Source organism: Camarhynchus parvulus, chromosome 1A, assembly GCF_901933205.1.
Source record: "Camarhynchus parvulus chromosome 1A, STF_HiC, whole genome shotgun sequence".
NCBI classification, from domain to species: Eukaryota; Metazoa; Chordata; class Aves; order Passeriformes; family Thraupidae; genus Camarhynchus; species Camarhynchus parvulus.
Genome location: NC_044586.1, coordinates 25,572,136 through 25,826,373, shown reverse-complemented (window position 1 = coordinate 25,826,373; position 254,238 = coordinate 25,572,136). Strand labels below are relative to the sequence as shown.

At 40.0% G+C, this 254,238-nt stretch overlaps 5 protein-coding genes across 12 annotated transcripts; 2 read left to right on the top strand and 3 right to left on the bottom strand.

The window, feature by feature from the left end:
• Positions 1-5,942: 5,942 nt before the first annotated feature.
• SLC5A8 (solute carrier family 5 member 8) lies at positions 5,943-31,328 on the bottom strand. Its single transcript, XM_030960264.1, has 15 exons — positions 30,996-31,328; positions 28,838-28,903; positions 24,886-24,937; positions 23,314-23,381; positions 22,288-22,442; positions 20,752-20,892; positions 16,645-16,774; positions 15,148-15,236; positions 13,697-13,809; positions 12,323-12,390; positions 11,919-12,005; positions 10,603-10,796; positions 9,327-9,430; positions 7,543-7,628; positions 5,943-6,074 (listed from the first exon to the last, which is right to left on the bottom strand). The coding sequence occupies exons 1-15, from the start codon at positions 31,326-31,328 to the stop codon at positions 5,943-5,945; spliced, it is 1,818 nt and encodes a 605-aa protein (XP_030816124.1).
• A 13,325-nt stretch (positions 31,329-44,653) lies between these two features.
• UTP20 (UTP20 small subunit processome component) lies at positions 44,654-107,853 on the top strand. Its single transcript, XM_030959448.1, is given in 63 exon segments — positions 44,654-44,785; positions 45,369-45,449; positions 46,574-46,640; positions 46,833-46,965; positions 47,441-47,629; positions 48,601-48,682; positions 49,780-49,917; positions 50,301-50,456; positions 52,044-52,190; positions 52,694-52,828; positions 54,257-54,334; positions 54,950-55,128; positions 57,083-57,238; positions 57,754-57,842; positions 63,459-63,564; positions 64,740-64,890; positions 65,267-65,329; positions 65,647-65,805; positions 66,741-66,817; positions 67,680-67,759; positions 68,425-68,668; positions 69,226-69,438; positions 71,216-71,306; positions 73,321-73,406; positions 73,969-74,094; positions 74,629-74,795; positions 75,314-75,522; positions 78,368-78,511; positions 80,455-80,534; positions 81,399-81,625; positions 82,521-82,665; positions 83,099-83,186; positions 84,224-84,367; positions 84,976-85,026; positions 85,120-85,272; positions 85,790-85,945; positions 86,323-86,463; positions 87,261-87,398; positions 88,582-88,721; positions 89,221-89,300; positions 90,113-90,402; positions 90,867-91,006; positions 91,450-91,606; positions 92,395-92,493; positions 93,093-93,173; positions 93,176-93,262; positions 93,933-94,099; positions 94,989-95,130; positions 95,423-95,539; positions 96,247-96,417; positions 96,921-97,049; positions 97,528-97,638; positions 98,874-98,953; positions 99,685-99,754; positions 100,775-100,957; positions 101,789-101,920; positions 103,040-103,172; positions 104,237-104,436; positions 104,790-104,861; positions 105,083-105,346; positions 106,028-106,154; positions 106,982-107,127; positions 107,459-107,853. Coding segments are annotated over 63 exon segments (8,388 nt in total). The 5' UTR covers positions 44,654-44,740; the 3' UTR covers positions 107,615-107,853.
• Positions 107,854-108,274: 421 nt separating this feature from the next.
• On the bottom strand, positions 108,275-114,456 carry ARL1 (ADP ribosylation factor like GTPase 1). The gene is made up of 6 exons (XM_030959449.1): positions 114,162-114,456; positions 112,195-112,332; positions 110,820-110,901; positions 109,774-109,885; positions 108,849-109,027; positions 108,275-108,658 (listed from the first exon to the last, which is right to left on the bottom strand). Exons 1-6 carry the CDS (start codon positions 114,163-114,165, stop codon positions 108,628-108,630), a joined length of 546 nt encoding a protein of 181 aa, XP_030815309.1. The 5' UTR covers positions 114,166-114,456; the 3' UTR covers positions 108,275-108,627.
• Positions 114,457-114,910: 454 nt separating this feature from the next.
• NUP205 (nucleoporin 205) lies at positions 114,911-160,617 on the bottom strand. Of its 2 annotated transcripts, none has more exons than XM_030959915.1 (43): positions 160,122-160,179; positions 157,347-157,489; positions 156,136-156,307; positions 155,055-155,199; positions 154,051-154,210; positions 152,650-152,878; positions 152,329-152,493; positions 151,425-151,600; positions 149,382-149,498; positions 148,049-148,186; positions 146,849-146,999; positions 145,873-146,078; positions 144,307-144,489; positions 143,592-143,642; positions 142,809-143,018; positions 141,939-142,038; positions 140,288-140,425; positions 139,860-140,049; positions 139,070-139,190; positions 138,484-138,565; positions 137,890-138,054; positions 135,725-135,849; positions 134,726-134,840; positions 133,593-133,742; positions 132,569-132,643; positions 131,685-131,842; positions 130,640-130,720; positions 129,620-129,811; positions 127,748-128,018; positions 127,207-127,305; positions 125,920-126,068; positions 125,030-125,221; positions 124,171-124,292; positions 122,950-123,088; positions 122,611-122,737; positions 121,603-121,679; positions 120,683-120,811; positions 120,023-120,149; positions 119,196-119,362; positions 118,665-118,788; positions 117,719-117,847; positions 116,957-117,030; positions 114,911-115,892 (listed from the first exon to the last, which is right to left on the bottom strand). In XM_030959915.1, the coding sequence occupies exons 2-43, from the start codon at positions 157,443-157,445 to the stop codon at positions 115,740-115,742; spliced, it is 5,973 nt and encodes a 1,990-aa protein (XP_030815775.1). In that variant the 5' UTR covers positions 157,446-157,489; positions 160,122-160,179; the 3' UTR covers positions 114,911-115,739. The 2 variants fall into 2 exon arrangements, with proteins under 2 accessions (XP_030815775.1, XP_030815774.1); XM_030959914.1 differs by lacking the exon at positions 160,122-160,179 and adding an exon at positions 160,518-160,617 and having other exon boundaries at positions 114,915-115,892.
• Positions 160,618-175,912: 15,295 nt separating this feature from the next.
• On the top strand, positions 175,913-252,228 carry CNOT4 (CCR4-NOT transcription complex subunit 4). 7 transcript variants are annotated; one of them, XM_030959401.1, is made up of 13 exons: positions 175,913-176,280; positions 209,374-209,617; positions 216,996-217,193; positions 219,925-220,011; positions 220,539-220,640; positions 221,328-221,453; positions 225,994-226,118; positions 230,078-230,233; positions 232,805-232,862; positions 233,323-233,572; positions 235,443-235,940; positions 250,670-250,882; positions 251,675-252,228. In XM_030959401.1, the coding sequence occupies exons 2-13, from the start codon at positions 209,444-209,446 to the stop codon at positions 251,974-251,976; spliced, it is 2,289 nt and encodes a 762-aa protein (XP_030815261.1). In that variant the 5' UTR covers positions 175,913-176,280; positions 209,374-209,443; the 3' UTR covers positions 251,977-252,228. The 7 variants fall into 7 exon arrangements, with proteins under 7 accessions (XP_030815261.1, XP_030815265.1, XP_030815264.1 ...); XM_030959402.1 differs by lacking the exon at positions 175,913-176,280 and adding an exon at positions 208,412-208,430 and having other exon boundaries at positions 251,675-251,983; XM_030959405.1 differs by lacking the exon at positions 250,670-250,882 and having other exon boundaries at positions 251,675-251,983.
• Positions 252,229-254,238: the final 2,010 nt, after the last annotated feature.

Below are 254,238 nucleotides of genomic sequence, written 5' to 3'. Positions count from 1 at the left end.
AAAACAAAACAACAGACTCTAGTATGAAACAGCTTGAAATCCTTAATGCAGAGCAATTCTGCACAGGCTGCAAATGAGACTTGGGCAAAATAAACCACTGTCAGTATCCTTTAGCAAATTCCTAAATATTAAGAAATTTAAAATTTCTGATTTAATTAAGAAATTCAAAATTTCCAGACTATTAACCCAAAAGAGTGGACTTATAGCTTTGAAGACATCATATATGTTGGCTAGAGCAACATGAATCAAAATACTGATTGTTGTGAAAGCTCTTCAATCAGTTGTTTCTAAAAGTTATTCTGGAAGTAATTTGATAGAAGGAATTTGGTAGAATTTGCCCTTCTGGACAGACCACACAATGCAAGATCCTACAGATGGATACCTCAAGCTCCACATGACAGCAGGACCATTTACAGCAAGACAAATATCAGCAAATTAGATCTATTAACTTTTTTCCACTGCAAAGAAGAACTGTGCTATTTGCATAAGAGGGGGGAGCTTTGATGAAAGGCAATATGACTTGAGGAAGGAGAGAGATGAAAGAAAATGTGAGCACCCTCCTCTCTGTAGCCACTGCCTGCCTACACAAAAAAGCAAGGAACCTCCTCCAGTAGCGACCCTCCATCCTACCTGAAGAGGATAAATGACATAGCAGCTCCCTTTTATCAGCTCCTCCTGGCCCAAGCCTGAAAGTCCCATGAGACAACATAAACACTGAAGGAATATCAGGATTAGTCTGTTCTGTGTTGTCTTGGTGCCAAACTGAGTGGGGAGCACAAGTAGCAGCTGTGGGGTAAATTCCTGACTAATGGGGAAGCGAATTTGTTCATCTTTGCTTCTGCTCACAGCAGCTGAGGACACAGCCCCCAGGACAGTGGGGAAATAGGAATATTCCTGTCTCTGTAAATAGGGGATGGAGATCAGGCAGTGTTGACCTCCAATACACACATGCCAGATGGGTTAGTGTTTACCATCCACCACATACAGTTGCAGCCTCAGAGTTTTGGGGCAGGATCGCTGGGCAAAATCATATTCAGACCAAATTCTCATGAATAATTGGATTGTTTTGGATACTCTCTGTTTAATGTCTAAACCAACAGATGACCAGAGCTTAGAAACTGTTTACTAAGTTGTAAAGTGAGACATGAGCCATGCATAAAATCAGTATCACCCACATGAGCAAAATGGACCTTTGCAAATCCCTGCAGTAAGATGCAGCTTTGTCAATTTAGATCTCAGTAACTTTGAGAACTGAACTGAAATACAGTAGAATATAAACTGACTTCCACTCCAGAGAAACCACTGCAATAAAATGTGCCAAAACAAATAATGTGCAGCAGAAATGCAACAGATAATAATTGCTTTTGAGAGTAGTTTTCAAGATAGCTGCATTAGGATGAATTTTCCTGACAACACATTGCTAGAAGATGTGTCCTGCTCTGCTCTAAATGAAACCATAGGTTGGCTGCTTGCCAAGCTTGTGCTGAGTGTGATGCTGCAAGGTACTCTGACCTCCCTGGCAGACCCTGAGTACATCTCTGCCACTTCAGTTTGACCAGCCAACCAACATCGAGGTTTCTCTGCTGCTGGTCTGATAAACAGATTTCCCTGGAGTCCTTCAGAGCTACATAGCAGAACACTCAGGAAAGAGTCCCCTTTTTATTTACTAGAAAAATAAAATACAAATAATAGTATAATAATAAATGGAATTTTAATAATCTCTAGAGAGCTAATTTATGCCATTCTCTTCCTGATCTGCTGATGCGTTTTGTTTAAATCTCCATGTGACAGTCCTGTATGTTGTTTATTTATTCCAGCTCCACAAGAGCATTACCTTCAAGAGAATGAGAAAAATCTGCAACCTCAATGCATGGCACAGACATTTTACATAGCAAGCAGGACAGCACACATCAGAGGATTTACTGTGAAATCATCTTGCAATCAGCATAGGATTGCTCTCCATAGGCCATTCTTGACAGCAGCATGTACTTCATGAGCAGTTACACACCAGTTTTTAAAACCAAGGAAAAAATGTATATTGGGACTGTTTTTCAGCCCGTTTGCTAAGTTTTTTGCATTCTGTCCCATGCTGGTTTTACAGATCTTAGAATAAAAAATGTAAATGAACAACCTGGATACTCTGACAAGAGAAAAATCTAGGAATAGAGCATCATCTATGTTCAAGTCACCAAATACTACAACAGAAAACGTGTTTACAAATCAGTTCTTTTTTATTTTAAATCTTTCTGAGGGGAATTACATTATTGACCATATATATATTATATATATATATATATAAAGTATATAGATAAATTGTTTATTTGTAAATAGAAAAATTAAAATTCTATGGAGAAGAATGTCAAGTTTTCACACTTTAAAAAAAAAATCATCAACATAAAGCCATGTTTAATGCTTGTACAATGTGATGTAATAAACTTTAAAAATAAATTATGCACATGAAATATTTACTGCTTGTCATTCATGAGTTTCTTTCTGTTTACCTTATTTGTTCAACAAGAAAACTGACCAGTCAGATAGAAGTAAAATTTAAATGCAGACCAAAAAGAGACAAAATCTGTCACTATTTTATCTCTGTGGTTCTTTTGTGTGTTCACCTAGTCAAATATTGTTACTGTTGTGGTTTTATGGTTGGGGTTTTTAAATGTTTTTACTTTAACAGGTTCCTAATTGTTTTGTCTCGTGACCCTATCAGATGCTGCACCTAATTTGGACACTGCGGAGTGCTCCCACTCCTGTGAAATGAGTCAGTTCTGAGCATCCCACATTTCTTTATCAGGAGAGTTTTTAGCTGGGAGAGATGAATTATCAGGGTGCAGGAGGATGGTGGAGACTCCAAGAATTATCTTGCTTTTACACAGACAAGGAAGGCCCTGGCTTGGAGTTCAGCTAGCAGAGGACAGTATATTTTCCCAAAGAAAATACTATTGAAAATCAATTAATTGTTTTAATTAATGATGCCAATTAAGAAGAATATAGGAAAAAATAAAGCCAAAAGAATCACTTTATAGCTATGCAGCAGTCATGGGAGGTTAGATAGCAAGAAATGGAGTAGCTGCTTAGGTCACCTGCAAAGCGTAAGGGCGTTTGTCTCTACACTGCTTACTGAAAGATATACTTCCCAGTGAAAACTCATCTCGATGTTATGATTGTGGACCAATAAATATCACCTAGCCCAAACTTCACTTCATATCAAAATTCAAGTTAAATGACTGCTCAGTGCTTAAACAGTGACTTCAGCAATAAAGGGGAGGTAAGATGGTAATTAACTCGTTTCCTCTGTTTTAAAAAACTTCGTGAATTCAAAGCACACAGAAGAAAACTACATCTTTTAAGTATGATAGCCAGGAAGATTAGTTTTCATGAACAAAACAGGTAGAAATTACAGATGATCTAAGGCAGCATCAACTACAGCACAGTAATTTCAGCACAGAGTGATGCAGAAAGGATGTACTGATGCTGTTTCACAAAGCAGGACCAGTCACCCTCTGGAGAAGCACATTCAGATGGGAATTCAGCATTTGGATTGGGAGGGCTGTAGCCATACTGGCAGGCACACAGATCAAGTGCTTGCTGCAGGCTTCTGTTCTCTGTTACAGCTTACTCTCTCTCACAAAGCACAGGTACACAGAGGCACACCAATCCACTTCAGCACTCTGCAGCAGCAAGGAGATAGCAGTACTTACCCTCTTTCAGATCTGTGGGCTGAAAGTACCAGGTTAGTATAAATTGTTATATTCCAAGGCTGAAGAAGTATTCCATAGCACAGAATACAGTATCTGTTTCTGGGTCATGAAGACAAGGCACAAGGTTGAACGAGCTGCACTTATCTTGTGAGACTTGAGAAGCATAGCCAGCTAATTCAGTCAATGGGCTAATTGTCTCAGAGTAACTCAGACAGTCCCAAAACAGAGATATTCCTGTCCTGAGTCCTAGAAGACTTTATTCAGGATGCTATTGTTTGTCTCAGATCTCAGATAAAGGGACACAAGACATAACTCATGGGATCTATCCCACTTGATCACAGCCCTTCCACACAGTGGCTTTAGGCACTGACCTGAACCAGAGCTGCAGCAGAGGAGTGGGAAAAGGGGCTGGCCCTAAACTCTGCACTGGATAATGCAAAAAAATGCTTCAGGAGGCATGGGGGAAACCTGCCTCCATCACCACATAGTTTTGCACTGGGTTAGCCCATGGAGTCATGGCCTTGGTGGCACCCACGGAGTGTCTGGCTGCCCTCTTCTCCTGGTCTGGTCCTTGGAGCCCAATTTTTCACCTTTGTTTTCTGATCCTAACAATTCGTCTTACGCAGTAGATCATCAAATGTCCTCTGTCACAAGGGCACAGAAAAAAAAAATTATTTAGATGCTACAGGGCCCCAGTCAAGGTAACTAAGCTAGCACTGTGTAATTTTCCAAGTTACAGCAGCTCAGTACTTGGCACAAATGCAGTATAATTTTTAGAAAGCCATTTAAAGCATGCAGTCAGTTTTTCACTTGATTCCCAAGCATGACTGCCTTCTAGGCATCACAGCTCAGCTTTCCTGCAATGACTTTAATTTGCCAGCTTAATTTTGCTGCTGTAGAAGAGTTTTAAACACTCCTGTATAGCCACAGTAAAAGTCTGAAGCACAAAAACAACACAGTGGGTCGGTCTGTTCCCCACTGTATCCAAAAGCAAGCAGGAGAAGAAAGCAATGGGAGTTTTCACCCTCCCAAAACACCAGCACAGTTCATGGTCTCATGTGGATGGGCTGTTAAACTTCTCTTGGCAGCCCCACCAGAGGATAGGCCATTCCATAAGCCCTGCAGCCCTGGAGAAGCCTCCACTATATGACATCGTCTGTGATCCTTTCTCCATCCCAGAGAATTGTGCAGGGGGCTCTGAACACCTGCCAAACACAGTAGGCACTTGCCTGATCTGAACCAACCTTGAACATGAATCCCCAGAGTGAAAACAAGGGCTGCAAGAACACAAAGAACTAAGAAAGTTTCAGCTCATAGCTGGAGAGAACTGCTGTGGCAAATGCAGATGCAGCCTTCATTCTTGTCCAGTACAGCCAAAAGAGAAACTTCTTTATTAACATCTCTGTGCACTGTGCCCAGCCCAGTGCAAGAACAATTCTAGCCCAGCAAGCTGGGCAGGCAGCAGAAGGCTGCTGTGGTTCTGGTCTATGGCACTGAATAAAAAGTATAAATAGATTATTTCCTTCATGAGGACCACCTCTGTAAGGGCAAGACAGAGGAGAACAGGGAGATAGGTCATGAAAGGAAAGACAGTACTGACTCTTGCCTTTACCACCACCAAAGTCATTCTCGCAGCTCGCAGCAACGAGCACAGAGGAGAAGGTGCAGGTAGCCAAGAAACAAGTGGGTTAAAAAAAACATAGACAACAAAACCAACAAAATAAATATGCTCTCAGAATCGGTTCTACAGAAGAACCAGATAGTACTAAATATACCTCCTATACAAAAAAAGAAAAAGACCCACTGTTTCTTGCAATCTGATAAGGTCCCACGCCTTAATCTCTTCATACTTTCAAAGCCTTAAAAGAAAAAAGAAAAAAAAAACAAGCCAGAAAAACAACCATGTCTGGGCAAACAGTACTCTTTCCAAATAAAAAATTCACTCTAAGGGTGAAATGAGATTAAAAGCAGATACTTTCCAGGAAGCTCAAAATATCAGGCAAATATTTCACATATTGCTTTAGGCTCTGTCACCAAGAATCAGAGAGAGTGAGGAAGGGCAAGAAAAACCTGATTCCTTTCTTGACTAATGTCAAGGTCATGCAAAGGCAATAGTGCCACAAAGCTCAGCAGATGCCTGCCCCTGACCCCAGCAGAGCTGGTAACCGACCCAGAACAGGAACATCAGCAGTGCTTGACATGAACAAAACTGTCCTCATGGGCTAACACAGCCTTGTGTCATATGTGAAGACCATTCACTTTATTCTTGTCACTTGCAACATCCATTTCAATGTGGCTAAAGGCAGGGTTGTCAGTTCCTTCATTTGCCATGGTAAATGGTTTCCAGTTCAACACTTCCACTTTCTCTGGCTAAAAAAAACAAAAGACAAAAGCCATGCTGTGAAACAGAAGAAAGAGTCCTCCTCTCTTTGACCTCTCTTTGGCCAGCAGAGTCAGGCCTGACATACAGGGTTGCCTTGCAGGAAAACATGTCGGCTGCTGACAGAGCACAAATACTTATTCATTGCAGTGGATGGTATTTTTCTAGGGGCGTTGAAAGTTTTGTATTGCATAAGGTACTAATTGTGTAAAATGTTCTTGTAACACAAAATGTTCTTGTCCTGCAAATTGGTCTGGGTGTGCAAAGTTGTAATTGCTGTTTTCATGTCTACTGATATGTCACCACCAGGTCTTTGAGCTATTGACTCCCAACCCTTCATCCTTGCCCCATCTGTGACAGGAAGAGCAGATTAACACGCACCATTGCTTTGATGTCACATTTCTATTAAATGGAATGAGATATTGAGCTCTCATGTGCAGAAAGCTGCTTAGTTAGCCCTGATTTTTTATCTCATCAACTTTCTGCAGTATTTTTGATTCCAACCACTTGTTATTCAGCTCTTAGCCATATAAGAGACTTGTTTCTGACTCCAGGCATAAAAAAATATGGCTGTGGACATTAGCTTCCATATGGGTGGTGTATTGTTTTGTTCTTTTTTAAAAGACTTCAGGGATTAAATTCCCAGATAGTAGAAACAGATGTTGACCCATTAAAGACAGTGAATGACAGTAACTGGATAGGTGATCTCCAGTACTGACATGGGCAAATAGCAGTACATTCGTATGGTAGAATATCCCTTTTTTTCACTGGTGTTCTTATCCAGAAGCTGACATACATAGCATCACTCTAGAGGGAGTTGTAAGTACCAAGGAAAAACATTTTGCAAGCTGGACCATCTTAAAGATATGATTATTGCCTGAACTACTGAACAAAGCTGAACTTGAATTTTCAGCTGACGATATTGATTGAAAAGTGATCTGTAGTTTATTTTAAAAAAATAATTTCCCTCTATTCTCCCTTCTAATGAATGTTATTACCCAATAATATTTCCCCTTTTCTTTTTCTTAGGATAAGAGCTAGGAAACAGATACACTGACTAGAGACGTTTTCTCTCAAACAGTAGCCAAAGCTACAAAAAAATTCTGGCCTTAGAGAACACATGTTCACAAACAATGGAAGCTTTGCTGAGTCCAAGGTGTGCCTTGGGGTAGCTTCCCAGAGGCCAGTTAGGGAGTATTTTAGCAGAAACATGGAGAAAACTGTCCCTTTTCTCAGTTGCTTCTCTGTTGTTGACTGAAGCTAAGCTTTGACAAAACTACTTCCTTGCCTTACTCTCACCTGCCTTGTGCTCTCCTAACTGCCTTAAAGCAGACAGTCCTATCAGGGAGCATCAGGTGCTATTCATCCTGATCGGAAAAACATGAGCCAGGAAATTTGTTTGCCTTTGTCCCCTGGAGGAAAGATTGATTTAAATCAGAGATGCACAGTTAGACTTACTTGCTCAGTTTCAGACCGTGAGAAGTTGGACAGGAAATCTTCCTTGGTCAGCAGGAATTTAGGATCCGTGTTCTGTTTTAGTCCTCCTACAAAATAGACAAGCTTTATTCAGCCAGCTTTACACATGCAAACCATGTGTCAGACCCCAGCTATGGGCACCAGGCCAGGCAAGCAGGACAGAGTCATGCAGCAAAAGCCATCAAGCAATCACAGACGTTAGGGATCATTTCTTTACAAAAATGTATACCCTGCTCCTCTCAATATATAAAATGATCCCTCAAAGTCTATTTGAAATGCCTTAGCTATTTCCCAGCTTCCTAGATCCTCCCTGGATTTCCTATTTTGGAAAAAAATTAGAATCTGGCAATCACCAGAAAAGAATAAATTGCATCTGGGACTACTCTGCCAGTCCAGGAGCTCTGGCACCAAGGGCTACCCTGAACCCTGAGCTCCAGTTCTCAACTCCCTATCAGCAAGACTCCTGTCTCCAAACTCACCAGCAATTTTTATAGTGAATTGTTTAAGAGCATCCTCAAGATGGGGGGATGAGGGTTAATGGAATGTCTGGGCATTTTTAAGGCATGGAAGATTAGCTATTCTTGGGTGGGAAACAAAAGTGATGTAGGTGCTGGGAATTAGCTCTGCTTGCTATCTGAGGCTTAAATGGAATCTTGCTCCATGAGAAGCAGGATGACATTGTGACTGGGTTAATTCTTTTGTGCTTCTGTCCTTGGGCTGAGTATTTCTCATCTGGATTTAGCGAGTTGTGTGGTTTGCATGCTTTGTTTCATGGCCTATAGGTAACCTGATCCCTGCCAGGTAAAAAGTGAAATTTGTTTTCAAGCATCACTATAGCAATGGGAAGAGCATGTGCGTGAAGAAAAGTGTGGGGCAAATCTAAAAACTGGAAAGAAGAATAAAATTAGATAAATGTAGCTTGTGCTTATTAGTTGCAAGGCATAGGGAAGTCAATGTAAGTGAGTTTGTCCACTGAGTTTGGAGTTTCATAGACCTGGAGCCATTGTGGATCAATCTAAAAATTTGAAATTGAACAGCCTCCAAGATGAGGGCTGTTATATGAATCTGGCTGGGGATACTAGGAAAAGCTGTGAGAACAGCTGCTTTTTTGCTGTTTCTGCCATGCATGAGGTGAATGAAAAGAGTAGTTTACATCTGACCTGGACGCAAAAGTAGTGACGCCATGGGCTGGAACTGAACTCCACATTCTTACCCATGGCAAGCCACTTTTTCTCTTTGCACAAAAGTACTGGGAAACTGAAAAAGAAGCTAAAATAGCCATGCAGAGGATCTGCAGCTCTTAGGCATGTTCTTGAGGAATGTGGTGAAAAGCATGCACTCTGTGGATGCAGACAACAGCCCTTGAGTGCTATGAACTCACTCAAAGACAAATTTTGAGCTTTTGTCCTCTAGAAGCATGGGCGTATTTCCTTGCTCGGAATTGTTGCCATGTTCAGGGACAAGTCTTAAACCTCCAGTCCCTTCAGGGATCTAATAAAACAGGAAAGACAGATGTCTTTTTTTTCCTTCTTTTTATGCCCCTTAGGTTTAAAAATATGCTGAAACTTCTTTCTCCTTAGAGATTTGTAGTAACTTTTGCTGTGATCAAAGACCAGGAGTGGGATGCAGAAGGGCTGAGGGGAGGAAATTTGATTTAGGATGGTAACCTTTACACAGTGTTTGCAATGGCACTTCCTGTGGCTCTCAGGATATCTTAGTTTAAAAGAGATCTGAGACACATTCAATCACAACTCTGAAACTAGTACCTGTTAGGAGGCTGATAATTATTCCCACAACTACTGTGACGAGTGTCCCAAGTGTGCTGAAGTAGAGATAAGACAAGGAATACCAGTTGTCTGCCAGGGCAGGCCTGAAATAAAGCAGAAAAAGTGTTAATCTCTCCTTTTCTGTTCCAAAATAACTTGAAAGTGCTTGTTTCCAGACAGTGTATAAATTCAGAGATACATTTTAACCAAGCAACCTGGTAATCTTGAACTACCTCCATACAATCATACGTGCACTGAAAATTTGTGCCAAAATTTGCAGAACAAGTTCCTTTGTAAGAGAGAAGGCTAGCCAGTACAGTGAGGCAATGCATGAGACAGAGCAGGTAAAACAGGACTCTCCTGTCTCTGCTAGGAATATAGTGCAGAGCTGAACACTCTAGTTATCCAGATGAAGGGATTAATTTCTTTAGGGTGGTGTTATTTAAAGGAAGGGGCACAAAAAAAACCAACAAGGAAATCAACCCTATGCAGCTCTAAACAGCCAGAAACAACAGAGCAACTGTCTTTACACCTCATTCTGCTCTCCCTATGTGCTCTGATGCAACAGGGGTTTCCCAGCAGCCAGGAGCAATGCTGGAGGGCTCATGCAAGAGGTGTGGTGTATGAAACCGGATGTTGGGCACCCATTGTGTCAGGGTATGTCTTGATGGTACAATGCTCTAAGGTGTAAGGATTTGGAAACCCTAGAAATGTGGTTTTTCTGCTTTTTTTCCTGTTCCTGCTGTTCTCTGTATTGCCATTCATGTTAAACTTAACTGTGATCATCTAGAGTAAGATATTTGGCAGTTGCAAAGGAGAAGAAATCCCGTATATTGTGCCATTCTGAATGTACTGATTAGAACTATTCTGCACAGATAAGTTGCTGTAGGTAGAGCTGCTAACTGGCATTCTGCCCTTTAACTGCCAATTACTCTAATTCATATGACAGATTGTGGAAGCTAATCCAATAACTATAAATGATATCTTTGTTTAAAACTGTGGTCCACAGTAAGGCATGTCCAAGCCTTTGAACTCAAATATTGAGCTGAAGCTTTTCAGATGAATAGAAATATTTGTTTTGACTTCTGTTGTGGGATAACTCAGACAAACTACTTCAGTCTGAGAGGAAAAAAAATCAGAGAAAACTGCTGCATCTCAAAGAGTGTGGTAGATAGACCAGAGAAAGATCATTATAGTAGCCCAAATACTGTACAGATGTTCATGTTTCTTTAAAAAAAATGCATACTTTGTTACTGTACTTGGTGAACTCATATACCTTTCTGCACCTGGTGTGCTGAAAACCGTTGTTAATGGAATTTCTGTTGATGTTAAGTTTCCTAAGGATATATTACAGCCCACAGTTGAGAGATCGAGTGGCTTGGTTCTCTCTGGAAGTGGAGGATAAATCTGAGATCCAATTCCAACCCAAAGTGAAATAACAAAACCACTGACAAGACCTACAAATGCTCCCTGCAAAACAAAAAGTGAAACTTGGATTTACATGAAAAGCAAAAGATATTTGAAAGAAACATCAATTAGATGAGTAAGAAATAGTCAAGATAATCTGAACAGTAGTCTCCATAGCAGAAATGAAATATACAGTTGGGAAGTGCTGGGGAATTTACTTCATTCCTTTTGGGGAAATACAATGTTTTCTCACAGCTCCTGAGCACACCTCTTTTTGTTTGGCCACTAGGTCTTTACAATCAACGGATAACTTTGGTCTTCATGGTATGTGGGAAAATCCTGCTTTATTTGAGGCCCTCCTTGAACAAATACAGAAGCAGATTTTCAATTTTCTCATGTGACCTGTTTTAGTGAAAAAGTCTCTCCTACATCAGAGGTAGGTGGGGTGGTGGCTGAGAGCTAATAATTTTTTTTAATTTACTTTAGTATATATATATGTAAAATTTTCAACTGCAAAGAGGTAAAGATCAGTGATAAGTAAACCTATAAATGGTAATAGTAAAATATTATACTAATATTAATATATTACTATATTATTGTAGTAATATTACTATAATAAATTAGTCAACCTGTAAATAGTAATGGTACAATTACTAATACTAAATAGTAATCCTGCCAGACTAAACCACAAACCATATCAACAAAGTTTGTCAAATCCTTTTTTTGATGGAAAAGGTTTTTCATCTGGAAATGATAATTTTACAATATGAAAGCACTCTGAGAATACCTCAGTTTGGTCTGCAAGTGCCTAGACCCCATTTTCCTGGCCTGACCCCCTTTTGCTCAGACAGGCCAGCATTCTCTGAGCCTAGTGGTTGTTCAGCTGTATCTCGAGATGCATTGTCCCTGCTTCTAAAACTGGTTTTAAGAAATTCTTGTCAAAGCTTCATTTTTATTCAGATTATTTCCCCCATCCAAATCTCTTCATGGGATGGAAATTCAAGTTCCTATCCAGCTCTGATTGTCATTTCCTTGGGATAAGGAAGAAAGGGAGCAAGGGGAAATTTCCTCACGGAAAGTACCAAAGACATCTCCCTTGCTGCCCAACATCAAACTATTAGTGGAAGGAGAAGCCCAAAATTATCAATACATTTTGAATGAACAGGTCTTTAAATTTCTACTTACAATTCCATTTGCAAAGGAGCACAGGATTCCCAAGGCAAACAGTCCTAAAAGGGGGCCACCAACCATGCCAAAAATGCTGAGCGCTGCCTGAGGAAGGAAGAAAGTCTGCTATCAGGTGCTGTGCAAGGAAGGTAAAGCTTCCAAAGTGACAAGAAGAGAAGATATTCAGAAAGAAATTATGAGACTTTTTAAAGTGCTGTGTACTCAGTTGCCAGGATTTGATATATGGATGCTTAAAACACAGGCTGAGCCATGGATCCTTAAAACACAGGCCATGGGCAGTTTCACATCAGTACCCAAGAAAGAATAAAAACTAATCTCATAATGGTATTCAGCAATTATTTTCTTACATAATCTATGCTGGGTCATTCAACATGGGCATGAAAAAGCTGCCTGGCACCTACCTGCAACAAGGCTCCCAGAAGAGATGCCACTGCAGCCATAGCAATGCAGACTCCACCATAAAACAGGCCTATATGTGAAAGGCAGAACAATGTATAAGTCTGCCAAAGTTTGAAAATCACTACTGGAAAAGTTTTTGTCTAACCCAGCATGGCCCCAACATCTCCCACATAAAAGTGCTAACATCTGGAGTTTTTCTAAGAAAGCCTCAATTGGCCAAAAGATCAGGTTTCTGTTTATATTAAGAAGAGACCATGCAAACGATGAAATCTTCATTCTGTGAATTAGTTAATAAATGTCAGCCACATGGATTAAGCATAGTGGCAATAACCCACTTGTTCACCTTTCTCAGCTAATCTCCTGTGTCATTGTCCTTATTTTGAGGGAATGATTTTCACTTCTCAGCCAAAGTCTAGGAAGCAAAAGAGTAAGTGCTGGCAGATCACTGGGAGCTGGCACAGTGACAGAGGACATCCCAGGTCACCAGGACACAGTGCCTCTTTCCAGGAGCTGTTAACACTGGCTTACTTGTTTTTCCCACCTCCGCCCCTGATGAGTTTCACTGCTCTAGCAAGAGGTTAATCTCGCTATTCATTGTGATGTGTCAGGCAACCATGATACCACAAACAACAATTTTGGCATAAGCATTGTTTGCAATGTTTAAGAAACTTCTCTCAGGTGACAATATTTCACTCTTGTTACCCTCCCACCAGTCTGCCATGCTCCCTGGTATGGGCCCCAACATGACAGCACACTGGGATGGAGGTATTTTCATTCTTACTACAAACACTTTCCTGGGCTACACCTGCAGCTGGTCACAGACAGTACAAGTAGCAGAAGTGACAATTGCACTTCACAGATTTAAACCATCTGCTCATTCTAGTTCTGATTCTCTTTGAGTTACATTAAGCAGAGGAGTTAAACAGAGTGACAGTCTGAGAGTGTATCAGAGAAGATTTGAAATTTCTTGTTCTCTGGAATATTTTTGGGACACTAGGCTATTGCTTGCATATCAATTAAAAAAAAATATTACAAAACAGCTTCCTTTGCTTCTCATTTTTGACAGATGAAAGAAAAATAGCAGGTCTTTAAGTCAGAGATATTTGGCTTTGTAGAATTGTGAATCAATACTGAACAGATAGACTGCATCTTTCCTTATTAAAGACCAAACAAGATGGTTGCCCTTTTTCCTTAAACTCACTTGTCCCCTATTTGTGTAAAACCTACACAGCTGATCTTGTCTCCCCCAAAATGCTGCACCAACATAGTCCCACTGGTGTGAACTACTTACTCCTGACATACACCATCATAAGCAAGGTCTGAATTAAACCTTCACTTTGTAAAGCAAAAGCAGAAAAGATGTTTTCCAGACATACTCATCCCCATGGAAATCCATGACAGCTTCTTTTCAGAGAGAGATTTGAAGTAGGGCTTAATGAGGTCTTCAACAGTCACAGCAGCCAGAGCATTGATGCTGGAGGACACCGTACTACAGAAGGCAAGATTTATACAATTTTTTTGTATCTTAAAAGCTGAAATCATAGATAACAGGTAGGTTACTGGCACAGAGAAACTGCCACTGTCTAGAACAGCGCCAGAAAACTAATGTAACTGCTGCATAGGTTTAAATAACTTATTATTGCAGAGAATGCAGCTAACAGTTTAGAAAAACTGTTTAAAGTAATTATCCTTGGTGAAGTCAAGGCACATACTGATGAAAAGTTGGGCTGGACCTGGAGACCTGAATAGAAATATCTATTATATATAGCTAGGCTGTAAACACTACTGGTATACATGATACCTTCACAAATGATCTACAGCATGTATCTGAGTAGGTAAAATTCCCACATTGCTGTTTACTTTTAATGCACTCTCAGAGGAGAATTCAGATAATCTAATTATGGTCACCTAAAAATTAGGCATCTACTAAACCACATGCCTACTAAATTAGGCATCTACAAACCAAATTACTGAAGGTTCCCTGTGGGATCAGAGAAACCAGCACATCTAAGGCACAGACAGGTGATCCTTTGTCTGGAGTGTTTCTTGCTCTTGCAAGCCACCAGCTTTTCTTCAGCATGTGAAACTAATATTTTGGCTTTCCCTCTATTTATGCAGCTACAAGTATTCAGAATTAAAAAAATTATTCTGGTGTCACATTTGTAAGTTTCTTCATTTCTAACTATTTGCTATAGTTCAGAGCCTTCACTGAGACAATGTTCCTTAAAGATACTCCTTGGGAAAGCTGAACAAACACTCCCCAGTATGGGATAGAAGGGTATCAATCTGTCTCCTACAGTACAAATATATAGTGGTTGTCTCATGGGATTCATTCAAGACAATTGGAAGCCTGGGAACTCTAGAAAAGAAGTCTGTAAAGATCAGGGGTAAGGAAAGGCAGATGGCTTTGAAGTTATACAGGTTTGAAACTGGAAAATTAAAGATGAGCAATAGGAAATTTCCCCAACTGTAGCTATTTGGTGTAACTATCCACACATACTACTCAAAAAGTCCTATAGCAGAGGAGCTTTAAAAGCGCAGAGGAGCTTTAAAAGCACAGAGAAGGATTTGTTAGTGTTTTACATGACATGTGGCTAACTGTTTCCTCATGTTGTTAGTGGGGAACTCCAAACTACTTTAAGTCCTAGGACCCAAATATTGGAAACTATGGATTTTTAGGCTGCATCATCAGAGGTCATAGTGATTTTTTTTAAGACTAGAAATCAGCTAGACAAAGAAATAAGTACAAATGTTTTAGTATAAATACAACTTTAGCTCCAACAAAAAAGGGGGGGGAAAGGTAGCAGTTTCCAGATTATCAAATTACCTTAACGTCCCACTGTAGGCACTAGCCACAAAAAGTCCCGGCATTCCTGGGAAATCACGCATGATATCCAGCACTAGGTATGGCATTAGCTGAAAAATTCAGATTAAGAAGTATTACCATCTTGCCCTAATTTTTCATCTTATCACTGTATTGTTTTTTTACAGCTTTCTCATTTTCTCTTTCTGTCCAGCTGTTCTAATTTTTAATGCCCTATCTTGCTCTATTTATTGATTTTTTTACAGAGAAAACCAACACTAAAATGTCCACTAGAGCTACAGAGAATCTGTTGAGACTACCTAGCTGGGGTGCCGTGCCCTTAGGACCTTGTTTTCCAGTGACAATTGTAGAGGAAGCTAGGGCTGGGCAGCAAGTGGTCTGTACTGTACATCACTCCCTTGCGGGGGCTGGGTGCCACAGATGCTTTTTCTGCTGTTGATGCCACAAAAAGGGGTTCATATACAGTCCAATAAACTCAGATATTGGTACCTGAGATCAATTTCCATATAGGAAACTGTGTGCCTTTTCACGTTTGCAAGATCTGAATGCTGGCAAGAGAGAGGAATTCAAAGATTTTCTTCCTGTGAACACTTTTTTTTTTCACAGACAAGCTGATATTTTTATTGTCTTACTTCCGGTTTCTACCAAATGAATTTGACTAGCAGGAAAAACTTAATTTCCTTCCAGTTTCTACCTTGGGTCTTATTTTACTTTACTCTTAAAGAGGAAGTTGTCCTGCCTCAGGTGCTCCACTGTCTGTCCTGGCTTTCCAGCTACTGTCCACTGGAGTATTATCCAGAGCCTGTAATTATCTTAGACTTAAACACACAAATAAAACTTATTTGACTTCCTTGGGCCCTGGCTCTGGCCAGTCTATGGGCTGCCAAGATCTCTTGTTCCTCAGGTAAAGCTGCCGCTCAAGATCTATTTAGGGAGAGGTCATCATCAGTGGTGAGGTGGTTCCTCTGCAGCACAGTCTGACTGCCCATCTCTCCTCTGCAGGAGGGAAGGATTCACCATCACTAGCAAAGAGCTGCCTGCTGATGGCCTTCCTCCAGGTGTGTGCTTTGGGCACAAGTATGGTTTGAATCTGAGAAGGATTTTGCCTTTGTCAGTCCAGGGGAATTTGGGTTGGATGACACAAAGCAGCGCACCAGGACCCACAGTCACTCACAAGGGCACTGCTGCTCTCTTCCCCTCACTTCTCTTCAAAGCAGTTTGATGCAATGCTGGCACTCCTGAACCCATTTTGAGTGAAAAACCCACATATTTGCAGAGGTGGGTGTACTGAGAGCTCTCCCACATTGCAGCTCTCCCTGCTGCCCACCTTACCAAGTGCTGAGGGACTTGCAGCTCCAGAAACTGCAGTCTCACCCTGACACAAGATTCCATCATGTCACTATTTCCAGCCCCCTGACTCTTGAACTGACTTTGTCTGGTTATTATGGCTGCAGAGGAAGGATACCCTCCCACCACCTCCCCCAAGATGTGGGGCTGTACCTGGTCGAGTGCCGACACCTGTTTGGCTGTCCATGGGTCACAGTCTTTGTAGATGGAGTAGAGGGCCAACCCACACAGTGTGGCACAGACCAGGATTGCCCAGAGTCCCACGAGGTTGATGTAGAGGGACCTGCACCAAGACACATGGAAACACCACGTTAGAGCTCAACATCCTACCAAAGACCCTTCCAGGGCCAAGCAAGGAAGTGCTTGCACCTACACTAAGGAGACCCCTGGTCAGCGGCTGCCTGCCAGCAAGGGAGTCACCATACAACTCCCAGCATTTCATCTGGAGAGAGGTCATATTTCTACATGTACAAATGACACTTCTGGTTTTGGCGTCACTGTCTGAGCACTTGTCCCCTGACAATGGAGATGATGGGAGTGCTAGAGCAATCCCACATTTCATCATGTGTACGAGCTGTACATTGCAAACAGCAGGCCAGAGGATGCTCTTTCCCCCATGCCACATCCCTTGACAAACCCCAAGCAGATTTGTAAGGTGGGGTGCCCCAGATCCAAGTGTGGGATACCTTATAGTCAGCACCAGCATTCCTTTGCCTCTGGAGCTGTAGTATCATGCTTACACAATGCTGGAGTTGTCCTTGTAAAGCTACAAATCTCCCATATCCTCCTGAGACAGTCTCTGTGGGAAGCAGCAATGAGAAACTGGGGCCTGGGACCTGGTCTGGACCTGCCTCTGGCTGCCACTTCCAGAGAGCAGGGATTCTCAACAAGCCCAGGGCCTCCTCTTTAGTAACTAAACAACTTGGAGTTTGGTATTATCCAGAAACTCCACCACCTCCCCACTTCCTGATGCAAGCTTCAGTTTCAGATAATGGTGAGACCAGACACGTTTTCATCAGGCATTAATTCTGCCTTTGCCACACAACAGGTAGCTTCTACTGGCAGTGAAAAACACATTGTTCTCCTTGCTCAGGAGAGGGCTTTTGCTTTCCATCTAAGTCTCTGGTTTTCTCAAATGTTTCTAAGTTCTTAATGTCTCTTGGGTCACAAATCTCTTGGTATCTCCAGGGTCACAAAGTTCTTCTCACCTAGAGTGGTCATTTCAAGCAAGGCCTTGAAAAACAACGTTCCTTTCCAGCAGTTGCCTCCTGGTTATCTGTGTATCACTGATAGTGATTTAACTTCCTGACAGATCACATACCCTGGACTTGTGCCAATTGGTAAGATCTCCTCTGGGAGGACATTTGGTTTCTGTGAAAATATATCCATGCTTGCAATGCTTCACGAGGCCTTTTAGTGCTTTTGGTTCCCAAGAAAGTAAGGGGAAACAGCCTTTGTACTTCTGTAGAGAATCAGCAGGATGAACAAAGAAGTAAACCTAACTTTATAAGCCTTGTTAGACATTGAAATGGACAGTTTCAGAAAGGTATAATGTAGATTAACTAACTGAACTATCAGTTTTATACGATAGAAAAGTTATTGGCAAGCACAATGCAAACTTTTAGAAAAGACCTATATAAATAAAAGCTGATTTATGTATAGTAGGGGAAACTCTGCATTTTTGCCTTGTATATGCAATTAGGAGGTGGTCTAAACACACAACCAACAGCACTTTAAATTTCTCTCTAAACTAATACAGTAAAAATTAAGCAGTTCTCTTCTCATAGATGCTTACATATTGATTGGATGTCTTGCATCTACTTAGCTGAAGCTGCTCCTGCACTGGGATAATTGATCTTGATATACAACACCCAGAAACTGATTTAGCACAAAATTTAACCAATGAGTAAAATCAATCCATTTCTTTTGAACAGATGTAATAGAAGAATTAGCCTAGAGCCTGTAGTGAAGATTAGAAAGTCAAGAGAAACACACAGAAGCAAAATAAATTGTCTTATTTTTAAGCAATTCTTGTTTTTAAACTGAGTCAGTGTTTGACAGAGAGCTTTTTTTTTTCCTTCAGATTTGCATCCCAGCTCATGGTACACCCTATGACTAAGCACTGGGGAATAATAATTGTAGCACTGTTGGAGGGAGGTTGTTTCCATTAATTCTACGTGAGTAATGTGAGGTGGAGTTTGCATGAAGTAGGCATTTTGACTGCAGAAAGCTTATTTTCAATTGTTTGTTTCAGTATGTTTCTAAGAATTTAACACTGAAATATGACAGCTGATGACCTTGAAAGGAGACAAAAATGTGTTAGGAGCCCGTATTTTTCTGACAGTGTAGCTCTCCTGCTCTGAGTGCCTCTTATCATTGAGATATAAGCATTATGTTCAATTTGCCTAGTGATTGTTTGACAATGACAGAATGGGCTCCTACTTACTGATGTTTCTTGAATAGGTGAAATCCTTTCCCAAAGCCTGAGAAAATTCCTGTTCTTGGGCCACTGTTAAAGGCTTTCCCAAAACCTGCAAGTTGGGATCTGTGAAGGAATTCTTTTCTGAGCTCTGATTACTGTGCTGAGCTCTGTTACTGCGCTGTCTCTTAAAAAGCCTTACAGTAAATGGCGTGGGGGCAAAAACCCTATTACTTTGACCTGATGACATTTTGCACTTCTGTGTACAGATTAAATGACAATAAGAGGTACAGGCCAACAACATGACCTGCCAAATGTGTTTAATTACACTTGAATATGAACTAGATAGTCACCACAGAATAGCAGTGTTTATAGTTGTGACAAGCCGCAACTATTATGCAAAATGATTTCTCCATGCAGAGCAAATATCTTGCACAAGCAAGGTGCCACAGAATCCAACCACCCATGCCAGCAGGACAGGGCTCTACTGATTAAGGCTCCGCAACCATTAATGAGACAGCATAAATTCCATCCAATCCCCTACAGAACCAGATAGCTTCCAGCCCTGGCAAAAGCTGCTGCAACAGCTCAGAAAAACTACCCTGAGGCTGCCATGGTGTCAGATTCCCTCTAGTCACATTCTGCTTCTGAGACACTCTGGAAGTGTCTTTGCTCTCAAAGAGGTCAGGGAGGGCCCAAGAGAGGGGCACAGCCCTGAGCGGAGCAGGTGCTGGGAAGAACAGCCTGACTGGCATACAAATCTGGCACAATATATGCATCTGTTCTCCTATACACAGTCATTCCAGGGAGATGTGGGATGTGCCTCCTGCCTCTGCAATGCTGAGAACCTAGAACCCAGCCATGGGCCACAGACTGCAGAGAAGTGACCTGGTATGCTGGAGATGTGTCAGGGAATGCTAAAGATGTACCAGGTAACAAGCATCAGCTCATTCCTGTCTGCAGCACAAATGGCTGAAAGGCAGATGTTCTTTACTGATATGAACAAAATATTTCAGTTGTAAACGGTGCATGATTTTGTGGTATTCTGCTAGCTTATGAAGTGAAAGCCTTCATAAAGCTTCTTCTCTCTATATCACTGTACTATAGAATGACTGAATGTACAGGGACTATAGTTATGATGTGTGTTTCTATATTTCTTCTATAAATTATTTTCATGAGATCACTAGTAATTCTTAAATCCTGAGCTGTGAACTAATGGAATGGTTCTAAAGATAAAGATAAGATACTAGTAAATATCCTCCATTCTAGAGTAAAGGCTCATCAGAAATGTTTACACTCAAGGAAAACATAACCCTCTGCCAGTTTCCACAGTTAGTTCCTTAAAAATATGTCATGATTATTATGAACACAAAATACATGATTGCTCAGCAATTTTATCACTGAATAAGTCATTTCTGGATTTCCTCGCACCTATATTCATTGTTATGGGAAAATATTTTAGTCTTTACTTATGCAAAATCCCCACCCAATGATTTAGGTTTCGTAGTGAAGATACTGTCTTGATATGACTTCACCATAAGTACTACAATATTTGATCTTTAGGTTGAACAAAAACTTAATGCAGCTATTTCTATATGAGAATACTGGTGCAGTGAAAAATTCAGGCACAAAGTTCAGTGTTACAGCAACACAGGTAATTCATATACCAGTAATTGCTGTGCCAAATTTCTTCTACCTGGTCCACAAAACAGAAGGCAAAAGTTGTTAGCCTTTATAATGAAATTTATACAGACAAAATACCCACTCATTCCTTTAAAAAAAATCTCTCTCATAAAGAACAGCCACTGCTTAATTCAGACAGTACCTGCAGACAGACTTACAATTTTGCGTGGAATCTGTTTTTGCATGCGATGTATCTCTGGACTTGAGACTGGTTAACCCCATATATACCAGTCCACGTGAAAGTCCCACCTATAACAATCGTCCAGAAGGTGTGCCTTTGCAAAGGATTGGGATCAAAGCTACAATGAAAGGAAAAAGAGAAAGCAAATTCAGAATATGAAAGTCTTCTTAATATGTAAAGACCTTAATGTTTAGAAGAAATAATTTCTCCATGCTTGTACTAACACAAACTTTCTTAATTTGGCCAGATTTTGAACATTAAGTTACTCTAACTTTACATGAAACCATAGAAAGCAAATTTTAAAACTCAGAGCTGATATCCTGAGCCATGAAACACTCTGAACTGTCCAAAGGTGAAGTTGGAGAGCTTTATTTGCCTATAAACTATAGTCTTATGTAAAGTTGTATGATGCTTGTGATGGTTGTGATGAAATGATGTTGCAGTAAAAAGTGTAATGTGCCTGCTTATCTAGAGGGACATCAGTCTAACACCAGTATAAAGGTGTGTTTACAATCCCAACCTTTGTGGACAGAGGCTTTATAAAACATTTTGCTGGTTTACCTCTAAGTAAACAGCAGATTTTAGGTGGTCATGAACTATTATTATTTTTAAATCAAACTTTTAATATAGCAATGAATTATATTTATCTTGGTGAACACTGTAGTATTATTTCACCTATTACATCCTTTACTCCTTTTTCCATCTGTGAACTCAGCGACTGGGAGAAGAATCAATGCAGTAGAATCACTGCAAATGAGCCAAAGAGATTGAAATAAATTACTGTTAATAAGGAGAAAAAATCACCCACAGATGAATTACTTACTGAAGAATTTGGTGAATAATTTTACAGAATAACCTGATTAATATTGTGAACTGATAGAGAAAGGACAAATCACAATACTGTCATACTGAACTTTCACTAACAGCACTGGGTGAAGGTTGTCAGAAGAATCTTGTATTCATCAAAGGTACAGTAAATTTTTTACTTGAAATGGTCTTTGATTCAACATTGCCAGACTGAATATTCTTGAACTTTTAAAGCGATATTTTTAGGCTAAGATTACTTACAATAATGGAGGGTAAAATACTATTAAAACTACTTCTACTTTTTCTTTCAGGAAAAAAAAATCCTCTCTTTTTCAGATTAGGCAAAAATTATTATTTTGCCATTTGTTTTGGTCCAGTCACTGAAATGCCAAATCAGCTGTTTACAAACTGTAATTATAAATACAAATGTGCTCTCCTATTTACCATTCTCTTTCAGTGGAATCCCAAATGAATCCTTAAAATACCTACTTGACAAAGTAAAAAGGTTTTTCTCTTTCCAGGATTTTGCATGGAGTAAAACCTAAAACATATCCCTCAAACTGGGTAAGCTTGTTTAAAAATATACAGAAACTGGGTCACAACTTCTGCTGTCCTCCTCCTACAGCAGCAGTTTAATTTCACAGTTAGTTACATGAGGTCTATTTGTAGGAACAGAGAGGCACATCCTCTGCAAGTACAAACTCACTCCCAGAAGTTTAATCTTCCTCCATGGTAGGAATCATTTACAATGTGTCCAATTCCCTCCTGAACCACCACAGCTCGTATAATCACAGATGAAAATCCAGCAACCATGATTCCAACCTGGAAAACATCTGTCCACACCACTGCCTTCAGACCACCCTGCAAGAGGAAGAGCATGTATCAGGTAGAACAAGGCAGCAGCACTCCTGCTTTGCACTCACATTCAACTAACAGAAGTATTGCCATCTGTATTATGGGTAACAGATTAATTTAATCTTCATCTTTAATGGAACTAATTCTGTACTGATGTCTTTAGGAATTGTATTCTGGAAGCCATTCAGGACATCCTGGCCTTTCTTTGAAGTGCAGGGGATTTACTTTAGCCATACACATAGTTTAATCCAGTATTTCCTCCGCCACATAACCTGATTCAGAAGTTTGTATCAAAAGATAGATTTACAGACAGTGTTCATCTTATTTTCTATAAGTAAGTACCACTAACTCCAGAAGGTATACCATTCATCTGAATAAAAATAAACATTACTTAATCCACCATATGCAAATAAATTTGTCACTGAGGTTCCATTTCATCATTTCTTCTAGACACTTGGTCAATTAACACTGAATTAAAGACCAATCTGTTCATGTGGCAGGCTATTTTCAGTGGCTCTATTCAATAACACACAACACTCTTACAGTTGTGATGTTTGACAAATTGCACACCAAAACCCTACTAGATCAAAAGAAAAATCACAGGAGAATTTTTAGAAAGGGAAATCTACCTTTTTTTGCTATTCTTTCAGCAACAACAGAAGTTTGAGTGTATCATAACACTCATAAAAAATATTTCAGTTTCATAGAGGCTGCCTCTGCATTCAGAGAGGTCCCTGGATGAATACGGTCCTGTGGCTACACCTGTAAAATGTAATTCCACGGAGTAACCTGATTATTAGGCTTCTTTTTCATAAATTCCATATTTGATGTGAGTGGTGAAAGGAACCAATTATTCTCAACTGAGGCGCCCACGTACCAGTGTGCAGTAGAATGTGCAGACCACGCCAGTCGCCACCACTGCACCCCACAAGTCGAAGCCAGTGACTGAAAGAGAGGGAATAAGCACCAGTATGAATGAGGCATTGGGGACAAAACACTGAAGGCCAATTATTGGAAAAAGTTAGAAATAAATTAAATGCAAAAGTAGGAGGTGTAAATAGCAATGAAAAGATTAGTGTGTTTAAACCATGGGATTCACCCTAACCAGTTCTAGAACTGAAACAGTTGTTACAGATTTGGAAACTGCTAAAAAGTTGAGATTTATTTCAGGATAAAAAATAAGGAAGCTATTGCCTTTAATGTGAACACTCCCAAACAACATGTCCAGTATGTCCCAACTCAGGAAGGTTTTAAAATGTATGTCCTTCCTTGAAACACCTATTTAGTTGCTACCAAGCCCTTAGGCAGGGATTTAAGCAAGTAAACAGTCTGGGGGTTCCCCACAGAGATAAGGTTGTTCAAGCATTGCCTGGAAGAAATGTGTCAGAGTAAAAGCCTTTCTTCTCTTCTTCCTTCTCTTAAGGATTACATGTTCCTGCTGCACTGTGCTGTGGCTGACATACAGGTTGTCACTGCCCCAGCTTGGCATGCTCACCTGCTGCCAGGCAGGGCATGGGGGCTCCCTGACAGAGAGCTCAGGCTAATGAGAAACACTGAAACAAAATTATTGAAAAACGTAAGTTACTCTAATTAGGAGCCAGCTAAGTCATAGCTTGGTTTAGCATGTATGTGCAAGGCAAATATAAATATCAAAGACACAAAACCTGTGGAATTTATACACTGGAGGAAACCAGTAGAGAGAGAATTGGGCTTCTTCTTCCTTTTTGTTCAATGAACAGGGCAAAAAAAACCATCTAATGAGCAGAACAACTGTGACTTGATTCTAGCCAAAATGATTCTTTTTTTATTTGCATTTTGTTATTCCCCTTTCTTGCCAAATTAACAAAATTGATGGTGTCAGATTAAAAGTTTAATATGGCTCTTTAGAAAAGCTCTTGCCCTTTTAGAAATGAATGTGGCTCATTTTCAAATCAAAGAGTCATTCTGAAGTAGAAAATGGAAATATTTAACTTTGTAAATATCACAATAAACATTTTAAATTAACAATCTCTTTGCTGTTGATGTAGTTTTCCTGCAAAAAGGACAGACCCCATTAAACAGTTCCAGGAAGCCCAAAATCCTATTTACTTTTCCTTGCTCTCATCTTGAAGAATAGCACTTAACCAGAGGAATTAAATTTGTCTTTACTGGCTGGATTGCCTTAAAATTTTACTTAAGCCTTCTCAACTTTTCTGAATAAGCGATTATCTACAGGTATTGCATCAGAGGTAGAGGAAATGAGAGCTAGTATTCCCATAAATCTATTCAGTAATTCCTTACAGGCAAGGATTACGGGACTAGGATTACAGAGTTCCCATCAAAAAACTTCACAGCCAAGCCCTGAACTATATTTTTATGTGTTGTATTACCAAAAAAACCCCACCATACCAATACTACATGAAGAAGAAATTATATCAGTAGAGGAACAGTTACAGTATACTCATTTTACCTTGATTTAGTGCTAAAGCTGGAGCATAAATGACAATACCAGTGTATAACGTCTAGAGCAGGAAAAAAAAAAGGAGATATCAAAATAAATGTAAATTCCTAGAAAGGTGATAACTTTCTGACATGATTTCTTTTCAAGTATCTAGGGAGTCTATATTTTCTAAATTCATAATTGTTGACAAATAATTCCAATCAGAAGACAAATGTCTGAGGCTATTAAGCTCTACAATCTCACACCCTAGTGTTCTTAAAACAAATACCAAGGACTCTTAAATATAAAATCCATCTTCATCTTCTCCTGCCTTTTATAATTAACTTATTTTATTCCTTTAAATCTGCAAAGGAAACAAGAGCAAAAGGAAGTTAAAGAGGTTTACACATGGTTTGTCAAGGAATCTATTACTATCATTTTCTCAGTCTCGAGATCAATATGCCTTTCAGTATCCAGCTATAATTCATGTGAGTAAGAACACAAAATATGACATTAGTTAGTCATTACAGATAGTGTTACAAGGAATTATAACCCTCAGCCTGTAAAACAAAGCCATTCACGATTATATTTTCAACCACAGTAAAGATACAGACAAATCAAGGAGCTAGTCTATCTACCTTTGCGGGCACAATGGGATTCATACACTGATATCCTCAATTTCTTTGTATTTGGTTTTAAATCTTGTTTACTTCTTTATCACTGTTATTACTGCCACAAGTTCAGCTGTGACATGGGTCAGGAGAATACAGCTTCCAACATGCTGATAACTTCTGTGAAGGTCAGTGGTCTTGATTCAAAGCATCTGGATCACCAATAGGTCATGAGCTGATGTGCATCAGCTTCTGTGGCTGGACTCTTCTGACTTTCTGATTTATAGGGATGGGACTTGGGCATGGAAAAACAGAATCAGATGTCATCCAGGGTTCAGCCAGCTTCTGCCCTTTTGCAAGTGTCCACCCTAGGCACAGGTAGCAAACCAGAGCAGGATTGCTAACCACTGAATTACTTGCCATGCATTTGAGCAGATCAAAGCCAGTCCCCGAGGTGGACCTCTACCATATGGCCAGTGGCTATGCTGGGACAGATCCAAGAGGTAATGGGAGTGAGCAGCTCTCTAGCTGTATGAGGAAATTAGTGTGGAGAAGCTGCTTCATCCAGCCTAACCTAATTGCCCTGATCCCCTGCTGCACACCTGCTAGAAGCACATGCCAGAAAGGATAGGGGGCCATTGGGGAAATAGTTATTCCTACCTGTGTGCTACACCCTGCCACTGTGTGTGCATGCTTGTTTCTCTCAGTGCCATGAGTCCTCTCTAGATTTTCATATATAGCTTGCATGACAAGAAAGCTGCCAGTCCTGATTAGTCCCTGGTGAATATCTCCTAAAACTACCTATTCCGCCTCCCAGCCAGCTCCTGACACCAGTCTAGCCCAGTCAATGTTTGACTTGCTGTCCATACAGTGACTGTCAGCATGTGCTGCTGAAACATAGAACCATACAATGGTTTGTGTGGGAATGGTCCTTTAAAGAATATCTAGTCCAATGCCCCTGCTGTGGACAGGCACACTTTGCAGTAGATCAAAACTCAGAGCCCCATCCAGCCTGACTTTGAACACTTCCAGGGCTGGGCCATTGCACTTCTTCCCCAGACTACCTGGTCCAGTATTCCACTATCCTTGTTGCAAATAAATTCTTCTTTCTATCCACTCAAAATCTACCTTCTTTCAGTTTAAAACTATTACCCCTTGTCCTGTCACTACAGGCCTTGGTAAAAAGTCTCTCTCCACCTTCCTCATAAGCCGCCTTTGAAAGGCTGCAATAAGGTCTCCCCATAGCCTTCTCTACTCCAAGTTTAGCAATTAATCCCAACGTTCTCAGCCTTTCTTCACAGAAGAGGTTTCCCACCCCCAAGACCATCTTTGTGGTCATCCTCTGCACCTTCCCCAACAGGTCCATGTATCTGCTGTGCTGGGAACCCCACAGCCGGATGCAGTACTTCAGGTGGGGATCACACAAGAGTGGAGTAGACAGGGAGAATCACCTCCCTCAAACTGCTGGCCACACTTCTTTTGGTGAAGGACAGAACTGGCTTTCTGGGCTGTGACCAGACTTTCTGGCTCAATCAAATTTTTCATCCACCACTATCTCCAAGTTCTCCTCTGCAAGACTTCTCCCAGTAAGTTCATCCTTCAATCTACACTGATATTTGTGATTGCTCCAATCCATGTGCAGAACCTTGCACACAGGTTTGTTGAACTTTATGGGGCCACTCCTCAAGTCTGTCAAAGTCCCTCTGAATGGTGTCCTTTCCCTTTAGCAAATCTGCTGCACCACTGAGCATGGTGTCATCCACAAACTTGCTGAGGGTGAACTCACTCTCACTATCTATGTCATTAATGAAGGTATTAAATAGTTTTGGTTCCAGTACATACAGCACTCATTGTTGGTTTCCATCGGAATATTTAGCTGTTGACTGCAATGCTTTGGATGCAATCATGAAGTTAATTTTTTTCTTTCTAATAGTCCATTAGTCAAACTTGTACCTCTTCAAGCCTTTTAATTCAAGGGATTCAGCATGAGAACTTGTGCCTTTCTTATACACAGTGAATAAGTGCCAGAAGCCTTGAATCATCAGAAATTAAAATTTGTCACAATTATGATCACATTTTTGTGTCAATTTAAATAGGACTGATACAATCTTCAGATACAATCTTTTTTGGTTGTATTATTATAAATCCTTTCCTTTACCTCGTTTTAAGATTAATATTCACAGAAGAATTAAAATTGCACCATTAAAATCTTGGGAGATTTTCTTTCCTCACTAGTATTTAATTTATTCAGGTTAAATTGTAAGTGCTTGGCAGAGAAGGCCACATACAGATCTTTGGTTAATTTCCTTGAGCATGTATTTAAGTTGCTTAAAATAATAGAATTATTTTTCTCATCTTTGCAGGCAAAGATTATGCTTAGCTCTTCCAGCTTACGCAATTGTGATGTCTTCATATGTGCTGGTGAAACAGTGTCAGGTTTCACACATGCCAGCACTCTACTTTTTCCATGAGCTTGTGTATCTGTAAAAACCAGCTAAGCAGCACTGCCCAAATCAGTAATGAGCACTGCATTGGGGACTATCTTGCTGGTGCAAGTGTGATTGCCCTGTGACTTCTGTTGTGCCTTAAAAAATACAAAAATAGACAAAAACAAGCATGTACCTTAAAACGCTTTCTGATTGCATAGTCATTCTTACTGTGAATTACCCACAAGTCCACTTCAAAACTGTGAAAAGAACACATTTTGGTTCTGGTGCATTTGACATATGCTCACTGACATTTAGAAGCTGTGGTCCTGTACTGACTCTTTGAAAGGGCCAGATACAGCAAACTGTACCAACAATAATTTAAGAGACTGCTTTAGTTTAACATGCCCCAGGGCAGTAATCTTCTAATTCTCAGTTTGCAGACAGACACCTAAGGTTTTTCCAGTGGTGGTGGTGGTGCAAACCCTTGTGCAGTAAGTAAATGACAGTTCCTGACAGCCTTTTTTGTCACCTCTTACTGACCCTTGAGAATTAGTCAGACTCTGAGAATCCACCCAGCAGAGGTGGATAACTGGCACACGTTTGCATTTTGAACTCATGGCAGGTTTCTCCAGCAGGCAAGTAAATGACTGCTCTTCACACTGCTACCCTGTAGTGAAGGGTCACTTGTCTCTTGGCAAGGTGCTGATGTCAAGTGACTGCTCTGGGTATTCAACAGTGCCCACAGAGACCCAGGAGGCAGGTAGCCCAGCACCCACTCCCCACCCCACTGCTGTGCAGCAGAAAGAGGTTTGTTTCTCCTGCTCCCAGCCACCCAGGCACTGTGATAACCTCATCAGCTGCTCAGAGAAAACAGCCAGTTACACCCAAACAAATAATTCCAGTGGCTCCGAGGACCACTGAACAGCTTTCATGTGTACTTGCCGTTTGTATTATGAAAAGGACCGTTCCACAGAGGCGTAGATATTTATTAAATCGAAGTTCTAAATACTGCAAAAAAAGAAGAAAAAACAAATGCTTATATTGAAATTTGGCATTATTGATAGGACTGGAATGAAGCGATATGCAATACAGAAAGAGCAGAGTGTAGTTTTTACATTTTCATGAATGGCCAAAACTCTTAGAGTCCCCTTGTTTGATATCTCTTTCAACTGGTTTGATATCTCTTTCATCTGGTTTTCTTTACAGACTTCACCAGTGGGTAATAACACACAAACAAGTGAAGACATAAGTTAGTCACTATACAAGGGTGTCTACAGAAAAGACTAGAACATATTATCACAGAATCACTAAATATGCTGAGTTGAAAGGAACAAAGATACACAAGAGTAGTCAAGTCCAACTCTTGACTCTGCACAGGGAGACCTAAGAGTTGACAATAACACAGCAGCCAAAAAATAGAGCCCACTAATTTTGTGAAATTAGAGATAAAAAGAAAACATTGTCACTATTCCTACATCTTAGTCAGTGTGGAAACTCTGGCATTATGTGTGTCCATCTGAACTGCTGCAAGAGAGGGCAAAAGATTTTCAGTGGTTAGCAGCTTCTCCCCATGTTAACCTCACCTTCTGCACTGCCCAATGCAGCCTGATATATTCCACTGATAAATCAAAATTTATCCTTTTGTGAAATTTATCCTTTTCTATCAAGGCTGGACAGCACAACCTCTAAATTAATCTGTCATGCCGTAGAACAGATTTCTTACCACCATCTGTCCTAAAAACCCTCTCGGTGTGTGGCCGTACAAAAGAAATCTCATTTGCCTGACAAATCTGTCCAATCAACATGGATAAACACTGAAGCACCTCAAAAGGTTCACTCACGAACTCAGCATTTAAAATGTGATCTGTAAGCATGTCCACACAAGGAAGCAGTCTTGAACCCCCGGACAGACACAAAAGGTTGTTAAAAATCTGGACTCTGTCCAGAAAAAGAAGATATGTCTTTTATGGGTGCATTACTGATTCAATGCCAAGATAATCAGTGAGTTTCCAGTCATGATCATAAGCCTTTATTTAAAAGAGCCCTATTTAAGTATCATCATGACAGTCCAAAGATTAGTAGATTAAAATACACTGGAAGACACCAGAGATTTCTGTTGGTGAATTCTTATCTCAATTCACTAACAGAAATCTTGTTTTCAGCCTCCAGTACTGCAACGTCTCTGTTCAGTGTAATAAAATGCTAAAGACCAAAGTAGCCAGTCAAGGACTTTCACCTGCACTGATGCTCCTTTCCCAAAGTCCTCTGCAAAATGAGCAGTTTTCTTCCAAATCTGCAGCTAGGAACTATCTCCATGCAGGAAAATAAACAGGTTGCATGGACATTTTGAATCAGAAGAAAGCACTGACCAGATGCTTCCCCATCCCAAAACTGTCAGACTTGACCTGTGATTATCCCCCTACCCCAGCTCTCTCTGTGCTGATGGCTATAACTTTAACTTGCATGCTGCGCTTAAAACCAGCTCAGCCTTATTTTGGTGGAAGTAAGAAAACTTCCACAGACAGAGAGCATTTGCTGACCTCCTTGTATAACCATGCGGGAGAAGACATTCAGTAGTGTAAACAGCCTCAGGTGACAAAGAGTCTCTTCAAAATCTCTAGGAACAGCACAAATACATACTCTGCCAAAGGGTGACTTTGTGGTTGCACCTAAGCTTAAAAATCAATCTGGAGGGAGTGTGATGTGATGCGATAACTCTGATTACTATAGTCGATGCTTTTGTGCTCTGCTTTGGGTATACTAATTACAGATGATTAATGACATGTCACCATCCAATCTGCATTAGGATTACTCCACCTACTGAACTGAGTATCTGGCATGAGGAAATAAATCTGGTATGATACACAGCTCCTGAGCTACGGCAGCAGGGTTGAGCATCACCTGCCTGCAGAGACAGCGCGGGCAGACTTGGGGACAGAGAGGGCTGCAGCCTGCTCTCAGGAGTGTTGTGACATAGGACAGCCCAGAGTGCAGGAAATTTGGGGGAAGAGAAGGTGGAGGGCAGACATGTAGAAAGTAGGGATGAAAAGCCTCCCAGCTCCCTAAAAGCTGGGGAGGGCTTCTTCCCACTCTACCTTACCTCATAGGTGCTGGTAATGCCCAGCTTGTAGAAGACAGGCAGGAAGATCTCAGCACTGCACAGCACCACCAGGCCGTAGGTGATGGCAAAGATGCAGAAGATGGCACCATAGCGATAGATCTCAGCAGGGGTGCCCAGCACCGTGACGGCTGACATGAAGCTGGCGGTGAGGGAGAGTGCCACCGGGAGGGCACTCATGCTGCGCCCTGCCATGAGGAAGTCCTTTGATGTCTTCTGCCCTCCTCCCACGAAGGCGTAGTAGATGCCAATGATGGCCGAGATGAGCAGCATAGCCGCAAAGACCACATAGTCCCACACGGTGAAGCGCCCCATTCTACCGGAGAAACTCACTCAAGCTTGGAATCAATAATCTTCCCCAAAATCAGAGGGGCTGCTGCTGCCTCCGCAGGGCTGGCACGGGATGGCATAAGCAGGAGGAGGCAGATGGGAACGGGCCCCCCGGGTAGGTGCCCCCCGCCGGGGCTGGGGCAAACGCGGTGCGGTGACACCAGCGGGACAGAAGCAGAGGCGCGATGCGGTGTCCCCGGGTGGGACAGGTGCGGAGCGCTGCGGTGTCCGCGCCGGGACAGGTGCGCTGCGGAGCGCCCCGCGAGGTCCCCACGCGTGTCCCCGGGGCTCCAGCAGGCTGCGCCGGGAGCCGCTGTGCGAGTGCCGCAGCCGCGACGGCGGGCGGGCCTTATACGGTCCCGGGGCCCGCTCCTCCCCGCGGCGCTGAGCGCCCCCGCGGAGCGAGAAGGGGCGGCGATCCCGGGCCAGGGCAGCCCGCCCCGCGCCTCCGGGCTGCGGGATGGCTCCGCGGCACAGCCTCGCCTGAACGCGGTTACCCCGCAAGCTCTTGGTCCAGAGCTTCTGGAGGGAAAACATTTCACACGAGAGTTCCCCAGGATGGGGAACCTACCCTCGCTCATTAGCATATTCCACCATCTCCCCAAAGGGGCTGAGAAGAAAATATAATTTAATGTATACATTTCCATGAGTTGTGCAATCTGGAAGGAAACTCACTGAATCAGATTTACCAAGACGAGTTGCTGAACACTGCAGTTGTGCAACAGGGAAACCCTACTGCCTGCGCTGTGCTCACAGAAGTTTTACTAACTGTCTTCAAGTTCAGGAGTCAAAGTGCCCAGGAAAATCACAAATGGAGCTTCACACACCTTACCCAGAGAGGAAACAAAAACACCTATAGGATTCTAAGGCCATGCATGTCAAGTGGTGGAGATGTCTCTATTTCTACAGCCAGCAGTAGACACAGGACTAACAGCAAATACCATATTTGGCCACTTTGCCATATATTAGCAACCCCAGATGGAGAATGAAGATGAAAGGATGTCAGAGCTGACTCAGATGTGCTTGACAGCATGCAGCCACACACAGCACACCTTGTGGCAGAGTTAGGAGCTTTGCACAGTAGATTTCCATCTTGAGCTGTACATTGGCAAAGTGCTAATGGAGGTGATTACCTAGTAAAAGTCAGAAGCAGCTTGAGGATTAAAAATTACCCTGTTTTCCTTCATGGAAGGTAGAATAATTTTCCTTCCTGCCCAGCCTCTTCTGGATCTCATCCACAGCTGGATAAACTGGAAGTAGTCTTTTCTGCAAGTGTTCTGGGTTCAGCTCAAGGTGCTCTGAGCTGCCTGTATCCGACCACTTTGAGACATGGTTTTCAGCAGCCTTCTGTATCTTAGACAGAAATGAGCAGACAGACACCTGACAGCCAAGCACAGATGATGGAACATTTCTCTCTTCTTGGGAGCTCTGGAATTGCAGGCCTTTTGGAGTTATTTCTGAGTGCATATTGGAAGGAGGGGGAGGTAGGTGGAACTCTGGTCTGTCAGGATTATTAAGTTGAACTGTGAAATCATGTCTGTTTTGGACTGGTGTCTAGATGCCTATCTGGGAGTCTGAATGGCCTTGAAGAGACAGAAGCTGACCATGGTGTGCAAGTGGCATGTCCTAATCTCACCACAGCAGGTTAGGGCATCAGTCTCTGTAGCCCAATTACTCTCTACCTATACAGTGAGTAAGAGCTTCCAGATGTCCTGTTGAGGAAGAGCAAGAAAGAAACTTATGCTCTACACCTACCAGTTAGGCTATTGATTTATTGATCATCTGAAGTGGTTGCCCTAAATCAACTTCTGACAAAGTAAAAGATGATAAGCCTTCCAAGCAAAGCTTCAATCAAAACCAGCACATCCCCACCCAGTGCAATGAACTGGTGTTGTCCAAAAAAAAGGTATTTGCTGTCAAAAAGCATGAGCCATTTTTCACAGGAAGGATATAAGCATGTTCTGGCCCAGACCCACAGCTTGTGCTGCTCAGAGCTTCATGCTCAGTGTCCTTTGTTTGCACTTCTTCAGGAATTATGTTGCTCAAACCATTCAAACAATAACATGCATTTAAAGTATTAATTACACAGGATTAATACAATTTTGATTCGGCTTCTTTATAATTTTTGACATAATGTAAACACTGCAAGTGATAACATGTACTGGAAAACAAATCATGTTTCTTAACTGAAACGCAAGCAGCTATGAGGAAATGCACATCACTCTGGTTTCATGTGGCATCCTTGGTTCTTTTACCAGTAGTGTTAAGCAAATTGTCTTTCAAATGTCATCATGATCAACATGGCATGAAAGGCTGGATCCTCCAATGTGGATATTTCCATTTTTGGAGCCAGCAGCAAATCTGTATGATGGCCATGTTCTAAATCACAGCAAGTGAACCTGGAGAACGGGACTAAATGTTTTTCTGGATTTTTCACACAGGGAACCAAATTAGCTCTATTGGTTTGTGCTGCGTAACAGAGACAGAACTGCAAGTATTTGCTTTTTCTCATTGCTACAATAGATATGTAAATGACTTCCAAACTCAGAGAATGTCTTTCATTATGTTCTTGTAACACTTTTTCTCCATCTCCACTGGGCCTTATGTGGTGTCTCACCTCACTGTGGCTGTGACTCTGTTTTTGTAAGATCTACTGACATCCATGGGATTCACTGTTTAATAGCAAGAGGGGTAAGATTCACATCTCTCCAGCACCCTGTAATTAAAAAGGCCATAGATCTAACCAAACAAACCCCAGACTGCCTATGGGTTCCAAATGGTTCCTTCCTTGTGATTGTATTGGGCTCATTTCCACTATGGGACAGCTCTGTGAGGTATTACTGGAAGTCTGTAGGGAAGGACATTCCCTTCCTGTTATTTTTCATGTGGATGGGCCACTACATTGGGAGATTAGTCAGATATATTTTCTCCTGTCGATGAGATAAATATATTGAGCCCTCAACTTGGTGAGATGCTGCCCATCTCTCTGAACTAAGTTGTGAAAATAGAATTTGAGGGATTATCCTGCTTGTAGGCAAATGTGGGCATGGGAAAAACAACTGTAAGTGAGGGAGGAGAGCACTAGAGGCCTGGTGACCATTGTTCAGTGGTAATGCAAGACCCTTTACATTTTGCTTTGGCAGCCTGGGAGCTCTCCAACTTCCAGTAATTTTTGCTTCATTTCAGACTATGTGGGGTTCAGCTATCCCTACACCTGCTGAGCTGAGTTTGCAGATCAAGAACAGTTCATGATCAATTTTATTGAGCTGGGTAGTGCCAGGACTGGCCATTGTTCTCTGCTGCTTACACAGGGATCAGTTTGGAAACCTTGCCAGAATATGGCTGGCTGTTGGTAAAAACAAACAAACAAAATAATTTCAAAACAAAATCTGCAAAAAATGGACGATTTGTTAGGAAATCAGGGATGTGGGATCATGCCCTGTATATATATATATATATATGTATGTATATATACACATATACATTTATACATGTGGAAGGTGTTTGCACTTCATGCAATAACCACAGTATACCATCACCAAATCTAGAGAGATTGAGGCCTCAGAAAGATTAAGGACCTATCAGCTGCATTGAAGTAGATGGGGAAAAAATGCAAGATCCCATAAATGTGCCTGTTGAAAGGAACACTGCTGCAGGAGCTGAACCTCTATTAGGGGAATGGTGAAACCATTTGAGAGGAAGACCTTAAAAACACAAAACTGCAGGCAAAGCTTCTCATCTTTTAAGTTCATAAGCCAACCAACAGTGATTTGAGGACCTAGATTCAATTTACTCCTCTGTTCATGGAGCTAGCAGTTAAATTTCCTTTACGTCAGAGTTAGTGTTAGGAATAACATATCAAAATTAATAATTTACTCCTAATTAGACTGTCTGATTTTTCTCACAATTCAGTACTTCAAGTAAAAATGCACTTCTTTTACTTCTGGAATATTTTAATTGCAGCAACAGCTTCCTATACAGCATCACTTGTTACCTTGAGAAGCCTGGTGTAAAGGAAGCTCACTGCTGATGGCGTTTCATATTTCTGAACATCAGTTATGGTGTTTGAATACACCCTAATCTCCTCTACTTGCTGTGCTTTTCCACACACTGCTGTTTTGAATTGCTGGGCATAGTATAGCTAGTTACCTTACTACCACCATCACTGGCTTTGCTTCTCCTGGTTTAATGCTCCTGTCGTGGTTTAATCCCAGAAGCAGCTAAGTACCACACAGTCACTCAATCGCCACCTGCCCCCCACCTCACAGTGAGGAGGAGAAATGGAAAAAAAAAGAAAAGTAAAACTCGTGGGTTGAGATAAGAGCAGTTTAATAAGTGAAACAAAATAAAATCTAATAATAATATTTATAATAATGACAATATTAATAATTTTAATTAAAAGGGGTGGCAGGAACCCAAAAGAAACAAGCAATGCACAATACAGTTGCTCACTACCCACTGACTGATGGACAGCCCACACCCGAGCAGCAATTAGCATCTCCTGGCCAACTCCTCTCAGTTTATATACTGGGAATGGCATTCTGTGGTATGAAATATACCTTTGGCTAGTTCAGATCAGCTGTCCTGGCCATGCTCCCTCCCAGTTTCTTGTGCACCTGCTCACTGGCAGAGCATGGGAAACTGTCTTGGCGTAGGGTAAGCACAACTTAGCAACAATAACACCATCACTGTGTTATCAACACTTGTCTCATACTACATTCAAAATGCAGCACTGTACCAGCTACTATAAAGAAAATTAACTATCCAAGCCAAAACCATGGCAGACGTCTTAATCTCCCACAGTCTTGTTTACTGATTTCTTAGCTTTCTTTTTAGTTATTTTTTGTCAGCCCTTTTTCTATTAATAGTGTTTGGACATGACAGAATTACCCTAAAAGGGGATTCAGAAGAGCATCATCATCATCATCATCATCATCATCATCATCAATATTCCTTATGAAATTTGGATGAGTTTCTTAGAAATAGTCACCTGGCACATGTATTTTGAGCACAGGGATTTTCTTCTACAGAGATGTCCCATAATTGCTACCATTTTATTTCCAGTAATATCACTAGGGTACATTTCCAAACATCCTTTTAGAAACTTTTTTCTAGTAATAATTTTATAGAAGTGCCTCTTGCACAGACTGTGTTCTGTTTGTGGGCAATAACAAGGATGCAATGATATTTGCAAGTGTCTTATGTCTTATAAAACCACCATAAACATAAAAAGTTCAATATTTCAAGAAGCATGGTTCCCTAATGCCATGTTTGTTGTATTTCCAATCCTCATCCTATCCAAATCCTATATTTGAAGAGGTTTAGAACTGGGAAAGGTCTTTGCTTCAGACCCTAATCATTAGGAAGTCCTTCAGGGTAACAACTTTTTCTTTAAGTGTTTGTCCTCTCAGGCTTAGCATGTCTGGGACACAAGGACAGAAAGGGTGACTTGCAAAAAAGATCAACAAGGAGAAAAGAGCCAAAGAGTCATAAAAGTCATGGTTTATGTTGACATTTTGAATGACACCTTAGTTGTTTGTTTTTTCTATGTTCACATTCCACTGAAATTCAAATGAATGCAGTTTGCAAGGAAAATAATTTAAATGAGAGTACTTAATGGTCTTGAGAAGGGAACTTTATATTGTGTAACCCACTGATACCAACACACCTTTTAAAATCAATAGTGAGTGCTCCAGGATTGAAGGAAGTACTTAAGTTAGCCTTGACTACTGAGCATTTAAATCTGAATGATTAGGAGTCCATAATGCATTTGCTGGAGCATTCTCCTCTTTCATCTAAAAGAACAAATTTCAAAATGTATTTATGGACTGTCCATGCAGTGAGATGTAGCATACATAAATACTTGCTCACAAATACAATTAGTATGGGAATAAAATTGTGGTACACATTTTACTTCTTTAACTCAAATGGATAAATAAGTTACATGTTTGAACTTTATTCCCATGGCTTTTGGGATCTTTTGTTTATTTAAGGTGTTCAATTCTGCATCAACAGAATTACAATTCAACTAGTTTGCTTACTTGCAGTTAATGTATGAGAAAAGGCTGTCAAATGTTCACCAGAATGATGAACAAAAAATTGATTTTTTTTTCTGAGTAAATTTTTCTGAACTTCTGTATTTTGTTTCTGTTGTTTCCCTCTTTTTTTCACTACCTGCTATCCAAACTATCTCAGATCACATGTTCTAGTTGATATTATTTTGATATGTGTTTGCTTTAGGTGTACCGTGTAGGGTACTTTGGTTATGCAGCTTGGCTCCCTGCTGAAGGAGAGACAGGCTCTGCAGAAAGAAATTGTTGCTTTGATATGCTCCCTGGAGGAGCCTGTCTCTTTGCACTTTCTACAGAGGAAGCCTCTAGAAATGAGCCTGCTAAATCTGCCTCTTCAAAATACTCTAAAAACTGTTGCCTGCCATTGCCCCAGTGACCTAACCATCTTTTTGATTATTTTGATTTATTTTTCCATTCATAATCCAGAGTGTCTATCATCAGTTCTGACATCTCCCTTATTATCTGACTCCCATCCTCCTTTGTAATTGCTACTGTTGAATCCCCTGTGCTCCCTCAATCCTTTCATCTCCACCCCCATCTCTTCACATTAAGAAACTTTCTCTTCCTCCTCCTTCTCACCCTTCTTCAAGAACCCCCTTCTTTTAGGACCCACAGTCCCAGGAGGCATTTCCCCCAAAATTGCTGTTTCCTATCCACTTCATTCTTCCAATTTTTTAATGTCTCTAGGAACTGACTGTCTTACCTCTCTTTTAAACCCCTTTCTGGTCATCTTCAGTTCTTCTTCTACTCTCTGCCAAGGCTGCCCATGCTGAGATCACACAGACACATACATTGCTTGGAAATGTTTGAAAGCAGTTATGCATATTTATACCAGCTCTATGTGTCTAATTGCTTTGTTTGTCAGACATCCTCAAAGCAACATCCATCACCAAAAGTAGATAAGGAAGGAGGTTTTCCCCTCAGGTTTAACCATCTGCATCTGTTGACTTTAGCTTGGTTTGTTTCTTCTGTTTTCCTCTATATTGTGAGATTTGTTACACCTATTTCTGATGCTATCTGGACATTTCAAATAGCAAGTCCCTGTTTTTTTTCTGGAGAGTGGAAACACTGCCAGCATCCTTGGTCTCTCCCAAGATGCTGCTGGGACACACTGTAGGTTTTTTGGCCTCTTGCACTGCAGTCTTATGGCTGTTGCAGGATGCTAAAGAGTGATGAGTGGTCTGTGGTGGGTGGGGGACAGTGGATATGTGTCAGGTGGATGTTCATGACCAGACTCCATGGCAGAAGGACTTTACTAATCCAGACACACTAAGACTCTTAAAATTAATATCTCTTCTTTAGTGTATTGTTATCCAGTGTTAGCATGTGTTCAGATAGACTACTGAGTGGAGTTTGATGAAAATGTGGATTTGGGGCTAAGACAATGGGGAATTTAACATGCTTTTTTAAATAGGCAAAAAAAATTGTATTTATCTAGCATCATAAAGCCTCCACAGCTTCTGCACAGTCAGTTTAATACCATGTGATAGTGTTAGCAGTTTGCAAACTTGGTGAATGATGTGATGCACAAGGAAGCACAGCAGTGAATGGCAGTCGAGAAGCATTTTGGCTGCAGATGGATTTGAGGGACTCCATCTCTTGGTACAGCAGGTGCTCTGGATCTGTACAGTACCATTAGCTGACCCTCATTTTAAAGGGACTCATTACATCTCACATCAAAAGAGGCACTGGTGGGCACCCTACTGGCTATGAGCACCAGGTGAAATATAGCCCTCTGTGCAGCCAGCAGCTATAGCCACAGAGGGGAACTGCACCCCTGTGCTAAGTGCTTGCCCAGTTCAAGCAACCAGGACTACATCTGCTTCAGAGTCTTTTGGGTTTTCTCTCTTACTTGGAGATGGAGGCTCACTTCCTTTTCCTTTATTACTGAAGTGTCAATGTCCACTTGGATATCTTTTACACAGGGATCTATTATTTCAGTATGTTTGCTTTATCAGTTCTTTCAATGGCTCCTATTCGATCTCATCATAAATTAGACCCAAAAATTGGTATTGAAAGCAGAAAAGTGTCCAAAAACTTACTTAAATTTTATTATAAGAAGGGACAGCCCTAATTGTTTTTTCTTAGTGTTAGCAACATCTCTTCAGTAACAGCATTAATAACATTTTTTGGTGTGTTTTGGTTGGTTTATTGGTTGGTTGGCTGGTTGCTAGGTTGGTATGGTTTGATTTTTTGGTGTTTTGTTGGGGTTTTTTTTCTGCTTTATATAGACCAATATTGGAAATTTCTCATAAATATCTGTAATTTAGCAGCTGGTACCAGCAGCTTATGACACAGTGGAAGTGCCAAGAAGGGCTACTTTGTCACTTGATGTTATATAACTTCTTCCACTTTTCTAAGGTATTCACAAATATTTCACTCAACAATACACATCAAAATTAGACTGTTTCCTAGCAGTGTCAGCTTAAGGGTATGTATGTTTAAATGTTTTTCCTTACAGTACACTGCAGAGCTGAGATTATTAGACACTTTCTTCAGAGTTTCAGCTTTAGTACACTATGTCTCTTGGATCTATGAGATCAGGAATGGATAACTGAAGTACAGACTCTATTGGAACCTGAAAGCAAAGTTACAGCTGCATGAATACTATGACAGTTGAAACTTCAAATAAGAAAAGAAAAAGCAGCAAATTAATTAGCCAAAACATCAAACCTACATACCTAACTTGCATTCCATGAATGAGATGGATGCAGAGATATGAAGAACAGTACCAATTGCTTTGTACATTACCTTCTATTCCATGCCAGGAACATACCATTCCTTTCAGTGAGCCTGGCTTTATTTTTCCGTGAATGGCATGCTATAAACAGACTGTTAGTAGCCCCAGACACATGGCAAACAGCCTGAAATCCAGAGTTTCTGTCAAGTCCAAATGCCCCTCATTTTAATGGTGAGCATCAAATGCAGGAGAGCATTCACATCTCTTTTGGTGAACAAGACTCCATCCTGCCTTTTAATTTTCTTTTCCATGGTCCATGATTCCTCTGTGAATCCTCTTCCTGCTGCTTCTATTAGTTGCTTTCGACAAGGCTGTAGCCAGTTCTGCTGCTGCTGCTGTGGCAGAGCAGTGGATGAGCAACAACAGCTGTAGCCACCACTGCAAACCTCTCCTGCCCTGGGGCTCTCTGTGTACATGTGGTCTGTGTGGAAATCAGACCCTTTCTCTTTCTAACACAAATAATTTCTAAAACTTTCTTCTCCACCAAAAAAAAAACAAGCAACAAAAAACCCATCAAGATAAACAAAACAAAAAACCCCAAAAAACCAAACCAAACCAACAACAACAATAACAACACACAAAAAACATCCCAAAACAAAACAAAACAAAAAAACTCACCAACAACAAACAGAAAACCAAAGCCTAAAAAAAAACCCAGGTGTGGGTTCCTACTGGGCAGAAAACTGGCATAAATTGTGGCAAAATTGTGCCAGGGATTGTATTGATGATCTATTGGTGTGGACAGTCCCTGGTACTGTTCAGTCTACTTCAAGAGATGGAGCTAGTACAGCCCACCTATTTCAGCGCTGCAGCAGGACCCTGACTTGAAATAGATCAGTCACTGGCCTAGGTGTGTCAAGGGTTGAACCAGGTTGTCAGTGCCACTTTCTATGAGGAAAGTCCCTAAGTTCAGGATATTTCAGACAGAAATTCTGGGATCTAAATTCCAGCCCCTTGTTCAACCCTTTCTGATCAGCAAACCTAAGGGTTTACTCTTCTCCCCATGAAATTCTCCCCATGACTCAGCTAGCATTGACCTGGAGTTGCATTATTTGCAGAATCTCTATGCTTCAGGCATATTAGAAAAAATGTGGCCCAACAGTTCCACCACATTGCAGAACAGGATTCCAGTATCTTGTCTGCTTTGATTTTGAAGTGCTCTCAACAACATCCTACATAATCTTGTGGGGTTTTCTCCTGCAAGGCAAGGCAAAGTGCCAGCTAGAAGCTGAGGAGGAAACTGGCAGTGAAAATATGTCATTGTGCTACAAAGGGCTCATCTTACTTTGCAGACAAACTTAAAAATTAAAAATCTGTTTGCTTCTGTTGAAAGAATACACCAAACTGCATGCTACACTTGTATAACCTGCCTTCAACTCATGCCAGCTTCTCCCTACAGGAGGATATTGAAGAACTCCTGTGATGCAGTAGGTTTGCAGCCACATCCACCCCACCTGTGTGGTGACTCGAGACAGGCAAAGAGAAAGGCTTCTGGGTTCACAACCAGCTCAGATAACTGTTTGGTGTCTTTAATATTGATTGAGAAACCTAGCTTTGGGCATCCAAGATTGGAAGTTGTTTGGTCAAATTCACAGTTGTTTCTGTTCATCTATTAGCCTGTTATATTTCATTTTGAAAGGAAAAATCCTCTCACAAGGTAATTACCTATGCAAACTCCACTATGCCTCTATAAATATGGTAGGAAAATGAAAATTTGATCTAACTCCTGTGCACCTATGCAATCCACAACGTCCTCTGGTTAAAAATAGTCTGACCTGGCTGCTTATTGTCTTGTGTCAGGTAACGTCCTTTAAGTCAGAAACTCAGTGTCATATGGGCTTCTGGAATATGTGCTGTGGTTGTGATTAATACACATAAAAATGACAGAAGTAGGGCAATTCAGTAACCCTGTTTGGATACAAGGTATTTATGTAGTTATTGAGCCATGTCATGTGGGGGGCATCCACAGGGCAGTTGCAGATATGCACATATAATGGAGTCATCCAGACCTTCTGAGACTTCCAATTCTAGGATTAATCCTATTCTAACACAGATGTTTTGAGCACAAGAATGTGTCTAGAGCTTCAGTGAATAGAAAAGGAGCCTGAAGTTGCTGCTCAAAGGCAGACACACACATTTTAAACATATAGGTTATATAACCTGAGATTAATTCTGCCCTGTGAGACCATCCTGGGTTAAATATTGAGGTATTTCACCCCAAATACTACTATTAGGCTAAACTACAGACTGCCAGAGGGCAAGCCTGCTTTGCTTCTACATAAAGTGGCTCTGGCTCTTGCTGGGTCCAGCAAGTAGATTTAGAACTGCAGGACTAAAAAGCCCAGGAACAGAGGAGACTTAGGAATCTTAGACCTGTTTCAGGAGTACTGATGGATTAGAGTCAGGGACTGGTGGCTGTAGCCCACACTGGGTGTTTGAAGTAGTCAGATCTGAATTGGTGACTGCTTTGGTAGACATGCATGCACTATTTTACAAAGGTTCCCTCTACATGCCTCTACAGGTATTACTATCAGTAAGCCATTACTCTTCGGAAAGTCATCTGCTTTTAATTTTTAATGCCTGTAGCATAAATTTCTGAAGGAAAATTGCTGGCAGGAACCATCAGATAATCACAGGGTGCTGGAGCTGGGGCCTGCCCAGAGATGGGAAAACCACATCTCTTACTGGAAAAGTAAAAGTCCTGAGGCTTGAGGCATTGCAGTCAGAGGGGAGTGTATGTAATAAAGATATTGTTAACATAGCTGCAGCTCATACACAAGTGGGGAAGGGCCCTTCTGGGTCACTGAACCTTGCCAGCTGAGGCACCACACCTACTGTCCTGGCCATACTGGTATTGATACCTGGGCTATGAGCCTGAGGCTCACTCAGGTGTACCTCCAACTGTGGTATTCAGTGCTGGCTGACACGCAGTCCATGAGTAGCTCTTGCAACCAGAAACTCTCAGGAACATCAGCAGCTGCAAGTCTATCTTGTTTCAATCTTCTGAGAAATTGCCACTTTATAAACACAAAAAGAGCATTTTAAGCCTTTTAAAAACTTCCTCTAATGTCTTTTATTTTTGCTGATGATGACTTCTGCAACAGCCAGAGCACACCTGAGCTCTTCTCCTCGTTACTTTACATGAATGTTAATGCTCATTTCCTTTGATGATTTTGTAATGCATGCCTCCCACAAAATTCTACAACTCTATGAATAGATGCTATTCATAATGGAAAAAAAGATTACTGTTTTCCACAAGTATACAATAGGTAGGAGACATAGTAAGTGAATTTATTAACCACTTCTGGAGGATTATTTGTGCTTTTAAACAGTTGCATATTGGTCCCTAAGGTCTTGTGGATCTAGACCTCTCAGCATGCTTTTGGCTGCACTTTCTATGGAGATATTTGGCCTTGAAATCACTTAAGCCAACCTTTTCAAACTTAAATGCCTAATTAGGCATTCTCTTCCCACCTAATGCAAATGCTAGAAGTCCTTTCTATTCCTACAGCAGAAGAACAAGGTTTAAAGCTGTCTCAGTAGCTCTGACTCCACAGGTGCTGAAGCAAGCACGTTCCCCTACCTATCCAGATGACTATCATGCTAAGGGCTTACTGCCTGCCTGTGGGCAGCCTTTCTGAGAGACCTGTTGGGTCTGTTCGAAGCTGTGGGTCCCTACGTGCTCCTAATCGTGAACTTCAGCCATGCTCAAATCCACCTGGGTGTCTTTCCATCGGAATAGCCTGCAAGCCTGGTTTCTGACAGTGGCCCGGTCTGAACAGCCTGCAAGCCTGGTTTCTGACAGTGGCCCGGTCTGAACAGCCTGCAAGCCTGGTTTTTGACAGTGCCTTGAGCTGCCTGCAGCAGGCAGGACTGGCAGCCTGGGCAGGGACAAATTCTCAAGCTGGACAAGATGCAACCTCGAACGACGGCGTGGTTCTGAGCTGTCCTTACTACACCTGCCCGCACAAAAGCTCCTTTCCACCTTAACTTCATCTCCCACCTCACTCACACGTCCTTCCCCTCCTGCAACTGCAGCCGTTGGCAGAAGCTCCCATAAACCGTGGTATTGCAAGGGACGACCAGTCTGTAACCATTTGCTCTTGTGCGAGGACTTGGTTTGCATGTACTTTATCTGCGATGAACATTTTTGTTTAAATTGTTGAGGTCCGGACGAAAATCACTACTGAGGTCAGGGAGCTGGGCAGTGGCCGTTCCGGGACGAGCCATCAGGGCTGTGCTGTGGGCTGCGCTCCGCCCCATCATCTTTCGCCGTAGCACAAACTGCTCTTCCCTGGGCACCGCTGTGGCCTCCCCCGGGTACCGAGCTGCTCCAGCCCGCCGTCCTACACCACAGCGGCGGAGCGGGGCTGCTTTGCCCACGGCGCTGGGGAACCCTCGCTCGGTGCCAAGGTGAGACGGGGACAGGACCTCCCCCAGCTCCGGGCACAGGTCTCGTTCGGCATCGCCCGCCCCTTCCGCCGGCGGTCCCGCCCCTGCTCCCGGCAGCCCGTGCCGGCATGGCGGCGCCTGGCGCGTAGGGCCGCACGTGTGTGGGACTCGCTGTGGGTCCCGCCGCCGCCACCATGAAGAGCAAGCCCACGGCCCACAAGTCGGGCAACACGCACCGGGTGAGCGCCCGCCCGGACGCGGCTGCTGGCCGGGGGAAGGGAGCTCGGTGTTAGTGCAGTGGTCGTGCCCGGCTGCCGAAGCGGCACCGCGGCAGGAGGCGTGAGGGTCGGCGGCGTGGCGGGCTCTGCTCAGCGCTGCGAGGGTCCCGGCCGAGGCAGCGGGGCCGGAGAGCGGCTGCTGCCCCGTGCCCGGCAGCTCCGGCCGCCGCGTCACCGTCCCTGACAGGCAGCAGGCGCACCGCCGCCCTAGCGTAGGGAATAATGCAGTGAAATTAACCAGGGTTGTTTCAGGAAGGCTGAGAGCGGGGCAGTTTGCTGAAAGCTGGGTAGATTTCTGTGCATCTCTGTCATGGTGTTGTGCAGACGCATGGGCTGCGCGCCTCGGTTGGCAGGTCGGAGAGTAGAGGGTCGGTCCTGCTCCTGGGCGTTTTGCCTCATCTTCTTGTAGGGCTGATATTGAGGGGTATTATCCGGCAGCCCGTCTTTAGGAGTGGGGTTTCTGTTTGCAGTATGTGTACTATTGAGAGAGATTTGGAAGGGCTGTGCTCAGAATTGAGCAAGAAATATGTCCTTTATTTTGCAGTTTCTTACCTTTTCGGAGCGCCTAAGCAACATTAATATTGATATTATTCATCGCATTGACAGAACTGGGAGCTATGCTGAGGTGAGAGCAGCAATTGTGATTATTTTCTGAAATAACATCACAAGTAGACATACTCCATGAAAGAGTCACTTAAGAAATTTATTTAGGAGGAAATTGGAAAGGAGCTCCTGTGAGAACTGCTTTTTCTGGAGCCTCATTTCATGCTTTGTTCCCTTTTACTTTTTTACCTGGTCTGCAGTATTGCCATTGAGGGTCTTTGTCAGCATCACTCTGAGGTCTTCCATGTGGCTGGTGGGCCTGTTTGTGAACATGAAAAATGCTGCTGTGTCTTTTAGCAGTCCTACAACCACACTTTGAAAGACTTGCACATGCTGAGTAGTTGCAATAGAATCTGAAGTTTGAAAATCATAAGCTGAAAAAGACCTCTAAGATTATTGAGTCTGACTGTTAACCTAACACTGTCAAGTTCATCATTAAGCTATGTCCCTAAGTGCTACATCTACACATCTTTTAAATATTTCCAGGGATGATTATTGAACCACTTCTCTGGGCAGCCTGTTCTAATGCCTGACCACCCTTTCAGTGAAGAAATTTTCTCCAATATCCAGTCTAAACCTCCTCTAGCACAACTTCAGGCCATTTCCTCCTTCCTATCACTTGTCACGTGAGACACTTCACTTGTTACCTGTTGACACCCATGTACTTGCAACATGTGTATAAAGTAGGAGCATGTGTCTTTATGGATCACAAGGACCATTTCTATGTGTCATATAAATCATCATTATGATTGTAGCACTTTGCATGTTATTGCTACCTGGCCTTCTGGATTGTTCTGAACTTCCCACTCAGTAGCTGAGAGGATGCCAAAAGAAAATCCCGAGGCATTGTGCTGGGTGAACTATGGCTCAGCATCTTACATTATCAAGGCCAGTCAATAGAGGTATAAAAAGCAATTATTAAACAAGTCCTGTCATCAGAAAATATTTTCAAATGTGTTTTGAATATTGAAAGAAAGGCTTATTTTCAGGGAAACTCCATAGTGCCTGTTGAAATGAGTAATTAAGATTTCTTAGAATATTCTTTAAATGTTTAAGGCACTTGATAGTTGTCTTAATTTGAACCTCACATCTTTGCAGGACACATTCAGTAAGGTTGGTAGCTATTCTTCATCTTTGTTTTGGCAGGAGGTTGAAACCTACTTTTTTGAAGGACTGCGGAAATGGAAGGAGCTGAACCTCACTCGCCATTTTGGTATGTCATCTATATTCATGTTTCCTGCTTCCCTTAGACTGCTAAAGTATGGTTTTTCTTCATCCAGAGCCCAGTGGGACATTATTGGCTGGTTTTTGGACTGGGCTCTGGAGCACTGTTATTCTTTAACACCCTATATGCTTACCAGGGACTGGACTAGTTTTCAGAGCTTCTCTTTTGTTGTTCGAACAGTGCAATTCTATAATGAAGTGGCCAACAAATGCCAGTCCTTCAACCAGCTGGTTTATTACCAAAGTGCTGTTGTGCAGAGCTTGAAGACACATCTGCAAGTCGAAGGCAGTCTTGCTTATCAGCCCCTATTAAAGTAAGTATATGGTCACAAGAAGTAGTCGTAACCCTTGATGGTATTACAAGTAAGCATGATTCCTGTTGTAAGTGTTCTTTATCGTTATTGTGCTTGAGGAAAATAAGGAATGAGATGCCCAAAGTGGTCGTATTTCCCTGGTAGAGCTTTATGGTTCTAAGTCTTCAAAAAATACAGTTGTGACAAGGCAAACAAATCAGCTGGAGTGTTACTGAATGTCAGACATTATATTAATGTGCTTTGTTTGACATTAATAATTTGTTTTCTTGTTTATTGTTGTCTGTTTGATTTTTTGAAAATTTTAAGATTCTTGCTATCCACAGCTGCCTAATAGGTGATATTTTTTAAAAAGTGACCCGTAAAAGTGATGCTGCCATTCTTTCCAAGGAGACTGTGCTAGATTATGCAGTGTTTAACTAGGTTTTGATTGGTTTGTTTTTGAAATGCACTAACACTGGTGTATTTTCTGAAACAGTCTAGTGGTGCAGCTGGCTCGAGATCTTCAGGCTGACTTCTATCCTCACTTTCATGACTTCTTCCTGGCCATCACCAAGTTATTGGACACACAGGATACAGAGCTGCTAGAATGGGCGTTTACCTCTCTTTCCTATCTCTACAAGTATTTGTGGAGATTGATGGTGAAAGACATACACAACATATACAGGTAAAACCCATATTTAGTGTCTGTCTTGAGCAGCAGTTACTAGATGCTGTAGAAGTGTAAATGCCCCATGAATGCATGGCTTAATTCTTCAGTATACTTTTTAGCATGCTTTCACAGCTTTTCTCTGAGAGGAACTGGCCAAGCTCCAGGGAGTTACCAAATGCAGGGACTTCTGGGCTTGGGGAGTTCCTGAGCTGCAGGTGCTTGAAGGCTGATTTTCTACATGCTTGCTGTGTTTTTAAACCTTTCCCAGGTGTCTGCTTTTGGCAGCTGCTGTAGACTGACTGAGCATGTGGCCTGACCCAGTGTGACCACTTGTTCAATCTTAAATTGCTGGTGTAGCTGGGCTCTTCCTTTTGACATAGACAGTGGTTCCATGTTTCTTCCTCCTAATTTCAGTTTAGAACAGATGGAGCAAAAAACTGGTTAGGTTTCCTCCCCAGCCCAGGCTAAGCTGTTGAACATATTGAAAAATGATCTGCTCAATTTGAGAGAATCTGAGGCACCACTCCCTCTGCAATGAACCTGTGATGAGCCATCTGCCACTGTTACTGATACCAGCAAACTGCAAATATTTGTCAGCCTTGCAAACTGAATCTTTCAAAACTTTTAAGTGTACAGGAGAGCCTGTTGGCTCAACTGAAATACAAATCTGGCATATAAATCAACTTTCATTTCACTTATTGCTGCTAAACATATATTTTGAAAATCTTGATGTTGCAGTTGAATTTGTGAAGATCTGCAGATTTGAAAGGTATTTCTGATTGTGGCTTAATTTGCCTGGCACTGTTGTTCTTTATGCAGGGAGAGTGGAAAGGAATATAGATGAGGGAAGGTATTGGCCCTCTCTAGAAGGACAGGTTCTTAGTGTTTGTAAAAAGTGATAATGTAGGCTGGAAACAGTTTTTTAACCAGCTGATGGCAATTCTTGCATTGCCCCTAAGACAATGGGTTATTTTGTGTCTTTGTAGCCTGTACAGCACCCTGCTGGCTCACCACAAACTCCACATCAGAAACTTTGCTGCTGAAAGTTTTGTCTTTCTAATGAGAAAGGTAAGTGGGGTGTTTGTACTTTGATGCTATCTTCATTTTGAGGTGGTTTTTGAATTCAATGTGCAATATTAGGTTTTCTCCTGAGAAGGGTTAGCAAAGCCTGAATTGGCATACAGTGTGTCCTGAGTTGTCATTTTTTTGTCATTTTGTTGGGATTTTTTTGTCATACTGAGAATGTCATGCATTCTGTGTCAGTAGTGCAAATGGAGGCCTTAGCACTCTCTGTTTAGAGATGTTAAACTGAATGCCTGTGGTTGGTTTATCTAAAATTACTACAAATAGTAAGGTAATCCTGCAGAAGGGAGGCTTGAATTTGTTTAAGCACATTTACCTACTGCCTTTTTCGCAAATACTTAAAGGCCTTTGTAGAACTAAAATTCTTGTGATGTTTTTACACTCCTGAAGATCACTGTATGTAACATTCCTAGGCAGATCAGCCAAGATCACTCAGCAACCTTCATGAAGTAAGGAAAGGGAGTGTTAATTGTTGGGTTTTCTTTAATCAAAACATACAAAAGCCAGGATTCCTTAGACTGGCTAGCAAGTTTGAGTATCCTCAATTTTTGTCCTAAGTTGAGAGACCTTAATAAAACATATTCATTTGCTTGGTTGTTTTTGGAAATTTCTGAACTTTAAGTCAAATCCTCAGAAACTGAGGTGTTTATAATATTGGACCAGAAGTCTCTGCAGTATTCTCAAGTGTGGTTCTAGTTTTGGATGACTGGATTCTGTGTTCAGCTCATTCATGTCTTTTTCTCATCAGGACAGGGACTTTTTTGTTTCAGTTGTGACCAGTTTAACAGTGCATTTATGCATGTGTTTGAATGTGCATGAGAAGAATGAAACCCATATATTTCAGCTGCAGTGACCTCAGCAGACCTGTGTACATTCTGGGGCTGTGGGAGCTGTAGTGACTGAATAGCTGATCAAATTTCTTCTTTGAATTTTCTTGTGTGGTCACAGAAATAATGAGTTTGGGCTGTTCTGGGAAGGCAGGACTAGGAGAACAACATGGTGCTGTGGAGCCTTTTGATTGTCTCTATCCATCTGGCAGCTCTGAATAGAAGATAACGTTTTTTTCCCCTTATGTTTTGTAGGTTTCTGATAAAAATGAACTCTTCAATTTAATGCTCCGTGACCTGGGAGAGCACCCTGAGAAGGTGGAAGGTGTAGGACAGCTGCTTTTTGAGATGTGCAAGGGTGTTCGAAACATGTTCCACTCCTGTGCAGAGACGGTAAAGACAAGATTGCTGCTTTAACTGTTACTGTAACAGGCCTTAGGCAGTGCTCACTGAAACCAGGAGTGTTTTCTCCTTCACCTCAGTGGCTCCTTGGTGATAAGCATGTTGGTAATTACCTGGTAGGATCTGAAAGCCTTCTAAGAATATTTTTGGAGACAGGATGGTTGTTTTAAGTAATTCCTTTTCATTATTCCTGTATGCTGATATCACACTTCTTGCTGATATTTCAGATTTTAGGTGATAGTCTATTTTTTTCTCAATTCTAGAAAGGATTGAGATCACTGGAACATTTTAGCAATACCGTGCACTAATTGGTTTTAGGATTGCTAGATTTATTTTCTAAGTGTAAGAACACTATATACTCTTTTCCTGTGCAGGCTATGAAGTTAATTCTGATGAAGCTGGGGCCTATGACTGAAGAAGAAATTGAGCTACCATGGGTAGCTGTTGGAGAAGCCTTCAAGCAAATGATCAAATCAGCTGCAGTGCATATCCATAAGGAGCATTTTGACATTGTCTTCAAGTGCCTGGAGGTACACTGATTGTTTTTCTTCTTACTGTTATTTTTTTATTCATGAGTGACTGAGAAAAAACTCTGCACTTATTGAAGAAAGTGTTTGTGTTTTACTGGACCAGAAATGGGTTTTTATCTGCTTTGGAAACACAAAATACAGAGTCATGGGAAAAATTCCACCCTTCTTTTCTAAGCTCAGACTTACCCTGGTGGCTGTTTTGTGAGTGAGAAGGGAGCTACTGCAGGTGAGACTTGGAACTCATTCCTGTGGCGAGGCAAGGATGGTTTGTACAGTCTGTCTTTGCATGCATTGCAGAACCCTTGCTGGAATGTCGTGCTTGTTTTATGTTGCTGAACTATTGGTGGTTCAAAAGCACTTTATGACAGTAAAAGGGAAGCTTTTTGCCCTTCAGATCTTTTTAAGGCAAAGAGTTGGGTTAAACCTGAAAATCCAAGTTTGAGCCTTGCAGCCAGGTACTGAAAGAATGTTTTCAGTCTGGGTGTTCCTGTGTTGCTGCTTGGGGGTTACACTCTGGTTTGAAGGAGCACAGCTGGGTGATGTGGGCTGTGCTATGTTGGATCAGGGTGATGTGGAATAATCAGCAATGATGCAGCCTGGCAATGTGTTTTACTTACCTGACCAATATTTAAAAGTTTGCAAACATCTGGTAGGGGGATTGAAGCCTCTTGCAGCTAACAACAGACTGTCAGTTGTGCTCCTGAGAGGGATGAAACAGGAAACTGCAGGAAGTGGTTCAGATGAGCTTTTTTAGGGTAGTCCTTCCAGCATGGGTAAATAACTCCTGTTGGTTCCTTCTTGAGTCTGCTTTCCTGTGACTAACCGGTTTCCTAGAAAATACCATCCTGTTCCTCTGGCTTCACCCAATATGATAAGCAGTTTTAACCTGACTGTCATTAGCTACAGATTTGTTTATCACTGAATGTTTTGTATCCCTGAGATTTCTTTGACTCAGCATCTGCAGTTGTTACAAAATCTTGGAAATTTGTGACATATTTCCTTTTATTTTTAATGAGGCTTTTTCTTTTACCTTGTGAACTGATGGATGCACAGGGGATATCTTGCTCAGAGGGAAGTAGTCATGTCTGTGATAATTGTCTAAATTGAGTTAAATTCATTGAATCAGGGATAGAGTTTATATCTTCTGGTCAGAAAGAGACACTAATGTAGAATGTACATTATATGAGTAATCTCTCAGCATCCACATTAGCAAAATTATGCATAAAGTGTAAAAGTACCTAAATTCTGATAGTTCTAGTGAAAGCTGGGTGCTTCCAAGCCATTGTGGGTGTGGAACCCAATATTTCTTTTTCCTGCTTTGTATGTCAAGTGTCAGCCTTTCTGGAGACCCTTATTTTAGGAGTTCCTTGTGTTTCTGTCCAAGAAATCTGGGATATGTTTTTACCTAAGGGAAATTTCACAGTGTTTCTGTGCAGTTTGATTTGTGGAATATGTATGAAAGAACCAACAATAGTTTGTTGGGCAGCTGAGATACTGATTCTTCAGAATGTCCTTCAAATAGCGGTAAGCGAAACAGAGTCTGTTCATTTATCGGAAGCATTTAAGTTCCCTATTTTATTTAAACAGGAGTCACTCCTAGATTTGCAGAAGAAAATAACGAAGGTCAACTGCTCTGTGGCTTCAGAGCAGATAGAAAGGATTCTGCAAGCTTATCTGATCTTAGTGGAACATGCAAATGGATCTAAAATCTCACTGCCTGAAGATGTCTGTCAGGTGGGTCAGACTGGTACTTAGATGTGTCAGAGAAGTATTGTTTGAATATGGAAGAGGTATGGTCAGCTGAAGCATTCGTACACATTTCTGATGCATCACTGGGCTTGGGATTTGAGTGAACAGAGACATACATATATTTTGAGTATTGCTACCTCTCTGATCCTGTGAGGTGAGATTTTACCTCTGTACGGTGATACTAGTGTAGCCCAGCTTTAAATGAGCAATGGGGAAAATGGTCTACTGCTTCTAGAGGCTGTTCTTGCCACTGTGGAGGAGGTCCCCCCCATATCAGTGGTATAGAGCAGTTCTGCCAGATTCACATACATTTGACCCCATTAGACTAGATTTAGGGCCTTCAGACTTCAGTGGGGCTAGTAGGATTTGGTTCTGTGGGCTGAAGCTTAGAACTCTGTGCCCTCCTGGTCCAGGGACTGTCCAGGCCATTCAGACCAGATAATCATTATCTTCATGAACAAATATAGAGTTCTCTTTTTTCATTTCAGGTTTTAATAAAAATGTTACAGACACCGTATCTCTCATCATCTTGCTGCAAGATGCTGCTGAATGCCATTTCTGCATTCCTGCTGGCAGAAAATGTTTTGTTGCCAGAGTCTTTGACCAAGGAAGCTATTCAGAAGGTAACTAGGATTGCTGCTTGTACCAGAAATCCCAGTCTTCAAATTCCCTAGAGCAGGGTGATTTCTGGACATTCTATTTCAGGCCAGGAAATATGCTATAAAGGTTCCCTTCAGCCTTTTGCACAGATAATGAAGAACCTGCCCAATGCCTTAAAAAAAGGCTGAAGAGGTGTTGGGATTACCTGACAGTCTTGCACAGGCTGTCAGTATAACAGTGTCACCATGGCAGACATCATTGCAATGAAATACAGGCTCTAATTCAAACACCTACAGCCTCTGTAGAGAAAGGAAGGAGAGCAGTGAAGGAATGCATCCTGCCTGTGGTGATAAAGCAGATCATTGAGTCAAACTTAGTGAAAAAAAATCATTAAGTTTCCAAGGATTTAATGAGCATGCCTTAGCCTTGTGAACAAGGTTCACACAAGTGCAGTTTTGATTTAGAAAGTACAGGGGTAGGCATATTTCAGTACTACCTTTGCTCCTGGAGCACTGACATTATTAGCTGCACACATTCCTATCGAATGTAGTGTTGCAAAGATCAAAAGGAGATTATGCTATGAAGTCTTATTCTTTAGTTTTCATGTTACAGTAAATTATAATTTTGCAGTTAACTGTGTGGACCATAGTTGTAGTGTGTGTGAAAAAATATTTTGAATAAAAATGCTGCACGATTTACAATGGGAAAGCAAGACTTGCAATTGTTTAAAGAAGATCAAATTTCATCTGGTCTTCAGTGTTGACTTGTGCTGAAGCAAGATTGGTTTTGCCTGTAGCATGAGGCCAGTTTTGCTCGGCAGACTTCTTCAAACATTTGAGGATATTTGTGTGGGCTTCTGTTAAAACTGGAGGAGGCTTAAAGCTGTCCTTGTGTTCTGAAGGGTCTGGGAAAGAGAGATCTGGGTGTGTCTTTTATCTTGGCATTGAGGAGTACTGATCCTGGCTATCTCAAAGGACTGTTCCTATTTTGGATCCTTCAAAAGCACAGAGGTTTGCTCTGCCCATGAGGTAATAAACTTTCTGCAACCTGCTGCACAGAAAGAATGCCGAGTTGAAATATGTTTTGGGCCTAAGCTTTTTCCTAACAGGTAGTGTGTCTGTGCTGCAGTCCTAGAACTTTCAACTTCTATTTTCCATATCACACTGAAGAGATAGCTCAGTTGTCTTTGCACAGACAGTAAGATCCAGCAGTGTTGGTCAAAAAGGGTTGTGTCAGTAGGGCTTGTTAAAAAGGACCGTGCATTTCTGTACCTAAATTGTCACTTGGAAACAATGCTGCTCTGTGTGCTGGAATTAGCAAGAGGGCCAAGCAGAGTATCTCAAGAGTTCAAAGAATGCTTGATTTGTATACCAGAAAATATGTCCCATGGGTAGTGAAGAGCTCACTATGAAATGTCTCTCATTCTGCAACCTTTCACTTGAATCTCGCAGGTATTTGCAAGTAGATTTGAACGGCATTTTCTTTTGGACTTCTCTGAAGCAATGTTCACAATGAAGCAATTTGAGAGGGTAGGTGGAAGTGATTGTGCATTATGTTTATTTTTGTTGCTAAAGGGAACTGGAGAATCCACAGTATACTTACCTGCCTTGAATGCTGAAGGATTGTTGTGTATTGCCATGATGTTTATTTAAACTTCTGTTATGATCTGATAAGAAGGAAGGAGGTTACTTGTGCTATTGTGTTAAAGTTGTTAAGGGTTCTCAGAGTTGGAGAGGGTGATAGATATCTGTTCACAAAAAGAAGCTTGTTAAGAGGGTGAGTGTGTTATGGATGGGAGGAAGAGAATGAGTTCTGGAGAAACTAAGTGGAAATGAAGAATAAGCTGTATAAATGGTGATCTGGGAGGAATCAAATTAATTAAATGGAATGGGAGGTGAAAGCCAAGTCAAGGATCTGGAATGTCCTGATAAGACTGGATTTGGTGCAAAATGAGTTTTTGCATTAAATTACAGTCCCTGCTGGTGTCTAGGGGCACCAGAACTGCTAAGTCCAATGCTTTGCTGGCTTATTTGTGAGCATTTATATTTCCCTGTGGTTGGTGTCAAGGGTTTTTTTGTGGATTTGATGATGATTAAAGAGACTTTCCAATCTTTGACTTTTTACCTTTTTTTTTGTCTCTTCAGCATTTTCTCCCATGCTTTCTAGAATACATTGAACATTGCTTCTCTGGCACAGATGCCATCACAAAGGATGAGGCCATGGCAATTCTGGCTAAACTCATTTTGGTGAAAGCAGAGCCTCCTACCATTGGTTCAATGGCATTTGAAAAGTATCCTCTTGTTTTCACTGAGGCATCTGTCAGGTGAGACTTGTCAAGTTTAGCTAACACTAGATGTGTCTGTGTGGCTCTAGGTCTGAAGGCAGTGCAGAGCACATAAAAGTTGCCCTCCAGTATTTGCTGGAGTTGCATAAAATGGTAATATTGCTGGCAGATTTGCAAACCAAGTGATATAGTAGGACATCAGTTTCCTTTTTGAAATCATATGAGAAGAGATGCTGCTTTGGAAAGGTGATCTCTGATACAAACAGTGTTGTGGTGCACATATGATGGGGATCTGTTACACCATCAGCAAACTGCATCCCTTGGCAGGTAATCTTTGTAGTGAGTGCAGCAATTCAGCTTCTCATCATTGCTGACCTCCTGCCTGTGTCCCAGCTTTTTTCCCTGTATGCAAATGTCTTGTCCAGGAGCTTTCTTGGCAGCAGTACAATAGCCTTGCCATAGAGCACAGCTGGATATCAAAGGACATGTAATTAATCCAGAAGCAGCACTGTGCTGCACAGCTTGACTGCTTTTAGTTGCAAACCTAGCTTGGTTGCAATGAAGTTGTTGCTTTCCCTGGAGCCTCTTTAGAGAATTAGGGGTAACCACTGAAGCACAGAATGACCATTGCTAATCTAATGATAGTGATTTTTCTAGTAATTCTAACTCAGCTAATTCAAAACTTTTGACTTTGTATTGCCTTTATGTAAGGTCTGGTTTTTCCTTTAAGCAATGTACTCTGTGTGGTTTTTTCCTATTTTTATTTAATAGTAGTGGAAAGATTGAGGTTTTGGAAACAGAAAGTTGAGTCAAAATTATTAAATTTGGTTTTCTTCCCTTGTTTTCTTTGTTTCTTGATCTCTCTATTTTTTCAGTGGTTTGGAGTACAGAGCAGCAAGGACCTTGGTCCTGCTTGGACTGGCTTTCTGTGCTCTTGCAATGTCAGTGGTGTAAATGTCTGTCAGGAGACAGCTCAAGAGTTGCATACCCTGTCTCCTACCTAGTTTTTAAGTACTCCAATTCTGGAGATTTCTGAGCTGCCGCTGGCAGTCTGTGCCACTACTTTGGTATCTTTATACTTACACAGGTGGTTTTTTATTTATTTGAGCTTTTTGGCTTTTGGTTTTTTCTTGGGTTGTTAGGGTTTTTTCCCCAGTCCTCAGTGTATAACTTAAACCTTCTTTACAGCAGTTTAAATCCCTTGCTGCTTATCTTATCTGCTGGAAGCATAAAGAGCAGAATATGTCTTACTCTTTGCATCAAGCTTTTACAAATGGCAGGCTTTCATCATCAGAAATGTCTGAGATCTTCTTTCTGTGGACCAACAATCCTAATTCCTTGAGGTTTATCTCATAAATGTACTTTCTTAAGCCTCTAATAGTTCTTATTGTTGGCTTTTAATGAGCTTCTGTATTTCTTGAAGAGTGAAGCCTATGCAGCTTTCTGGCTGTGATCTTGCAAGCACTGGGTGGAATGGAAAGATTGCTGTGCATGAGTGTGAAGGACTCCTGTTCATATGTTCCATTATGATATCAGCCCTTTCTATCTGCAAATAGGCTTGTTGGTTTGGGCTCACCTTGTGATTCTATTTAAGTCCCAAAACTTTTACTCACTGATTGTTTTCTGTCATCCATCTGTGTCAATGTTATTGTGGTTTATTAGCAACAGTTATAGAGATGACTCTCAGGTGTTCCTAGAGTCTATATGTCCCAGCTGTGAGGTGTTCAACTGAGAACCAGTGTCTTTTCTTCTAGAAAAATTATTTGAACTTGAAATAAAGAGCTGACATTTCTTGTGGGCCATGTTTTGTGCTCTTCAGCATGACTAGATGATGTTTTGTTAAGTAGAGGGCATTGAGAAGAAAAAAATCTCTTGTGTTATGCAAGTCCTTTTTGCTAGAAGTAGACAACATAATTTTGAATATCATAGGAGCAAAAGGAACAATCTCTGATATGCAGTGGTGAATTATTAAAAATTTTGGGTTTATTTTTAGCTCTAATACAAGGCAACAAACAAGTAAAAGACAAGGAGAAAAGACAGGAGTACCAGTGTTGGATCATGTACTGTCCTTAATGCATTTACCGGAGAAGGAGGACATCACTGACCTTTCACAGTCTTGGGTTGCCTTGGTTGTACTACCACATATAAGGTAAGGGACTGTTGTCATGTATTTCTGTAGTACTGTCTACTTTCTTACTGCCTATTTGCTCTCATTCTGTAAGAAATCACTTTACTAAGGAAAAGACAATAAGTGCTAGTTCTAGGCTCAGGAAACTGGGGTTAGAAGACAAAAACAAGTGCTGTGTGGAAATACCATGAGTCAACAGCAAAGACAGGAATAGAATATCTGCTTCTTGATTGCCTGCTCACTAAATTTGGTGCTTTAGTGTATAGAGATGTTCTTGACACATTTCAGTTTGTGTGTTTTAAGCACTATCCTTTCTCAACAGTATTTTTTCAGTAATTATTGAAGGACTAGCTAGAAAGAAGATGCAGTGAATGCTACAACTTAAATTGTGAGTCAGAAATAGCAAAAACGTTTTGCTGCTGGTTTCAAACTTGGAATGAGCTACATGTAATTTAATAGAGATAAATGGGATAGAAAATTCTATATGTAGGAGTCAGTGTAACAGAAATAAAAGTCTTCCCATTTATTTTGAACAGACCAATGAACAAAGACCACATTCTGCCTCATGTAACAAGTTTTATAGACTCTCTCTTCACAGCTATTGACAAAGGAAACCTCTGCAAAGGTCAGTTACAGTTACTTCCTGTTATTTGCTTTTTGTTGATATATAAAAAAATAAAACCGTTTTTCTGATTGCACAAAGAATGAAAATGAATAGTGGTAGCATTGTTTCCACAATTACCAGCTTGACTTAAACTAGAAGAGCAAAGCTTGGGAGGAAACAACCTCCAGGAAACAATGGGGGAACATTTGCTGTTCATAATAATGATGGGGTGACAGATGTCCTGCATAGTGGAAGACAGAGGTAATTGGGAAGGAAAAGAAGAAAGTGAGGAAAAAAAAGAGGAAGGAAATCTATCTAAATCAAATTCAGGCTGAAGCTGTCAAGTGAAGGAGAGACTATTGACTCATAAGCTCCAATCCAAACCTGTAGTGCAAAGTTTAGGACATCAGCATCTCTCAGTGAATAGCTACTCATCAATGACAGCTATAAACTCCAATTAAATATCATTGTCTCAAACCTTCTGAGCTCCATGTTGGGTGCCAAAAAAGACCCTTGTGGTTTAACCCCAGCTGGCAACTAAGCCCCGCACAGCTGCTTACCTGCTCATACTTGCCCAGTGGGATGGGGCAGAGAATCAGAGTAGTAAAAGTTTGTGGATTGAGATGAAGGCAGCTTAATAGGTAAAGCAAAAGCCACACACAGAAACAAAGCAAAACAAGGAATTAATTTACCACTTCCCATGGGTGGGCAGGAAACTTCCAGGAAAGCAGGGCTCTGCCATGCATAATAGTGACTTGGGAAGACAAGCACCATCACTGAACATTCCCCACTTTATCTGCTGAGCATGACCATATGGTTTGAAATACCCCTTTGGTCAGTTGGGGTCAGCTGTCCTGGATGTATTCCCTCCCAGCTCCTTGTGCACTCTGAACCCACTCACTAGTGGGCTGATGTGAAAAGCAGAAAAGGCCTTGGATGCTTTGTGAGTGCTGCACACTGATAACAGAAACATCCCTGTGTTGTCAACACTCTTTTCAACACAGATCCAGGCCAGAGCCTCATACCAGCTGCTATGCAGAAACTCAGCTCTATCCCAGCCAAAACCAGCACATTCGCTGCCTGTTATTCGATACCATTTATGTCATGCTCAGGTACCACACTATCCAATGCAGCCTCATTATCCACCTCTTCCCTTCCCATCCTTTGATATAATATCATTCCCTTAGTCTGTGGACCACCTCTGTAAAATGTTCACAGAATTATCTGCTGAGTTCATTTTATCCACAAATCTGGGTTCCATCTGTTATGGTGGTCACTCAGGACAGGAGAGTTGTTGTCTTGTGTGGAATTGTTTGCCACCAGAGTCAGCTCATGTTAATTTCCTGCTGCACTTGCGCTGCTTCTTCTACAGCTCGTCCTCCATTGGTTTGGGTGGTTCCTGCTATAGTAATTCCTACTGCATGTGACTTAAAGCTACTACAATCGACTGAAATGAGTTACAAAAATTTAAAGTTGTATCTGTTATAATCTCCACCCCAGTCCCTTTGGGCCAGGCCACAGGGTTTAACATTGCAATGAACTCCTCTCCTTGCCCTTGCTTGGGTTTGAATTTATCCACAGTCTTATTAGGGGAGTACTTGCTCCAAGTGGAATCTTACCTCTGGGTCCCAGTTTCTCCTGGGATATACCTGCTGTGGTGTAGGCTTCCCCATCACCACAGGTGTTTTGGGGTGCACCTGTTCCAGGGCAGCCTTATCCGTGGGCCACAGTGCCTTCAGAGATATACTTGCTCCAAATGTGGCCTTGCCCGTGGCTGCTCTCCCTCCCTCTGTCATGAACTTGTCTATGGCCACTCACTTTGAGGTGCTCCAGCATGACCTCATGCATAGCTGGGGAGGACTCACAGTGTACCTGCTGCAGCATGTACTTACCCACAGGCACAGATGCTTCAGGTGTAATTTCTCCAGCATGGATTTACCCTTGGGTCACAATTCCTTCAGAGGTACACCTGCTGCAGCATAGACATAACTAAAGCCATAGTTGCTTTGAGATGTTCCTACTCTGTCATGGACTTAACCACAGCCACAGATGCTTTGGGATATCCTGCTCCTGTGTGGACTCGTCCACAGGTCACAGTCCAGTTGACTCAAGTTCACACTGGAGTTCCAGCCTGGCTGGCACAGCAGGACAAAAAGAGCAGCACTGCCCTGGCCACCTGCCCACCTGGGTGCTGTTGTATGTAACAGCATTGCCATGGCTGTTATCAAAATGCTCCCAGGTACAGCAGAGAAGGATGCTGAGCAGTACAGCACTACAGCTGTGAAAGCAAAAAGCAGGCACTAATGATCAGTGGCTGCTAATATACACTAAGACAAGCAAGCCTTATGGCAGGCACAGAAGCTTGCTAATTAATATTAACAGCTAAACAGCAGTAACAGCTATCAATCAGGGTTCAATCTAGCACATTGCAACCTTGCACTGCTCAGGCTCTGTGTGTGCCAGAGGCACACTGCTGTTTCTTCTAACCTTGCAAGGCACATGTTCGGTGCCAGAAAGAAGTGTTGTATCTTAATCTCAGCCAGCAACTGAGCCCCACACAGCTGCTTGCTTACTCAGCAGGGATGAGGGGAGAGCATCAGAAGGGCAAAAAGGAGAAAACTCAAGGGTTGAGATACGGATAGTTGAACAGGTAAAGCAAAAGCCATGCGTGCAAGTGAAGCAAAACAAGGAATTCATTCACCACTTTCCAAGGGCAGGCACATGTTCAGCTATCCCAGGAAAGCAAGGCTCCATCACTCATGACAGTTACATGGGAAGACAAATGCCATGCCTTCTTCTTGCCCCTGTTTTAAATGCTGAGCATGGTGCTGTATGATAGGGGATATCTCTTTGATCAGTGGGGTCAGCTGTCCCAGCTGTGTTCCGCTGGTGGAGTTAGTTTTCGTCACAGTGGCTGGTATGGGGCTGTGTTCTGGATTTGTGCTGAATACAGGGTTGATAATACAGAGATGTTTTTGTTACTGCTGCTGCCAGGGCCTTTTCTGCTTTTCATGGTGCCACGTTGCCAAGGAGGCTAAGGGTACATGGCAGGCTGGGAGGAGGCACAGTCAGGATAGGTGACCACAGCTGACCAAAGGGATATTCCAGACCTTATCACTTCATGCTCAGTATATAAATTGTGGGAAAGGAGGAGGAAGGGAAGGGATGTTTGAAGTGATGACATTTGTCTTCCCAAGTCACCACTACATGTGATGGGGCCTTGCTCTCCTGGAGATGGATGAACACCTGCCTGCCCATGGGAAGCAGGTCCTTGTTCTGTTTGGCTTGTGTGCATGGCTTTTTTGCTTTATCTCAACCCACAAATTCTACCTTGTTTACCTGCCGTTTACCCTTCTGATTCTCTCCCTGATGCTGCTGGTGGGGGAGTGGGCAGGTGGCTGCAGGGGGTTTGGTGGCTGACTGGAGTTAAATGTCAACACCCTTCCCAATGCCTTGTGTACCTCCAGCCTCCCCACTGGTGAAGTGGGGTGAGGAGCAGAAAGGGAGCAGGAAAGCCCTTGTGTGAGTGCTATTCGTTGGTAACAGAAACATCCTTCTATTATCAACAGTTTCCAGCACAAATCCAAAACAGAGCTACATACTAGCTGCTGTGAAGAAAATTGCCTCTATCCCAGCCAAAACCACCCCACCATCTCTGACCCAAGTGACACTACCAACCTTTTCTCCAGGAAGAGATGGTCACTGGTTCTCTTCCCTCTCTGGCCAGGAAAAAAAAAATTACCTGAGCCTGCATAGAGCAGGGCAGTTACTCAGAGAACTAGAAAGTATTTGATCTTGTGGCAAACTATAAAGAACTTTTGGAATGCTCCAAGTTGAGTGTTCATTGTTCCTTTGTTTGTAAGGCCCGTCTGTTATTTTCCATTTATAATACCTATGTTAATATTCCTAAAGGTGTCCACCAATCAACTCTATTGCTTTTTCTTCTTTAAAGAAGCTTTGTCAAGCATTTAGGTATTTCTTTTATCATATTTGCAGGTTTTTCATGCTGTCATGACTTTTTTATTGGTAATGTACTTAGCCTAAAAAAGGAATATCTAGAATTTTTTTTTCTTGGGTCTCATCTTTGCTGGCAGTAGTAGCAGCACTGCTCAGGCTCTGCATGCATGCCAGAGGCACATTGCTATTTCTTCCTTTGTTGGTAAGGGAAAAGAAAAGAAATGCATCCTCAGTCCTGTACTCATGCATCCTATTGTCCCATATTGCACTTATTTGCTTGATTTTATTCACCTTCTCCCAGACTAGGGTTCCTGGATGCTTTTTTTCATCCCCTGGCATTCTTTCCACCTCCATGATTCCTGCAATTCCTTCACCTTCTACTAGGACTCCAGTCTTCTCTCACTGCCTGTGCAAGGCTCCCAGCCCTGTGCTCTGTTTGACCTTCGTGCCCTCTGAGCCCTGAGGCAAAGTGCAAGTTCCAGAACTGGGTGGTTTTAGTGTTCTGGTTGCTGTGGAGTGCAAGGAAAGGGGCTTGAAAACGGGGTCAGAGCAACAGCAAGGTATCTCTGGCAGCTCTTCAGGGCCAATATGGGAGTGCTTCTCCCTTATTGATCACACAGGTGTGTCTGTAGTGAGGTGGAAGCTGCTATCTTTGTCCAGCATGGGCATACTGCTACCAGAGGGCATGCAGATTGTACCTTGGGAACTGTCCTTACACTGTAGATGCAGAAAGTTTCCTCCTGTCATTACGTGATGTTTCTTCCCTCTTTGAGGAGCTCCTTGTGGAGGTTAATGGTTAACAGGATCTGGGAAATCACATACCTGGGGAATTAAGCAACTTAGAATAGAGGAATGTTTGCAGAGGAATAAGTAGGATATGAATGCTCACTTCCCTTTCTTTTCCATTGGCAGCATGTAAGACAGCTAAATCTTATATAAACTTTCTTTGATTCACCTGGTTTAGGAATAGTATTTCTTTAACCTGGAAAGAGATGAAGGAGGGGAATTACTTTTTTTTTTTTTTAAAGTAACCTATTTGCTAATTTAGAAGTGTGATGGGAGAGGAATTGCCCTTTCTTGCCTGGCAGGGCATTGGCTATCATGTGCTTCTGGGAAACCCTCCATCTCAAAAGGAGTCTGAGAGGTTTAGGAAGGAGACAAAATTCAGCAAACCCACCAGCCTTTCACTAATATATACTCAGTCTTTAGGTACATGGGACAGCTTTAAAGATCTTATACAGTAGTGCATTGCCAAAGTTCCAGAGTTTATAGGCACCTGTGTGGTGGTAGCATCAGTATGTATTTTTGCTTTGTTTTTGCTGCATTCATATCAGTTTGGCAGCATTTCTTTGTTTTGAGCAGAGTGCTGTCTGTGACTCCTGCCACAGTGCTTAGCTCCAGATCCCTGCTTTCTGCACATGTGGGTGTGATGGAAACATGCAAACTGGGAGCTGTCACAGCTTTCAGTGCTGGCTTGCTGGAGGAGGCACTTACTTTGATAGCCAGGGAAGCACTTCTTTTATGTGTTATGGTTAGAAAATACACATGCCAGCTCTGGGCTCCATATGCTACCTTATTTCTCTAACTCCAGCCTTTTCAGGATGGGCATGCACCATACAAGCACAAGTCACTGAGAGCTGAGTAAATTTACAAGATGTTCTTGTTCTTTCTCTGCTCCAGGAAGCCTGTTTGTGGCGTGCCAAGCTGTAAGTACTCTACTTAGTTTGGTGGAATCTGCTGAAGTACTCCATTTGTTACCTGTGGAGCGTGTCAAGAACTTGGTGACGTAAGTAAACTGTGCCTGTTCTGTGGTGCTTCATGGTTTTCCTTGGTAGGGCAAAAATTTGACTTTGCCTTTATATAAGAGCTGGTTAAATGCTTCTTGTGTGCTGCCCCTTCTGTCATGTTGGTGCATTGCTTCAGTATTGTGGTTATGTAATGGAGCAAAATTGTGGGCACTTCTTTTGGAGAACCAGGTAGATGTAGTTCCTGTTCAATGACATTTTCTCTGCAAACTCCTGCTTTCTTAGCTGCAGGGTAGTGTGTCAAGTAAGTTGGTTCTAGTGATATGTTGGAGTGCTACCCTAGTTCTAGTTTTGCTTTGGAATGCTGCACCTAGTAATTCTGTGTTACATTATAATGACAAAACAGACAGGAACAGCACTTTCTGAGCTGTGTCAAAAGCCTGAGTTTGCTCCTGGTGTTGGGATTCCACCATGTCCTTACATACCCATGTTTGTGCTTGCTCCACAATGGGAGGAGATTTTGTGTACTCCATTTTATTTATTTTCACTCTATTTAACTTACAATTAGCACAGAAAACTCTCTGGCTGGAGGGACAGAGAGAGAGCTGAATGCTCTCTCTAGCACCTCCAAGTCTTTAGTGGCTTGAGCTTCAAAACACCCTGTTCATTTAGGAAGTTACGGTGCTCATGTCTGAGGCATGATCAGACAGGAATTATTGGCAATGAGCTTTAGCTTAATGCTTTCCTATCAGCTCTGGGCAGGAGATGTGAAACCTGCTTGGAGCAAGGGACATAAGGTAGCAGAAGGAGGTTTCTCTGTGAGCAGACAGGATTCCTGGGGTCTCACCTAAGCCTGGATTATTTCTTTTCTGTTGAAGGTGATCACTGACTGAGCACCTGGGCAGTAGCAGAAGCCCTGGTGTGACCTATGCAGATTTATTCTCTGCAGCTGTGTGTCCAGAATGCAAGTCTCAGCTTGACAAGCCTGATTGACACAAAGGAGGGATCTCATACCTCTTGGGCTGTCATTGATTCTGCAGCTGAAAGTCATTTGCTGGTGAAGTCTGACTTCACTAGCCTGCTGGTGCAAGCAGAGTCTGAAAGCAGAGTCGTGGAATTTTCCCTTAATGTTGTAGCTATCACCACTGCCTTGTTTTTAAATACCAGTGTTGTTGCAGTGCTTTCTGTATGCTAATAAAATCATCCATTGTTTTAGCACTTTCCCTTCAGACCCCTCTGCTTTGCTGTTGGCTGATCTCTATTACACGAGGCTGGCATTATGTGGCTGCCAGGAGCCCCTTTCCCAAAGGAACCTAATGGACTTGTTTGAGAAGTTGCATCCTAATATTTCCACCGGTGTTTCCAAGGTAATCTACTGTTTTGAGCACATGCAAAGTAATTTGTATTTTAACAATCAAGCATAAGTAAACTTAGTTAAAGGATAGTCTTGGAGGAGAAGCATGAGACTGTGTAAAGCTATTACTTCCATAGTGTCTGCTTAGACCTGGGTCAGTGGGGCATGAGTTAACAGAGGTTAACTGTTAGCCCTGTCAGCCTTGCCTCTTCCCTAGAGGTAAATCAGGTAAATTCACTTCTAATTGCCTTCCAGACTACAGGAATTCATCTGTTTTTCAGCTCCGAGATGAACCTAGTGAAATCAGTGTGCTGTACCAGACATTAGCCTCTCTGTAGGTGTGTATTTGTCAATTCATATTGCCTGACATATGCTTCTTGTTGGAATAGGTCCGGCTGTTGACAGTTCGAATTCTAAACCATTTTGATAATCCACCTTCTGCACAGATTGAGGTAGGGCTAAAGCTTTTCATTTAACATTTCAAATCTATCTGTGTTTCATGTTTTGTGTGAAATGTTGTTCACTTTGCAGAAACAAAATGTATCTGGTAGAGGTGGTCTTTGGCTTTTGTCCTTTCACATTGCAGTCTTATTTCTTTGTCCCCCACCTCCTGGGGTTTTCAGATGTGTGCCTAAATGGTGGAAACCAGAGCAAGTCCTTTGACTTTGTTCTTTTGTCCAGAATGGCCGAGAGTCTGTATAGTTTTTTTGAAGTACTTTTCAATGAGATAAAGGTACTCTAACAGAATTCATGTCACTTGTTTGTTCAGGGTGATGGCACAGGGGAATTCCAGCCAGTATTTGCCATATTGCTCCAAGCAGAACTTGTGCCAGCAACAGTGAATGATTACAGAGAAAAACTTCTCCATTTGAGGAAACTAAGATGTGACATAGTGCAGCCTGCAATACCAAGTGGATCTTTGCAGGAGGTAAGGGTTTATTGTCAAAAAGCAGTTGTCACATTCCTTTATTCCAAGAGAATGTTCTTATTTCATCACATGGATTGCAGAGTTTTTAATGAGAGTGTGTCAAAAAAGTAAATTAACTCCCAGATTAGGTTTTAGGTTTTTACTTGTTAGTAGGGATCACAGATCCCATTGTCCTCAGGAGTACTGTGTTTAGTAGAACAACAGTGGTACCTAGATAAATGGCCCACAGTCAGATTAATCTGGGTTTGATGTTATGCAAAGGAAAGCAAATGATTCCAGGGAGAAGCAAGATGTGAGCAAATTTAAACTCATGACCTTGCCGCGTCCTCAGTGTGGTTGAACATTGGTAGGACTCTCACTGGCCGTTGGTGACCTCACTTCTGGATCTTGCTTCAGCAGGAAAATTTTTTATGCCTGTAATTGTTGAATGTCCTCTGCTGCTGAGCTAAAGGGGGCCTCACATCCATGAGGAAGGATTGTAGGTCACTCCCCCATGTAGCTCAGTGAGGAGCCAGCCTAGAGATCATGGCATTAGGCCTAGTGCAGTGAGTACTTCTCTGGGCAAACCTTCGTCTGTCTGAGGTCCCTCATTTTGCTGTGGCAGCAATGAAGTTGGTGAGAGAGACAGTCCAGATCATCTGTGCTGAACTGGTTTTTCCATATTCATGTTATTTTGGTATAGTTATGAGGTCTCAGTGTAGCTTACAGTAAATGGGTTCTAGATTTCCACATGAAGCTGTGAGGAAGTAAATGGGTTCTAGATATTCCACATGAAGAAATTATTATGTATGTGACATCATTCATCTCTTGTAGCACTCCTGAAAACTTCTTAGACCAAAGTTTCCTCTTTGAGAGAAAGAAAGGTTAGAGGAGCTTGGTTGGTCTTTAACTACTGTTTTTTGCATCTCACAAGATGGTGTTGTGTGTCATTCTAGGTGCCTCTTCGGTATTTACTAGGAATGCTTTATATTAACTTCAGCCCTCTCTGGGATCCTGTTATTGAGCTTATAACGTGAGTATATGCAGTTAGATGCTGCAGTCTGTAGTTGTGTCACAGGACATTCCTTTCATTCTTCTGTGAACTGAAGCTGAGGTAAAAAATGTCCAGTTGGGAGAGATTTGTGCATGAGAACCTTCATGTGAGATCTTCTGAAATTAATTTAATCTCTGAAATCTCAGCCTGTGTAGACTCTTCAATTCCTGATTTTTTTTTACTTTAAAGGGAACTTGCAACAAATGCAGTTAAATAACATCAGAGTTTCAACAAGAGTTTTTAGTCAGAGGTAGCAGGATTTGATTTACGTTTCACAAATGCTTAAAGGAACAAGAAGTCTCTCTGTTTCCTCATCTGCTAACTTTTCTGTCCTTACTGGCAAACCTCTAAATCGTACTAAAGAGTAGGGAAGTCTTACCATGGTGAAAAAATAAGTGACTTCTTTCAGCATGACTTAATCTTCTTTTTTCCTCCCTTTGTTGTATGATTAAAAAGGACGGGATTTCCCTCTTCAAACCAGTGAATTAATTAAAGAAAAAATTAAACCAGCTCTTCAAAAGATATGTCCATGCTAATTCTTTCTTTGATTCTGTATGATTTGCTATACAGAAGTCAGTAGAAAGCTTGAGAACATTTTTACTCAATTTGAGTTCATTTGAAGTCATGGGATGCAACCAGATTATTTAAAAACAGTTGACATTTGGGATCCATGAGAAAAGGCAAGGAAATGCTACAGCTGCATTGTGCAGATGTCCTGTCTCTGGACAGCCACATTAAAGCAGTGATCAAAGCCTTTGATTGTGGTAGTTGATAACTAGCTGAGTGACGCTTGCCTTTTCTTATCTTTCTTCTAATTTCATGCTGTATTCTGCTTTGTTAGTTCTCATGCAAAGGAAATGGAGAATAAACAGTTCTGGAAGGTCCTGTATGAACATTTGGAGAGGGCTGCTAGCTATGCTGGTAAGTCACCTATCCTAAGCATGGTTATTATAGGAACCCAGCTAATGGTGAATTATGTGGCTGTTTTTCAAGTTCCCCAAATTTATGTGTGATGGAGGAATTCAGAACCAGTACTGCTGTCATGTCCAGGGCAGGAATGGAGAGGCTTGTGAGGAAGCTGTGTCTCCCGTCCTAAACACCAAGCAGTAGCTGGAAAAGCCCACCTGCATTACAGGAGGGAGTTGCAGGTTGTTGGAAAACCTGCAGCTTCATCTTTGCTTAAGGCTGGCACTGCTCAGACTGGTCAGGAGCAGTGACAAAACCTGTGTAATGGTGCAGACCATCTTCCTGCTCCATGGAATTTCTGCACACAGTCCTTGCGTGTGCTCTTGAGGTTTTCCTATGGGCATATGCAATCTAATATTTCAATATAGAGTCAGAAGTGTGCAGCCATTTGTGAACTTCCCTGTTATTCAAGGGAACTGAGCCCAGCTGAGAAGTGCCAGGGTTGCAAGGCATCCTAGAACGCTTTCTAAGCAATGTGTGTCTTTCAGGTCAGTGTTTAATACAGTTGTGTCTAAACCAGGTGCATGTTACCAAATGCATTACTTTTGTAATGGGGGATGGATTCCTTGCTACTGGTGATTATGAAGTAACCTGAAAAGATTTTCTTATCTCTTCTGTAGAAATGGAGCTACAAGATGAATTAGATGAACAGGAGGAGAGCATTGCTGAAACAGAAAGTGAGAAGATACCAGAAGGAGAGGTGGGGACTGTCTTTCTGGAGCAGCTGAGGAGTAGAACAGATTGCAGTGAGCGGCTGGACCACACAAATTACAGGTTCCTACTTTGGAAAGCACTGGATAAGTTTCCAGATAGAGTGGAGCCTCGGTCGAGGGAACTTTCCCCACTTCTTTTGAGATTCATTCGGTAAGTAAGATTTATTTTTCAGATGAGTGGACACATTGCTCTCAATGTGTTGCTGAGCTTTAAGATTGGCTATCCCATTACAGACTTTATTTCTTAAATGCATGGCTGATGACACATCTGTTTCCAGTAGAGATAACCTTTCAATTGGAATGTGGATTCTGTTAGAAACGAAGCAGGCTGAAATGAAACTTACAGTAGTAGGTCTCTGCTGCTCATTCATTGACTTGACATTGTCAGTCTCATTATTCAGTTACAGAGTGATTTCATAGGAAATAAAGTTCCTCTTTAATGAAAACACACTTTAGTTTGGAATCACAGAATACTGAAGTGTTTTCCCCCAGGATGGGGAAAATACTTATTTTGGTAGAGGCTGATTCAAATTCCTGCCCCGGCAGGGAGAGCAATGGTGTGCTTGCATATGTGTGCACATATCAGACAGTATGATGGACATAACAAGATGTTACAATAAGAATGGTGAGGTTTTTAGTTGATGTTGTTGCTCTGAAACCTTGAGAAATGTTATGCTTCTAATTCCTTCCTTCTTTTTTTAAACACAGAAATGAGTACTACCCAGCAGATTCCTTAGTGGCTCCCTCTCAGGATCTCAGAAGGAAAATTAGTGGTACCATAGCAGCAAAACAAATACCTGCTGAAGAGGTGAATGATGTTGCTATGGAGGAGGAGGAGGAGGAGGAGGAAGAAGAAAAGGAAGAAGGGGAACCAATTAGTATAGGAGTACCGAAAAAGAAAACAAGAAGAGCTGCTGCTAAGTAAGTATTTTTAGTTTTCCCTTTTGCTAGTGCTCTTATGGAAAGGCAGATTCAGCAGCTCGCACTGAGACACAAGCTGTGCTTTTGTATATATTATTTTTTCTTCTTTTGCTTGTGCTTCGTCATTTCTCAGTGTATTACAAGTCAGAAATTTTGCCTGTATAGTACTAAAAATCCAAACACATTGCCCAGGTTTTATCATTAGCGCATTACCTGCTGACATGTCTGTGATGTGTTTTACTTTAGGCAAAAAATGTGTAGTATTCTGAGGTTTCCAGAGACTCTTGTGCCTGATTTCCCTGGCTTCTCTGTACGTATCTGTTAGTCTTTGAAAACTGTGGGCATTGCCAAACACTTCAAAAAATTAGATTATTTGTTTAGGTATAGAATATTAGGATTCTGGTATAGAATATTGGTATAGAATATTGGGATATTTAGGTATAGAATATTGGGATTCTGCCATTTTCTGTCCATTATAAGTCTTGTATTCTTAGGGACCAAGGTTTGTATTTGGTAGACTGAAGCTGCATGTTGCTGAGTGTCATTGTTGCAGTGCTGAATGCATGGAGAAAGTTGCTCTTTGTATGAATTCTCCCCAGTGATGACCTCTGTCAAATATCGCTTACAAATACAGCACAAAGATTTATATTCTGACACTTCTTTTGCAAAGGATGGCCCTTGTAATGACAGAGAACTTCAAAATGTCACCTTATATGTTGGAACAAGACAAGTATACAAGTATTTGATATGTGACCTAAAGTGTCATTTCATCCCCAGTGTCCTATGGGTGTTTCATTTTTTTCCCAGATTATGGCTTGTATCTGCAAGTTATCAGCAATTAAAATACAGTGACTGTCCAAGATATTTTGTTGTTTTCCCAGCCTCCATCTCAGAACATCTGTGCAGTGAAGTGGAAACATTAGCTCCCGGTAGCTGTAACACAGGCATGAAAGATTTACCTAACAAAGGCATGAAAGATTTACCGGGGGTGTGTTAATGAGTTGTGGAGTGACCTCCCTTCCCAGGTCAGGCCTGTGCCAGGGAGGACTCCCTCGTGGGGCTGCACCCTGTGTCCTGGGAGGCCTGGCTGAAGCAGGGAGCACCTGCCCCAGGCTCCCTGTTCGGTTCCTGGAAGGCATCCTACTCATCCCTTGTCTGCGCCCAGCCATGGAAGAGGGTGGCCCAGCTCAAGTGTCTGGAGGATTCAGTGTAAATTAGCAGCTCAATGAGGACAGCTTCTACCAGTTCCACAGCACACATGGTAGAGGAGATCTCACTTATCCTGATCTTCTCTGCCCCTTTCCATGAGGAGGATGTGGGGCAGGTGTGAGGTGACCCTGCCAGTGCTAGAGGAACTGACTCCCATCTGTCCTTGCAGCCCCAGTACAGTCTGTGGCTGAATGCAGCCCATGAGGTTGGTAGGAGCACCATGGGCACCAGTTATGGACAAGTGAATAAACAAAGAGATAAATACAGGGTTTTGGTGTTCTAGGCTGGGTTGGCAGAGAGAAGTAAGCTGCATCCTGACTGTACCCCTTTCTCATGAAAAAAACAGCCTACCCAGTGCTGCTGGAATAAAGGTGTCCTCTGTTCAGTAAGGTGACAGCTGGAAGGAGCTGCTTAGGCAGCAGAACACTTCTTGAGATGTCTGAAATAGTGCTGAAGTCTTGGGATCCTCTTGTGTTGTGTTTTGTTTTCTTTCTTGTTAGTGAATTTTAACTTAAGTTCCCTGTTTGTCTCCTGGATATTTAAAAAAAATCATTGCTTTGTTTTGCAGGCAACTAATAGCCCACTTACAAGTTTTCTCAAAATTCTCAAATCCTCGCGCATTGTATCTGGAGCAGAAGTTGAATGCCTTGTATACCCAGGTGAGGCAATCTGCTTACTTTTAGAAATACTACTAATAAATCAACTCTTTCTTATTTGAGAGCAGGGTCTAATACTGAAGAAAGCTGTTCATTTTCTGAACTCAGCTGTGATAGCTGAAAAAGGAGCTGTCCTTGAGGGGGCTTTCTAACAGGCTTCACTTGAAATGAACCCCTTGGGCAAAGATCTGCTTAAGATACCTGGCTTAGTTTGCCAGGAGTGGCAAGACAGTAGACAAGTAGTAGTCTTTGGCAAGGTGTGTCACTATAGGACACGAGAGAACACAAGCACACTACCATTCTCAAGGTGAAGGAAGAAAGAGGAAATTTATTTTCTGACTCAACATTTATAGTTTTCTAAAAGTGACAGCGGATTGGAGGGTGACAGTGACACCTCTCCAATGACACTGGTCAAACTAACAGTCTATCAACTTTCTCTTCTTCCATAAAAGAAGACAAAACAATCAGTTATTTACAGAAAGTGTCTGAGAAAGTTCACTACAAGAATGTCAACATCAGAAGGCCTAGAAAATCTTAAAAAACTAGGGTGACAAAGGTGGAAGAGTGTCTGCAGAGTATATCTGTTTCACTTACACTTCATGCAGGATGTGGGGGAGGATTTAGAATCCAAAATTTGGGGAAGATCTAAGGAGATCTGTCTTTGTCCTATAGTCTTTTGTGTAATATGAGTATGGCCAGTATGTACAAGAGATTATCAAGCATCAAAAAGGGAATTCCTTCTTGAAGAATATTCAATTTGCTTGATTCTAGGGATTTCTCTGAAAGAATTGTCGAAAGTATGACTTCAAAGAGGGATTCTAAGTCTTTATTTTACAATCCTTAAAACGGTTTTGTTTTTTAATTTTACAGGGTTGTGTTGGTTCCTAGTTCGTGGATTTATTCAGGTCATTAGGGTTTGCTCTCGTTGTTCCTAGTTTGTTTTCTGAGGCTGTGGGTGTTGAAAACTCCATTCCTTAGTCCCTGAATTTGACAATCTCTAGTAGACATCCACTCTGTTTCAGTCTATCTTAAAGTATTGCTTAGAAAAACAGTTGATCGACGTGTTTGCTTGCCTGTGTTCTTAGCAAAATATTGGGCAGTGGTGTAAAGGTCAAATCACTGTGGGAAGAACAGCCTGGCACAAGAAGAAAGATTATTTCATCACTTACTGCTTGCATTTCTGTGTCTTAGTATATGCATTGTCACGGCTGGTGTGTCCGTCTGGCATAGGGACGTCATGGCAAAGTGACCTCTGGTGACACTTGCTGTGCTATTTAGTAGGAGACTGAAGAACTGATAAAGATGCTGCCTGGGGAAATGATCTGTATTTCTCAACTTCTTTTCCCTGTTCTAATGAATCTCAGAATCCCAGAATATGCTGAGTTGGAACAGAACCATCAGGATAATTGAGTCCAGTTCCTGACCCTGCACACGACACCCGAAGAATCAAACCATGTGCCTGAGTGCATTGTGCAAGCAGTTCTTTAACTCAGATAGTCTTGGTGCTGTGACCACCTCTTGGTGTTGTTTAGTGCCTAGGTTATGAAGAATCATCTTCAAGAGAGGGCAAATCTCACTGAGACTTTGCATACCAAGTCTTCCAAGTAGTTTGTGTTTGTCACAGGAAAGAAATACAGATATCTTGGAATTGTTTGGGTAGTCTGCTTTTTAATCCAGTCTTCTTAGATACACAGCTGTATCACAAGTGGTTTTGTTGATAAATGCAAACTCATAGTGGTCCAAAAGACATCTATGAAAAAACATAATATTACAACTACCCTATGTTGGTAGGAAGGAAAATTATATATGCACTATCAGCAGCCAGGCCCCTTTTTATGAGTGGAAGTTGAGCATGTACATCTTGGCTTTGTACTGGCAACACATACATTCTGCTTCCATTTGAATAAGTTACTCCAAAACCTGCTTGAGCCTGTAGCCTTTGGGTTGTTTCAATATTTTCAGTAAGCATTTCTGCCTCCTAGATAGGGACTCATTTTCTTTCTTTTGTTATTTGCAGCTACTCTCTCATCAAGACCAGAATGTACAGAGAATAGCTCTTGACTGTATAATGACATACAAGCATCCTCATCTACTGCCATACAGGTAAAAGCTTTTATATTATTTTAGCATTGGTGAATTAGCCTGCTATCATATCAGAAGCCTGCTTTGGGGTCAGTTTTATTTGGGGTCCTGTATTTGTTGAAGACATATATGTAAAGTTTCATTTTAGTCAGCTGTATGTTTTGTATCTAAGAGAGGAAATCAGATCTTGAGGTTGATGAGTGTCTCTTTTTTGTTTAAAGAAAAATAGCAACACTTCCATTCTGTCCCAGAATAATGTCAGTAGTGTTAGTAGTTCTGTCATTTTCAAAGATGTCTTTTGTACTGATGATTTATAACCACCCAAAGAAAGTGACAGCATAAAACTGTAGTTTATAGTTAAATAATTTCCTTGGGATACATCCAGGACTGACTTGTCTACATCATTAGCTTGAACTTATTGGCTTTTAAAATATTTTTTTATAAAAGAGTGAGAAAATATTACTTTAATATTTTGTAGACAGCAAGGATAGATAGGTAGGTAATTAGATATAGATGCATCTGTGTGTCTATCTGTCTATTTTAATAACCCTACCTGCTCTCAAATAATGTTTATTACTCTCAGGGAGAACTTGCAAAGGCTACTGGAGGACAAGAGCTTTAAAGAAGAGATAGTCCATTTCAGTATTTCTGAGGAGACCACAGTAGTAAAAACAGAGCATCGACCAGATCTCATCCCTGTTCTAATGAGGTGTGTTCTGAAGTGTGAGTTCAAAACCTTCATGGCAGAGTACCATGAGCAGAGAGAAGTAATGCTACTTCTCATTTTGAATAGTTGAGATAAACCCATGCTTAGTGGTATAGTTTGATGACTTCGTTTGTGATATTCTGTATGGTTTTCTTATTAACACATTTATATAATGTGTTATGCAATTAGTGTTTTCTTTAAAAACAGCATTTTGGTACATACTGTTTCTGCTAAGGGTTACAGAGGACTGTGAAGACATTTCAGTTCATTGAGTGTTGCCACCTATTTGCAATGATGTGAATTGTCTGCAAGGTAACCAGTTTTATACCTGAAGTTTCCAGCAGAGCTTCCATTGTAGAAGCAGAAGCTGATCTTTCACTAAGATGTTTTTGGACAATATGTAGTAGTTCAGTGGAGAACCTGAAGGGAGAACTTTCACTAGAGAATATTTTTAAACCAAGTTTCTCCTGCAGAATAAGAGGCTGAAAAACAGATGGCTTGCTGAAAGCTAATGCAATCTCTTTCTGGTTCTTGAAGAATTCTCTATGGCAGAATGAGAAACAAAACAGGGAGCAAAACACAGGGCAAGTCTTCAGCGAGCACTCGCATGTCGATTGTTCTGCGATTTCTGGCCGGCTCGCTGCCAGAAGAGATCCGGATGTTCTTGGATCTACTCTTTGAAGCTGTGAAGCAATTCAGTAATGGTAGGTAGGCTATAGAAGCTGGGGGTGTGGTATTTCCTGATGTAGAGGTGTGGGAGGATAAATAGGCTTAGTACTGTTATGTGCTTCAGTTTGACTCTTAACTATGCCTTGAAGGGATGAAAGTAAACCCTTGGTAAGGACTAGGTTTCCCCTAAATCTCTCCTTACAAAGCATGATTGCTCTGTTTTACACGTCCAAGGTCAGAAAAGCTGAACAACTTGCCACAGCTGTGCAAATAAGTTGTAGCAGGCCAGGAGTGGGTAGTGGCTGGCATCGTAGGCTAGTCTGAGTATCATGGCAGTAAATAGAGCTTGTAATGTGCTCTGATTCTGTAGCAGTGGGAGACATCTAAATATCAGAGAGATGGAGAAACAGAGCTCTTCTTATTTAAAAATATGATTGTGAGGATCTGTACTTTAGGGCCAAATTCCACTATTTTTCACTGAAATATTATTCTTGGTAGTGGGTTTCTCCATGGTACTTCCCTAGATAATTTGCTGTTCCTTTGCCTATCACAGGGCCTTGCCAGACTGCAGTCCTTCAAAGTATGTCAGAGCTGGATTTAGCTAAAGTCCTGCCTCTTGGGCGTCAGCATAGCCTCTTCAATGGTCTTGAGGTTGTGTTGAAAAACATGGGACATTTGATCCAGCAATACCTGCCTGAAATTCTGCAGATTCTGCTCTGCATGACTGCAGTGGTATCCTGCATCCTCCAGCAAAGAGAGAAGGTACAGTATATGCAAACAATATACAAACACATAAATTAAGTTTCTTTTTCTCCTCCTCCTCTGAGCTTACACACATAGACAGAGCTTTAGTGATTCAGATAAAAGAGAAGTTGAATGCCATTGTGGAGTGAAGCTTAACAATTAGAAGTCTGTCAAAATAGAGGCCAGTGGTGCTTGTCTGAAAGTGCTACAGGGCTCAAGCAGTGCAGGCAGAGTTAATGTACTTAGAAAACTGATTTGAACTGTGTTTTTGTTTGAGCTACTGAAGAAAGAGTTGGAGGTGATCTCTGTGCATTGTTCCTACCTGTTTTGTGGAGAGAAGGGCATGAGAGAGAGAACTGTTCTGTTGTAAACATGTAACAAGATCTTATGGCTGGAAGTTGAAATTTGCCATAAAGATGGAGCTTCTTGGCTGCAAGGATAAAACATTTGAGCAGGGGAAGGGAGAGGTTTAAAGTTCCTTGTCTGAAGACATTAAAGCAAACCTTGTCCATGAGGTGTTTTGTTGCAGTGCTAGACCTCAGAGGAGCTCAGTATTGTGGATGATCACAGTGATTATCTGCCGTTTGTGATTATCTGTCCCTCTCATGGGACACAGGAGGGACATGACTACCAGCCATGCTTTCAGCACACTAGAAGCATCTTCAGCTCTGATCAGGAGTCATACTAATCCAGTGTTACCATTTGGATCTTAGCCAGGTATCTGCAGAGCAGTGGAAATGTTTTTTCCCTTGCTAAGTAATGGCTGTACATGCAGAAGGGGTCAGGTGAGGAAAACATCCTGTTAAAGATTGGTTGAACCTGAAGGTGGGGCATGTTAGTTTATTGCTGCCTTGTATGCAGGGGGCCAGCCCAGACATCCCTGAGCTCTAGTCCGGCTACTTGGAGTCTGTTGGCAGCTGCTTAGAAACTGTAACACTGAGCCAGGCTTTTCTGTCTTCCTGGTGCAGAGCCTGCTCATATATTAGGTGGGAAACAAGCAACCTGCGCAGTCATCATCGTCACTGTGGTGTTGCAAGGTGTTAGGAGATGATGGCCTGAGCAAGTGGGAATGAATGTTTTGTCACCATGAGTGTGTTCTTGCCAAGACCCAGCTGTGAGCATTTGAGGTTAGAACTTGCTTTGAAAAAAATCCATCAAACAAAGCAAGTCCTTGCAATAGGCAGTATCCAAGGTCTCATAGTTGCCTGCAGGCTGCACAGAACCTGGTAGCTGTCTTAATTTATGGAGAGGATAAGCAAATTGGAGGACATCAGCATCCCACTGTCTGACTTCAGCAGTGCATTGCATATGCCTGCATGTTTTCAATGAGGACAGGAGACAGGAATTCTAAAAGCTGCTTCATTAACTGCTAGGAAAGCCACATTTTGCCAGAGTTGCTACAGTAATTCTGTCATGGTTGTATAATGTCAGGAGTGACAGTCTGTTGTTTGTCTGAACTTAATTTAGCACTTCATTAGCCCAGGGGCTGTTAAAAGCTCAAGGAAGAGTGTGAGAAATGTGTTTATCTTGACTAATAATTGTAAGACATTCTTGGAGTTTGAGAGTAATTTATTGCAGACTGATACTACCTGGAGAGTTAAACATCAACCTTGACCACTTTAAGACAAGTTATTAATTTACCATTTGTAGATGCTATGGGACAGAGAGAGAGAAATGCTTACCATTTCTCTCTCTCTGTCCCATAGCATCCACAACCATTTCCTACTGATTGTGTTCACTGTTGAGTTTCTTTGTCCTCTCAAAGGCTTGATCTCAGAGAACTCTTTTATCGTGATTGGATAGTGGGAAACCCAGAATGACTTCACGTGGAGGTTGCCGTTAGCAATAGTATCCTGGTTTGTGCTTTCTTTGGGCTTTCAAACAGTTCATTTGCCTCCTGGAAGCTGATTGCGCTCCATTAGTACACATTCAGCATAGCTTGGGAGGTCCTGTTGCAAGAGCTTGATCGGTTCTTTCTCCACCATCTCCTCTTTGTCTTTTTTACTTGTGATTTTATATTCTTGGATCCACTTGTGGTGGATCATGATATCCAAAAGAGCTCCAATATTAGACAGTGGCTTTCATTTGCTCTCATGTGGCTTTGTTGTATCTGAGGCTGAAGTTCATTACCTCTGCACTGTGGAGCTACTTCTTGTGCTCATGCTGTGAGCTGCATTGCACAGTATGGAAATAATTTAGATTACTCAGGTCAAGACTCCTCAAAGGGAGGAGAGTCAGAATGCAGCTCTGCATGAATTCCCTTACTGAAATGTTTTTCCAAAGAAAGGCTATGGAACATAACCACTAAATGGGTACAGGAAGCACCTTCCTGTAACCAAATGCTATAGCCCCCACCGTACTCTGCTGGAAGACATAATTCACATTCTTTCCTTCTCTGTTCCTTCCCCCTTCTCTTCATCTGTTGATTTCTTCCCAGAAGATCTCAGTGTACAAAGTACAACTTCACTTTGAAGAGGTGATTGCGGTCCTTTCAAGTGTAAAACAGAATTGTTTAAGTGTCAGAGTTGGAAATCTGATTAATTGTGGTGTAGCTTTCTGCATTGCATCCAAAAGGGGCAGATGCTACTGGGTTAAACCTATCAGCATGGATTTTTTATGAGCTGAAGGAGTCCTGTGTAACTGCCTCAATGCAGGAACAGGCAGGCCTCTTCTAGAAACATTTAGGTCAGCTCTGAGGTGTACATTGCCACTGTGAACAAGTTACAAGAGAAAACAGATATTTCTGCAAAGAATGTGTCTGGATGTGGTCAGTCAATTGCTGGATTTAATTTCAGAGCAAGTAGTTGGTAGTTGTTCTGCCAAGGTCTTACTGGGTTGGGTTTTTTGTTGGTTTTCCTTACAGGTCCAACCTAGGTTGATTAATCCACTGAAGAATTTGAGACGTCTTGGTCTCAAGCTTGTGGCAGAGTTTTTTTCTGATTATGAGACCTACAGCTTTAGTGTGGAAGAGATTGATGCAGTTTTCCATGCTGTGGTATGGCCTCAGGTAAGTATTTCTTGTTTTTCCAAATAACTTGTTTGAAACATGTATTATGCAGAAAACTCCAGCTATACTGGAGTCCTTCATGTCAGCTCTGTCCATTGCTAGATTGGATGTGGTCTTGAACAAATGGTGGCATCCTAGTGTGTCTGTGCAAGGCCAGTTTCTTGGCTTGTCTTGGATTAGTCCTGGAATAATCAAGTCACAGATTAAAGTACAAATTAATTCGTCTGAATAAAATGGATGCCATTTCTTTGTTCTTTAACCACAGAAGCAGACTTCTTCCCTAGATGCTTCAAGGAAGCTAAATAATACGAGTAATTTCTAGGTGTACTTTGCTACTTTTCTGTGTGACAGTTGTTGGGTAGGGGGCTGCAGAAGCAAATGCTGCTGCAGGAAAGGAAGGACCCAGGAGGGTCTGTCAGCGGGCTAGAGTGGTCTTGAGCCTGCCTGCCAAGAGTTCCATGTGAATACAGTAACAAAGCACAGGCATGTGGCTTTTATCAGAGAAATTCAGATCACCTCTGAGATTGGAAAATACGCTGCTGTGAGATGGAGAGAGAACACAGGATTTAGAATTAGATTATGCTGTCTTTGTCAGTGCAGTGGCTCTGGGGTTGTCAGGGAGTGCCTGTACCAGCTGCTGGGTTGTCTCTGCTCTAAAAGCACTTGTGTCCATGAAAAGGTTAACTTGAGTAAGAGGGGCTGACTCCAAGAGAGCTCTTCCACAGAGGCTTTTAAGATATCCAAATGTCCAACTTCCCTGCAGCAGAAAAGCCTGTTAAAGAGCACTGGTCTAGTCTGTGAAACAGCAGAGCTGCTTCTCTAGACATTGTTTTTGTTTACTCCTACACTGTTTCTCTGCTGTACCAGTAACAATATGTGATGTGTAGTATGGTTATGTGGACAAACAGTAGATAAAAAGTACCAGGCAGTGCATATAGCTCTGTATTGCACCGGGCTGGGCAACAGGGAAGTGCATGTTCCTGGTTTGTCCATGGAGTCTTCTTACAGCCAGGGTGCTACGTGGGAAAAGCAGTGAACATTTATTGCAGTTCCAGAGCAGTTCCGGCCATTGCAGTTCCAGGCAGTCAGCAAAGCACTTAAAGCTTTCATGGAGCACAGTGTTTGCAAATTCTGAATAACTCTGAACAAGATGTACTTTTGTTACTAAATAGTTAGAATGCCTCATGTCCTTACATATGTCAGGAAGACAGATGGTTTTGAAGCTTGGATGGTAGTATGATCCAGAAGCTCCCTCTGGAGTCTTTTCTGGTGAACTTCATGAGGATTTGGTTTGGTTAAAAGAATAATTTTGACTTGTATGCTTTCCTTTTTTTAAACTACAGAACTGAGGTGTGTAAAACTGATGGAGAGGGCAAATTGTTTTAAGCCTGTTGAACCTGCAGTTGGAGTTTGCTGTTGTTCATAGCCCAGGATTTTGCTGCAGAGACTTGTTAGCCTGCACAGCAGCAGCACAACCCCAACACAGGTGGGGTTGTTTTGGACACAGAACCCTGTTAGGAGATCCCATTCATGGGATGCAATATGATGTTCCAGCCTCTCCAGTGAGGCTGTGGAGATACAGACCAGGTGCTGCAGTCAGGGCATAGGAAGTGTGGGAGGAGTGAGTTTTGGGTGCTGTCCTTGAGATTTCCTTTCTATGTCTGGGAGGGGTTGCTAAGTCTCTGTGGCAAATGTGAGGTGTTATGGGAATCTAGTTTCAAGGGAAGGCAAAAATGGTAACTGGAATACTGTATAAATGGGAGTGAAATGATCTAAGAGTCATTTGACAAATATTGAGGAAGTTGGAAAATTACTTTATAAAAGGTTGGAATTACTTTATAAAAAAGGTAAATTATAGAATGTGAGGTCTTTGTTAGAGAGGAGGTTTTCAAGTGGCTTTACTTACTTGTCTTGCATTGGTATCTGATTTTTCTCTCCTTTAGGTCTGCAGATTGGCTTCAGAGAGTCAGTATTCTCCAACTTTTCTGCTCAAGCTCATTCACACCTGGAGTAAGAACCCCAGGTAAGTGTTCTTCTGGCAAAGAAGCCTAAGTACTTCTGAATACATAAAGCACAAGGAAAAAAGAGCACACTAACAGGGTGTGAATAATTGTGTCCAAACCCATATTTTCTTTTTCCATTAGACTTATTATTTTGATAGCAGTCAAAGCAGCTGGGAAGCTTTCCAGTTTATGCAAGAACTCACTTTTTTAATAGGCTACTTTTTCCATGTATTGATAACTAAGCACATATGCAGCTCAAACCCAACTCACAGGTGAGGAGGAGGTCTGACTTCTTAGGGATATGTTTGTCTTGACTGATGACTTCCTAGTCTTACGAGATGGGAAGTCAGTTTTACAATATATAATTTCATTCATGTTTTATTGTGTATTTCTTTCTATTTTATGAAAAAGTATGGGCAAGTTCAGCATAGAATCTGTGACTGAGAATGTTACTGAAAGTTGTAAAAGAGCTTGTTTTGATTGTGAGAAGTTCCAGCTCAACTGTCTTGAGTGATTTTTGCCTCTTCCACAGACTCACTGTTTTTCCTTTGCTAAAGTACCTGGTGTTTCTTTTGAGACACATCATTGGTAGGCATGAAGACCTTATATACAAACTTCTGTTAAAAATGCTGTTGGATCACTAGGTTAGGAGCAGACTAAGAGGAGACTCAGGCTGTGGAGAAGGGATTAGAAAAGGGACTTGATAACCTCTCAACCTCCATTCATTGTATTTTTGGTGACACTGTTCTGGTTTTTATGCACTTTTTTCTTGGTTGAAGTGGAAGACAGTCATTATTTTTTGTGTGACTTCTCGCACAAAAGAATTATAAGCTGAAAATTCTGAACCTAATTTTCAGTGAACCTTTTTATAATCTTTCTCTCAGGTATTTCCCTTTGCTGGCCAAGCAGCAGCCAGATCATCCAGAGAGTGATATACTGACAAATGTTTTTGCTGTGCTGTCAGCCAAGAATCTGTCTGAGGCCACATCCAGCCTTGTGATGGACATTGCTGATAGCCTTCTCAACAGCCCAGATTTTGAACCCACGGAGCAGGTTTCCAGTTTGAGCATGACTGACTGTGTTGTCATGGCCACTGGAGACGTGACAGAAGGTATGCCTGCCTGAGAGTTCTCAGAGACCTGTTGGGTGCTTTAGATGGAGGTGGTAGATTATGATGAGGCTGTCTAAGATTACTGGGAAGAGGACTTCCTGGCAGAGATGGAAACATCAATGTACAAACTTGTCTTGTGCTCAAGAACTGTAAAGTTCTGCTTGCTTGATGACTGATGAAGTCCACGTTTGAGTGTCAGGGTCCTGAGCACAGAGAGATTTCTTATGAAGGAATGTTGACCTGTTCTGTCTGTGAAGCTTTGACTGATACAAGTTCAAGAGCTGACTTGGCTCTGTGACTAACACCAGGTTTTATATAAAGGCCCCATTCCTGTATGCACATAATCCTGTATCACTTTTATGTTTAGTCTGTGCTCCCTGGGAAAGACCTGGCATCTTTGAGAGTTAGTAGACAGAACAGTAGTGTGCTGTGTTTGATGCTGTGGAGGCAGCATCAATGTGCTGCTTTCACCTGCAACACTCAAAGCTAGTGGAAGGGATCATGTGCCCTTGTTATGGCAGCTTTGATTTTACACAAGAGGTCAGTGGTGGAATAAAGAAAACCCCATCTACAAATGTTCCAGTCATTTTAGGAGATGTTGCTACTGTTGAGGAATGTCCTTGGTACTTTCTGATAAGCCTGCACTTAGGAGGGCTGTTACTGAAATCTGTGAGAGGAGTGGTTTGTGCTTGCTTTGAGCCCATCTCAGACTTGTTAGACTTGGTCTCAGTGAGTGCTGGTGCTTCTTCCCAGCCACCAGCTGCCCTGCATGTTCATAGCTTCCATTTACTAATGAAGCCTCCTTTATCCTAATTTCCCCTTGTATAGGGTTGGATCTCCCTTCTGAATCTTGCAGCAGTTTCTTGGGTGTTGCTAACTGTTGTATCTCTTACAGAGCCAGTCAGCCTAGGTTGCCGGTTGGTCCTGCCTCATGTTCCTACCATACTTCAGTACTTCAGCAAAACAATGTTAAATGTGGAGAAGGTGAAAAAGAAGAAGTACAGAGCTCAAGTGAGCAAAGAGCTGAGTATACTTTCCAAGTAAGTGATTCTTAGAGCCTGAAACAGTTAAAGAGCTGGAAGGAGGGAGGAAGAAAGAGGCTTATTGGAATAGTTTCCAAATTAAAAAACAGTGTCTCAACTTTTTAAAATTTGTTGTAAATACCTAAATCTGTCATTGACCTTGTTATTTGCTGGTTATTGAGGTGATAAGTTTTCAGAAGTTGATTCTAGCTGGTTTTGTTGCTGGTACTCAAACCTAATATCTCTTGAGGTTAGAAAAAGGTGCAGAAATGCCCGCAGTCATGTGGAACTGAATGCTTAGGCTGGGACTGTGAATTTGGTAGGTACGCTCTGTTAGCCTGGATAGGCTGACAAAGCCTTGTGAAATGACACTACTGCTGACAGACTTCTTTGCTCTGTACTGGTGATTGAAATGATATAAAAGAGTAAATTACCTTGTCCAATTCTGCAGGATCAGCAAATTCATACAAGAAAAGAGCCAGAATTCAGTACTTGTGAGCCTTCTCATCCCTTTCCTTTATCAGACTAACATGGAGCAGGTAGGTAAAAATTATTTCCTCGCCCCTACTAAGCATATGATTTTATTTTAATCAAGTATATTTGTTTGTTTAAAAGTCATATACATGCCATTTCTCATTATCAGCCTGCAATCAAATCTTCACATGTTTGTAGTCTGTTCAGAATGCAGTGCCACTGTGTGTAGATGTGCACTACTCACCCAGAGGTGCCAGTGCACAGACTGATTCTGTCCCCTTGTCATGGGGAAGGTCTGCAGAAGTTATAATGCAGTCTTTACTTTTTGTCACTATAGTCAATCCACCAAATTGCTTGCAGTGTTTGAAATAATTGCTCTTCTTCACTGTGGATTTTATGCACCCCAAAGCCACAGGGTCTGGACAGCAATGTGAATATATGTGGTTGAGTATGTGGTGTGTGTGGTGTACTGGGCAGTGCTGCATTAGTCTGCTGCTTTATGAAAGGCAAAGGTAAACCATATATAGTACTATTTTGGGGTTTTATGTCAGTGAACCATTAGGGCACCACATGTGATTGATGTGGAGGGAGCTCATACAAGAGCTTTACTGTGCAGTGGCCGGGCCCCCTCTCTGGAGATACTCAAGAACTGTCTGGATGCAATCCTGTGCCATGTGCTCTGGAATGACCCTGCTTGAGCAGGGAGGTTGGACCAAATGAACCCCTGTGGTCCTTTCCAACCTGACCCATTCTGTGAAGTGTATGGTGCTGTTAATGTTCACCTCACATATTCAAGAAAGACTGGTTTTTAAAGCTCTATTAGTTCTCCTGACCTTTGAGTCATGAAGAAAGACACATAAAAGAAGTCTTTATTGTGCTGACAGTCATCTCTTAACACTGTATTGTTTCTAATCGAAGGGTTGCAAGTACTTCAAGAGATTTGATGATTGCATTGTGTCCTTCTAATTCTTTGTTCTCGTTCAGTATCTCTGATCTGAATGAAGTACAGCAATGTGTGCTTCGTGTCTTGCAATATGTCCCAAGGAAATGAAATAATCTTGTGAGGTGTCAGTACTTATTGAGAGTTATGTGTCTCTTTCAGGGTACACAAATTGACATTCTGGAGACAGTGCAGAACTTGCTGAGGCATTGCTCAAACCCTACAAGCTTTCTCAAACCACTGGCAAAGCTTTTTTCTGTCATCCAGAACAAACTGTCTCGAAATAAGTTGTGCTTGGTATTTCAGGTATTGCATTTCTACATCTTTCTATGCTTTTTTTAATTTGCTCTAAGAGATCAAGAACAAACTAATAGCAGTATTTATCTTTGTGCATAACTTTAAAAACCTTTTTACTCTACATCTTGTGTGAAATAAAAATAACAGAATTCTATGTGATAGAAATTAATGAGCTGCGCAAAGATTTGTAAAAGTTTTGGCTTACAGCCTGGTTGATGTGAACCTCGCCAAGGATCTTTAGTGTAAGAGAAGCCAAGCAAAGCACTTAAACTGCAACAAATCCTGCATGTTGATGAAATAAGAATGGATTTCAGTATCCTGAAGACAATTTTTCTTTGTATTCTTCTCTCACAGTTTATAGTAGGATGTTCTGTATTACTTTGAAGTGACTTACATAAATTCTTAGCAGTAAAACAGGGGAAATGTCCAGTGTAGATATTTGGAAACTTAGGACTTAAAACACGTATCCTCCAACCTACATGAGAAAGTCTCTTATGGAGGTTCTAACAGGAGAAAGGCTAATGCTGCTGCTTTATTTTTTGTCTCAAGTAGTAAAGTCTTGAGTTATCCAAATTCTTAACAACTATAAAAGTTAACTGGGTTTTTATGTTTTTTAGACTTTATCTGACTTGGACGCTAAGTTGAAGTATATTACTGATGTTGTTAAGGTATGCACAGTTTTTCTCTCTGCTCCATTTTTCTCCCAATATGGTATGATCCCATAATGATCATTTCATTAACGACTTGTTGCTCTGTCTTAGCTGAATGCCTTTGATCAGCGACATCTGGATGATATCGACTTCGATGTGCGTCTGTCAGCATTTCAGTCAATCACAGCCCACATCAAGGAAATGCAAACAGTGGATACTGACTTCCTCATCCCTGTTATGCACAACTGCTTCTATACCATCCAGGTTGGCTGAATGTTCCTTCTCTTGCTATATGCACCATGTGTCCCTAATGAATCTAACTTTCAACTTGCTTCCATTGGCTGTTTTTTGGCACCACGTAACATTCAGAAAATATCTTTAGGTAATCTTACAAACACATTTTTTAAGTTTTGTCTGTTTTCATCTGTGTGTGCCAAAAGACAAATACAGTGCAGCACAACTTTCTGTCAGTGAGCCCTGGAAGTGTGTGGTCATTTGTACTGGATAAAAGGCATCATTACAGGCTTGAAAGGCTGATTTTTGGTTTGTTGCAGCATGTTCTTGTTGTGTGGGCCTGCTGGTAAATCTAAAAGATTTTTTTCCTGATGGGTAGGGTGGGCATTAATTTGGGACTAGAACTTCTATAGGAAAGCTCTTAAGAGTTTCTGAATCTCTAAAGGACTTGTTATGTTGTGTCCAGTGGCACCATTCTGTCCCAGCTTTTGGTTAGAGAAAGGTGTCACAGCCAGACTCATGTGGTGCCATTTTTTGATCCACTCAGCTCAGTGATATGGCTCTCAGTGACAACGCAAGCCTTTGCTTGACCAGTTTCATCCACCGACTGGCAGAGATCAGCCACACAGAAGATGAGTACAAGGAGCTAATCCAGCACACTCTCCTGGAGTCTGTGAGAAGGGGTCTGAAGAGTAAGACTGAGGTAAGGCAGTGATATCTGATCATTCATTTCCAGCTATCTTCAATGAGATGTGTTTTGGGTGAGTTCTCAAAGTCCCCTACTGGGATAAGAACTGCAGGTACCCACTATAAACTTACCCTTGATTTGAAACCTTATAAAATTCTAAAAGATTATAGAAATTAACTGTGTTTCTCTGCTGTTGTTCAGCTTTTCTTTGTTGAAACTCGTTCTTTGGAGGGGAGGCTTTAATTTATATGCAGGCCATAATAGGTGCATTTGTTGTTACAAAGAATTAGGACGTTTGACTGAAACACTTGTAAATGACAGCACTGCTGTTCTCAGGAGTGTGTAGCAGCATCTCCAAGGGATACTTAGCATTCGCTGCTTACTATTTTTAGAGCGTCCAGCAGGACTACACATCACTGCTTTCCTGCCTCATTCAGACATTCCCAACAAATCCCGAATTCCAGGATTTGGTCCAGCTGACCAACCATCATGATCCTGACATGGACTTCTTTGAGAACATGAAACACATGCAGGTAAAAGACAGCAGGCATTTCTTAGTGCCTCTCTTTCCCTGCCAAGCAAAAGCATCTTACGTGAGGGGATGTTTCCGAAGCATCTGTGTGTTGTCTGCAGAGAAATTGAACCTGTGTCATTAGTTACTGTCACAAAAAAGAGGGATGTAGACATCATCAGGAGTGATTGAGGATCAAAGTCATGTTTCCATCTATAAAAGTATTGGGTTTATTGTAGCCCACAGTCAGCAATATCCTGAAGATTCCTCTGACTGAGGCATGGAATGGGTCTCTGTTTTTTCTGGCCTATTACCTGTTGCTCTCAGTCTGGAGGCTCTGCAGCCCCTTCCCATTCACAAACCTTTGCAATATAGCTGTTACACAAAGCCTGGTCTCCTGGTTTTTGCAGTATGAAAATACATTTCTTCTGTTTTCAGAGATGCAGCCTGAGAGAGTCTTTGCTGTACCTGTAGTTACATGCAAAGTTGTACGTTTTTAACTTGTAGTTTTCTCTGGTCTTTGCATTTCATTGCAGCAACTGCTGTTTGCAGTTGCCTCCCTTGTCTAACACCTCAAGATAGCACAGGCTTATGATTGTGAATCCACAATGCCATTGACTTGGAATATCTGTTGAGGCAAAAGGCTAGTGAAAGCCCAGAGATTTAAGGAAAAAGGCATGCCTTAGAAATTACTGTGGTATGTTTATGCCATTACCTAAAACTGGGACATTTTCAGAACTGCGGGATGTGGGTGCTCTCTCATGCAAGCTGTGACTCAAGCACCACCTCATTCACTCTCTCCCATGTGACATGTCTCAGATCCACAGAAGGGCACGAGCTCTGAGGAAACTGGCAAAGCAGCTCACTGAAGAAAAGCTTGTGCTGTCTTCTAAATCCCTCCAGAACTACATCATGCCTTATGCTACAACTGCAATTTTCACTGAAAAAATGCTTAAGGTAGGCTTTTGCAATTGAATGCATCTACTTGAATATTTTCACCTTTCTTATATACCATTTCCCTTAAAAACCTAACCATCTTAGACAGCTGATATGTTTGTGAAGTCGGTGTCTCCATTGTAGGTAAAAGTGCTGTGCTGGTATTGGTGGCAGAAAGAGGGTTTGGAAAGTGCAGATGCAGTCTGGACTCAGTCCTGTATCTGCTAAACTTGTCCTGCTTTTCAAAGGTTGATCTCTTAACTGTTTGGGTTAGGGGTTTTTGTTTTGTTTTAGTTTTTACTTGGGGTTTTATTTGTCTTTATTTTTTGTAATCAGCTTCTTATTTTCTTCCCTCTGCCTCCAAACTTCTGTCTTCCTGTTTAGTTGTGATACTCTGACAGTAGACTGTGGGAATATAGTCTGTGTCTAGTAACAGAGGTGGGAATGAATACAGTTTTCTCTGGATTTAGAGGGAAACTGCAGGAATTGGCTGAAAACATCTGAAATCAATAGCAGCTTTGTAATTAAAATTTGAAGGATGACATTTTTTAGTCACTTTCAGTGAAATTACATGTAATATCAGTGTAGATAGACTTTCCACCTGTGACTTTTAAAAGCCAGGTTTCACACTTCTGTAGTTCCCTGCGCACTACCAGGAGAACAGCAGACCTGCTTCTATCAAGTGAAGTAAATGTCTAATTTGCTTACTGTCAAAAATATTCTTCTGAAGCTGAAACAATTAGAGCTCAGGCACAGGACCCAGCCCAGACTGCAGCAGTGCAGTCTGTGCCCCTCAGCTCTTTGACCAGAGGGCAGTAAAATGTGTTGATTGAAACTTTGGTGAAGAAATAGACACATTTTATTTCACATCTGAAATGAGTTTATAGTTGACCAGCAATGTGCCATGTGTTTGTGATTGGATGCTTTGACTGCTTCTTGTTCTTAGTTCTTAGCACAAGTGAGCCTATAGGTTTATGTGAGAAAAGTTAAATGTGCAGAATAATTTGGGGGAAGTGGGTCTGGAGATCTGCTTGATGGACTATGATTTTTTTTTCCTAACTTGATGCTCAGGAGGAGATCTAAAAATGCTGAATTCAGCATCCCCACTAGACAAACCTTACTTCTGTCTCTTGTTGCTTTGGGTGCTTTAGACATGTAGCCGTTGCAAACACTAACAGCAGCTGAATTTCTCTCTTTTGAGCAGCATGAAAACATGGTAACAGCCTCAGTTGAAGTTGTTGGAGCTGTCTGCCGACACCTTTCGTGGTCAGCCTATTTGTACCACTTAAAGCACTTCATCCATGTCTTGCAAACAGGACAGATCGGTACAAAGCTGGGAGTCAGGTGGGTACCGTGAGCAGTGCTGCTCTGGGTTTCTCCAAAGACTGCGCAGGCACAGTTCAGTGTTTTTAGGAGCATCTCATGGACTTTTGCCTCTTCTCTGAGGTGAGAGATTGCTGGCTTTGAGGTGGACTTAGGCTAGTGAAGGTGGGCATGGCTTGCTGCCTGGATCTATGAAATTTTAACAGGTTGTTACTTAGTTACACCATGTCTCACTGAATGCAGGGCAGCAGTTCTGTCAGGCTGTGCCTGCTCCTGGTACACCTCCATTGCTCCAGTACCACTCTCTGTGAGGTTTCACATTGAGCTGAGTCACAGAATATGTGTAGCTGAGAAGTAACCAGTTTTTATTTTCTGGAGTTTTTTCGGATAAACCTCCTTATGGTGCTATGTCACTAAATCTGATATTTTCCAAAAAGTGCCTGTAAGATTTTTCTGTTGTATGTGCATCCTCTTCTTTTTGTGCAGAGGGCTGATCTTTCTTCGTGTTTTCCTTCTGCAGCTTGTTAGAGACAGTGCTGGAAGCCTTTCACTTTGACCATAAAACACTTGAAAAGCAGCTTGTGACCATTGACAACCAAGGTGAGCTTTTTGTGTCTGCTTGTAAAAACACTCCTCAGACTGCTCAAATGCAACTAATCAAAGTTTTGTGGATTAGTCTTCACATCAGCTACTCCTGTCTTTTTAAAATGGGCATCCTGGAAGCTAGTGTTGATTTGTCTCCTCAGGAGCAGTGCAGATTTTCCTCCTGTGTGTTGACAAAGTCAGGAGAGGTGTAGGGAATCATGTCCACATTACCACTCCATCCCAGGCTTCTGTAAGCCAAAACAGCCCAGAACCTGTGTGCTTCTCAAGGCCTGCACCCAGCCACATGGCTGCTGACACACATGAGGTTTTTATCTTTGATGTTGGCTGCTCTCATGGTTATCTGCAGCCAAGGTGTCCTCACCTTGCTTCCCTTGCCATTGCACGGGACAAGGTCATATCTTCAGCTTCTTCACTCTTGTGGTTACCTATGTTGGGACCTTTGGGTGAAGGAGGAAGATGTCTCACAGCTGTGCTTGTCAGTACCTCTTGCCTTGTGAAATCCTCAGTTTTAAGTGAATGGCAGCTCTCTGCAGTTCAAGCACATTGACCTTTGCTCAGCTGAGTACGGGATTCAGACACAGAGTAATGTAATCTTTGCTTTAAACCTCGACCAGAGGGGTGCTTATCAGAAACCAGCAAGCCAAAGCTTCTTTACCTAGTAGAAACCTGGTGCTTATTGGTGGTTTGCTGTTACTGGTGGTAGGTAGGAGCTTTATGTAAAACCAAGCTGTCACTGGAGTCTCAATTAAGTGCTCAAGTTTTGTGTTCTCCTGTATTTACCTGTACTTTTGGCAATTACTTGATAGAAACTGCTGCCATGGACCTCGAGCCAGTGGTGGAGGCTGAAGAAGCCATGGAGCTGGAGCAGAGTGAAGGGGAAGAGGAGGAAGCTGAAGAAAAGAATGGGAAGAATCCCTCTGAGAAGCCAGTAGAACCTGAGCAAGCAGCTGAGCCATCTGAAAATGCTGAACAAGTGCCCAAACCTGTTTCGTTCTTACCCCGAAATAAAGAGGAGCTTCAGTGTCTGATCAAACACATTCAAGAAACAGTTACAGTCAACATCTTGCCTAAATTGCACAGGTGTATTGTTGCAAAGGTGAGGAGTTAATGTTTGAAAGGTCTTTTGTAGGCTGCTACTTTAAGGATTGGGATACAACTTCGGAGCCAGTGAAAAAGCAACACATTAAAAAAAAAAAACATCTGAAAGCACAAAAAAGGCTTCATGCCCTTTGCTGAGTCATGGAGATACTGACAGACCCTCTGGTCAGTGTGGGGGTGGTGTCTTAGCTTCTCTGCTGAGAGCTGTCTCAAACTACACAAGTGAAATTATTCACTTTGTCCAACCTCTTGAAGAGTTCTCAGCCACTTGCTTCCACCAGCCTAGTTTCTGTATTGAAAACACAGGGATTTATCTCACCTGTCCTTTAGCTGTCTGGGTTTTTTCCTGCAGTCATCAGAGGATAGCAGCCTGCCATACTGGCCTCTTCTAGGGTTTGTTGAGAAAAAACAGAGTTTGTTTCTGTATATTAAAAGTGCATTATGTCTTGCTCTCTTAAAAAGGTTAAAAGAGACGAGGAGCACAAGCTTGTGAAATCCAATGTTGTGAATGATGATGAGGTAGTTCGTGTTCCATTAGCTTTTGCAATGGTCAGAATGATGCAGTGTCTTCCCCAGGAAGTGATGGAAGCCAACCTACCAAGGTAAATCCCAATGGGGCTCTTTACACCCCAGTGGGGCTGTTCATTGTGACTGCAGGCACCTTTCTCAAGCTGTAGTTACGTACACGGCTAAAGTCAAGAGGGACATCCTAACAGACTCTTTTGGAAATTCCTGTTCCTAGTGACATGCACCTCTGCACCTCAGTATTTAACTTCTGTAAATCCTGACCCAAGAGCAGAGCTGTGAATCAAGGTGCAGAGGCAGGGCTGGTTGTGCTGGGGACAGTATAATGTACAGAAAGAAAGGATAATCAGTAGAATGTCCTGAAGGACAGTACACGTGTGTATGCCTATAAAACCTCTCCGTGAGACTGGCTGTGAGTACAGCTGTGATTGTGAAACAGTTCTGAAAAGCAGCCTCCTTGGCAGTGTAATTAGTTCTGCTCTACTTGGAGATGAACAAAGCTGTCTGTCTTTGTTTCCAGCATCCTGCTGAAAGTCTGCACATTCCTGAGAAACAGATTTCAGGAAATACGGGACATTGCCCGCAACACCCTCATTAAAATCATGGAAGTGTTGGGAGTGCACTACCTTCTGTATATCTTAAAGGAGATGCGGTCTGCGCTCATCCATGGCTACCAGGTAATGCTGAAATTCTTCCTCTTCTGCTTTCTGTAGGCTTTTTTTCTAATGTGTTGGGAGGAGAATCCAAAGGGAACTTGCTATTGGAATTGTTTTGCACTGGTAGAGTAGTTTGGTATAGTGCAAGTAAATACTGTTGCTACTGTCTACATCAGTCTTTGTTATGCCATGCCAAGTGCCAAATAAAGGTCTGTACCCTCAAAAAATTGACAGTCTAAGCCATTTTCCTAGTGAAGAGTTGAGGTATGTAGGGGAAGGATGAATTTTTGGTTCCAGTAAGATTAGAGGAAATCTTTCAATAAGGTCATGAGGGCTAAGCAGTATCTGAGGGGAGTTGCTGCAGAGACTGCACAGACAGTGTGTGGTGATGCTAGTTGAAGGCTTGCTTCCTAGATCCAGAGCCAAGGCTCTGACTATTAATTAATCTTTCTTCTTGCTGTGGTTTGGGTTAAGAATAATTTTTCATGTGAATTACCACAGTTGAGTAGCATGAGCTTGTAGCTGCTGTAAGAGTGAAAGCACCAATTAGAGCAGCCTAAATATATCAGTAAGAGCCCTGATGAGAGAGGAGATTCCAGCCCTCTTGCCAGTATGTGGTGGGATAGGGATCCTTTTTCTCTTGCTACTAAATGGATTCTCATCCTCCCAGTGTTTGTTTTTTTTTCCTATAATGAAAGCTCAAGTGCAGTGTGTGGCTTGTGATATCTGTGGTATGGGAGTGTCCCCATGCAGTATGATTAAAGAGGTCAATGCAGAGGTTTGGAATGATCTGTTCTCTTTTTCTCTAGCTCCATGTGCTGACTTTCACTGTGAACCTGTTACTGAAGGGCCTTACTACCAGGCTCAGTGCTGGTGATTTGGACCCCTGCTTAGATATCCTGATTGAGGTAAAAGCTATTCAAGACTGAAAGAAAAAGCATCATGAAGTGCTTGGGACATATTCTAGGGGGGGAAGGTTTTGTGTAGGTTGTCTCTGACTTGGTGGCAAACCAGGCTGTTTGTTGTGTGTGTACTGCCAAGGAAGGAGGCACCAGTAGACCCCCTTGTAGATGGGAATCAAGAGAAGTTAAGTGTCTCTGGGGCTGTATCCTGAGACCTGCCTCCTGAGAGGGGATGGATTCAAGATTAAGACACCTGCCTGTGTTTTCCTGTACTCTAAAATGGCTGAGGAAGTCAGCAGACATCTACTCAGTGCAGTCCACAGACCCAGGAATTCAGCTGGGCACACAGATGGGGTATACTGGGATGTATTGATCTGACTGCAGTCCCATTCCTTGTGTCACAACACCACAGAGGGGTGTGAGAACAGTGTTCTCATCTGGTGTACTTAAACAAGGATGTTCTGTGTTGACAAAGGAAAGACGTCATTTGTAGGATACCTGGAGAATTGTTTTTTCTGTGAGTGGGGAAAAATAGTGTTATTCTGTTGCTACTTGAGAAACCTGCTTTTCTTCTTTCATTCACTTCTCTTGCCTGTTTTCCAAAGATATTCAACCAAGAGTTGTTTGGGAATGTAGCTGAAGAGAAAGAAGTGAAGGGAATTGTCTCCAAGATCATGGAAGCGCGCTAAAAAACAAGAGCTACGATTCCTATGAAATTCTTGGGAAGTTCATAGGAAGGGGCCAGGTGACAAAACTTATTCTACCACTGAAGGAGGTAAGAAAAGTCAGCAAGAGTCTCTCTTACAAACTGTGAGCACTCTCAGTTCTGTAAGGTGATTCTAGAGCCTCTGGGTGGCTACTTTGAAACCACCTATGGGATCTTGCTTTGGCTTCCCGTTTTCCTTTGGGAAAGCAGTGAGACTTTACTGCTGATGTCCAGTGCAGGGAGTGGCATTCTGGGAAGCTTTTAACTGCTGCTAAAATGGAAACATCTCACTTTGAGTTCTCCATGCACTCTCTCTCTGCCCACCCATCTTTCCTCTGGAGCTTAGAAGTCCTGCAAGGCTGCTGTGTGGTTTAATCTCTTGTGCATGGAGGAAATGTCAACAAAATATATCCAGGGTCTATCCATGTGCAATAATTGCCTTTTCAAAGATGCAGATTTTTTAGCAGAGTGCAAGCTGACACAGGAATGGAACCCTGGTTTGCTCATTAGCTCTAGTGTCCTGGTGGCTATAGCTGAACTGGCTGGAGGCTGACAAGAGGAAGGGAGGGATGTTGATGCAGAGCTGTGGCAATGGCATGCTATTCACCTAAAGAGCTGGAGACTATGACAACATGATGAGAGAGAAATTGCTGTAGTTTTTCCCATGATTTCTGATTTCAGGTAACAGATAATTGCCATCAGGCTGTCCTCTTAAGTTCTCATGGTTTTACCTTTGCAGACTCTGGAGAGCACCACAAGCTTGAAGATAGTCCGGAAGGTGCATGAGGCACTGCGTCACATCATGGCAGGGCTCATCTTCAACTCAGACATGAATGCAGAATCCCTCCTCCTCCTCAGTCATGGTCTTATCAGTGAAAATTTGCCTCTGCTCACTGAGAAGGCCAAGTGAGTTCCTGGGTGTTGTTCAGATGGTCTGGTATTGTTTGCTTACAGAAATGGCAGTTCTCAAATCCAACTGATCAAATGCATGAGAGTTTAATTGCTTTCATTCCCTTTTTGTTTTCAATGTAACTGAATCATTTAGGCAGTTACACGGCAAAGAGAAAGCTTAGTAATGGCAGTTAGTATTTGTGGAACTCATGGGAGTCTTCTCTTGCAAGGTCTCTGGACCTTCAGCAAGGCTTTTTCACTGTCTGATGAGCTAATAACATGCGTTAGGATGTTGGGATGGAGGGACAAGGAACAGTGTTTAGAAGCAGGCTGCAAACATTTCCATGAGGCCAGGGACAAGGAAAAACATGGTCTTTCACTTTATTGCTTTGCTGCTAGGGCAGATGAGAAGAACCATCAGATTTTTCTCTCCATCTGGTGGTGTCACTGCTCAGAGCTGGGTCTGGGTATCCTGCATTTGCTGTTACACAGGCTGGCTTTCTCTAGGGTATGACAGCTGTTTGCAGACTTCTTGGAGCAGTGTTTGTAAGCCATCAGTAACTGAAGTAAAGATCAGTAAAGAAGAGCAGTGAGTAGTGGCAGGATGTGTATTTGCTTGAAGGAACTTCCAAAGTTGATCTGTCCACTAAGTCAGGGTGCTATACAAATGATTGTGTGTTTGTTATCTCTGGAATAGCGGCATTGTTCTCAAGTCTGAGTCCTGTCTGTCATGCTGCTTTCAAATTGGTTTTATTTCATTGTGGTCCATCTGTGACCTGGTTTTGCTTGCTGTGTGGGAAGCAGCTAAGCACAGTCCAGCTCTTTTTACTCCCAGCAGCAGGATTGTTGTGGAGAGGGTTCATATCTGAATATTTTCTTTTGCCATGCATACACTGCTTTTCAGGAAAAAAGCTACCCCTCCTCCAGACCCTCGACTGCAACCAGAGAGCTGCCTGCTGCTCCAGCCCACTCCCACAAGAGGAGGGCAGAAAGCTCGTGTCAGCAGCAGGACTAACACATATATCCTGGTTGATTCAGGACTTCGGGTAAGGTCTCCTCAGATAAAAAACTTTACATTCAAAATTTTGTTAAGAGTATGCAAAGGAAAGTACTCTGAATATATTGTTTTAATAGCACAGCCATTAGCCTTAACTTCACTTTGTATATTGTAACTCCAGTGGTGCTTTTAGATTTTTTTTTTAAGTGCTCAGCCTGTTGAAATATTTTGGTGGGATATGGCCTAAGTTCTACTATAACCTGAAATAGCTGTGGGACCTTACTTGACTCGTTTGTGTTCTGGCTGACTTTGAGATAAATGTCCTGATTTTTCTATGACAGCTACTGCACATGAGCCTGAAGAGATCCAAAGTAAATTCTTCTGAGGAACATGCTTTGGAAATGTTAGACCCTTTTGTTCAGCTGCTTATAGACTGCCTGAAATCTATGGATGTCAAGGTACAATTCTGAGCTGAAGTCTGTGTGTTCTGTCTGCTGTACTAAGAGTCTTGCCCACAAATGTCATCTTGAAGTTAACTTCCAAGAGGAGAGAAAGCCACCAGTTTTTCAAACCTGTTTTAATAGGTGTGCAGATTAAATTGTTTGAGGACATGTAATCCCAAGGGAGGCTTGTGGCTGATGAGGACTGAATGCTCTGCTCCATGTTACAGGCAGCAAGTTCTCCTAGAGAATGTTCATACGAGGAACTTACAGATGATCTGTGAGGATGTTCATGAGATCTTGTAGCTGCTGGGAGCAGTATTCTCACAACTGGGGTTTCTTCTGATCCAACTCCAAAGTCTTCATTCCTAGCACTTCAGGCAGCCACTTTTTGGGACAGCTTTTGGTCTGAGTGATCCTAGAGCCCAAGAGTGGAAGGCATACCCTGTCAGATACTTGGAGTGGAGCTTTCCATGTCTTGAAGGCAGCTCTGCTTCATATCTTTAGCTGATAAAATCAAAGTTACAGAATACTGGAGTCACAGATACTGCTTTCAAAACTGAGAAACCCTTGTGTTACCCGTGAATGGTTTGAGACAGGTTGGGTTTGTTAGCTAACTGCCTTTTACCACAGTTGTAGATAGCCTGACCATGTCTGTCAAACAGTGAGAAGAGTTCTCTCAGTGTCACTGTACCCACGTGCTGTCCTTTGGTTCTTTCTTCCAGGTTATAACTGGTGCTCTGCAGTCCTTGGTATGGATTTTAAAGTTTCCTTTGCCTTCTGTCGGTACGAATATGGAGTCACTAATCAAGCAGCTTTTCCTCTTGCTGAAAGAATTTGCCAAGACCGGAATAGCCAAAGGCCAGAATTTCCACCTGGTTGTGAGCTGTTTCAAAGTAAGTCAGGCCCAGCTCTGCTCATTTCTGCTTTAGGATTAACTTTCTAGAATGAGACTTTTCCAACTACAGATCCCTCCTGCAGCTATCCCTGGAGAGGTAATGTGGAGATCACAGGCTAGTGAGGAGTATGTGGCCTTGCTGATTCTTCCCAAATACAAACTTAAAGATCGTTGGTCCCTAAAAATGCACAGCTTGTATCTGAAGAAATGTCTTTATAGAAACATGTTTGCCTTCTTTGTTCATTGTAGTAGTATCTTGTTCCACCTGAGTAAATCCTGGTAGCTGAAGAGAGACATGGGAAGGGGGCAATTCATTTGTTTACCTTTGTCTCACAATTGCCATCTGAAAGCAAAATGTGATGAGAATGGTGTTGGCCACATGTTCTAGAGCAGCAGTTTGTCTTTTCAGGCTGAAGTTGTATAAATCAAGTCAGACTTTGGCGTGGACCTTTATTTTATAGCATTGCATGTGTACTGATAATGTGCAATTTGATTTTGTAGTGTGTAACGATACTTGTGAAGAATGCAAAGAGTCAGATAACAAGCAAACAGCTCCAAGTGTTGCTTGGCTTTGCTGAAGAAGACATTTATGATTCATCACGCCAAGCCACTGCCTTTGGCCTTCTCAAGGTATTTCTGTGCAGCAGTCATGGGTGTTCTGTGAACCACTGGAACAGCAGTGATTCTGCTTCCTGGTGAAAGAAAGGCTGTACATTCTCACATCTGGAACAGGCTGCAGATGCCGTTGAAGCTCTCTGTTATAAGAGAGGAAAAGTCAACAAAGTTTTACTGTTTGACTTGTAGCCACTGTTTAAAAGTGTTTGGGAGGCTGTTTTATACACAGTGCGTATGAAGATGTATTTGGATCTGAGTATGTTTATGCTAAAGAATCAACATCTCTGATCATTAGACCAGTATTCTGTGTTGCCCAAAAGAAACAGATATGGATGTGTAAGGTATAAGCCATCCTTTTTCTTTTTTCTTTGAGTTGCGCTTTCTGTGTGTGACAAAGTCAGTGTTAAAGTACCACCTGAGACCTGTGTTGTCTGGGTTGTAGACACTGTATAAGCAGAATGATGTGACTCCAGATGTGCTTTCACATTTTCAGGCTATTTTATCCAGGAAGCTGATTGTCCCTGAAATTGATGATGTGCTGCAGAAGGTTGCCCAGCTTGCCATCACGGGTCAGAGTGAGCCAGTGCGAGTCCAGTGCAGGCAGGTTGGTGGAGTGAAGAGTCTCTCACTTTATTTACAGCTGTCTAAAAGGCCAGAGGGCTTAGTGTGGCCATCCTGCTTCTCACAGACATGTGCCTTGGCCCTGCTGAACCCTGAACTCCATTTCCCCTTCTTTACTGGTCTTTATTCCCCTTGTTATCTGGCTTCATTTCTTGAGACTGGTGCATAGCAGAATCACAGACTCCTTGCCTACAGTGAGACTGTGGTGTGCCTTCATAGTAAAATTGTTTAGGTTTAAGGTCATAGAGTCTAACCATTAACCCAGCACTGCCCCATCTACCACTAAGTCATATCCCTGAGTGGCACATTTATAATTCTTTTAAATACCTGCAGCCTGTTTTAAATAGTCCACCACTTCCCAGGGCAGCCAGTTCCGGTGCTTGACCACCCTTTCAGTGCAGATTTTTTTCCTAATATCCAATCTATACTTCCCCTGGCATAACTTGAGGCCATTTCCTCTTGTCCTGTCACTTGTCATGTGGGAGATGAGACCAACCCCTACCTGGCTACAGCCTCCTTTCAGGCAGGTGTAGAGAGTGATGAGGTCTCCCCTGAGCCTCCTCTTCTCCAGGCCAAACAACCCCAGCTCCCTTGGCCACTCTTCATAAGACTTGTGCTCCATACCCTTCTCCAGCTTCATTGCTGCTCAGCACCTCAATGTCTTTCTTGCTGTGAGAAGCCAAAACTGAGCACAGTACTTGAGGTGCAACCTCACCAGTGCCAAGTACAGGAGAGCTGCTTAGCAACAATTACATGGTCCCTCCTCTGGAGGCTTTTAAGCCTATGTAACTAAGCTTTGCTCTTTTTTAAACCCCAGGATAAGTGAATTTGCCACAAATCCATAATTGCTTTCCTCTACTTCCTCGTTCTTTCCAAAGTAAAACCAACTGAAAGACAGAACTGGTTACTTTGTCTCAAGCATTGGGATATAGGTCCAGTAGGATCAGGAAATGTAGCTTTCATAGTTACAGGATGGATTTTGAAGGATGCAGGAACTCTTCACAGATGCCTGTGCAAATCACAGCAGTACATTAAAAACTGACCCTGTTCCAGGCACAGAGCTTGGCAGCAGTTGTTGACCCTTTGTATAATAGGAACAGGATGAAAGGGATGATTCTCATAAGCTTGCTGCTCCATCACTAAATTGTCTTCATAACCTTTTTACAAGCTTACCCGAGTGTTTATTTTAATTCCTCTCTGTATTGTTTTTCTTTCCAGATTTATTTAAAATACATTCTGGATTACCCTCTTGGTGACAAACTGAAACCCAATTTGGATTTCATGCTCGCACAGCTGGAGTGAGTTTATATTCCTGACTTGTAGTCACTGTTCTGTGAGAATAGAACTTTGTTTTTAAATATGATTCTAGTATGCCAAAAAGCTCTTTTTAATGAGCAGAAGGCATGGATGAAGTCTTCATTTTCCTGCTTGTAAAACACTTCCCTTTTCCCAAGTCTGGCTGTTTGATAAGCAAATGCTTTTTTCTAATCCCTGTTTCACTTCGTTCTTTATTTGTTTGTAAGCAAAAGTTCTATGGTTTGCTTAGTGGTTTACCACCTCCACTGGCTGTGAATCATCATAAAGTTGCCCTAGGACACAGTTGAAATGGAAAATCCAGGAGGAGTAAGGGAAGGTGCATTTTTAGGGGACTGCTGTCCCATGGCAGTGTCTCAAGTGCAGTTGCAGGCACAGTTAAAATAACTGTACCGATTCCATAGGAGTGTTGTGCCTTCAGCCTCCTCCTGAGCTCTGCCCCTCCCTTGCTCAAGGTGACAGCAGTTTACCAGGCTGCCCAGCACAGTGTGGCTGTGCTGACTCAAGTAGGCTGGAACCCTTCCTGGGCTGTTTGTGTCCCTGTGCTCATTCTCTGACACACAGAGCTCTTGTCCACAGTATCAGGCCAGGTCTGGTAGCTGTTGTAGAAGGATCCCTATCAGTGTGTGTTTCTGGAATTGGTTGTTGTAAATTGTTGGCAACTTCATAGGAGGATTAACTCATTCCTAACAGTTAATCCTGTATTTCTTCACAGGTATGAGTATGAAACTGGGAGGGAATCTGCACTGGAGATGATTGCGTACCTCCTCGACACGTTTCCACGGGTAACGAGCGCCCCCTGGTGTTCCAAGAATCAGGCAGTTACTGTGGTTTGCAGTAACAGCATTTTCCAAGCAGTTTATTTTGGAAGCACTTGCTAGTTCCTATTATCTCTTATCATGAGCAGAACATTCACTTAGCTCCAAAGAACCTGGCTTTGCTCCAAAAGAGGAATGACATGCTGGAAAGTCTGCAGTACTTCTTTGCCTAATGTGCTCTGTTTGCAAGTAAAATAAAGCTGTGTCAGCTGGAGTTTGGATAAACTCAGTCGTGATTTATGGCAGGAAGAAACACAACCAGTTTAGGAAACAGGGTAGAAATGGAAAGTGAGAGTTTTCTCACTGTAAGGGTTTTTGAATATTCATGAGAGATTGTTGACAGAACTGGTGTGTTCTGTTTGGTTGGCCTGACAGGAGAGGAAGGGCTTCTCAGTGGGGTGGATTAAAATGAAAGCTAAAAAATAACTGTGCATCTATACAGGATCACATAGGCAAAATCCTGAGCTGCCTTGAAGCTCTGCAGCTGGAGCTTAACTGTGCATTCAGGACACTGGGAGAAGTGCAATCAAACAAGAATTTGGAAGGAAGAGAAATTCTGCACAGTAAGCTGTGCTTCAGCACTGCCTGATGATTTAATATTTCAGATTGGTTCCTGGGAACCCTTTAAGGTGGCAAAGAGCTGCAGTCTCTGAGAGAAGGACATTTGGGTGTTGCTGCAATGCTGAGGACTTAAGCCTGTTTCAGTGAGAATTGGGCATGAAAATGCCCTTTAAGGTTTCACACTCACTTTGCTGACCCAGGGATATGGTAACAAGTCAGAGTCAAAGCAGGGCTGGGGCTGCTGTACATTCCCTGTATGCTCCAACAACAGGGTCATCCCATTTTAGCAGTTTAGCTGCCTTGACATGTAGCCTACTCAGGGCTAACACTGCTCCTGAATATAGTGCAGCAAATACTCCTCTTTTTCTCGTTAAATGCTGAAAGCTCCTTGGGTATTTGTGGTTGATAATGGTTGTTTCTTTCTAGGATCTCCTGCACAAATACTGTGGGCTGTTTTTTCTCTCTCTTTGTATGATGATGATAAATGATGACTCAGCCAAATGCAAAAAGATGGCGGCTTTGACATGTAAATCTCTTCTCCGTAAGATCAGCAATGAAAAACAAGATCTGATGTTTTCACTGGTCACTGAGTGGTTTCACAGCAAAAAGGTACTCTTTGGTTTTTTCACTGACCAAGTCTGAACTCTGTTGGAGGGCTGAGTAAGATTAAGGCAAGTGAGAGATTGCTAGTACTAGAGCTGGTGGGTTGGTGGATTAGTTGTTCCTGACTTCGAGAGCAAGAAATGGTACAGCTTCATAAAGCTGCACAAATAAAGGGACCTGCTGATGCTTTAGGTCAACCTACAGGCTCTTCCCAGCTGCATTTTGTGGCTTTCTAACAGCTCCACTTCTGGCTCAGGTATTTCACAGTGTAGTCTTTGCTCAGGTAAGAGGTTTGAGCAAATTCCTTAAAGCTCTTCTGATCCCAGCATTTTGTGCTGACTTTATCTGAGACATGCTTCGTTCTGTTGCTGGCAACTGGAAGGCAGCAAACCTGTTCTTCAAGATCTGCTGTTTGGATCTGAATGCTTGGGTGATAAGCTGTCCTGTAGCTGAACCCAGGTTCTGTCCCTCTACACTAGTAGAGTTAGCATTCTTCAACACTTCGTGGTTTCCATCCTAGTATGTTCAGTTTTGGTTTGTAACTGTAAGCTGTCTATTGCATTGTGAAGAGTTGCAAAGTAACTCGCAGATTTCTGCAGTTGGGATTTCAGCAGCTCTAGCATTCAGTTTTAGGGTGCATTCCCAGGGATAACTTGTGCTGCCAGGTGCTTTTATACCTCGCTGGCAGCATCTCCTTTTTCAGTATACTCTGAAAACCAGCTTCTCTTAAGGTGCTATTGCTACAGGCAGAAAGTAAGGGTTGCTACCAGCTCCTGCACTTGGGAGCTGCAGGAATTGAGTATGAGAGTTAAATTTTTGTTATTTTTTGTGTGTCAGAGCTCACACAGGAGGTTGGCTGCCCAGGCATGCGGTTTGTTTGTTGAAGTGGACGGAGTAATGTTTGAACGGCGCCTTGCCGCAGTCCTCACTTTGATTGAAAAAGAAATCAACCCAAGTAGATTTGAAAATGTAAGTAACTTTTTGCCATGCATGAAGCTCGAGTGAAGAGAATTAAGAAAATGGAAAAAGGGAAGAAGTATAGGAGAGATTTAATGGTTGAACTTAACTGTTCAAGACTGAGGAAAGACACAAAACACATACATCTGTTCTGAAGAGGACCTCACTGACCTAGAACCTTATTTTTTTTGCCTGTAAGCCCAAATTTGATGTCATATGTCAGAGCACAAGGGGAAAAGAAACTTTGCAAAGCCACCTGGCCTGAGCCTGCAACCATACAGTGTAACCAGCAGATATATTCCTTGCAATGTGGGAAATGTGTCTGCTAGCTGCAGAGATTTGTGTTAGCATTGCATGTCAGGAGTGCATGGCATGTGACTGCTTTGTCCAGTGTTATCTACAGCTTTAACTTTCAAAGTACTTCATGTACTTTAGGACCATGGTTTTGTTGTATGGAAAATCTTTTTAGTGCACTTGATTAACTCAGAATAACAAGGCTGCCTCAGATTTTCCTTGGCATGTGATAATCCCAAAGGGATCCCAGTCACTGTGCCTGGGGAGTGGCCATGCTGTCCTTGCACAAGAGAGAAGAGACTCTCAGGATCTGTAAATTGGCAAGAGATGAAAATAAAATACCTGCAGTGAGGAGAAATTTGGTGTAATCACACCCTGTGCTGTGACATGTACTGACAACTGACATCAAGCCAGCTGGTGGTTGCAGGCAGGGTGAGGCCCACAGGCAGCACACACAGTGTTGTCATAACAACTCGGGGCTTCCCAGGTGATACAGGCAAATCTGCACTCAGCTGGGCTCTGATGATGAGAATCAAATCTGCACAAGTACATGCACAGACAATGTGTGTAATCACTTGCATTTAGAAGCCCAGCAGTTTGTTACTGTCATATCTGTATAAAAACAAGAAGAATGATTCTAATACAGTCTCCTGCAGAGATTGTCTCCAGAGGAAATGCTTCAGTGGAGGTGCTGCTGTTCTGTTTACATTGGGAATTCAGTACAAGTCAGTCTTCTGGTTATTTTGAATGATTGATCTGAAATTTATCTAGTGAGGACTAATCAGGACTGTCCTCAGGTTCTCATAAGTATCTTTCTTGACTTGCTGATTTTATTAGATAACTGAAGAAGAAGAGGAGAAGGCTGCAGATAGGCTGCTATTCAGCTTTCTTGTGCTGGTAAAAAAGCTAATCACGGAGTGCAACTTGATTCAGTTAACCAAGCACAGTGATGTTGTGAGCAGGATCTGGGGTAAGTATCATTCAGGAGTTAGTACAGCTTTGCTCCAAGAAAGATTCTTTGTGTGCCTTGTGGTTTTTCACACGCTAATAGAAATGACTGAACTTTATTATAGAAGGTTTCCATTCTGCAAAATGCTAACACACAGCAGTTATTGGGCAATGAAAGAGAAGTTGCTAATGGAAAAGGTTACATGGTTGATGAAAACAACACACCCTCTGTCTCAGTTGCTGGGAAGTACTTTCTGTTAGCCACAGAGCAAATAATTGGAAACTATTGCATGTTTCACCATAATTACATTCTCTTGGATGAAAACATTGAGGTCTCCTGAGAAAATGAGATTTCCTTGATCACACATACCAGCCAGAAAATGATGACACATGGTAATAGTGCTCTAAATAGTGTGCCTGTCAGGATGTGAAGACCTGGAAGTTACTTGATTCAAGCAATTTCCCTGTGTGTGAGATGATAAAATATGAGGCTGGTTATTGCCATTTTGTTGCCCTTATTTTAACTGCTTCATTTGCTGCAATCAGAAGCCCTGATGTGGCTGGTTAGTGACTTTGAAGAGTCCAGCCTGCCAGGTACCTTTAGTGAGATAGCAGATAATCATTATCCTGGATCTTGCTGATGGACAGCTTGGACAGAGGTGAGACAGGAGAGCAGCTCCATTTCTTCTCTGAAGCATCCTCGGCCTCTGTGCAGGAGTTTGATTTGACCATCAGCAGCAGGCCCAGCTGACACAAGTCTCACAGCAGCCAGTCCCCCAGACATCATGGGCAGATGAGATGTGGCACCAAGTCCCTGAGGGGACTGTAGTTGTTGCAGAAACATGACTTGCCTGATCACTGTGGGGACATTTGGCTACCTATAGGTTTTTGCTGCTCTTCACTTTGGCGGGATTGAGTTGCTACAAAGTCTTTTATTATATTCTGAGCAGATGAGCACAGTTAATTTAATTCACCTTTTTATTGCAGCATATGTTGCAATAAAATTAAATTGTTGGGAGTGGCCTTGTTCTATTTTTGCTATCAATGGACCATCTCCTTTGCTGAAAGAGGTCTTCTTTTCCTCAGATCATGTCCAGTCTCACCTGTGGTATCCCCATAGCTGGGTCTGGCTGACAGCCACTGAGATCTTTGGCTTGTTGTTTGCATCTTATAAGCCAGAAGATCTTGTCAACAAATGGAAGGAAAGAAAGTCAGGGAAGAGAAAAAAGACACCAGCAGAGCTGTCTGCATCCACAGTCTTCTTGACTGCTGAACTGGACAAAAAGGTAATGATGTCCATACTACCCCTTCACTGTGCTCATGCCCATTCCCTGACTGGGACATAAAAATAGTTCATAGTTTGGCATGCATGTTTCTCTTTTAGTCACTTGTCTGCTGTCTAATCCTCATCACTTAAAGCATTTGAGGAGGTGTCTCTGCTGCTGGGAGGGGGCTTCTCTGGGGTCTTATTCTCAGCAGCACAAAAATACCTTTCCAGATTGTAAGATGCAGGCAGAAGTTGTGTTGATCTTTGGTCTCCCCTGGGAACTGCCTTTGGTGACTACAAAATACTGCTTTGAGTCTCTGCTGCCAGCTCCCTTCAATGGAGTCATTCCTTTCTCATTTTTTGTTTCCCCAGATGAAGGAACTCGCGTTTGCATTCTGCCATCAGCTGCAGTCCAAGTTCCTGGACTTGTCTCTGAGTGAGCAGGTAAGGGCAGGAGCCTGTCTGGGGCTGCAGGAGGGCACAGAGCAGGCCCTGGCACATGAGGGATGTTGTGTCCAAGGTGGTGGCTCAGGGTGGATACACAGTTCAGAGCTAGCTGCTCTCTGTTCAGGGCATGGTCTGTCAGGTCAAGTCTTGGCTCTTACATGCCCTGGTGCTTACAGAGGCAACCCACAGTGACTGACTCCTCTGTTTCCACACTTCAGGTTATAAAGAATTTACTTTTTGTGGCCAAAGTTGTTTATTTGCTAGCTCCTGCCTCAGAAGGTAAAGAGGCAGATGGAGAGCTCAGGTGTGAAGTGGAAGAGCAGGAGGTCTCAGAGGATGAGAGAGATACTTCTGCTCAAGGAGAGGAAGAAAGAGAGGACACACAAGAGAAAGGCCAGCCAGCCACACTGCTGTGGTTAATGAAGAAGCTCTCTGTCATGGGGAAGAGAGAAGCAGCATATTCCCCGAAGGTCCCTTTAAAGGTAAGAACATGTTGGTCCCACTGCTTTTGATGAGGTGGGCACTTGTACAGGACGGTGGTGCTCTGGCTCTTTGCTTTCAGGGGACAAGGGGCAGAGGGTGCTGTGAGCTGGCACTGAAGCAAGGATTAGTAGGTGCTGAAGAAACAAGCCTTTCATTTTGGGGTTCTCAGGAAAGGCTTGTGCCTGTCGTTGCTAATGCTTCCAGCCTCCTGTGGGGTGGAGGAAGAGTGGTAAACACGAAGGCACCAAGCTGAAGAGAACAGAGAGTGCCTTTGAATGCCCAAGAGTGCTCATGCAGGCAGGGGAATGGCAGCGTGGAGTAACTTGCTAGGAGGAGGAGGGGGGAGGTGTGGGAGAGCATCACGAAAAGCACTGTGGTTCCCCATGGGGCAGAGACAGGTTGAACTTACGTGTCTTCAGCTGTTAAGAACAGTGAGAACAAGCCTGTTGTTGAAAGTGTCAACAGCTGCCAGCCCAGTCCCAGCTCACACAGCAGGGGTTGTCTCTCTAAAGGCTGTACTTGGATGTAGTAAGACCTTGAAACAGCAGTGAGTTTGTGACTCAGGTGTCTAAAACAACACCTCCTGTGCTGAACAGTGATGCATGGCCCTCTGGTAGCAGTTCAGTTAGGAAGCTTCCTTCCAGCTTTCCTAACTTCATGTCCCACACACTTCTTTTCAGAGAAGCTGCATCTTTAAGTTCCTGGGAGCAATCTCAGTGGATCTGGGGCAAGACAGGATCAAGCCCTACCTTCCAACAATTCTCACCCCTCTGTACAGGGAGCTGAACAGCAACTATGCAGAGCAAGGTAAGGGATTTCCCTCACAAAGACGAATGTGCATCACAGCTATGCCTCAGTACAAACACTACCTGCCATTCCTTTTGTCTGTTGAGGCATTGATACTGTAATCAGTGCATTTCACCTGCTTGCTGCCTAACCAAAACACCAGGAAGGGAGGAGAGTGTATGTCAGCTGAAATAGAAACCTGCATGTTCAAAGACTGGAATGAAGTTAGGAATGCTCCTGTGTTCAAGTGGGTAAAGCTTAAGCATGTGGGAAAAATGTAGTACTCAAAGGTAGGCTCATGGTGGCAAGACTTAGAGAGTCCTTGCTGAAAGGAGCTTGGAAGAACTGTTTGAGAGACCAAGGGAAGTATTTGCCCTGCTCTCAGTTTTCCTTTGCACCTCTTTGTAGCCTTTCACCCCCAGTATCTTTTTTTCCCCCTGAGATTGTAGTTAATACATTGCCACTAACTAGTGATTCCAACAATTCAGCCAGCCCTTGTTTTGCTTACCAAGGGTGCTGACTGGAATAATCTTTATTTCCAACAAAGCCTATTTCACTAGAAGCCTACTGGCTATATATAGAAAGAAAGCCACTTGTTATTACCTTTGGAATGACTTCACCCTTCTAAAAAATTTTTTTGCTTCTCAGAAGCTTTGTTTGTTTGTTTGCTGGTTGAAAAGCTACTCTCTGGGAAAGCTGGTGGAGCACCAGCAGAGTTCACAGGCACTGGTTTGGGCAAGGTTTATCAGTGCAGCCATCCTTCATTAAAGAAAGAGGAATCCATATTGTGCTCTTGGCTTTTGTTCCATATGCTGAAAAGATAAAGTAAGTCAATTTTGTTTTAATAGATCCAACACTGAAGAACCTTTCCCAAGAAATCATAGAACTTCTCAAGAAGTTAGTGGGGCTGGAGGCCTTTTCGCTGGCCTTTTCTTCTGTGCAGAAACAGGCCAACCAGAAAAGAGCAATGAGGAAAAAGCGGAGGGCTTTGCAGGTAAGATTCCACTTTCTCTTGAGAGAAAAAGAAATAGGGCTTCTCTAAAGGCTTGAGAGATGCCCAGGAAAGGGAATTTGAGGAAGAACTTCATCTCTAATTAGGACAGTTTCATCAGTTCCTTTATGAAACTTGGAAGAAGCTGTGTATGATCGGCCTCTTGCACAGGTTCTGGCTGACAGGGATGGTTTCCTGCTTACCTGAAGGGCAAAGCAGCCTGAATACCACTCATGTGTTGTCTTAGCAGTCACCGGTTTCTCAGAAAGTTCATGATTTTCACAGGGACTGCTGTTAGTTGTCAGTGAACTAACAATGTACTGTTTTTCTTTAGACTGTAGCAAATCCTGACATTGCTGCAAGGAGGAAGCTGAAGAGACACAAGAATAAAGCAGAAACCAGGAAAAGAAAAATTGAATCCCTGCGTCCTATGTACAAGGCCAAGCGACATCGAAGTAATGCCCTAAAAGATTTGGCAATGGTGGAATGAAAAGGCTTTTCCTTCCTGGAGGATTAATTTATGAAAAATAATACTGAGTTAACTAATTACTGTTTTAAAAAGTACTTGCATATTTCAATTGTATTTATTAGTATTTTTATGTCCTTTTTCATCAAGGATCTTAAATAAAAACTTCTAAATTTTTTCCAAACCTGTATATTTACTGGAGCATGTACAGTTGAATGGGCAACAACTATGGTATTTTATATTAAATTTTACTTAATTTGTAAGAAATGAGTTCTGTGATGATTGCATTTCTGCCTGTGAACACACTAGTCTGCCTCCTGACTTTGACTTGGCCTTCAGTTTCTGCAGCTATACTGAGCTATTTACCTGCCACTTCTGGCTGAGAGTGCAGGAACAGCTCATGAAGGTGGAAGTTAATTCAAGTCACTGCCCTGGCACATCAGGGCAGTAGTGTGTGCTGAAGGCACTGGTTTTCCTTTCAGACACCACTGCATGCCATGCTGGCAGCCAGAGATGCAATACTTGTGCTCTCTTGCTGTACTTCACTGTAACAGTGTGTCTGCACTGAAGGTGCACCTCTGCAGGTGTTCAGCTACATGGCTGCTGGAACTGGCAGCCCTTGGACTCGTTTCCATAAAGCAAGCAGCAAGCAAGCAGCCTCTAAGGAAGCAACACACCCCTGGGTATAGCTGACAGTTCCAGATTTTATTAGTGTTCTATCTACACCAATATGCTGGCCACCAAAACCACCAATGGAAGAGGGGATGACAAAAAAAAAAAACCCACCAACTTTCTCAGCCAGTAAGACTTTCATACAAATTAACATAAGTACATTCTTTAAACAAAAAGTAAGAAATTGAGTAGCATAATGTACACATTCACTTATTTCAGTTTTACAGTTGAAGAGAGGCATCCACATTACAGAAGTCAAACTCAAATCTGATCTATTTACAAGTATATGTGGCCTGAACATACTTAACTGCAGAAAGGAGGATGCTGGCTATAGCTGACACTTCCTTGCACTGGTCAGTTTTGTATCACTGCCTGCTCTTCAAGGCCTCCACCAACCTAGGAAAAAGGTTAAGTCAGTTTACTGAAAAGTCATTTCATTTCTGCTGAAATACTTCCAGCAGAAAACCAGTCATTCTTCTCATCTGGACTCTTACGTCAGACTATCCACAAATCCAGTCTTATTAAAAAAAACCCCAAATGTGTAAAATTAGATATATGAATGAAACATAACTAGACTGGTACTCACCATTCCATTGCTTCATCAAGCCCTGTGCCTTTAGTTGCAGAGGTTTTGAATATCTGCCATTTTCGGTCCTTCAAAGCTGGTAAGCCAAGGGCATTTGCCATTTCTGTGGGAGTCATGGCCTGTTCCATGTCCTGTTTATTTGCAAACACCACCAAAATGGCTTTCTTCAGCTCTTCTTCCTAAAAAAAAAAAGAGAAATCATGGAAGTTGTTGCAGAGACTTCTATGGAATTTAAGGAGAGAAAACCTATATAATAGAAAACTGTACATATAATAAAAAAGAACTTCAGGAGCTCTGAATTATTTTGTTAGCTGATTTCTGTTCTGTAGAAAATTCTCCAGTGAAAGAATGGTGTTTATTTTCAATTCCAGTATGATACTGGAATTTCAATACCAGTATGAAACGGCTTCCTATAGGAGCAGTTTCAAAACATGGCCAGCCCAGGTTATGAAACAAGTTGGTAGCTAGATTTAACAAGGCACATTAAATGAGCTTGCAGGTATTTTGGGCAGCAAGGCAAGAGAGAAAGGAAGTGTTGCTCAACTCACTTCCATTACCTTGTTCTTCAGCTTCAAAACATTGTAGGATGTCAATTACTAATGACTGTCAATTCTTCAGGGCCTGATCTTGCCACACTGCAGTATTGAGCAGCTGTCCTGGCAGGCAGGCAAATTTTCATATGACTGCAAGGCTACATGAAAATAACTCTCCAGATAATGCTGCACAAACCCATGAAATACCTGCAGAGTATTCAGTGCTTTTTCAGTCAGAAGTGCTGCATGGGCTATGCTGAGGGCTGAAGTTTCACAAGTGAAGGTAAGCTTCACTTGGTTCACTGAATCAAATTTCATATTTACTCCAAAAAAAAAAGTTTTAATTTCTCAATTTGTTTCACTGGTAACAACTGTGATCCTTGTTTTCTTACCTCTAACATAGCAACAAGCTCTGATTTTGAAGTGCCAATTCTGTCTCGATCACAGCTGTCCACTACATAAATGACAGCGTCTGTGTTTGAATAGTAACACCGCCAGTAGGGCCTGCAGAGGAGACAGAAGTTCCAGTCATGTCATTTGCATCTTAGCAGTTCCTTTTAGCTAGATAATTAAAAACAGATCATCCAGAGGAAGTAAAAACTGTCTCTGGGGTGAAAAGCCACAGGAGGCAAGTAGATTTCTTCAAGAGGCTACAAAAACTAACAGACAGTACAAATACTTGCCGAGGCACAACAAAAAAAAAAACACCCAAAAAACTCCAACCCAACATAAAGCAAATAAAGAAGAAACTTGTAAACAGGGAAAGAACAGACATGCTGGGGACAGATTTATTTGGGAATCAGACTGCAGGATATCAGGTCCCTAACTGAGGCACAGAAAAGCAAAGAAAGTTTAAAGACATAACCAAAGAAGGGTCACCAGAGAAATCTTAAATGAATAATTAATACAGGCAAGTAATTAACAAGGATCAAAACAAAACACCTTTTTCAGAATTATTGTACTGAAACAAAAAGGGAAGGAACCTTTATCTCACTAACTGCACCTTGCTACTAAGCACTGAACAAGGAATCACAAGGGGGTCATACAGGGGTACTGTTAATGACTCATTACAAAACTTGTGAAGCTTGCTAAAAAATTACCATCTATACCTAAATCCAACTTCACTACTCTTAAGAATGCAAAGCTAGGAAGTATCTTTCTGGGTTTTTATCAGCCCCTCCACTCTTTCTCAGAATGCTACTCAATTGCCTACTACAATAAGAAATTTGTTTTTCAAAGTAAAACCAAATACAAATGAAAACACTGGCTTGTTTTCTCCAATCTGCAGTGCATCACAAGTTGAATTCCAAAAGATGAAAATGCTCTCCTGAGAATGGGCTTTTTAAAACTTAACCAATTTTCAGAAATGCCTGCTATGAGAATTCTAAGAACTTGGCACTTTTTAGAGAAAGTTAATTGACTTTAAGAAATCTATTACCTTATGCTTGTCTGTCCTCCTAAGTCCCAGACTTGGAATTTCAGATTCTTGTAGGTCACCGTCTCAACATTGAAGCCAATGGCTGAAACAAAGTTAAACAATTTCACTGTCTGAAGAATATCACAGCACTCAGTTTAAGATTTTCAGACCTGAAAATTCTAAGTAGCTCATGCCCTTTGAAAAGCTACCCCAACAAACATGACTCAAAATAATGCAGATATATTTCTTTTGAACTAATAAAACCACATTGTAAACATATTGTAGAGATTTGTAAGAAATGCTAAGGTTGTTAAAAATCAACACTAGTGTGTCTGAAGTCATCAAAAGAAACAGAGCAAGGGTTAAAGAACTGGCCTGCTGTGATAACCAAGTACACAACTGACAGCAAGAGAGCACTAAGGAATGTGTCCTTCTGTCCACACAAGGTCTGCACTCTTTTAAGAGCCACAGCAGAACCAAAGCAGAACCAACTTCTCAGGAGAGGACTCGGTACCAATGTCTGGAAGATGGCAACAAGGCTGCAGTGTCATATATGTCATTCCTTGTCCTGCCAGCCCAAAGAAACACAGCACAGGGAAGTGAACAGTGGGCACAGGCCGGTTAAAATTTATGGAGGCTGAAATAAGCAAAACCCTCAGGCAAAAAGATTATGTCCCAGCAAACTGTTGGCTTCTAAAAGGTAACAGAGGCCTGAGCAAAGTGACATTCAGGAGGAACACAACAGACATGACAGGGACATAAAAAAGTCAAGCACCCCTTGTCCTTCATGGTACACAGAGTGATCATGGCCAGAACACTTGGGCACATACACTGGGTGGGTGTGGCTGCATGAATGCCAAGTGATGAAATCAGTTGCATTTTTTTAAACAAGCATCATCTTCTCTCTTGAAAGCTCACACTGAGTTTTATTACATTTTCTACAGAATGTAAAGTTAAATCATCTGATTTCTTCTTCTCCATGTTAAACAAAAGTGTATATATAACCCTTGTCAAAAAAAAAAGGTACACCATCCTATGTACAGCAACAATGACCTCTGAAGTTCACATAATAGCTATATTTGGAAATAAACTAATTATACAGTCCACATTTACCATCTATTGAATGCTGACCTACCACAAGTAGTCTGTGAAATCATGCTAACAATCTTGAGGTCAAATGCTTTTTGCATTTTGCAAGGCAGCATAAAATATTCTTTTGTAATACTTTTATCCAAGGAAAGTTCATAGCTACAACAGTGCAAGGCTCCCACAACATAAGGTCCTTTTGTTTAAGAAGGAAGCATGTAGTAAGTTCAGCTGGCAAAGTTTCTGTGTCAGAGATACAGGCAAATCACAGGCTCCAGGTAAATACTCTCCCTGTGGGCAGATCACTTACTTGGAATGGTGGTAACAACTTCTCCAACCTGTAACCTGTAGAGAATGGTTGTTTTTCCTGCTCCATCCAGCCCCAGGATGAGAATCCTCATCTCTCGAGTTCCAAACAAACTGGAAAAGATGGTGGAGAAGAAGCCCCCTACGAAAACCAGAAGAGAAAGACATTTCAGTGTCAGCCAGCTCTGTGGAGGATATGCAAAGGCAGACAGACCAAACTCATTTCTTACTGGCCTACAAGACATTTCTCTTGTCCAGTGAAAAAGGACAAGTCCAGGCTGTTGCCCAGATGGCTGTGTGCTCAACAATATCATGTCCTCCTGGTTTATGCTGCCATTTTGTGATTTTATGGTAGCTCACTCCAGCAAATCACATTGCAGCAGCATCAAATCTCACTGCAGTTACAATTTTATTTTTTCCTTTTCTATCCTTTGCCAAAATATGAGTCATCTTCTTTTTGGCTTGTATCAGACTCTACCTTTTCAGTGCCAGAGACAATACAAGGACCAAAAGAAGCCTGAAAGAATTCAGCATCAGATGTCTATGGCCTTCCACAGGACCAACCACTTATTTTTTTCTTAAAATTAGGTATAAATCAGTTGGTACCTATTAAATCAGTTCATTACAAACAGCAAAGCTACACCAAATCAAGTATGTTAATGCTACAGAGAAGTCTAGCAGCTGATTTTAAATGTCCTTCTCATTCTTTTTTTTTTCAAAACTGGCTTGCCCCAGCATCTCATTTATTCTCTAAATGCATGCAAGAGTACTTGTGGCCAGGCTAATATCCGATTTATGCCTACTAGATTTTTATTCATAAAAAGAATACTGATGTTCTAAGCCAGTAACAATTCCTTTTTTTCTAAAGATTTTTATAACAAACATATCTAATATCAAATCATAACTTTGTAAATACACTTAAAGCCTGCAAAATGTAATGAAACATCCAACAAGTCAGAGTCACTGACAACACTGACAAATGTATCAGAGACAAATTAAGAAGATTTGCAACCAAAATCTTACTGAAAGATACTTTGATAAAAATTATTCCGTATGTTTGCCTGTCTAGGCATCTGCTTTTCTAGGGAAAGGAGGAAGCAAAGCTTATACTTCAGAAGCAACTCAGACTGATAACAGGTTGCTTTATTTCCCCTAAGCTCATCCCACCACAGAAGCCATATACGCTATAGAACTGGAAAACAAGGAGAAGGTATAAGGGACCATCAGTTGCCAGTCTGCAGAGTGCTGCTCATGGCACCTCATACTGCCAGGCAGGCAAATAACCTTGAGAACTAAGCTGGAAAAAGGTATTTCAATAGAAACATCACAAGTAGAAGGTTACCACTGGTTGCATGGAGGCCTAAGATGTAAAAATTCTTTCAGTCCGTAACTTTGCTTGCCGCCAGACACCTCTCACTCCCTCATTCTATATGCTATTGTGTATGTTTTTCCCACACTAAAACACTGCTCAAATACCACCTGCAACAGGACAGGTTCATCTCAATCACTCAACCCTCAGATTCAGGGCCTCTCTTTAATATACCCTCGACTTCATTTACTGGTCTGCAGGACCTCCTCTCCTAATCCGCTCCTTATCAGCAGTCCATTACAGACTCGATTCAGAGTTTGATTTTGCCAGGTGTCAGGAGCACAGCAGCCTGAGGATATGACCGAGCACACCGTCCTGCCGCTGCTCGGACCATTCGCCACGGCGGGCAGCCCCAGCGCGGCCTCCGGGCGCTGCAAGGCCGGCTGCCCGGGAACCGGCCCGCGGGCAGGGCCGGGCCTGAGGGCGGTGGGCATCGCCAAGCGCGGCCCTCAGCCCGCTCTGCCGCCGCCGGTGGGCAGGAGACCGTCCCTCCCGCGGGAGGGCTCAGCGCCGACCCGTCCGCCCTCACTGCCTCCATGGCCGCCGGGAAGGGTCGTGATGGACGGGTCCCCGCGGGCAGCCGCTTCCCGCCCGCTCCTCACCCATGTCGAGCCGCTCCGCCGGCGCTCCGGCCCGCCCCGCTCCGCTGCCCTCGCCGCGTTGGCCCTGCCGCCGCCGCCCGGCTCCACGTCGAACTCCGCGGCGAGTAAACAAAGCGCTCCACGTCCGCCGCCGTTTCGACACACGGAGCCCGGCTGCGCCCCCGGCGCGGAGAGAACGGTCTGGGAGCGGAACCCTCGCCGCGCCCTGCCTGAACACGCCCGGGCGGGAACCAGAGCGGGGAGAAAGGTCTGGAGAATAAAAACCGCGGCCCCGGGGCCCGCGCGTGGCGAATCTGCGGCGGCGGGAGCGCGCGGCGGGCGGGGCCCGGCGGCGTCACCGGCCCGGGGCCTCGCCGCCGCCCCCAGAGCCGGGCGGCGAACGGGAGCCTCGGCCGCATAACCGAAGGCTCCGAGCCACCGCCTGCTGCCTAAGGGCGGGGGGAGTCCTCGGAGCCAGCACGCTTCTTGGATTAGGGACTGGTTCTCTACGACTGGGGAAGAAGCAAGAAACATTCCCGGCTGGAAGTGAACAAAGTCCGGCTGCGTAACACTGATAGCAGGCTGATCCTATGGATGAACTAACACGCTCACCTGACAGCAGCACTGTCATCGTCCCTGCATAAAAATGATGTCATCCATGTAATTAGGTTGCGCAGATAAGTAAATATAAAATCATAAAAAATGTGAACTATTACATAAAGAAAAGTCAGAGCAAATATAATGTACAAGGCACACATGAACTGGGCCGTAAGCTCAGACTGAGTTAAGGGAGAAGTGCAACAGATCTCATGTCAATAATCAATGATTATGCTTTTTTTTAATAGCTTTTTTACAGAAGATACAGGGATATATGAAAGTCTCATAGAACAATCTAACTATAGAACCAACCTACCACTCATGATTACTGGCTTCCTCCCCATGCACTTTATTCTGTCCTTATACTTGTGTTGCAGCAAGAAAAGCACAAGAACCTTTATTCCCCCAGCCACAAGACCCAAACCTATAGCAGTTACCTTCCATGACCTTTATCACTTTTCTAATTTAAACCTGTTCAAAGAGAAGCAGCTTGTACTTCTTCCAGCTGAAAAAAAAGGCAGGATAAGGGGAAGCAGAAATTAGCAGTTCACAGTGCAAATGAATATAAAATCCACACCACAGTAATCAGTCTGCAAGTGATGACACATGAACTCGATGGTTTCAACTCGATGGTTTCATTAAATCTCTGTGTGAAACAGGAACAACACAGACAAAGATGTTTTAGTTTTCTCTGAAAGCATCAACAAATGTAGTATCATCACAGCTGCAGAACTTCCTGTTTCCTTGAAGCCCTCCATTAGAATTCTTTCTTGCTTGAAATTTTACATTATTCATAACTCAGTCAAAAAGAATTCTTTATTTTTAATGTCACGTTGGGAGCAGTAGGAAAGAATACACAAAACTCATCCACAGGGATAAAAAAAAAGTAACAAAATAATTTTGGCAGTATTTAGAAAATGTCTGATCTATAAAATGCAATGATCCAGAAGGCCTGCCCTAGTACACAGCTTCACTGGGCAAGCAGCATCTACCAAGTGTCCTTTAGGTCCTTGATATCCTTAGGAGACCGCGGATACGTCTAACGAGAGCTTGAATAAAGGTGTACCGCGAGCGAATCTTGGAATATAAACCCTCAATGTCCAGGAGCTTCTTCTGCAGAGATTCACCAAAGCTGTTTGTGGCTTCAATCTGAAGCTGAGAAACAGAGATTTGATGCAGTCATCAATACAAAATCTTTTCTTCCTGAAATGCCAGCTTATCATCCACTGCCTGTCAACCCCTTCACTATGATTTATTCTCTGATCTACTTTACAAATAATATTTTTTTTTCTCTAATAAGTACTACTTATTCTGTTTTAGGAATTATTGGTTATAATTCAGCTTCTTCACTCAGAGTCATACAAACACATCTTCCAATTAAAATTTTCCTAGTCCTTTAGGGACTCTTTAGAGAGGCTGTGTGCACCAACAACATTCCTTCATTAATGCATATGTAAAGAGTCACTGAATTAACTACATTTTAAGTATTTTACCAAGATGATACTGTACACTTTACTTTTGAACAAACAAAATAAATGACACATGCCTCATCACAAAACACACAACAACTTTTCTTACAGTCCTAAATCTCATAAAGGTACTTGGGACTGCTGTTTTGACGAACAATTGTTTTCTGCATAGTCATAGAAATGTCAGTGAGATTTATCAATCTTTTTTTCCTGCCACTTCTGCATCAAATTTACACAAACTATTTTATTTCTGTTTAAGTGAAATTACTTCTATTCTACCATTCACATTTAATAGTCTCCTCAGTTCCTGTTACCCTTTTGATCTCATTTATCTATAGCCTAGCTGAAGCTGACCCATAGTGAACAGTTTGATCACAGAAAATTGAGAAACTGGCTCTCATATTGCAGGTCTTTCAAGGATATCTGGTGTTTTTGGAAAGCTGTTATTAAAAAACACCATTTGACTGGCTGGTAAGAGAAAAAGAACGATTATTTTATAAGTATAGCTCATTTTTTACTAAACTTTTTATCTTAAGATTCAAATATATGTGCACAGCAGTAAAAGTGCCACCTGTTTCACAATATTTTCCAAAACAATTTTGTAATGCTTCACTAATCCTAAATTAAGTTCTATGCTGTTGGTGTTACTGCAGGTTGTTCAGAAGTGGGAAAACAACAGTCAGACTGCTTCTAATAGCAGCAGGGTAGCCAGGAGCCTTCTGTACCCTGCAGCAGACTGTCACATCTCACCTGGTCTATATCGTGCTGGCTCACTCGATTCAGTCCACTACTGAAATCCAAGCTTGGCTCTGATCCAAAGGAATCTGGCAATAGAAAACAAGATGTTAAAATTGTGTTGGCTGCCCCACACTATCTCTGTATCTAGTCATATGACAAATTTAAAAATGTTCCAATTTGATCCAAAAGTAAACTTATGCATTAGAAATTACACTTGTTTTTTGACTTAAATGACTTAGAGAAAATACATAAACAGTGAGTCATAAATAATTTTGATCACACAACATGGCACTCTTCTGCAAATCCACTCTCCCTGATTTCCTTCCATTTTCTTTCTATTTTTAAAAGATGAAATTCAACAAACTTAAAATTCTCTGGTAAATCAATGGTGGCTATAATTTTAATCATTTAAAACCACCAATATTAACTTTCTTTCATAATTTCATCTTAGATTATATTGAAATATTTTCCTATACACTATTTTGGATCACTTATCTGATTGTATTAGCTGAACTTCAGTTAGTTTGAAGGGCAGAAATAAAAAAAAAAAGTTACTTTTACTTTCCTTTGGAGACTATGTGTAATACACAAACAGGAGTCTGGGAAACAATAGCAGAAATGCTAGTTCTCTGGTGGAATATGCAAAGGTGTGCCAAATCCAAACAAAATCTCTTTTATTAAATATAAAAGCCAAGATATTAATTGTAGGAAATCACCTTTAAAGCTAATCACAAGAAGTTATTCAAAGGCATTTTGATGCTTGAGAAATTTTACCTTGCAGCCTTCCTTTCTTAAATGACATCCTAGAGGACAGCAGTGGGTCTTGGGAGTCAGTGGGTGTGCAGTGCAGTAGGTAGTGTTCCAGATGGCGCCAAAGGATGAAGAGACATATTTCTATGATATCTGCATACACATCTCAGTGAAGGACTCCAATTTGTTTGTCTTTGGATTGCACATTTACTGTATGAGCATATTTACATACTTGGAAACAGCTGAAGATACCAGCTAACCACCTGTCACCTCCTTCACTGCCACATCCCAGTGATGGATCTCACTGCCCTCATCACCCTGCAGAGCCTCAATCCAGCCCTCAGGAGGAGAGCAGAGTATGGAGTGCTCATGTGGTTTGTAAAGGTGCCTCAGCTGCACACAGTAAAGCTGAGGTTATAAATCCAGGCGCAGCAGGAACATCTTAGCTGACAAAATGTGCAAGAGCACAACTTTCCCAAGGGAGGTTGCAGAGGAAAATTCTGATCTATTGAAGACAATTCTTTTGTGCATGACTGGTTATTTCCATAGAATTACTGGTGTTTATGAGATTCAGGTTTATGCAAGGTTGGCTGTAAGAATACAAACTCCTATTATGACAGACACATCAAAATTATTTTTCAAAGTATTTCTTCCACCACACTTGGACATGTGTGAATGTTTATGGGGTCTGGATACTGAAATTGAAGAGCTGGGCTGTAACAATTCCTTTATTGGCATATTGCAGAAAGTCCTAGCTGGGTTTCAAAATGGGAATTACTAACTTGAAAATCCTTACATTCCGGCAGTAGCAGAGGAATACCCTCCTAAGTTAACTGTCAGTATTTCAAATTTACTTTTTGCAAAGAATTTTTGTTCAAAGTGTCAGAAATCCAGGCAAAAAAACTCTGTTTCTATCTCTCTGCTTTTCTGGATCATCACCTTGAGGGTCATTTCAATTTTAGAAGGATACAGGAACAGAGGGATAGCAACTTGGCTCGGTTATTTATTAGTTTCACTAGGCGCCGCCTTGCCAATACGTATTTTTGGGAAGTGGAAATCTTGTCAACCCCAGCTGGCATAACTGACTGACACAACTGTGATGGGAAGAGAAAAAACAGAAAAACAGTAGCAAATTACAGAACATCAAGAGAAATAAGCAAATAAGATTACTTACTAATATCTAGAACTTTCTTCTAAGCTACTATTTCTTTACAACCCTTACTCTCTATTTTAAATTTGCATAACCTTGGTGACCAAAAAATGGAAAAATGAAAACCATCTCCAAGCAACTATAATGAAAGTCACAACTTTCACAAAGTTAAGCCAAATATTCTCCCTGAAGTTTTAGATCACTCATTCTATGGACCCCCTTCACCGAGAGCAGAAAAGAATATGCACAAGAAGTGGAACTACTTGCTTATCAATGATGCTTTGGAGCCTTTGTTACAGCTGTGTCCAAGTTACTACAATACAGAATCTACGGAGTCAGAAGAACAATTACCTCTTTTATTTCATCTGGTGGCAGTTGCTCCACATTTTGCAGTTTGTTAACACTCTGACGATGGCTGTCATAGTAACTGAAGAAATCACTAGTGCTCTGTTTCAGCAGATAAACAATAATGCCCAGGCCAGGCAAGTGCCAATATGGGACCACTGGTGCTTGTGTATCTAGACAAGATGTTGAAGATAAGAAAACAAAACTTATAAACCCCCAAGAAATCAATAAGCTGTGCTCTCTGTCAATAACCTAGACCAGAAAGCACTGGCAAGTATATTTTGCCCTTGTGTCAGAAAGAACCTAAATGTAAGTCTAGGCAAAAAGTTCTGTGACTGCAGTACTAAAAGACAGTCAGCCTAGTGCAGTAGTGAGTGCAAAATGTGAAATGTAACTAGATTAGAAGACTTTACATATTTTAGCCATTCAAGTGCATAATAACACAGTGTAAACTCCTGCCATGTGTTGTAATAGAGTTCCAATCAAAACACATCTTACATGTCATAAATGAGGACCTAGTTTCAAATAATGTAATCCAGCACAGATGCTGCAATCTGAACTTGACTTTCCCCTGTCTTGTGCTATTTATTTACATACACACATTTCTTTACTGGCATATATTTCTGAGGCTGTGAATGAAAAAATAATTTGTTAGTTTTAACTAGGATTAGTTTCCTGATTTGGCTTAGAGCAAGGTTGAACAAGCATGTATTCCAGAATGAGAATAAAGTGACTTAAACAGTATATGAAACTACAGCCTTTGGTTCACTATTTTCTAGTAGCCTAAATGTCACACTGTTCAGGCTCATAAAACAGCAAGTCAAAAATCTCACCCTGCCGAGGCCCATCTCGGTTGGCTGACTCTGACAGGCTGGGAGTAAACAGACAAACAGTGTGCTGGAAACTGGGGGCACTTTGCAACATCAGTGACTCACAGTATTCCATCACGTTGGCACAGATCTGCCAACAAAGGGGGGAAAAAAAGACAGCATGTCAATTACAGCATCTACAGGCTTTGAAGCATTAAATTTTACATGGACAAATGTCAGTGAACAATATGCTTTGCTCCTCTCTTCTCACCAGAATGTGATGATCTATGTTCTCATCGGTTACAAACTCTCTTCTACTGCAAGTCTACGACTTGCAACTTTGCCTCTTTCCCAAACCTGCTAGAATTTCTGGATAATTTTAAGTCCCCTTAGGCTTTAAGTTAGTGTTAGCCATTACCCTCTATACACAGCTTTCATTTTGAACATTTCTATCAATTTAAGCCTTCAAAATTCACAGAGTTTGTATGCAAAACAATAAAGGTTTCTAATGCAAATGTAAGTAAATACATTTTCAAGGATTACTTTAAATAAAATGTGGACTCCTATACCACACTAAAACCAGTGTAGAGCATTACCACTATCATACGAAATAATGATAACCAAACAAATCTGCACAGCAGGTAAAATGTTGAGACCGAAGCTTCTTGTATCTTGTGTCCTTACCTGTTGCATGGCCAACTCAATTTCATCCCTTTTGTTCAATCTGTCTCCTGCTACGTTATCATCTTGCAGCTTGAACTGCCGTAGCCTGTCTGACCCTCCAAACCGACTCAGAAGTCCTAAGCACTGGCGCTGCCATAAGAAAGAAACATTTAAATCAAGTGCACAATTCTTTTCACCTAAGTGATACATGTCCCTTAAAACACAGTATTAAGAAAGTAATGCAGATAAAACTTTTAGCGCTTTGTACACAAAATTTAAGCTTTTAGTGTTTTAACTTACCTTGATTTAATTTAGAAATTAATGGCACCCTAAAACATTGCCAATGAGAAATGAGTGCAATTCACAAATGCACAGCTTTTCTTGTGTCTCCTGCAGACTATTATACAGAATACTATCAATGACAGTTTAGGTCTACCCATTCCCACACCTAAAACACCTTTACCTATATAGACAAACAAAATCTAACATTCAATAAAAGTAAAGTACAAAAACTACTTCAGTAATAAATAAATGAATCACTAGCATGTATGCTACACCAAATTGTTGAGCTGGAGACATGCTCATGGCCCAAGTGGTAACAGACTGTTTCTGCATTACTTCACATGCTTTGGTATTGGCTTCAAATTTTTCTCTTCACCTAAGTCCTAAGCTAGGAAGGGAAACAAAGTCCCTGATGCAACCCTGATGTTGTCAAATGTTATCTTTTCTACTGCACAGGGAAGTGTGGGGAGACACCAAAAAGCAGACCACCAAAACCCCATCCCACTCCCACAAAAACACCCTCACACATTCTTCTTGATGCTGGAAAACATCTCTTTCCCAACTGCTACTATTCAAAGTAAAAAAAAAAAAAACCAGGAAGAACCACATCCAGATAGCCAATTCTAAAAGGACATGGCTTAAATATATGACTTTATTACCTGAAATCGCCCTATGTATCCTTGTAGCTCCATCTGTGTCCCTTCATTAACATCCATGTCCAGCTCATTTAGCACTCCTGATGAAAGATAGAGCCATTAAGTAACTGTTTGTTTGGGGTTTTTTTAACAGATTTGCGCATTATATACATTTAAATACAAGCATTGTTCAGAAGTATTTCAGCCAAACATTCAACTTGTATTTTGCATATTTTTTGAGCAAAACATTCAGATATGAATGCAGCTACCAGGAGATACATAAGAGCATGTAGCTTACTGTTCTGGTAAGTAATTAAATGGGGGCAAGGAGGAAGGGAGGCTGGCATGGGAATTACAGCTGTTGTGCAAAGCTCTGTATACTGTAAGCGAAGAAGCACCTGGGCTTAACCTACAGCTCTGCACTCCTTTCTATAGTAGTCAAACATCTCTCCTGAACAAAGGAAACCATTAAATCAAAATAGAGGAGTTATTTTGAACTGGTAAGCATGCAGAAGAAACCACTATATCCATCACAATCATTATTAGCCCTTTGTGAAGGTAAGTTACCCAAGAAAAATGGCAGTATGCTAATCTGCAGCGCTTTCCTCCTGGAAACTTTTTATTTTAAACAAATAAAAACAGAGAAGACATTTTAAAAACAGGTATACAAACAATTTTCTATCTTAATTTCCTCAGTTACACAATTTATTGAATAAAAATTGGTTTTTTGAAGATACCACAGATACTTTGAGCATTTCTATTTGTAAGTCACCTCCAAGACAAAAAGTACTTAGTGTGAGGTAGCATGATGGAAAGAAAATGGGAAGTCAGATACATATGGGTAAGAGCACTATCTCTACAGCGTATTTACTTCAAGAAAATTTATTTAACATTTATTTTTCTCAGAGCTCTACACATCAAAAAAAATCTGTATTGTCACGGATGTTCTCTTCTGTCTTACTGTTTCTTTACAGAGAACAAAGCCTGAGATTCACACAAATGGGGTTGAGACTTCAAAACAGCAGTTCCTACCAGGCAATGCTGCCTTGCTGATTATTCCTGTCAGGGAGGCCAGCTCCTGGAGAGATCCAGCACTTACATCTTGACACCTCAGGATTGCCTGGATAGTATCTGAATGGGAAATCAGGAACTGCAAAACCTGCACCACAAGAAAAAAATAGAAAATATGAATGACTCTAAATTTAATGGCAAGCAGAGAGGAAACAATGCTTCTGAAGAACTTTAAAAGACCTCATGTACCAGTGAGGATGAGATTAAAAAAAACTAAACAACTTACTGTCAGAGCAAAGGCACACATAATTTCTTTGAATGAGCAATACCAGTGGGACTCAAGCAAGTTTTGGAACTTACTTGTCCTGCAGCTTGCAAGTGCTGTGCCATGCTGGAGGTGAGGATCACTTGGCACAGCTGAAGAGCTGGAAGCAGAATCTGGCGGTAACGTTCCACTGGAGCAGGAATGAAGACTGGGGGATCTCTCATTGCATACATTCTTAGCAGGTATAAAAAGAAGGAAGAAAAAAAAAGAAGATAAAAAGTGGAGTCCACTAGTGAGGCAGAGCCTCAGCCTACAGTCACTCAAGAACCTAAACCATTAATATTTCAGTAAGATGTCTAGACCTAAACTGACTTGATATTGGAAAAGCAACACATTTATGATATACAGCTGCTGCCAGACATTTTGTTTAAACTGAGAAAATTACTTCTTTGTATTATGCTACACTAAACCAGGTAACTTCATTGCAGAAATACAATACCTGCTTACTGATATACAAAACTAGGTATTCTCAAATATTTTAGGAAGAGTTGTACTTAATTCTAAAGAGTTGTACTTAATTCTAACTGTTAAATACAGTCCTCCACAAATGTCCTGTAGGATATACAATCTTACTATGTCTAATTGGAACTTTCAAACAGTATACCTTGTCTAAGTCTTAAATTTTTCCAAAGCATTTGAACTCTCAGTGTGTTATTAAGAACTGCGAGTTTAAAAAAGGAACCAAGGCTTGAAATCAATCCAGGTAATTTCCCCTAAATAAGGAATTTCTTTCTCTGAGATCTTCTCTTAATCACCTCACAATGACTAATGTGGCAACACATCAAGAAACTTGTCAAGCAATATATAACTGTGAATTTTTTTTTTAAACACATCATAAAATATTCCTGAAATAGCATTTAATTCACTGCTCTCTCAATGCTTTACGGTGGAGGACAGACTCTGCCCTTCACAAACTGCAAAGCCCCGAAAATAAGTTTACAAGCTTAAGCTCTTTGTAAGCTTTTTGTCAAACGTTACAGTATGAATTATTTAATAATAATAATTTTTATCTGAGATATCAAATATATTTTTATGTAGTCTAAGTAATTAGCATGCAAGTACAACCTCATACCCACATCTGAAATTTTCCTCTCAATAAAAGGTAGCTTTAAACTGAACTGATAGGTTTAAGAAACATACACACAAAGAATAAACCCACAATCATTACTCAAAAATCACGAGGCTATAAAAAGATGTGATGTGCTTCCAGAAAGACTGTGTTATGGTTCACCCCCAGCCAGGGAAGCACCACTTACCCCTGATGGTCTGTTTCGGGTCGCATGTCATACACCTGGCACTGTGCCAGCCGCACAATGACGCCAGACCGCAGCAGCTCTAACGCACCTTGCTGACTTTTGGCTATTCGAGTGAGGAATGCCTACACGACAGTAGAGAAGGTCAAGTTTTGGAGATGCACAATGAGGCTTACAAGGTCTACTTTCTCACTTGATTTTAGCATCATTTCAGATATATTATTTCAGTAAAATATCCTTAAGCATTACCTTCAGGGCAAGTAGCTCAGTGTGCAGCTGCAGATTGAGCTCTGTGTGGCAGGAGCCCCAAGCAAGAGCCTGTGAACTGCCCACCCTTTGCAAAACAAAGGGCATGAGGGACGTGGGGCACCAGCCAGAGGACTGGACACTCAGAGACATGGCAGGAGGCAAGGACTCAGCTGAAGACCCCAGACTGACTCACACAGACTGCTGAGAGTACAAAAACCCAGGAGTTCCTTTGTTCAGGGTCCCTCCTCAGAAGCACCAGCTCGGGCTCTTATTCTGTTGTTGCACCATGATTAAATCATTTTAAGGATCCAGATGTATGAGACTGCCCTGGGAAACCTCGGGTCAAACCAGTAAGGAAACCTGGTCTGAGTGTGTGAGTGTGGTGAGGGTAAAATGGGGTACCCATCGGTCACTGGAGCTTTGATCCCAGCAGTTAAAATCTCTGGTGGTGCAAGTGTGACTGCCAGAGTGCTCTTGAATGGTCAGACAGGAAAGTTTCCTTAACAATATCTCTGAGTACAATCAATGCAAAGTGTAGACAAACAACTTTTACTAAAAAGTAAAATTAAAGAATGAACACTGTAACACAAAATCATTTCTAAAGTACTGTTACCATTTTGGACTCATAGGTGTACAGCGCCTTAAGCAAAGGGGGCTGAGGTGTGAGCAAGCTCTGAAGAGCCAGATCATCATCTGCCAGGCTATCCACAAGCACCTTCAGGTAGCCACTATTTGAGAGATACAACAGCCACTGCTGCTGCTTGTCTACTGAAACAATGTGATCGAGTAAAGCCAATGCCAGCATCTGGAATGAGGGAAGAAAACCAAACAAACCAAAACACAATTAAACATATAAGATCAATGAGATTTTTAATAAATACCTAGAAATGTGAAATGCTAAGCAGTTTCTTCTAACAGCTTCTTATAAGCAGAATGCATTTCTTCACTACAATTGCAGCCATTTATGTGAAAAATATTTTAAGATTTCTTGACACTGGTACAATATGAGCCTATTACCTTTCTCTACTATTCTTTTAAAAAACATTACAGATATTGTTGACCAATAACTAAGGCCAAATATTTTAATGAAGTATTGCCTCAAGCATGATTACTATTTAAAACTAGTTTTCCTTCTGAGGAAATTCCCAGCTACTGGCTACTATCAGAAATTACTTTGTCATTAAGTCACATCTTCCCAAGATAAGTCCATGACCTAAAAATGCTAACAAGTAACAGGGGTCCCTACCTACATCTACTGCAGCACAGCTTTCTACCCTTATTTTTAAACAATAGGACACATAGCCTCGTTGAGAAAAAAAATTAATATGCATGTATGGCTCTACTTTCAGCAGCCTGAAGGATGAGTGGGAGGACAGAAACATGAAACAGATCCTGTATCTATAGAAATGTTCTAGTTCTACCTCATGAAACTTTCCATCTCTGCACAGATGATGTTCTTTAAAACAAACAGAACAGTAATTTTAAAAGAATAGATTCATTTACCCTGCCTATCTCATGGCCATCACAAGCATCACGACAGACCACCTCCATCAGAGCAGCCCCATAACTCTCAATAGTTGCCATGTTTTCCCGTTGCAATTTACTAAACACATCTTCGGGAGCTGTCAAATGTTCCCACATAGTTTTTTTAGCTGTAAAAAGCAAGTAAAACAAAAAAGAAAACATTCAAAGATAGGCATCTTAGCATTAACTTAGCAACATCCTTCAGCATTCTCTCTACGCCTTGCAACAGAAATGCCCCAAACAATGGTCAAGGGTTTTTAAATGAACTGCAAATGTTGTACAAATCCACCCTTCCTTGAATATCACACAGACCAGTCACAGCAAAAAGTGTTATCCTGTATACATACATGACCCTTGTAAATAGTCTGCTTAAAATAATTCAAATGTTCGGTACTTGTTACATAGATAAACTAATAGCCCTAAAACTGGAAGTGTTCGAGGCCAGGTTGGATAAGGCTTAGAGCAACCTGGTCTGGTGTCGCTGCCCATGGCAGGGGGTTAGAATGAGATAATTTTAAAGGTCCCTTCCAACCCAAACCATCCTAAGATTCTATGAACTTTAACTGGGACCACAGCATTCAGTGTGAGCTAAAGTAACAATGAGACTTAAATGGGAGAGAATTAAACCAAAGTCAGTCACACACCTCAAAGGGGTCATAACAAATTCATCGTTTGTATTTTTTTTTTACTACTGTAGCCCAAAACCCAGGCCAAGAAAAAGTCTGCATGCAGGTAACTAGCACCAAGATTTCTTCACAATTCTTGTCTGAATAATTACTAGAAACACTAACAATTCAAGTATTTTAGCCACTCACAGAGAGAATGTGATATTTACCATAAGCACTCAAGGATAAACAACTCTAGTAGGCTTATTTTTGCTTATTTTTTTGGGAAGGGATGGTGGTGGGGTGTATGTGAGGCTTTTGTGTTTGTTTTCCCCCTAGAAAAGATCCCTAGAGGGATCTTCACAGAAAGGAAGAGAAAGGGTATGAAATTATAAACAAACCTTGGAGTTTGTTTTGAGGTTTTTTGTGTGGTTGGTGTTCTGCGCATTTTTTGCTTTGGAATTTGTTTTTTTTTTTTAATAGGATCGCAATGGTATGAGTGTACATAAAAATGTGAAGGCATAAGCAATTTATTTCAGAGGCTCTTAGAGCAAGATGTTTTCCATCTATTTCCAGAAGACAACTCAGCATGCAGAAACTGTACCTCCAGGGTTTAATAACAACTTTTTTCTGCTCTTTTCCAAATACAGTTGGACCATACCTGCTTCTAAAGTGTCTGGTTCATCTGGTCTCTGGGCAATCTGCAAATAATAAAGCAGTGATCCATAAAGGTGTGTCCTCACTCTCTGGAATCCACCACCTGTTAACAAGAAACATTCACAATTAAAAGCAAACAAATGTAAATTCCATAACACCGTCTTCCACTGGCACTTAAATTAACTTTCCTATGGCAGTGCTGGCAAAAGAAAATAAAACTAGATTCTTTAAGGTGAAGTTCTACTGTTTGCATAAAAGTGTATTTATGAGTAAATTCAGCAAGTTTATGCTGTTCCAAAAGAATGAAAATATTAAATTCTCTTTACAGTCACTTACGTCTTTCTCTTATGTTTGTTGTTCAGATTTTTTTTTTAAGTGTTTGCTATTTTTTTTTTGTTATTAACATTGCTTACATCTATAGTAATGATATATGATCCACCTGACTGTAACAAAAATCTTCACTGCAGTATCTGAAAGCAGCTCAGTCCATCTTTTTATTCTTGGCAGTTGGAATTCACACACACGCCCTGCACAAGTCAACACACCTGTTTTCAAAATGAAATCCAGCAGCTTTTTTAAGATGATGTGGAGGGAGGAGTCACCAACAGAAGCAAAACCCATGGATATGCTCTCAGAGCCAGGTGATGAGGTAAAAGAACCATCCAGCATCAAGACATACTGGGACTGTCCTGCCATGGAGAGTGCAAGTGGCTGTTTCTGCTCCGTTTTCACAGACTGGCTCAAGTGGGCAGTCAGGGTGAACACAGCCCCTGCCACCACTGGCATCAACTCCTGAGCTGCATCATCATCAAGGATCTTAATACAGAAGTAAAAAGACAAAAAAAAGGCAAAAGAGGAAAAAAACGTTTAAAAAACTCATGTCCGATTTCATGAGTTATTAGTTAAATTAGCCTCTCACAACTATTTAATTTATGTATGCATAAGGATTTCATTAACACGACAGTATTTAAAACACATCAAAATCAATAACGTCAGAAACTTGTTTAGAAACCTGAGTTGAACATATTTTAATTGAGAAGACCATTAGCCTTCTGGATTTTTTACATAAATCACAGGCAGGCTGATAATCAAATCTGGATGGCAGAAAGGGAAGAAATGTGTTGACATTTGAGATGCTTTATAAAGTAAAATATTTAAACCTAAGCTAGGGAAAGAATAACTGGTATCTGCTTTGCTATACAGCTATTTTATTACCATTAAAAATGTGAAGGTACTACTTCAAAAACCCAAAGGGTTGAGCATCAAAGAAGCATTAAGAAAATGTGGAAAAACACTAACAAAAAGTTTGCATATACTGTTTTTGCTCACTCTGTTATTTGGAAGGTAAATCTGGTATCTTTATCACCAATACTGAAGGAGACTTCCTTTTAAGCAATATAGTAATTTTGAACAGCAGTTCAGTAATTTTCAATAGACAGTACCAATTTTTTTCTCAACTTCACAGAAGTCTTCACCAAGATGTTACAGAAAATTAAGAGTCTGGAATTTCCTCTTTGTAAAGATTTTAGGAAAGAAATTTCTTCAGCTAGTGAAGGCCTTCCTTGTTTCCTGTTTTTTTAATTCAGTTCAAATAAAAAAAACCACCAGCATTCCACTAAAAAAAGGTAAGTTTTAGATAACTCCTACAGAAAAAAATAATGGTAGTAACAAAAACAAAACCCCAAAAGGTTACTTTTTTCCTTGAAAAGATGTAACATTTTTATATATATTTCTCAAAACAAAACTCAAAATTCATCAGAACTACAAACCGCATAACTCTCGCAATAAAGCAAAGAAATAATAATGCCCCAACAGACTAAAAAATGCAACAATCCTTCATTAAATTTTGCCTTTTAGAATGGATGGGTCAGTAATAACTGTCTAGTCTGTCTCAAAAATTATTACTATAACTCAGCAGTAAAACATATAGACTTTTAAGACAAACTCTCATACTTCCAAAAGCCCTTCTAACTGTAAAATCTTTAGTTTTTCTACTATGAAGCTTCACTCAACTCTAATTTTTCAAAAGCAGCAGCAGTAGGATTTGCAGTGAGTCATCTAAATGCAGTAAATTAGCAAATGCAGCAGTTTGCCTTCAGCCTTCAATAAGTTCTTTGTTTCTCATAAAAGAAGGGTGTTTCTTTTTCACACACCTTTTCCAGACTACCATCATGCTGGATGATACTGAAATGCCTCTGAAATCTGTCAATGTATGGTTCACAGTTCAACAGTAGCTATGCAAGAATACAAAGGATCACCTCTGTCTCATCTATCAGCATAGCAGCAATCAGAAAACTAAAAGGAATACTAAAGGCAGACAACATTTTTCTGTATTACAATCAAAATTGCAGCACTTTCACATAAAAAGATGCAGCAACGAAGTCGAAGGAGCGGGCTGATTTCCAGCAGAGCACTACCTTGTCATGCACATCCTGCAAGAGATCACGGATAATCAGCTGTCTGTCCTCAGCCTGGATGAGGTCCTGGGGGCAGGCAGTGAGTATGATTTCCACCAGCTGTCTCCAGGACTCCAGAGCATGCCTCTTGGCATGGAGGCACTGCAGCAGCTTGTTGCGCTCCACCACGTACTGCAGGATAGTGTTGATCTCCTGAAAACCCACCGCAAAGAAACTCGGTTACAATGTGCTAAAAGAAATTCATTGCCAAGACAGAATTCAAGATGGCAATTTTTTCTATCAGTAGTAGTCTTCAGAATAAAATGTTAATTCTTCAGCTTACTAGAAACAAGGTGCTATTACTACTTTAACAAGGTAGCCCATTCCATTTCTGAGCTGCTTTTCACAGGGCAGACATCATGAATGTCTCAATCTCATAGGAAAAAAAATCAACCAGGAAAACTCTTTTCTAGCCCTTTAAAATCAAAACACAAACAGCTAGGAAAAAACTATTTGTGCTTTTTTTCCCATTTAATCTGAGCAATTTCCCCTTTATCCTTTGCATCCATGGAACTAATTTCAACTTAATTTAAAAGATGGCAGGAAACTCAGAAAATTACTAATCTCCAAGTTCACTGAAACTCTATCTGTGTAGAAAAAAAGGAGAAATAATCACAGGAGCATCCCCTGTGAGAGAAAGGCAAAATGATCTTGGCCATAAGACGAACATGTTTGTATTTGAACAGCCAATCTTGACATCAATTGCTTTCTGTACAGCAGGGTGGGAGCTGAAATTGTTATCACTAATGAGGAGGGAAGAGGTTAAAGGAAAAAAGAAAACAGACTACAGGCCACTTGTTTAGAGAACAGTATGGTAAGAAGTACCTTAGCTTATCAGTTTTGTGGTTTTTGTCTTCAGGAGTTACTAAATCAAAGCTAGGACTCAAATCCACAGTCTTTTATAGTAGTGCTTACTGCTTAACAGGCTATTAAATCCACCAAGAGCAACAACAAACAACAGTTAACTTTTTCTGTACTTACCTCCATAAGTAAAGGTCTCTGGCCTATTGCTGCCATTCCTTGAAGGGCATTGACTTCTGCAACCAGAACTCTGTGAACGTACTGAAATTAAAAGTGACACTTAAATGATTATAACAGTTTAACCTGGCAGACAGATAAACACCACACAGCAATTCACTCCCTGCCCCAGTGGGGTATGGGAGAGAACTGGGGGAAAAACAAAGTAAAATTTGTGGGTTGAGTTAAAGACAGTTTAATAGAACAGAAAATGGAAAGCAGGGGGAAATAATACAACATTTAGACTAATACAAACAAGGGATGCACAAATGCAATTGCTCACTACCTGCCAACCACTGTCCAGGCAGCTCCTGAGCAGCAGCCCACAGCCAGCTTTCCCCTTGGTTTATACACTGAGCACGATATAACATGGTATGGACCTTTGGCAAGTTTTGGGTCAGCTGTCCTGGCTGTGTCTCCTCCCAGCTTCCTGTGCCCACAGCCTACTCACTGGGGGATGGTTTGAGAAGCTGAACAGTCCTTCACTAAGTAAATATTGCTTAGGAACAACTAAAGGATGAAAGTGTTGGGAACATTGCTCTCATCCTAAATCCAAACCAGCTACTATGAAGAAAATTAACAGTACTTGAGCCAAAACTAGGACAAGTGACAAAGGACATGTATTTGCACCTCCTAGCATCTAGGAAATGGCTACATAGCAGCAGATGCAACAAATGGACTGGGATTCGAACAAGTTTTACTCATTTTTTAGGGTCACAAATTCTTCAGGACAATTTATAATACACACGTCAAGTACCTGTCACAATGTGACACATTCCTAAGTAAAGCCTCCAAGAACTACCACAGTACACAACATTGCATATGTAATTGTGTACACATATGTAGTGCTAGGTAGCTGTGTACTGGCAAGCAAAGAAATACATATCTGAAACATACACCTTTTATGTAAAAGCAAGTGTCAAAGTATTATTAACACACTGATTTATTTTTTTTAATTATTAAGGTATAAAATAGCACACGCAACTTGAAAACAAAGACCAATGCTAACCTTGACATTGCAGACCACTTGTCCACGTGCATTCTTGTGCTCACAATTAGTAATGACTTGCTCAATTTGAGCCCGGTCAAAAAAATCCAGTTGTAAAGGCTCTGGAATGTCCTGACTGAAGTCAATTGAATCCAGGATATTTAAGATCTTTCTGCGTACTGGAAATGCAAATCAATTCAAATTGTATTCAGAATTATCAAGGGGAAACAAAGAAATTAACAAAAAGAGCCTAATTTACCTTTGCAAATCTAAATCTTCAGCTTAATGTGTAAAGTTTCAAAAGAAATCATTAAATCTTCAGAAAGTGCTATCAACCTATGTAACAGGTTAAAAAACATTTTCTAACGCTTTAAATCCTTAAGATGTCTTATACTGTACAGTTCTCCTGTTATACATGCATGTCATCCAATATTTACAAACACAAGACTAATTTTTTCTCCAAAATGAAACCAGGCTGGTTTTCAATTATAACCATTGCAGTCTTTTGTTGAGAAAACATAAAGAATCTGAATTTATTCATTTATGTGGGACTTACACTCTTTGCCATGAAAATACAAATATGTTCAGCCTCAGCAACAGTCTCACTGTTTCTACTGTTAGCAATAAATATGATAGACTGCCACTCTCCCATCTCATCCTTGCACAGACACCTAAACACACTCTTCAAATTGCCTTTCCAGTTCAGTGTTTTTCACTCACTCCAACCATATGTATCAAGGTTTTTTTTTTTTCCCCCACAGTACATAAAATTCTTTCATGTACTGCTGCTGTTTAGAACACCTATTTACTTTCTTTTCTGAAGTGTCCTTTCTGGAAGTGGCCCTCCTGCCTGTTCAGGAGCAGATACACTTTACTGATAAATAACCAACAGTAATAACAGTTACCTTTGGAAGCAGTGTCAAAGTGGAGAAATCCACTGACTGATCGACTTTCATCTTCCATCCCTCCTTCACCATCAGCTGAAGGTAATAAAACATACTAAATAAATTACAAAAAACAAATCTAAGTGAAAAATATAACCTACTTTATTAATAGTGAAAGACAGAGCAGAGTGATAAACCAATAAACCTTTCACATTAAAGCCTTCTAATACAATGTAGCCTTGAACTCTTAATCAAATGAAAAAAATACTTATCTGACAAAAGCTATCCAATTATTATATACAGATCAGAAAATCCCAGAAATGCTTAAATAGACATCACACTCTTCAGTATGAATAATGGAGCTGGATGGACACCATAAAATGAGTAGCATATGTGAGTACAGCTTCCCATACTCAGATCCTCACTAGGATGAAGAGAGTGCTCAGGCTGATAAAAGTAAGGGAAAACACCATACTGCAGTAGCCTGTTAAAATATCTTCTATTTATTCTACCTTCTTCATGTAAAGAGTTTTACTGCCATCTGGTTTTATTTTTCTTAATTTACTTCTACCCTGTTCTAAAACTCTGAAATCTTGCCTTTTTATTTAAAATTGAATTTTACACCACATTGGGATAAAATATCACTTCTGTGATGTTATAATGTTAAAAGCAAAATTGATGTGTAGCTACTATCTTCTGTGAGAGGGTTCACAGCTTGTGATAGACATTAAGACTGAGAAACTTTGTCTTAAACTGTTTACCATGGAAGACCGTCCACCTTCTCTATTTCGTAACATTTCTGAACAGCAGCTCAAAACAAATTACTCCACAAGTTTAATTCTTTTTTAATATTCCCCCCTTCCTACCACATAAATTGTTTTTTAATTTTTCTACAAGTAATGAACAAAACGATGCCCTGCTTTCTTTCACTTTCTTCCCATACCACAAATGAACTGCCACAAGCTTATGAAGAACAGAATTCAAATGAAGTGTCTCATTCTCCATTTATTGCAGCCTATTTAGCCTCACCATAAATTCCTCCTACCCAGGTATGGTTTCACAGGCATGTCATCGAGCAGCAGATGCAGCAGCCTCTGCGTGTGGGAGCGCTGGCGGTTCAGGGACGTCACTCGCATTTCAATAGCTGCAGTCTTCATTAGCCAAGACATTTGGTTAAGTGTTGAAATCTCATGTTCTGGACAGGGATAAGGCAACAATTATAAAACTGAGTATAAATAATATTAGTTACTCCAAGGAAAGGATTTTTAACTTGAGAAAGCTTTCAGAGGATGTCATTAGTTATTATTTGCTTACCAATTATTTACAAGACAAAAAGACAGAGATCTGACAAAAGCCAATAAATGAACATGTGGTTATTTTGAAAATAAATCATATACATATATGCAATAAGCATATACACATACACAACCAAACTAGACACAACCAACTGTTAGAACAGTCATTGTGAAGAACGCAGCGCTTCATGAGCCAATAGGGTCAGTTACAATTTCAGTGAAAATAACCAGGCATTTACCCAAGTGAACTGCAGCTGTAATCAAAACTGGTGAGACTGGAACACAAGTCTCCTAGAATCTTCCTATCTTCATCTAATTTAGATTTCTAAGTTACATAACAATCATCTAAAGCACTTTATATATGCTGTACACATGTACTTGAATGCTAAGTTTACTGTCATTGAACAAAAGACTGATGATCAAGCATCTGATAAAGTATATTTATTCAGTTTAAGACACCTGTGAAATCTTGATTTGAAATATAAAACACGCCTACTAGCTTAAAAGTACTTTATTCAAAGAAAGGGGCAACACAGGTGGTTACAACCATCAGCCTTATAATCCCTTGGTTCTTTATAATACTCTTTTCAATATTTTTTTTCTGTAGCATGGTCTAACAAAACTACAGTGATAATTTGAATACAGATTAGGATGTGGTTCTGGAGACTTGGTGCACTCCAAAGCTAACATTCTTTTCCAAAAGTTCAGCACTAAAAATCTAAACTTCTTCAGCAGTGCGAGTTCAATTTTTGCAGAATTAAACAATTAGCAGAGCCTGCAATAAATTCAGTTTAATAATGCTACCTATGTTTCTTCTTTCACTCCTAAGGAGTCAAAAAACACATAGAATTTTAAGCATGCACAGTCTTAGCATAAAAATTACCTTTGATAGAAAATGGCAAGTACTGCAGCTGAGTGAATAAGAAATCCTGACTGGTCCTCAGATATCTCATAGTTGGACCTGAAGTGTCAGAGCATGCACACAACTGATAGATCACCTGACAATCAAAAACAGTAGATATCCATGAATGGAATTTATTTTAGAACAAACCAACCACCAAATCAAAAGAAGCATAATGCTATTCTACTGCTCAAACAATATTACCAGTATTTACAGTAAATTTTCCATCAGCTTTCTTCAAAGTAACAGATGTTGAATTACAATCTTAAAAGATTACCAGCATGTGGATGACCACAATGGCTGTTTGTTCACAACGGGACAATAGATGAGCCGGTTTGTTCAGCTCACTTAAAAATGAGTCTTTTTCTGTCTGCATGTCCACCAATACAGGAAATGCAATAAATTTGCCCTGCTTCTACAGAATTGCCTTTTGCTTTTAATAACATTTAAAATCCTTTCTAGAGCCCATAGATTTTCAACATGATACAAATGTGCAAGTACCAGCTATCTCACACATCTGTCTAACTCAGCTGTCTCCCCCACCTGACATCCTCTCAGCCACACATGCACATTCTCTATGGCCACAGAATAAAGCAGAGGGTTTCACTGGCTAAGTTGGAATTTTATGTTATTTGCTATCATACTACACTTCCAAAATTTAAAAAGAAGATTTAAAATTGGCACATGTCACAATGGACTTAGAGGCTGACCAAAAATATTTAGGTTAAGTGTCATGAGTATATCTTAATTCCAAGTTTCTGACAAGAGAGCAGATCCTTTGATTTCTGTGATGCTACAAGATATTTTTTTAAACAGAAGGTAAGATAGAAAGAGTTCACTATAAATAAAAACCTGACATATCCATTTTAAAAATTAAACCATTATCAGAGTCATCAACCATCCGTGTTCACCAGCCAAGAAGTAGCCAATTTTATTTAGAATCTACTTTCAGTATATGCCAACAGAAAATATGCTGAATACCTGGTAACAGAGTTCTGCAAGATGGGGAGATTCCCGAACGGCTGTAGGCCCACTCCTTGTTTCAGTACCCTTCTCCAGGATGTTCAAAATAGCATGAAGGCAAGTCCGTGGGCAACCCAAGACACCTGAAAAGAGAAAAATAACATTACATTCTTGATCTTACTTTCCTCCATAGCCAATATAGGTCAAGTACACAGAAATACAGAACCTAAATTGTTCAGTTACCCTGTGCTACACTATACTGCTCCACAGAGCTGCAGCAAAAACTTCTGGCAAAGTTTTATCACCAGTATTAAAAATCAAAGAAGGAACGATGTTTCAGCAAAAACCTAATGAAAATATTTACCGTTAGTCTGTAGGCTTTTGAGATGCTAGTGAATCAATTTGAATTCTTGTTTTACACTTTTAAACCAAGAGCCATTTGACAATTTCAAAGAACAGCTTTGAAAAATTCCTGTCTTATTTTACGAATACAGCCATTATATGACTAATTCTCCTAAATGCACCTGACACTGCAACAGCAGGGAATAGGGAATAAATTTTAATACTGAAGTCAAAATTAATTGTCTTTTTGCCAATTAATTCTTTAATCGATCCAGAAAGAGGTCCTGAAGCAGCAAAAGCATCAATAATCAGAGTTCTTACAGGGGAAATAATCTCTGTTTGAACATGTATAATTTATGCTTTAGCAGGAAATTATTATCTTGAGGTCAATGTCTTACAGTCATTATTTCTTCACATTATTAACAAGAAAACTGAAAGATGTCGGCAAGGTCTCTCACACCCTTGAGACAGATATCCTCATCACTGACCTAGCATGATACATGCCCTGTAAAATTGTGTGGGGGCAGATCAGTTACCTGTATTGTGTACCTACAGATAATTCATAATACCTGAAGAAATAAAACTAATGTCCCATCTACATTTTATTTAGAACTATGAAGAACTAAAAACTGCTGGTCCATATCATCCAATACAAACCTGAAGATAATGAGAAATATTCTTCTCAAAAAATTAAAATCAAATTATTGAATGTTGTTCAAACGTATTTATACAAAACATCCTTTAAAAATAACTGTGTATTTCAGACTGGAAGGGACACCATGACATCTCAACACCAAACTACTGCTTGCTATGATATCAAACTGTTGTTCATGGCTTTAGACATCTGGGTCTTGAAAACCTCCAAACATGAAGACTGCATGACCTCTACAGCCAACCTGCTTCACTTTCTTCTGGTGACAAAATTTCTCCTATATCCAAATTGAGCCTCTCTTGTTTCATTTTATGCCTACTGCCTCTCATCTTCCTGCCACATTCCTCTGAAGAGTCTCATTTTTTCCTGTCATTTATGTCTTTGCAGATGTTCAAAGATTTCTATTAGGTTCCCTCAAAGCCTTTCTCTTTTCCAGACTTCCCTCAGCTTCTCCTCACAGGCTGAGTAATCCAGCTCCCTCATCATCCCTGCTGGACTTGCTCGGTTTGTTTTGTAAAATACCAATTAGAAACTGAGGAGGCAAACAAGACACATAGTAACACACTGTTACTCTCACCAATTCAACCTGAAAGCAGCAGGAGTGATATTTCCGAAGTTTGCATTGTCAGATATATATAATTAATACATTTATATATTCCTAGCACTAGAATGAAACCCCACATTGTCCTAAAAGGTTTTCTTCTACAACATTAAAAAACAAAACTGGTTTTCTTTGCTATAAATAATTTTAAACAGAAGCTTGAGGAAGGACAGAACAATAGCCAAGAAGTAGAACCAGTTAAAAGCAACAATCTCTTTTGTAGGTTGACATGCTGTCATATGTAGGTACAACCTGGATGATCAAATCAACTTCTTTCTACTAGGGACACAACTACACTGTATTAAATAATAAATACACTAATGTTTCCCTTCTAAATTATCATTTTCCTCCATAATTCTAATTTCAAGTCTGTTCTAAAATACAACTTAAAGACTCAAATCCTAAAGTTGTTTAAATGCTGCATTTGAGTATTAATATGTCTTTTCATGTAGCTTTTGAGGACTTGTTCGAGGCCTGTTGTTTTATTCTTTAATTGGAGAGGAACTGCTTTTCCCCATGAATTTCCCAATACTCTCAGTGTTGTCAGCAGAACTGATTAAATGTCAGATCAACTTCTCCCCTTCATACCTGGATCTTGCAAATTTGTGGTGCTGACAGGTTTCTTTAGTTCAAATCCCAAGAGATACAGAGCTAGGCTGGGAGGACTGCACTCAAGAGAGGTGATAAGGAGATTCAGAATATGGATCCTGGTTTCATGATGGATTTGTGCCCGCTTCTTCTCCGGCTCCAGTTCTTGATTAGAAAAAGAAAAGAAAAAGGAGAAAAAGCAGATATGGTGACTAATGAAGTAAAAAATCCATCTAATAGAATAATCTTCAGTGTCTTCAAGTTAAATACAAGAATGTTGAGGAATAAACTTGTACTATTACAAAGAGATACAAGAACAAAATGGCAAATTACTGTTAATACAGCTGTAAATAATATATCCAAAGCAATGTTAAATACTTGTCTTCTGAAAGGACTCAGTTTGGAGTTGGCTCATCATACTGTGGACATACTTTAACAAAATACAGGTGCTTTTCATTCTGTTAAAGGTCCAATTCCACAGAAAACAGAGGAAGATTGTTTCCTGACTTAAGAACACTTTTTACACTTCTTTCATTAACTTCATTCCATGCAAAAGACAACTGTTTAAGCCATTTTAAGAAGCCTTTTACATACCCTCATCTGGATTAATTAATTCTTCTGCATCTTCATTGTCTAAACATTCCACAAATCCAGCCATGAGCTTCTGGCTAACACTCTATTCAACAATGGAAGGATGGAAATGAAGACAATTTTAAGAGTACTAAACCAAATACTTTTCATCATTCCCTTCATGTAAGTTGACAGAACTTTTAGACAAAAATTACATAATATACTTAATAAGCAAGAGTTAAGAGTCACAGCTGTTCTAAGAACAGGTTAGCAATTAGCCAGTGAACAGGTTAAAAAAAAATCTACTATTGTTACATACGCTAAATTATTCTCACAGACTGAAGACTATAAAGTCACAAAAAGATCTCCCTATCTTAAAGGATATTGCCCTTTTTCTTCTTGAAAACAATAATGATTTTGTTTTTTTCAATTAATGAAGTAATTGTTTTTCCAATGCCACAGTAAAAGACGTTTTATATGTGGGTAGATATAAAACAAAATATAGTTTTAATGTAGTTGACCTAGAAACCTATCCTTTAAAGAAACATTATGAAGCCCCAGTATTTCTCCATCAGCTTTTCTTTCCAGATTCAAAGAAACAGATACTTACCTGATCATGTGTGAAATCACCAACTAGTTTTATCTGGATGTTGGAATTATCAGAAATACAGCACAAAATCTTGGCACTTTCAAAAGCTAGTTCAGGATTGCTGTTTCCATGGTAAAGATACCTTCAAAGACACAAGATCATGGCAATGAAATTATTGAGAATTTAACTTTTTAAAGATGGTTAAGAAATTAAACAACATTTAGAAATGAAACATTTACAAATCAAATTACATGAGATAACATTAAAGCTTCAAACAAAATTTCACCCTGTATGAAATACGGAATGCTCCTTCATTGGGAGAGATGACTAGGCTGAGTAGGGATAATAACCTTTCCTGGAATTTTTATCCTTCTTTTTATCCACTATCTACATTAAACACTGCTGCAGAAGTTAAAACAACTGCTTGTAGGCATTTAATACAGTAAATAATGGACAATACTGTAAAACATGGCCAACAGCCAAATTCATTGAACTTTCCCCCTCTGTGACAACTAAAGTCTGGGGCAAAATGAAATTATATGCAAGGGAATCATTGAACATAAGCTAGACAGGAAGAAATCATGGCGGAGGGGGAGGAATTTAGAAAGAATAACTATAAATACAGATCCCAGTCTTGCACTAGACAATCACAGATCATACTACCTGTGAAGACATCTCCCGTCCCCCCAGAAAAATTCATGAGATGCTCTGGGTGAAGAGGAGCACTGGCTAGTGAAACCAATGAAAGGATTCAGGATCCAAACACTTCTGTGCCTCCTAAACTCCTGCCTTCTCAGTACTTTGCACATACCTAGCAATATTCACCACATGATCAGCCTTTTTAGTGCGGGGATTGATTCCTTGAAGCAGCTGCTCCAGTGGTGTGACAATAAGGGAAAGGTGGCTCTCCCGCAACAGATCCATAAAAATATTCTCCTTCTGTAGGGTTAGGTTGAGAAGTGCAAGGCAATACTGTACAGCTTTCTCTAAATGCTTCTTCCCTGCAGTGCACAAAGAACATGAGAAATACAGAGGAGAAGCTAAATAGACTACATTCATAAATGTCATTCATCAAGCCACCAAGAAAAAAAACCTGTCAGTTGTTTAACAGTAGGAAAACTCCCCCAAAATACAATGTTTATATGCAAGAGGTACAAGTTACAGATATGCAATGTTAGCTTTAAATCCTGCTTGCTATACATTTTAACTTCACATGAAAAATGAATTCTAGGCACATACCAGGAAACGGAGCGTAAGTATCAAGCTGCTTAACCCCTTCTTCCAGCAAACTAAGGCAAAGTTCCAGCATTGGGGACTCATTCAACAGATGATACATCAAATTGAATCCAGGTGGTTTATATGCTATTATTTCTTCTCCTAAAGACAGAAGGAGAAAAAAAAAACTATAACCGCTAATAAAAACCCCCTGTATTACTTAAGTTAGCATAAGCTACAAAACCTAACAGCCCCCATGGTTCTAAGCAACATCCTTTGTACAAAGTCTTCAGAGATTTTCTTTATATAGAAGCCATTGAGGAAATTTTAAAAGTTTGGGAATAGTTGTAAAGGCAATTACCATTGTTTTCCAGTATCTAATAGCACAATTTCAAATTTAACCCCAAAAAAGATCTTAACAAAAAGAAACTGGAAAAAGTTTATGCCCCCCTCCAAACCTGCACGAAGACCCTGAATGAGGGAAAAAGTATTTCCAGAAGTCAAAGAGAATGTCCACGATACATTCCTATGACTGTTGTAATAATGTACGCAAAAACAAAACTACTAGCCTAAAATTCAAAGACCTTCATGATATGCAATAAAAGGAGAAGACTAATGCTTCCAATTTGCCTAGGCTCTTCACAAACTGTGGTAGATAAAAGCAGGAAAACGTTAAGAATCTTTTTAAACACACACGTGAGAACAAGAGTACAAGGGTTTCTTTTGGCACCAGCTTTAAAAATGCCTTCTTCCATTCACTCTGTATGTGCAACCCCACCACACACCAACAGAGAAGACATGCCACTGTGGAGCCACCCTCTGAATCTGTTCAAAAAATGCACCTACTCAAAACTAGATTAACCCACTTCTCCAATGTATCATGGAACCCACAAATAATCAAACAAGTTGAAGGATTAGCTGAGGACAGGAACAAGCCAACAAGTTTTCTGAGCTAGTTATGCTGCTAAGTACTCTTTGTCAAAGTATGAGGCACACAGGTCTTCCAATTCTAAAGTTGTTTTCAATTAAAAAGTGGTTCTCACAGTAGTGCTACCAAAAAAAAAATCCACAAGCATCAGGACAAAATTCATTATAAGAAACTTTGTTTCAAGAAAAAAAAAATTTAGAGCCGAAATAAGCCCTAGATTTCCTATAATGAGGCAAGAGTAATCTACTTTAGCCTTTTAAAGAACAGTTGCTCAGAATCAAATTACTTCAGGTCACAATTCCACCACTACTATTCCACCACTATCTGCTTTCAATAACTCATGTATTAATAATATTAATAGTAAAGGTTATCTCAAATACAATGCTGCCTTTAAATTAACCCTACAAATAGTGGTGATTTAGATAGAGAACAAACACGTCCAGAGGAACAAGCCAAAACTGAGGTGCTGTTCAAGTGTCAAATGTTTCTCTTCAACCAAATCAGAAGTGAGACAGAAGTTATCCTCCCAGCAGAGACAGAGAAGTAGAAAATAGTATACATGAAGACCTACTGAGTCAGCAATGCAGATCTCAATACTACACGGAAATTTTTAACATCTTCCTATTTTAAAGTCTTGGTCTAGCTTTCCACCAGCTTACTTGCAATATTAAAGAGACCCCAAGATAGCGGCAACAGAGCAAAACAAGCTACAATTCTGTTTGTCAGTAAACAAATGAACAAGTTAACCTTGTAACTCCACATATTGGTCCACAAAGTCTTCAAGCTGAGGTTCGTAATCCCGCAATAATTTGTAAAACACTTCCAGAACTACCTCAGCTACTTCCCACTGCAGACAAAGAGAAAACAAATCATACACAGATTAAGGCTGACACTGAAGCAACAAAGCCAAGATGACAAAGAACACAACACACACTGCAATGATGTACTGTATCAGAACCATAGCTAGCATTTCAAAATTGTATAGTCATGCCAACAACACTATACTTCATCGTGTCAAATCATTTGAAAGCCCAAGCTTTCTTTCTGAAGTGAAAGGTGAACACTGAAACAGATTTATTACCTGCTTTAAGCTCTATTACACAATATACATAATAGGATATTGTATTATTGGATTTATTGCTTGTTAGGATAACCAACAAATAGTGTTTATTAGGTATACAGCTAAGAATAGATTAAGAATAGCCAGCTTCCAGGATACAGTTTAGCATGTGTCTCCATCCAGAAGTATTTCATCCAGAACCAAAGCCAAATTCCTTGGTTCAGCAAGTCAGAATTATTTTGAGGAAACATTGAGAAAAGGACAAATGTGACTTGTCAGTTTGGGCATGTCATGTTCAGAAATCATTAGCCATGAAGTAGACTTGCAGAATCCTGCATAGCAAATTGAAATTTAGGAATACAAACTTCTTTTTTAAAAGGCACTTTATACAGGCTCCTTTGAAGTATATCCTCATCCGTGAGTTGAAATATCACCTGTTTACAGAATCAAAACACTATCAAGTGCTCTAGGTTACTTTTTCACAGCTTTCTCAAACAGATCTAAGCCTCATCAACAACTATATCCTAAGGAAAAAAATATTTTCAACCAAAACTTACTTTTTCAGCAGCTTTCCGGTAAGCTCTGGTGCGGAATCGGAGAAACACAGAATCCCTGAGGAACTGGAGGTAGGGATCAAAGCCTGGAGGGCGCAGACCTGCTCCAAGGTTAGCTGGGAATGAACTCTCCACTAGTGTGCTGATGAGCCGACAGAAGGCGCGGGTTAAAGGATATTCCTCGTAGCGGGACTCAATCTCGTTCAATTCAACCTTCCCAGAAGGACAGCAAAAAGAGAAGACAAATCACAAATTTTGGGGGGAGGAAGAAACATGTGAGAAATAATTCCATCATCTCTGGATTACTTCACAGTGAATCAACGTAGCACCATTTCTGTCTACAGTACAACACAAACAGAGCAAAGCAGCAAAGCATCAGTACTGTTATTTCAGCTCAGCAACACATTCATTCCTTTCTGAGCTACTTGAAGATAAGCCTCAACATTTACCTACTTTGTTTTTATTTACCACTGTTGTTAGACACAGAGTGAGCTATACCAAGATGTAACAAAAGTGAGTCCACTTTAGGAAAAAGTTAGTAAGAAGTGCTCATGAGGAATTTGAGGGTTTAGATGCTGTTCTGTTAGTAGCATGAAGCTGAACTATATACAAAAATTTTCCAGAAATTACAAGCAGGCTTGAAAGTAAATTACAAAGCAGTGAAACAACAGCATCTATTAGAAAAGTTTCCCACGGACACATGAAGGAGCGGCAGCCTCTGCAAGTGCTTCCCAAATGCATATGCAGATAACCAGAGAGGCTGCCGAAGTACAGAGACTCTCTTACCTCAATACCAATTGCTTGTCTCTGGCCTGGACTTCTCACAGTTTGTAATATCTTCAAAACAGAAAGAGAAATTAAAACAGACCAACACATTTCACATAATCAAAGTGCATCTCCATAATTTTTATCAGGAGTAAAAAAAAAACCATACTCATCACGTTTTAGATCTAAGAAGCAGATTTCTAAATCCTTTTAAAGGATAAAAAGACAAGATTTTCTGTCTGAGAGGCTGGATTATGTTTGACACTTGTATGCTTCCAGCTTTACAATCTCCAAGATCCGCATCACGTTTTCACATTAATAATTTTTATCTTATATTGGGTGGGGGAAAGACATTTCCCTCATTATCTCCTACAATAGTGTATTTTAAGAAATATCATAAATTAGGAAGCAAAGGTGGTGAGATGTCATTATTGTCAGGGTCTCTTATTAGCAACTAAAAATAAGGCAGCAATTACAGTTCAAACAGGACTATTAGGAAACCTGTACTGATGTAAAATAAGCACAGCCAATGACATCTCTGAGGTGATACTGTCATTTTCAAAATAATTTCAAAGCATTAACTGCTTTGAACTAATTCATTAACTGTGAAGAAAATTATATCCAACAATGGCAAAAAGAAAATTTAGGAGGAAATGCAATACTATTTCAAATATACTACTGGCAATTTCAACTAACTTAGATGCTACAGTTCTAAGCACTGAAAATCCTAAAATACCTGTGTATATTCCAGGGATTGCCAGAGTGAAGCAGCTATTTCAGGAGATCTTCCAAAAGCAGTAAGGGTTTCTAATAGCTCCGCTTTCAAAATGGGAGGAATGCTGCACTGTAGAAGTCCCAGGATGACCACTACTGGTGTCCACTGAGGGTGCTCACAAAGAGCCAAGCGAGCATTCTCACTCTACAGAGGAAACAGAAAACAGAACTGAAGATTATTACTTTGAAGGCTTTTCATGTCTTACAATCGCTAATTCACGGTTCATCACCAAAGACTCTGCTTTGTACGTGAAAGTACACAAGATATCAAAAGAATAGTAGACAATTCCAAAGCCAACCATTTTAATTAAACAAAGAGCTGAGTATAAAGACTTACAAGTACTAAAATTGTGCCTATCCACACAGAAAAATTATTTGAATATTACAGGCTTCTTATAACAACCTGCTTTTTTTAGTAGACCACCATTCATGGAATTAGTCTTTAAGTACTTACATTCTAGCAGCTTCTTCAAGCATGGGTAGAGGGACTTTTCTTTGTTTTTCTATTACAATCATTCTATATACTCCTATCTCTATGTATTTCTATGAACCCACACTTCACTTGGATGTTTTCTAAGAACTTGTATCATTTTGTTTTAGTCTAAGAACAGGATCATCATTCACATAAGTTCACTAGAGACTCTGAGACGAACCACAGGAACAAGCCTCTAGCCTCATGAAATGGTAATGCCCTGCATCCTTAGAAGAAATTTATCTTCATCCCAGATTATGATTTAATGATGCCACAAAATATTACTTTCCCTTTATCCATGCATATCCAATACTGACATTACAGCTCGAACAGGATCACCCCATTATCATTTCTGCCAAAGACAATTTTTAAAAATCATATTTAGTTTCACTGATCTGTCTTGTGTTTGTGTCAGCAAAACCAAGGCCATCTCACTGTATCACAGGCTGCAAAATCTGGTACTTAAGAGCAGAATTCTATTCAGAATTACACAGACAATTCACAATACAAAATTATGCACTGCAATTTTATTCTCCTGGAATTCTCTTCCAGTCAATTCATTCAAATCATTTTACACCCTTGGTTTGGGGATATTTTAAATCATAACCCTGGAGGCAAATTTCACAACTGATCACATTCCTTGCCAAATTTCTACCACTTCCTTTTGAATTCAACTAATAATTTTGCTTTTTCAAATTCAGAAATAAAGGTGAAGAACTTTCCTACTCCATAGTGATTTATTGTGAATACACCTCACTTCTGAAAGACATGTCCATTACCAGCACAAGAGTCAAGGAAGCAAGAAAACCAGCAATACCAACAACACAGGAAAAGGAATAATCTCTTTCTGCTTCACCTACACCTTCAGTGTTTGGTCATTACTTGGTTATTCCTGATGTTTCCCATACTTTTGGAGTTCACTAATAAAATGACAACTGCTAGATAAATTTTCCTTACATACTTTTTTTGGTCAAGGAGAACTTCAGAGCTGAATGATGATGATTTGCAAGGAAAGAAAAAGTTTTAACAAAGAAAAGCAAATAAAATGTTACTTACCCAATTGACTATAACAGTGGTCAGCTGTAAAAATGCAATTAATCCATCCTGTTCTTTCTGTGTGATGCCTCGGAGAGGCAGGTGACGGTACTGGACACTGTCTGCACTTGGCAAGTCCTTCCTTAAGTGCTCATGATAAAGCATCAAGGAGTGGAAGAAATGCTCCCAGGAGACAGGACTGCCACCTGCTCCTTGGATGTTTTCCGCTAGAAAAATGACAAAGAGGTGACAAGATTTTCTTTCTACTCTTTCACAGGGTGAAAAGCAGGGTGGCTAAAACTAAAAGTTTCTTATCTAAAGAAAAAAGTGAAGTTCAAAGGAAAGTTATTGTATGCAAAATTAATCATTTATGTTTGGGGACTTTTGCTTGTCTATGGTTTTTTTGAGACAGAAAGGTGCTAATACAAAGAACTAGTATAAGTCAGTTTTCTGTTTTATGAAATGGAATCTTTGCAGCATTTTTTGCATCTTCATAGTAGGGGGATTTTTATAATTTGACCAATGCAAAATAAATGCAAAACACAGGACTGACCAGCATCTCTTATTTTGAGAAAGTGCTATTGTATTACATGAATCAAAAAATTCTAACTGAACAAAGCACTTCTGAAAAAAGTTAGCTCTGGAAGGTTGCATTGTATATTTTGTAAATACAGCTAGCTTTAAGACATTACTTATTTTTTGTTTTATAATGAGCAACACTGACATGAAAAACCATTCTTATGGTGCTAAGACATGGGTATTTTTTTAAAAAAGCATTATTTCACTAGGTGAATTGCTCACTATGGTGCTCAGACATCAAACTACCTCATCTGGCAGGTTTTATTTCGGATTACAGTTTCAAGTAAAGAATTCCAGTTTCACCTTTGTACTAATAATGAAATGTTAAAAGTATGAGGCCACAATTCATCTCAAATGAGTCTTCGCACTTTTGGAAAGAAAAGGAGTTGAGAAAGAGCTGAAGTGTCACTTCTCTTACCATGACTACTGCCATTGACTTTTAGCAAACTAAAGCAGTAATGAGCACACTGAGGCCCACTAGCCAGTCCCCGCAGCATTTTCAAGTATGGGATGTAAATTGTGGAAGGAAGTAGATCTCCCATTTGCCTAACAAACTTTGACAAGACAACCTAGAACAAATAAAGATCAGTGTTTAAAAAAAAAAAAGGAAAATCTGAGTATTATAGGAAAGCATTAAGAAGTGAAAGTCAGAAAACAAATTCTAACGTCATGAGGGCGGGGTAGACAAGTTCCTTTGTAGACTAGCCTATTCAGTCAGACATGTTTAAAAGAGGAACTAAACAAAGTAACTCATGTGACTGCAGAATACACTAACTCTGCAATTCTGTATTTCTAGTGATAAAATTTACTTCAGCTTCCAAATGTTCCACAGGAGTATTATTAGCACATCTCACAGTGCAAGTTAAGTAAAGAATTCAGTGTGCTTGTCATATACGTGAACAGTGACTCATACACACAGTGGTTCCTTTCAGGGTCATTAGGCTTGCTTGCACCTGGCCCTAATTTAAGTTGCCAGTATTGTGGGTGGGTCTGGGATGCATCTGATTTCTCTCATACAAGTTTTGCCTAGCACTGCACAGTCCTTCAAGAAGCATTGAGGGCTAACAGCACCCAAGGTACCCAAAGAGTTTTTGGAATGTCGGCTTTATCTGCCTAGATTATTTCTTTGTTCTAATTTTAAGTTGTGTCTCTTATGGACTATTATTTTTAGACTTTAAATATTCCTAGGACATTTTAGCCCTAAAATACTATCAACTGCAGTTAATAAAGTTTTGGGGTTTTTAATTGTTAAGGAATCTAACGTCTCAGTTACATGAAAAAGGCACGTAGAAGTCATCAGACAAAAAACACAAGGGAACTATCAGAATCCACTTAGCAACTGTAACAAATCAAACCTAAACAACATTTTCACAGAGGTTTGTTAGTACTCTTTCTTGCTAAGTTATTGACAACTGTCAATGCTGGCAGAAGTTCATTTTAGGGCAAGCAACAACAACCACGCCATGCAGAGCAGGACATGTTCAGAGCAGTCACTGAAAAAAGGTAAGGTCTTCTTAGAGGTTATCTGTAATAAGGATACCAAAAAATTTGTTGCTTGAGAGTTTTTTGTTACTTTGGTTTTAAGTTACTAGTAATTACTCAAGAAAATCGAGATAACCTGGCGCTGAGGGGGTCGCTGATGAGCTACTCCAAGGTAGGAACCCATGATGGTGGAGGTCTGCAGGGGCTCTGATGGACACCAGTACTCGTGGGCAAGCTCCAGATTAAAGGGGTCCTTCCTGTACAACTCAGCAATCTGTCAGAAAAAGGAAGATGCAAGAAAAGTAACAACTCCAGGAAGAAAAAACAATTACTTCAAAAATAAGCACTGCTTCTAGATTAGTTAAACACATCTGAGAGCCAAAGCATCACAGGGCTGGTGTTCCAGTTCTTAAAACTTTCTGAAAAGCACAGCTTCTAAATAACAGAACTGGAACTAGTGACAGCCAGCAAAATTCAAAATGTATATATAATTGAAAATGTAATAATTTTTTATTTAACTATTATGGATTAAGTCATTGCTAAAAAACCCAGTGTCATTTCTCCTTAAACAACCATAGGCCTACCTTTATACATTAATTTTACAAGTTAGGTAGTATTATAATTAGAAACCTGATCTGCTATCTGAACATACAAATTTCTCAGAGCAAATTTTTATTTTTTCATTTAAGTTTACTATAGCTATCTGAGCTGCCTAAGAAAGCATTTCACTACAAATTTTCTTGCTAATGTCCTATAACCTGAAGGAGTATCTTTGGAAAAGACTAGTAATACAAGTTTTTAAATTACCAGAAAATATAAAACACCTCAGTTCAGTACGCAAATTTATTTTTCAATATAGATTTTTCTGAAAGTGCAGTTAAGTAACCCTAATAGCTAATATTTAAACAAATGTAAGTATTTTTATTTCAGTTTTATTTTATTTTGCTTTTCTTTATTTTATTGAAAATATGACAGAAAATCATTCTTTTAAATGTACACTTATGGTCAAAACTCTACTGAAACAAGGGAATTTGTAATTCCATCAGCCTTGATGGAGTCACGTTACCGAGCCTACTCTACAGCAAATACAAAACAGTCTTCCAAAACTCTCATTACAAATATATCAACACATAAGGATTATTTAAACATTTCAATTATTTATCAGAGTAATTGATATCAACAGTGGGGTAAAACCTCTACAACCTTCAAATGTAAGAAACAATGCAGTATTTGCTTACTAAAAATAATAAAAACCATGACATTAACATCAGAAACCAAGACAGCAAACTCCATATAACTCCTTTATATGAAAAATTATAGAAAAGTGTCTGTATTTAAGGAAAAAAAAAATTCATCCCAAAAGGGAAAGATCCAGCACCATATGGTATCATTCAGGTACGAGTTTCAGATGACAAATGAAAGTCACAATCATTATTTGTCACAGTAATTTACAAGAAAATAAGGCTTACTAGAAGCATTAAATGCTCCAGGTCTCTCCGAAGGGAAATGGGCGGATCGTTACCCATCTGAATACTCATGTGGATCATGCGAGCATCTTCGTCAGCACGGTTTCTCAGCTGTTTCACCTGCAGGATTTATGAAGTGGAAAAAGAAACGGTGGTCTATATTTAGCTAAGAATGAAATAAACAGAAATAATGGAATTGTCTACATGGCCTATTAAAACTAAGAAAGCAAACGTACTTGCATGAACATGACAAGAATATTCAATTTTCTATTTTTTCAGTCCTCTCTCCCTCCCAAGAGCTTGCACTCAAAGTTGTAGTCAATCACTTGCTTACTGCCAAAGCCTTCAGCGCATAGCAAAAGTCCTGAACTTGTATCATGGGAGTTTTTCCTAACTGACTGCACCAGGTACTTTGGTTTCGCTCCAAAAGGTGGATCCTTTTCCTCTTTTTAATTTAAAAGCTAGACAGCTTAGCTTCAAAGGATGCTAGACCATTATTCACAAGGAGTGAAAAGAAACATGTAAAGTAAATGCAAACATGAATTCAAGATATTGATTCCTGTATATAGATCTGTAGATTGCACCTTTCTTCACTATTAAAGACTACTTCTACTTGCAACTACTTTATGACTTGAACTGATGCAACTTTGGAGTCACTCCATCTCAGCCAGGAGCATTATCACATGTCAATAAAAACCACAGGAAAAACAAGAGAAAAGCAAGAAGAACTGCAGGAATTTTTAAAGAAAAAGTAGCCATTTAATCAGCATCCTAAACTTCTTTGTGTTGAAAACACTAATTATTAAACAAAAACCAGCTGACATTTAATTTTAAATTCAAAAAGCTTTTGACATGAGACCCCAACAGAGGTTTATAGAAAGCAAACTGACATGAGATTAAAAGTATTGTTAAATATTAAGGAGACATTGAAGAAGATGAAACAGAAGAAAGCAACCAATTCAACACATAAAAAATAACACATGTTGACAGTCAATAGAGACTACTTCATGGTCTATAATATATCTCAATATGCAAAATCGAATGAGCAGCAAAATAATTGTGTCTCATTGGGAAAAAATAGTTTAAAAACAATAGTAACAAGAAAAAATTATTAAAAACTACAAATAACTGTGGAAAGGGTCAAAGCAAACTAGCTAAATTGGTATCCTAACTGAACAAAATAAAAACTGTTAGTAAGTTAAATAACCAATTATTTGCGGTACTGAAGCAAATTATCAAGTTCTGAACAAATATAATGGAGGCAACCAAAAGATTTACCCAAATCATCAATGGCAAGCAGCATAAATGCAAAAACTATGCAGAAGAATTAATTAAAATGCTGACTTAAGAGATTTAAGTAAAACTGAACAAAGGTTACACAGAGACACAAAGCAAAACAAAGATCCTGCAAAACACACACTTCTTTTTTACCGAAAATTTGAGATTCAGTAGAAACAGCTGAGGATATAAGCCAACTACTACCTATCAGCAGTTAAGACAAAAAGTTGCCTTGTAAGGCTATACCTCCATTGGTAAGGCTATACCTCAATTGCCTACTAACAATTTCCTGTGAAACAACTAGTAGTGGCTTATATCAAACTAGAATGCAAGTCAATGGTCTGATTTTGTCTTATATCCTGTATTACAAAATCCTGTTTGTAACAAACGTCTCTGTCTTCAGGCATTAGCTACAACCAACTGAAAATCTGAGCCAAAGCAGGAAAAAACTAAAAAAACCAAACCCAAACTGAAATGGAATTTTAGCATTCATTTAAATTCTAGTAACGTAAAACAAACACTACTATCACCATAAAAGCTTGTGTTGCAAATCTCACCACACTGAAGTGTTTTAAAAACCACATTCTACTTCAGCGTGGAAAACAAACCCCAAACATTATGGCTTCTATGAAGCAAACAGGTTTTCTGAAGTGCAGGACCTCAAGCTGAGCATCACATCTGAATCTCTGTGCTATCTTGTCCAAATAATAGAAACACAGAAGAGATGCCCACATTTCTCAGTAAGTGCTACTCACACAAACAACTTACTTTCATTGGCATGAGTGCAAGGAAGTCCGTGACAAGGTTATGGATTTTGCGAATGTAAAATTCCTCCTGGTAGAAATTTTCAGATGCCACAACAGATTCAGTGAGGAACAGGAAAACATAATCAGCAATTGCTAGCTCTGCCATTGCCTCGTCTGCCTCAGTGAATTCTGCTAGAGCTGGGCAACAGAATTCAAGGGAGGGGAAGAAGTAAATAACAATCTGTTACCAAACAAATACACTTCAGGATACACAGACATGCAAATTTCCACGCTTCTATCAACTCTGTTTTTTCTACTGTAGAGGAGAACTAGACTCAAAAAAAGATAAATTAATGGCAGATGACGACCTCAACTTTCTGTTTTAATAAATGTTACGGTGCATATCCATTTACCCCAAAAAAATCTAAGGCAGTCAACCAAGAACCACAAACCAACTTTAAGTAAACGTTAATTATAATGTTTATATTTTCTTTTTTAGATATTTTGGAGTAGACTCAATTCTGACATAGCAGAAAGCTAGATGGTTTGTGAGGTCCAGAATGGAAAAAAGAAAATTATGAATAGATTCATCATGTCAAGATACTGAGGTCTAACATCTACAGATGTAAAAAAACTACAATCAAGAATCTATTCTGGATTTAAGCAGATTCAAATGATACTAAAACTGAAAATTAAATCCTTGAATTTTCCAGTACATTAAAATCTCTTTCACTTCAATGAGGAACTATTACTAGTAAATAATTACTTCTACATCTATGTACATTTCAGAGCAATTCATTTCACTACAACCAAATCCACATAGAAAAGGTTTTAAGGAAGTAAATAACACTTCAGAAAGGTAACGGATCCTTGGACTTACACCAGTTGCAGTCTCTGAATACTAACGTACAGCAACTGAACCTTACCTGTCACATCAGAGAATTGGGATATTCCTCGCAATGTCAGTGCCCAGGCTAATCTGACGGTGGCTTGCAGGCCGGGTAATTTCCAGGGCTGGCACTCCTGAAGCCGAGTGTGGATCGTTGCTATGTACTGTCTTTCTGCTAGCAGAGGGAGCCGGTGCATCAAGTCTTCAACAACGAAAACACAAAACCAATACCCAGTAAAGAAATGTGAAAAAACACATGCCAAATCCTGCCAATTTGTTATTCATCAATAACAAAACTGCTTTAACAACAATTTATCCATCTGCACAATGTAACCTCTGGGAAAGCTGCCAGCATTACCTTCACGATCCTCTGCCCCCTGTTCCAGAAAGCTGACATCAAAGCAGTAAAGGAGAGCCATGAGAAGAGACAAGTTCACGCCATCCAACGAGCCATCAGCCTCCACTGTTACCTTCTCCAGGTAACTTATGAGGAGTAGAGTGTCATCCTTACTCAGGGGTGACTGACAGGTCCACACAAAGAGACTTTCAGCCAAGGACTGTCGGCATTCTTTAATGAGATCAGAAACCTTTACAAGACAAAAAAACAAGCAAACAGTAAGAACCAATCCAGTGAATATACCTATTCTGGTAACATGTTCAATTTCTCCTTCTCAGTCAAACATAATGCTTAAACTAAAAACCACTCTGAAGACAGCAGCTACAGAAAATGCTGGGTATCTTTGCTGAAAAAAAAAGGACACTTCTACTTGTTAATTGCATTGATATTCCTATGTATTTCATGAGAGGTGTGAGTAGATACCTGGGAATATGACTACACAAAAACCAGTATCCCTGTCAAGGTCAAGAGACATCAATCTAAATAGAATTTACATAGCTGTAAATGTATCACACAGAAGGCACATTCCCTGTCTCTAATTACACAACTGCACTGGCAGTTACCCCAGTTACAGTCAACCTTCCCTTTGTCCCAAAAAATCAATCTTCAGGTGAAACTAAGGTAAATTAAGGTAATTTAAGATAAATGAGAAAGATACTCTTTCCACAGTTTCTAGATTCATAGTAAAAGTGTCAGGCTAGTTCTTTATCCAGTGGAGAGTAAATTGATCTATTATTACACAGGGCTATGACTTTTAGGCAGATCACCCATTAGAAAGGAGATCAAAAATTTAAAAAATAATGTTTAAAATCTTCCTGCTAGCAAAATTATGCTGCAGTTAGTCACAGTGTCAATTAAGTCCAAGAACTACAGAGATGACAATGTATTTTCAAGCAATTTTCACTTAAATATTAGAAATGCTTTCATTCATATTAACATAATTGGGTTATTAAGAGAATTATTCACCTGACTCAACTTGGTTTCAATCTGTTTTAATAATTTGTGAATTAGCTCACTTTTCTTATGTCAAGAGTACAGATAATGGTAGTGGTGATAATTTAAAATACAGACTTCAGAATTAAAAAAAAAGAAATTTACACATAGTGTAAATATTAAGTTTAGATTTTTACTGTTAGAACTCTTTACTAAAAATAAGACACACCGTAGCATCTCGGAGCAACAGCAAAATAGAAATGCAGGAAGCAATGTGAATCCCATACTGATACTGCACAAGCTGTGGAGCAGTACCTGTGATCTCAGACAGCAGCAGACTTTGTGCAAAGGTAAAGGACCCCTTGCAGTCTAACTCTATCCTAATGTGTTCAGTAACACAGAAGAATATCCATGCTCAGTGAATTTTACCTCTTTGCGATGTTTCTCACTGCCCAATCCTCGCTCTCTCTGGAGTTTATCAAATTCATTGTTCAAATCAATGTGAGACACAAGTGTGAGGATCTTCTGAGTCAAACCCTGCTCCATTAAGTCATCTGTAAAGCGTGTTGTCATGGAAATTAACTCTTGACTGAAAAGGAAAAAATATAAATTTAACAATTAATCATAGTTTTCCAGTCACAAACATGTCTAAAATACTGAATCCCATAAAATGTATTTGATTACAAAAAAACAAGCAAATAAATTATGTACAGAGATTAAGTGAAGGTGCATCACTAATCAGTAAGTACTGCCCTCAAAACATTGTGCTGAAGTGATACAGAGTTTTTAGGTAGCTGTAGGTTCAAGAACATGGAATGAGAATACAACAGGGATCAGCTAGTTAAGATTTCTATTAAAAGGAAAAAGTATTATAAGATGCACATAACTCACAAGCTCACAGGCTCTTTCTTACTAGTAAATGCAATTGTCCAGATACTGCACTCACAATTTATATTTACACTAGAACACATTTTTCATCTTTCTCTAGCCAACTTGGAAGCAGTGTGCACTGCTTTCTTTTTCAAGGCAAAAATATAATAGCATACAATGTTCACCAGTAGACAGTACATTCTTTTTAAGTAAAGCTAGGATCACAATTCCCTTTTACAGTACACAGAAAGTCAGAACACAGCAGTGTCCTCAAATACTGAGCAATGACCACTAGTTAGAGCAACAATGACTGGGACAGTCTGTGAAATAAAATACCAAAAAGTGAGGTAGCATGAAAGAACTGAAAGTAAAATAGATATCCCTATAATCCAACAAAAATATGTGCAAAAAAAGATTATGCTTTAGAAACAAACATGAAAGCAGCTGCATCAGGTTACGAGAAAAAAAGCAAATTCGAGACTATACATACTCCCTTTAGTCTAATTAGTTCTAAAAGCACTCAAAACAAAGAGCTTTGATCAGCTTATTGCCCTGCTACAGACCTGAGTTCCAATGTCCACGTCTTGCCTTGGCGTGACTGGATGAGGGTTCGCAGTGAATTGGCGATGCACCTTTTTCCATCCCAGTACAACAGAACCGCCACTAGACCTCTTGTCAGGCCAGGAAAGTGAGGCTGCTGGTGTTCTCCTAGTGAATGAAAATGCACAGAAACAGACAGAGAGAGTTGAACATACATGCCTTGATAACAGCTCTGTATCTTTGTATTTCTAATTGAAATACAAATATCACATTCAAAGTAACTGTGGTTATTCAGTACCACTTTGATTTGTTTCAGACACTTAATAGAAATCTCAGATATTTTGGGTGCTATTGGTAAAATTAATATTCAACTATTAAAACATACAATTTTTTTTTTGTGTTAGTCCATAAATATCCTCGTCCAAATGGTATTTGCCACTATATGTACCCATCTTAATAATCAATTCCAGATGATTATCATAGAAATATCTTTTAGTCAAAATTAAATTTTCTATCTGAAACTACATTGAAAATTCAAGTTCAAAATAGAAAGTGAGCCTGATTTGAAGATGGCTTTCCAAAGGTGACAAACTTGCAATCTACTTCTTTAACGAATTTTTCAAGTAAATGAACAGTAGCTAGTAATAACAACTAACAATTTTAACTTAACGATTCTAAAATCAATCTTCTACACAAAGAATGTGTCACTTTCCAGAATACTTCTCTTACTAATCAGTTATTAGATAACTAATCACACAGCAATGTATAACTAACATATAATCTGAAGAATCAGTATCTATTACACTGCTTTATGGAAAAATTCTCAATCATGTTTTAATTACATTTAAATTCAGTGATACAGAAAGTAAATCATAAAACCTCCTAAGAATATACCCCCCTTTGCTGAGGGGTATATTAGCTGAGCATACAAACATTAGGGTTTGCTACCATATGACATTACAGTGAGAATTTCCTTTTAAGAACATTCTGTGATAGGAAGCTAAGGTCTTCACTGTATCATTAATTCACCTTAAATGAACACTTCAATAAGAAGGCCCTATTTAAGGAGTATTTCTCTGGATCTTAAATATTTTCCCTTCTTACCAGCTAGAAGGAGCTCAACAGCTGCCAGCTCTCCAATATCAAAAAGGTCACTGAGGATAAAGGCTTCTCTGATGAGCTGCTCCGGCAAAAGCCTAGTTCCCTGCTGACCCTGGATAGCAACTCCTTCTGTGCTTGCTTTCTGAATTTTCTCATGCTGCTGAACATTTTTTGGCTGCAAGAGAAACAAGCATCGGAAGTTATTCAAAATGGCAAGATCAAATGCTGAATAAAGCTTTACACATTAATCCTTCCTCGCAAATACAGTTCTGTCAAGTTAGGTTGTCATCATAAAAACAAAGGCATTGTTTTTAAACAGAGATAGTAAAGGCATCCTAAAAATGCTCCATGCTTGGACAGCAGTGGTCTCTTGGACAGCAGTGGTGGGAATGTAAAAAACTAATCTTATACAATCAGTGCTGACATTTAGTTTACTCAAAATACTAGTGGTTGAAAATAAACTTTGATACAATTCTCAACAGGAATTGACATCAACTCAGTGAAAGACATCTGGGTTGTTGATCAGAACTGTTGTGTTACTCCCAACTGTTCTCTACATCATTCTTTTTCTATTAAACTGAGATGCTAAAATATACTGATGAAACTTTATAGCTGACTGTTAAATTTTCTGACCTTTCAATTTAAAAAAGTCATCTACTATTGGAGAAATTACACCCCTGAAAGAAGATATATTTCTAGTTACTATCTTATGATCCACCAGCCAAGAAACAGGGAGCTTTTTCACATTATCTGGCATTCTGAACAAGACACATTCTGTATTTTTTAAGTTCATGTGTTCACCTATTTTTTGTTTGTCAATCTGACTGAAATATGAGCAAAACCAGACAAAATAGCTTTGTGCTTTATTTCAGATGCACAAGAGTAACAAAAAAGTTAATACATGACTGATGGATCATCAGATACTTTTACTATTCCTTTCAAAATAGCACTCAAATAATGAGAGAAAAAAATCATCATAGATAAAATGATCCTGTAGATGATACAATATAATATGCATGTATTATTTTTTCCCACTTAATACTATTTCTGACTGAATAGCAACAGGACTGGAATAACACATCTGTGTTATGTACTGTAAAAATGTCACATGAAAAGGATGGCCAGGGTCTAAAATGGCACGTAAGACAACAATATAAGACAGAGTAAATCATCAACTCTCCAGCACATTCCAGAAGAAAGCATTAGTCCAGTACCGGATTTCTGAAGAGAGAAATGAAATCAGATTTGTGCTTCTTTAAAACTTGATCGAGACGATGAACAGCTTCAGGTTGCCTTTTCCAAATGGCATTCATTACAGTCTGCCATATGTCCTTATATGGACCCCACAAGCTTGCAGCTAAAAGGAGAGATAAAACAATGTATTTGAAATAGAGAAAGGAAGAAAACAAATTATTTCTATATTGCTCTCAATAAGTAGACTCTTTTTTAGTTTACTGTTACTCTTGGCATGTCAGTATACTCTTACACCCATCCAGATAAGAGTATTTTCCTTTCCTAAGGCACAAAAAAACCCCAACAATGGTCTGATATAAAACTTAATTGCATTTAGGGAAGTAAAGAACCAAAAAAAGATAATGCACAAACCTAAGTTCTGGTGCTGAAAGTCATCTTACAAGAACACTGATAATACAGGTCTTAGGTTGGAAAAGACCTTTAAGGTCATTGAGTTTAAGCACTAATCTGACACTGCCAAGTCCACCACCAAACCATGTCCCCAAGTGCCACATCTGCACGTCTTTTAAATCCCTCCAGGACTGTGACTCTACTACTTCTACAATACACTCCAGAAAAGGACTAGTTTCACTATTAGCCAAACAACCCATCAAATCAAAATATACAATACTCTTGCATTAAAGCAGATGGCTGAAGAAAAAATTGTTTCAACCATTTCCAAAGATTACTACTTGAGTGAGCAAGTTGGGAAAAACCAAAAGCAGTTTAAGCAAAAGCAAGCTATTTAAATCACCCTTATTGCTCCTACATTGTCAGAGATGAACCAGTGTGTACTGAGCTAGTAATCTGGAAGGGGTGTAAAATCCTGCCTCACTAATCAGAGAAAAACATTCTCTGTTGAGAGAGCACAAACTCTTTTACAAACAATTTTAGTTTGATTACTCAAACTAAAATTGATATCCCTCCCAACAATCAAAATGCCAATCTCCTAAGCTTCAAAGTACCTCTAGAATGTCAGATCAAAGACTGCCATACTTAAATGGTGAAGTCTACACACTTAAATGGTTAAGCCATTCATGCTGAGTAGCTACATGTGAATTTACAAATGACTGAGACAACAATTTTGCAGTGCCAGTATGGCTGCGTCAGGCCAACCTGTAAAAAAGGGACAAATTTGTCTTTTCTGAGCATCAGTGTTTTAACTCCTATAATGTTACCCCTGCCTAGAAATAGCTACTACATAATTTCACGCATAATTTCACACTCAGCTGTAACTGGCTGTCCCACACAACTTCAGATTTATTTCCACTTGGAATTGTCTTTTCACTCTCACTACATTACCAAGTCCAATAAACACCAGCAGCAAACCACAGTGCCTGCCAAAAGCTGTTCAACTACTTCCCTGGCCCATTTGTTTGCTCTTGTTCCTACCACATCATTGCTTTGCACCAGCCCAAACACACGTACTCTAGGGAATTAGAACAAATTAAGGATCTAACTTCTCTAAGCAAAATCTAATCCAAAAAGGAGTTTATTTTCAACAGGATCACATCTTCAACCCAGTTTGCTCTGCAATGGCACAAAGATGAATTATTGCAGAGAAAGGAATAGGCACCTGGAATAGGAAGAGGTGGGACTTCAGCAACCATGCTGACTTTTTCCCACTTAAGCTGTTCTATTATTACTAATTTAGGAAGGTTGACCTTCCCATCAGGGACAGCAAGAAAAGACAGGCTGAGCTGCTTCTCTTGGCAACAGCAGCAGTTGATTCTTATATGCCTGAACACTTTACCAAGTGATAGACACTACCATGATATGTCTGTTCGCACAAACAATATACTATAACCTAAGGCAAAATCTTTACCAGTTCTAGTGCCACATCTCCTTTTAATTTTTCTCATAGTTCTTGTAAAAACTCCTTCTTCCCCTAGTTTTTTTTAATTAAAAGGCTATAGACTCTCTTGCTGTGTAACTCATAAAACAGTCTCATTTGAACTACTCCAATTTTCACTTCAACAAAGCCATAGTTTTTATGAAGAGTCTTTGCTTTATTACTGCTTTTCTGTAAGGCTACAGAAAAGGGGATGCAATCCATTCAGTGAGAACAAAAAATCTTCTCGCCACAGGAATGGAGGTTTTAATTCTATTACCTAGAATTAATACTGACTATTAACTGTCACTATTGACATCCAAAACCTTATTTACAGACCTTTTGGCCTATATGCCAGTGATAACCGTTTTTCACAGGGTCTCCATTCTCTTTCTCTTAACCTAATGAAGCTCAACAAGAGTAAATGCAACATCTTGCACCCAACACAGAACCACTGCACAGGCTGGGGACCAAGGGAGTTTCTGGAGAGCGCTTTACAGACAAACACCCAAGCATCCTGGCAGACAGGAGGCTTAACACCAGTCAGCAGCACAGGCTCATAGCAAAGGCTCTCTACAGGCTGTATTAACAGCTGTAGCCAGCAAATGCAAATAAATTATTATTTAAGCATCTCAGAGCCCTTAACTCCCATACTGTGTCCAATTTTGGGCCCTCAGAGCTAGACACTGAAATAGCAAGCCAGAGAATGGGATGAATGAGAGGCTGAAAGAAGGGACCTGGTCCAGTCTTACAAAAAGAAGGCTAAAGAGGGATGGGGGTGGGGGGGCTTTTTTTCCCTAACTACTGAACGGCACTACATGTAGAAAGCAGGGCAAGAGTCTGGATAATTTCTCTTTTGCCTCTTACACCACACAGCATTAGGAGATGAGTGTAATACCGAAGTAATGCCTAACCACGTGCACACCGAATTACCACACTCCTCCGTAAGCAAGGAGGCTTGGATGCCTGACGTGACTCCCCGCCAGGACCAGCCAGGCACGGCGGCAACTCTGACCGCAGAGCTCCGGCCCCGGGCAGCTCTGCGCGGCCCGAGCCCGGGCACCGCCGCACGGGAGGCCGCTCTCCAGCGCCTGCCCGCACACCGCACACCGCGCCCCGCACCGGCCGGCGCCCCGCAGCCCTTCCCCGCTGCCCGCCCGGGCCTCGCCTCGCCGCTTTGCCACGCCCGGCCTGCCCAGGGCGGCCGCCCCGGTTCCGCGGCCTCGAAGGAGAGGCGCTGGGCCGCCGGCGGCCGGGGACCGGGATGGCCGCGGGGAGAGGCGGAGGAGAAGCCGCAGCCCCACGCTCGGATTGTTCTTACCCGAATTTACCGCCAACGGAGCCGCCATCTTGGGGAGAGGGAGGCGCGTCGCGGCGCCGACGCCCGAGGAAGGCCCGGGCGTGCCCGGGCCCCGCCTCGCTGCCGCGGCACCGCGCCGCTGGGCCCCGCCAGGGGCAGCGGCTCCGGCGGCAGCGGGGCAGCCCCGCGCACGGGCTGATGGGAGCTGTAGTCAATGCAGATTCGTGGTTCCGCGTGCCAGTCGGCTTCGTGTTCCCTGCGGGCGGCTGCGGAAAGGGAGAGCGCCGGCTTCTGCACTCCCGCCTTCGCTCCTCTGATCTAAATAACACAGCGAGTCCGTGCCGTTCCGTTCTTCTTTCCCTTTTCCTTTCCATGCCACGCTCAAGTGAGTCTTTCCTTCCAAGCCCTGCCCTAGAAGCCGTTTTCACTGAATATGGCTAAATACCTGAATTCAGACACCGCACTAGGAGATACATTCACTAGAATATTTTAATTTATTTAGTTTTTGACTGAAAAAAAAATATCATCAGGATGATTCCAGCTTGTCTGGTTTCTGATTGAAGTCTTTAAAAAAATAGATACCATAAATAATTTTTGCATATGAATGAGGGTTTACAATCTTGTATACGGTAATATTAAAAAAAAAAAAAAAAAAAAAAAAAAAACCAAAAAAAAACCCAGATCTGATAGGAGTTATCCTGTGAAGAAAGCTGCATTTAAACTCAAAGTATGTGCAAGAAAGAGAAAGTACCAGGCACAAAGAAAAGAAAATAAAAAGCATGTTTATACACTTATTTATCTGGAGCTGAGGAACAAATATCAGTATCTTAGTAGTCTGTGTCTGAAGTCAATTTACCATTCTCTGTCCCAGCAGTAATCAACATTCTTACAGCACTTCCCTCCTGTATTACCTTTAGGATAAAAAAATGCCACCACAAGTATTCATTTTTAGTTCCAATAGTTTCCCCTCTTGAACTTTATTAAACCAGTATTCCATGTTTGCAAAACCATGTCCAATGAACTAGACCCGTGGGAAATTGGCAAAATATCTCTCTTTGCTTCTGCAGATTTCCCCTATAATGGGATGGCAGAAGGGGTAATGGAGAGAAAGCAGAGCTCCTGGGGTGAGAGTGAATTGGTAAGACAGCTCTAAGAAAAAAGAGAAAACAGAGAAACTGTTTCACTTAGTCAGAAGAAGAGAGAGAAATGAATATTTTAGAAAAGAGGGGAATTCTCAGAGTTCAGTAGATGAATGTGTTCTCAATAATTTGGCCTAATTTGTTGATTTAGTCAAAGGTCCCATATTTCTTTGAGATTTACCTTATCCTGGTCTTAGCCATGAACAGACCAGACCTATAATGATGAGAATGACAGTGAATTATTAATTTCATTCCAGGAAATTAAGAATGCCAGGCAAGAGGTAAAAGTAGGAAATAAGTGAACTTATTCCCCAAGCAGCTGAACTAAAGCAGCCTTGGTACCTGGGTGGTGCATTCCTGTATCCTCTCCTGTGCATCCTTCCCTGTGAAGCCCTAGTCCTGCAGGTATCAGACAAACTTGGAGATACCTGTGCTGATCACCTGGCCACAGTAAATGCAATGGATAGCTTAAGGTTTTGCTTCAGTCTTTCCTTCCACAGCGATTCTAATTTTGATCTTTTTCCTCTATACATTCCCTGATTTTTGCTAAGTTTATGAGCCCTCTAGCCTTTGATCAGATTAGGTTGGAATTGACTCAGAAATTGCAACAGGTTCAAAAGTTACTGAAAAATTTGGCTTACAGAGTGATTTCCTAAGCTGTGTTTCCTTAAGAAACATGAAGTTTTAAAGTAGAGAGAGAAATAAATAATTGATTTTTTTAAAGCCTTTCCCAGGCATTAAGAGCTGTCATATTTCTTTTGGCATTCAGATACAGCCAGATTGCACCCACTTTTTTTTTAACTCTGTTGAAGGAAAAAATCCTTTCTAACCACTGCAGATTTAGTATTTTAAATTTCCAAATAATTCTTTCCTCTCCTTGCCAATTGACCTAGGGTCACATAGCAACAAGAAAAAAAAGACAGCCTGAAATAGTGGATGGCAAGGGGTAGGTCATTGGGCAGCTGAACTGTAGAAGAAAAAATACCACATTTGGCTCCAGCTGCACAGCATTTATTATATTCTTTCTCTGTCAGCAATGTGATATTTTAATGCAAAATAGTTGTGATAGTTCAGCTCCTAGTATGGATGAAGTAAGAGAGGCATCTAGCTACACCATACCATACATTCTGCACATATTTTTATTGGCATAACTGCATCCATCCATCCATGCTTTAATGAGTAGGGAAGTCCATGAATAGTAATTCTTGCTTATTCTTGCTTTATTTGCTGTCCTGTAATTTAGGTTCCCATTGTTTACCCAGGATCACTGGCTGGTTTGGTAGTCTATTTTTGACAAGTCACTATAGGGAAAGAATACCTCATTCCTCTCCCTAACAATAGCTCTCAGCAAGCTCTGCAACACAGATGGGTTCAAGAAGGGACACCAATGTCTTTCATCCTTAATTACTAGACTGAAATCTGTGAAGTATCAAAGGTAGGCTGACACTAAATACATGGGATGGATATTAATTCCCCTGGATTCCAGGGAAAGGAGGTTCCAAATTGCCCGTAGGGTAGTGAATTCTGCTTGTGTGGTGAGAGACCCACATTAATTTCTGTAGGTGGAAATAATTCTTAGTAATAATTAAAATGAGCTGCACAGTAGGAACCTACTCTTTGTAACTTGTAGGTGGTTTGTGATGTGCTACAGGTGTAACATTCTTAATTTTGATAGTACTGTATTTGGTGGTTCATAGTCAAAGCATACATCAAGATATGAAGATAACAATGATGATGATATAATTTACTCTCTTTACATGTTATTATTACCAGGAAGAATAATTATTAGCCAAAAAAAGACTATTGTTCAAATGCCTAAGAGGCCCTACTTAATTTCAAACCTTTAATCTTTAGTGTCAGTATGATCACATCTTTCACATCTCCATCACACGATGGAGAAAAATGAAAAAAGGCTTTTCAACATTGCAGCTGAAACTGAAAAAGTTGCCTTGTAAAAGTGCATCTACATAACTAGACCAGTCTTTGCATTGTGAAATATGCCTCTTTCTCAAAAAGCCAGAAACATTTCTGGCTACTGATTAGATCGTAAGACTTCCTGGAGCTCTTGTTTTGACTGACACTAACTCTGTGCATCTCAGCTTACTGTTCTGTAAAAATGGGTATAGCATCTCACAGCAGGCCTGGAATGCTGATTGAACGGATCTTCAGCCTGGCCCCATCATCTGAACAGAGGAAAAATACTGTATTTTTGTTTTATGTTAGTTGGCAGAGTAAAAAAGTCTTGAATTGTCTTATGTGCTGGCTAAATTTCCTAGAAACTTCTTAGCTGGCTATAATCCTGTCTTTGCTGCAAAAAGCGTGCTTTGTATGTGAAGATAGTTTGCTTGGCATCAAATCTTAGAAGAAGGTCTGCTTTCCCTTCAGCATTTCTCGAAATAATTTTGTAATTTCTCTGTCTTCCATCCTAGATATTTCTAGTGTCACCATGGTATCTAAGCTGATCAGAGACACTGCGTGAGGTTGTTGCTAGCTCGTGTAAGTGGTTTATCTAGCCAAAAGCAAGAATGAGCTAAAAGTTCTCAAAGTTACATGAAGACCTTCTTTGGGGTCAGGAAGCAGGGGGAGATGAACAGCAAGCGCTGCCCTTCCTGTGTAGGTGAAGACAATTAGTGACTATAGGCATCTGACCAGACATGAATGCCTTGCTAAGCAATATCCTGCTTGTCAGGGACTGTATGAGCCTTGCTCAGGCTTCAGAGGTAGAGTGAAAATTCTGTTCTTGGCCCTGTCATGTATCGTGAGTTATTTTTTCCCTAATTCCTGCTTTGGGGCCCTTAAAGCTATCTGCTTTGTTTCTCTTTCTTCTCTATTCTGGAATGAAGAATAGTATTTCTTTTTTTTTCTCCATTCAGCTACTGAGGGCATTGAGGCAGTTATTAGCCCAGAAGGTGATCTGATTAGTGTAACGATGTAGCTGCCAGTAATTGACAACAAGGAGTGCAGAAACCTACAACCAAGGAAATGCTGGAAAAACAAAGCATAAGTAAAGTGAAGATATTTGATACAGTAAATAGAAGTCTTGGCACATCAACTGCCTTATTGATATTCATTCTGTTCAGGGATTTACATATCAGATTTAAGGATGGCTGATGTTTTTGCAAGTTGCTGGTTTTGCAAATTCAGGCTTTATCCTGTAATTCACTCTGAGCACTTTCTGAAGCATGTTGTATATATTCTGCAGCTGACTTACATACTTCTTTCATTCTTTTGGGTTCCCATCCAAGAATGGGTGGGTTGGAATAAGTGCAAAGCTATGAGAGTATAATGAGTTCACTTGGGCAGCACTGAAGTTGTGTAAAATTGCACAAAAATCTCTGTGCTATTAATGTAAAGCACAGGGTTTCTATAACTAGATATAATGCAAGAAATGGGAGAGGGAGTCAATTTAAACTAACGATATAAATAATGACTTTGTACTTACAAACTGAATGAAATTGATATAGGAACCAATGAGCTTCAGGAAAAGGCTACCTTGCAATGCCATCTGTACTGCAATGTAAAATTGCTTCACAAATTATGCTACCATTTTGTTAATTATCTTCTCAGCACTGTCCACATCTTAGGAGTTCTCTGGACAGAAGACAAGAAGCATCCTGTACCCAAAAAATGTATGCAAAACATAGTTTGTGCACTTCTGACAATTTGTTACTGAAATACTTTCCCTGTCATGGTGGTCTGAGATAACTTATTGAAAAAACTTATTTTTACCCTGTGTAATTAGGTAGCATAAGAGATTATTTGCTTTCTGCTCCATTTTTTTATTTCATGTAAGTTTGCTGAGAATCAGGAAGAATTATGTTCAGGAGCAATAATTTAAAGAACATGGACTGAGTAAATTCAATTTCTGGAACAAGAAATTGTATTAATCGATTCTGATTTCAGAATATTTCAGTGGAAGTCACATGTCTGTTAAAGTCTTCTGCTGTATTTGCATCACTCAGCTGCATTCCTGGGCATCTGCCTAGTAACAATATAATTTTGTTTTTCTTATGCATCACTCCGAGTCCTCTTTAATGAGCAGTTTGTCTGCAGAAACAAGTAGTTATGGTGAGGTCCAGCCCAGGAGAAGCTTGAGGTACTGACTCATTCTGAAACACTGTGGGAAAGGTTTGCTTGCAGGTATATTTAGACTACAACTACACAAGGACACTAAGCTATGAGAAACCCCTAAAAATTAGGTGGCCATAGTTTTAATGAGGATTTGATTATGCCTTTTGGGTGTCTTAGTTTGACACTGTTTCATGTTGGATGATGATAAATGTGTTTCAAAGTATGTTTTCCCAGAACTTCTCACAAAGTCTAGTGTCAGTTTTGAGGTGACATCTGAAGAGCATTAAAGGAGAGATTGATGTCTCCCTTTCACTGGAGGAGTTCAGATTATTTGTTCAGGTTGTGAGAGGCTTGCTAAATTCTTCCCTTCCAGCTTAATATACAACTGCTACCTCCCATGAATGTAGGAGGGATCTTTGGCATTCTATGCTCTCAGTCTCTTGTTAGTGACACTTAACGTTGTGAAAATAATTAAACTTCCACCAGATATGCAACTGGAACCTGCTGGGGAATGGGGCAGAGAAAATCCCACCATTCAAAAGGCTAATCTGACCATCAGGTGAAGAATATTTCTCTTGTGATTTGTCTCAGTGATCAAGTCTTTTTGACAAACACATCAGCATGTGTTTGACTCAAATATTAATTCACTGTCTTTTCACAAAAAAAAAAAAAAAACTTCGGCGATAGCTACTTTGGAGAGTTCTTGAAAGCCTGAGCCAAACGTGAAAGTGAACTACCAGCTCTGTCAACCTGACCAGCTGTAACTTTCTTCCTTTACAGATATTCCAAATCTAGGCAATCTGTATTCATAGAGTGGATTTTTTTTTCTGATCTGAGCAAGAACAAAATAATGTTTTTATTTTCATTGATCACAGCTATTCTTTCAATACTTTCAGGTTTGTTTGCCTACTCAGATAAATCAGTGAGTCATATAGCCCCAGTGCTCTCAATAAACTGATTTCTTGTTTGAAAATTGTGTCTTTTCTCTCTATTCATGGCTCTGTGAAATAATGATCCAACTCCAAGTCTTGCTTCACACGAACTTTCACACATAACACGAGACAAGGAGCTAGCTTTTTGGGGAGCTAGTATCCCTCTAGAGTTAACAGCCTACTTCATTTCTAGGAATCCCTGTCTGTAAGCAACTTACCTCCTCTTTAAATACTGTGCAAACACAAACTTGGACACCATTAAGGGGATAATTATTAACAGCTGGTTTTTAAAATCAAGGGGAAGAATACAATGCAGCACAGTAAGTGCACACTCAACTCTAGTATCACCCAGGGCGGTGTGTGTTGTTCTCACCATGCTTCTCTGCCCGTATCCCACATTTTCTCATCCAAATTATGGCTTACATAGCTTAGTAAGAAGTTCTTCAATTTAAGCCTGGCTGCCATTGCTAGAACCTATTGACACAAGGACTGCTGTGGTAGGACAGGAGTAATCACTTCTTTGGTAACATTTTGTCACATGCTGTGACATGACCAAACTGCTGAAGCTCAGCCTTTTCCCAATAGGGCACACCTTGCAGGTAATTGTGCTGTCAGTCTGCTCCACGGCAGTTGTCAGCCCTCTGCAGACTGAGACATGCAGACCTCCTGTTAGGAGGACATACCATGCTCTAAACTTTATATAAGATAAAGATGAGCCATGAAAAACTAATTTGACTCTATGCATCATCTTAATTCCACAGTTACCTGAGAGAAAAGGTATCAATTAAAGGTGAATGCTGTATCAGAGTTAAGTTTTCTTGCACACTGCTCAGAATATTAGACAAGCACCTTTTACAGCTTTGATGGTTCAGTCATGTCAACAATTAGAAAGCAATGCCCAATAAAACTCAATTAGGCCACCTAGTCCTTCTTTTTGCAGTACAACAGAACCATTATTCTTTCAGCAGTTTGCATGTTTTGAGACCTGAGCTTTTTCTGCGCATCAAAGTAGATGTACCTCAAAAAACAGATACCTTACTTTTTAAACTATTTTTTAAAAATATCCATAGTGGCATTTTCGCTTAAATTATTACATTTAAATAAGCTTGAATTTTAATGAGATCTTGAAGATTAAAAATTAACTGCTTTGTCTTTACTTAGAAGTCAGCTGAGATAAGTCACTGTTTACCTGTCCTGAGGTGAGAATGTACGACTTCACTCTAGTAGGAAAGGTCTGAGAGTGCTCCCTCTGATTTCTGTGTCTTTGAAGTAGGCCTGAGATGAGTCAAAGTATATACTGCTCAGAAGAATGAGGAAAGGTATATATTACAGAGAAGGAAGGAAGTCCAATATCTAGGTTCCTATCTGCAAAGTGGAGGAGTGAAGAAGCAAGCAACCAGCAGCTCACTTCTCTCTTGTCCCTGACTTTGGCCAAGTCTTTTTACACAAATGGGAAGCAGCTGGCTACCCACCTAATCTTAATGCTTGTAATATTGTACATTATGTTTGCCACAGTGCAGGTCTAATATTCAACACAGAAATTTTCTTGTACGGAAACTTGCAGAATGGAACTGTGTTTCAGCAAAGATGAGTTTTCATTGACCTCAGGAGAAGTTGCAAATGCTCAGTTGTTTTGGAAATCAGGGTACTTTCATGGGATCCCCTGCAAATATAAACACCTAAAAGTTTCAAATTCTGTGGCTTTTAGACATTACACTGGTTTGTGTACTAGTCAGGAGCAATACTGCTAGGCATGGACTAAAACCACACAAAACACTGAGCATATCCTACCTTCTTCCCATGACAATCTGACAACTGCACAGTACATTTCAAGGCCCGGCATAAAGGTTTGCATAAAACAAATTATAAACACTTCAGGCATGCATGACGCAATACACTATCAGTGGAAAGGTCTGGGGCACATCTGTTCTGAAGCTTTCCATGCTTCAGAATTTTTCCATGCAAAAAATAATTTTCCCAAGTACGGTAGCAACATAAAGAAAGTAAACAGCAGAAAAAAATGAAAATGTGAATGTAGGTTAAAATAAAAATCAGTACCTGATTTATTTGCTTTAGAAAACTATGGCACCTACCAGAGCTGACTGGCTACAGTTTAATATAACCTATTTAAGATTAGGTCATTTATCATTCCTTATAACCCCACAAATGCTGGATTATTAGGAGTAAAACAGACTGGGTCTACCCAGGACTTTAATTCCATGTCTGGCCTGTTAGCAGGAATTCTCATATTCATACACTGATGTACCAATGATTTTAAAATGTTGCCAAGGAAAATATAGTACAATTTAAAAATTCATATGGAAGAACAAAATAATGTATATTAAAACAGAAAAGTATCTTTCCATGCTTTAGGTGTCTTGGTTAATCTATACAATATGGTCAGGACACCAGCTATGGTCAGGACCCCTGGATATGTTCCTGACCCATAGTAGCTCTTGGCCTGGTCCTGTCATGGTGCAGAGCCTGGGGAAAGATGGAGCTGAAGGAAAGAGGGCAGAGCAGCACAAGGCACACAGCATAACCTTCTCTCTGTTGGTGTGTCAAGCACAGGCTAAGAGAAAATGTTCTCTATCAGAATATAAGAACCAAATTTCTCTGTACAACAAGAAAATATCTGTCATAAAAAGTCTCAGTTACAGTGCTGCCTATATGCAAAACTGATCTAATTATTCTTGGATCTCTCATTTGTCCTCATTACAGCTGGTTTCCTGCAGCTCCTTAAGGAACATATTCATATTTCTGATTAGTAAATGCTTTGACTTTCCTACTTCATCTATTAATTTGCCTATCTAACCTATCTGATCTCAGGCTTGTCTCTCTATCAGCATTATTTATATAGCATAAAATTAGCTGCAGTAGGTCACATTCCTTTTGGCAAAAGGAAATATATCTGTCTGGAAAATTGCAAGGTTGCAGCTGGAGCTTGGCTGGTGCAATATATTTACAAGCGTCAAAGTTCATGTCAACCCTTTAATGCAACGTCATCCTTTCTTGACAGGTGAGCTCCTGCCACACCTGGCTTATGCAGAACATGAGCTCCAAAACAAGAAAAAGTCAGTGGAAGTTCTTGTAATGGACAGTTCCTGTTTATACAGCAGCCATGGAGTCAATATGCAGGAGAAAGTATTGCATTTTCTCAAGTCATGCACTTTTTATTTCATCTCAGCAAATCCCATATGGCTGAGGCATTTTTATAAGAATGTGAGCAATTTTGAGCTCTGTGAAAAATGCTGAGTGCTGTTGGATGAAGGCAGAGAAGGGCAGAAGAGGAAAAATACATTCCTTTGAATGCACTAATATAGAAGGCAATTAAGGAATATTACAATAATCAGCAATCATTCTGTCTTGTAATGTATGTTTTGCTTTAAAGAGCAGGTGATGACTCCCTGAAAACAATAATAAGTAACATAATGAAGTCCTGTCTACACAGGCATGTTACTTCAAATATTTCAGATGAGTTGGCTTGAGCATATTTGTAACAATTGTTTTAAAGTGGCTGGACCTTCTTTTTTTGCATTAATAAAACCCAGGCTCACTAGCCCTCAGCTATGAGCTGCATCCAGTTTATGAGAGGATTCTGCCCATTTTCGAATAATTTTCCCTCATTGTATAATGTGATAAGGTTTCTTTGGTGTCTGGCCTCTGAGTGCTCTCTTCTGTTCCAAGATCATCTGGATCAAGTATGTTAATCATGCCTGCTGAATGCTGAGGGCTTCCATTGCAATTCCAGTATATGTGTGTTCCTCCAGATGCACACTTTTTTTTTTTGAGTACCACCTCTTTCCTTCCCTGATATTGTCTCATGGGTTCTGTGTATCAGCACATCCAGCCCAAACTTTATGGTACTGCCTCAAATATTACTATTTGTGACTGTTGGTCAAACTGAATGCAAGAGAGGGACATTCCTAAGAAATGGACTAGTGCTGCCATAAAGCAAAATAATGCTGGCTTTTCCACAAGAACTGAAGGGATGTGAACAGGACCTCCAGGACTTCTAACAGGCCAGAAGAGGATAAGCTGTGAAAGAGACCTGGGAAGTCAACTGCTGAACCTCTCTATTGCAACAGACCCAGGTGACTTACCACAGCTGTCAAATGATGTCACTTCAAATATGGAGCTGTAGGGCTAATATTGTTTTCAAAGCACTGAACTGAAATGCAAAGACTGAGGTTACAAAAATGCTGTTTGAAATCCAGAAAGGTGGTTAGCCTGAAAATGCTGCTGAGGGAAGTATTCCTACCACGTCCTATATTATGTCACGGCTCTGCAACTCTAAGCCAGGTGGTATCCAGATGCCATCACTGGCAGGGGAAAATGAGCTGTATGAACCATGAGCCTGTTTCCATCTGTCTAGAGCCACCTTCTCTACTGTGGCCATCATGGTGCTCCACAAACAAGGTCCACTCTTGTGTTCCCACCTTGTGCTGCTTGCCACGCATCCGGGCTCACTGCTGCTCTTCCTGCACTCAAATATCTCGCATGGGCAGCATCCCATGAGTTAAAAGGAATACAGATTGCAGGGCAGGCATATTTATTGCAACATCAAATGCAGAAAAAAAAAGCAATAGCAAATATACTTTGGCTTATAATTTTTTCAGCATTCTTTAGCTTCCTTTCACATATTATGAGATGAATTACCAAAATTAAACATTTCAAAATGCTGAGATTATAAAACACTTGTAATCAAACTTTCAGCAATATAAAATTCTTGAATTCAGGCCAATTGCTTTACAGTCTGTTCCCTTCTGGTGCACATGATGCTGACCTGCATGTGTTACAGGAGATCTTAGGGCAAAGACTGTGCTCCGTTTTTATGCACAGAGCGAAGCAGTGCAGCCCTCTTGGTTTCTCATGTGTATGGTCTCTCTCACTTCTGCAGCTGAATATACTTCAGTACCCTTCTATGCAATGCTGCACATCCTTCTGATTTATCCATTGCCTTTTGCTCTAAGACTCTTTCTCAGCTCTTGGAAACATATTCATGCTACAGAGGTGCACATAAAACTGCAAACTCAAGTCCTGTTACTATTCAGTAACAGGAAACTATCTCTCTCATTAGCCCAGCATCTTCTTCCCTCCTTCCCATTCCAAGACCAGCACAGGATTTCTACAGAAAAGAGATGTAGAGAGAGAGAGAGGCTTCTTATTTTTTACACACTATGGGGTTTGCTGAAAACAACCACTTCCTAGGGAAGCCCAAACTGGAAAAACAGATGGGAATGACATTCCAAAATTGATTAAAAAATGAAACCTATGATCATTGGCACTGAGTTCAGAGCAGAAATAACAGATCATTGCAATTTATCTCTAACAACAAAGGCCCCATTATGATAAGGAACTTTAGCCTAACAGGTTGCTTAATGAATAAAAAATACTTCAAAAAGGAAGAGGATAGGAAAGAGAAGTTCAAGGATTCTGTGAAAGGATTTCAGCACAGGAGCCGTGTTGTATTGCAGAGCCAGAAAGTAAAAAAAGAGTTGGAAGGATGTTTATGACAACTTGTGTTAACTTGGACATGAGTGTCTAGATTCAGAGGAGTTTGGAACAATAAAAAAAACTACACTGGAAGATTTGCTGTAAATTGTGAAAAAACACAGTCCTCTGATGAATATTAGGATGTTATGCCACTACCTCAAGTGCACTCTGAGGTTAACAAATACTGGGAGCTTCCTGGAGATCCCCACTACACACTTTCCAGAAAACAAGAATGATTTCTGCTTTCTGTAAAGATAGGTGCACTTAGCAGATAAGGTGTGCTTGCCAGAGTTATGCTGAATAAATAAGGTTGTAATGAAAAAAACATCAGCTGTAGCGTCCCATCGAGGTTCTCATTTTCCCCTAATAATTCAAAAACATAAGAAAGATACATCTCTCTCCTTATCTTTATAATATATTAATTTTTCACCACTCTATTCTCTTATTTAAGAAAGAGCAGGACAATTCACTCACCTTGTTTTCCTGAGCAGCATAGAAATCTTCTTCTTCTCTCATGGACTTCCAACAAGACATAGTGAACATCTGCCACTTGCAGCAAATATTGATCAGAGTGTTTGTGAGGCTCCTCCACCTACCCTTAATTTCACAACAAAGCCCTTTATTTTTATTTTAAAGTTAGTCAGAACAGTCATGCAGTTCCTTTCTCCAGTGCATTTGCCAAGTAAAAGGCATCATTAGTCAGAGAAGCAGAAAGATGCTTAGACCTCCAAGAGTGAGAAAAGCAGCAGACACATCAATAACATCCACTGCAGTCTGCAAAGCAATTCTTATTTCTGTTTCAGTAAATAAGGCAGAATTTCTAAAAAACCTGTTATTAACCATTGTATATCATTCTATAACACAGAACTTTCTGTAGCGATTCATAAGGCTTTGCAGAAGCTTGAGAAAAAGAAATTTTTTTCTATTTATGAAACCCAACTTTCAGCCTAAAATATAGGCACATACATTAAGCCACTGCTGCCAGCAGAGCTTGGGGTCATAAACTTTATAAAACAGGAAGTATTTCCTCAGTACCAACACAGAAATATACATGTGATAAATATTTCTAGCACAAACTGGTAGACCATTATCAATCCCAGTGAGCAGAAAGCCCATACGCAGAGGTGCTGCTGTATTGTTTCTTTGCTGCTGAATATTCAGACTGCAGTCTGTACAGATGCTTTGCAACCTTTACCATCCTAAAGTCCCAGCATAATTATTCTCCATCCCAACCAGGCATGGAATTACTCAATCTCCACCTCCTCCTTTCCTGCCAGTATCAGTACCCCACCATCATGTCTTTCTCTAGTTCATTCTCTGGACTCTCCATCGTTTCCTCCAAACACCTGGGCAGCCATTTGAAATGGTGGTGGTTTAATACTGGAGGAATCCTGAAAATAGCTTGGCTTCACACCAAACTGCAGAATCCTACCAGGTTCCTGTGTTTGTTCCACAAGACACTGACTGTGGATCATTGCCCAGGAGAAAAATTTCCCAGTACAGGGTGTGAATCAATGCATGACAGTGTATACGCAACAAATGTCAGGGAACTGGGGGTTGAACCACAATATATAAATCATTTGAACAGACATTTTTACTCTAGCTGGTACCTATTGGTTATTTCCAAGAAAATGTGTTCCAAAAGCTTTTCTTTACGAACATGGAAATGATTTCTTAGAAACAGTCCTGCTGAGTTGTCAGATCCATTCAAAACAAATGAAACCCAAACATTTCCAAAAGTAAATAAGGTGTTAAAATGCAATTAAGTAACCTTATGAAAGCAATACCAATTACTTAATTACTTAAAGTAATTAAGGACACCTCAAAACTTTAAAATGGCCACATGATGGCCTAGTGAATTATTCTTACCAGATTAAAGAAGATGTGGAAGCAGGCTATGGATAACCTTTGGTAACATCAGCCAGAGTAGTCTTCAGCCATGTAGATTTTTTCCTACATTATTACTGGATGCTGCTGCTATCTGTTCATGCAGGTCTCAGCAACATGATTTGAACGACTTTTACTAAGGGAAAGACTCCTTAATTCTGAATTAAAAGAAAGCACAGATTTCACTTAATATTAACAGCCTCAATTCTGATTCAAAAATGCAGCTTTTAGTTACATTATTTTTAAGCTTTCTTTCCAAGTGAGAGTACTTGCTTTTAATCAATGGGAAATGTTGCTGGGTATTAGGTGTGTCAACAATCACATTACTTATATAAGTTACTTACATAATGGGTACTTCTGGAACCTAATGGTTTATATACCAGTTGATAGGAAAATATGAAAATAATAATTTTTTTGAGAAATACATTGTTATATACATACATTCATCTGAATTTAATTAATATATACTAACTAGTTACTTTTACAATGGTATATTAAGTATACGTTACACTCTAAGATATATGCAGAGAAACAGGATTTCTCACATATATAGGTGTTCACATTCCATTTTATGTTTTATTTTCTGAATAACTTTGCATTTGAGTTCACATGTCAAGACTACTGCTGAGAACAGCATATCTTTTTATGCAGACCTGAGTCTTCCTGACAGCAAGAAGTAGTAAAGTTAATTTGTAGAGCTTTCCTGTGGGGGACATACATATACCAGTCTAAAATCTAATATGCACCAGGTAACATTAACTTGTTTTAGGAAGGAGATAAGCTATGTCAACATAAGTTCCACTGTTAGTTAAAGAGGCATATTGTACAAAGCTGTACTAGTATAATACTTCAAACTAAGAAACAAAAGTAAAGGAGAAAAAAATCCATGTCATTAAATGTAATGGTTGTGCCAGTGCATTCGGTGATGAACACCTCTTTGTCCTATCAACTGCTGAAATAAGTCAAATTCTCAGGCGGGTATTGTCATGGCAAAAGTATTAATAGTTTACACTGGAGATATATGATAATTAAACACCTAGGATGAGGCTGGCTGCCCGGAGAGCCAAGGATGCCAGGCCAGGAAAGCCACAAGAGAGCTATAAAGGCGATGAGTAAAAGCACTCTGTCAGCTGACGTATGAGGTCTTCCGTGCAGCACCGGGGATCACAGGAAAAAGAGAGGGATACGGGTGCAATTTGAACAGGTCCATGGCACAGCGTGTCTGAGGTAGAAAGAGAGGATAGAGCAACAGAGTTTCTCTGAGTTTCTACGAAATAAAAAGTGAGAATAAAGCGAGAGGAGGGTGAGGCGAGAGGCGGTGGCCCGGCCGGCTGAGGCGGAGCTGCCGCGGCGGCTTCACGGGGACCGCTGAGGGCCCCGACCGAGAGAGCTGCGGCCAGCCGCGCCGGGCGCTCCTGGCACGGCACAGCACAGCACAGCACAGCACAGCCTCGACGTTGTAGCCAACAACCGGCAAAGTCCGACGGGAACGGCACACACGGGATCGCTTCGACCCGCCAAGGGGAAAAACCCCAAAGCAACACCAATGACAGGAAAAAAAAAATTAAAGAAATCAACCCACTGCTTGGAAACCGCGCGGTTCAATGTCCAGCAACAGGTGGCTGAAGTTGCAGGGAGTTTACGGACGGTGACTCCCCGGAGCAGGGCAGCGGGACGGCCCCACCCGGCGGAGAGCTCCGAATCCCCAGCCGGGCAGAAGAGGACCGCGCTCCGGCTGGGGCTGGGGCCGCCACCGCCTCCGCCTCCTCCCGTGCTGCCCGGGCCACCGCCGCCGCCTACAAGTCCCGTCATGCCCCGCACCGTCGCGGCCGCTGCCGTCGCGCCCCGTCTCCCCTCCCGCGCCGCTCCCCGCCCACTGCCGGCAGCGCACGCGCAGCGGGGGCGGCGTCCGGGGCAAGTCTCCCCAATGTAAGATGGTGGCCGGGCTGGCAGTGGAGCGCCCCGAGCTCGGAGATCGCCTGTCCCTCGCGTAAAGGTCGTCGGAGCAGCCGCCCGAGCGCCCGACCGGCTGCCGCCACACGTCTCGCCCCAGGAGCGCCGGTGCGGGTTTCTCCCCTCCGCTTCTCTCCTTCCTCGCCGCCTCTCTCCTTCCCTCCCCACCCTTCTCCTCCTTTTCCCCTCGCCTCCTTTCCCGCACGCTCACTCACCCACCCGCCCGGCCGCCCCCGCCGCGCTGGGCAGCCTGAGAGGGAGAGCCGCGCACACGCACCGCGGGCTGGGCAGGCAGGAGGAAGGCGGGTGAGTGCGAGCTGAAGGCCGGGCCGGGGAGGGAAGGAGGAGGGAAGGAGAGACGAGGAGGAGGCGGGGGGGAGCCGGGCCGCTCTGACTACGAGAGCGCCGAGGCTTCGCTGGGACGGCGCAGGCCGCAGCCCACCCGCCGGTGCAGCCCCGGCGACGGCAGGACGCGCCGGGCCGCTGCCGGGCGCCGAGGGCACCGGGCCGTAAGGGGAGGGCGCGGGGGCGAGCGGGCGGCTCCTCCTCCCCGGGGGCACCGGGGAAGGGGCTCCCTCCGTGTCGCTGCCCGGAGGAGGCTGTATTGATTTCCTCCTCGCCCCCCCTCCGGCGCGGGGAAGCCCCTGGGCCGGGCCGGGCCACCGGCCGGGCTGGCGGAGGGACGGTGGCCCCGGAACCGCTCGCATTTGCCGGGGCAGGCCGGTGCGGCCAGGCGCGGGCATCGCAGCGTGATTCACTTAGAATTTGCGTGGAAATTTCCTCTCTCCCCTTCTTCCTCTTCCCTGGAGCCAGGCTCCATTTCTTCTTGTGATAGGCACTTTTTTCCTGAGGGAGAGGGAAACAGATGGTGAATGCCAGCCTCTTAATTTTGGTGTTATTTTGGACAGTCCATGCAACCTCCTGAGATTTGTCTGTCAGTAAAATAACCGGTATGTGACTTTCTGTCTCCTGCTTGCAAAATCCTAGAAGCTCTTTTCATTTTGTGTATTAGCAGAAGCAAACGACAAGGCTATGTATTGGTGCTCATCCTGCTTCTAGCGACGGTCCTACAGCTCTACCTGCCAGTTTAAAAGTGAGCAGCCGGTGCCTTTCTATGTACAGTAAAGGGGAGGGAAAATACACTAGATAATTATCTTAAAATGCTTTGTTACTATACCAGAGAGGATTTAATTGTCCATGGCTTGTATGTGTCTGTCAGTGTGGTAATACTAAGTATGCTGTTCATAGGAGAAGTAATTCTCTCCAGAGCATATGTTAATGTGAGCAAAATCCACAGCTGGTTAAAGCTGTGGAAATTCTAGACCTGCAGATGTTGGCTTACTCCTGTCCAAAAGTTTTAGGAGTTAATGTTGGCCAGTCACATGTTTACTGAGCCTGTACAGGTTTCTAACTTGCTGTGTTTTAACTGCCTGTGTTTTGTTTTAGTTTTGAAATGTCTTAACTCGAACATCCCTGTACTTTGACTTCATATTCATGTAAACATGGTGTCTGGCACTAGCAGAAGAGCACACATACTGAAAGATGAATATGTAGAAGAATGAAACTTTTTCTAGCCCCTTTCACTGCTTAAAAAGGAAAGAGAAAAAATAAAATACAGGCTTATGAAGAGCAGGGAATAAAACAGCTGTTTGACTCAAGAGGGTGAATTAGTTTCAGATGGCCTACAAATAGCCAAATGTACTTCTAGTTTCTTAGCACCTCTGTAATAATGTCGTGATCTAACTTGTGGTCTAGGATTCAGCTGTGCTGCACCTTAGGCTTTTGGAATTCTGCGACAGAGTTTCCATTTCATAAACAAGATGAACACATGTTTAGAAGTGCTTGGCAGTTGAACTTGGCTGAATTGAAAACTAAGTTCATTTTAGGGGAAAGGATTGTTTTGGGAAGGGGGAATACAGTGATAAAATTATGTGTTCTTTTAACTTGCATGTTTCTTCAGGTGCCTTTTCGTTAGCTTTTAAAATTAGGGGTGTTGGAGGATCCTAACAGTTTTTCTCTTTACAGAAAAAAGGTGATGAGTGTCTGTCAGGAATAGTGCTCTGCTAGTTTCTTGGTACTGCGGAAAGTATAAGAACATCCTTAGAGTGCCAACTAAATAAAAAACTTGGATTAAAAAGGCTGGTGAGAGAGCATACGCAAGTACATGGCTTTTTTATGTAATAAAAAAGAATCTTTATGTAAAAGTACATGTTTTCCTTCATGGCTATTGTTCATAGAAGTTAGGATATTCTTTGTGAGCTACATGTTTTTGAAATAGCTCTGACCAAGATCCTAAGCATGGGCCCTGAAGGCTTAACTCTGGCAACTATTGCTTAAAATCTCACCTGCCTCTCTGAAATAAATGAGATTATTTCAAATAGACCACTCTGTAAGCACGGGTGACTGTTAAGTGGCTGATAACAGATTGCATCTTGGGTCTTGGTTGCTCTGGTAAGATGAGGCTGATCTATAGGCCTTAACACAGGCTGGAAGGAAATTACTTGCTCAGCAAGATTGCTAGGGTCAAGGGTTCTTAAACTTTCACACGGCGAATAGTGCCCTAGGTTGTACAAAACACCTCTTGTCCCACTTGCAGTTATGCTGTGTTGCTGAGATAACTTGAGTAAGTGTTTGTATGAAAGACTGCATAACTTACCTTGCTTCCATGTCCAGAATACTTTCTCTCTTTAAAGGTGTTCATGCTTTCTTTTTTTTTTTTTTCAGTGTGTATTTTTCTACCTGTTTAGTCCCCTTTTTATTGGATGGTAACAGTGGGAGGAGATGGAACTTTATGAATAGAGTCCCCATCCCTCTGGGCCACCCTCTTCTGTTTCTTGGAGAATAGTCTATGAATTTATTCTTTTCAGAAGGTTGGTTAACATTTTAACAACTGTAAATACTTTCCAGACTTGGAAAATTAAGTATAGCAGTAAATGGTTTGGCATGGCTTGAGCTGCTGCTCAGGCCTTCTGGTTCTTCCTTGTAAGTAAATGGGGAGGACAGTGCGAGTGTCTAGCAGGAAATATGAATATAACATATCTAAGTAAAAGCATGCATTAGACTGTTTGGATCAGTTAGGTGCATGTTTTTGCCAGACTGAGGTTTTTTCTGTCACACCAGAAACTTTTGACGTGCTTGGTTTTGTCAGATGGCGTTTTTCTTGTATGAGTTTGAAAAAGGAATCTTCATCGTCTCCTTATTTCAAAATTGTATTCAAGATTATACAGATTTTGTGAGTATTCAGGATAGATGGTTTTGGCTTCTGGTTAGCTGTTATTAGACTGGCTGCATCGCCTCAAAGGGAAGAATTGGTGTTTAAACTAGTGATTTCCGCGTAGTACTAAAATCAAGTAAGTTTTCTGGTGATATGTTTTATTTTCTTTCCTTCCACTTGGCTGTTCTGGGAACTTGACAACTTCAAGGTATTTCTAGTAGGAGTCTATCATAATTTAAATGCAGCTTGCAAGTGTTTTCTAACCATGGATGTGCAAAATAAGGCATTCATAAATCTCATGCATGTGCTTTAACAACTTCAGGAAGCCTGCATTCAGAGCTATCAAGACAAATACAGGCCAAGGCAATGACACTTCTCATCCTTTTCTGGGTATCCTGAAAGCTATGTTTTTATTCTGCAGCAGAATATGTTAGTGTTGATTTCATAATGGTTAATCAGTTGTTAGTGTATTTTTATTAAGGTATTTCATCTGTTGCTGGTTTTCAAATTGGGGAAAAATAGGTTGGGATCAGCATAAGGGAGATTTTTTAATCCTTTAGTCACTGAGTTAAAAATAAAGGTGGATGTAGAGATCAAGCAAACATGCTACTGAACTTGGTGGGAAGGGAGCTTGGATCTTTGCTAAGGCTTGTTCTCTGATCAGTGCTGTCTGATTTTGATCCAGTTCTGTTCTCTTGCAAGGGAAGAATGGAAAACTTCATCTGTCTGTGAGTAGCTTTCTAACATACTGTGATCCCAGCATCTGTTTCTTCTATCTCACTGTTGTCTTGAGAGCAGTAGATGCCTAATATGAAGTGGATTTCAATTGGCTACAAAATCGGATGTAAAGTAATTGTACTTCTGTATATCTTGGTTGAGAGATGGAGGGTCCCTTGTAGTGCAGGTTTTGTACTGTCTGAGCCCCTTCTGGGCTTTGAGTATTTCACTTTTCTCAGCAGTCTTTCATTGGTGGCAGGTGATATTGCAGTATTTTGTATTTTGTATTTAATTGCAAGAATCAATTATCAGCACTAGAAATTTGGCGTGGTGTTTTTGTGTTGTTGGGGTTTGATTTTTTTGCTTTTTTTCAAAACAAATGAAGTGAAAGAAACTGCAAATATGGCAGCACACTTCTGTCTTCACTTCTAATGAGTCCTTCACATTTGAAACAGAATCACATGAGCTTTGTAGGGATGGCCAAAAAATCTGATAGGCATGTGTACTGTGATTTTCAAGCAGTGCTTCATCCCAGGTTTTACTTTGGGCCATTTTTAGGCCCTTTTTGTGGTTAAGTGCTTATGTTTCACGCTGCTGAAGCCTAATCTTTTCCTTGCTTAACAGAAGGGGCATTTATTTTTTCCCAGTGTGGATGTTCTTAAATGTTTTCTTCCAGATAAGATTTGATATGCAAAAGTAGTAACTAAAAGGATAGCGAAGTTACTACTTGTAGAATAAAATACACTGCATAGGTAGACTTGCTAACAATTTTTCAAGTTATTTTTTTTCAGGAGCACTGAATTCAACAGGTGAGATTTATTTGAAAGCAAGCTTCATGTTATATTTTGGTTTAGAGTCTCTTTCACCAGTATGGATTTAATGTGGATCCTGCTTGAATAGTGTATATTAATTTTAAACTGCAAGATACATGAGCTAAGACACCTCGAGTGTGAAATACTGTACTTGCAGGTGGAGTAGTTTTGTTAGTTCTAAACCTGTCTCTTATTACGTGTTACAGTAAGTTGCCATCCTAAAAAAAACAAACAGAATTTGAGTGCAGGACTGGGAGGAAGTAATTATATTTGTATGTGCTTTGGAACTGCCTACCTGAAGAGTTTATGATAGAAGTTTTGATGAAGGTTTTGTCCCAGATAGGTAAGCCTGTGGTGGCTGTTGTTCAGAGTTTGTTTTCTACTACAACCTAGAATTATAGAAAAACAGGATAGGGAAGAAGTCTGTAGCAATAATCACTAGATGTGGGGAGAAAGTATTCAGCTACTTTTTTGTGTTTCTCTGTCTTCTCTCCAGATATAATGAATGAAGATAGGTATGTGTAGCTATAGCTGTGCCTGTCAGTTAAAGACCTAAAGCTTCTCTGTGATCTGTAGATATTACCTTGGGCTGTTGGACATTCAAAAATAGAAACTATTCCTTGTCTTTGAATAGCTCCTGCTTCATGACGTGACTTTTTTTTTTTTTTTTTGAATGAAACTAGAATTAGTCTTCGGTATCTCATTCATAAAATGTGTCTGTCCCCTGAGAGCTCTTAAACCAGCATAAAATAAAAGGCCAAAACTTGCTAGGTCAAAATTAGTGTTTATAGGTCAGCATGCCCAATAGTTAATTTGAATGCATTTCCTTCAATCACTGTGAACTGCAGGGGCTCCTAAACTCCTGAAGTTCTGTTAAACACACTGGTCTGAATTGAGAGAGGCCCAGCATTAATCCAATTTGTCTAGTGACTTAATCTTACTGCCATTTCTCATGTAACTGCTGCTCCTCTGAACGAGCCTCCTTGCATGTGTTTCTGTTGATCATTTAGCATGCCTGAATCCCTTTTCCTAAGAAGGTAATCTTCCCTTTTATGAAACTTCATCCTAGGTTAAGGGTCAAGTAATTTATAACTGAGAAACCACGTTAGAGAAGTTAGAACTTCCTCCCATCTTTGAAAGCTCCTTTGCTAATCCTTTCATTTAGTAAAGCATATATTTAACATATTAATGTGGTTTCACAGTTAGTGGCAAACTGGTTCTAGGACATAGGTGGTAAGTCTGAAACCAGAAGATGATCGCTGGTTTTCCTTTACATAACTGTTAGTGTATGTTGAAAATATGGAAGAACAGGTGGGAAGTTTAAGGAAATAGCAGCTCTTATATCAGGCTGTCTTCTGCACATGGGTAGTGTGATCTGACTGGATTACAGTTTCATTTGAGTCTTGAGTAGTGCTTCAAGGTATGTCCATTCTCATGTTTTCACCAGTGTAATGGCTTCCTCCTTTCACTGAGCCCTTTTAGAGACATTAATTTCTTAAATTTTTGTTCTCGTGCTCTCATTCTGATTGAACTTGAGGCTTGTGATTCTCTGGGGGTGGAGCAGGGGCATACCTTGATGAGAGCTATCCTCTGGTTACTATGGTATACATACATAGCACAGTGAAACTTGGTGAGAGCCAGCTGTGTTGTGTGACCGTGTGACTCTTGACAGTCTGAAGAAAACACCATATCTTGGGCAGAAATTGCTTAGAATTGGTTCTGTAGTATCTTTTCTTGGGAAACCAGCTATTTGCTTTTGACTTCAGTGTCTGAAAAGAGAACACTATACGGCCATCTTTATAAGGAAACCTGCAGTGGCACATGGCTTTTATTCTTTGAGTGTAGTTGTATAGAGTATAAGTGAAGAGTCAGAAAACAGGCAGTTTTGGAGTAAAATGTTTATTCTGTCTCTATTTGTAATTAATAGCAGTTACCGTGAGGGTATTTTTTTTTTAATTCTTTGCACGTATGTATTAAACTATTGACCAGAAGTGCAGCAAAGTTTGTTTTCAAACTTATGTGATTTAGTGTAATGAGGTGAGAGGGAGGGTCAGGCTCCTTTTGGCGTTTGTAGTGCTGTAGTCATCTGCTCTTAACAAATGAGCTACTTAGTACCAGCTGCTGTTTCTGCTGTATTCAGTGTGTGCCACCTCTGAAAGCCCGGTGCAGGTACCTTCTACAGAGGTGCAGTGCAGCATCTTTTGATTGTACTGTTTTTTCCTGAGACTTGTGATGGACTTAGAAAATACCATAGTATATGAAAGTGTAAGGAAGGAGATGGACTCAGTGTCACTCTGTGTTTTATTTGGGTTTTTATTTTACTTTTCTTATTTGCTAAATAGAAAATCGGATATCAAAGAGCATCTTCTCAAAGCTGACATCAGCACAAATGTTTCTGAGGCATCCTTAATGTCATCATTTTGTGTTTTGTTTCTTCTGGTTTTAAAGGAACTTAAATCTATCAGCCAGTTCTTTGTTCTCTTAAGGCAGTTGTTGGATTTTCTTATGGGTTTTGGTTAGTTTGGTTAGTCCTCGTTATAGGCTTAGGCTTCTCCAAAGGAATTGCATTCAGCTGCTCTTGGTTGGTAAAACCTCAGACCTGTCTCTTAATATTAAAATATCACAGCATTTAAAGGATATGTTGGGCAAGTGTATTTGCAGTCATCTTGAACTTCTGTGCTTTTTATAAGGTGTATTTGTCACAGTCTGACAAATTGTTTGGGATTTCATTCAGCACTTCATATGTACCAAATGACTCCTTAAGTTCACCTGCTTGAGTTAATGTAGCTCCAGGTAGTGGAGGTAGCAGTAGAAGGAATTTATATAAATCCAGTACTACACATTCTGCTTAAATTTGTGGAAGCTGATGCTGTTATTTCTCATTGTTTTCCCCTTTTTTCCTAAGAAATTGCTTTATATGTGTCTGTCTCTAAAGTTTTTTTACCACAGCATATAGATTATGTTCAAACGCACAGCATATAGATTATGTTCAAACAGTCCTGTGTTCTATTCCTCACTGGGATAAAGGTGCTTCCCTCAGTGCAGGTCTTGATCTTTCTCAGCTTTGTTTTTTAGTAACAAATCTGTATTTCCCTGAAAAGCATAAGTAGGCAATTGTAGCTTGGGTAGCAGATATGTGGGAATAGGTATTTATGATGTGGGTGAATATTGTACAGAACTACCTTTCTAGATTTCTAGCAGGTATGTGGAGCATCTGTGATAAGAAGGTTCTTCGACTCTACGAAGTTTTTCTGTGCTTCTTGCTAAATTAATTGTTTGCTTTTTGAAATAAATCTCATTTTTTAAATTGCAGAAAGGAAAGCAAAGTAAAATTCCAAGTATTCTCTGTAGAAGCCAAACCAGCTCCAAACTGGAATTGAGTGTGGCTGTAACATGGTAGATGTTTTTACCATTTTCTGCTGACTCCGATGTCAGTACGTATTATTGAAACAGCATCCTGCTCTTGTCTGAAGCAGATGATGTCTTAAGCATAGTATTCTTACTTTCCATACTGAACTCCAAGCTGATCTCTTTCTTCAGCTAATAGAACTGATAGCTCATTGGGTTTATTTGCTCTGGCCTTTTAATTAGATGTACCTTTTATGTTATGCAACTGTTTTATAAATTACTAAAAGAGAAACTTTATCGCCTTGAATTATGTGCTAGAGAATTTCAGATTTTAGAGAAGCTTCATCATTTGTCATTTTCAGCATGAAACAAGAAATAAGCCACAGGCCTCATTTCCACCTACTTTCAGATAGTGCCACAGGTTTACGAACAGGACATGTGCTATATTTGGAATTGACTTTACCTCCCAGATACACATCAAGAAAAAGCTGGAATGGTTCACTCATTTATTTTTTCCTTTGGGCTTTGCAATTAATAGCTACAAGGGCTAATGCTTTATTTACTTTTTCACTCTTGAAGAATTCTAAGTGTAGGTACCTTGGTCTAACTGTAGTCTCTTTAAAGTGTGAGTTTGTATGTATTAAACTTCTGTTGTATCTTTACAGTTCCGCTGTGCCTTTTGTATTTACATATTAAGACTGTTATATTGTGTAACAGTAGTGCTCAGTGTAGGGAATTGTTATCATAAAACTTACATTTTTGAAGCTAATATTGTAAATGTAGGCAATGTTTCTCTGGTTCAAACATGTTCTCTAACCTTATTATCATCAATAGACCTATTCCATTGGGTAAAGTTTACTACTTAAATGTTTGTAGGATCACAGCCTTAATTTATAGTATTTTGGTTTTCTGCCTTGAGCACCACCTAAACGCAATTAGGTTGTAATGCATTTCTGTGTTGACTTAGGTTTAAAGTGGAAAGTATAGACAAGTTCATAGAATCACAGAATGGCTTGGTTTGGAAAGTACCTTAAAGATCATCTCACTCCAACACCCTTGCTGTGGGCATGGACACCTTGCACTTGCCCAGCTTGCTTGAAGCTCTATCCAGCCTGGCCTTGAACACTTCCAGGGATGGGACATCCACAGCATCTTTAAACAGCCTGTTCCAGTGCCTCACCACCCTCATAGTGAAGAATTTTTTCCTAACATCTAATTTAAATCTACCCTCTTTCAGTTTAGAACTTTTACCCCTAGTCATATCACTTCCTTCCTGATAAGAGTCCCTCTCCATACTTCTTGTAGGCCCGCCATGGGATACTGGAAGGCTGCTATCCAGATCTCCCTGGAGCCTTCTCTTCTGCGGGCTGAACAACCTCAACCTCACAGAGAAGATACTGCAGCCCTCTGCTCTTCTGTGGCCCTTCTCTGCACCTGCTGAAACAGTTTCCTCTCTTTATTATGCTGGGGGTCCAGTTAGTTATTCAACCAATAATGTTCTGTCTCCCAGTGTCCAGTGTTCATTCACCTGGGGCCTAAACTGACTTTCCTCTCCTGACTGTAGTGAGGGGCAAATGCTGCCACATTTTGCAGAAGTCAGGTTTGCTTTTTTCCACTTGTGACTAAAGATACTGAGTGTGAATGGCTGAGAGTGGATCTGGGGGCGATGGCTGCTGTCTCACAAGCTTTACAATGAGGTTGAAGAGGCTGACCAAATCCTTCTTGTTCCCTGTATTTCTTGGAAGTTTCTCAAGGATTCTGAAGAATGATTTTAAGCCTGTGTAAGGGTTTATTTTATTTGTATAGGGTTTTTTTAAATAGGCTGGATGAGGAGTACAGACCTTTTTCTGACATTTGCTCCCCTTCAGCTGTGAATGAAATACAGAATGTGGGTTTTCCAGAGGAATATGGAGAAGATTCCTTTTTTTCCCTTAAGGAAGCATCACTGCTTCTTCCAGTATCTGTAGCCCCCCAGCCTTTTCTTTTGAGAAGTGCTGGAACACATCTCACTTACTGATAAGGAGTTATGAAACGAAGCTTTGGATACATTTCTTCTTCACTCCTTCCCGTCTCTGGGATTTCTTGACTGACTAGTCATGATGTGAATTTTCCAGTGGTTAATAATTCCCGATGTTATTTACTTTGTCAAAGAGTATGGGACTTTTTCTGAAGAGCATTACTGTCCTAAAATGTCCTATTGTTAGTCTGAGAAGTAACTTTGGAGGATTGGGAAGACTGATACAGGAACTTCTGTGTGTAATTGTTGGTAGGGTACTGTACCTTACCAGAAATTTGCTCCAAGGGCTTGTGGTGTCCTTGGTAGTGTTTTTACTTTTTTTGGTGCATGGTTTTTGTCTAAACCAACAATGGTTTAGAAAGCAGCCCTAATAATGTACTCTTATTCTCCTCCTCCGATCTTTGAGGCTTGTTTGTTGGTCTGGTCTTTTCTTTCCCCTTCAGTTCAGGGCATCTTTTTTTCTTCCTGAGTGTGTATAAATATGAGCTTGTAAAACTACAACTCTTCATTTAACTGTATGATGTTTTTCTAGAAGTTCATCCATAGCTTTTAATTCTAATTTAGAAACAGAGCTGCAGGCTGAATAGGGGATGTTCTCTTTTAGAGTTGATGTACATTGTTGAGAGGGGCTGTAGTGAGCCCAGAAGGGCAGCATGTATAACTCATTTTAGCTTGTACTAGAGCAGATTTCAGTATGAGGTCTGAGTTCCTGCAGTTGTATCTGGAGAAGTGCAGAGATAAAGATAACAGCTGCTTTGAATCAAAACTTTGTATTTGTGTTGGAAGACTTTAAATCTAGCAGATGTGTATAAGTAACAGTTTGCTAAAATTCTGTCTGCTGTTAGGGAAATGCATCCTCAGGCTGCAGAAAAGATTTTGGGAAGCAGGATAAACTAATGGTTGGAGTACCTATGGCCATGCTATTGAAAGTACTGAGCTGAGCTTGCTAGAGCAGTGTGTGGAAGGCAGGCAAGAGACAGCAGGCCTGCATTAAAATAACTTCATTTAGGATGAACGTGTTTCTCTGTGCAGTGGGACAATTATTGTGATAGGTGGAAGAGGTTCTGCAGTGTTCAACTTTGAATGTTTTGATGCCCAGCTTGATAAAGCACAGTGTAATATAGACTTGTTTTGCTTATTTTGATTTGAGAAGGAGGTTGAATGGAGAACCCTAGAGATCCTTTCCAACTGGAATTATTCTGTGAATCTGTAGCAAAAACTGTAACCATCCTCAACTTCATGAGTATGAAATTGTCCACATTAGAGCTTGAAACTAAAAATCAGTGATAAACCTATAAACTCACATGAGGCTAAACGGGACCAAGTGCAAGGTGCCTGCACCTGGGTCAGGGCAACCCCAGGTATCGGCGCTGTCTGGGGGATGAACAGATGCAGAGCAGCCCCTCTGAGAAGGACTTGGGGGTACTGGTGGATGGGGGGCTGACCCTCATGCTGGGACATGACCCAGCAGTGGCACTCACAGCCCAGAAAGCATCATGTAGTGACAATCAAACTGAGAGTAGGCTTAGCTTAGATATTAGAAAAAAACCATTACTGTGAGGCATTGGCACAGGTTGCTCAGGGAAGCTGTGGATGCCCCATGCCTAGAAGTACTCAAGGACAGGAGGGATGGAGCTCTGAGCACCCTGGTCTATTGCAAAAGGTGTTGCTGCTTGTGGCAGGGATGTTGGAACTAGATGAGTTTTAAGGTCCCTTCCAATCCAGGCCATTCTCTGATTCTGTGTTAATAGGCTTAAAGCAGATGTAGCTTCAGTGGAAGTGCAGGAAGGTTTATTTAAACTTAAAGGTACTCCTTGATATAAATACTGAAGCTTATGGATGTAATGCAGAATCTCTGAATCTCTTGCACTGGCACAGGATGTTCATCTTCCTAAAGTTCAAGGTGGTTGCTTAAAAACTCAGTGATTAAATGCCGAAAAGGCAGTGGGAAAATACCAGGCTTGCCAGTGATGAGCAGCAGGATGGTGTGCCAAAAAAAAAAAGGAAATGAGGGATAGGATCCCTCAATGCTACAAAATACCACACCTGAAATGTTTTTACACCAATACAGGCAGCATGAGGAACAAGCAAGACTAGCTCCAAGCTTTGGCCCAGTCCTAGAAATTTGATGTTGGCATAAGTGAAACCTGATGGGATGAGTCTTGTGATTAGTGTGCCCTGTTGGATGGTTGCAGGCTCTTTAGGAGGGATAGGTGGGGCAGAAGAGGTGTGGGGAAGATGAGCAGGGTTGGGGGGGTGTAAGGATGGCATTTTTTTTAATGGAAGGGATAGAATCTGTGGAGTGCAAAGTTGTGCACTTGAATGGCACATTCAGGAATCATTTGGACAATGCTCTCAGGCACATGGTGTGACTCTTGAGGTGTCCTGTGCTGGGCCCGGAGTTGGACTCAATGATCCTGATGGGTCCCTTCCAACTCAGCTTATTCTATGATTCTATCAACTTTTCCATACACTGTCCATGGTACTGCAGTTGCAGACATTTCCCTTCCACAGCTGTAGACAGGCTGAGAGTGTGTTGGAATAAAAGTGATTTCATATTGAAGTTGGGCTCGATTGTATGTGTGTGGGGTAGTTGTGGGCTTTTACTCTACTCTCCCTTGTAAGGTTTTTGTTGTTTGTCCTTCAGGTTAAGTACTTCTGTCCAAAGCCCCAGGAATAGCAACAACACTGTAATTTGGTTAAATGTTTGTTTCTGTAGTTGTGTCCATGTAGAAAGCAGGAGAAACATACTTTACTTCTGTTGGCTAAAAAGCACAATTTTGATAATCCAGAGTAATTTCTCCAATTTGTAACTGCAAATGCCTTATAATTTATCTTAGGACAGAATTTAGTCTAAGACCTTTAGGTAGCTTCAGTGTGATGATCGGGACTATGAATAGAGCCCCTAATGAAAGATAAAATTAGGTGTTGAACATTGTGATGGTGTTTCATATCTTCTGCAGAGTCTGTTGGGAGAATGAAGGAAAATCTGGTCCTAGCAATTAGCTTCATCTTTGCACTGTACCAATAGATAATGTTCTTTACACTAGTTATTCTTTCTCAGGCTTGGGAATTTTGTTTGAGTAATTAGAAAAGTGTTTTTAAGCTAACTCGTTATTATCTTAGCATTGCTCTTAGATGAAATCTGAAGGACATGTCATTTTTCAGCATATCAGGGCTTGTATTTCCTTGAAAAGCAAAGCACTGGACAGTAATTATCACTCTTGACTCTTAAGACTTGTGAGGGTTTAATGGCACTTGCAAAGTACAACTAATTAGGGATTGATAAATAAATACATGTGTTTATAAACCTTTATAGAATGCTGTAAAGGAAGTGTTTGAGTGAGCTTTTTGTGTATGTAGTACTACTCTTCCCGTCTTTGTCAGTCAGGGAAGTTTAGCAGATGTAATGCAAATAATGATACACTAATTCTGGCCTGGAGGAATGCAAAGGTACTTCATTCTTTATGCTGACCTTTTCTTGGTTTCTCTCAATGGGTGGTAAAGTAGTTGGTTAAGGGCAGTCTGTGGGTTACTGTGGGTGCTGGATACCTGGGCTGACAGGTGTAGTGAGTAGTTTACATGGTGCTGTGCTGTAGAAATGGTGTTCTGCAACTTAGTGTTCCACTGAAATACTCCAAACCACGAGCAGCTTGCTCACTCCTCCCTCCCCCTACAGCAGGCTGGGGAGGAGAAATGGAGGCAGAAAGGTCAAGACCACATGTTGAGGTAAGAATTTACTGGAAATAACAATGAGATAAGGCATGGAACAGTAACAGCAGCAATACAAATGACAGAGGGTGCAAGAAAGAGGTGAATGATGCACAAGTGATTGCTCATCCCAGGAAACCCCTGACAATACTTGACTTCCCTCCACCATACTGTGTGACCCAGAAGGGATGGACTCTCCCATCCCTGGAAAATGGCCTAGAGTAACTTCTGTGTCATAGCAATGCCCCCTTCCTAACTACTGTAAGAATTAACCCTGTCCTGACTGGGACCAGCTTTGAGCTGGACCTAGGTGCCAGCTGGAAGGTCAGAATTGTAGAACACTCAGTGGCTATTGGAGATGTAGTGCTCTGCAAACAAAATTTTGGTGTTCTATTCTAAGAGCAGAGGTGATGAGGTACAAGCTCTTCATCTAAGTATATGATTTTTTATATCCCTTTTTTTTTCTTGGAACTGTTGAAAGTAAAAAGGTGTTTTCTGTTGTGGGTTGTTTTCTTGGAACTGTTGAAAATAAAAAGGTGTTTTCTGTTGTGGGTTGTTTCCCTCCTATATAATTTCAGTGAATTACATCTGTATTTTAACTGCTGCTAGATATATTGAAAATAAAATTTAAATAATATTGTCTTTGTCTAAAAATGCAAGTGTAACATTTGTAACAAGTGTAAGCTTTTTTGAAAGGTGGGGAAGGCCACTTATATTTGTTCAATTCTACGTCATAGTCCTTTTGTAGATAACTAGTATAAGAAAACAATTCTGAAAGACAAAACGGCTTTTAAAGGTTGATGAAAGTTGAGAAGCAGATCCTATATGTTTTGTGGAGAACAGTAAAGTTTTCAGTTTAAGCTGTTCTAAGTTAATTTTTTTTCTGTGCAAAGTGCATAGTGATAAGGAATTCTAACAATATGCCACTGCAGTTCTGCCTAAAATACTTGGCATTATTTACATACCTATATGTAGTGAATTTTGCCACCTATACCCTGAATTTGTGTTGATCTGGGAGAAAAGAAAAATGTGAGATTTGTAAACATGTTTAAATAGGAAGCAGATGTATTTGAGATGTTCAGCAATGATAATGCTGCCTATTACAGACACTGTGGAATGACTGTTTAATAGATATTTCAGGTGTTTTTTGATCCCTTCTAAACTGATGCAAGATGCTTATTTTACTGCTCAGTTGTATGCTGAGGGCTCTGTTTTTTTCCTTTTACCTTGTCTGAGAAGACTTTGCTATAGTGGATGACTTACAGTGTGTATGTTCTGTGAGTATCCTAAAGAGCTCTTTTACCCCTCCCACCCCCTAAGTGTAGTTATTGATTTTCTCTGCCATAATGTAGTTGGCTTTGTTTTTTGGAAAGTACTTAGATCAGTGTTTGTCCTTTTGTTGTTTACTGAGAATATCAAGGTAAATTACTATTCATTTTAATTCTTACGCACACTCTAAGATAAATTTATCTTTAAAGGTGATAAAAATTTGGGAAGTAGCTTTGTATCAAGTGCTGAATATAAGTTATAAATAGGACCTTTAATATAGCAGTCAGTAATTGCTGAATTTTTCAAGTGTCAGACTTTGTCATCCCATTCCCCTGTCCAAAATGAGCGCTGCAGCAGTAGCATCTTGTTGGGTGCAGAGATGGTACCCTGTGTTAGACCAATAAACTAGTTCATTATATGCATTGGTTTAATAAAAGATGCAATCTCAATGTACAAACTCTGGCTTTTTTAGAGTAGGATGAATGTAGGAGTGTATGTGAGGCACGAGGGTGTGGCTTCTTCATCTTAGGCAGTTTCAGGACTCTGCAGAAGTGTGCGGTGCTAGGAGGAGAGAAGTTTTCTTCATGTTCATGCTCATCTTCTCTTGTGGCTGTCCTTGATCTCTGTCCTGTGGAAAGAAAACTTCTGTGGGCACATGCTTTGCCTTTGGTACCTCTATGTTCAGGGTGTAGCAAAGTGACTTGTGACTTCATGTCAAAAACCTTAATTCTGCATAGTGATGTGCTATTTTATATGCTGTCTGTGCATTTAATCTAGAGGGAATATTCTGTGTGCTTTAACAATCTTAGTCTTGTGCATAGCTATGTTTTTCAAGGACTTAAAACAACTTGTGTGACTATTAATGCCCTTTTAAAAGTGTTCAGAAAAAATTTTAGTCTTTCATAGAAGCTGTTTTCATATGAAAGTTGAAAAACTAAACTGTGGAATTTTCATTGAAAGATGGTTACTGGGAATGTAGTTCTTTACCTTGTGACTCCTTGTGGAGGAGAAATAATGTAAATTCTGTGTGTGGTTGGTTTGGAGGTCTTGCCTTACGTAGAAGGCAGCTAACCTGGCAGCTATTGTAATCTGTTACCCTAAGGAATGAGACAGTGGGAAGCATGTCCTGATGTCAGCCTGCTTTCCTCTGCATGGGAGAGGATGTTACTTTTCTATTACTCTATAACTGGATTTCTTCTCTGCACTACCTACTCCACCCAAGGAGCATTTCCTTCCACAAGGTCGGGGAATTGAGTTGCTCATGTTCCAGCAGTAGCAAGAATATTTCATCCCTTTCCAAAGGCTTGCTGTTTGTATAAGAGGTGGGAATTTATCTGACTGACGTTCTAGTATGAATTTGGGAACAGTGATGTAGTTGAAACCTGCATACATAACTAGATATTAATAAACAGAATGGAAACAAAATGGCAGGAGAGCCCTACAAAACCAAAGGTGCTTTTATTCACCCTGACTATTCATTGTTGACTATCTACAGGCACAGTAATGCTTTATAAGCAGTCTCAGCTACTAGCATGTTTCCATGTTATGTTATCAATGTAAATTCTTGACAGCATCTGATTTACCTGTCTGTATGCACAGTACTGATCATGAGCCTTTTCTGTTACAGTAGGTAAGGATAAAACACTAACCTCTTCCAAAGACAAGTGTCCTATCTTGAAAAGTAGATAAAAATCTGTAATTTTATTAAGTCAGAGGAGCAGAAGATACTGTATGTGATCTTACAGTTTGTACAGATTAATTTATCCTCTCTTTATTACTGTATGGTCTGGCCCATCATGCAGATGGGTATTAAAAGAACCTGGAATGTGTAAACTGTTCCTTGTCAGGAAGCAGATACCCTGGGTGCCATATCCCTGAATAATATGATATTCCCCTGCTGTCTCTCTTAAGTCCTCAGAAATAATGTTGAGAAATATCTTTATATAACTCAGGGAGTAAATCTAATGCTAAGTAAATCTAATGCTTTCATTTGGGAAGTGGACATTGCTGTTAGGGACAGTGGCAACCACTCCGCTCTGACGTAGGAACAGTAATATGGGTTTTCAGGTTGCTCTTTAAAATGCTTCATCTGCAAGGTGCTGAATAGTGATTAAGACTAAACCACACTGTAAAGTTTCTATTATAGGTCTGGAATCACACACACTAGCCCACACAAAAGTAGCAGTGCAATATGACCCATTGTTTTATTTTCTTCTTTCTGCACACACATTTCAGATGGAGTATCTGTGTCTTTAAGACTAATTTTGAAAGACTTTTTCTCATCAAATTAGGCTCTGTGCTTAACTGTTTTCCTAAAGTATATTGCATGTCAGATACAGCCAGTGCTGCCGGTGTACTAAGGATCCATAGTAAGCATAAAAGTAAAAAGCACACATTTGTATTTCATTCTGGATCACTATTACTTGGCTTCCTGATGCCAAGATCCTAGAAATTCTGAACAGTAAAACAGAGTGAGTAGGTCATTTTTCTTGTAGAATGCAACTGCTGGGCTGATTTAGGTTTATTTGCATATTAATTTTTCAAATACCTTGATTAGCAGGGGTTTATGGTTGTTTATAACAGCTATGTAGGTTAGCCATTTTGCCTTTCGAAATGAGATTTGCAAATTATTTTCCTCCAAACTCAGAGTGTGAGTTGCTTTTTTAGAGAATCAGGTTTTAGAATATGTGTGAGTAATGCTGTAGTTATATTCAAGACTCAAATACCATAAATCTTACTAAGTGGAAAGTCTTAATGAAAAGAGAATGATATTGTCAGAAGAGTAGTTAGAAATTGTTGAGCTCTGAAAACCAAAGCACAAGAGTCAAGAGCAGCGCATCTCAAACGTGGTCATAGCAGGGGAAAAGAATGATTTTCTGCTCACTGGATTGTGTTCTCAAGGGTCTTGTGTGCCAGTCTGGACACACGGAACAGGTCTGTCCTGAGTAGCTGTTGTACTTGGCCTGGGTTGCTGGAAGAATAAGGAGAAGTAAGGCTGCAGACACCTCTTGGTCCTGCTTAACAGTTCAGGAGTTACAGATCCTAAATTGATGTGTGTGATAGATTGATTATATGGCTGCTTTTTAGAGTTAGGCTTCTTTGGAATCCATTGCTCTTTGAAATTGCTGTTTGGTACTGATGACTTTCTGAATAAAACACCATGTACATTTTGTTTTTTAAAGAAGTCCCTGCAGCTTGTAACCTTATTTCTTTGTGGTCTGGTTTGATATGTTTTTGTATGGGTTCAGTTTGTCTATAGAAAATGCTAGGAAAGCCTTCCTGAGCCTGTAGAGGCCTCTTTCATGATCACTGTCTTTAAAGAGAAAGGATTGTTCTGCTGAAAGACTTATGGTGGATTGCCAGGCTGATCAATAAACAAAGATGTTCTTTCTGTATTTCATGTTCTAGACCTACTACCTTGAGACTTCTAGAATCTCTGTTCCTGCTGTTTTACCTAGAGAGGACTGTGAAGCTTTGGGAACTGTTCAGTCCTGAGAACTTTTGGTGATTGTCATGGTGCTGGCCGTGCAGAGTCTGGCACTGTAACAGACCACAATAAGCAGAGCTTTTCAGTTGTCCCTGAGAGTAATGTGTAGCCAATATAGATGTACAGTCCAAAAAACTCTTTTCCTGACACTCACATCTCTGGCCCCAAACAAAAAATGCTTGCATTGTTAATGATGCAAGACAACTTTCTACTTGTGTTTCTTCCCATAGTGGGAAAAAGGGCTGTGATAATCAAGTCAAGGATTTTCAGAGAAGACTGCAGCTTTTCAAGAAGTCATGATGGCATACTAAGTTCCCCCCCACCTTTTTTTTTTGTGCTTCCACGATCTTTTAACCATACTAGGTTGGATGGTGTGACGTGTTAGTGGGGTAAACTAACTACCTTTCACAAAGGCAAGGATCTCAGCTGCTGTAGGAGGCTACAGAGCAAACTCATTCAGCTTGTTTTATAGAAAGGTAAGAAATATTTTACAAATGCTTTCAGGTTTTACTGAGATCTGAACATTCAGCCTCCTAAGTCTATTTTCATTGATCTCTAATTCAATTAAGGAATGAGTTGTAGATTTTCCAGGAATGGAGCAAACTTGCCAATGTATTCTGAAAGCTAATCCTGAATATAAGGGATGTTACATTTAACAGTGGTATGAGTTTTCTTGTGTAGTTTCAAACATTGATTGTTTCAATAGCAGTCTAGTCCACAGATAAATACTATGTTCTTACAACTTCTCCTTAGCTCTTGAAATCTTTCATAGTCCTATTTCAGGGAAAATCTGGGTGTTTTCTTGTTAGGTGGTGTTACTACAGTCATCTCAGCTTTGTTAGCACCAGCCCTCTGAATTCCTCTTCTGTAAGATGGGTTCTGTACACAAAATGTATCATGTCTAGAGCAATGATTGAGTATAATGGGCCTTGTTTAGGAATGAGTGATCCTTCTGTAAAACAAACTGTGCAAAGAAGCTTTCAGTTTGGCCAGACTTTGAAGGGTTTATGTTGCTGTTTCACAGTACAGGTGCATTGGGGGGCAAGGAAAAGACCTCATGTTGATTCAAGAGGCCAATTATCTGGGGTGGCTAACAGTAGCTTCTTAAAACAAAATTCTTGTATATTGACCTCCTTTGTTGAAATTCTCTGATACTGGTCAGCAAGATTATCTTGTAAATCAGAAGTTTTGGAACACATTGAATTAATTCTTGGAACCAGAATTAAGCCTCTGGGCTGTGATTGGTTTGGAGTACCTTCTTCCCCAGGAAGTGATTTAGGTTTTTCTCTGGTTCCTTTGATAGGGCCAGATTTGTAAAGAGGAGTAGGTGCCTGTGTGATGGTTGTGTGAATGCCTATCTAGGGACTTGTCACTCATTCCTGTTTGTTGGTGTTGTAGGTTTGATCATCACCAGAAAAAGTGAAGAGAAACTTCATTGTGGTACTGATCTCTGTGGGGTGCTTGCCCTTGCTGAGGAGACTTGGGCTTTCTCTGAACATGCCCAGGCTACATGTGATGATTTGTTTATGCTCCCTGGGGCTGGTTGCAGCATGTTCTCTGTACTCCTGCCATCCTCCTCATTACAAAAGAACTCTGGCTTTTTGGTCCACTGTGGAGTCTCCCCCATATCTTGGATCCTAAAGATTTAGATAGACTATTTTGATCCATGACAGCCTGCTTCCTCTGTTTTATACCTATGAGGGCAGAATAACAAGATCAAGCTTATTTTGGCAGCTAACTGGAAGACCACTGGAATACATGCTCATGTGACTTGACTTGATTTACCTTATCAGAAATATGGCATTAATGTAAAGTTTGGCTCTAAATTATTGGCAGAAGTGGGCTCTGACTCTTAATCTGAACAAATACATTAACTAATTTTCTTCCCAGAAACTTTATCCAAGGCAAAGTAAAAATGAATGGATTCAAACTCCTGATTATATTGTCCAGCTAAGAGTATTCAAGCAGAAAATGATTGAAGATGATCTTTCTCTACCTAGAGGGAATCTTGATATGATAAGTTTTGCTACCAGGTGCTAAATATGCACCCCCATGGACACTGCTCAAACTGGGCTTGTGTAGCCTCTATATTTTTATTTTGTCCCTACACATTTTACATATAGCAGTACCTGTAGTTCTTCAGAACTGCTGTGTGTATTTTGATGCTGCTCTTTTCCAGAATTTACTTCTGTTGATCTTTAGGTTAAAACTGCCCTCTTGGGTATTGAAAGCCATTTGCTAATGAGAATCGACACTAGCAGCATGAAAAACATTAGAGGAGAGTCCTTCTAATTAAGCAGTGTGAGGCCGTGTAATTTACTGACTGTGGACGTGTTGCTTCTTTTTTCTTCAAATGTTTAAGATTTCAATTGTGGCTGTCTGTACAGATTATGTATGAAGTTACAGTATATTGTGAGGTGCTTGTATCTGTTTATTTGAGATACTGCTGTGCCAAGAAAAAAGTTTTATTTGTAATAACAAGCAAACCGACAAAGAATAGTTTGGTCACGAGCAGCTTTTTCCAAGTGATACTAGCAGTAGGTAAGTTAGTCTCTTTTGTCAATGCTAAAGTTTTGAAGCTGGGTTATAACTGTTTTTTTGTGTAATGATGTTCAAGTAATACTGCAGAAACATCTGTCCTCCCAGTTTACACTTAGATCAAACCAATCTCAATGTAACTAATGTCTTCCTCAAATTTTTATCTGTTGCTAGTGACTAGAAAAGCATCTTATGGATAGTATCTCAGTGCTATAGGTATATGTTTCTCCTTAATAATATCTGGTATTGCTGGACACAGAAATTATTTTTGCTGTAGATTTGCTTATGATGTCTTTTAAAGTCTCATAAATGAAGGCACTGCAATACAATAGAATCCTGGGAATGTCAGGTAGTACCTGTAGTGTGAAAATAAGAGTAATGCAGTTGGCAATTCTGTATGTGTAGTGTGAGTGTGGTTACCTGGCTGATTCAGCAGTTTGTAACATTAAATTAGCTTCTTGTAGCTTTTGATGATCAGAAACATAATTTCCTGATGTACTTCTACAAAGAGCTGTGAGATTTCATGGTGTGTGTATCTGTTGCCTGACTAACTACTGGTAGCTATCTTCAGGACTTCTAATGAACTTATGGTGGGAGAGCTTTTCTTGATTTTAGTTAAACATGAGAATCTTTATACTTTCCCTATCTTTTCTGTGTGAAGTACAGGCTCAGCAGGTAAAGACTGGGCTCCTCCCCAGTTGCCTTATCAACATGGGTCACTCACAAGACTTTGTGAAAGTAAACCTGGATATAAGTTATAAACTTGTAGAGACAAACCCGAACTCCTAAGTAAAATGGCTTTTAAAATAAATATAAACTAGAATTTATAGCTCTTTTGCATAAAAAGTTTGTGAAGAGATTTATTCTTTAACCTCATTGAAGTTTGTTTGAAAACAGATCACACATTAATTATGTTTGATTTTATAAATGTTCACTCCTTATTTGTAGCAAGTAGAACTTGTATTGAAAAAGTATTGGATAAAAAAAATGAATGTGCATGTATGGAGGGAGAAACTTCTGCCAACTTTTCAGGCCATGTATACTAACACATTGGAGCTTCTATAATTATCACTGGAGGCAAGAAATCGCAGTTCCAGACTATGGGTGGGTTAATACGTTCAAGATGTTTGTAATGTTTAATGATTGGGAATGTCAATTCACATGTCAGCATTCTGTAATTGATTGCTGATTGCTATTCTCTTACTCAAACTGTGTATTTTTCTTGAAAATTCAAAATGCAACTTCATTAACTTTGGCTTGATGCTCCTAAAGAGAAAATTCTGGCATTGTTCTTCATGTACTGAATCAGGAACAGTCAAGAGATCTGTTCAATTTTTTTTTCTCCTATCTTTCTTTTCTAAGTGAGCTGTAGACCACAGCATATTCAAAAAACGTGAGTTACGTGAAGAGAAATTACTGCTGAGTTGCCTGATGAAAAAACCTTCAAATTCTTCATCTTGGTTTGATTGAATGTAATCAGAGTCACTAAAAGGCAAAATACTCGATTCAGACTTGGAAGTAGTTTAAATGGGATAGTACAGAAAAGCTGGTAGTCTGTCAGAAGCTATTACTGCTCCAGCAGTTTTCCTTGAGCTCTGTCCTATGTAGAGGAATGACAGCAGCTGACTATTGCTCCTACACCATATCTCTAGGTCCAGAAGTACAAAATGTTTAATAGTTTTTAAGTAAATAATTTTCCTGTCTCTGTTTCATCTTGGCCTTTTCAAGAATGGGTTGTATGGTGGTGACTGGGCAGGGGTTTGATCATTATCACTGCTTACTCTATTGTGGTCTTCTTCAGTTGAAGCCAAGAGCTCCAGTTAGTAGCCATCTGCTGCTTCTAGGGCTGACCTAGGTGTGGAAAAATTGCCTCGAGACAGAAAAGTGTGGTTCCTGTTGGCTTTCTGGGGGAACAATTGCAGCTTCAGAGAGGGATCTCTGGAGTTTTTTTGACTCTGATTAAAGAATGTAGATTTTATGATATACATATTAGGCTACTTTTCCCTTATATTTTTTCCTTTTGAGGTCTTTTTAGAAACTTTGAGGAGTGAGACAGGCTCATTCTGTATCTGTACTATTCAAACTATTCTGGATTATCACAGTTCCTGCTTAAAAATACCTGAGAAAGTTTCATTGCATCATGGCATCCAGTAGGACACCGAGTTGTGAGGAATAAACCTGCAGTCTGAAGAATGAGATGTTCATTTGGATTCTTTGTAAGCATCCACATAATTTCAGAGTGAAATGAATTTTTTTCCCCAAGTTAATGTTAGACATAAAGTACAAACTTCTAGGGAGGCACTGACATAGGTGCTTCACAGTTTGTGACCAGGGAAGGGATGCAGTAATAGTTTGTGTTTTACTAGTATAAGACAGCATTTCCAATGTAGTAGTCTATGGCTTTACTTTATGCCAGTCTTCTAATTTCTGGCATCAGCTGCCAGTGAGTTTCAAGATGGAATAGTGGGCACTGAGAAGTGCTTGGGCTTTGACAAAGAGTTTTTATTCTTCTGAGCTCAATGCTTTGTATTATTACTTGATTAGCAGAAGCACTCAAGCTGGAATTGCTACTCATCCAGAACCTACAGATGAGCTGTATAAGGCTTTCTTTCTCTGTATTAAACTTGTTTGGGTGCTTTTCTCCCCTTCCAACCCAACTAAAAAGTCTTTTTGCTTTTATGGATTATGGAAAAACATGAGAGATTTAATACTGTTGTTGCTAAGAAATCAGTAATTAGGCTGATACTATGTTCACGTTTGCCTTTTAAAATGACTTGAAAGTGGCATTGTAACTGTTGCTCTGTAAAGGTCAAGTTATTTGAAAATATTGGACAAGTGAGTTGAAGCCTAATAAAAACATTTTAATTGAGAAGGCGGAGAAGAAACAAATAAACATTAAATACCTGTTTCTTTAAGGTTGTTATAAATAAATTTTTAACACATACATAAAAAACTTAGAGAATTACTTAAAATTTCTTCTGTCTCAGATTTTCTGGCGTCTTAGTTGGCATCCTTGAAATCGGGAAAGCAATAGAAGGGAACTGAGGGGTAGTTGCTAACCCTAGCTTGATCTCCCATATCGTCACTCTGAAGTGTATTCAGCTGTGTTATTAAGCTTCAGAGTGAATAATTCTTGGTTTTATTCATATCTCAGTAACGAGGAAGAAAGGTTATCTTGTACATTGATTTGTACTCTTTCTATTGAAGAAAAACATCTCAAGCAGTCTGTGAAATCACAAACAATGTTCAGGGGGACTCTTGGCTAGAGGCAAGGCATGTGGGGTGGTCAATCCCCCCACTTATGTATAAACAGAAAATTTACTACTTGCTGTGTGTCTTGTGTGAGGGTTTTTTTGTAATACTAGTATGTGGCTGCTACACGTCCCTGGTTTGTTATCACTTAATATTGCTGTGACAACTTGGCACTTCATAAGGAGAATTAAAGAATTTGGAAGGTTCCTGATACACTTAGCAGGTTGAGAAAAGAAGCCATAAGCTGTGATCATGCTGATTTGGGTTTTATAGCTAATTTACTACAAGCCATTTTGGTAATTCTTATTTGCTAAAGGAATATGTGTGTGTCTTTATAGTGCATGGTGCTGCAAATAAGAGTGCATATCTCTTCACTGTGATCAGCTTCTATCCCCCTTTTTTGTGCTTGTTCCCCCCTGCTCCTAGCAGTTCTAACTTGCCAAGTATTATTTCCAAGATAATTTCAGAAGTGTGTGTGTTAGCTACTGGGTGCTATTCCCCCAAGAGCAAAAGTACTGCCTTAATGATTAAAAATCTTAGAATTTTTGTAAAAAATCCAGAGAAAAAAATGAATGTGTAGTGTGCTTTTGCTCTGATGACAAGTTACATTTCTTTTGTTATGCTTTGTGTGTTATTGTTTCTGTACCTGCTTCTTCAGGGGCAAATAAGAGAATTCTTCTGCTATAGAGGAAGGCAGTTATCTAATAGATACTTAAATCTCTGGAGATCTATTTGCAGGAGTTTTAACTGAATTTTCTTTTGTTCTTCATTTGGATAACATAAATATCCAGGAATGAATAAGAAAACTGCTTACAGATTTTTTTGCACTGGACAGTATAACTGCTGTAGTTTTAAAGAGTACAGCTGGATAAGCAGGCTCGGACTTGTAAAGATGCTGCAGTGGTCTTGTTCATGCTGCACTGTGAAAATGCAAATCAAGAGTTTTTTATAATGTAAAAGCTGAGCTGTCCTTGAATGCAAGTTTAAAAAAAAAATGATATGCTTCATTCTGAGCATACTGTGTTGGTGTTCTGTGCCAGATTGTTCTTCAGTGGTGGTATGACTTTCAGATCAGATCAGTTGGAATATTAAGTCTGTGTGAACTAATGCAGCTGGAGCAACAGGTCAAAAGTAAATCCTTCTGGAAAGTTATCCAGAAGGTGATGGCTGCAGGCAGAGTTATGCAAATGGGTTATATTCAAATACAGTCTTACAGCCTCAAGTGGACTGATTTTTTCCTGTGTGTGTAAGAATTTCTGGGTCATTGCTCTTTAAAGGATGTGGAGTTCTTCAGACCTGAGCTGTTCTTTCTAATTGGATCTGAGAATATTTGCCATTATTTTTAAGAATGCTGTCTAGTGCAAACTAACACAAGAAAGTTTTGTTATGGAATGGTATGTTCTCACCTCTTCTGTGAAGAAAGAAACAGACTGATAAAAACTCTGATACTTGGAAGCCTGAAACAAATGCTGGATTTGTTTCATCTTTTGGGTGAAGACGTCCTACAGAAATGTGAATAGCCTGAATGGCACCAGGAGATCAAATGAAAATGGGAGATGGTGAGAGGATTACCAAGGAGACAGGAAGAGGGAGCTGAACTGTGTCACAGAAGATGGAAGAATATCCTGAGTGCCAGGGCAGAGGGGAAGGGTATTGGTGATGTGGTGACTGGGAGTGGCATGTTGAATTTTTCTGAATTTTGGAGTTTAAGTTCTAAATTGATATGTAGATCATGTCTCAGTGTATGTAGCACCTTAGTAGGGACTAGATAGAACACATCATTGTGGAAAAATTGGACTATGGCACAGTGGTGTGTAGACCCCAACTGCAAAGTGAGTGTTTCATGCTAGAGTGCTGTGTGAGCACCATAAAGACCCTCCATTCCCCAAACAGCCTGTTTAATAGCCACCTGTGGTTGCTGCATGATTGGCAGGTTGGTATATCTAGATTATGTTTCTGACAATGACTGGTAGCAGATGCTCTGAGGAGAAGGTACAAGGAATGGAGTAGTACCCTCTTTCCCAGTAATGAGAGATATAGGGATTTCAGAGTAGTTCAGTATTTCATATTTAACAGAAGCAGACAGATTTTTTTTTTTTTTTAGTATTACATGTTACGGTCTCTGCAACATCCTTTGACAACAGTTTGTGATACATGATTTGCTGTAGACAAATGTGTACAGATATACAGATATAGCTATTTTGCTTCACTTGATGCTTGAGCATCTGCTCTGTCAGAAGGAAATAACCATGCTGGGATATGTATACCAATATTACATGGTCTCTGTGTGTGACAGAGACTTAAAATATGTCAACTAATAATTGTATAGCCCATTTCTAATTCATTATCCGATTGCTTGGGACATATAATATCTATATGTAGTGATGCTGTAAGTACAGAAAATAAATAGGGGCCTGCAGAAAGTGGAAGAAAAGGAATCCTAGAGCTGAATGTGAGTGAATGTGGGGAAATTAATTTTTACAATGAGAGGGCAATATTATGCTTGTAATTTCATTGAGTGAGATGACCTACATGCTGGGATAGTGTTGTCTTGTATATTTACGTCCAGACCTTTATGAGCTTGTGGATGAATTTCTCAAAATCTTACTTGGCCTTTTTTCTTTCTGAATAAATTATGTCTTGATTCTGTTCATGATTTGAAGTAAGTTATCTGAGTGAATTATATCTTACTTGGCATTCATGTGTCACTTTATGTAGTGTTCTGGGTGCTGTAACAATAAACCAATAATGACCAATTCTTGGTTCAGTTTAAATGAGAGAAAAGTATCTTTTTGTGGTCTATAACTTCTTTTTCTTTGCCATATAACTGTCTTAAAATAGTTTGTGTTCACTTTGGGTTTATAAAGAATGATTAGTTCCCTTTTCATTTAGCAGGAGTCATCTGACTATTTTTGTTATTAGCTGCCTTGAAGGCATGAGGTGGAAACTTCTCAGGTGCTTTCTTTGGCTGTGTTGATGAACATGCTGTTTGAGCAGTTGTTACCTCTAGATGCTTGTTTCTGTGTTTTCACAATACTCGAGCCAGCTTCTGTATGGCTGTGTGATGGAGATGGAGGATTGTTTTAGTTAAATATCACCATGCAAAGATAGTTATGTTTTGGTCTTCTGGTTCAAGTGATGGTACAGCTGTTTATGCTGGCAGAATTTGAAGTCTGAGACCATGAGGTTGAGCTCCCTAGGCACCTGTAGGGAGACACAAAGCAGGGGAGTGTCTAGAGGCTTCAGTTTTGACCTCTGAGCTAAATAACTTAGGGATAATCCTAGCTAGTGGAACAGTGTTTTCAGAAGTAATGAGATGACTGTGTGATTCCTGGTCATACTTTCCAAACATTTGGGGCTTTGTCAGCATCTTAACTTTTCTTAGATGTCATTTGTCCTGTGATCAAAATGTAGCTGTAGATTACAAACAAAGTAATAAACATCCCAGAAAGAGGCCGTGGGGGATAATGGACTTTGTAATTACAGGACATGATTTTACAATCAGTGGTATATTTTGCTTTAAATATTCAGCACAGTCAGGAAATAGAAGTAGGAAGTGAAATTTTCATTGGTCTCAAATGAAAATTAACTTGGATGAATTCAGGAGCCTGCTTGCTTGCGACTGAAGTGTCTTTGTTCCCAGTCAGTAACAGAGCCATAAAACTCAGAAAAGCATAGCCCCTTTTCAGTACTCCTGAAAATTTTGGCTGTCTCATATGTCAGTGTTGCTAACCAGGTGATTGTAAAATATTACTGTATTTTGATGTGAGTGAAGGGCTCGTGGGAGAAATGGACCCCTCTTCTTTGATAGGGCTCAAAAAAAGGCAAATACAGGGTAGCATGTCAAAGAGATGGAAAATTCTGTGGAAGTTTCACAGATTTCTTCTGAATTGTGTGGATGACTTTGTGAAAACAACTAGTCTTGTGTCTGTTCAAGGATTTGGTATGTGCGTATGTGCACTTTCTGCCATATGGATTATCTGCTAACTCACCAAATCTCCCTCAGTTCTCTGTGCTTAAATCAGTAAAAATGGGCTTTTCTTTGTAGTGTGCCTATGAAAGCTTTTAATGTGAAGCTTCAAGTGGTCACTGCAATGCAATGAAGTGATAGCCTTTCTTACTTGCAGTCTGAAGAAGATGGGTGTTGTTTTCCTTCCACCAGTCACTAGTGGAAGCAGGTTGTCTTAAATGTGCCTCAGCTGACTTAAACATACCCCCCTGGCAAAGCTGGCCAGAAGGAGAGTGCTGTGCTGACAGAGCTGCTGATTCTCCCCTGCTTCAAGGAAGGGATGACCCATTATTGCTGCTGTCTGTAGTCTGCTTGTCGTCCTCCCTCCAGCTTGTATGTGGATCAATACGGAGGTGAAGCGCAGAAAGGGAAGTGATCCTTCAGCAGAGTGAGAGCAGGGGTCTTGCCAGGCGGAGCTGCCTTCCCAGCAGCATTATATGGGAAAGCACCTGCATACACTGAGGTTTTGAGACTTCTCATGGCTGATGAGTTTCAAGAGATACAAGGCCAGGAAAAAAGCATGGGTTTCTGTTTGCATAAGTTTATTGAGCCCTTACTAAAGGTTCAGTGCATAGACTCCGACCTGTTTCACTTCAAGTGTCAGGTATGTTTGAACTTTAAGTGAAACATTAGCTAATGCGTGTCTGGATTTTTTTTTTCCTTCAAGAGGCCCTAAGTCTCCAAATACTTTGTGTGTCTTTACTGAAGTTCTTCATAACTAGATTTTGAGAAATTTTGTCTGTGACACTTGTGTTTTCTCAAAGCAAGTAGCAAGGCTGGATTCAGTCCATTGTGTGAGAAGAAGAATGTGTCTGTATTCCCTGGAGCTAGCTGCCCTCCTGGAGGAGACCTTAAACTTTAAGGGATGTGTTTACTAAAATGAACTGCTAGCAAATGGAGATGTTCTCGTGTCTGCTTTGGAGAGATGAGGAGTGTGTGTCAAGTCTTAAACTGTTGAGGAAAAAGAAGGTATAATAAGCTTAATTTTTTTCCCCCTGCTTCCTCCCCTCCTTTTTTTCTATGATCCCCTTTTAAAATTAAATAGGGAAGATAAACTGCTGGAAGTTAAACTTGCTTAACTCAAGTGCAAAAGAGAAAGGCAACAAGCATCTGCATCCTAAATGGGCTGCAATCACTAGATATATTAGAAGTTGTGTTTAGGTGAGTACCCTCAAATAATAGGATCACTTTTTCCTCAACTGCAAAGTCCAGAGGATTTTATCAGGAGTAACAATTGTTTGGTGAAGCTGATTAGACACAGCTGTCATCTGCTAAGTAAGCGCTTAAAGTTAATAAAAATGACTCAATTTCTTCTATTCCGTATGTGTTTGGAAAAGAGCGTATTAGTTGGTACAGTACAAGGGATAAAGCACAAAACTTCATATTTCTGTAGTTTGGGTATTACCTTTTACAAAATCACTACACCTAAAGCATGCTGCTGGACATTGTCCACTTCTGCTTCATCTCTGTGCAAATATTTTGGCATAGTGTCCTGTAAACAGGATGGGGAACTGTAGGAACTATGTTTGACTTCAGTCATTGGAGTTTTGGATATGTATGTACAAATTCTGTCTGCTTGTAAAGCATGTGTAGATGTGCACAATTTTCTTCCTTTTCTCCTGAGATGTGATTAATTTCATCTCATTGAACTTGATCCCAAAGACAAAATACCACATATAATACTGCCTTTTGTTTTTTGCTATTTTTGCTATCCTGTGCTGTTTATCTGGAATTGTTTGGAATAGTCTTAGATTTGACTCGTTACTCTGTTTTTCTTGGTAGTGCATGAACTATATGCAGAATCCATTTTTAATGCCTTACTATGCATGTTATTCCAGTTTTGAAAATAAACAAGCATATTCTGATGCAGATTTCAGACACAAATCCTGGTATATAAACCCTTCTGAATTGGATACTCACTTGAGTGGAGAATCTCTAAATGGGATGCTTGAATGGTCTGTGGCCAAGTAAATAAATATTTCCTCAGTTTCAAGAAACATGGCACACAGCTGCTCCTTACTCCTTGTTGTAAAATAACGGGCCATTTGCTGACTGAAGCAAGCTATTGACATTATTGCTAGCAGCTGCTGAACTCTTGGTGTTAACTTAAACAGCTCATAAATGTTAATTATGTTGCAGTTTTGTTAGAGCTCATCTGCATATCCCAGAGGCACTAGCTAATATGTCATGCTTTTTATCCACGTGAATTGATGACATTTCTTAGTGGAGATTCCAAATAATAACTTCCTAAGTCAGTTCAGTAATTCTACTGTAGCGGTGAAAGTTTCTTCAGAACTTCTCTTTTAACTACAGTTTCACTAGTACTAGTATAGCTTTACTTAAATGTGTTTCAATAGGCTCAGAGCTGCTGAGCATGTGGTGGATTGAGTATCAAGTATAAGGGAATATACTGAGTGCTTACTGACCTGTTGCTGGGAGATCTGTGACAAAGGTAAATCCAAAGCCAAACTGAACAAAATCTGTTGAGTTTATCCCTTTGGTTTAAAGTCATTTTCGTATTGTTATGGTTTTGCTGCTAATAACAAGTGTGAAAAGCTTACACAAAGTGTTTACAGGCTACTGTAAAAGTGTGTGTTATCTGCCTAATAACCACTTAAATGATGTTTTGGGGCCTTCTAACAGTCCCTCCCATTTTTCAGCCAGTGGGAATGTGTTCTTTAAAACAAAGCTCCCAAACAAAGTAATCCTTTTTTCCTTTCAGGTCAGATTCTGCTAGCATTCTTTGTAGGAAACACTGGTAAACTTCCAGAACCTGGTTTTGAGACTGTCAAAATGATTGTGAATATAGTATGAATGAAAGCACAGATAATGAAATGAAAACTGCTGTATTATCATCGAAGTTTAACTTTTTGATTTTAGTCATTGTGACAGTGAGAAAAAGGACAGTGTTGTCGCTAGTGCATACTATATAGAGAAGTTATACTTAGAGCATCTAATAGTTGTTCTCTCATCCTTACTTTTTTGTGATCATCCAGTGGACCTTTTTCTCTCGAGGGCAGTGGTATATATGTTTACCAGAAGTACACTTTGTGCTTGGAGGATCTACTGTCTACAAACTAGTTGGGATTGCAGGTAGTCTGGTCTTCTGGTATCAGCCTGTGATTGCAGGTTAACCTGGTGACAATGCAGCCATTCCCATACAGAGCTATATGCTCTCTGCTGTGTATTTGGATGGTGCTTTGATTGTGTGCATGTGTGGTTTTTCCTCCTCAGGGTTCTTTCCTGGCTGCTTGTAGAGGAATTTCTGTCCCTGAAGTTGTGTGCAGACAGGGATGAGTATTTCAGACTGATGCTAGGACAGAGCTGGTCCAGTATGGTGGGGAGTCCCAACTTGAGCTGGAACCTCTTGGTCTTTTTTAAGATAGACTTCATGCAAGGAAGTATATGGGGTGAGGAAGATAAAAATACAACTAGTTGTTTGGTTTTTCCTTTTTTGGGGGTGGTGAAAGTATCAAATCGATGCTACGTAAGGCTAACGTCAGACCATACTGAAATCTGTGAGCAAGGGTTTGATCTCACAACAATTCAGTCATCTTATTTCCAGGGACACCATTAAATGTCACTCTTCTTCAGGTAGAGGTATGTGAGAATTGGTTTCTGGATTTGCTCATAAAAGCCTGAAGAAATACTGGATAGCACACAATCCAGTAGCTTTTGGCTAGAAATGAAACAGAAAACTTTTTGGGAGAGTAGAGGGGGACTCCAGATTGTGTGGTTCAATTATAATTCAATTAGTGAAGTTTTGGTAAAAACATGATTGCAAAAAGAATTCTGGATTTTAAAAACGGTAGAGTTTACTTATTTCTAAAGAAGTGGTGTAATTCATTAAAGCTAGTATGACCATTCAGCTATCAATTCTGGTCACATCTTTTCAGTATTTATCAATGGGTTTTTAGTTTTTGTTCATTTGTTCCTTTTATTTTTCTTCTAAAGGTCCACCTCAAAATTCTACTGTTGCCCTTGATTTCTGCCCCATCTACTTGCATGTCTCATGCAGCAGATGGAGACAGCTTGTTGGGATTGGATACAATTTCATATATCCAGAGTGTCACTTAAAAGAAGTAAGAAAACACCCACATTAATTTTATCAGTGGTGACTCCAAGTGTCTTGTTTTGAGTCTGAAAGTAAATTTCCTGTGCTGCATCCTTAAACTGAGAATAGAAGCATACTCAAATGGCTGATTTTAGGAAATTAATTAAGAAAATAGTGACTTGAATATTGGCCTTCTTCAGAATTCTGGTTCAGAAATATCTTCTTGTGGCTGCACTCCAAATTACAACTTGAAGTTTTTCAACCACATTGCATGTATTTTGGCTTTGGTGCGAATTGGGTGCTGATGAAAAAGATAGCTGGCTTGGATGGAAGTTTGACACGTGTAGAAAGATGCGTACCTGAAAAATCATGGCTAATGAAGTAGTCCTAAGGCTGATTGCATATCAGTCCCTGAACCAAAACTGTGAGGTAGACAAAAGAAACAAATTATCCTGAATAAGAAGCTTTCCTTGGTTTTGTTTGTTAGTTCTGTAACCTACTCAAAAGTCTGAATGGATGACCTAAATGTTACTGCAAATCTCATTGTTCCAAGTCTCTGAGCAAAGGAATAGATTGATCATAAGCATTGTCCCACATTCAAGGATTTGACTTTGGATTTGTAAAGGACTTCAAGAAAGCAATAGTTAAAAGAGGTTAATGTATGTAAGAATCAACAATGTATGGTGTACACTGATTTCTTTGCAATCTACATTTTGAAACCCAAACAGGCCAGTGAACTGCCAAAGTGCTTGTCTGCCCAGGTGGGGAGGGTGTATCACCAGTACCACCTTCGTATTATTTGTGAGGCTCATAAGTAGGAAAAGACAATCGAGTTGATTTGGCAGAGACTTGTGTTTTAGTAGGTAACTTGTGTGAGGAGAAGTGATGAAAAACTGAAATGTTAAAAGGTACAAAAGAAAAGTTGTCATCAGTTTTAATAATATTTTTTTCTTTTTATTTCCCTCTTGCAGACCTTCAAGTGCTGACCTTCTTGGTCTATTAAGTTATTATAAACTTTTGCTGCTCTGCGAACATATAAAGATGTCTCGCAGCCCTGATGCTAAGGAAGACCCTGTGGAATGCCCTCTTTGCATGGAGCCTCTGGAAATTGATGACATCAATTTCTTCCCTTGCACCTGTGGGTACCAAATCTGCCGTTTCTGTTGGCATCGTATTCGCACTGATGAGAATGGACTTTGTCCTGCTTGCAGAAAGGTAAATCCCTGCAACAGCGGCTTGTCTTGCATATTTCACAAGGCTTTTGTATTGTGTTGGTACCAAAGATATCCTTTTCCTTGAGGGAAACAATCATCTAGCCATGGCCTAGATCAAGGGTGAGGTGTTGGATCCTTCAGATTCTCTCTGCATATGTATTGAAGCTGTTACAAAACAGCTGGTCTTGGTTTATTAAATTCAGAACCAGATTGATGAGGGAAACTTCGGATCAGAACCAAGGCATGATGATGCTATGAGAATTGCTAAAAATAAAAATCCTTTGAGTTGGGGTGCTAATGCATTAACAGTGTCTTTTCAGGAAGAATAGTGAGGATTCCAGCATCAGAGGTTTGCTGAGAGCTAAGGTTCAGCTAAACTGACAGAGCTGACTGAGAAGCAAGTTTATAGAGCACCTACTTGTTTTATTTGTTGCACTGGAGCTTTTAATCTATATTTTAGTGAATACTACATGTATAAAAACTTTTGGAAAGATATCCAGTGGTGTTAAATTTTGAAGCATTTCAAAGTCTAGACTGTTTATATAGTATTCTGATCTTGTTGACAGATGCTTGAAGGTAGTACTTGATATCTCCCCATGTCTTGATGTCTGGCTGATTTGGTTGGCCACAGCTGTAAACGTCAGCTTCACTAAGTTGCCTGTTATTTCTTTTGAATTACTTTATTTCTCCTTCTAGTGTTTTGCTTAAACTCATTATTTCCTTATCTTCAGTGTTTAATAAAATTCCTTTTCAATATCTTCTTGTCTTTAATGACTTCCCTTGACTGTAACTTTCTTACCTGCCTTTCTCTTCTTGTAGTTTCAGCTACTTATGTCTTCTTGTTCTCCTACTATTTAATCATCATCCTGTCCCTAGTTTATGTCTCTCTTGTCTTCCTGTCTCATGTTACAGCTTCCTTTTCAGACCCCAAGTAATCTTACTTGGTCTCACTATCTTTATTCACTGCCACAGTATTTTATAAGCACTTCCAGTCATATTTTCTTGCTGCTCTTTTGAGCTTTGGCTGCGCTAGAGCTGCTACTGTTGATCTGTGTTTGGATGCCTCTGCAAGCCTGAAGGCTCTCCTACAGCAACATGTTTGTTTAAAAATTCTGCAAATTTGCTGCAATATTTGGGCTCTGTGTTCTGCAAAGAAGATCCATGTGTTATCAGCCAAATCCTTCTCCACTTGGGATACCTACTGTAGGTGACACCTGCTGTGTAGTAATTTCCTACAGTACAAGATGATTTCTACTCTTCTGATACAACATGAGATTTCTGGGATTTCCTTAAGTTGCTTCATTTTCCTGGATTTGTTACACTACTTTTCACCTGTTTGTTATTCGGAGTTTTGAAGTGTATATATATGTGAAGAATCACGGAAGCAGTGTGCTAGTCACTGGTTTTGGGTGTCTGAATTTTTTGAAATATGCTGACCTCTTAATGTGGAATACTCTGCCATATGGCTGTATGTGCAGATATTTTGCCTAATTGGATACAGTTTGTTCAGAAAAACTGTTTCATGAAGAAACCTCGAGTAAGTGCTGTGATTGGAGTGAAACATACTGGCCACTCCTGGAGAGAAAGGAGACATCTTTCATAACAGATGAGGATTATGTTGATACTTTCTTCATCTATGGACTGCAAGATATTCTTGAGTGGATTTGGAGCTATATTGCTGGATTGTAAGCAATTGGCCTGAAGGAGGCTGGCTGAGGAGGACATCTCTTCCGTGGCACAGACAGAGACATTGTCATGCAGAGACCACACCAGCATCTTGGGAATAAATCGTTTTGAGCTACAGAGTTACAGCATTAAATAAGTGAAGAAGCCATCTTTTGAAGTGTGCTGGACAGAAGGAACCAGGTATGTGTATATGTCTTCAGTGTGTGTGAGTAGTCCCTGTCTGTGCATAGTAAGGTTTCTGGGGAAAGAGCTGAGCAGTTTTCTATTTGTAACTACTATGGTGCACATTGATTGTGGCCAGTTAAAATGCTGAAGCACAGAACATGGCAAAGTAACAAAGTTTTAGCAGGGAAGTGTATAAGTAGGTACAGTGGTTTCAACAGGTATGCCATATTGTTATGATGAGTATACCAGTGCAGGATACTTATTGTGAAATGGACTGTGGATAAACGTGTATTAAAACAAGTTTAAGGATGAGTTTGTTATTTACAATTACATAATAGAAACCTGCTATTTGTGCCTATGTTATTGAATGCAGTGTGACTTACCCAGTAATTTGAGCACTACTCCATGGAGAGGAGCAGTGAATGGCCCCCTGTTCAGGGGTTTTGGTTGAAGTCTTTGGGGGAGGTTTTGGAGAAGTCTGTAATAAAGTAGCTTGGCTAAATGCTGTGGTGGCACATATGCCATTAGATCTTAACTGGGCATTGCATATATACCATTATCTTCCTAAGCTTCTTTAATTCACTTCTAACTGAAAAGATGTTAGCATGTGGTTTCTTCTGCCCAGGAGAGAGTACTTGTATGTGTTTGAACTGTTATATAACTTAATATCTGCGCATGCAGAATATGTTCATGTGGTTGCAGTCAATTGATTTAGTTTCCTTAAGTTTTGTTTAGTTTCCTGCCTTAAGTTTCCTCCTGAGAATAATAATAATAGTTACAAACATTTGCTTTAGCAAGATGCTAGTGTGAATTAAACTTAACTGCTGGTTGGAAACTGGTACATCTTAGTATTAGCATGTTAAAAACTCTCTAAACTTCATTCAAATCTTCTGAAATAGCCTTATTTCTAGAGAAATAGAAATTGTTTCTATTTAATTCACTAACTCCAAAAGTACCTATTTAAAAAAAATGGAACTATCTGGCTTTGGGTTCCTGATGCCCTTCAGAATTGTAGGTGTAGCCAGTTGTAAGAGAGCAAGCAAAGCTTCCTGTTTTTTCCAGTTAATTGGTTTCTTAACTGTGTGAAATAGCTGCTAACTAGACAAAATAGAATGAAAATATGCTGTCTTCAGAAGAGATTTCTGTAGCCAGAAGCTGGTTTGCTTGTCAGCCGACTTGCTGGTTCTGATAGTAATGCCAGTGATTTTTCTTTGCAGGGATATTTCTATTATCCTTTCTGTAAAATTCAGCAGTCTAGCTCCTGTTTGCCATGTGAATAATACATACTGTCTCAACTGCTTAATTAGAACATGCCACTCTCAGCCCTTAATGTCAGTTCCTGCGCTTTTTTAATCCAGCAACGAAAAAAACTAGCTTGTTCATGTTTCTTAAGTACTTTGCTCTTCCACCAAATAATGTAACTTGATACAGTTGTTCCTGTGGAGTGGCTTTGGTTTTTTCTCCAGTTTCTTGACTGAGTGTCCTTTATCTCTCCTATGAAAGATCTAGCACCTTGTGTTAGAGATGGAGGGAAATAGCATACTGCTAGATGTACGATCAAGAAATTAACATGCTCTGTCCATGTTTCTCCTACTACTTCTGTGTAAAAGGAACATTTAGTCTTAATGCACAGTCTCCAAATTTCAGTGTTTCTTCCTATGCTTTTTATCCCATAACTGAGTCATTTGGTGCAACAATTGATATGTTGAAATAGATAGGAAATTGTTTTTTAAGAATGTAAATATAATGGTGTATACTGTGCATAAACCTTACTGATTTCCTTTGTATTTTTTGTTTCAGGACCTATTTGGTAACAAGACAACAAGTGGGAAATGTTGGTACATCCATTCTGTGGAAGGAATGTGACCTACCTGGGAATGACAAAAGCAAAGTGCTTGATAAATCACAGCTCAGCTTTCAACAATTGGGAAATGGGGGAAAAACAGTCTGAAAGGAAACAAAACTGAAATAACAAGACAAAATTAGTCAGGAAGACCGAGAATTCATCAAGGTCCATCTGTGATTAGAGAAACAAAGACTTCAAGAGGGACATTCAAAGTTTTGGTGACATTCTTGTAGGGACTGCCTTGCACTTAGTGTAAAGAAAATTTGGTCATATTCCATGATGATGGCACACTTGTCTGGGGAACCTCAGTGTTTTTTTCTGAAAAGCATTGGTATAACATAAGTGGAAGGTATCAGCTGAACTTAGTCAGGGAATTGGTGATATTGATATCTCTTAATGTCTTGCATCTGAAAGTACATCAATGCTGATACCACTAGAGGTAGCTACTTTGTTTGGATCTCAAATCCTTTATCAGCTAAGGCATTAGAGACAGTATGTTAAGCAAGTATATTGTTTTAAAAAAATAAGCTGTGGGCATGTCAGTAGCATTTCCACTTTAGTTGTTGTAAAACCTGAGAGCCTCTGATATGTATAGTCCTCTCTCTGTTTCTGATTTGTAGGGTTAGACAGCAAAAACAACATACCAAATGATGCTGTGAATTACACAGCTGTCAATCCACCTTGCTTGGCTTTCAGAGGCTTGTTCCAGCAGTCTGAGTGCACGCACCTGTTTGTACAGGTGAACCATCATCCAAGTTCATGAACTTCTGCACTGGGAAACAATGAAGATGAAATAATTTATTTCCCTATCTGTAGACTGATTTTTGTCCTTTATTTGAAAGGAAAATGGTTTCTAATACTATTTTTTTTTAGAATTAGTTTCTGAAATGTTGATGCTATGCTTACTTGCCTTCCACCCTTTTTAAATGTGCAATATCTCCTAATTTGTTATTATGCCACACATGATACATAGCTAGGAAAATCATCTACCCCTCAATTGTGTTTTGGTTATTCTTGGGTTTCGAGAGATGTGTGCAGATTCATGTATACGTCCTGCAAGTGCGTATATCAAATTATTTCTGTTCCTTGGAAGAATTAGAAGCATGTCATATGGGTGATGCACACACAAAACATGTATTTAATACAGCTTTAGAGTATCTAGTGAGAACTTCAGAAGATTCTCTTGCTCAAACAAGTGTGGGTATCCATGATGGTACACCAATTGCTGCTGCTACTTAATGATTGAAGTTCCTATTCTGCTAGTCTCAAGGTTTTTGCTGAGATGGAGACATTTCTCTTTCCCTGATTCTGAAGCTGCTGCCTAGTTGTGTTCTACTAGGAGTTTTTATGCTTTCCTGTAGAAATACAAACTACTATTTGGACATACCAATGTTCTGTTCAGGGTTACTATTTGGACATACCAATGTTCTGTCCTGGCTTTAACTACCCAGGATGTTTCCTGATTCATGTTCAGGACCTCCAGCAACAAATAGCTGTACAGAGAAGAAATATCATGTCTGATTTGCTGCTCACTTGAGAATGTGCTCTGAATGTGGCTGGACTTGGCAAGAAAGAACCTGATGAATTTTGACACTGTTTGCTGTAGTTTCCTTGGACCTTCAGGAGCCCTGCTGAATCTGCTGAAAACCATTAATGCATTTCTTGCACAGTACCAGAGAGCAACACTCTTGCAAGTTGTGCCTTGCATAGTATGGGATGTGGAGTAGGAATCAATCTTGAAAGAATGGATTGTGGATAGGACAATCACTTGATGTAGAGCAAGCCATATTTTTGGAACTATATCTGTTATACTGGTGCACTTTTATTCCCATTCCAACCTGAACTCGCTGGTAACTGAGATAACTCACTCTTTGCCCTGAGTAATCTTTTTTTCCTGTAAAAACCCAACATTTTTCTTCTTTAGTTTACATGATTGACTAATACAGATTTTGAGAAGCTCATTAAGTGTAAAATTATTCTGCAGCTCAGAAGTCCTCATATGTAGATGTATTAAAACACAAGGTAATAATTGGCTATAGCATATCTCAAGTGACCTTACTAGTTGGTTGTTAGTATTCATCAAGTACATTCTGAAATCTGTGTAATGTATTCAGTGTTAACTCTGAGTTAACTGAGTAACTAATCAGAGTATACTGAATATCTTTGAGAAATGTTATGGTTTTGACTGTTCTTCAAGGGGTAACTTGAGTCCTTATTGTGTTTTCATGTTAAGGACACCTTTGGCTACTGCTGAAGTATCATAGACTTTTAAATTCCTTTGTGATGCTAAAACATGTTCCAGAGGACTTGATGTTTGACTGGGAGATGCCATCTGCTCAAGTCAACTGTAGCATATTTGCAGAAGTTATCTCACGTGTAGCATAACAATGCTGAACTTTAAACTGAAGAATGGATTTTGATTTGTTTGGGGATGTACTCAGGAGACTATCAGGTCTGAGCACTTGGTGGCTCTTGGAGTAACATCATGCAACTATGAGGAAGATACGCTTTTAACCTAAACATTTTCTTCTGCTGTAGATTTTTCTCAGGTTATTTAGTATGACAACTAGTTTTGTACTCTTGTCATTAACACAGGACAGTTGGGAAAAAGTTAAATTCATTTTTGCTGGACTTGCACACTGAAACCTTTGGTTATGGTAGTACAAGCAAAGACCTTAGTTCAACATATTGATGAGCTTGAGCTTAGCTTCCTTGTTTTAAGTCTGTTTTAATTCACATCTCCTCTACTCTTCTCATTTTGTACTTCTTGGTGTTTAGAAACTGTTCTTTCTGTTTGAGATATGTTCTATGGACTTGTTTTTGTGCTTAGCATTGCTTTCTGTGTGCAATGTGAAACCTCACTTTTCAGTCTGAAAAAACTGGGGCAGGTAAGGAATGTGGGACTGCTTTGAGGAGTAATCTGGGGCAGAGGACAGTGCACTGTAGTCTGCAAGACCCAGCTAAAATAGTGCCTTTATAGCATGAATAGAGCAGTCTTTCTAGGTAACTCTGAGGATACTTGTACTTCTCTTGTATACTTTTGAGATTAAAATATACAGTGTCATATCTGTGAGGAGTTACCTGTAGGGACAGAGACCAAATTTCAAACTGGTACATAAGTATGGCAAGAATACTGTCATTAATTGTGTTGAAATCTGTCTCTCCACTAGAAATTAACCATGTATACTTTGAGTAATGTGATGATGTTACTGTCTTGAACTTAGTGGACCACTGAAACTACATTTGTATTTTAATTCCTTATCTCAGAAATACTTAAATATACTTAAATGTCTGAGTACACTTAAGTACCCAGATCTGTATCAGAAATAAATATAAAGTGCATGCTTTCATCCTGCTTACACTAAGCTCTTGTTAGTGAAAATATAACAGGATGTGTTGGCTGTTATGTTGCAGCTGCTTGCAATGCTACCAAATTGACTAGGTAGCTGGGTTAGAATTTGATTGTTGCCCAAATCAATATCACGTCTATAAATAGAAGAATTCCATGAAAATATGCAAGTTTACCTTTCCCAAAGGACTGAGTATGCCTCTATAATGTGGGTGGCCGTAACAATCAGATCAGTATAGTAAAGAAATTTTTGCATTAAATCATGATGATTAATGGTTTTCAAAGGTGTTGTTTCTTACGTGGGTTGGTTTTAATGCTGTTTGTTATGTTTAGCCATATCCAGAAGATCCAGCAGTGTACAAACCACTCTCCCAGGAAGAGCTGCAGAGGATAAAAAACGAAAAGAAACAGAAACAAAATGAGAGGAAACAGAAGATATCAGAGAATCGCAAACATTTGGCCAGTGTACGGGTTGTACAGAAGAACCTTGTCTTCGTGGTAGGGCTATCTCAGCGCCTAGCAGATCCAGAGGTGAGCAGTTCACACTTGCAGGTCTTGCTCTTAACTTGATGCCATGAAACATTGGAATATTCTTGTGTTTCTCTGAAGGATACAGAATTGAGCTGTGTTGAAAAAGTTAGCTGCTATGAGGCCCCCACTCATAATACCCTCCATAATACCCTCAATAAGTGTTTGTCTCTGTCTTAGGGAGTACGGGTGCTCTGTGATTTTATTTTTTTGGGGAGGAAGTTGTTCTTTGTTTAATAATGGGACCTTGGTTTTAAGCTAAAAATAAGCATAAGGACTTTTCAGGTACGCGTTTTCCTAGGTTGGATCTGCTGGCACTATACAGCTATGTTATAATAATCACCAATTCTAAAATGGGAGCTTGGTTGGATTACAAAGAACTGATACACAGTATCACACAAACCTGTAGGAACAGAAGAAAAAAGCCAACACTTGGAAGAATATACTAGGAAGAACTGTAAGGATTATGTCCTTAAGAAGTTGTGGGGAAAAAGTTAGTAAGAGGAAGACTCCAGAAAAAGTTGGCCTACTACTCTGCATCATCAAAACTAAGGTTTTCATTTGAGAAAATGAATTATATTTAAAATGCTTTATTTACTTCCATCATCAGTCATAGGTGCAGGTGGCCAATGGAGTAAGTGCTAATGCATAAAAGTATCTTGAATTAGAATATGGAGGAAATGTACTACAGGGTAACGTAGATGTCTTCAAAATAACATTGCCAGATTAAATTCACTTTATCAGACTAAATTATCTGGAGAAGTCTCAAACAGAAGTGGCTGTTTCTGAGGTTTCAGAGTATGGTCTGTATTTTGCTAGACTGTTAAAGAACAAGTGTAAAAAGCTGCTTTTAGTGAAGGAGAAGAAAAGGAAGGATAAGAAGGGAAGAGAAAAAAATCAAGTTAAAACTGATCTGGTGTATAACACTTCAGTGAGTACTGAAATATAGCAGCAAGTATTTGCAAGCAACTGTCTGCACTGGCTTGGGGCTATTTTACCATTGAAAAATGCAATATGAGCTTATTACTGAAATTTAATTTCTTTGACCAGATGGAGTATTTGTAATTAAGAGAAATAGTAGTAAATACAGTTGATTCCTTTTTTTTTTTTTTTTTTACACCTCAGATAATTTTACACTGAATACTTGAAGTAACTAGGAATGGGTTTATCTGGGGGGTGGGGATGTGCTGCGCTAGGCGTATTGGTAGCAGTATTCTCAATGACATACCAGAAAATAGTGTGTACTTACTGAACGTTGCATATAGCACAAGGTGACTTGAACTTCAAGAAACCTAGCCTGAGAGAGTTGAACTAAAAAAGTATACACTATGTTCAAGTTTTCTACTTAAGCAGGCAAAAATCTCCTTCATAAATTGAGATGATTTGGAATGGGAGCATGGCTGCTATGTGCTGTTTCTGGAAATAGGTCTGTGGATCATAGTGGCGTACAGGTGGATCCTCTTCTGTTGACGTGTTCTTAGGAGAATTGTGAAGGCTGTGCTGTCATATTGTACCAGGAGTATAATCTGCAATATGCTTAGTTAAAAGGGAAGTTTCTTTAGGATTGTCATTCTCTTCTGGAATGATGCCTTCAGGTGCGTGTAGTATGTTTCAAGAGGGTATAGACCAAATGAAGAGCAGTCAGAAGGGACCAATGCATGCCTGCTTATCTATACAACATACGCTGTAGTTCTTTGGGATGTTCCCAGTGTTAGTTCTTGAAGGCATTGCTGCTTGCTTGGGAAGGGAGAGGAGTAGTTTAATTCTTGGATCAGTAGAGTTCACCTGCACTATCCAATGCTAATATGAAGATGGAGCAGAGGAAACAAATCTTCCTTTATAACTTCTCAAGTTATTTTCTAAAACTAGAAATGCCCTTATTTTGTCTAGCTTCAGTCTGAGTAGTCAGTACTTTTGAACCTTTTTCCATCACAGAAATAGGAAAAAATGGCTTTTGGTATAAATGTCAAATATGTGGCCAGTTTCATTGGTACACAGGTAATGGTTATGCAGCAGAGTTGCTTAATATGCTGGTGATGTTCTTGATTTGCACAGGGTCCCTAAATGATGTGCTAGTACTAACTGATTCCTGGAAGGGCAAGACAAGTATTTTTTCTTTACAGATGTGATAATCACTCATTCATTTCAACATGATATTGATTCCAAAGTGTTTTTTCTTGTCCCTAGAAATTTTCCTTTGTCTTCCTTTACTTAGTCTGGCCTTTGGAAAAATTGAGGTTATCTTGAGCTAATTTGTTTACTCTCTTTTTTTTTTTTTGGAGTGTGGAGCATGGCAGTCAGGATTCAGCATTTTATACCTGGTAATTAATATAGCTGAATGCAAGTTTAAGGTGTATGGTTATTTGGAAATGAGAATTAATGCGATTTTTATTTTTTAAATCAAATTATGAAGCAGTTATATACAGGAACTTCTTTTGCTGAATGGGATATATTTTGCCAGGGTGGGATTTGGGTAATCAGAATACTGAAAGAATTGTTTAAAACACAACATGAAATGTGGGATATTTGTCATTAAAGTTATGCAGTGACAACATACTTTGTATTGCAAGTAACCATGTTTTTATGTGGGAAAACAAATCTAAATCTTTGTGCTCTTCTTTTAGGAGAGACCTGATTTTTATTAGTTAAAGGTTTTAGCTGCACAGTTTCTCAGAAGAATAAGTACACCTCTGTATGAATTATAAGTTTACCTTTGAACTTTCTTTTCTTGTAGGTTTTAAAACGACCAGAATATTTTGGGAAGTTTGGTAAAATACATAAAGTTGTCATTAATAACAGCACATCATATGCAGGCTCACAGGTAAGTCAGAGGTCTTTGTAATTTTTTTACTTTAATTCCTTCAGAGAATACATATGTGCAGGGTGATTCTAGGGCTCCCTATTTCTGATTAAACAATAGGTAAGAGTGTAAAAAGAAAAAAAGGCCTTGCAAGAATCAAACTACCGTTAAGTTACTGAGGCATTTTCCAACCAGACTCTTAAAGCTGGATGCAAAATGCCGTGTAGAAAGATTGAAAATTGGGAGACAGGATGAGAAACTTTAAAGAAGCAGCAATATAGCATTTAGTCACTAATCTGCATTTTGGGGATAAAATGTCTAAGTATTTTTAGAACATTAATGCAACAGACTGATGCATTTCTCTTTTCTTCATTCTTTATGCATCACAAATGAGTTTTTATGGCTTCTACCTTTTTTGTTTGTTTCTTGTTAAAACCATAAAGCCCCGAATACACCAGTTTATTAAGTGATGGGCTAAAAAGGTGACTTAATGATCAGATCTATCTGGGGAAAGAAAAACAAGTAAATAGTGTGTGTTTTCTTCCTAGGGTCCAAGTGCCAGTGCATATGTTACCTACATCCGGTCAGAAGATGCCCTCAGAGCCATACAGTGTGTCAATAATGTGGTGGTAGACGGCAGAACACTTAAGGTGGTAATATTTTTATGTTCTTGCATATATGTTCTAGAACATTAATATCAGGGATTAGCACACAGTTTTATTTGTATTGGTTTTTGGCTGCTTTTTCTGGTATTAATCTCAAAATGGAAGTTCAGTGAGCATCCAGCCAGCAGTGTTTTGGTGGGTTAGCAGATAACTTCTTAAAACAAAGTTTGAGGCAAACATATGGACCTCCTGTCCATGCTCGTAGTGGCTTTTTTGTTGTATACCATAATGTGAAAAGCCACTGTTTGCTTTTATAGAACATTTCTGTAGTCCGTACATCACACCTCTCAAAAGCTTGCTGGGAAATCAAAGGTTTTTTTCCTTTTGGTGTCTATGTAAACAGGTCTTCAGGGTGATTTGGCCAAATTGGTGGCTATAGAAAATCTACTTATTATTCATTTCCTGACCCTGCTTACATGTCTCCTTATGATTATGCAAATCTTTACTGAGGCTCTTACTTAGGCATTTATTTAGATTAGGATGCATTTTTTTCATCCAATTATCTAATCCTCAAGAATATATATATATATTTCTTACAAATGGACTTTTTATTCCATCTGCATCAAAAATGCATTATGATGGAGTTTCAAATCTTGAGGTAATTTGTAGATATAACTATATCTTATATGGTTAAAGGCATTCTTAACCTCCAGTACTTTTTTTTTCCTTCAGGCATCATTAGGTACAACGAAATATTGCAGTTATTTTCTAAAAAATATGCAGTGTCCCAAACCAGACTGCATGTATCTACATGAGCTAGGTGATGAGGCAGCCAGTTTCACAAAAGAAGAAATGCAGGTAAGTGTAGTGAATGGGAAACACATGAAATGTGCCACATGTGTCTTACTGTTTATGATTTAGTCTAATATGTGTCATGTGTTTGCTGAATGTTATGGCAGTGATGAATTTTGAAATCAAAAAGGTGATTAACTAGTTGGATATTGCAAAGAACAGTTCCATTTTTTTCATTGCATGCTGTTTTTAAAGTTTGAGAAGTCCAGTGAGTGCTCATGAGGCAAAAAGATGGAGATAAACTCTTAGCCAGGAATTCAAACAACCTGAGCTAACTATTTTCCCTTTTTTCATACTAAAGTAAGGTAGCGTTTCAGATCTCTGTGAATGAAGTTAGTTCAGGTCTGGGTTTTATTGTAAAATTGGTGTGTGGACAGTTATCATGGATTGACTCTTGTGCTGTGACTGACCATGCTGTCTGAATCCCAATAGCCCTGAACCCTCCTAGCCTGTAAAGCATTTAGAAACCATTTGCAAATAAAATGTTGAGGGTTACTATAATAGCACATAAAAAATGATGCTGGGATTTTTTTTTTACTATCTTAACATAAAATGCTTATTGTCTAGAGTAGGGAACCAAGTAAATGGATAGCTTTACTGTCTCAAATGTGGTGCATTCTGAGCAGACCATTTTTGGTCTGCCTCCATCCTTCTACACGAGGTGTGGTAAAGCTGTTAAACTCAAGTATGCCAACTTTGCATTCATGCTGCCATTTTTGCATGTGGTCTGTCCACGAAGCAGAGGGTCCCCACCCTTAGTGCCAGCACAAATTTTGTTCTAGTAGAATTCTCTTTATGTGTTAGGCTGATGTAAGCTGGAGAATAAAGAAGAATGTCCATACCTATTAAATACTTCCCACAAATTATTTCTGAGGATTTCAGCCGATAATTGCAATAGAAGGCGAAATTCAAGGACAAACCAGGCCACCTTCCCTCTGTTTTCCTGTGTTTCTCCCACCACCCAGATCTGTTACGTATGCATGTTTAAGAGTCTGCTCCCATCTAGTCTTTTTAGTTTTTTATACACCTATCAGCCATGAATTTATTTAATGCATTTTGAACCTGTAGATACTGCCAACCCTTTAGTCTTTTGTGACAGCAAGACCCAGAAATTCACTAGCTGTTTCGTAAAGTGCTTTCTTTTGCCTGTGTGAAACTGTGAACTAGTTAGTTTTGTCAAGTGCCCCTTAACTTAGCTTCTTAGTGCTTGCTGAAAGCAAAACCCCTTATTCACCTTATTTGTTGCCTTTGTGATATGGCAAAACTTGATCTAGTCTCTCACAGTTTTCTCTCCAAATCATAGTTTCTGGTCTTTTAAACTTCTTTTAAAAGCAGTTGCTCCATTTCTGCAGTGTCTGTTGCCCTTCTCTATATTTTCTAGCTGTGTCCTTCTTGAGATGGAGAGCTCAGGTGCATGATGTGGGGGAAGCCAAGTTTAATTTGTCAGTTTTCAGTGTGTTACATGTAGTGTGATACATGCTTTTTTCGTTTTGTTTTAGTTTGTTTGAAGTGGCCTTCTTAGTGATGCCCAGCACATCTTTTGTGGCTAGTGCATAATCAGCTAACAGTTTCAGAGCTCTGTTGGCAGTAACCTCAGCATCTTTTTTCCTGAGCTGTAACAGCCAGTTCACAGATCAGGAGTGGGTTACTATAGTCTAGACTGCTTTTCCCTTCTTGTGTCATCTGACATGTCCTTGGCGAAGCTTATTTACCACCATTTGCTTATTCACTGATTTCTCTGGGATTCCTTTGGAGCTCCTCGTTATCAACATGGCAGTTTATTACCCAAAAGGCTTGATATTGTCAGCAGAGAACTTGCTTTTAAGTCCTTTCTCATGCATGCTGATGGTGTTGCATAGAACTGATGCCAGTCATCAGTCCTCATTGCTTGCTTCTGCACCCTAAGAGTTATACTTTGAACCATCTTCAATTCACACTCTCTTCCATCGCAGATTAATAAATAGCTGGTGTGAAACCTTATCAAAAATGTCTTCTTGTAAAGTTTTGTGGAGCCTCTCTATTTGTGCTTACTGGCTCTATGAAGAATTCATGTTAGTGAAGCAGGGTTTCCCTTTACAAAAGATATTTAGATTCAATCCCAGTAGCTTGTGTTTATCCATGAACTTCTATTTTTAAAAATGATTGTTATTGTTATTTTCATTACCTTGTAATCTTTGGAAGGATGGAGGTTTACTTAGCAGCCTGTAGTTCACAGAATCTTCTCTACAGCCCTTTTTGTAGAAGTCAGTAGCAAACTTGTCAATCCTCTGGCCTGACTGCTTGTTAAAATTGATAGGCTATGTACCTTGGGCAGGATTTAATTGTCATGTGTGAGTTTCTTCAGAAGCTGAGTGGATTTGACATCATCTTGGTGACTTATATGAATCTTCCTTCCCTATTCCTTGTTATATTGCTTTGACTTTTTTTGACTTTCATATTGCTTTCTTAAGAGTAATTGGAAATTACACACCTGCTAAGTATGTTGTTCTTTTGCTGTGCCAGCTTTTCTGTATTTGTGTGTCTGTGAATTTCCAGATCCCTTAAAGAGATTGAATGTTCATTGTTTCAGACTTTGACTCTATTAATTGACAATGGATGATTTGTATTCTGGGCTAAATAATTAACAGATCTAAATATAGTGGCAAAATAGAAAGAATTGGTAGAACTCCAGAAAGTCTAGGAAAGTGAAATTGGGAATTTTAGGTGGGTTGGAAATGCCAAGTTTGGCCTCTGGGTTGTCTGCTATAAATAAAATACAATTATTGCAAGCTTCTATATAGGATTTTAATCTTGTTTCTTTCTTGCATTGGTGTGGCAAGTAAATGAACTTGAGACTGACCTCTGATGTACCTGGCTGTGATATTCAGTCTTTAATCACTGAAGCAAGTTGAGAGATCCAGAGAGGTTTCTTCTTACTCAGCTGCTTAACATTTGCAAATTGTTAATTGTGCAAATCTGTGTATCAGCCTAGTTGCTCCAGTCATAGTGGATGGTGAAAGAGGCATTTCCAGGGTGCAGAATATCTCAGGGTTTGCATTTAGGTGAGCCATACTGTAGAACCACGCTTTTTCCTACTATAGGTAGCAGCTTGGGTGTAGACACTGACAGGGGGTAAGATGATGCGTACACCAGATGTTTCAATCCTTCTTGAGAGGTGTGTAAGTTGACTACATAAGGACACATTCAGGATCAATCAGTAATGGAGAATTGAAGGATTAAGTAGCAAAAGAATTGACTCATTGATAGGGTTTGATCTGAGGTATTCCAGTGAGATATACAGTTGGCCTTCTACAGGCATCCATAAGGGAATGTAGTTTATCAACTACTATTTTTTTATTTAGTCTATTCATGCTTAATTAAAAAAAAAAGTTATATTGTTCTTTTAGGTTGTAAAATTTTTCTAGCGCTATGTCCACATTGCCTGTGCATTAATTCCATTCTTGTTCCAACACAACGGTAAGGAACTAATTAATGTTACAGAAAGTTAAATTTTATATGTACAAGTAGTGTGAGAGCTTCTTAATACTGAAGATCATAACTTCGGTGTTTCAGACTTAAGATTCATAAGACCTGACCATTAATCTTGGCACTTGTTTCCTTTGCTAGAGGACATCTTCTGGTATTTGGAAACGGTAGAGAAAAGCTATTGACAATTTCAAATTCACTGTTTTATTTTGTATCTTGATTCAACTCATAATAAAACTTAACTTGCAAGTAGTGATTCTTAGGTTGGAATGTTGTAGCAACCTACAAAAACCATGAATGCTCATCATGAATTTCAGATGTTACTGTAAATGTTGGGGGTAGGAGTAGATCTTGCTGGTTTTGTTTTTTGTATTAAGCCACAGAATGTTATCTGCAAGCTAGACTGAGAAATACTCTTTTCTTTCACTTGGCATATTCTAGTACTCTGGAGCTGAATTGGACCTCCACAATTTCTGAAAGCAAGAAATTGTTATCAATTGATTCAGTTAGCTGGAAGAATATTTCAATATTTCAGTTACTAAAAAGAATGACGTATCAGTTATTGCTTAGAATATGCTGCTTGTCATGTCATACACCTCTGCTGTTTTATTAAGCTAATATAAAATTGCTTTCTTTTCAGAAGAACTTTTTGTTTCAAAGGAACTCTTTGTTCCTTCCCGTATTCTGAAAAGCTTAGTATGGTTGAAATATGAAATGCGGACTGCCTTGGAAATGTCACTGTTTGTGATTTTTGTGGTATATTTGTGAAGCTCTTGATTAGAACTGAGGAACAAGTTCTAATAAGGTTGTAGGTGCTTTTCTGATTTAGAAGTCTCAAAAACATATAAATAGTATAAATAGGTGTTTTTTAGGCAGGCTTTAGAGCTGTTGAGATTACATCTGTGCTGAGAATGAGAAGCATTGTTTTGGGTTTGACAGGAGTGAGCTGATAAGTTGTAAAGGCTGAACTAGTAAGCTTTGGGACATATATGTGGGCATATTATATATATTTATAAAAGTTATAACTATAAATATATAAATTATACCAGTATTCATTCATTGTGAGTTTCTCTTTCCTTAGGCGGGTAAGCACCAGGAATATGAACAGAAACTACTGCAAGAATTATACAAACTAAACCCCAACTTTCTCCAATTATCTACGGGTACAGTTGACAAGAACAAGAACAAAGTGACAGCACTGCAGAGGTATGATGCGTAAGTACTGATGCTGGTCTGCCTGGTTATTCTTTCTGGTTATTCCAAAGAAAGCTTTTATTCCTATTCATCCCCCAAATTGCCTCCTGTTTTTAGTACCTACTATATGATAAAATCTGATAGGTTTTCTCTGTGGAGAGACATATTGTTTAGGAGTGATATTCTCCAATTTAAAATGTTCCCTCTGAAGCCGCTCTGCATTCCTCCCCTTGCCCTCCTCTGTACCAGGCAGGAGAGGAGAACTGGAGGCACAAAAGGTAAAAATCAGAACAATTTACTGGAAGCAGCAGTGAAATAAGAAAACAGTAACAGCAACAGTACAAATGACAGAGGGTACAAGAAAGAGTCCAGTGATTCACAGGTGATTGCTCACCCCACAGAAGCCCCCAGCAGTACTGACCACTTCCTCTGCTAGGCCATGCTGACCCAGAAGAGAGCCCTTCCCCAGAAAATTACTTAAGGTGGTATGGAATTGTCCCAGCCATGCCCCTTCCTGGCTACTGCAAAAATTAACTCTGTCCTGGCCAGCACCAGGACGCATGCACCACTTTGTTCTAAAACAGAACGTGTATCTTCAGAAAGAAATGCGTTTCTCCATTTGGATCAGTAGTGCAGAACATGGTATTCTGAAAGAATATAGTGTATTTTATATTTGCAAAACCAAATGCATTTGTTAAAGACCAGATGTGTACCTTCTTGGTATGGTATCATGAATGCAGTCTGTATTTTTATAACTGAGATACCTTATAACCTTAGTATGTTTTTTTTACATCATGATTTATAGTGCAGTCCATATATTTTTTGCTATGTTGTAACTGAAGATATAACTTATTATGGCTTGCTAAAATAATGTTCTGTTGATGTAGTTTATTCAGTAAGTTGTGAAAAGATTTCTGTCTATATGAGTGTACAGTCACACAAAGATAAATGAAAGTCTGAGATTACCAGTCCTTAATTATTCATTCAAATGTCATATGTAAGATAAAGAAATAAAAACTGTTGACAGTTTTTCCACTCCTTTTTGTAGGAGTTTGATAAAGGACATGGGCAGAGCAGAATGTGAAAGTTAGATTGCACTTCATAGGAACCTTGGCCTTGTATTCAGGGTTTGTGTTGTGTGCCAGTTCATGCACTACTGAATTTTTCAGACAGCAGTTTGCCAGTGGTAACATCACTGCACAGCCCTCTAAGCAAGACAGTGAGTACTGTATCTAAAATACTGTCCGTGGGTCTTGAACGAGCAGAATACAATTCTGAGAACTGGTATTCCAGCTGGTACACAGGGACTGTTTTCTTTAATTTCTGGAGGCAGTTTCATATGCATTTTGACTGCAAGTGGTCGAGGCTTCCAGAGGGATCTTTTTCCTTAAGGACAGAGCTGCTCCCTATTTCTCAGGCACTGGTTCAATATTGACTTCAAAGGTAAAGTGCAGCAAGCAAAACAAATACACCACTTCTTGAACTTGGGTATTGATGATTTTAAGTTTGAAATCTGAACTAATTTTAATTTGAAACCTGATTACATCCCAGCAAAATAAATTATGCCAGTGTGGGAAGAATGCACTATCTGAAACTGCAGCAAACTTTTATGCCTTTAGGAAGCAATTAGGAGTTGGAGCTTGGCCAGTCTGTGGTGCTAACATTTAGCACTTACAGAGAAAATGGCATGTTACTCTAAAGCAGCAAGTGGTAATTTCTGGAGGTAATTTCTCTTGTCGGTTGAACAGCATAATCACAGCTTGGACTCTCTTCTTTGCTAATGTCCTAGGTACCACCTTTAGGGCTGCAAAGTGAATTTCCTGCAGCTGGGATTTGGACATGTTTTGTCATTGCTTTTGCACTGGTGAATGAATGCACATTGTTCTTTCACAGTTTCTACCCAATTGGGTTCTTGTAGGATTGTTTTTGTAGGGTTCATTGATAGGATATTCATATTTCTAGCAGTTTGTCACAGCCTCTGACAACTGCAAAGTGGTTCTTGTGTTTCTGGGGTGCAGAATTTCTGTTTCATAACAGAATGGAAGAGAAGTTGAGCTCTAAGTAGTAGATACTTAATTATAAATATCCAGTAGTAGAAAAGAGTTTGTTAAACTCTTAAGTGTTTTTCTATAATTGTTTTAATTTGAAAGGTCCTGCTTGCAGACCTTTTCTTCCTGTTGAAGACAACTGTTAATATCCCCTAGGGTCACTCTGTGTACTCATGGCCTGCTATGTTACTTGACAGTTGTGGTGACTGTGTTCTCTTAAAATTGGAGATATATTCCGCATTTAAGACATATCAAGCTTTTTTTATTTCCTTGATGACATTTTTCTGAAGAACTGAAATGAATGTTTTCTTATGCTACAGGAACAATCAATTATTAAGCACATACTGGTCTTTTAGAGAACAGCCCTTCGGAGACATGCAGCCTGAACTTAACTTAAACAAAAAATCCCACACACACAAAACCCTCCACCTCAAAATACACACCAATTTGTTTTTCTTTCCCTTTTTCCTTGGATGCAAAACTGACTTTTAACTGGCATTTTAAAGTTTGTTTTAGTATTGAAAGGTCTTTGCAGTATAGTGAACGTAAATTTGGATATTTGAAATAAATGGATTGACAATTTTGATAATCCAGATTTCAGTTCATTTTTGTACAATGACACTATTAAATGACAGATATGCTGCTGCTGTCTCTTCATTCCCTGATGTTCTGTATCTGGTCAACTCATTAGCTCTAGCTTAGTCCACATGTGAGCAAAGTCAAGATGAGATCTGTAGATCAGGTCAAGGTACTCATCTATGTACATATTGTATATGTAGCTGAGAACAGATGGATACAGAATAGCAAATCTTAAAATACTGAGATTTGAGGGGAGCTACTATTACTAATTTTATCTGAATAGAAGTAGGAAGCATTTGTGTTCTATAAACAGTTACTGAAATTTCCAGATTCTGACTGTGAAATTAATAAATTGACCTAAAAATGTAGAGTAAATGTTGGACCATGTAATAGAAATATACTAATGTAGGAGAGCATCAGGAAGGATGTATATGTTAAAATATTTTTTGGTGAAAGCTGCTTTCTTACGAAGACAGGACTTGGACACTAAAACCAGCTCCTAATAGAAACAAATGGAAAGCTACAGGTAACGTAGAAGAACTTGAGAACACGAAAGAAAATCTTTTGTAATAAGATTGCAGGGTTGACAGACAACACTGTATTTGAATCCATTTGGTTATAGACTATATTCCATTTTGCTTAAATTTGTACAGAATGTAACTATTTAAAGCAAAAACTTGGGCTTTGAGTCCTCTCTTGAACTTTTTTCAGTTCTAATGTGCACTCTAAAATGAAATTTAATATTACTTTATAAAAGGGAAGTAATTATGGCATTAAACTGGAAATGAAGGAAGCAGTAACTTGAACAATGTGTTTGTCTGGCTGGTCTCATGGTCTTTTAGTAAAGCTGTGGACTCCTCTGTAGGTGTGAAACATAAAACTTCATCTGTTGTGGCCAGGCTTGATAGGACCTGGAATATAAAATATATATTTTAAAAAGTGTGACTTAGCTCATGACTTACAGAACTTAAAAATAGTTATGGGCTAAAGCAAGTAATTCTGAATGAGGTATGCAGGGGTCTGGACACTTGAACTGTTGATGGCATTTTAAATTTTTATTTACATTTTTTTCCTCTTCCTCAAATGGGCAAGTTTGGACTTTAGGATTGGCAAAGCAGCTATCTATTCAGGAAAGAAAACAGAATTCCCTCTGGTTTTCTCTCTACCCTATCCCACTAATTTTTTATGTCATCACTTTTAAAATCTGAAAAATAATATCCAGATAAATCTATTCTTATGGATTGTCTGGCACAAAGATTTATTTCCCCAGTGTTTACAATTTTTAAAACACTTTCTTCATAACTTGAACTCTATTTTTTTTATTTTACTCTTGCCTTTTTCCAGACCCAACAGTAATAACAAAGATGCCTGGCCATCATTACAGAGTTCAAGTAAATCGGCCAACGGTTTAACAATGGAACACAGGAAAACGCCTCCTATATTAGAAAATGGCACAGACCCAGAACACATGACTCCAGATGGTGCAGACTCAGATTTCGGGTAATTGTGCTGCCTTTTGTACTTCAGACAGCTTGCTTTCTCTCTCACTGATTGGTGTGGAGGGAATGATTCTTCAGTCTCTCTGGTTGGAGAGCTGGATACAAATCCTGATCAGGTCACAAAAAGCTGGGCTTAGTGTAGCCCGTGTTAAAAAGTCTGATTGGCACACTGTGCAGGAGAACCCTAACATAAAGTCAGTAAGTGACAGTACAGGTAATTCTGAGGGGAGCAGAATAACCAGAGGATCAACAGCTTGTACAGCTGCACAGTCCCAGTCAGAGCTGAGTCCTTCCTTTTTTTCCATACAGAAGCTTCCACAAAAATAATATGCCATTTGCTGTACATCAGGATGTTTGTCGCTTGGAAAAGCTTCAGTAGAGGAAAGTTAAATGTTAGGGCTAAAATATCTAATTTCCTTCCAGTGATGTGCTCCAGAAACACAACACAGAGGAAAGGGCTCCCCAATTACCACTCAGACAACAGGGCCACAGGTTGAACTGAGACTTCTTTATGTAGAGGAAGTAATTCATCTGCTTACAATGATCTCTTATTGCCAGCCAACTTTTTTTTTATGCCCTTCTTGAGTAGAACTGGTGTCCTCTTCCACCTTATGCATCACTAGCAGTTACAATCCTAGTCTGTAGTCATGCTGGTTTGTTTTTTATGGACCCCTTTAGGTAATAAACATTAGGCTCATTCAGAGGTTGGATGGGAAAAAAGCAAGGTAAACCCTAATATTTCAAGCAGTGGTGCTGCTGATTAGGTAGCCAGTCTTCATTTTAAATCAATATTGAACCAATGCATTAAAATGGAGTGTGTTGTTCGAAGTGGTACCTTCTTGTTAGGCTAAATAGCGGTTCCCTTGAGGAGCAATCAGAGAGCCTGGGAATTGCATCACAGTAGTGATGTGCAATTATTTTTTTCCCTGAAAATAATGAATTTAATGTAAATAAAAATATTGTAGTCAATAGATAATGAGCCTTATTCATTCCTGAGGGCTGGAAGTCTGTCTTGCAAATAAAAGATCCTTAGGCAGGTTCAAGTATAATAGACGTTTTCATAATTTAGATTGTCAGTAAAAGGTATCTTACTCTTAGCTTTTTAAACTGCGGTATGGTGAATGTTACCTCTGTAGGAAAGGAATTTGACTGGAATATCAGCTCTTCAATCAGAATTGATTGTGTAATGAAGAGTCTACAGCAGACTTCTGTGCTATAGGAATTTAGAAATTACTAACCAAAAGCAGTGTGTTTCAATTGGAAGAGCTTTATTCATGCTGTTGGATCACTAAACAGAGAGGATTTGTAAATCTTCACCGGAGTAACGCAGTGATTTTTCCTTTATAGTAATAAGTATTTCAGCTTAATTTATCTGTTTGAGATACTGACTCAATCAGTTCTCTTTTTTCACAAAAAAAGGTATTGATGATTACTCTTACAGAGTGTCTTTTAGAGTGGAGAATTCTGCTGAGTTTTGATTACTCATTTTGGCGTGAGGGGAGAAATTACAAGTGGAAGAAATCTTAACAAATAGTTGACCTTACTGTATGGCTGTATGCAGTAATTAAAGTTGCAGCACCAAGGGCTGTTTGAAAACAAGGTGTATCTAGAATCTGAATTCTGCACCCAGTTAAAAGTAATTGTTACATTTATTTTTCAACATCAGGGCTGTAATTTGATTTGTATCACATTGTGGTCTCTTAGCAGAACTGAAATTCATGTTCTTACTTCTGATGCTTGTTTGTGGAATCTCTGTATTGGTCCGTGGAGCCTGATACGTATGCATCTTTTCTCATAGGTAGATGAAAATGAGAGTATCTTGAAGTTGTAAAGCAAAGATTTTAGTGTGAACTTCAATAATACCATTTCATTAGTGCAGTGTTTAGCATTATTGAGGCAACTCACAGATGCCCATAAGAATCTTGAATCCTGAGATGTGCCATTTCAGCCAAGTCACAATAATTTGCAGTGAATGGCTTTCTGAGGTGGTTTTCTGCTGTATCTTATCTTTATTTTTGGCAGTTTTTTATGCTATGTTTTTTCCCTTTCTGTCGTCTCAAACCTCAATCTTAAAGGCTGGTGGGAAGCTTAACTTGCCACTGAGACTAAATTGTTAATTTAATGTTTTATCTCTCCCAGATTTATTTAGGATTTGTATGTAAACTGAAAACTTGTGTGTTTGGAAAATAAGTCTTTTCCAGTTTCTTTACAATAGTATTGTAGATGGAACTGACTGTTACAAAATACTATCAATAGTATAGACTTCTAGGGTTTTGTATGGCATAGAGCTGCTATGAACATGTTCAAAACTTTACTTTTGTTCCTTAAGGCAGTCAACAAGCAGAATGGAGAGTGGTGAAAAGAAGTATTACAGTATATGACAACGTTTTGGAATGCTTATGATTAAAAAAGGCAATCTCATAAAAAATAAGTGGACTTGTTTCCTTCTTAATCCCTGCTTCTTAATTTTTGTTGTAATTTTAAGGCTTTTCTTCCACTACAAAAGCAAATGTTTATTTTTCATGTTAAATACTTGAGTCTCTTACTGTCTTTTTCCCTCCCACTTTTGCAGCCCTATCGATAAACCTTCAGATTCCCTCAGTATAGGAAATGGTGACAGCTCTCAGCAGGTAAGACACAAAGATAAGTGCTCTGAGAGTAACAAGTGGGTTTGAGGACTCAAAGCAACTTGCAGTTGGAGAAGCATGTGTTTTCTGAAGTGTCTCATAATTGGGCATTGGAATGGGCCATCCCAGGAGGCAGTGGAGTCTCTGTCTCTGGAGGTTTTTAAGAAAAGATGGATTATGGCACTTAATGCCATGGTCTAGTTGACAAGGTGGTGTTTAGTCATAGGTTGGACTCAATGAATTCAGAGGTCTTTTTCCACTCTAGTTTATTCTGTGATAATTTTAAACAAAATTTTTAAATGCTATTGCTAAGTTGATTTTTTTTTGTTTGACCTTCTGCTGAGCTTTATATTAACAAACCTAATTGTGTCCAGGAGTTTTGAGGAAACTTTTCATCTGAGTTAGTGAAGAATATCTTATATATAAACTCATGTCCTAATTTTTCTTTCTCTCTTGCTTGTAGATAACAAACAGTGACACACCTTCACCACCACCTGGTTTAACAAAACCCAATCCAGTTATACCCATCAGTTCATCTAATCACAGTGCACGGTCTCCTTTTGAAGGGGCTGTAACAGAATCACAGTCACTCTTCTCTGACAACTTCCGGCACCCAAACCCTATCCCTAGTGGGCTTCCTCCATTCCCCAGCTCTCCACAGACTTCGAGTGACTGGCCCACAGCACCAGAACCACAGAGCCTCTTCACATCAGGTACATCCACAGCTTACATAGCTGCTTGCTTTTGCAGTTGCTTAAAACTTGTACAGAGTTGTACAGAGCTTAAAACTCTATAGAACCTAAAACTCTAGGACTTGTCCCATACTGTGTTTTCCCTCCTTACAAATGGCTAAAATTTGTCACTTAACTGCAGATGAATTGCAGTGACCTAAGGATTCCTTCTTAAAGAAACTTTGCAGAGCTTTCAGGCTGCATGGCTAAATTACCAGAGTGCTTATTTTAGTTTTTCTTAGCAACATGCATAGGATGTGACATGTATGCTTTAATATTTAGTGTTACAGCTTTTTATTGAGAGTGAGGAAAATACATGGTATCAATATATTTTGATGTGATAACCTGTAATTCTAATATCAAAAGCTGTTGTGTAGAATTCAGAATTTTCTTAGCATCCTGCATAGTTATCTGAAGGTGTCTCATCTTTCTCTTCGAGGTGAGATTCTATAAATTTAGACAAGTTATGTTTAATTTCATCAGCTGAAAGATACCTGTATTTTTCAGGTACTGTCCTATGAAATACCTTCTCATATGCACAAAACATTGTTTTAGTTGTAGTTATATGGTCTTGGCAATGGTTAACAGTATTGAAGAGCTCACAGATAACTCTGAGGGAATTGTTAGGAAATGAAATGAAACAATATCAGTAAAAATTGGATGTAAATAGTATTATGTAGTTGGTTTACTTAGTGATTAGTCATCTTTTGATGTTTATCTTGCTCCTGAATATCATAATTCTGTTTGTAAACAATATTTATTGCCAAGGAAATTCCTTTCTGCTAAGGCACTTGATGCACCAATTTTGTGAGGATTAAGTAGCAGTGAGAGAGAATTTCCAGGTAGTAGAGATAATAGTTAATATAAACTTTATGGTTGTGGTTTAAATAAGAATGCAAAGGACAAGTTCTTGTTGGTCTAGCAACTCTTTCTCATTATGGATTTTAGAGTGAAAATAGAAGTGTCAGTTTTTTCTCTTGAGAGGATACTAAACCTTCTTACAGCAGCACACCAGGTCCCTACCAGCAGAGGGAGTTAAAGTTGCAAGTGATGCTACCCTGCACTTAGCAGGTTGCTTGACCACAATTTTGAGGAAAAATAATGTGAAGATAGACCAGAATTCACTGAACGTGAATAGCAAACTTAACACAATCATGAAAAGAAGTAGTAACTGAAAATGAGGACAAATTCTGATCACTTTTTTTGCATCACTGCCTCAGAATATTTAACAGTATCTTGTAATGCAGTTCCCTTTTTTTGTTTTATCATTATCTCCTCAAGCATTTGACTTGTTTCTCTTCATATTGGTAGACAGTAGGGGATTTTTTTCTGGGTTTTGTTTGTTCGTTTTGGTTTTGTTTTTTGAATTACTGCTCTGAGATTCTTCCTGTTGAGAGGGAACATCCTGCTTATCTTTTTTGCACAGCATTACTGGTGAAAGCAAAATATTGAACTGAGTAACAACCTTATTTATTATGCTCTGCTCGTTCACACTTCCATGAAGTAGTATGGGGTATAGAAGGTTCTAATCAAGTGGTCATTGGTCTCTTTCTGCTTGGGACTATTCCTGAAAATACTTTCTGGATACAGTTTTTCCATAGTTCAAGAACAGTGCAGCTGTGCAGTAAAAATGTTATTTACTACTTCTAGCACTTCACCTTTAGTAGAAGTCTATGACAGTTTGATCTGAAAATGGCATTCTAAGCTGATGAATAAAATGTCATTGGGGAACATATAAAATAGTATTATATGGAAGATAAAAGACCACAGTCAGATACACAGGCTGAAGTTTTTATATGGAAAAACTATTTCTAGTTCTTGTTCTAAATCCTGTTCCTTTCTTCTCCAACAGAAACTATACCAGTATCCTCCTCCACAGACTGGCAAGCAGCTTTTGGGTTTGGTTCCTCCAAACAGCAAGAGGACGACTTAGGGTTTGATCCCTTTGACATCACCCGCAAAGCCTTAGCAGACCTGATTGAGAAGGAACTGTCAGTCCAAGACCAACCTTCCCTTTCGCCCACATCTCTTCAGAACCCTACCCCACACACTACAACTGCCAAAGGGCCAGGTTCTGGATTCCTGCATCCTGCTGCACCCGCAAATGCCAACTCTCTCAGTAGCACCTTTCCAGTCATGCCACAGAGGTTTCCACAGTTTCAACAGCATCGAGCAGTTTACAACTCCTTCAGTTTTCCAGGCCAAGCAGCTCGCTATCCTTGGATGGCCTTCCCACGCAATAGCATCATGCACTTGAACCACACAGCAAATCCCACCTCAAATAGTAATTTCTTGGACTTGAATCTCCCACCACAACACAGCACAGGTCTGGGAGGGATCCCTATATCAGGTAGGTGAATAGGGACAGCGGTGAATATGACTTAAATCATGCTCTCAGCTTCTCTGAGTCAGAACAGGAAAAGGAAATAGCCAGCAACAAGCAGTAGACTGTTATCTCTTGACTGTTGTACTAGGTTATGAACAGAGGGAGGAATATTGTTTTAAATAGGTCCTTTGTATTAATTAAAAAAAAAAAACAAAAACAACTAACTGGATATTTAGCCTTGTAAATGTTGAGCTTTATAAGGAAGGTGGAGTATTATGTGCCCGCTTAATTTTGTGCCAAAGCAGATTGGTATTTTGGTTCTTCAGTCTTGCCAGACTGGCTTTACTTAAGAATAGACCCTGGAAGTACATTGTGACTTTCATGTTGGCATGTAGGTGTTGACCAGAGTTCTTAAAGTCGTGCAAAAAATTGTAATGATGGTAATTTGTGCCAGATGTCTTGGCTGGGTCGTTCCCTCTTGCGCATAACCAAGTGGTTGCATAGTAAAACATTCAGTGCTGTTCATTTCTGTTCTTCAGATGGCCTTAATATTATGCTAATCTTCACTGAATGGGTGCTTGCAATGTGTGTAAGAGGATTCATCCTGATTCTGAGGGCTGTGATGCTGGAGAAAAATAAATGTGTAGTCAGGCCAGTTTAGGCTGCCCTGAGTGGATTAATAGGCTCTTGCATCAAACATTACAACTAAGGAGCTAATTGTAACAATAATTGTCTTGATTAAAAGTTTACTTCTGGGGTTTGAAGTTCTTCCAAACTTCCAATTTAGCTTGTCCCAAACAAATTCTTTTCTTGTAACAAGGGAAAAAATTGCATTACATGAATAATGAACTGCAGGTAGGAAATCTGTTAGCTCTTTGTAGCCTTGAGGTGGAGAAAACTACTCCTTGAGATGTTGCCAGCATTATTTTCTTTTCGTGGGTTTTAGAGGTACTAGCTTTACTATAAGAAAGTTACCTAGGAAAAAGTTAGTGGGTTTTTTTGTGCTTTAGTACAAGAACTAATTTTGCCTTTTACTTTGCTGTACTTTGTCCTCTTTGAAGGCTTTTTGCAGCTACTGTACTGTTGAAGGGTCTTTAGGCTGATTCAAGTATAAACATAGTCCATACTACTAGTGCAAGTAATTCAAAACTCTTTACACTGGCAATAGCAAAGTTTCAAGCCTGAGATGACTGAAATTGGTTGCACAAAAAAAGAAGCTTGTTCTGGCATGGAGTGACAAAGTACGGCATCCACAGCTGCACTGTTGCTCCCTTTCCCCTAAACTACATACAACTTTCAGAAAAAACAACAGGACATCACTTTTCAACTCTACCACTCAGTTGTAAAAACTGCTGCTTTGAGGGGTCAGTAACAAGACTATCTTATGACCTGGGGAACCAGGAAAATCCTTTAGTGTTCGAAAAGATCTGTTCAGGTTGATTTCAGGTTTGCAAAAGTATTGCATTATTTTAATTTTAGTTAGCAGTTTGAAAGTGGAACTTTTTGTGTTTGTAGGAGACTTGTAGATCTTTTTTTCAACTTCTGAAAAGCACGTTGTATGGTACTGGTTGATGCACAGCCCAGGCCATGTGCTTCCCCCATATGTTTTAAGGTAACAGAATTGATATTTAAGTATGTCCTTTTTTTGTATACAACTGCTACAGCCAATTAATCCAAAAATATTTTGGGCAAATATCGTGCTAAAACCACAATAAACATCTGCTGTAGTAACCATGGAAAGTTTTTTGTGTTGGTTTTAATCTCTTGTTATAGAAAATATTGTTAGTTGACTGGCTGACAATTAGATAGCAGTTGCTGCAGTGCAAACACTTCTCAGCTGATATACGTCAGCTTTGATATATCTTGAAAAAAGGATATTTTGCACAAGGATATATTACTCCTTTTTCCCACTGCCAGAAATCAACTGAAGTCTCAGTTCTAGCTTAGTTTGCTGGGTTATGGGCTTATATTATTTATTTTTATTTTAGTGCTCTAACTGCTTCAGAGGTACAAATAATTTGAAAGTCAGGAGATGACTTCATAGCTCTTTTCTTGTGTGCTGACTTGATAGTTTCCAGTTTCCGGTTTGTTTGTTTTTTTTTTTAATCTGCATCTAGAGTACAGGTCTCTCAATGAATCCCTTTTATTTTCTGTTGAAAAAAATAATTCCTGTTCTTTGTTTATTTTTAATCTATCAGTAGCAAGTATTTAATTACTGAATTTTCCTAGTTTCCTCATGTAATTTACAGATATATCTGTCTGGTGGGGTTGGGGAAAGCAAGTGGTGTCCAAGTACAGAGAACTCATGTGTATAAGACTTTATCATACCCTAGCTGACCTGCTAGAAAGGCAGTGCATATCCTAACAGCTGTTTAGCAGTATGGAACAGTTAGTTGTAATAGACCTGAAGTTCCTTTCTCTTGGCTCTTTTGTTAGTCCATATTAGGGTGTTTTAGTCAATGTTACCATCCTGGCTGGTTCGGATATAACAGGAAAAGAAACCAAGTGTGGGTGAAACTTCACATTCTGTCTTGTAGCAGAGACCCTCTACTGCTGTAAAAGACGCATGTTTCTTAAGGTCTTTGATCACAGTTTTTTACAGGATTATAAATTCCTAAAGTAGCTAATACTGGACCAGTTACTGGTAAAAAAAAAAGGGGGTGGGAACGGGCACATGAGTCTGTGTCTGCTTGCTCTATTTCATCAACCCTTTTGAAGCTTTTTATTTATGTCAAAACAAGCAGATCTAATAACTTCTATAAATTCACATGTTAGTATAGGATTTTCTAGGCTTTCTAAATCTGAGTTGGTTTCACTAGGTGTATTTGTGGTATGGAAGCTTGAATTAAGAAAATGATATCTTGTAAACTGCTGCTGTTTCTACTTTAGACATTATTATTATTCACATGAATTTGAAATGGTCCTGTGTGACATGTTAAATGTAATTTGCTGAAACTGCCTTTTGTTTATTTGAGCTGTACCGTATTCATAAACTCACAGCTTCAGGCAGGTCTGTTCTGTGATGTGTACCAAATTTAAATGGAGGAACACAGGCACTACCTACATTTTTTTTAAAATTAAGCTCTCACTTAAAAATAATTTCTATATGGAATTTGGTTGCTTATTTCTTAGAGGAAGTAGTTAATTATTAACTAATTCTGTGGTTTCCACAGACACATGACACAATGACACATGATTGACTTCATAGATTTATTTTGCATGTATTTGAAATGTGTCATACTCATCAGGCATACATTTGTCCCCAACCCATATTTAAATGAACTTTTTGATTGATTGATTCCCAGAGTAACTTTTTTTTCCTTCCCCCACTGTATTGTTTTTCAAACTGTAGCAGATGTTTCATGTTGTCATTTTCAGGGACAGTTTAAGCTTATTGCTGCTCTCTGCAGTGGAATGGATTAGATGGTTTACTGTGAAATTATAAATGTGGAACTGTTCTTCAGGAGAAAAGTCCAGTGACTTTTTCATGGACAGTGTGATTGTTGCTACAAGGAATCTTACGTTAGATTATATGCAAGCTATCCTGAGAATATTGGCCAGCAACTATGCTTTGTTCTGCAGATAATGCCAAGGGAAAGATTGATTTACTGGCAGCGGTGTGGGTGGGTGTGTGCCTTTATTTTTATTTTACTATAGGATAACAGGAAACTCTTTGTCATTTGATAGCTAGTACACTATCATCTTTGCTACCCTACTGCCTGGTGGTATGCTCAAAAATAATAGGTATAATATGGGATCATAGAATAAGGTAGAATTGAGATTAAGTGTCTTTTGAGACATATGTGTACAAAATGAGATGTATGCATATTAATTTGAAAATATAAATATATGATTTTATTTCTTGAATTTACGGAGTGGTTGGTACTCATTGATTTTGTTACAGAAGTACAGTAACAAACTCACAGAGTTAAAAGGATTAGGAAAAAGTTGAAAATGGTTAGTCCACTTTCCCCATCAGTTCTACGCAAGATGAAGTACTTGACATTTTAAAACACTGGCTATTACTTCATTTAGTAATTTCATAATTACTCTGAATGTGAAACTTAATTGTAAGCTCTCTGTAGACCAGAATAATGAGGTAGTTTGGACTTTTCCAAGACTACTCCTACACAATATGTATATATTCTTCCCAAAAAAATCATTGAAGCCGCTGAGTTGGAAGGGACCCACAAGGATCATCAAGTCCAATTTCTGACTCTGAACAGGGCCGCCTAAAAACTAAATCATATGTCTCAAAGCTTTCTCCAAATGCTTGTTGAACAGAGGGAATTTATGTATATCATACATATATTAAAAATATAAATAGGGGAAAGAGTCAAGTGGACACCGACACGAAGCATAAAGAATTTAACTTACTTAGGATGGGGAAAAATATTTTATTCATTGTCTTTGAAGATAACCATTGTAAAGTTCATCAAAATATTTTAACCATGCAGCTAACTGATACAGAAGCTGCCATAGGTTTCTGTGAGCTGTTCCTGATATTTCAAAACATGGGGATTGAATGTAAGAAGTCTGTGTAATAGAATATAGTAAAGAATCGAAATTTCATTTTCTCAAGACCTTTTAGTTTTGATGTTGTGGCTTATATCTGTTGAATATGTACATCCTTTTTGATTGATATTATGTATATTTAAAGATGAGGCAATAAATGGGTAGACAGCTCTAATAATTGTGGGTGTCCCCCAGCAGTGTCTGTGGTAGTGGTGTTGCATTCCTTATCCAGAAACAGATTAGCATGCATGTCTTCATGTCATGGCTGCATTTAGGTTTTTGTGAAGCAGTAGCTGGTAGCAGAGAGGACAAAGCAATGACAGTTTTATTAAGAAGGTCCAGCATCTTCTCACTTAAAGTACTGAGCTCTTCCATTTCTGACCTATTTATGTTGCATCTTCTGCTGCTTTAAATTTTCTGGCCTCTATGCTCCCCAGCCATTGAATTTGCCTTGGACATCAAATCCTTTCTTGCCTTATGCTACCTTTTAGACAAGATTTTAGTAAAACAAGGCAAGATCCCTCTATGTTGGCTCTGGTAATATTGTTTCAATACTATTTACAGTACAAAAAAGGATGACATATCAGAACAAGGGTTAACATGTTTTCCCTTTAATACTAAAATTCCTTGTCTGACTTGCTATTTTCCTGTAACATAATTGCATTTCCATTTGAGATACAAGTTTTTTATTTGTCTTTGTCTTTTTGTCTCCTCTCCCTGGGTTATTTCTATTTCCTGAAAACAAACAAACAGACACATACTCCAAGCCTTGTTTTGTACAGTCTTGGAAGGAAACTGAGAATGTGTGGCATAGCAGCTGACAGTTTCCTGTGGTCTCAGGATAATAATTTGATATAGGGTTTTGGGTGTGTTCTGCTACTGTGCCTTTTCATAAGAGGGTTTGGGTCATGTGGTATGGCTGTTGAGGTCAGCATGCTGTAAAAGTTCTCCAAGTGCTGTGTAAAAAAGGCATTTGATCCCATACCCTAGCAACAAGAATGTGACTTAAACAGTGATGCTTCACATCCCTTTTTTTGGTGCCATGGTCAAACATTTTCCTATAATTTTCCTCTTGACCTGACAGTATAGGAAGGCTTTAATGCCTGTTTTAAGTATTGGTTTCCTTACTCTTGACAGTAAGAGAGGCATTAGTCAATTAATTTTCTGACTTAATCTTTTAAAGAAGACCGCTTACTCACTTGGTGTTCTTCCTTGATCTTTGGCTTTCCAACACCAGCTGGAAAGAAAGCATGGCAGCTGAATGTCGTCTTTTCTGTGCCCCCTGGTTAGATCTATGCCTACCTGAAGTCTTTCTGTGATTAGGGATAAATAATGAAAATAGGAAATCTGGTGAACATTTTAGCTGATATAGCTAATAATTGTAGGTGCCACATGTGGTGTTTCCAAAGGCTTGTCTCTTTTCCAGAGTGCAGAGCAGCTGCTCTCAGAAGTAGATGTGTTGCCCTGATAACAGGGTCACTCCTCATTTTAAACTGCTTTGAAATTGTAAAATGAAAAGTACTTCTGTAAATAACCCTCAGCTATTTACATTATTGCTTCTACTGATTCTTGTATATCCTGGTTTCCTCAACAAAAATGACTGCTAGTACAGCGTTTGCTATTGAACATTTTGTTCTTCTTATTAGTCCTTTTGCTCACAGCACCCTTCTTTTTCCATGGTTGTTCTTAGTCCTCCATCCTTCCTCTTCAGGAGATGCTTTGTATCTGTGTGTATCCCCACCTTGAAATTCATTCTCCTTTTATTTCCCATCATAACTGATTTTGTTTCACTGGTGAAGAAGTGTTCAGCGCAATATGGAATTAATCCATTTTGAAAATAAACTTTTTGCTTGCTCATTTCTGTTTATCTGGAGGAGTTTAACATTTTTTTTCTTATGCATCCAGGTTTAAACTAAATAAAATGGAAGTGAGATTTTGGATTAATTTCCAAAATATTATATCAGTGTGAAGATTGAAATCCGCTGTGGATATTCCTTTTCTTAGCTCTGGTGTCTTGTCCCTTAACTCCCGTTCACTTCCTACATTTACTACAAAGGCCTGGTTTCCTTAGTGTAATTGTGTCATGATCTCTGAGAGAACTTCATCCACAGCACCTGTCCTTTAAGTCCTGCTACTTCTCCATCTGTTCCAAAATCTCATCTTGCACACCCACCCTTCCTTCCAGTGCTTTTTCAGTGCCAATACTGCAACCGTTTTCTAAATCCTGTTGAATTTTTTTCGTGTGATTATATAGGTGATACTGTTTCAAATAAGGCTTGATACATAAATATCTGTCTTCATCTCTAGCTTGACTTTAAGGTCTTAAAATTTTTTTTAAATCTTTGATTGGAAGATCAGGCATCCTGCTTTTTTTGGGGTAGCAAGATGCCTGTTTTTAGATGTGTAATTTTATTTTGGAAGAAGAATATGTATGTGACAAAGAAAAAAGTGGAAAAAAAAATCCTCCAATTTGGCTGCAATGTATCAGAGGAGTGACTAATCACATTAACTCTACTACATTTGAAATAAACATGGGATTGGCCGAAATAGGTGGCCTGAGTAGCTGACTCAGTCTGCATTCTGGAGTGTTAGTCCTGTCAGCTTTTTTGGTAACTTTCCAGAAACGGGGAGAAAGAAGCAGACAGGAGGGTGTTCACATCAAATTTCATGACTATTTTTGTCTGTAGTGTCATCAAAGGAGCTTCAGCTACACTAGATGTTGGCTTTTTTTCTGGGTTTTAGGGATGGAAGCCTGCATTTATTGTTAATAGAACCTCTTTAGGACTGGTTCACGACAACATAGAAAGGCTGTTTCCTCTCACAGGTAACTGGTAAGATATTGGGATGGCCCTGCAGTAGTGTTAGAGGCAGTTCTGTTGCCTTATGTGTCTCCTTCCTCCAGCAAGCAGATGCTTAGCTTTGGGATGCTGTGTTCTCTTAGACGCTTTTCTGAAGTCACTTCAAAATATGCATTAGGTCACTAGCATGAGTTAAAAGGTGCAACTGTCTTAGTGGTGTTAAAAACATAGCATTCTCCTTTTAAAGACTGGAAAATGAGTGCACTTGGCACTGCCACCTCAGTGTCTAACAAAAGGCTGTGCCTTGGCATGGACCTAAACTTTGGCTCTTTCTAAGTCTATTTAACAAAATACCAGTAATGACTGGTGCATTTCAGCAAAAAGTACAAATAATTCAAAGACTTTCTGCATAAACTTTTTCTGAGTGCTTCAGCTTGAAAAACAACTGAGAGAGCCAATATAATCTTTTTAAAAAATTGTATTGAGGGAGGAACATAAATGAGTCCTGAAGGAATAGCAACTGAAAGAGCAGCTTTGCAAATAGTGTTTCTCCTCCCAGTACTGCCAAATCACATTTGAGGGCAAGAAAAATAATTTTTTCCCATCCCTTCCATCTCTTGGTTTCTTCTACACAGCCTCATTTGAACTTCATCTTGTCCTCAGAGGAATTATTTTAAAAAACCTATTTAAAAAATAGGTCGCTTCTATTAGAAGACAGCATCTAGTAATCAGAATTAATTTCATGTCATGGAAGGTGAAAACTTGGCTTTCTTGCAGTTTATCTAATTTTCCCACAGAATTATTGAAACAATCTACAATTATATATCAGCCTTAATTGTTTGCAGATGTGGGAAGATTAAAAACGAGTTTATCATTTGCCAGAGTATGCTTTCGTTGTGCTAATCCTGTTCTCACAGTCTGAAGTCAGAGGGTTGGTCGATTGGTTGGATATTCCTGGGATCCAGAATCTCTGTAACATGATAGGCTCTTGATAATTGTTACTATAGCTTTGAAGATCTTAATTTTTTCTTTGTAATTTCTAGTTACTGCATTGCCCATAGGGCAAATTTCAAATATTTTGGTTTTATTTATGCATGTATCTATCTGTGTACCCACAAGTATATTTGTACACGTGGGCTTTTCTTTTGAAGTCAATATTTATTCGTTGACAGACAGGGTAACCTGATGAGATTGAACTCTGATGCATGATGTGAGAAGAAGCAGCTTAGGTTAAAAGGAACTTTATTTCTCAGATGAATGGAGTTGCATGCTTTCTGAGCTTTTTAATCAATCTGTTCTGTGTGTAGGATTCAAGTATCTATTTCATTTGTTTCAATATCTTAAGTCTTTGTGCACTTAGTTTAGATTTATGGTAATATTAAAGATTATCAGCCCCAAACCTATTTTCTTATGGAGTCAGTAATAAAAAATGTGGGATGCTCTGGAAACATTTTGTAGGAAGTCAATCATGTTTTTCAAAGCAACTTGGAATCTCAATTTAAAATTTGCTTATAGATGGAAATTGGGTCACTGGCTGCTATAATTATGGTTTGGTCTCTTGAGCTGTGGTAAGGGTAAGTCAGTCACAAGAACTGCCCAGAATACTTGATGTAACACAGCTTTCCTCAAGCCTAATAAAATTCTGACACTGTACATGCAAGCAAATATGAGTCTTCTTACTTACTACAACATAAGTCCCCATACTTATGTTGTAGAAGGAATTTCCTCTGAAAATAAATGACATTTTCTGACTCACAACATTTATGTAATCACATAAAGATTAAAAGTTGTACTGTCAGATCATCATCAAAAATAATTTGGAAAATCTTATTTTCCCCCTTTAAGTGTGTACTTTAGAATTAGTATATTCTACTTGATAGTTTGGCTAACTGGCAAGTTATGTTGCAGTTTTTATTTGACATTGAAGAATAGTGTGCTTCTGTTTATGTGGCTTTTAAATTGAGTGGAATTACTGTAACCATGGAAATCAATATGGAATAGAGGTAAAATGTGCTTTATTTGCAGTATTTTAAAGCTGAGGGTAGTCTGGTGTCTCTTGTCTACCAAGGCCAATTTTGTAGGTGTGTGTATGTACATAAATTGTATGTACATGTGCTCTTTTGTTTCCCCAGCTCTTAGAGCTCATGACTGCAAGACTTTCACTTGACATTCACACTGTGAAATGACACAAATCTGGGTTTTGTGAATTGTCAATTTGTTTCCCAGGTGTAGACAATGTTTGTGAGCCTTGTAAAGGTTCACTACAAACAGCTTTACCTTTTAGTGCTCCTCTCTCTTGATGTCTCTGTAATATGATGAAGTGGTTACTTGTTTTCCTGATGGGCAGCACTGGTGTTTAAATGTGGACAGTTTCCATCTTCTCTGATCTGCCAGTAACGTTCTCAGGTCTCTATGAATGGGTGAAACTTCATTGTTTGATTTAAGCATTGTAGGATTTCTAGGAATCATAGATATAGAGAGTCAGTGAAGCTGAGAGAGAAATCCTTCAGGTCATTGATGTTTAAATGGGATTTTATTAATGATTTAAAAAAATTCATGAGCACATAAGCTTATTACTCATACTGAAGTGAAACAGGTATAGTTCTTATCATAACTGTTGTGTTGATGTTTAAGTATACAACCTTTGAATGAAAAGCTTTTGAGTTTATGTAATGTGATGGTCATAATTTCTTTTTTGGATGTGATAAATTGTCCTGTCTTTCTCTCTCCCCCTCAAAGGGAAGTACTGGACAACTTTCTCAAAACAGAAGTACAGTGGAAAGTTATTTTGAGATCAAAATAGAGAAGCCCCAGTCACTTCTCAGAATAGGGCAATAGGCTGTTTCACAGAAAGCTCTTACAATCTGTGAACATGGTAGCACAAGGCAGAGGCTGGGACCAGAGATGTCACTTGAAAGGGTATGCTTCCCTGGTGGCCCCATTTGTTTCTAATTGAGTTGAAAGACTCTTGGTGAACTCCTGGTAGTCCTGCCTGTTCTTTTTTTTTTTCTCTCATTTTTCTTTGACTTCAAAATTTATTGTACAGTGTCTTTGAAGATTTCCCAAGGTCCTTTTTACAGGCAGGTTGTTGAAATAGCTATTCTGTTACTGAATACACCTTGGTAGTCTCTTTGCTTCTTTTGTTGCCGTTCTTTGCAGTCACGTATGTGGCATAGACCTGAAGTTTATTTTTCTCTCATATGATGATTTCCTCTGATTTTATTTTGCTTATTTGACTCTTTTCAGTAGTTGGCACACTATGTGTCTTGGTCACACATAGGACATACTGATGGGTTCTTTAAAAATAAATAATTGCAATCAAGATTTGCAGGACTGTTTGCTTTTCAGTGAGACTAGGATATTTAGGACTTAGAGTGAAGGTATTTAATGTCTTTACTCAATTAGCATGAAAATAGGCTTTTGTAATGGCTTGGAATATAAGTTAGGTAGAGCAAAGAAATGCTCTTGCTTTACCTGTAATGTAACAGTCTTGTGATCTTTCCTATTGATTGTATTTACTTAAGCATGTACTGGGTGAATTTTGCTTTGGATTTTACTATAAGCTTGTATCAGAATTGGGACAATGATTTGAAATGGTCTAGTCACTGTGGAATATTCATTTTAGTGGGCTTGTCTCACATCAAGAACACTGGAAGTTCTGCTATCCCATCAATATAAAAGACTGAGTGCATCAATGTCACCAAAGTGGCCCAGCCAAATTTGAAACACCTTTGGGTCTTCATTGCAGTGTCATTGTCAGAATTTTGGAAGTCACAGAACAGCCTGTATCAGTGCAGCAGACACTTGTGCAAACATCTTCAGAAGTACTGATGATGTGCAACAGAACAGTATTCTGGCTTAGCCATTAATCCTCGTCATGGCCTCTCCCCCAAATACACGCTGCTTTGCCTGATTTGAAGGAAGAGTGTTACAGCATTGCAGGTAGAGAATGAGGTAAAACTACTTGACTGTCTGGTAGGATGTGATAATGGGGCCATGATTTTATTTAGAAATTCATTAAGTGACTAGTTTTATACAAATTAATGTTCAGGCTTCTCAGAATGTATTATTTTTCTTAAGTTAACTTCAAATGTTTTTTTATTTAGGTTGGATGGACAAGTTGCATTTGTGATGAAGCTTTTTTTTTTCCTTTCCTTTTCTTATTCTAAGACAGTGGTTGACTTTGCAAATTTTACATACAAGTGCTTTTATTTCACATTAACATACCACCTCAGAGGAAAATTTCAGTGCTAGAAGTGTGGATCTGTTCACCCCTGTAAACACAAGTTTATACTGGACCAGACAGGATTATGAAATGTACATTGAGGGAAGACCAGAGTGCGGGCTGTGTGTTTGAGAATGTTTTTCATGTCAATAGTTCTGCTTTCAGTGATTGCTTCATGAGGTTATTCTCTGTTTTGGGAGACAAAGGGCATGAGGGAAGAAATCTCATATTTATCTTAGTATATAAAACACTTTCTTTGCAGTCATCTGGGTTTTACCTTGTTTTCTTCTGTTTTCCTACTATCAGTGGGCGTGCAGCTTTAAACCTTTTAAGATTAGCATGTGGAAGGAGACAGCATTTTTACTCAAGAGAGGGAAACTGTTGCATTGGTTCTCACACCCCTAGGTTGTTCTTACCCGTAGATTGTAATGTCCAGCTGTAAAGTCTGCTAATAGTCAGAAAATTACTTCTTCCAACCAGTTAACTTTAAAAGTAGGGAAAGATAATATGCAAATGCCCTTTTTAATACGTCTGTATTAACTGAGAGCTAGCTTTTTCTCATTTTTAACTATGGTCCTTGCTTCATCATGAAGCATAGACATATTTAACAGGAAATACAAACCAGCTGATGGATGAGTAATGATTTCTGAAGAAATAGTTTTCCTTCAGTTGGTAGAAGTAACTTCCCATCTCTGGGGTGGGTTTACATTTTCACTTAGGCTGTTTAAAACGTGCCAGAATTCAGCAAATAGGTGCTTGGGTTTGTGTCAGGGGCCAATGTTTTTGTCCTAGCTTGCCTTGCAGCCTCACAAATGCACCTGTGAGATAAGACGATAAATTTTTTGTAATTCTCTATTTTGTCACTTTTATACCTAGGAGCACAAGATTTTGTCAAACTGACTTTCTTATAGATAGCAAACAACACCATTTTGGTAGGTACTGAATCCTTTTAGACCTTTCATCTCTTGACTTCTGTGAATCCAAGTAGATTGTGTTCAGACAGTTGAGGAACAATCTTCCTCAGTTTATTATTTCCTGTTGTTTTGTGTTAGAGAGGGTACCCAGCAGTGGTGCACTATGCCTGCCTCAGACAGCAGTGTTTCCTCACCACAAAGTGCCAGCCTTTTCCATTTCATGAGAGTCTTGTATCTAAACACTTGCTAGCTTTCTTGACCCTTATGTGGGCTGTGTTATGTCTTTTTTACATGGAGAATAACATGACAAAAATATACATATTTTCTTAGCCCAAGGAGACCTAATACCCTACGACATTAATTTTCCTATCCTGTTCCTTACAACATCCTGCAGACTTTGTCTTAGTCTTCCTCAATGACATGTTGCAGGCAGTTTACTGCAGGTTCATTTTCTTGCACAAGAGCTTCGAGGGCGTGTTGGAGGTTAGTAAAGTTGGTGACTGAGACCCTTGCAGATCCCCAGCTCACAGGTGTTGAGATGAGTATGTTTGCTCATGCACGGACCCAGTAAGCATTTTTGTGTGCTTTTTGCATTGCAGTAGAAGTAAATAATTAAGCTGTGTTTCTTTGCACAAGCTTTTTGAAGCAGCACTGAGAAAAAAAAGTGGAAACTAATAGTGTACAATGCAGAATTTGTTGCAGTTATTTCTGTGATCGTGAGCTGGCTACTTTTGTTCCAAAGAGTTAATTTAGAACTTGTCTCAAATGGGCTTATCGATGTTCTAGGGGGTTGTGAACAATATCTCTTGAGGACATTTTCTACTAATACTTTCTAAAAATTTGATTAATTATTTTTAGTCTCAGGATTGTAGGTTTTGATGAAAAATGTGTGGCACTGAATTCTTTAAAAGCATTTATTTTGTATATTACTATTGCAAAGGAAAAAGGAGGAGCTGTGAAAGGGCAGGATTTCAAGTAGTTTTCTTGTTTGGTTTTGGGGGTTTTTTCTCCCCCTCTAATTACAAAAAGGTAATTGCTCAAGACATCATGTTTTTCTGAACATTCAGCTTTACAAAAACTGCCAGGGCAGGTTTTGATAGCGATTAGACTGCTTTCTTTACTCTCCAAAGTAAGGTTGTGAGTTAGTGATATCCTCTAATTTTGCAGGAAGACTTAAATCTGTTCTGTTGTTGATGAAGTAGCTGTATTATCAAAGTACCTCTTTATAACAATTCTAATTGAGATCAAGGTCCTTTCTTCAGCCAGGACAGGCAGAGATGTTTGGAAAAAAAAAGGTTGTATTCTAGATATTTGTCAAAAAGACAAGCATGTGCCAACATACTGCCTAACACTTCCTTTCCAAATATAGCTGACCACAAGCTAATAAAGTATGATTTGCTGTACTGGATGATAAATACTGGAGTGCTCATGTCTGGTTTGTCCTGCTTTGAGATACTTAAAGCGAGAGATGGATCACAGAACTAGATAGTCTGTTCTAGATAGTCTGGTGTGATTTTTGTGTTGAGGGATCATTTGTTGTAGTGCCAATAGCCACATTATCCTTTGTCCTTTACCAATATGTCTTGAAACGTTCAGGCAAGTAGTTGAGACTTGGCTGCTTTGGTGTCTGGCTGGTTTGCTTGTTACCAAAGTTTTGAGGATACTGCTGTGTCAGAAATTATTCTGAAAGGTCTTTAAAGAATTTTTCACTACTGTTCTTCAACTGCAAGAGGAAATTTCACTCCCTCCAACTTCATTACCATTTCCTTCGGAAGAACATCTCTAGGGCTGTGAATGAGCAAGCTATAACAAAACAAAAGACATCTGTGAATTTCCCTCAGCCTCCCTGGTTCCATTTCTATTGCAAAGCCCTACCTAGACTTTCTTCATTTTGGTACACGTCACCCTTTTGAGCCTGCTGCCCATCAATAAAGCAGCCAAATTGCAGCAGAGTTTTTCTCATCAAGTACCTGGTAGATTTTCCCCTGTTACTAATAGAGGGAGAGCCACCGTGTCCTTAATTATTCGAGTCTCTGAATCAAAATGGGGAAATACATATTGGGGAGGAGTTATATCTTTCTCCCATTCCCTTACACTTTGTTTAAAACCTGCCAAGCGCCTCTCAGTAATTCATCGATCATGGAAACACTGACCCTAGGTTTTGGACAGGGAAAGTATTAAATGATTAGCTTAAAAAGTAAAAGCAAAATCCCATACCCCACCAAAGAAGGACATCTGTTTCTAACTTCAGCTTTTTATTTTTTTATCTTTCATTTTTTTTTTTGTTGGTAAATCTCCCAGACAACAGCAGTTCTGTAGAGAGTTTAAATATGAAGGAATGGCAGGACGGGCTAAGGGCACTTCTACCGAACATTAACATCAACTTTGGTGGACTGCCCAATGCTTCTTCCCCCTCCAACGCCAACCACAGTGTACCAACGTCCAACACTGCCACCACCGACAGCCTGAATTGGGACAGCCCTGGCAGCTGGATGGACCCCGCAATCATCACAGGTAACCGTTTCTCACTCCTTCAGCTCCACTGGCAAACCATCCAATGGGTATTTGGCACAAACTGATTTACATCTGGAGAAAAAAAAAAAGAAGAAAAAAAAAAGAAAAAGTCAGTATGCGGTGGTCTCTTCCAGCTTCCATCCACAAAACCTCAAGGGTCCAGGAATTTTTGTGGAACCTCTAGGTATAACAGGGCATCACTTAGGCCTTTGCAATGCATGCCCAGGACCTTTGCAGGCAGTCAGGTGGATCAGTGCTTTCCTATAGGGTCCGTCTATAAGGTGTCCCTTCTGCTGGATGGCATGTCCGGTATATGCGTCGCTGGTCCTGAGGCACTGGAGGCAATCACTGGACTTGGTTATTTAAAAAGGGACATACTCCACTTGTTTATAAAGCTCTCTTTTATAAGGCTGTCTGGTTGTGTCTCCCTGTTAGAGAGGCTGAAGCATGAGTCAAGTAGGCAGAATAGAAGGTGAAGCATGAGTGTACTGGCAGCTTAGTGTGGTAAGGTCATGTTGACTAGGAGGCAGTTCTTGAGCAGAATGTTTGATAGAAAAATGTGTGTTTTATGAAGAAGTGCTCTGAGGGTGAACTCTCTCCTATCTTGATTTAATGTTAAATGTTTTTACGGGCACGGTAATTATACATAATAATGTAAAATGCATTTTCTGTACAAACTAATCATGTTTTTTCATTGTTGCTTTTTGCTAGGTTAAATTGACCTCCTTCATGGTCAGTTTGTTGCTTCTCCTCTGACTTGCCTGTATCTCTGGTTTTTTCTTCTTTTCTTAGGTATCCCAGCCTCCACAGGAAACAGTTTAGACACTCTTCAAGATGACAATCCTCCACATTGGCTAAAATCTCTTCAGGCCCTCACAGAGGTGGACGGCCCCAGTGCAGCGCCATCACAGACGCACCACAGTAACCCCTTCGGCACACAGATCCCTCTGCACAGAGCCAGTTGGAATCCCTACTCTCCTCCTTCAAACCCCACCAGCTTCCATTCCCCGCCTCCAGGCTTTCAGACAGCCTTCAGACCCCCCAGTAAAACCCCCACAGATCTACTACAGAGCTCAGCGCTGGATCGTCATTAGGAAAGGAAGAAAAAGGAAAAAAGAAAAATAAGACCCAAAACGTTAGAAATGCAGGAAGTGTCCCACCCTGACTCCTCCCCACGCCCACCTACTGTTCCCTGTCATATCTTTCTTTCTGAAGAATCCAGTTCCTGATCAAACTTCCCCCCCAAATGCAATGCCATCACAGGGTCATGACCATTCTTTTTGTTAAGTTTCTGCAGAAACAGTGTTTGAAATACACTGTTTGAAATACTTTCTAACCATTCTAAGAAAAAAAAAAAAGAGAGAGAGAAATCAAAATGCAGTCTCAGTGCTTCAGGAGAATATTACTGTCTTACGTCTTTTGCACATGAGTATTTCTGCCTAGTGGAAAAGTGTCAATCTGCAGTAGGGGGAAAAGTGCAATGCAGAATCAAATGCCAGAACATAAAAAAGGTATTTAATTTAAATGAAGTTACTGAACATGTGGGGCAAGCAGTGGCCCAGCATTTATTTTGCATTCAGTGTGGCACTACACAGGGAAATTGCTATGTTGGGGTTGGTTGTTTTTTTGGTTTGTTTGTTTTTTGGTTTTTTTTTTTTTTTTTAGCAGGGGATTTTATTGCATCAGTCAGAGTTTGACATGAAGTGTGTTGAAAGACAAAACACTTACAGCTATGAGTAACTGGCATGTTGCTAGAGTGGTTTAAAGAGGGGAGAATAAGATTTTTCTTTAATTTTGGCTTTAGATTTCAAGTAAACTTTAATGTTTTAAAAGTATTCACAGATTTAATACCTAGCGTATACGTAATATAATTATAAGCAGCTGAAACACGAGTGATATTTACTTCAGTCTTTCTGTCTCCTCTGTCAGTCTCTCTTTTTTTTTTTTTTTTTTAAAAGATTCACCTGATTTGGGCACTCTGGGATAGCACTGCATTGGGGCCACATGATCACCATCAGGAGCAACCTCTGACCTCCTCTGCCTGCAGCTTTTACTTAACCCTGTAGTTTCTGGACGTTTGTGCAGTATTGAAAAGACAGGAAAAAAGAAACAGATAAATAAACATGGTTATAACCTGACGCTAAAACTAAAACCAAGGAAATGTACCTCTTTCTTCAGAATTAAAACTAAAATCTTAAATAAAACAGAAAACTTGATGATGACTTCATGTTTGCTTTCTGGTTTTTTTAACCTTGGATTTTTAATTACTGCATCTGGAAAAAGTGTATGCCATTGCATGTTTGGGGTTTTCTTCCTATTCATCTAAACCAGAACTACTTTATCATTGGAAATACTGCTTTGTATGGTAACTTCTGTATTGAAGGGTGGAAAAAGCATAACACTTTACATATTTTAAAGGGATTCTGTTGTCTTTACTCATGGCAATAGCTCGAGGTAGTCAGTCTCTAAGTGTTATTGGTGGTATCCTTTTAAATCCGATGCATGAAAATCTTGTTTATATTTTTGAATTAAATGCCATGGCACTTGGGGTAGATAGCATACAATAATATGCCTGAAGATATGGCAGAGAATTTGTTACAATTCCCTGTGTTCATCAACAGCCTTGCATAAAGCTTTAAAATACGTCACTGCACAACAGGGGATGAAGAGCTCTTAATGGACCGAAAGCCTCTAGTAAGCTTTTATACTTGCAAGCAGACATACTTAAAACCTGCAACCTTGTGGTTGGGCTGCTGATTGATGTAGCTTAGGAGGGTGGCAGCAGAGAGCCTGAAATTCTAAAGGTGCCTGTGCAGAAGGATCTCTCACCTGATGTGAGCTGTACAGTTCAGGCTGGCCACCTTCTGAAAATGTTGGCTGCTGGCAGGGGCAAGGAAGGGAATTTCCACTGATGAGCTGTGAACCCTAAATGGGGATGGGGTGGGGTGAGGAACTGGCCTGTCAGGAAGTGGGGACAAATGCTGAATCAGTCACTGGACAGAGGAACAAAGTCTTGAATCTGCACAATGTGTTTCTAAATATCCTGTTACACAAAGTAGCACTTGGTGATTACATGCTTTTTCTTTTCTCTCACTTGCATTGCCATGTTAGTGCTGTATTTATTACTCTGTATTAAGGGCCTGTATGTGCTCTTTCTGATCTGTCAGCATTGCTGCAGATGAGTCATGTGCCCTAGTTACCTGGGGGATTGTGCACACCCTTTGATGCCAGTGCTCCCCAAAAAGTAAACTGCTTTTGTCACCCACCCATCTCCTGTAGCTGCTGGTGGTGGAAAGAGAAGGGCTGCAGGCTGGAATGGCCTCATCTATGGCAGTGCCTACTGGTGCCCCTGAACT

Excerpts from the sequence above, each read along its gene's own strand:
- SLC5A8 (XM_030960264.1), bottom strand. The coding sequence starts at position 31,328 with ATGGGGCGCTTCACCGTGTGGGACTATGTGGTCTTTGCGGCTATGCTG. Across the intron at positions 22,443-23,313 it reads GCACATTCTACTGCACACTG|GGTGGTCTGAAGGCAGTGGT; the intron begins GTACGTGGGCGC and ends TTCCTCTTGCAG. Across the intron at positions 12,391-13,696 it reads ATGGATTTCCATGGGGATGA|GCCTGTTTTATGGTGGAGTC; the intron begins GTATGTCTGGAA and ends TTTCACATATAG.
- ARL1 (XM_030959449.1), bottom strand. Across the intron at positions 110,902-112,194 it reads AGTTGTTACCACCATTCCAA|CCATTGGCTTCAATGTTGAG; the intron begins GTAAGTGATCTG and ends ACTTTGTTTCAG. Across the intron at positions 109,886-110,819 it reads GGAGGACAGACAAGCATAAG|GCCCTACTGGCGGTGTTACT; the intron begins GTAATAGATTTC and ends TCTCCTCTGCAG.
- NUP205 (XM_030959914.1), bottom strand. The coding sequence starts at position 160,545 with ATGGCGGCTCCGTTGGCGGTAAATTCGG. Across the intron at positions 135,850-137,889 it reads CACAAATTTGCAAGATCCAG|GTGTCTTGGGTTGCCCACGG; the intron begins GTATGAAGGGGA and ends TTCTCTTTTCAG. Across the intron at positions 131,843-132,568 it reads CTTTGACACTGCTTCCAAAG|TACGCAGAAAGATCTTAAAT; the intron begins GTAACTGTTATT and ends TTGCATTTCCAG.
- CNOT4 (XM_030959401.1), top strand. The coding sequence starts at position 209,444 with ATGTCTCGCAGCCCTGATGCTAAGGAAGACCCTGTGGAATGCCCTCTT. Across the intron at positions 220,012-220,538 it reads CATCATATGCAGGCTCACAG|GGTCCAAGTGCCAGTGCATA; the intron begins GTAAGTCAGAGG and ends TTTTCTTCCTAG. Across the intron at positions 226,119-230,077 it reads AAAGTGACAGCACTGCAGAG|ACCCAACAGTAATAACAAAG; the intron begins GTATGATGCGTA and ends GCCTTTTTCCAG.